At 49.3% G+C, this 221,269-nt stretch overlaps 13 protein-coding genes and 2 non-coding genes across 67 annotated transcripts; 9 read left to right on the top strand and 6 right to left on the bottom strand.

The window, feature by feature from the left end:
* Positions 1-3,105: 3,105 nt before the first annotated feature.
* On the top strand, positions 3,106-15,668 carry ING4 (inhibitor of growth family member 4). 6 transcript variants are annotated; one of them, XM_054444422.2, is made up of 8 exons: positions 3,106-3,183; positions 9,460-9,531; positions 12,855-13,021; positions 13,201-13,306; positions 13,484-13,589; positions 13,832-13,979; positions 14,861-14,922; positions 15,012-15,668. In XM_054444422.2, exons 1-8 carry the CDS (start codon positions 3,147-3,149, stop codon positions 15,049-15,051), a joined length of 738 nt encoding a protein of 245 aa, XP_054300397.1. In that variant the 5' UTR covers positions 3,106-3,146; the 3' UTR covers positions 15,052-15,668. The 6 variants fall into 6 exon arrangements, with proteins under 6 accessions (XP_054300397.1, XP_054300396.1, XP_054300395.1 ...); XM_054444421.2 differs by having other exon boundaries at positions 13,481-13,589; XM_054444420.2 differs by having other exon boundaries at positions 13,201-13,315.
* Positions 15,669-17,530: 1,862 nt separating this feature from the next.
* ACRBP (acrosin binding protein) lies at positions 17,531-28,148 on the top strand. The gene is made up of 10 exons (XM_054444415.2): positions 17,531-18,929; positions 19,241-19,459; positions 19,677-19,771; positions 20,868-20,985; positions 21,588-22,056; positions 22,522-22,654; positions 25,621-25,800; positions 25,917-26,084; positions 27,107-27,190; positions 27,819-28,148. The coding sequence occupies exons 1-10, from the start codon at positions 18,707-18,709 to the stop codon at positions 27,939-27,941; spliced, it is 1,812 nt and encodes a 603-aa protein (XP_054300390.2). The 5' UTR covers positions 17,531-18,706; the 3' UTR covers positions 27,942-28,148.
* A 44-nt stretch (positions 28,149-28,192) lies between these two features.
* On the top strand, positions 28,193-47,371 carry LPAR5 (lysophosphatidic acid receptor 5). Of its 3 annotated transcripts, none has more exons than XM_054444418.2 (2): positions 28,193-28,338; positions 44,747-47,371. In XM_054444418.2, exon 2 carries the CDS (start codon positions 44,963-44,965, stop codon positions 46,079-46,081), a length of 1,119 nt encoding a protein of 372 aa, XP_054300393.1. In that variant the 5' UTR covers positions 28,193-28,338; positions 44,747-44,962; the 3' UTR covers positions 46,082-47,371. The 3 variants fall into 3 exon arrangements, with proteins under 3 accessions (XP_054300393.1, XP_054300391.1, XP_054300392.1); XM_054444416.2 differs by lacking the exon at positions 28,193-28,338 and adding an exon at positions 29,969-30,286; XM_054444417.2 differs by lacking the exon at positions 28,193-28,338 and adding an exon at positions 34,251-34,609.
* Positions 47,372-51,639: 4,268 nt separating this feature from the next.
* On the top strand, positions 51,640-96,394 carry CHD4 (chromodomain helicase DNA binding protein 4). 33 transcript variants are annotated; one of them, XM_063672363.1, is made up of 41 exons: positions 51,640-51,687; positions 58,691-58,808; positions 59,657-59,834; positions 63,616-63,737; positions 63,938-64,153; positions 64,343-64,461; positions 64,576-64,817; positions 65,053-65,180; positions 65,437-65,572; positions 65,749-65,888; positions 66,092-66,331; positions 67,680-67,883; positions 68,006-68,211; positions 70,249-70,380; positions 70,949-71,045; positions 71,734-71,925; positions 72,767-72,967; positions 73,153-73,290; positions 73,565-73,686; positions 73,816-73,989; positions 74,325-74,466; positions 74,557-74,688; positions 74,800-74,917; positions 77,972-78,096; positions 78,445-78,682; positions 78,832-79,007; positions 83,143-83,320; positions 83,405-83,491; positions 83,581-83,669; positions 83,769-83,902; positions 84,237-84,381; positions 84,704-84,869; positions 85,128-85,225; positions 85,346-85,475; positions 87,551-87,622; positions 87,923-88,060; positions 88,333-88,441; positions 88,553-88,685; positions 93,175-93,373; positions 95,446-95,609; positions 95,782-96,394. In XM_063672363.1, the coding sequence occupies exons 3-41, from the start codon at positions 59,735-59,737 to the stop codon at positions 95,797-95,799; spliced, it is 5,700 nt and encodes a 1,899-aa protein (XP_063528433.1). In that variant the 5' UTR covers positions 51,640-51,687; positions 58,691-58,808; positions 59,657-59,734; the 3' UTR covers positions 95,800-96,394. The 33 variants fall into 33 exon arrangements, with proteins under 33 accessions (XP_063528433.1, XP_063528431.1, XP_063528429.1 ...); XM_063672361.1 differs by having other exon boundaries at positions 83,140-83,320; positions 85,346-85,481; XM_063672359.1 differs by having other exon boundaries at positions 51,650-51,687; positions 63,959-64,153; positions 65,710-65,888; positions 83,140-83,320.
* On the top strand, positions 84,909-85,045 carry LOC129011078 (small Cajal body-specific RNA 11). The gene has a single exon (XR_008493206.1). It is a non-coding gene; the product is annotated as a small Cajal body-specific RNA 11 (non-coding RNA).
* A 1,563-nt stretch (positions 96,395-97,957) lies between the features above and the next one.
* On the top strand, positions 97,958-109,670 carry NOP2 (NOP2 nucleolar protein). Of its 2 annotated transcripts, none has more exons than XM_054444413.1 (16): positions 97,958-98,259; positions 98,558-98,667; positions 99,655-99,700; positions 99,860-99,948; positions 100,152-100,378; positions 102,571-102,626; positions 102,746-102,905; positions 103,005-103,202; positions 103,346-103,435; positions 104,586-104,673; positions 104,753-104,893; positions 105,476-105,615; positions 105,759-105,848; positions 105,977-106,099; positions 106,220-106,448; positions 108,901-109,670. In XM_054444413.1, exons 2-16 carry the CDS (start codon positions 98,562-98,564, stop codon positions 109,548-109,550), a joined length of 2,433 nt encoding a protein of 810 aa, XP_054300388.1. In that variant the 5' UTR covers positions 97,958-98,259; positions 98,558-98,561; the 3' UTR covers positions 109,551-109,670. The 2 variants fall into 2 exon arrangements, with proteins under 2 accessions (XP_054300388.1, XP_054300387.1); XM_054444412.1 differs by having other exon boundaries at positions 100,140-100,378.
* A 773-nt stretch (positions 109,671-110,443) lies between these two features.
* On the top strand, positions 110,444-127,091 carry IFFO1 (intermediate filament family orphan 1). 11 transcript variants are annotated; one of them, XM_054444390.2, is made up of 10 exons: positions 110,456-111,286; positions 115,522-115,582; positions 115,733-115,828; positions 116,626-116,766; positions 117,038-117,046; positions 117,673-117,854; positions 117,977-118,097; positions 118,362-118,457; positions 124,987-125,117; positions 126,031-127,091. In XM_054444390.2, exons 1-10 carry the CDS (start codon positions 110,514-110,516, stop codon positions 126,134-126,136), a joined length of 1,716 nt encoding a protein of 571 aa, XP_054300365.1. In that variant the 5' UTR covers positions 110,456-110,513; the 3' UTR covers positions 126,137-127,091. The 11 variants fall into 11 exon arrangements, with proteins under 11 accessions (XP_054300356.1, XP_054300363.1, XP_054300362.1 ...); XM_054444381.2 differs by lacking the exon at positions 117,038-117,046 and having other exon boundaries at positions 110,444-111,286; positions 117,697-117,854; XM_054444384.2 differs by lacking the exon at positions 117,038-117,046 and having other exon boundaries at positions 110,454-111,286; positions 117,697-117,854; positions 118,365-118,457; positions 126,035-127,091.
* A 1,154-nt stretch (positions 127,092-128,245) lies between these two features.
* Positions 128,246-132,724, bottom strand: GAPDH (glyceraldehyde-3-phosphate dehydrogenase). The gene is made up of 9 exons (XM_054444391.1): positions 132,072-132,724; positions 131,779-131,830; positions 130,023-130,122; positions 129,835-129,941; positions 129,616-129,706; positions 129,410-129,525; positions 129,235-129,316; positions 128,622-129,034; positions 128,246-128,516 (listed from the first exon to the last, which is right to left on the bottom strand). Exons 2-9 carry the CDS (start codon positions 131,805-131,807, stop codon positions 128,447-128,449), a joined length of 1,008 nt encoding a protein of 335 aa, XP_054300366.1. The 5' UTR covers positions 131,808-131,830; positions 132,072-132,724; the 3' UTR covers positions 128,246-128,446.
* Positions 132,725-135,137: 2,413 nt separating this feature from the next.
* Positions 135,138-172,572, bottom strand: NCAPD2 (non-SMC condensin I complex subunit D2). The gene is made up of 32 exons (XM_054444380.2): positions 172,271-172,572; positions 171,351-171,500; positions 156,765-156,840; positions 156,424-156,482; positions 155,763-155,944; positions 155,299-155,441; positions 152,175-152,302; positions 151,980-152,103; positions 151,649-151,796; positions 149,219-149,416; positions 148,745-148,879; positions 148,561-148,648; positions 148,285-148,465; positions 145,545-145,669; positions 144,618-144,857; positions 143,655-143,829; positions 143,311-143,395; positions 140,945-141,078; positions 140,464-140,596; positions 140,293-140,377; positions 140,049-140,216; positions 139,601-139,773; positions 138,777-138,888; positions 138,574-138,697; positions 138,337-138,492; positions 137,809-137,986; positions 137,626-137,720; positions 137,083-137,163; positions 136,718-136,901; positions 135,855-135,981; positions 135,593-135,751; positions 135,138-135,343 (listed from the first exon to the last, which is right to left on the bottom strand). Exons 2-32 carry the CDS (start codon positions 171,475-171,477, stop codon positions 135,258-135,260), a joined length of 4,209 nt encoding a protein of 1,402 aa, XP_054300355.1. The 5' UTR covers positions 171,478-171,500; positions 172,271-172,572; the 3' UTR covers positions 135,138-135,257.
* Positions 156,022-156,351, bottom strand: LOC129011110 (small nucleolar RNA U85). Its single transcript, XR_008493231.1, has one exon. It is a non-coding gene; the product is annotated as a small nucleolar RNA U85 (small nucleolar RNA).
* A 555-nt stretch (positions 172,573-173,127) lies between the features above and the next one.
* MRPL51 (mitochondrial ribosomal protein L51) lies at positions 173,128-174,306 on the top strand. Its single transcript, XM_054444392.2, has 3 exons — positions 173,128-173,398; positions 173,484-173,594; positions 173,989-174,306. Exons 1-3 carry the CDS (start codon positions 173,320-173,322, stop codon positions 174,183-174,185), a joined length of 387 nt encoding a protein of 128 aa, XP_054300367.1. The 5' UTR covers positions 173,128-173,319; the 3' UTR covers positions 174,186-174,306.
* An 11,854-nt stretch (positions 174,307-186,160) lies between these two features.
* On the bottom strand, positions 186,161-187,384 carry LOC129010304 (plakophilin-2-like). The gene is given in 1 exon segment (XM_054444339.2): positions 186,161-187,384. A coding segment is annotated over 1 exon segment (1,089 nt). The 5' UTR covers positions 187,250-187,384.
* Positions 187,385-194,269: 6,885 nt separating this feature from the next.
* On the top strand, positions 194,270-205,991 carry VAMP1 (vesicle associated membrane protein 1). 2 transcript variants are annotated; one of them, XM_054443701.2, is made up of 5 exons: positions 194,270-194,431; positions 198,640-198,766; positions 198,988-199,146; positions 200,036-200,087; positions 204,131-205,991. In XM_054443701.2, coding segments are annotated over exons 1-5 (384 nt in total). In that variant the 5' UTR covers positions 194,270-194,429; the 3' UTR covers positions 204,175-205,991. The 2 variants fall into 2 exon arrangements, with proteins under 2 accessions (XP_054299676.1, XP_054299677.1); XM_054443702.2 differs by lacking the exon at positions 204,131-205,991 and adding an exon at positions 200,495-202,741 and having other exon boundaries at positions 194,274-194,431.
* Positions 202,676-213,531, bottom strand: TAPBPL (TAP binding protein like). The gene is made up of 7 exons (XM_054443697.2): positions 212,913-213,531; positions 211,929-212,159; positions 211,510-211,779; positions 207,212-207,550; positions 205,987-206,289; positions 204,041-204,124; positions 202,676-202,944 (listed from the first exon to the last, which is right to left on the bottom strand). The coding sequence occupies exons 1-7, from the start codon at positions 212,974-212,976 to the stop codon at positions 202,865-202,867; spliced, it is 1,371 nt and encodes a 456-aa protein (XP_054299672.1). The 5' UTR covers positions 212,977-213,531; the 3' UTR covers positions 202,676-202,864.
* On the bottom strand, positions 213,508-220,239 carry CD27 (CD27 molecule). Of its 2 annotated transcripts, XM_054443700.1 has the most exons (7): positions 219,962-220,185; positions 219,633-219,769; positions 218,971-219,047; positions 214,865-215,055; positions 214,587-214,676; positions 214,206-214,325; positions 213,828-213,952 (listed from the first exon to the last, which is right to left on the bottom strand). In XM_054443700.1, exons 1-7 carry the CDS (start codon positions 220,095-220,097, stop codon positions 213,828-213,830), a joined length of 876 nt encoding a protein of 291 aa, XP_054299675.1. In that variant the 5' UTR covers positions 220,098-220,185. The 2 variants fall into 2 exon arrangements, with proteins under 2 accessions (XP_054299674.1, XP_054299675.1); XM_054443699.1 differs by lacking the exon at positions 218,971-219,047 and having other exon boundaries at positions 213,508-213,952; positions 214,865-215,044; positions 219,638-219,769; positions 219,962-220,239.
* Positions 220,240-221,269: the final 1,030 nt, after the last annotated feature.

Genomic DNA, 221,269 nt, shown 5'->3' with positions numbered 1-221,269 from the left:
TCATGATGTCTCCAGTGAAATCCTGGTTTATGAGGACTTCTGCATACACATTCTGTCATGGGGATTGCATTGCCTAAATATGTGAGAGCAGGGCTTTGGTTATGTGTTAACAAAACAGCTAAGCTTCCTATGGAAGAAAAATGGAAGCCTCTTGAAACTACAGTCCTGCCTGAGTCTGTGGAAGAGGGGCTTGCAGTTGGCAGTGTGTATACGTATGTATGTTTATTACCTTGTGGAAATCATAACCGGTTAAGGGGTGCAAGATTGATTATGCAGGAGAGCTGTAGTACTATGGAGTAGAATGTGGTCATGAAACCCGGACTTCAGTCCTTTGCCTACCATCAACCAGTGTTGGCCAGGGTGCTTCTTCAACTGTTAGTGAAGGGATTGGGCTAGATAACTCTGAAGATACCTTTTTTGAGAATTAAGAACCTTGCTTTAAGGCTGGGTGCGGTGGCTCACGCCTGTAATCCCAACATTTTGGGAGGGCGAGGCAGGCAGACCACTTGAGGTCAGGAGTTCAAGACCAGCCTGGCCAATGTGGCGAAACCCCATCTCTACTAAAAATACAAAAATTGATGGTCGTGCGCGGTGGCTCACGCCTGTAATCCGAGCACTTTGGGAGGCCGAGACAGGTGAATCACGAGGTCAGGAGCTTGAGACCAGCCTGGCCAGTATGGTGAAACCCCGTCTCTACTGAAAATACAAAAAATAAGCTGGGCATAGTGGTGGGTGCCTGCGATCCCAGCTACTCAAGAGGCTGAGGCAGGAGGATCTTTTGAACCCAGGAGGCAGAGGTTGCAGTGAGCCAAGGTCGTGCCATGGCACTCCAGCCTGGGCGACAGTGAGACTGTCTCAAAAAAATAAAAATAGAAAAATGAGCCAGGTGTGGTGGCACGCGCCTGTAGTCCCAGCTACAGGCTGAGGCAGAAGAATGACTTGAACCTGGGAGGCGGAGGTTGCAGTGAGCTGGGATTGCACCACTGCACTCCAGCCTGGACCACAGAGCGGGATTCTGTCTGGAAAAAAAAAAACAAAAACCTTGCTTTAAGCACCGAAAAAGTTGTGAAACTTGTGACCAAGCTCCCACATCCTGAGAACTGGTGGTTCTCTGGGGCTGCTGGCCAATAGTACTTGTTACCTAGTTGGGCTGGGATAAATAAAGCCCACTTAATTTAGTGCTAGATATCCTGTGTGGGCACCTAAGATGGTGTCTCAATATGTTGTGTAATACCAATGAATGTATCACATATGACCCAATATGCCAGTGTTTCTTAGCTCCCTGAATATTTACTGCTCTTTCCTCCCACTCTCACCAACTCTTGAAAAGGCCCTAATGGCCCTAACTTCATCACCAGTATTAGAACTAGAATCTACTCTTTATGGATACACTCACACTCATTTATTGCAACAACCCTGAGGTAGGTAGTATTCTCATTGTATAGTAAAACAGGCACAGAGATCAAGTTACCAAAAAGCATGACTTTTGTAATTAGAGCACAGTGTCCCGGATTCTATTGCTGTATCTTACTACCCGCACACTAGTAAACCTAGGGTTTACAGGCTACAGATCCTCTCAGCTCTGATACCCCCACCACTCTACAGCTCCTGACCCCCTCCTCCAGTCTGCTCTTACTGTCCAGATAATGTTTCAAATACATCCCCGCATCCATCTCAAAGCAAAACAAAGCAACTTCCAATCCGCCCTAGGTTGGAACTTCCTTTTCTTCACATATTTGGTAGAAATTATATAGCTGAAAGTCTGTCTCTTTAAAAACTTGCCGTAAGACATTGATAATTCTTATGAAGGATGTGTGAGGGTATGAAAGGTGTGAGGGTGGCAGCTATCTCTAAGATACTATCTTACTAACACCACTATTAGGTTATGGCCTTTGTGTTGGCAGTGTGTTGGCAGCCTCTCATGCCCTTGACTGCTTTCCATTCTGATGAAAACCATAGAAATCACTCTACCATAGCTGACTAGAGTGATCGCTAGCAACTAACTAGCCAGCTAGCCCAGTAGTGATACTGCTCCATCCTTCAATCCCTTCAGAATTATGATGCTAACGTGACATATAAACAAAAGGAAAACAAAAACATGAGATTTCCCCCTTAGAGAGTAGCAAGAGGGGCCAGGCACAGTGGTTCACGCCTGTAATCCCACCACTTTGAGAGGCTGAGGTGGGCAGATCACCTGAGGTCGGGAGTTCGAGACCAGCCTCACCAAATGGAGAAACCCCGTCCCTACTAAAAATACAAAATTAGCCGGGCGTGATGGTGCAGACCTGTAATCCCAGCTACACGGGAGGCTGAGACAGGAGAATCACTTGAACCCGGGAGGTGGAGGTTGCAGTGAGCCATGATCACGCCATTGCACTCCAGCCTGGGCAATAAGAGTGAAAATTTAGTCTCAAAAAAAAAAAAGTAGCAAGAGGGCAAGGCAGGAAGTCATATTTTATATGTGAAAGTGTATTCTAGTGTAACGTACAGGAGCTCTGACAAAAGATGTGCAGAATTATAGCTTTATTGTGAGTCATTCTTTGTATTTATAAGTAGAAAGTTGATAATCTTTCTCAAGTTAAAAAAATAATGCTGGGGGAGATGGTGTTTGTGTGAGTGAAAAGAAATGCAGATGGTTTAAATGTCTCAAGGCCTGATACTCTTCCCCAACTTCCTTAAGAAACTAACTGGCTTGAAAAAAGTCATTCTGCAAAAGAGGGAAAAAAAGTTGGATCTTCCAGTTGCTGAGAAGGGATGTTTACGCAATATGAGCCTAAAGGGAACAGTTACCCCTGTACGGATTACCATACATTCCCGTTTTGGAGGGAAAAAAGTTTGCTAGAGAATGCAAAATGGCGCCCTCCAGTGACGTCATACCTGTCTCGGTCGCGTCCTGGGTTCTCTGTAAGGGCGGAAGCGGGCTACAGCCGCCTCACTATGGGCGGTCGTGGCTACCATGCAAAAGGAAAAGTTTCAGCGTCGGGCGGATGTGTACCGGCGGTACTATAGTAAGGGCGGAAGTTCTCCTTTAAGGGCGGAAGTTCTCCTTTTAAGGGCGGAAGGCTTTAGCCCCAAAATGGCTTCGGCCCCTGTCGCGTTACAGTCACTTCCGGGGCGGATCGGAAGTTGCTTTGTTTTGCTTCGAGATGGCTGCGGGGATGTATTTGGAACATTATCTGGACAGTAAGAGCAGGCTGGAGGTGGGGGTCGGGGCTGCAGAGTGGTGCGGGGATCAGGGATGAGAGGATCTGTAGCCCTTAAGTCCCAGTGACGAGAAGGTCACAATTATGAAGGGGTTCTGTGGCAGGAAATATTGGAGGGTGCGGAAAAGAGGGGGTGGGGCAGCAGGATCGAGGCCCCGCTGTTGGGTGTAGACGAGGGAGGGGTGCGGTGTGGGGGTTAGAGACGTGTCTTGAAGGGCTGGTGTGCTTGGCCGGGAAGATAGTTGCTGCCCCCATTCTCCAGGGTCTCCAGCCTCAGGGTAGATTTTTTTTTCCCCGTAGTCGTTCAGAATCGTTATCACCCGCTGCTATTTGGAGCAGCGGTAAAGACCTCCACTCCATTCTTCCTCAAAAGTGGCTTCTCTTGGGGTTGAGAGTGGTGGTGGTGAGTGACCATTGTCAGATGATGAACTAGAACGCTTCTCTTCATGGAGTAAAGATCTAATTCCCATCAAATGAAAATCTGGTGTTTATGCCATTTATGTAAACCACCCCTGCACAAAGCCTATCGCTCTATGCGCTTACATTTGTTTTAGGGCCCGGAGTCATTTATTCAACAAATATTTATTGAGGTCCTGCTATGGGTCAGACATAATGGCAGGCACTAGAGATAGAAAAATGAGTAAGACAAGGCTCCTGCCCTCAAGAAGCTCACGATCTAGTAGGAAACAGATTCTGCAAATAATTATAAAACACTGTGACAAGTGAAATAATGGAAATACATTAAAAAGGACACTTGGTAGGCAACACTGGAGAAAAGGGGGGTAATTACCTGGGGATGTAGGAAAAGCTTTACAGCGGAGGTGATGTTTGAATAGGGTCTTGAAGGTTATTTGCCAGTGAGGAGAGAAAAAAGGAATTCCAGGTTGGGGAAAGCATCCTTGAAGGTACTGTGATGGGTTTGTGGCAAGGTCAAGAAGGGTGTTTGATATTTATGACTCAGAGGTCAGCGTATTTGATATTTATGAATCTAAGGTAAGAAATTGAAAAACGAGACTGGAGAAAGAGGCTGAGGCTAGATTGGACAAGGTCTTTTAAGCCAAACGAAGAAGTTTGCATTTTAAAGTAGAGTATGATTTTTATAGAGGAAAATGACTAATTTATGGTAAATTGGAGCATGATATTGTTGATAACAGAGATCAATTAGTGATAACATTCCAGGACAGAGATAAGAACTTGATTTTAGGGAGTTACAGAAGTATTTAGGAGTTAAATATGAAAGGACTGACTGAATGACTGAGTGGTTGAGAGAGAAGGAAGAATCTAAGGTGGCTTCTTCCTGCTTAGAAAGTGAGGTAGACAGGCTGGGCACAGTAGCTCATGCCTGTAATCCCAGCACTTTGGGAGGCCAAGGCGGGCAGGTCACTTGAGGTCAGGAGTTTGAGACCAGCCTGTCCAACATGGTGAAGCCCAGTCTCTACTTAAAAAAAAAAAAAAAATTAGCTGGGCATGGTGGCATGTGACTATAATCCCAGCTACTTGGGAGGCTGAGTCAGGAGAATCACTTGAACCCAGGAGGTGAAGATTCCAGTGAGCTAAGATCATACATACCACTGCACTCCAGCCTGGGCGACAGAGAGAGACTCCGTGTCCCTCTCAAAAAAAAAAAAAAAAAAAAAAAGGCTGGTGGCCAGGTGCGGTGGCTCATGCCTATAATTCCAGCACTTTGGGAGGCTGAGGCGGGCTGATCATGAGGTCAGGAGATCGAGACCAGCCTGGCTAACATGGTGAAACCCTGTCTCTACTAAAAATAAAAAAAATGGCCAGGTGTGGTGGTGTGCCCCTGTAGTCCCAGCTACTCAGGAGGCTAAGGCAGGAGAATCACTTGAACCTGGGAAGTGGAGGTTGCAGTGGGCTGAGATCACACCACTGCACTCCAGCCTGGGCAACAGACTGAGACTCCGCCTCAAAAAAAAAACCAAAAACAAAAACAAAAAGGCTGGGAGCGGTGGCTCACACCTATAATCCTAGCACTTTGGGAGGCTGAGATGGGTGGATCGCCTGAGCTCAGGAGTTCCAAGACCAGACTGGCTAACATGGTGAAACCCCGTCTCTACTAAAAATCCAAAAATTAGCTGGGCCTGGTGGCAGACGCCTGTAATCCCAGCTACTTGGGAGGCTGAGGCACAAGAATCCCTTTAATCCGAGATTGCGCCATTGCACTCCAGCGTGGGCGACAAGAGCGACACTGCACCTCAAAAGAAAAGAAAAGAAAGTTACTCAGCGGAGAAAAGATCATGCTAACTGCTGCAGAGATATTTTTTAGGATAGGCTTAATAACACCATTAGATTTGGTAAATCACCAGTGACTCAATCTTGTGAACTGGTGGTAGCAGACCTGAAGTTGTAGGTTTAAACAGTAGAGGCATTTTATTTTTTTAATTTATTTTATTTTAATTTTTCAGTTTGTTTGTTTTTGAGACAGTCTCACTCTGTCGCCCAGGCTGGAGCGCAATGGTGCGATCTTGGCCCACTGCAATCTGTGCCTCCCAGGTTCAAGTGATTCTCCTGCCTCAGCCTCTTGAGTAGCTATGATTACGGTGCCCACCACCATACCCAGCTAATTTTTGTATTTTTAGTAGAGACGGGGTTTCACTGTGTTGGCCAGGCTGGTCTCGAACTCCCGACCTCAGGTGATCCACCCACCCTGGCCTCCCAGAGTGCTGGGATTACAGGCATGAGCCACCGGGCCAGGCCTTTTATTTTTAATATGTATATTTAATTTTTATAGAGACAGGATCTGGCCACGTTGCCCAGGCTGGTCTCAAACTCCTGAGATCAAGCGATCTACCTGCCTTGGCCTCCCAGAATCCTGGGATTACAGGTGTGAGCCACTGTGCCCAGCCAGTAGAGGCATTTTTAAAGTTTTAGGTGGAGTCTTGGGAAGAGATTTTTCTTGTACTGGGGTGACAAATATTCATGCATTTATTCAAGTATTTACTGAGTACCTGCTCTTTGCAAGTCATAATTCTAAACACTAGGGAAACAGGAGAGAATATGATAGCCATGTTCAGCCTGGGGAGACAGATACCAAATAACTAATTACACATTATTATTTTTTTATTTTTTTGTTTTTTGAAACGGTCTTGCTCTTTTGCCCAGGCTGCAACCTCCACCTCCCTGGTTCAAGCAATTGTCCTGCCTCAGTCTTCTGAGTAGCTAGAACTACAGCCATGGGCCGCCATGCCCATCTAATTTTTTTTTTTTTTTTTTTGGAGACGGAGTCTTGCTCTGTTGCCCAGGCTGGAGTGCAGTGGAGCGATCTCGGCTCACTGAAAGCTCCACCTCCTGGATGCACGCCATTCTCCTGCCTCAGCCTTCCGAGTAGCTGGGACTACAGACGCCTGCCACCACGGCCAGCTAATTTTTTTGTATTTTTAGTAGAGACGGGATTTCACCATGTTAGCCAGGATGGTCTCGATCTCCTGACCTTGTGATCTGCTCTCCTCGGCCTCCCAAAATGCTGGGATTACAGGCGTGAGCCGCCGCGCCTGGCCTAATTTTTGTTTTTTGTTTTTGAGATGGAGTCGCACTCTGTCACCCAGGCTGGAGTGCAGTGGTGCGATCTCAGCTCACTGCAACCTCCACCTCCCGGATTTAAGCAATTCTTGTGCCTCAGCCTCCCAAGTATCTGGGATTACAGATTTCACCATGTTGGCCAGGCTGGTCTTGAACTCCTGGCTTCAAGTGAGCCACTGCCTCGGCCTCCCAAAGTGCTAGGATTACAGGCGTGAGCCACTGTGCCTGGCCCTAATTTTTGTATTTTTAGTAGAGATGGAGTTTTGACAGGTTGCCAAGGCTGGTCTTGAACTCCTGGCCTTGAGTGATCCATCTGCCTTCCAGAGTGCTGGATTACAGGCGTGGGCCACCGCACCCAGCCAACTAATTACACATTTATTTAATTACAGTTGGATAAGTGTTTTAAAAAGGTGGATAGAATATCTTGACATAGATCTAGGGCAGTTAACAGAGTCTGGGAAAGTTGAGTTTGAGCTGAACTTTGGAAGAACGAACAGGAATTTAATAGGTCAGGAGGGATGGGGTGGATGGGATGAGGAAAAGCAAGCAGTGCATTCCAACTAGAGAGAACAGCATGTGGAAAGCCAAATGGCAGGAGGAGCACAGGCCAGTTTGAGGCAGTGAGAGGAGGCCAGTATGGGCGGAGCAGAGCACAAAGGGAGACTGACACGAGTTAAGGCTGGTGTGAGGTAAGCGAGGGCCAGAAAGCGCAGAACATCTTCAGAGCAATAGGAAGTTACCAGAAGGTTATAAGCTGGAGAGTGACTTGATTAGGTTTGCATTTTTTATTTTTGTGGTTTTTTTTGTTTTTGTTTTTTTGAGTCAGTGTCTTGCTCTCTCATCCAGGCTGGAGTGCATTGGCGTGATCTCGGCTCACTAAAACCTCCACCTCCCAGGTTTAAGGGATTTTTGTGCCCCAGCCTCCCAAGTAGCTGGGATTACAGGCGTGTGCAGCAAACCCGGCTAAGTTTTTGTATTTTTGATAGAGACAGAGTTTCACCATGTTGCCCAGGCTGGTCTTGAACTCCTCAGCTCAGCTGATCCGCCCACCTGGGCCTCCCAAAGTGCTGGGATTACAGGCATGAGCCACCATGCCTGGCCAGGTTTGCATTTTTTAAAAAGGACATTCTGGCTACTATATGGAAGTAGATTGGAAGTGTCATGTGTATAATAGAGGATACCAGGAGACTATTTGTAATTTGAGGACAAAGAGCTTGGAGGCAGAGATAGAAAATAAAAGAAAAGGGCCGGGCTTAGTGGCTCATACCAGTAATCCCAGCACTTTGGGAGATCAAGGCGGGTGGATCACCTGAGGCCAGGAGTTCAAGACCAGTCTGGCCAAAATGCTGAAACCATGTGTCTACTAAAAATACAAAAATTAGTCGGGTGTGGTGGCGCACGCCTGTGGTCCCAGCTACTCCAGAGGCTGAGGCAGGAGAATCACTTGAACCCAGGAGGTGGAGGCTGCAGTGAGCCAAGATCATGCCACTGCACTCCAGCCTGGGCAACAGAGCAAGACAGACTCCGTCTCAAAAAACAAAAAAAGGAAAAGAAAGGAAAGGGAAGAGCTTTTTTTTTTTTTTTTTTGGAGACAGAGTCTCGCTCTCTCACCATGCTGGAATGCAGTGGTGCAATCTTGGCTCACTGCAACCTCTGCCTCCCGGGTTCAAGTGATTCTCCTGCCTCAGCCTCCTGAATAGCTGGGATTACAGGTACGTGCCACCACGCCTGGCTAATTTTTATATTTTTAGTAGAAACAGGCTTTCGCTATGTTGGCCAGGTTGGTCTCGAACTCCTGACCTCGTGATCCACCTGTCTCAGCTTCCCAAAGTGCTGGGATTACAGGCTTGAGCCGCCACACCTGACGGGAAGAGCTTATTTGTAAAGGAAGGTCACTGAAGGCGAAAAGGGTGGGATAGCCATGCAGAAATGGAAAGGTTTTGTAGAGAAAGAGTTAAGCATGGCCTGTCATGAGAGAACTGATAAATCCTGTCACAGATAAATCCAGAGGTTCAGAGGAAGGAAAACTGAGCTGCTCTTTATTTTTTGTTTGTTTTTTTTTTTCTTTTTGAGATGGAGTCACTCTGTCGCCCAGGCTGGAGTGCAGTGGTGCAATCTCGGCTCACTGCAAGCTCTGCCTCCCAGGTTCACGCAATTCTCCTGCCTCAGCCTCCTGAGTAGCTGGGACTACAGGCGCCCGCCACCATACCTGGCTAATTTTTTTGTATTTTTAGTAGAGACGGGGTTTCACCATGTTAGCCAGGATGGTCTCGATCTCCTGACCTCGTGATCTGCTCTCCTCGGCCTCCCAAAGTGCTGGGATTACAGGTGTGAGCCACCATGCCTGGCCGTTTGTTTGTTTTTGAGACAGGGTCTTGCTGTATTGCCCAGGCTGGAGTGCAGTGGCTCGATCAAGGCTCACTGCAACCTCTCCCTCCTGGATTCAAGTGATTCTCAGGCCTCAGCCTCCCAAGCAGCTGGGATTAGAGATGCACACCATCACACCGGGCTAATTTTCATATTTTTAATAGAGATGGGGGTCTCGCCATGTTGGCCAGGCTGGTCTTGAACTCCTGGCCTTGAGTGATCTACCCCCTTGGCTTCCCAAAGTGCTGGGATTGCAGGCGTGAGCCACCATGTCCGGCCTGAACTGCACTTTAAAAGGAGCTGTAAGGCCTGTGCATAGTCAGTCCTGTGATTGTTTCTCTCTCTTCCCTAGGTATTGAAAACCTTCCCTTTGAATTACAGAGAAACTTTCAGCTCATGAGGGACCTAGACCAAAGAACAGAGGGTACGTATAGAGTAAAAAGTTTTTGTATATAATGAGTGTGTGTAATCATTTATTTTTCTACTTGGTGTTACCATATCATCTGGTATGATCTGGAGAACTGTGGCTTTTCTCTCTCCTTTTTTATGTTCTTGGAATTCTTAAAACAGGGTAATGATCCTCATTTCTGTATCAGCTTTTTCATAACAAATAGAGTATTGTGAAAATGCCTCAAGAATTCAAAGATGCTGTGTTCTTTATGTCTTCCTCGAGAATAATTAGCCAGGCTGGCTCACACCTGTAATCCCAGCACTTTGGGAGGCCTAGGCGGGCAGATAACTTGAGGCCAGGAGTTTGAGATCAGCCTGGCCACATGGTGAAACCCCATCTCTACTAAAAATACAAAAACTAGCCAGGTGTGGTGGCATGCACCAGTAATCCCAGCTACTTGGGAGGCTGAGACATGAGAATCGTTTGAACCTGGGAGGTGGAGGTTGTAGTGAGCCCAAATCATGCCACATGTCACTGCACTCCAGCCTAGGCAACAGAGCAAGACTCTGTCTCAAAAAAAAAAAAGAATTAAAGAAAGTCAACTGGAGTCATTTCTGCCCTCCATGTTTGATATATTTATAGGATGACTAGAATGTTTCTACTTCTCTCATTGTTAATGTTACTGTCACAAATTCCCAGTGTGACTTTAGACTGCAACATATGTTGGTAGATGGGAGGTTTGCTATATGAGAAGTCCTTAAAAAGAGAAAGAAAAAAGAAAGAGGAAAGAAAAAAAAGCAGTAATTGACAACAGGATCTCTACACCATTCACACTTACAGAAGCATTAGATACCATCTCCAGCCTGGAACATTGAGCAAATTTGGCTGCATTGGGGCATTCACTTGGTTTCTTCAAAGATGTCTGTTGGAGCTGTTCCCATACCCACTGAAGGATCTGTAGTCTTGTCTTCATTCTATGTAGCCATGTTCAAGGATGTAACAAACTGGTTTTGAGATACATGAAGCTGTGTCTTAAGTTACTCTGGGTTTACACATGAAAAGGTGAACATCATCGAAAACCCTGGACGTAGTTCCCTGAGAACTGCCTGCCGAATGGTGAGAAACCAGATTGCTTTTTTTGTAACACAGTTCTAACTCTTGAGTTCATGCATGGAAAGACCAGTTGGAGATTATGGAACTATATGCTTTTTCAGCTTCTTCCAAGAGCCTGGAATGAAGTGGAGTATAAACAGTGTATTCACAGATCCTCCTGGTTATCTGTTGCTGCACTATGTTAGAGTCGGACTTGTCTCTTACTACTGACATATTTATGAGCCCCTCCAAATATTAGTAAACATCTGTAGTCTCAGTGTCCTGGGACATTACCATTCTTCCAATATTAAAACATTTGGGGCCGGGTGTGGTGGCTCATGCCTGTAATCCCAGCACTTTGGGAGGCAGAGGCGGGTGAGTCTCCTGCGATCAGGAGTTTGAGATCAGCCTGGCCCATATGGTGAAACCCTGTCTCTACTAAAAATACAAAAATTAGTCGGGTGTGGTGGCGCATGCCAGTAATCCCGGCTACTCAGGAGGCTGATGCAGGAGGATTGCTTGAACCTGGGAGGTGGAGTTTGCAGTGAGCTGAAATCACACCACTGCACTCCAGTCTGGGCAACACAGTGAGACTCGGTCTCAAAAAATAAAAAAATAAAATAAAACAAAACATCTGGGAGACCGGGTGCCGTGGCTCATGTCTGTAATCCCAGTACTTTGGGAGGCCGAGGCGGGCAGATCACTTGAGATCAGAACTTTGAGACCAGCCTGGCCAACATGGTGAAACCACATCTCTATTAAAAATGCAAAAGTTAGCCAGATGTGGTGGCGCACACCTGTAGTCCCAGCTACTTGGGAGACTGAGGCACGAGAATCCCTTGAACCCAGGAGGCAGAGGTTGAGGTGAGCCAAGATTGTGCCACTGCACTCCAGCCTGGGCAACAGAGCGTGACTCCGTCTCAAAACAAAAAAACGTGTTTGGAGCAATATCTAGGATGGACAAACAGGAAAAAAAAAAGTGATGGAAAATGAAAGAAGTAATGATGAGCCAAATAGGGTGGGCAGCCTGGCTGCAGTGGCTCACACCTGGAATCCCAACACTTTGGGAGGCTGAAGTAGGTGGATCATTTGACCAGGAGTTCAAGACCAGCCTGGGCAATATAGTGAAACCTCATCTCTAGAAATAATTTTTTTTTAAAAATTATCAGGGTGTAGTGGCATGTGCCTGTGGTCCCAGCTACTCCAGAGGCTGAGATGGGAGATCATTTGAGCTCAGAGGTTGAGGCTGCAGTGTGATCCATGATCATGCCACTGCACTGCACCCAACCTGGGCAATAGAGTGAGAACCTGTCTTAAAAAAAAAAAAAAAAAAAATAGAGTGGGCAGTAAGATAAGCAGAATTGTTACATGGATGTTGGAGTAAGGTCTAATTTTAAATTGTGTGATATACTCAACTACTCAGGAGGTGAAAACATAGAATCACTTGAGGACAGGAGTTGGAGGCCAGCCTAGGCAACAAACATAAGAGAGAACCTGCGCCTGCCTCTAAAAATAAATAGATTAGGCCAGGCATGGTAGCTCACCCCCTATAATCCCAGCACTTTGGGAGGCTGAGGCAGGCAGATTGCTTGACCCAGGAGTTCGAGACCAGCCTGGGTAACGTGGAAAAACCCTGTCTCTACAAAAAAATAGAAAAAATTAGCCAGGCGTGGTGGTGCCTGAGATGGGAGGATCACCAGAGCTCAGGAAGTTGAGGCTGCAGTAAGCCGTGATTGTGCCACTGCACTCCAGCCTGGGCGACAAAGTGAGACCCTGTGTCAAAAAGAAAAAATACTAATAATTTTGAAATGTATGATATTGATGTACAGACTTGGAAACCAGCAACAGCATATGACTCAGCCTGATTTGCGGCAGACAACTGCTGTGGGATGTTTTTGAGAAGGAAACAATGGCTTTTGAGACAAAATTCAAGAAGCAGCAAGCCCTTCAAAGAAGTATCTTCAAACATCTACAAAAATATACTTCATATTAATGTAGTGTGCAAAGGATCCCTTGCTGTGTTTCAATCATTTAAATTCCAACTATGATAGCAATGTTTTCAGCACCTTGAACGGATCTTTAAAGCAAATATTGTCAGTATGTTCCATTACTTGAGTGCATGGCACAGTACCTCTGAACATTCAGTACTTTTTAGTTGGAAGGTTATGCTAGTCAATGGAAAAGGTCCAAAGAACAAAAGGAAGAAATGTGTTTCACCTAGCCACTCAGGGGCCACTGTGACCAGGCCTCTGTCTCTGTTGTAGACCTGAAGGCTGAAATTGACAAGTTGGCCACTGAGTATATGAGTAGCGCCCGCAGCCTGAGCTCCGAGGAAAAATTGGCCCTTCTCAAACAGATCCAGGAAGCCTATGGCAAGTGCAAGGAATTTGGTGACGACAAGGTGCAGCTTGCCATGCAGACCTATGAGATGGTATGGCCCTGTTCATGGCTCCCCACCTACCTCCCATCTAATCCTCAGGGTCTTAGACCCCTCCTTCAACTGTGTTGGGATCTGTTTGGGGTCTGTGAGATCCATAAACTCTGCCTTAACCTATTTTCTTTCATTGGAGATAGTTTTGTACCTCTCCTTTCTCCTTCCTTTCCACCCAGGTGGACAAACACATTCGGCGGCTGGACACAGACCTGGCCCGTTTTGAGGCTGATCTCAAGGAGAAACAGATTGAGTCAAGTGACTATGACAGCTCTTCCAGCAAAGGCAAAAAGAGTGAGGAGGGGGGCGGGGCTGTGAGAGGTGGGGCGAGGATGGAAAGGGAGAAGTCAGCTCTTCATCTGGTGGGAAGTTTGGCACCAGGTTGGAAAGAGGGGGAGAGAAGAGGACTTAACCCATCTTTCTGTCTCCCTGCCTTCTGGCTTTCTCCCTCTTCCCTAGAAGGCCGGACTCAGAAGGAGAAGAAAGCTGCTCGTGCTCGTTCCAAAGGGAAAAACTCGGATGAAGAAGCCCCCAAGACTGCCCAGAAGAAGTTAAAGCTCGTGCGCACGTGAGTGTATCAGGGAGCCCTTTGCCGGATGACATCCTCTTCTCTGCCGGTGCCCCATCCCAGCCTGCACCGCCCCCTGCCACTTTCTATATCTCTGCGCCAAGAACTCTTCTTATCATTTTGGTATCTGCTGGAGAAGCCACAAATCATTTGCCCTACCAGGATCTCCTGCCACCTCTGAAAGCCTCAGGCTTTAGCTTCCCTTCCTGCAGATGACACTTTCTCTTCCTCTTGGCATGCAGAAGTCCTGAGTATGGGATGCCCTCAGTGACCTTTGGCAGTGTCCACCCCTCTGATGTGTTGGATATGCCTGTGGATCCCAACGAACCCACCTATTGCCTTTGTCACCAGGTCTCCTATGGAGAGATGATTGGCTGTGACAACCCTGATGTGAGAAACATTTTGCCTCAGGATGGGGGGTTGTGAGGGGCACGAAGGGAGTGGGTACAAGAGGGAAAATCCCACAGTTGAGTACTGGGACTTCAGAATAGAAGAAAGATGGGCTGGACGTAGTAGCTCTTGCCTGAAATCCCAGCGCTTTGGGAGGCTGAGGCGGGCAGATCACGTGAGGTCAGGAATTCGAGACCGGCCTGGCCAACATAGTGTAACCCCTTCTCTACCAAAAGTACAAAAATCAGCTGAGCATAGTGGCACACGACTGTCCTCCCAGCTACTCGGGAGGCTGAGGCAAGAGGCAGGAGAATTGCTTGAACCTGGGAGGCAGAGGTTGCAGTGAGCTGAGATCACACCACTGCACTCCAACCTGGGCGACAAGAGCAAGACTCTGTCTCAAAAAAAAAAAAAAAAGCCTGAAAGCCAGGCGCTGTGGCTCACGCCTGTAATCCCAGCACTTTGGGAGGCCAAAGTGAGCGGATCACTTGAGATCAGGAGTTCGAGACTGGCCTGGCCAACACGGTGAAACCCCGTCTCCACTAAAATATACAAAAATTAGCCAGGCATGGTAGCGTGTGCCTGTAATCTCAGCTGCTCGGGAGGCTGAGGCAGGAGAATGGCTTGAACTCAGGAGGCGGGGGTTGCAGTGAGCTGAGATCATGTCATTGCATTCCAGCCTGGGCAACAGAGTGAGACTCTGTCTCAAAAAGAAAAAAAGAATAGAAGGAAGATGGTGGGAACTGGTTGGCCTTGAGACTTCCAAGAATTCTCCAAAAGGATGGAGTAAAGGACAGGATGTTCCTAAGGAATCTGGAGGGGCTTTCTCTCCTTCCTCTGGCCCTTCCTGGCCCCTGACTACTTCTTTCTTCCTCTTCCAGTGTTCCATTGAGTGGTTCCATTTTGCCTGTGTGGGGCTGACAACCAAGCCTCGGGGGAAATGGTAAGTGGCAGGATTTGGAGGGTCCCTAAGTTGAGTGGTCGAGGGCATTCTCCCTTTCACTCACTTTTCTCTCCCCTTCTCTGTTTCAGGTTTTGCCCACGCTGCTCCCAAGAACGGAAGAAGAAATAGATAAGGGCCTTGGATTCCAACACAGTTTCTTCCACATCCCCTGACTTGGGCTAGTGGGCAGAGGAATGCCTGTGCTGGGGCCAGGGGTTCAGGGAGGAGTGGATGGCACAGTGCTGTCATCCCTTCTCCTCCCCTCTCCCCACTCCCGGTGCTGAGGCTGCATCAAACCCTGGTAGGGAGGGGTGCCGCAGCCACTAACGGTATGTGCTCTCCTTCAGCCCTCTCCCTTCGGAGGGACGTGGTCTTGCCCACTGTCCTTTTGCCTCCATGCTGAGGTTGGTGCTGTATTTCAGAGGGAGGGTCCTTTTCATTCCCCTTGCTTTGTATTTAAGGACTGGGGCATAGCATGGGGGCAGTCCCCCAGACCTCTTCATTCCCCCTCCTCCTGTGGTGAGGGCTAGGTGTGATCAACACTTTTCTTCTCCATTCCCTTCCTGCTTTTTTCATGGTGGGGGATCCACCAGGTCATCTAGGCTCTGGCCCTAGTTGCAGGGGCACCCCTTCCTCTGTGCCGAGAGGATTCATCCTGGCCTTGTGAATGGGAGAGGGGCACAGTGGCATGCAGATAACTCACATGTAAAAGGAACTTGGGTAGGTAAATAAAAGCTATACATGTTGGCCTGCTGTGTTTATTGTAAAGACACTGTTTTAGTAAACATGCTGAGCATTCTTTTTGCATCCTCTGGGTTGGATGCGATGTGAGAGGATGGCATGCCAGAATTAGGACACGACATGAAACCAGAGTGGTGCCTCTGTCCGAGAACCCGTAAGTTCTCAACTTGGGAAAGACAGAGGTGCTGGAGGGTGGGCCTCAGACCAGGGGGTCTCCAAAACTTTGTAAATCATGCATCTTTTCCCGATAAAACATCTTTCACTTAATTTCCAATAAATGATGTATTTGTGCTATACATGTATACTGCTATACTATACATTAGCTTGACTTCTTTTTTTTTCCTTTGAGGCGAAGTCTGACTCTGTCGCCAGGCTGGAGTGCAGTGGCATGATCTCCGCTCACTGCAGTCTCCGCCTCCTGGGTTCAAGTGATTCTCCTGCCTCAGTCTCACAAGTAGCTGGGACTACAGGCACATGCCACCATGCACAGCTAATTTTTGTATTTTTAGTAGAGATGGAGTTTCACCATGTTGGCCAGGATGGTCTCCATCTCTTGACCTCATGATCTGCCTGCCTTGGCCTCCCAAAGTGGTGGGATTACAGGCGTGAGCCACGGCGCCCAGGCTGATTTCTTTTTTTTTTTTTTTTTTTTTTAAAGTAGGCCAGGCCCGGTAGCTCACGCCTGTAATCCCAACACTTTGGGAGGCCAAGGGAGGTGGATCACCTGAGGTCAGGAGTTCAAGACTAGCCTGGCCAACATGGCGAAACCCTGTCTCGGCCAAAAATACAAAAATTAGCTGGGTGTGGTCATAGGTGCCTGTAATCCCAGCTACTCGAGAGGGTGAGTCAGGAGAATCGCTTGAACCTGGGAGGCAGAGATTGCAGTGAGCTGAGATCGCACCACTGCATTCCAGCCTGGGCGATCGTGAGACTCCGTCTCAAAAAAATAAATAGGCTGGGTGCGGTGGCTCACACCTGTAATCCCAGCACTCTGGGAGGTTGAGGTGGGTGGATCACCTGAGGTCTGGAGTTCGAGGCCAGTCTGGCCAACATGTTAAAACCCCGTCTCTACTAAAAATACAAAAATTAGCCAGATGTGGTGGCATGTGCCTATAATCCTAGCTACTTGGGAGGTTGTGGCAGGAGAATCACTTGAACCCAGGAGGCAGAGATTGCACTGTGCTGAGACCAGGCATAATTTTTGTATTTTTAGTAGAGACTGGGTTTCACCCTTTTTTTTTTTTTTTGAGATGGAGTCTCACTCTGTCATGCAGGCTGGAGTGCAGTGGCATGATCTTGGCTCACTGCAACCTCCGTCTCCTGAGTTCAAGCGATTCTCCTGCCTCAGCCTCCCGAGTAGCTGGGACTACAGGCACATGCCACCACGCCCGGCTAATTTTTTGTATTTTTAGTAGAGATGGGGTTTCACCATGTTAGCCAGGATGGTCTCGATCTCCTGACCTCGTGATCTGCCCGCCTCAGCCTCCCAAAGTGCTGGGATTACAGGCATGAGCCACCGCGCCAGCCGAGTTTCCCCATTTTGGCCAGGCTGGTCTCAAACTCCTGGCCTCGAGATCCACCCTCCTTGGCCTCCCAAAGTGCTGGAATTCCAGGAATGAGCCACAGTGCCTGGTCTCTATTTTATTAATTTATTTTATTTATTTATTTTTTTGAGACAGGGTCTCACTTTGTCACCCAGGCTGGAGCACAGTGGTGAGATCTCAGCTCACTGCAGCCTCAACCTCTGAAGACTCAGGTGATTCTCCTACCTCAGCCTCCCCAAGTAGTAAGTGGGACAACAGGCGCACACCACCACACCTGACAATTTTTGTATTTTTTGTAGAGACAGGGTTTTGCCATGTTGCCCAGGCTGGTCTGGAACTCCTGGGCTCAAGGAATCTACCCGCCTTGACCTCCCAAATGCTGGGATTACAGGCATGAGCCAGCAAGTCTGGCCCAAGACAATTTCTTGTTTTATTTTTCTTTTTTACTTTTGTTTTTGGGTGGGGACAGGGCCTCACTTTGTCACCCAGGCTGGAGAGCAGTGGCCCGATTGCACCTCACTGCAGCCTTGACCTCATGGGCTCAAGCGATCCTCCCACCTCAGCCCCCCAAGAAACTGGGACTACAGGCATGTGCCACCAGGCTTGGCTAATTTTTTGTACTTTTTGTAGAGACGAGGTTTCGCCCTGTTGCCCAGGCTGGAATTTCTCATTTTAAACACAAAACAGGTACAAAAACAAAAGTTTTCCTCCCATACCTCAGTGGACTGTCTTACTCGATTGCCCCTTGGAAACCACTTTCGTAGACCACTGAGCCACCCTCTTGTTTTCCCCTTGGACCCATTTTGCTCATGGAGGCGCCCTGTCTAGTTCCTACCCAGATAGACCTTGACTTGGTTTTGCACATTCCATCTCTGCCTGCGCTTAGCTCTAGACCTCACGACCTGTTGGACAAGTTGCTTCCCTAAGCCCCAATTTCTTTTCTGTAAAACGAATGATAGTGTATCCACCTTATGGGATTCCTATGGCAATGAAGTAAGGTAGTGCATGTAAAGACTCCAAGTGGCTGGCCACGGTGGCTCACACCTGTAATCCCAGCGCTTTGGGAGGCCGAGATGGGCAGATCACTTGAAGTCAGGAGTTCAAGACCAGCCTGGCCAACATGGTGAAACCCAGTCTCTACTAAAAATACAAAAATTAGGCCGGGCATGGTGGCTCACGCCTGTAATCCCAGCACTTTTGGAGGCCGAGGTGGGCGGATCACAAGGTCAACAGATCGAGACCATCTGGCCAGCATGGTGAAATCCCATCTCTACTAAAAATACAAAAATTAGCTGGGCGTGGTGGCGGCACCTGTAATCCCAGCTACTCGGGAGGCTGAGGCAGGAGAATCACTTGAACTCGGGACGCCGAGGTTGTAGTGAGCCGAGATCGCGCCACTGCACTCCACCCTGGGCGACAGAGTAGGACTCCGTCTCAAAAAAAAAAAAAAGAAAGAAAAACGCTAAGTGAAGGTAGCTTTTGCCATTCCTACCATCTCGATGGGCTCAGGCCACTTGAGGGCCCTGAGATCCCGGCTGTCGAGGCCCCGCCCCGGCCCGCTCTTTGTGACGCGTGGGCGGTGCCCGCGTGCGCCCCGCCCCGCGCCTGCGGCTCTCTCTGCGGCTTGGCCCGTTAGAGGCGGCTTGGGTCCGCGGAACGCGGGCGGATCTTCTGCGGCCATGAGGAAGCCAGCCGCTGGCTTCCTTCCCTCACTCCTGAAGGGTGAGAGGTTTACACCTGCTCCAACAGACTCTCCCCGGGCTAGTCCTCTCCCTCCCGAGAGCTCTGCTCTTACGGTTGCTGGATCGCTTCCTCATGGTGGTCGCGCTGGGTCGGCTTCCTAGCTCCTGGGATACTCCCATCTCCCCCCGCCCGCGGCCGGACCTTTGCCTCTGTCTCTAGACTCCCCCCACCCTGGTCAGCAGGGATAACCCGCACCCCGTTCCTAATTTGCCAGTCTGGGTCTGTCTGCCCTGGTCTCGGAGCGGGTTTTTGGGTTCGGTCCTTCAATCATCCGTTCGCCCGCCCCGCAGTGCTGCTCCTGCCTTTGGCACCTGCGGCAGCCCAGGGTTCGACTCAGGCCTCCACTCCAGGCAGCCCTCTCTCTCCCACCGAATACGAACGCTTCTTCGCACTGCTGACTCCAACCTGGAAGGCAGAGACTACCTGCCGTCTCCGTGCAACCCACGGCTGCCGGAATCCCACACTCGTCCAGCTGGACCAATATGAAAACCACGGCTTAGTGCCCGATGGTGAGGGCCAGACTAGGGGGGAAACCGAGGCACCCAGAGTATTCACCCAAACCTCAGGGCAAAAACCCCTGTGCTCATGTGAGGCGAGGAAGGGCATGGCTGGCACCTCACCATGAGCTCGTACTCTCCACCCTCCCCATGGCGTGGAGTCCATTGCCCACAGCCCCACCCCAAGCTCCCCCACGGGTTCATCTTCTCTACCCCTGCCCTTTCTCAGGTGCTGTCTGCTCCAACCTCCCTTATGCCTCCTGGTTTGAGTCTTTCTGCCAGTTTACTCAGTACCGTTGCTCCAACCACGTCTACTATGCCAAGGTGAGGCCCAGGACAAAGGTTGGATTTGGTGCCCCGGGGCCAAGGGAGAGGCGGCAGCAGTGGGGAGTTGAGGAAGGGTTCCAGGAGAGTCATCCTTAGCTCCTCCTTCCCTGCCATTTTGCCAGTCATTTACCCAGATTATATGTGAATACAGTCTCACCTTGGATATTCAGATTGAACAATTCTGTTACTGCAAGAAAAGTAGAGAAGAGACTGGGCATGGTGGCTCACGCCTGTAATCTCAGCACTTTGAGAGCCCGAGGTGGGCAGATCACCTGAAGTCAGGAGTTCGAGACCAGCCTGGCCAACATGGTGAAACCCTGTTTCTACTAAAAATACAAAAAAAAAAAAAAAAAAATAGCCGGGCTTGGTGATGGGTGCCTGTAATCCCAGCTACTCTGGAGGCTGAGGCAGGAGAATTGCTTGAACCCGGGAGGCAAAGGTTGCAGTAAGCCGAGATGATGCCACTGCACCCTATCCTGGGTGGCAGAGTGAGACTCTGTCTCAAACAAACAAAAAAAAAAACAGGGACGAGTGCGGTGGCTCACGCCTGTAATCCCAGCACTTTGGGAGGCCAAGGCAGGTAGATCATAAGGTCAGGAGTTCGAGACCATCCTGGCTAACACGGTGAAACCCTGTCTCTACTAAAAATACAAAAAATTACCCAGGCGTGGGTGGCAGGAGCCTGTAGTCCCAGCTACTCGAGAGGCTGAGGCAGGAGAATGGCGTGAACCTGGGAGGCGGGGCTTGCAGTGAGCCGAGATCGCACCACTGCACTCCAGCCTGGGTGACAAAAAAAAGTAGGGAAGAGGGATGGGAAGAGGCAAAGAGATAAGCCCTTCCGTTTCTTTGAACAGGTCAGTGATTTTGAGTCAAATGCAAAAGTGACAGCAGGGATGTGGCCCAGACAAACAGAGGTTCACATTCTGAAGGGACCCTTTCTCAGGTCTAGAGGGTTCCAGCAGGGACCATGTCCCTTTATCCCTGCCTAGAAACTGTGAGAGATAAGACATGCTGGAAAAGGGGTTGAAGAACCAGCTGGAGCAGAAGTCTGCCCTTTAGGAAAGGCTTTCCCATTTTCCTTCTCTTCCTGCAGAGAGTCCTGTGCTCCCAGCCAGTCTCTATTCTCTCACCTAACACTCTCAAGGAGATAGAAGCTCCAGCTGAAGTCTTGCCTACCACGATGACTTCCCCCATCTCAGCCCACTTCACAGGTGAGGCCCTCTCAGCAGCTGGGAGACCACCAGCTCCTCCCACAATTCCCAGAGCCCACAACGTAAGGCATCCATGGCAGGGAAATGGGAAGCATGTTGGGTGGGAAGGGGGCGCCAGCAGGCAGCTGTTTACACAAAGGAGTGTCAGCTTTTTATGAATACAAGTTAGGGCTCTCCTGGACCAGAATCTCTTCTGCCATTACTTACGATTTTGCCCTGAATCCATTTTTCCCAATTCCAAAGACATTGTTGCATTGGAAGACCTCTGGGCCCTTTATAAGCTAATGTCTTCACTTTAGAAAGGATTGGCTGCTAGCTACTCAGCATACTTGGTGTTTCCTAAGGGAGAGGGACAAACGGTGGTATTTGAGGTGGAAGTTAGGGAAGGAAGAGTGCTTGCCAGGCAGGTGGGAAGGTGATGCATACCACCAGCCTTACAGTTGCCGTGGTAATGTTCTTTTAGTTTAAGACTTATATTCTTTTCTGTGTGTATAAGTGTGACTTGGTCTGCTTTGTTTATGTGTGTGTCCCTCTGTGAACAAAGACACTCAGGGGCTAGAAGCCTGGCTGTCTGTTTCCCTTCTCTCTAAACCCTGCTGTAGTGACGGAACGCCAGGCCTTCCAGCCCTGGCCTGAGAGGCTTAGCAACAACGTGGAAGAGCTCCTACAATCCTCCTTGTCCCTGGGAGGCCAGGAGCAAGCGCCAGAGCCCACACAGGAGCAAGGAGTGGAGCACAGGCAGGAGCCGATGCAAGAACACAAGCAGGAAGAGGGGCAGAAACAAGAAGAGCAAGAAGAGGAACAGGAAGAGGAGAGAAAGCAGGAAGAACGACAGGGGACTAAGGAGGGACTGGAGGCTGTGTCTCAGCTGCAGACAGACTCAGAGCCCAAGTTTCACTCTGAATCTTTATCTTCTAGCCCTTCCTCCTTCACTCCCCAGGTACGAGAAGTAGAGTCTAGTCCTATGATGATGGAGAACATCCAGGAGCTCATTCGATCAGCCCAGGAAATGGGTGAAATGAATGAAATATATGATGAGAACTCCTACTGGAGAAACCAAAACCCTGGCAGGTATAGGAAATTTTGACTCTGTCATCCACGCTGCCCTCCCTTCTGCCTTCCTTGGGAATGAGAAGCCCGTCTTCCTAGCTTCAGCCTCCAGATCCACTCAGACCTGTCTGGGCTTCAGGCACAGCTAGCAACCGCCTCTCCAATTCTGTACCCACTGTTGGCTTAAGCACTGCTCAAATGCTTATTCTCTATGTAAGCCCTGTACCTGGAGCTACCAGACTTGGGTTCTGGTCTTGTCTCTGCCCTGTTTAGCATTGCAGTCCTGAGAAAGTTATTTCTCCTTTCGGGCCCTCAGTTCTTCATTTGAAAAACGAGGCGATTTGTCCAGAGGCCTCTAAGGCCCCATGCTAAGCGTGCTGAATGTGTGTGACCAAAGCAGACACTAAGGGAAGGGGAGGAGACTGGATGTAGTTTCCTGCCCGGGCCACCTGGCCCAGCCCCACCCTCAGTGCTGTCTTCTTGCAGCCTCCTGCAGCTGCCCCACACAGAGGCCTTGCTGGTGCTGTGCTATTCGATTGTGGAGAATACCTGCATCATAACCCCCACGGCCAAGGCCTGGAAGTACATGGAGGAGGAGATCCTTGGTTTCGGGAAGTCGGTATGCCCGCCATACTGTCTAATGGATACGTGCCACTGGGCATCCTCTTGGCCAGGCACTGTGCTAGGCTATGGGAGTGGAGGATGAGCAGGAGAAGCATGAGACATAGCTGGAGAGATTCTCTCCAAGTGGGACTCTTTTCTTAGGAAGGACATTACCAGTCCACCTTAAAGGAGGAAGGCTCAAGACCCAGTCTGGAATGCAATCCAGTCCAGAATTCATTCTTCACCTCTTCACCTCCCTGAGTTGCCAGGCTTCCAGATTTCACTTTTTTTTTTTTGACAGGGTCTTGCTCTATTACTCAGGCTGGAGGAAAGTGGTGCGCTCATGGCTCACTGCAGCCTTGACCAGCTGGGCTCAAGTGATCCTCTCATCTCAGCCTCCCGAGTAGCTAGGACTATAGGCATGTGTCACCATGCTTGGCTAATTTTTTTTATTTTTTTGTAGAGATGGGGTCTTGCTTTGTTGCCCATGTTTGTGTAGAACTGCTGGGCTCAACCAATCCTCCTGCCTCAGCCTCCCAAAATGCTGGGATTACAGGCATGAGCCACCATGCCCAGCCCTGAGTCAACTCTTGATTCTTGATCCAGCTCACCATCTTCCTAGCTTTGCCTTAGATGCAGCTCTTCTTCTTTCCAGAGAGTTCATAGAACCCATTCCAGGGAATCTGTAAAGAGATTCCAGTCTCAGTGTGTCCTCAACAACCAGCACGTCTACTCCCAGGAAAATATACCTTAGATTTTCACAAATAATACAATTTAGCAAACATTTCTCGAGAGCTCAGATACCATCCATTCATCTGTTTGTTCAACAAATACTGATTGGAAGGACAAGAATAACTTAAAAATGAATGAGGTAGAGCATACTTGTCCTATATAAATCCAGAATTTCTATAAAGCTCAAGTAACTAGGATAATGTGAAATTGGGATGGTGACAGACAAATAGACTACCCAGAGCCCAGAAACAGATTTTCTATGACTGATTTGTGGGAAAAGAGGAACTCCCATTTATGGTACTGGAATGATGGGTTACCCATGAGGAAAAAATGAAATTGAATTTCTATCTTACACCATACACAAAAAACATTTCAAGATGATTTAAAGACTTAAGCGTTTCACACCATATACAAAAATTAACTCAAAATGGATCAAAGACCTAAATGTAAGACCTAAAAGTGCCTATAAAACTCTTAGAATAAAACTTAGATGTATTTTGTCATTAAAAAAAAACAAATACTGACTGGGGACAAACTCTACTTGATATTTAAGATGTTAGCAGTCGTGCACTAGAGCCAGTCCTCTGTCCTCCTGGAATCTAGCGCCGCAGAGAGACAAGGAAATATGCAGGATGGTGTGATGGGATCAGTGCTGTAGCAGGGATAGGCACAAAGTACAGAGAGCAGATGAGGTGGGTTGGGGACAACTCTCCATGTTTGGGAGGATCAGAGGGTGCTTCCAAGAAGAACTGATGTTTAAACTGAGACCTGAAGATAAAAGAAGTGAATCCAGGCAAAAGAAGGGGCTTAGTAGAAGATTCCTGATAGAGAATAGTATGTGCAAAGGCTATGATGCAAAGAAGAGTAGAAATTTCTTTTTGTATTTTTTTGTAGAGACAGGGTCTCGCCATGTTGCCCAGGCTGATCTCAAACTCCTGGGCTCAAGGAATCCGTCTCAGCCACTTCCACTCAGCTGGAATTACAGGCATGAGCCACCGTGCCTGGCCCAAAGAAGAGGTAGAAATTTCATGAGTGAAATTAGTATGCTAACAATGAGCATACCGTTTCCGCTCTTAAGGGGCCAAGGACCCATGAGGGAGTTAATATGGATACAGTAATATTACAAAAGGAGTGTGGTCAGTGAGGTTCTTAAACAAAATGTAACAAGTTCAGGGTTTTATGGAGGGAGCTCACTGGATTTGATGGCTTAGATAAGAGGACAGTAAGGAGTAAGTCCCTTTTACCTGGAGCCAGAGCAGCAGGAGACAGAGTCGAAGAGATCAACACGGTCATGATGCAAAAGTTCTTGAATGGCAACATGAGCATTTGCACTTAATTTGATAGGAAAGGGGAATCCAATAAGGATTTCTGGCCAGGGATATGATGCCTCCCTTATGTGGGAGGAGCAGGCAAGGTGCTGTAGGAGATGTCATGCACTGTGACAGGCTGTGCCCATGGGGGAGGAAGGAGGACCGTGGGACTGACAAAAGATGCTGCTTAGCACGATCTCCTGCTAGTGCTGAGGAAGCTGAGGGCAGAATCCAGCTGGGAGATTGGTAACTCCACTCTGAAGAATAGCTTCCAAGAACTTGGAGGTTTCCAACCCAGGTACTTGGATAGAGCATAGGTTTTAGAGTTGGAAGGACCTGGACCCATGTCCCAGCTTCCCCATCTGTTAGATAAGTGGCTTTGAGCAACTTAACCTCACTGAGAGTCAGTTTCCTTGTGAGTAAATGAGAGTAATATTAGTATCTCTGCTATTATAGGGTTGTCGTGAAAACTAAATGAAATGAGAGCATGTGTAGCCACAGTGCTGGCACTGGGTCACCTCTTTGTAAATATTAGCATTATCATTAGCAGAGGTGGCAGGGGAGGGTTATGAGTTCTTTTCAGATAGGCTAAGTTGGGGTATCTGTAAGATCACCTGATCACAGACATCTGTCAGGCACTTGGCAATGAGGATTTGGAGCCCAGGAGAGAGATCAGAGCTGGTGATAAAAGATCTGGGTGTCACCTGCAGATAGACGATTACCTACGAGTAGGTAAATCATCCAGGAAAAGGGTGAAGAAATAGCTGAGGCAAGGTCCTTGAGGAACCCTTGGGGAGGAGGACAAGTAGAAAACCCAGAGAAGCTTCTGGAAGAAGCTAAATGCAAAGACATTCTGCAGGGCCCACCCTGGAGGGCTGAGGCGTGGGAGAAGGCAGGCCGCTGACTCTCAGCTTCAGCCTCACCCATTCCCCTGCCCCAGGTCTGTGACAGCCTTGGGCGGCGACACATGTCTACCTGTGCCCTCTGTGACTTCTGCTCCCTGAAGCTGGAGCAGTGCCACTCAGAGGGCAGCCTGCAGCGGCAACAATGCGACACCTCCCACAAGACTCCCTTTGTCAGCCCCTTGCTTGCCTCCCAGAGCCTGTCCATCGGCAACCAGGTACCTAGCCCGGCAGCCTGCAGTGGGAAAGGCAGAACTGGGTGGCGGGGGTTGGGGTGGTGGTGGCCAGCAGGAGGGAAGGAGCACGCACCTCTCCCCTATGTCCTATGCCACAGGTAGGGTCCCCAGAATCAGGCCACTTTTACGGGCTGGATTTGTACGGTGGGCTCCGCATGGACTTCTGGTGCGCCCGGCTTGCCACGAAGGGCTGTGAAGATGTTCGAGTCTCTGGGTGGCTCCAGACAGAATTCCTTAGCTTCCAGGATGGGGATTTCCCCACCAAGGTCAGAGCCCTTCCCCAAAGCTCAGCCGCATCCCTACCCTCATCCCATTCCTTCCAGTTACTTGCTGTGAGTAGCCCTAGTTTGTGGGAGGGGGCTTGGGCCCCTGGCTTCTGAGAACCTGTCCTCACTGAACCTCCTGCCTCTCTCCAACAGACCATTGCACCCCACCCCACCCTCCACCAATAGAGCAGGCAAAGGAGTGGGGACCCAGAGGGCTGAGAAAACACAGGAGCTAGAGGTTCTGGTCCCAGCTCTGCCAGTTACTTGATGAGTGGCTATGATCAAGTCACTTCCTACTCAATCAAAGTTAGAGTCATCTCTACAAGAAATGACTAAGTGACACATGCACCACTCTCCAACCCTGTGATCCAGGACTTCCCGGCCTCAGCCTGACGGGCTCTTCCCAGCTCTTCCGGTGCCTTCCCTGCTCAATTAAATCAACTTGGCTCCCCATTCCCCTGAGTTACCTCCCCTGTGGAATGACCTGTTGTTTTAGAGCCAGGCCTCTCCTCCTGTAGTTAGCAGGGAAAACCAAGGCAAGGAAAAGTAAGGGCAGCTGAAGCAAGGGCTGGTAGCTGAGCTGAGGGGCCCATGTCCAGCTCTTGTCCCTAGGCCCCTTGATCTGGAACGGGGAGGCGAGGTCCAAAGAAGGCACTTCCCCCTTCCCTCATCTACCATTACTAGAAAAATCCTTGACATCAGGCCACTAATCGGGTCCCTGTCCCATGTTCTGGACCCTTATCTGCCCTGTCCTGCCCCATTTCCGCTTCCTCAGCCACTTTCCCAGTAAGCTGACTGGCAGCCTCATAGTCTCCCAGGCTCCTGGCTTCTTCCCAGCAACCTGTGACAGAGTGGGAGGGGAAAGGCAGAGGGAAAGCGGACTGAGGGGCCGCCTGTGTGTGGAAGGCCTGGGTCTTGGGCCACACCCTGCCCCTGGCTCTGCCCTAGCAGCTACTCCCTGGAGTGCTGCTGTCTGGTGAGGCTTCTGATACCCCTTTCCCTCTCCCTGGCTCTTGGCTTAGATTTGTGACACAGACTATATCCAGTACCCAAACTACTGTTCCTTCAAAAGCCAGCAGTGTCTGATGAGAAACCGCAATCGGAAGGTGAGCACCCCTGCCTGCCCCTCCTTCTCCCCATCGGAAGGTGAGCACCCCTGCCCGCCCCTCCTTCTCCCCATTGGAAGGTGAGCACCCCTGCCCGCCCCTCCTTCTCCCAGCACCCCCTCAATCAGTCACCATAATTGGTCTATTCTGAGGCCCCCTCTGCGAGCAGCTAGGATGTGGAAAGCGGTTCCTGCTTGCATCTTTGGGGCAGAGGCCTCCACCAGCAGGCTCTCCTCCATTCCTCCAGTCCTGGAGGAAGCAAGGCCCTCCTAGGCAGGTGGTGGGTAACAGAGGAGGGCCCTGAGAGCACCACAGGAAGAACCCTTGGCTGGGCTGGGACTTGGATGTTGAGGTCTCGGTCTGTCTCCTCTTCTTACTCACCAAGTAGCCTGGGATGAGGCACTTCCCCCTCTGAGCCTCAGCCGCCTGTTTCTGCATGAAAGGGGTTGGGCTGCTTGATGTCTCCTCTGGCTTTAAAAACCCACATTTGAGTTTCCTCCTTCCCTCTACTGCCATGTGCCCATGGCTGCCCACCTCTCGTTCTTTTGGGCTTCTGACACCTCCCCTCCTCCCTACTCCTGGCGCCTGGCTCTGTGATACAGACTGTCTGCACTGAATCCCTGTGTAGGTGTCCCGCATGAGATGTCTGCAGAATGAGACTTACAGTGCGCTGAGCCCTGGCAAAAGTGAGGACATTGTGCTTCGATGGAGCCAGGAGTTCAGCACCTTGACTCTAGGCCAGTTCGGATGAGCTGGCGTCTATTCTGTCCACAGCCCAGCCCAACCTGCCCACATTCTCTATTGTTTTGAGACCCCATTGCTTTCAGGCTGCCCCTTCTGGGTCTGTTACTCGGCCCCTACTCACATTTCCTTGGGTTGGAGCAACAGTCCCAGAGAGGGCCACGGTGGGAGCTGCGCCCTCCTTAAAAGATGACTTTACATAAAGTGTTGATCTTCAGCCTGTGTGGCCTGTTCTGGTTATGATCCCCATCCTCAGCACTGCCACCCTACCCCGTGGCAGTCAGTCCCCAACCCCCGGTTTTACGGATCCACCTGCCGGTGAGACAATCTCATGGGAACGGTGCTCAGGGAAGCAGCCATCTGCCAGGAGAAGCAGAAGACCTGAGAACCCAGGGAGGTGAACTGAGGTAGGCCAAGAAAGCTGGGGCCCTAGGGATGATGTGGGCATGTGGGCAGCTGTGTCTTCATTTCTGAAGCCCTAAGCCCCGTGATGTCAGATGCGAGTGTAGTATTGTTCCTCTGTAGGATAAAGGCCAAAGCCTGATACGATCTTGTCCAAAGGGACCAATCCCAGGGTATAGGGAGTGTGCACCTTGCACTTTATCAGGAAGGGAAAAACCAGGAACTACAGCCTAGATCAGGGAACCTTGGGGTTGCTTTTGTTGTTTTGTTTTTGAGACAGGGTCTTGCTCTGTCACCCAGGCTGGAGTGCAGTGGCGTGATCACCACCCACTGCAGTCTCGACCTCCTAGGCTCCAGCCACACTTCTACCTCAGCCTCTCAGGTACCTGTGACCACAGGAATGTGCCACTATGCCTGGCTAATTTTTAAATTTTTTTGTAGAGATGGGGTCTCTCCATGTTGCCCAGGTTGGTCTCGAACTCCTGGGCTCAAGCAATTTTCCCACCTCGGCCTCCCAAAGTGCTGGGATTACAGGAAGGAAACCCTTGGTGTACAGGAATTTGCCAGATGATCTGGATGTTTAAGTGGTTGCATCTTAACAACCTACATGGAGGTATGACTCCAGCATTGGCCTTTATTATTATTATTATTTTTGAGACGGAGTCTCGTTCTGTTGCCTAGGCTGGAGTGCAGTGGCACAATCTTGGCTCACTGCAACCTCCGCCTCCTGGGTTCACGTGATTCTCTTGCCTCAACCTCCTAAGTAACTGGGATTACAGGCGCACACCACCACGCCTGGCTAATTTTTTGTGTATTTTTAGTAGAGATGGGGTTTCACTATGTTGGCCAGACTGGTCTCGAACTCCTGACCTCGTGATGTGCCCGCCTCGGCCTCCCAAAGTGCTGGGATTACAGACGTGAGCCACTGCGCCTGGCTCAGCACTGGCCTTTAGTAAGTTCACATATCCCAGAGTATGTTCCAGGGACACTGTAGAGTCTCTCTCCCTTCTGTAGGTTCGCGGTGATTAACAGCATTTTGTTATAGCTTGCTTACTATGAGAGTTCAAACATGCACAAAAATAGAAAAGTATAATGCACCCTCATGTACCCTTCACCCAGTTTCCATGATCAACACAAGGCCTATCATTTGACAGCATGTTAAGGCCCTCCAGAGCTTGGTAATAGAGAAACCTGTTTAACCTAGTGCTTCCCAAACTCATTTCACCACAATCCCTTTTCCACCTACCACCAAAAACTTGAACTTGTTTTTATTTATTGAGCATGGACAACATGCCCAGCCCTGTGCCCACAGGGCCCCTTGTCTCTGTGTCGTCTGGCCTGAGGACACAAGACAAGGGGCTGAGGGGAAACAGACCTAAGCAAAGAGGAACCATCCAGCCTAGTGACTGCTGGATGCAGGAGCGAAGTGTGCTCAGTGGGAGGCAGGACCTAACAGAGCACTGTCATGCAGAGGGCCCTGGGCAGGGTGGGGCACAAGCCACGAGTGGCATGGGCTAAACCACCGGCAGACCCAGGAAAGGAAGACAGACACCCAGGGGGAACTGGTGAGGACAGCGAGAGGCTGGTGGGTTAGTCATCTGGCATCAGACGGTGGGTGTGCCAGGAAGAGTTCCCAGACACAGCAGGAATATCTGAACGATGGGTGGGGGCAGGTCCTAGTCGGCAAGAGTCGGGGCTGGATTAAGTATCCTTAGCTGCTGGGGTTTCTTCTCTGGCCAGTCCGTGAAGGCCTCTGAGGGCAATGCTTCCTCTTCACTCTCTCCTTGGCCCGTGTGGGGTTGGGTGAATGCACCGAGCTGGGAGGGATGTGCTGAGATCTGCTGAGGTGGGTGTGTCCCCTCCCGCCCCGGGAGCAGGTCCTACCAGCCCAGCCCAGCCCAGAGCAGGCAGCGGAAGCCAGCTTGGGGCAGCGCAGAGCAACACGGAGCACAGGTATGGGGGTGTCACGAATTGAACTGCCCAGGGAGCACGAGGGGCAGCACCCCCTGTAGAAATGGGGGACTTGGGTGGGGGACAGAGAAGAGGGTGGGCATGGGCCCTGGAAAACTCTTCTGAACAGAGTAAAAAGCTGAAAGGAGCTGCCTCAAATAGACAGATCTTTTCAGATGGAGCTGGACAAACAGCTAACATACCGGCTACACCTCGGGAGTGCTCCTCTTTGACGCCTGAAGCCCCCACTCTGGGGCATCTCGCAGAGGCTGTGTCCTCCCCTCCCCCTCTAGGCCCCCACTGTGGAACTGAGCCCTGGGCCTCCCAGGGAGGGCCCTCTGGGGACTGTTTACACACTTTTTCCACTCCCAGTTAAACCTCAGCCCCTACACCACACATCCCCCAGGGCCAGGCAGATGACTATGAGCTGATCTAATCAAACTTGCTAATGGGTTGACTGGCACAGATGTGTTCTCAGTGTTATCCTTCCCAACTAGCCAAGGTGTACTGTAATGGGGTCTTCAGGAAGTGCTGCCTTAACCCAAAAGGTGCATCTATATAAAGGGATTAGACTGATGGTCTTTGATGTCTCTATGGCTCTGATAGATGGTGGCTTCAGGGGATGGAATTTTGGAGGTGGGGGACATATTTGGAGGTCAGCAGGGCTTTATGATACCTTTGCATCACACCATGAGGATGAGTCCTACCTATTTATTACCTGTGGTTGTGGGGCCCCCATGACAAGAAGAGGACCTCCACCAGATTGTATCTCCAGAACTACTCCTTTTGTTCCTCCCTTCCTCTGTTCCTTCTTTTTTTTTTTGAGACAGTCTCCCTTTGTCACCCAGGCTGGAGTGCAGTGGCACGCTCTCAGCTCACTGCACCCTCTGCCTCCTGAGTTCAAGCAATTCTCTGCCTCAGCCTCCCGAGTAGCTGGGATTACAGGTACGCACCACCATGTCCGGCTAATTTTTGCATTTTTAGTAGAGACAGGGTTTTACCATCTTGGCCAGGCTGGTCTTGAACTCCTGACCTTGTGATCCACCTGCCTCGGCCTCCCAAAGTGCTGGGATTACAGGCATAAGCCACCGCACCTAGCCATTTTTTTTTCAAGTCAGGGTCTCACTCTGTTGCCCAGGCTGGAGTGCAGTGGCATGAACATGGCTCACTGCAGCCTCAAACTCCTGGGTTCAAGCAATCCTCCCGCTTCAGCCTCCAGAGTGCCTGGGACTACAGGCAGGCACCACCATGCCCGGCTAATTTGTTTTTTTTTGAGACGGGGTCTCGCTCTGTCGTCCAGGCTAAAGTGCAGTGGCACGATCTAGACTCACTGTAAACTCCACCTCCTGGGTTCAAGCTATTATCCTGCCTCAGCCTCCAGAGTAGCTGGAAATACAGGCTTGAGCCACCACGACCAGCTAATTTTTGTATTTTGTGTGTGTGTGTGCATGTGTGTAGAGACAGGGTTTCACCATGTTGCCCAGGCTGGTCTTGAACTCGTGCTAAAGCGATCCATTCACCCCTGCCTCCCAAAGTGCTGGGATTACAGGCGCGAGCCACACACTCAGCCTCTGTTAATTTTTTGAAATTTTTTTGTAGAGCGGGGCGTGGTGGCTCACACCTGTAATTCCAGCACTTTGGGAGGCTGAGGCGGGCAGATCACAAGGTCAAGAGATCGAGACCATCCCAGGCAACATGGTGAAACCCCGTCTCTACTGAAAATACAAAAATTAGTTGGGCACGGTGGCACGCGCCTATAGTCCCAGCTACTCGGGAGGCTGAGGCAGGAGAATCCCTTGAACCCTGGAGGCGGAGGTTGCAGTGAGCTGAGATCACACCACTGCACTCAAGCTTGGCAACAGAGCAAGACTCCGTCTCAAAAAATATATATATATATTTTTTGTAGAGATGGGGTCCCACCATGTTGCCCAGGCCGGCAGAAATCCTCCTTTTAGGGTGAGCTAAAGTTGTAGACCCAGTGGGACATGGAGGCAGGGATTGAGGTGAGACAGAAACTTACTCGCATGCAGTATGTGTAGGCCTCACCTCCCAGCCACTCAGAGGCACTAGAGCCCAACTCCATCTGTCTGATACCATCTGCTCTCCCTACTCTGCTGCCCCCAGTGCATACCCCAGGACATACCTACTGACAGAGATTTTTATGCCCGGGGCATTTTAAAAAGCCCAGGAGAATGGCTGGGGACAGTGGCTCACGCCTGTAATCCCAGCACTTTGGGAGGCTGAGGAGGGCAGATCACCTGAGGTCAGGCATTCAAGACCAGCCTGGCCAACATAGTGAAAACCCATCTCTACTAAAAATACAAAAATTAGCCGGGCGTGGTGGCGGGCACCTGTAGTCTCAGTTACTCGGGAGACTGAGGCAGGAGAATTGCTTGAACCCGGGAGGCGGAGGTTGCAGTGAGCTGAGATTGCACCACTGTACTCCAGCCTAGGTGACACAGCAAGCGAGACTCCATCTCAGAAAAAAAAAACAAAACCCAGGAGAAGGAGCCGGCAAGAGGGGTGAGGGCTGAAGCCAGTGCACACTAAGGTCAAGTGAGGTCAGTAAAGCCCACAGGCTCTGGTGGGTTTCCCTGAGGAAGCAGGACCTGCCAGGCTACAAGCAAGGGTCAGATGCACACAGACCACCTCAGGGCACATGTCAGGGGGCTGGGCCTGCCTCCGTGGCTTCTCTTGGGACTGACTTTCTTGCTTTTCCAGCTCTTGAAAGCAGGGTAAAGGGAGAGGCACAATAACAGGTGATATCCGCACATCAGGGAAACTAGCTGTTGAGCTGTAGACCACCTTTGCTTTCTGCCTTTTCCCAGACAAATGTCAGGAGGGATGAGGTCAGAGTACTCAGGGAGGGAGAAGCCAGGGCTGAGGATGATGCCGGAAATGCAGGAAGAGACAGGCTTCAGCAGAGAAGGGTGGGGAAAGGCAGGAGCAGGAATTTTGGCTGGAGAAGCAGGCAGGCCTGGGCTGGGGAGGAGGGAAGACATGACCTGACACCCAGGACCCATGCCAGAGACTCCTCTCTGAGGAAGAATGTGGCCCCTGGGCAGAAGGAGGCCTCCCCACTCACCCTGGGGACTTTGTACTGTCTCCAAACCTTGAGGATGAGGATTCATCCTCCTGTTCCATTTAGTCTTCCATCTCATCCCTGCCCCTCAGGCCCAGGATAAGCGGAAGAAAAGGATTCATTTGTGCCCTCAAAACAGCTCTGGGACAGAGCTTTTCACAAAGGCTTTAGACTGAGCTAAGCTTCTGCTGGAGGCTCAGCACAGCTGGGGTCTGTTTGGAGGGCCTGGATATAGAGATACTGAGTCTTCATGATGAAGCCTGTCTGTGGGGAAAGGGTGCATCCTCCCCGTGCTGCCTGAACACAAGCAGAGGAAGTAGGCTTCGCTAATTCAGCGAGTGGGTTAGAGCACATACTAAAGAGGGACTTCCTGTGTCAGAGCTGAGACAGTGATGGGCCACGAGACTCTAAAATGAGGGTGGGGCTATTCCAGAGCTGATCCTCAGGGGCAAGGAGGATGGGGAGATGTAAGAACCTTCTTTTCAGACCTCTGACCCTAGGAATTGGAGTCGGGGGACCCAGGATGTGAATTATTTGAAAGAGGAGGCACGCCGGGTGCAGTGGCTCACACCTGTAATTCCAGCACTTTGGGTGGCCGAGGCAGGCAGATCATAAGGTCAGGAGTTCGAGACCAGTCTGGCCAATATAGTGAAACCCCGTCTCTACGAAAAATACAAAAAATTAGCTGGGTGTGGTGGTGTGCGCCTGTAATCCCAGCTACTCAGGGGGCTGAGGCAGGAGAATCGCGTGAATCCGGGAGGCAGAGGTTGCAGTGAGCTGAGATTGCACCATTGCAGTCCAGCTCGGGCGACAGTGTGAGACTCCGTCTCAAAAAAAAAAAAAAAAAAGAAAACAAACCGGAAAGAAAGAAAGAGGAGGCAAAAGACAGAGCAAGGCATGTGGTGCTTGCGGGGAGGTGGGCAACACAGGAAGGGTATGGAGGAGGAACTGGGCAAAGAGGAGGCATTCCCTTCCCCCTGCCCTTCTCATTGTTCCCAACCCCCTGGTCCTTTCTCTTCAGCTCCCCTCAACGTCATTTGCCAGAGAGGCTGGATACCAGGGCAGGGTGTGTGGAGGAGAGTGAGGGAATGATCATGATTGCACCTCCTGCTCACTTTTACACTCTTGTTCTCACTTCCTGCCTCTGGTATATAATAGCCCTGCCCCTCTGGCTTATCTCAGCAAAGAGCAGTGCCCAGCCCAGCTCAGAGGGCAATGGGACAGATCCCAGAGGCCCTGAGGAGGTAAGTAACCTGGCCCCCGGATGTGTACGTGGGAAGCTGAAGGACAGAGACCCAGGGAGAAGGAAGGTGGCACACACTCTGGTGTGTGGGTGGGTGATATAGAAGGAGCAGTCCCGGAGCCTGTGTGTGTGTTGTGGTCTCTTTGCTCCTCAGTGCTTTGGGGTTGAGCTCTCCCGTGCTTGTGAAGCTGCCTGGTTCTGTCTGTGTAAGGATACTGTCCCTAAGGCAGGGCCTTCTTTCTCTTCCTCCCCAGCCCAGTTGTCTCTGCACATACATGTTTATTACAGGATGTGTATAGACACTGAGTTCTGTGTTACTAGGGATCTTGTGTGCACATCTCTTAGCGTATGTGTATATGTGTCTGTGCACACATGTGTAATGAGTGGTATACTTACCTGACATCAGTGTGTGCCGACGTTCTTCAGACTACGGGGGCCTCCATGTCCCTCCTTCCTGGTGTTCCTTCTTTTCTGGGGCAGCTGCCATTTCTTTGATTCCTGCATCTCTCCTATAGCCTGACCTCTTCTTCAAGGCAGGACTGGGGGAGAGGGTCTGGGCTGCCCCTCCCCCACACCTACATTCCCTCCTTCCACATCCTGTTAGCCTCCTTTTTGGCAGTTTTTTCCATCTTCGCCATCTGGCCTGGCACTGTGCCCATTCAGCTCCTGAAGGGAGCCCCAGGGCTCGGGAAGCAGGAGTGTGGGATGGGGACTAGGCCAGGGGCCTGGCAGGTCTCAGTGCTCAGCTTGGGCCATTCTGTGTGACTCTCAGAAAGAGGCAGCTTTTTGACAACCAGGCTCCTCTATAAAGATGGGCTGGGGCCAGGTGCGGTCGCTCATGCCTATAATCTCAGCACTTTGGAAGGCTGAGCCGGGTGGATCAACTGAGGTCAGGAGTTCAATACCAGCCTGACCAATATGGTGAAACCTGTCTCTACTAAAAATACAAAAATTAGCCAGGCATGGTGGCGTGCGCTTGTAGTCCCAGCTACTCAGGAGGCTGAGACAAGAGAATTGCTTGAACCTGGGAGGCAAAGGTTGCAGTGAGCTGAGACTGTACCACTGCACTCCAGCCTGGGCAACGGGGAGACTCCATCTCAAAAAAAAAAAAAAAAAAAAAAAGATGTGCTGGATGCAGTGCTCACTCTTGTAATTCCAGCACCCAGCACTTTGGGAGGCCGAGGTCTGCGGATCACTTGAGGTCAGGAGACCAGCCTAGCCTGGCCAACATGGTGAAACCCCATTTCCACTGAAAACACAAAAAATTAGGCAGGTGTGGTGGTGCGAGCTATGATCCCAGCTACTCGGGAGGCTGAGGCACGAGAATTGCTTGAACCCAAGAGGCAGAGGTTGCAGTGAGCCAAGATTGTGATACTGCACTCCAGCCTCCAAACGAAGTGAGACTGTATCCAAAAAAAAAGAAACCCAAGGACTTCTCCCCTTTGGAATAGAGTAACAAGACAGCATCGCCATTTCCTTTGCTAAAAAATTCCTAACTATACCTTTACATTTATTTATTTATGTTTTTTGAGACAGAGTTTCACTCTTGTCGCCCAGGCTGGAGTGCAGTGGCGCGATCTCGGCTCACTGCAACCTCCACCTCCTGGGTTCAAGGGATTCTCCTGCCTCAGCCTCCCGAGTAGCTGGGATTACAGATGCCGCCACCACGCCTGGCTAATTTTTGTATTTTTAGTAGAGGCGGGGTTTTGCCATGTTGGCCAGGCTGGGTTTGAATGCCTGACCTCAGGTGATCCGCCCGCCTCAGCCTCCCAAAGTGCTGCGATTGCCGGTGTGAGCTACCACTTGGCCTAACTTTACCTTTAAGTAGCCGCTCAACTAATAATCTTGGTCTATTTAACATTTTAATTTTTTCTTTTTGAGACGGAGTCTTGCTCTGCCGCCTAGGTTGGAGTGCAGTGGCGCAATCTCGGCTCACTGCAACCTCTGCCTCCCAGGTTCAAGCGATTCTCCTGCCTCAGCCTCCCGAGTAGCTGGAATTACAGGCAGGTGCCACCAAGCCCGGCTAATTTTTTGTATTTTTAGTAGAGATGGGGTTTCACCGTGTTAGCCAGGATGGTCTTGGTCTCCTGACCTTGTGATCCACCCACCTTGGCCTCCCAAAGTGCTGGGATTACAGGTTTAAGCCACCACGCTTGGCCCTTTTTTTTTTTTTTTTTTTTTTTGAGACAGAGTCTCACTCTGTCAGCCAGGCTGGAGTGCAGTGGCACGATCTCGGCTCACTGCAACCTCCATCTCCCGGGCTCAAGCAATTCTCCTGCCTCAGCTTCCCGAGTAGCTGGGATTACAGGTGTGTGCCACCACGCCTGGCTAATTTTTGTATTTTCAGTAGAGATGAGGTTTCACCATGTTGGCCAGGCTGGTCTCAAACTCCTGACCTCAGGTAATCTGCCTGCCTCGACCTCCCAAAGTGCTGGGATTACAGGCGTGAGCCACCATGCCTGGTACGTTGTAACTTTTTCAACAGAAAGACCTGAGATCAGCCAGGCACAGTGTAATCCCAGCACTTTGGGAGGACAAGGCAGGCGGATTACCTGAGGTCAGGAGTTCGACACCAGCCTGGCCAACATGGTGAAACCCAGTCTTCTCTACTAAAAATACAGAAATTGGCCGGGCGCTGTGGTTCACGCCTGTAATCCCAGCACTTTGGGAGGCCGAGGCGGGCAGATCACCTGAGATTGGGAGTTCAAGACCAGCCTGACCAACATGGAGAAACCCCGTCTGTACTAAAAATACAAAATTAGCCAGGCGTGGTGGCGCATGCCTGTAATCCCAGCTACTAAGGAGGCTGAGGCAGGAGAATCACTTGAACCTGGGAGGTGGAGGTTGCAGTGAGCCGAGATCGTGCCATTGCACTCCAGTCTGGGCAACAAAAGTGAAACTCTATCTCAAGAAAAAAAAAAAGAAAGAAATTAGCCGGGCGTGGTGGTGAGTGCCTGTAATCCTAGCTATTCGGGAGGCTGAAGCAGGAGAATCACTTGAACCCGGGAGGTGGAGGTTGCAGTGAGCCGAGATTGTGCCACTTCGCTGCAGCCTGGGTGACAGAGCATGCAAAACTCCATCTCAAAAAAGAAAAGGAAGGAAGGCAGAAAGGAAAAGAGAGAGAGAGAGAGAAGGAAAGACAGACAGACTTGAGGTTCTTTGAAAATCATCCATCCACTCATTCAGTGTCTAGTATATGCTTTCTAATTGGAAGGATCTACTGGTTCTCCAAGTAGTGGTTAAGAATGATCAAGTGGGCCAGGCACGGTGGCTCACGCCTGTAATCCCAGCTCTTTGAGAGGCCAAGGCGGGCAGATCACGAGGTCAGGAGATAGAGACCATCCTGGCTAATACAGTGAAACCCCATCTCTACTAAAAATACAAAAAATTAGCCGGGTGTGGTGGCAGGTGCCTGTAATACCAGCTACTCGGGAGGCTGAGGCAGGAGAATGGCGTGAACCCGGGAGGCGGAGCTTGCAGTGAGCCCAGATTGAGCCACCACACTCCAACCTGGATGACAGGGCGAGACTCCGTCTCAAAAAAAAAAAAAAAAAAAAGAAAAAGAAAAAGAAAAAGAAAAGAATGATCAAGTGATACTGTAATTATAGTGTAAACTGTTATTGAAATCTTATTTGCAAGCTGTTTCCAAACAGGTCTTTTAAGGGAAGTGGTCTTTTACTGAGTTATACATTTGGACAAGATTGATATAAGAGCTATTATCACAGGATTAGAGCACGGGCGGGGGTAGTTGGGGGCAGGATGGGTGTAGGAGGTGGGGAGGGTGAATTTCCTGTTAAGCAGCCAATGAGTATCACTCAGGGCCTGCTAAATGCAGAGGGTGAAATGTGTCTGCAAGGTGCACTCCCACCCTAGGAACTTACCATCTAGTTGGGGAAATAGAACAAATATACATAAAACGATTGAGGGGCTCAAAACAGCAAACTAAGTGCTTACGTATACACTTAAGGGGGAATTGTAAGGAGGTTTATTTATTTTTTATTTTTTTGAGATGGAGTTTCACTTTTGTCACTCAAGCTGGAGTGCAGTGGCACGATCTCTGCTCACTGCAACCTCCGCCCCTTGGGTTCAAGCAATTCTCCTGCCTCAGCCTCCCGAGTAGTTGGGATTACAGGCACCTCCCACCTCGCCCGGCTAATTGTTTGTATTTTTAGCAGAGGTGGGGTTTCACCATGTTGGCCAGGCTGGTCTCAAACTCCTGGCCTCGTGATACGCCTGCCTCGGCCTCCCAAAGTGCTGGGATTACAGGCATGAGCCACCATTCCCGGTCTATTTACTTATTTTTATTGAGACGGAGTCTCACTCTGTTGCCCAAACTGGAGTGCAGTGGCATGATCTTGGTTCACTGCAACCTCCGCCTCTTGGGTTCAAGTGATTCAAGGAGGCATATTTATGTGTATGTGTGAAAGATGAGTTTATGTCACCACTTTTGGAAGTGGGTTATTAAAAATAACCCACCTCAAATAACCCATTTTATACATTTCAGTTGGACAAATGAGGAAGTGAAATAATGTATCTATGTTAGATATTATGTACAGAAATTAAAATATGGTGATGATCAGTAAATGACAGCTATTATTTTTAACATTTACAGAGGTAGGTGTTGGGAATACACAAAGATGAATAAGCCATGGTCCACAGCCCCTCCCTCTAAGAGTTCACAGTCTAATGGGAGGGGCAGACCAGGAACAGCTGACTACCATGCATGGGGAGAGCTCTGATAAACCTGCGCACTGCTGCGGAGGCACAAGTGCGGGTACCACATCCGCCTTGTGTTGCGGGGGCAGTCAGGGAAGGCTTTGCAGAGTCCTGAGAAAATACTAGGCTTGCCAGTTGGAGAACGGGAGGCAGGGCATTCCAAGTTGAAGAAACACCACATACAAAGGCAGAGTCCTGAAAACATAAGGTATGTCCACAATTAGTATTAGTTTGGTGTGAATGGAGCAAAGGAGCATGGGGCAGTGGAGTGTATCAGAAATGAGCCTGGTTTTACTTGCTTTTCAGCATGTTTAAGTCTCATTTGGTATTATTTTCATTGTTGAGATTGGTATTTTGCAGAGGAAGTATTTCTTTATTCCCTTTAACTGTTTTACTATATCTCTTACAAGTCTCAAACTGCTGATGGTGGTGGTTGGAGGGAGAACAAAACCAAATACAAGAAAAACTTGTGGCCAGGTACAGTGGCTCATGCCTGTAATCCTAGGACTTACAGAGCCCACGGCAAAAGGATTGCTTGAGCCTGAGTTTAAGACCAGCCTGGGCAACACAGTCAGACCCCGTTTCTATGAAAAAAATTTTTTTTCTTTTTTTGAGATGGAGTCTTGCTCTGTTGCCCAGGCTGGAGTGCAGTGGCACGATCTTAGCTGACTGCAACCTCTGCCTCCTGGGTTCAAGCGATTCTCCTGACTCAGTCTCCTGAGTAGCTGGGGTTACAGGCACCTGCCACTATGCCTGGCTATTTTTTTGTATTTTTAGTAGAGACGAGGTTTCACCATGTTGGCTAGGCTGGTTTCGAGCTCCTGACCTCAAGTGATCCACCCATCTCAGTCTCCCAAAGTGCTAGGATTACAGGCGTGAGCCACTGCCCCTGGCCATCTACAAAAAATTTAAAAATTAGCCAGGGATGGTGGCACACGCCTACTCAGAGACTGAGCTAAGAGGATCACTTGAATCTGGGAGGTCAGGACTGCAGTGGGCCAAGATCGAGCCACTGCTTTCCAACCTGGACCACGGAGTGAGACCCTGTCTCAAAAACAAAAAACAAACAAAAAAAAAACTTGTTATAGCCAGGTTTATGACTTATTTTCTTGCAACAATTTAAACAGTTCCTTTTTTTTTTTTTGAGACAGCTCACTGTCGCCCAGGCTGGAATGCAGTGGCGTGAACTCAGCTCAGTGCAAATTCTGCCTCCCGGGTTCCCGCCATTCTCCTGCTTCAGCCTCCTGAGTAACTGGGACTACAGGCGCGCCACCACACTCAGCTAAATTTTTTTGTATTTTCAGTAGAGACGGGGTTTCACCGTGTTAGCCAGGATGGTCTCAATCTCCTCACCTTGTGATCCGCCCGCCTCGGCCTCCCAAAGTGCTGGGATTACAGGCGTGAGCCACCGCGCCCGGCCCTCTTTTTTTTTTTTTTGAGATGGAGTCTCACTCTGTTGCCCAGGCTGGAGTGCAGTGGCTCAACCTCGGCTCACTGCAAGCTCCGCCTCCCGGGTTCATGCCATTCTCCTGCCTCAGCCTCCTGAGTAGCTGGGACTACAGGTGCCTGTCACCACGCCCGGCTAATTTTTTGTATTTTTAATAGAGACGAGATTTCACCGTGTTAGTCAGGATGGTCTCAATCTCCTGACCTCATGATCCGCCTGCCTCGGCCTCCCAAAATGCTGGGATTACCAGCGTGAACCACCACGCCCGGCCTAAACATTTCCTTTTGAAAGTAATAAGCTCGGTGTCTTGGGATAATTGCTCAGGGTCTCAGACAACTTCTCTCCCTAAGATGACATCTAGACACCCAGGTTCACAGTGGCATTATTCACAATAGCCAAAAGGTGGAAAGAATCCAAGTATTCACTGACAGATGAATGGATGAGCAAAATATTATACAAGGAAATACATTATTCAGCTATAAAAATGAAATTCCAGGCCAGGCGCGGTGGCTCACGTCTGTAATCCCAGCACTTTGGGAGGCCGAGCTGGGCAGATCACCTGAGGTCAGGAGTTCGAGGCCAGCCTGACCAACAGGGAGAAACCCCATCTCTACTAAAAATACAAAATTAGCCACGCGTGGTGGCGCATGCCTGTAAGCCCAGCTACTTGGGAGGCTGAGGCAGGAGAATCGCTTGAATCCCGGAGGCAGAGGTTGCAGTGAGCTGAGATCGCGCCATTGCACTCCAGCCTGGGCAACAAGAGCAAAACTAGGTCTCAAAGAAAAAAAAGGAAAAGAAAAAAAAGAAATTCCTTTACATACTACAACATGAATAGATCTTGGAAACATTATGCTAAGTGAAATAAACCAGACTCAAAAGGACAAATATTGTATGATTCCACTCATATGAGATATCTAGAATAGGCAAATTCATTGAGACAGAAAGTAGACTAGAACCAGGAGCTGAATGGGGTGCAGTGGGTAGTACTGCTTAATGACTGCAGAGTCATTGCTTGGTTGATGAAAAAGTTCTATTTCTGGAAACAGACAGTGGTGACAGTTAAGCAACACTGTCTTGGTCTTTTTTGTTGTTGTTGTTTTTGAGACGGACTCTCACTCTGTCTCCCAGGCCGGAGCGTGATGGATTAGACCTGCTGGTCCGGGAGCACTTGGCAAAACTCAATCCACAGGGCCTTCCCCTGCCTCGTAAGACTGTGCCGTCACATTTGTTCACATGTGGCTCTGGTCAAGACTAGCATGCCATCAGCCTATGAGGGCATTGTCATATTATTATTCCCATTTTACACATGAAGAAACTGAGAAGTCAAACCATTAAGCTGAACCCAGTTTGCTTTGACCACAAATCCAGCCCACATAAGCGCAATGATGCACGTGATGAGTAAGGCTGGGATTTTGTTCTGTGTTTGGGAGTTTTGTTTGCTTGTTTGACATGGAATCTCACTCACTCTCTCACCCAGGCTGGAGTGCAGTGGCGTGATCTCGGCTCACTGCAACCTCCGCCTCCTGGGTTCAAGTGACTCTCCTGCCTCAGCCTCCCATGTACTCGGGAGTTTGACCTTTATTCTTTGGATAATGAGGAGCTAGCCTAGCACCTGGTCCAAGGAGGAGCTCCATAAGACCACCTATTGATTTGTGCTTATTATCTGTCTCCCTCCAATGGAATGTAAAGGAGGTGGGGGCAAAGACTTTTTGTTTTGTTCCCTGCTGTGAACATGCCTGGAAACTTCTATGAGCTCAGTAAGCAAGGAAAGAAGGAAGGAAGAGATCTTGAGATAGTAACAGCAACCTAAGCATTTTACACACATCATCTTAATCTCCAGACAACCTCATGAATTCTCTCTCTGTCTCTCTCTCTCTCTCATTTTTTGAGACAGAGTCTTGCTCTGTCACCCAGGCTGGAGTGCAGTGGCGTGATCTCAGCTCACTGCAACCTCTGCCTCCTGGATTCAAGCAATTCTCATGTCTTAGCCTACTGAGTAGCTGGGATTACAAGTGCATACCACCACACCCAGCTAATCTTTGTATTTTTAGTAGAGGTAAGATTTTGTCATGTTGGCCAGGTTGGTCTTGAACTCCTGGCCTCAAGTAATCCACCCACATCAGCCTCCCAAAGTGCTGAGATCACAGGCATGAGGTACCGTGTGGCCGCCTTTCTGTTTTTTTTTTGAGATGGAGTCTCATTTTGTCACCCAGCCTGGAGGGCAGTGGTACGATGTCAGCTCACTGCAACCTCCGCCTCCTGGGTTCAAGCGATTCTCCTGTGTGAGCCTCCTGAGTAGCTGGGACTACAGGTGCACGCCACCACATCTGGCTAATTTTTGTATTTTTAGTAGAGACAGGGTTTTGCCATGTTGGCCAGGCTGATCTCGAACTCCTGACCTCAGGTGATCTGCCCGCCTCAGTCTCCCAAAGTGCTGGATTACAGGCGTGGGCCACTACGCTGGCCCTGGCCCTCTTTCTTTCTTTTTTGAGACGGGCTCACTCTGTCACCCAGGCGGGAGTGCAATGGTGGGCTTCAGGCTCACTGCACTGCAGCCTCCACCTCCCTGGAGTCAAGTGATTCTCTCACCTCAGCCTCACAAGTAGCTGGGACTACGGGCATGTGCCACCATGCCCAGCTAATTTTTTAATTTTTTTATATTTTATATATATATATTTTTTGAGACAATCTTGCTCTGTCACCCAGGCCGGAGTGCAATGGTGTGATCTCGGCTCACTGCAACCTCTGCCTTCCGGATTCAAGCAATTATCCCTGCCTCAGCCTCCTGAGTAGCAGGGATTATAGGCACCTGCCACCACGCCTGGCTAATTTTTTTTTTTTTTTTTTTTTTTTTTTTTTTTAGTAGACAGGATTTTGCCATGTTGGCCAGGATGGTCTCGACCTCCTGACCTCAGGTGATCCACCCACCTCAGCTTCCCAAAGTGCTGGGATTACAGATGTGAGCTACCGCGCCCAGCCTTATTTTTATTTTTTATTTTATTTTATTTATTTATTTTGAGATGGAGTTTTGCTCTTGTTGCCCAGGCTGGAGTACAATGGCGCGATCTTGGCTCACTGCAATCTCCGCCCCCCAGGTTCAAGCAATTCTCCTGTCTCAGCCCCCTGAGTAGCTGGGATTACAGGTGCCCGCCCCTATGCCAGGCTAATTTTTAGTATTTTTTTTAGTAGAGATGGCGTTTCACCATGTTGGCTAGGCTGGTCTCGAACTCCTGACCTCAGGTGATCCACCTGCCTCGGCCTCCCAAAGTGCTGGGATTACAGGCGTTAGCCACCATGCCTGGCTATTTTTATTTTTTGAGACAGAGTTTCACTTTTGTTGTCCAGGCTGGAGTGCAATGGCACAGTCTCAGCTCACTGCAACCTCTGCCTCCTGGTTTCAAGCGATTCTCCTGTCTCAGACTCTCGAGTAGCTGGGATTACAGGCGTGCACCACCACGCCCAGCTAATTTTTGTATTTTTAGTAGAGATGGGGTTTCACCATATTGGACAGGTTGGTCTCGAACTCCTGACCTCAGGTAATCCACCCGCCTCAGCCTCCCAAAGTGCTGGGATTACAGGCGTGAGCCACTGCACCTGGCCCTGTATTTTTTTTTTGAGATGGGGTTTCACCGTGTTGCCCAGGCTGGTCCCCAACCCCCAGGTTCAAGGAATTGGTCTGCCTTGGCCTCCCAAAGTGCCAGGATTACAGGTGTAAGCCACTGCACCCAGCCAAGATTAATTTTTCTGAAGTCACACAACCAGGCAAGTTAGCAAAACCAAGATTTAAACCTAGGCATCCGAGTCCCTGCCTTCAAACCTGGGTGTTTATTCTATATAGTCCTGCTGTAGGAACCTATTCTGGCCCAATGGCAGACTTGAGGCTGAGAAAAGATTCAGAAGGCCTGCCAGTGGAGCTAAACATTTGCGTATGCAGCCCTGTCTCTGTATAACTTCTGGCTTGCCTTCCTATTCCAGGTCTCTGCTGCTGATGAAGCTGTGACCAAACGCACCCAACCCTTGGCAGTCATCTGTCCCTGCAGCCATAGCCCACGTTGCCATGCCCTCCCTCTGCTTGTTTTGGGACCATGTCTGTACAGCCTCTAGGCCCCAGCCCCGGAGGTGAATGCCATGCCATGACTCTGGTGTGCCCCATGGCATCCCCAGCCTAGCTCCTATTCCCACTTTGGCACGATGTTAGCCAACAGCTCCTCAATCAACAGTTCTGTTCTCCCGTGTCCTGACTACCGACCTACCCACCGCCTGCACTTGGTGGTCTACAGCTTGGTGCTGGCTGCCGGGCTCCCCCTCAACGCGCTGGCCCTCTGGGTCTTTCTGCGCGCGCTGCGCGTGCACTCGGTGGTGAGCGTGTACATGTGTAACCTGGCGGCCAGCGACTTACTCTTCACGCTCTCGCTGCCCGTTCGTCTCTCCTACTACGCACTACACCACTGGCCCTTCCCCGACCTGCTGTGCCAGACGACGGGCGCCATCTTCCAGATGAACATGTACGGCAGCTGCATCTTTCTGATGCTCATCAACGTGGACCGCTACGCCGCCATCGTGCACCCGCTGCGACTGCGCCACCTGCGGCGGCCCCGCGTGGCGCGGCTGCTCTGCCTGGGCGTGTGGGCGCTCATCCTGGTGTTTGCCGTACCCGCCGCCCGCGTGCACAGGCCCTCGCGCTGCCGCTACCGGGACCTCGAGGTGCGCCTGTGCTTCGAGAGCTTCAGCGACGAGCTGTGGAAAGGTAGGCTGCTGCCCCTCGTGCTGCTGGCCGAGGCGCTGGGCTTCCTGCTGCCCCTGGCGGCGGTGGTCTACTCGTCGGGCCGAGTCTTCTGGACGCTGGCGCGCCCCGACGCCACGCAGAGCCAGCGGCGGCGGAAGACCGTGCGCCTCCTGCTGGCTAACCTCGTCATCTTCCTGCTGTGCTTCGTGCCCTACAACGCCACGCTGGCGGTCTACGGGCTGCTGCGGAGCAAGCTGGTGGCGGCCAGCGTGCCTGCCCGCGATCGCGTGCGCGGGGTGCTGATGGTGATGGTGCTGCTGGCCGGCGCCAACTGCGTGCTGGACCCGCTGGTGTACTACTTTAGCGCCGAGGGCTTCCGCAACACCCTGCGCGGCCTGGGCACTCCGCACCGGGCCAGGACCTTGGCCACCAACGGGACGCGGGAGGCGCTCGCGCAATCCGAAAGGTCCGCCGTCACCAACGACGCCACCAGGCCGGATGCCGCCAGTCAGGGGCTGCTCCGACCCTCCGACTCCCACTCTCTGTCTTCCTTCACACAGTGTCCCCAGGATTCCGCCCTCTGAACGCACATCATGCCATTGCGCTGTCCGTGCCCGACTCCCAACGCCTCTCGTTCTGGGAGGCTTGCACGGTGTACACACAAGAAGGTGGGCTGGGCACTTGGACCTTTGGGTGGCAATTCCAGCTTAGCAACGCAGAAGAGTACAAAGTGTGGAAGCCAGGGCCCGGGGAAGGCGTTGCTGCTGGAAATGGCTTCTTTAAACTGTGAGCACGCAGAGCACCCCTTCTCCAGTGGTGGGAAGTGATGCAGAGAGTCCACCCGTGCAGAGGGCAGAAGAGGACGAAATGCCTTTGGGTGGGCGGGGCATTAAACTGCTAAAAGCTGGTTAGATGGAACAGAAAATGGGCATTCTGGATTTAAACCGCCACAGGGGCCTGAGAGCTGAAGAGCCCCAGGTTTGGTGGACAAAGCTACTGAGATGCCTGTTCATCTGCTGACTTCTGTCTAGGCTCATGGATGCCACCCCCTTTCATTTCGGCCTAGGCTTCCCCTGCTTGCCACTGAGGCCTAATACAAGAGTTCCTATGGACAGAACTAGATTCTTTCTTGCATAGTGACGTGACAATTTAGACTTGGCATCCAGCATGGGGTAGTTGGGGCAAGGCAAAACTAACTTAGAGTTTCCCCCTCGACAAAATCCAAGTCCAAACCCTTTGTAGGTTATCCTTTCTTCCATTACATCCCCTTTTCCAGGCCTCCTCCATTTTAGGTCCTTAATATTCTTTCTCTTTCTCTCTCTCTCTCTTTTCTCTCTTCTCTCTCCTCTCCTCTTTCTTCTCCTCTTCTCTCTCTCTCCCTCTCTCTCCTTTGTCCAGAGTAAGCATAAAATTCTTTCTACTAAAGCATTGGTTCTCAAACTTTTTGGTCTCAGACCCCACTCTTAGAAATTGAGGATCTCAAAGAGCTTTGCTTATATTTTGTTCTTTTGATACTTACCATACTAGAAATTAAAGCGAATACATTTTCTAAATAAATACACATGCACACATTACATTAACCATGGGAACAATAATGTCACCATACACACTTCATGAAGCCTCTGGAAAACTCTACAGTACACTTGTGAGAGAATGAGAGTGAAAGGGACAAATAACATCTGTGTAGCAGTATTATGAAAATAGCTTGACCTCGTGGACTTCCTCAAAGGGTTGGTCCCTGGATCACACTTTGAGAACCATACTTGTCCTGAAGTATTGGAGTTCATGTCTAACTTCTTCCCAGGGCATTATGTACAGTGCTTTTTATTACTGTGGGGAGAGGGCAGTGCTAAATAAATTCATCACTACTGATAGTCTGCATGGCTCAGGGTTTTCCTGCGGCCCTAGGAGTAGTACATAAAATGGAACACTACCCTGGGCATATCAGAGCAGCAGCCCTGGGGCAGGGATGGAGACTGGGGGGTGGAACTAGTCATACATTCAGGCGGAGGGGATGGGGCTTCTCTGGGGCAGGGAAAAGGGAACTGTGCCACAGCCAGGAGAGAAAAGTTTATGGGGAATTTAAGAGTGAGATGGGAGGACAGGAATAGGCTGTCCATTCTCAGCACGCTGGAAGCAAGGGAAATGAGCCATCTACTATTCCTTCCCTCTTTTTTTTTTTTTTTTTTTTGAGACGGGGTCCCACACTGCCACCTGGGCTGGAGTGCAATGGCACGATCTCGGCACACTGCAACCTCTGCCTCCCGGGTTCATACGATTCTCCTCCCTCAGCCTTCCAAGTAGCTGGGATTACAGGTGCACACCACCACACCCGGCTAATTTTTTGTATTTTTAGTAGTGATAGGGTTTCACTATGTTGGCCAGACTGGTCTCGAACTCCTGACCTCAGGTGAATCTGCTTGCGTCCCAAAGTGCTGGGATTACAGGCATGAGCCACCGTGCCCGGCTATTCCTTCCCTCTTCACCCAAGTTGGGGGCTCAGAGGGGCTGCAGAGTTGGCACTTGTGGACATCTGCAGACCCTGACATTACTGAGGGAGTTGTTGCCCTGTGTGCGTCCTATAGCATTTCTGTCCCTATGTCTCAATACTGTATTTTTATCTGTGTGTGCACGCACTGTGTGTGTGTGAGAGAGAGAGTAGTGTGTGTGTGTGTGTGTCAGGGTTCTCCGTTTGTGTCTGTTTTAGTCCAGGGTAGCCTTTTGTGTGTGCCTTTATGCCAAGTGCTCCAGACGGTGATTTACAGGGGTAAAATGACCCCTGGTGGCCAAATCGGAGAACTGACCCAGATTCCTCAGGGATAGCCATGAAATCTGGGCCTTTCTCCATCTGGGTGGAGATTGGAGCCTGGAGCCCGGCACTTACCTCCAGCCGCTCTGGAAGAGGCCTGGTGATTAGCACCTGCTCCATCTCTCTTCATCTTCAGGGTTCAAGACCTGTGCCCTTCCTGTCCTGAGAGCACTGGCAGCGCCAAACCTCGTAGTCCAAAATCTTAGCACTTTGCCCTATTCAAGCAGAATCAAACACAATTTTTAAAGATTACTTGAGTACTTTTATAGGCAGGTACATGAGTTCCAAAGTAATTACAACTCACGGCATGTATCACTTTCCAACGTACCATATAATTTATTTATTCTAATTTTTATAGTTTATCATCTCCACCACCCCGTCCTATATCCTAGGTAGAAAGTAAGTTCTGTGGGAGCATGGATTTTTGCTTGATTCTCTGATGATCCCCAGCATCTAAAACAGTGCCTGGCACAGAGAAAGTGCTCAATAAATATTTGTTGAATGAATGAACAGTCAGATCTTGCTGTGAAGTAGTTTACAATCTAGTGGGAACCATAGAACAAGTAAACAAAAACTATAATGCCAGGCAGAAAACACAAGAATGCAGGGTAAGGTGTTGGCAGTTGGTTTAGTGGGCAATGGGAAGCCCACGGAGGCTCCTGAGTGAGGTTTTGCTCACACTGACAAACTGTGTGGAATAAACTGTAGGAAAATGATGTGGGGGGGAGAGTCTAAAGAAAAGAAAGACTGGTCAGGGAGCCATTACAATAGCCCAGGACAAGTGCGGCCGTGGCCTGTGGAAGAGCTAGATGGCAATACATTGTCTCTGATGTGAAATCTCTGATGTCAAAGCCCTGGTGAACTATTTCCCCCCATTCAGATATCCAAAGGCTTTCCATCAAGAGAACAGAGAGGCAAGAATAGATTAGGCCATTTTCATAGGGTTCCCCAAGACTAAGAGAGCAGTATGAAGTCCAGAGCCCTCACCCCGTGCCCTGGAGCTGCTCCATTTAAGCTCTATGAAAATCCAAAGATAGAGAAGGGGAAAATCTTAGACGGACGGGAATGAGCATTAGCAGTTTTTGTTGTTGTTGTTGTTGTTTTTGAAATGGAGTTTCACTCTTGTTGCCCAGACTGGAGTGCAGTGGCGTGGTCTCTGCTCACTGCAACCTCCGCCTCCCAGATTCCAGCTATTCTCGTGCCTCAGCCTCCTGAGTAGCTGGGATTACAGGCACCTGCCACCACGCTCGGCTACTTTTTGTATTTTTAGTAGAGACAGGGTTTCACCATGTTGACCAGGCTGGTCTTGAACTCCTGAGCTCAGGTGATCCACCCACCTTGGCCTCCCAAAGTGCAGGGATTACAGGTGTGAGCCACTGCGCCTGGCCTTTTAGCAGGTTTAAAAAATACTCTTCTGTATGCCAAGATTTCAAGTTAGCACTTAAGATGCATTATCTTCTTTATTATATTAAATAATATAATCTGAGTTAGAGATGATGTTCATCCCTTTTACAGATGAAACACCCTGGAGAATCTGAGGTCTTAAGGTCACACAACTAGAAGTGGCTCAGTCTGTATTTGGCTCCCAAACTCCTGCTTTTTGCAGTATACCTCTCCTTCCTGGGACTTTCTTTCCTGTTACATACCACCCTGGGTTTCCTTCCTTCTCCTCCCCTCCTCATGTAGCCACCTCTTTCAACTGCCTGGCTTGCCTTGAATCTGCTGCATCATCTTGGCCCTCCTCTTCCCAGTTCTTCCTCCATGCTCCTAATCCACTTGCCCTACAGCACACCCTCCCCTTCCCTCTCCGTTTGTCTCAGCCCCCTGTTTATTGAACACCATGTGGCTGTAGGGGTTGGGGGGGTTGAGAGCTGGCTCACTCAAGGTTCTAATTGTGTTGGGCCCTAAAATACACCACATCGAGGGCCCACACACAGGCAGGATGCCTTAAGACTTCATGCAGTTGGTCATGACTCCCCTCCCCCAGCCTGTGATGTACCCTACATCTCCAAGGCAGCACTCCTGACTGTGTACACTGAGCAGGGACCACCCCGTGGTTCACCCTTCCTCAAAGTCTGTCTCCTTGGTAGGATGGTCCCTCCACATGGTGAGAGTAGCTGGGAAGAGTAACAATCATTAATTTTTTTTTTTTTTGAGACCGAGTCTTGCTCTGTCACCCAGGCTGGAGTGCGGTGGCACGATCTCGGCTCACTGCAACTTCTGCCTCAGGTTCAAGTGATTCTCCTGCCTCAGCCTCCCGAGTAGCTGGGACTACAGGCACATGCCACCACACCCAGCTGATTGTTTTTATTTTTAGTAGAGACAGGGTTTCACCATGTTAGCCAGGATGGTCTCCGTCTCCTGACCTCGTGATCTGCCCACCTCGGCCTCCCAAAGTGCTGGGATTACAGGCGTGAGCCACCGCTCCTGGCCTTGATTTTTTTTTTTTTTTTTGAGACAAGGTCTTGCTCTGTCATCCATGCTGGAGTGCAGTGGTGCCATCTTGGCTCACTGCAAACTCCACCTCCCAGATTCAAGTGATTCTTCTGCCTCAGTCTCCTTAGTAGCTGGGATTACAGGCGTGCGTCACCATGCCCAGCTAATTTTTGTATTTTTAGTAAAGACGGGGTTTTACCATGTTGGCCAGGCTGGTTTTGAACTCCTGGCCTCATGTGATCCGCCTGCCTCTGCCTCCCAAAGTGCTGGGATTACAGGTGTGAGCTACCACACCTGGCCACAATCATTAATCTTAAAAGAAATTTAGGAGAGCCAGGGCAGAGGTAAGGGATATCAAAGGAGGGCAGAGAGTCTTCCTTCTTGGTCCTCAACCATCTTGAGAATGGAATTCCCTCGAGGCTGCCACCTGGGGTCCCACAGAAGAAACGGGGAAGGGAAGGTTAATCTCACACAGGAAGGCCCTGGACAAGTTGGGGTAATTCTCACCATGTTGTCCTTGCTGGAGGAGCACGGAAAGTCCTGGAAGGTGAACTTTCTCACTCAGGGTTTGGGGAATCCCAAAGGCTCCAGAACTTTGGAATCAAACACATCTGGGCATTAATTTCAACTCTCTCACTTCTTGGCAATGTGGCTTCAACAAATTTCTTGACCTCTCTGAGCCTCTGTTTTCTCCCATTTCTCTGTGAGATGGGGCTCATAATATCCACTTATTGGGTTATTGTGAGGGTCAAGGAGCCCACCTTTGAAAGGTACTCTAGAGGCCCCGTAAGTGGGAGCTCCTTTCCAACAAGAGTATGGGGAGGCGAGGCCATTGATCAACTCTGCCAGTGATGCCCAAGGGGAGTGTTTCCGGAAGACGTGAAGGGCTCTGTCCTCACCCAGACAGAGCTCTGCCAGCAATCAGAACTAGGACCACAGGAGGTGGTGAGTAAGGCTGGCTGGGCAGGTTTCCACGGTGCTGGGTCAAGCAGGCAGTCTTTAGGGGCAGCGACTGGCCTGTTGCCCTCTGGGGGCACTCTCTCCCTACTAGGCCCATGTCCATCCCACAGACCAAGGAGGAGGTGGGAAAGTGCAAGACAGGGGGAAGCTGGCTGGAGAACCAAGCAATGGAGAAAGGGCAAGGGAGGAGGCTGGAGGGGAAGCGAGGGCCCAGGCAGGCACGGGGTGGGGCTGGGAGAGGGGCCCAGGGCAGGAGGGCGGGAGAAAGCCTGGGAGGGAAAGCGCCGACCAGGGAGGGAGGAGGGACAGGGAGGGAGGCCGGCGGCGCTGACACAGCCTCGATGTGTGGAACGGGCTGGGGTTTGGCCCACAGGTCAGGCGTCTGGCAGTATTATGGGATGGAGAGGCCTTAGGAGACAGGGAGAGTATTATGGGCTGGAACAGCCTTAGGAGACTGGGGAATATTATGGGCTGGTGAGGCCCGGCTCCAACTGGAGGCGGGAGGAAGGGGTGCGGGGCGGGAAGGGGGGGGGTGGTGGTGGAAGGGAGTATTATGGGCTGGAGGCCTCCTGCGACCAGAGGCGAGAGTATTATGGGCTGGCAAGGCCTTCGGTGGCCAGAGGGGGGAGCAGCGGGGGATGGCACCGGCTGCATGTGACTGAGGGGGGGCCAAGTTGGGGGGGTGGTGAGTGGGGGTGGGGGAGCTTATTATGGGATAGCTCTTTGTACCTACTGCGGGGACTGCTTCTCCAGAAGATATTATGGGATGTCGTGTGTGGGAGGGGGAGTGGGGCTGGGGGGATTATTATGGGATGGTGGTGCAGAATGGGGAGGGCCTGAGGAGCTCTTCTCCAGCCCCCCCACCTCCTCAACCCTTACTCGCCTACCATCCTTTCTAAGGTCACCGTCCTCTCTCAGACTCCCCAAGAGGAACACCTGAAACCCATCTCCCTACACACACAGACGTTGGGCACCTCAACCCATCCCGGGCATCTCCCCTAACTAGCAGCCACCTCCGGGGTGCTGAGGGGAAAAGTAGCCCCTGGCGAATGGGGAGAAAGCCCTAAAGCAGGGTGGTGGTGGCCAGTGGATCACACCTTCCACCTGCACAACGGCCTCCTCTGCCCCCTAGTCCCTTATACCACCGTCCTTCCCCTTCTCCCTGCATCCCAGAAAGTGGGGGCCCTGGATCCTTCTCCCCTCCCCCCTCCCCTCCATTTCCTCTCCAGCTCCCTCCACAGCCGTAACCAGTAAAACAGGCGGCCAGCTATTATGGGATGGCTGCTCCCAGCAGCTCTGCAGGGAGGGGGCGGTCACCGCGGAATGTCTCTTGTGGGTGGCTATTATGGGATGGCCGCCTCTCTTTTTTTGGGGGGGTAAGGCTAGCGAGGAGGATTATTATGGGATGTGCCCTGCACAGCTGGGTGGGGCTGTCCAGGAGAGGTGAAACTCTAGGGAGGGGTGGGGAGGGGGAGGGAAGGAAGAGGGAGGGAAGGAGCTGGGGAGGGTAGGGTGAGCCCTGGAGTCGGACCTGAGGCCTGGCAGGAGTAACAGGCTGGAGAGGTTTCTTTGGTGACAGCTGTTTGAAAGGACCCCTGGGGCAGGCTCCAGCGAGCCAAATCTGAACCCTGGACACCTGGGTCCTTTAAACAGCTTGTGCGCTACAGGGTTGCCCTGTGAGTCCGGGGCCTGCGGAGCTGCACTGCAAATGAGAACTGAGAGGTTCTGGCCGGGTGGCATACCAAAGGGAGTAGTACTCATGGACGGCCATAGTACCCATCTCCCTTCCATCTTTGTCTTCCTGGGTTTGAGCCTGGGGACCATAGCTCAGGTTGGGGGATTGTGCACGGAGCGCTTTGCTCAGGTTGGGGGGTTGTGCACGGGGCGCTTTGCTCAGGTTGGGGGGTTGTGCACGGGGCGCTTTGCTACCTTGCAGTCACACCCAAAAAACAGACACTAGGTTTTGCCTCCTGAGATACAAACACCTGGCATGTCACCCCCAAGCCCCACGTGATCTGCATCCTGTCTAGCCTTTGGAGTGCACTGTCACTGTGGCTTTTCTTCCCTCGTTGTCTCCCAAAATCCCCTTTTCTGACAGAGCAGGAGAACACTGTGGCCCCTTGGACCTCTTATGAACAGAGTTTTTCAGGTTCACGCAAAACAGAGGTGTAAGGAGAGGAATTATAGAGCAAATGCTAAAAACTCCATGAACAACCCACTCTTGAGTGTTATTCTAGGTTCTTCTGTACCATGGGATGAAAACAGAACTGTAAGGTAACTGGCTAGAGAGGCTGCCCTCCTGGGTGCATTAATTAGGAGATTATCCCACCCTTAGTCTCCGTGGGCCAATCATGCTAGTGGTTTATTTATAATTTATCTGGGAGGGTAGCACGGGACTAGAGGAGGGAGGGGAAGCCTAGAAGCATAAGGACTACAAAGCAACACACCAGCACACACCTCCGAGCCCTTTCTGGAACTCAAGAAGAGAGGAAGGGATTTTAACTTTCTCCTTTTTGTGGTGTCAGGGAGAGGTGGGGAGCAAGAGCAGCAAAGGAAGAAGTGGGTAGAACCTACAGGAATAGGGACACAGGGTGAGTAGTGGACAAAGGATATATGGATAAATAAAATGTGGATATTTTTAGTCACAGGCAGGAGGCTGTGACTACCCAAACACTGTCTTACTGGTTTATATGGACAGATCACTGTGGAAATGAGAGTATGGGTATGGGCAGATGGAGACATTGCAGAGGGGAATTTGAGGCCCAGAGACAGGCTGGATCCCCGGGAGAATTGAGGGTAGAAGAGGGCACAATAGGCATCTGGCAGCCCTCTGTAGGAAGGAGAAACTTCCCTGAAAGAAGGTGTCCCCACATCATGGTATCTGAAAAGAGCTGCCTCCTCACCCCCCATTGTGGAACACAAGTTTCATTCTTAGTACTCAGAGTAAGTATGGGAGAGGGCTTGGGTAAGGAAAGGGGACCCAGTCTTGACGTCGAGAGCATTTAATGAGGGCAACTGGAAGCCTTGCAGAACAGGGGAGAATGGCCCGCTTGCCACAATGAGTGCAGCAAGAGGGTGGGCCAGGGAGCTGAAGGGAAGGTTGGAAAAGAAAACACCTACTTCAAAGGTGACAGGGAGCTTTTGACAGGACCTGATGTCTTTGATGCTGAAAACTCCAGTCCTAAGATGAGGAGAGTTAAATGTGGAATGCTAGTGGGTCTACAGAGTCAGCCAGGAGCTAGCGGAAGACTTGTCTGGGTCCCTGGTGCTCTGCTCAGGAGCAGGGGGATTGTAATTCCCTGAGGCAAGCTCTTGCCTTCCCTGAACTCATTTCTTTGTGCCAGTTCTCCAGTCCCTTGGATCCTAGAGAAGGGGAGAGCCATCTGGCCAGGCCTTCCTCTAGGGAAATGAGATGAGAAGGGTAATGCAGAGATGGCATGAGGTTCGTCCCACTCACTACTGGTTAGTAAAGGGCCCTTTCTACAAGGAAGTCCTAGTTTCTTTTCAACTCGTCCCACTTCCATAGGTCTTGGACCCATACAAAAAAGGTACATGAGCAGAGGGAGACATTGTCCTTGGCCTGGGGTTAGGGCAGCAAGGCAGTGGTGCTGGGACATTGGTTTTCACTCAGGTCCTGAATCTCTGGGAGTCAGGAAGAGGGAAAAGTGACAGGCTGATGGGCTCGGTTTTCTGAGGGCCAAAGGGTTTTAAAACTGGGCTCTTTCCTGGCCAGGCGCGGTGGCTCATGCCTGTAATCCCAGCACTTTGGGAGGCCGAGGCGGGCGGATCACCTGAGTTCGGGCGTTCAAGACCAGCCTGACCATATGGAGAAACCCCATCTCTACTAAAAATACAAAATTAGCTGGGCATGGTAGCACATGCCTGTAATCCCAGCTACCTGGGAGGCTGAGGCAGGAGAATCACTTGAACCCGGGAGGCGGAGGTTGCAGTGGGCCGAGATCACGCCATTGAACTCCAGCCTGGGCAACAAGAGCGAACTCCGTCTCAAAAAAAAAAAAACTGGGCTCTTTCCTGAGGTGGGAAGATCACTTGAGTCCAGAAGTTCAAGATCAGCCTGGCAACATAGTGAAACCCCGTCTCTACAATAAATGTAAAAATTAGCTGGGTGTGGTGATGTATGCCCGTGGTTCCAGCTACAGGTGGGAGGATGAGGTGGGATGATCACTTGAGCCCAGGAGGTTGAGGTTGCAGTGAGCTGTGATTGCGCCACTGAGACCCCGTCTCTCAAAAAAACAAAAAACAAAACGAAAAAAAGATTTGGTTATTTCAACTTCTAGGATTGGGTCCATAGGGTGGCTGGAGGGTATGCATAATAAGGGAAGGGGATGGTGTATGCTGGAGGGCTACCTTAGGGCATAATTCAATGTAGAAGGCCTCCTGGAATGTTGACTTCTTTTTTTTTTTTTTCTTTCTGAGACAGAGTCTCGCTCTGTTGCCCAGGCTGTAGTGCAGTGGTGCAATCTCAGCTCCCTGCAACCTCTACCTCCTGGGTTCAAGCAATTCTCCTGCCTCAGCCCTTGAGTAGCTAGGATTACAGGCATGTGCCACCATGTCAGGCTAATTTTTGTATGTTTAGTAGAGACGGGGTTTCACCATTTTGGCCAGGCTGGTCTGGAACTCCTGACCTTGTGATCCACCTGCCTTGGCCTCCCAAAGTGCTGGGATTACAGGCATAAGCCACCGTGCCCCGCTGGAATATTGACTTCTATACAGGCAGGGGAAGATGGGGAACATTATACAACTAAAGATTTTTTTTTTTGAGGTGGAGAATGGGGCCCCAACAAGATGAGGATGCAGGCCATTGGAGATATTATGAGACTTCAGGATATAAAATGGGAAAGTGCCTGAAAAATATGGGACATTGAGGATAAGCAGGATTTGGTGTTCAAGAATGAGGCAAACAATGCTAGTATATTGTGGAGTCTCTTAAGAAGGAAGGACATGAACATATTATAGGAATTCAGTATTAGGAATGCTGGATGGATGAACGTTGCTTTCCAATAAAAATCCCCTAGTAAGTAGGGAACAGATAGGAGATCATGTTGGCTATGGTCTATACCCATAAATCCTTTAAGTATCATCTTCCAGCCTCTAGAAGGACCACGATAAATCTTACTGGGATATGTTCTCTCTTGGGACCAGTGGGATTTTATTTTCTGTAGCAGGAAATTGGGAAACAGTGCTCAGCAGTTCTCCCTTGACACCATTCTGTCGTGTATCATAGTTTGCTTGGTTGCTTATGCTTTTTGAAGGGAGGCCCCCGGTCTTCCTTGCTTCTCCATGGTGTGGAGCTCGGCCTTACTAGGTACTCTGTCAACATAGGTTGAATGAACATGAGTAGTGGTGAGTAGGGGGAGGGCAGGCCTTCACTCTTGGTGTGTATACAGCAGGAAACTGAGTTCACATCGTGATGGGATGTCCATCCCCAGGAGTGGCCTGGGGGTGTTGGTGAAAGATCCCTGGCCTGGGGGTGTGGTGAGGGGGAGGATTGCTAGAATGTTGAGAGATAGTCTTTGGATAGGAGTTGGTAATTATTATGGGATGCTGTAGGGTGAATTAGACTTCATGTAAATGTTTCATCTGTCAGCTTGGTATTTTGGTTGGTTGGTGTTCCTCAAGACTTAGGAGCTGGAGGTAAGCATCTGGAAAATACCTAGATTTTGGTGGGACTGGGTGGGGCCCTAGGTGGGCTCCCAGCCCCCGAGTGTCTGGAAATGATGGTATGAGGGAAGCTGGGGTCCCAGACATCAGGAGGCTTTTTGCCAGGATACTGCTTTGGCCCAGAAAGGGATTAAGGTGTGTGCAAGTGGGGGCGGGGACAGGGAAGCGTGGGTAGCCTGCCCGGCCCTCCCTGCTCTGGGTGTTAGAATAGACTGACAGCGCCTGGAGATGGGGGTGGGAAGAATATGAATATTATGGGATGCCTGGCTCGAAGGGTATAGGGGTGGTAGAGTGGAGATGAAGCATTATGGGATGTGACACTGGGTTGTGTTGAGAGTATTATGGTATGTTTGGTTGACCACGGGCTCCTTGCAATTATTATGGGATGTCAGGATGTGGGTAGGAGAGTAAAATTATTATGGGATGGCTTTCCAGTGTTAGAGGAAAAGAGATTAGATGTCCATCTGTGGGGCGACAGTAGGGCTGTTGATCATTATGGGTTATCTTTTTGATAGAGGAGGGGTACTTACTATAGGCTGTGGAGCTAGAAGAGGGAAGGCTGGGGGTGATGTGAGCCTCTAGACCCTGGCCTGCAGGGACTGAGGGCAGCTCTAGGGGGTTAGTTATTATGGGATGTCAGTATAGAAAGTGGGAGACTGATTATTACGGGATGTGTGTGGGAGGAGGCCGAGTGTCCGTTGTTGTAGTATGGGGGGGGTGAGTTTCTGACTATTATGGGATATCAAACTGGGGGTGGATGAAGGATGGTTATTATGGGATGTCTGTGGGGGATGGGGCTGAATATTATGGGATATGAGGCATAAGTGCTGGGAGGGGTGCTTATTATGGGATGGCCATGGGGAGGGAGGGGTGATGAATTATTATGGGATGTTAGCATTAGGGCCAAGAGTGAAGAAGTTGGCAAAGGATGGCTATTATGGGATGCCTAAGAGGGTTAGTTGCAAAAGGTCTGCAATATTATGAGATGTCAGCAGCCCCTGGCATATGTGTATGAAATGTGGGGGGGGCAGGGTGCGTGTGTGTGTGTGTGTGTGTGTGTGGGGGGGTCCGTGTGTATTATGGGATGGCCAGGAGGTGGGCGGTTGCCCAGGTGACGCGCGCGCGCGCGCTCGAAGGGGGCGTGGCCAGTGGTTGCCTGAGCGACGAGGGGGCGGGGGTTGCCCGGGAGACCTGGGGAGGAGGGTGGCGGTAGTGGAAGGGGGGGGTTGGAGTTGGTTGAGGTTATTATGGGCTGTCCGTGGGGGGGCGGGGCCTGTGCGGTGGGATTTCCCGGCCGGTGTTTCAGGCCCTTTAAGAGGGGACGCTGGAGCCGGAGCCATTTTCCCCCCTTCGGCCGCGACGAGGAGGAGCCGGAGCGGGAGTGACACCGAGCCGGACCCAGCGCGACCTGCGGCGGCTCCGGGGTGAGGAGAGCGCGGGGTTCCCAAAGAGACGCCCCTCACGGCCCTACCAGCCCCGAGGGTCACCCCGTCACCTGCCCCTTCCTCAGGCGTCTCCGGACCCGCGGACCGCCCCTTGCCCAGAGGAGCCGACCCTTCCTTTCCTGGCTCTGCAGGGCGTCCGGCCTCCTCCCCAGCCCCCGCCCTAACCCTGCCGGAGTCTTGCTCCCCGCGACCCCCCGCCTCCGGCTTGGTCTCCCACAATGCCAGGCGCCCACCCTCTCGCCCTTTGATCACTTGCCCCCCGGGACACGTGGCCAGGCCCCCTTCCCGGTGGGACGCTTTCGCCCCCCGCGTCCCTGCCTCCGGCCCCCCGCAGCGCCCGAGCCTCCACGCCCCCTCGTCCCCGCAGCTCTTGAGGAGAACCTGAGTTGTCCCAGAGGACAGCCTTTGGAGAGCTGCCCTGTCTGGGGACTGGCCCCTCCCCGGGCGCAGGGAGGCGCCCCCCCACCCCCAAGTGACCTTGTGTCCCCGAGCGCCTCGCCGCCTGCGGCCTCCCCTGGCCCCCCCGCGCCGCTGCCACTCGGACCCCCTCCCCCGTCACACCCCGCTCGGTCCAGCCCGGCGTCTCCCCTCCCCGCGCTTGCACCAGCCTGCCCTCGGAGGCGTCTCTCCCTCGCTCCGTGGGGGCGCCTGCCGGGGAGCCGGCTTCCGGGCTGCCCCCGAGGAGTGTGGAACTAAGTTCAGCCTGAGCGGTTCGGGTGCCCTGCTAGGGTGGCTGGGGTGGGGGGCGGAAAGAGCGGGTGGGTGTGGGGGAGGGGGACAGTGCGCGTCACTGACTGTTCTCTGTTTCTGCCCCCTCCCCCGCACAGTGACTCGGGCCAGTGTAGAGGGCCCCAGGCCGCCGGCAGGAGCAGCTGGGCCAATTCCCTGGCCGGGAGCGGAAGGGGATGGCGTCGGGCCTGGGCTCCCCGTCCCCCTGCTCGGCGGGCAGTGAGGAGGAGGATATGGATGCACTTTTGAACAACAGCCTTCCCCCACCCCACCCAGGTAACATCTTCCCCAAGGGCCCATGGCGGGAAGGAGGCATCTGGGGCTATTCCGAGTGACTCTTCTGGTGAGGCAGGGCTGTGTTGCTCCGCTGTCTCTGTGCAAAGCTGGAGGTGGAGGGTATCTGAAGGGAGTGGTTCTCTTCTGCGGAGCTCTGGTGTGAGGGGGGTGGAAGCCATGTGCCTCCTGGGCACGGAGATGCCAGCTTGCTACACTCTGTCTTGAGGAATGCTTTGCAGTTCCCAGTTGAGGGAGCTCTCTGGGCTGGCAGGCATTACCTGGTGTGTGGGTCCTCGGAGGAATGCAGGTAGCTGGGACCCCTGGAGGCTTGTGGTGGTGGTGGTGGAGGGGGGCGTTGAGGATTCTGTTTGAAAGACCAGCCGGGCATCTGTGCTAGTAGGATCCTGTGGTTGCCGCTGTGGAAAGGAAAGAGGGAGTGCTGGTTACACTCTATCTGATTATTTTTAGCTTCTGATCGGTTACCGGTTTTCTGTGCTGTCTCAACTGTGTGAAGTTTGAATCGCGCTCCTCAGCAGGATCTGGAGTGCTTTTAGCCAGGCAGATTGCTGGAATGTTTTGAGTGGGGAAGTGATGGGGGCTCGGGGAGGATGTAATAGCCTAGTGAAGAGGGGCAAAAGAAGGGAGGGCACCCCTCTTCTGGTGAGTGGACGTAATTTTGGCTTTTTTCCTAGTGGCTTCTGCCTCTATGAGGTAGCCTGGGGTTCAGGCTGGCAGTGTGAAGTGTCTGTGTAGGTGTGCTAGGGGTTGCGCTATCTGTGTTTTGGGGTGGCTGCATGAATTGGCCAAACCCGTATGGTTATAACCACCCTGCCTGATTGGGGGAACTGTTGTCTATCCTCAAATGATGGTTGATATCATGTTCCTAAGCAGATGTCTTTCTCTTTTGTGTCCTTCTTCAGAGCCCCTAGCTATGTCACCTATTTGTTTCCTTGACCTTCATGTTTTCCAGTTTAATTTTTTTTTTCCTACATGTCATTTCTTCATTCCTTCTGCTTCTACTTTTCTTCTCATTCTGGAGCCTGCTGATCCTGTTTTTGTTTCTCATCCAGCATCATTCACTTCTGCCTTCTCTTCTTAGCTTCAGTGGAAGTTGAGGTGGTCTGGGAGAGATGCTTTCACGTTTGGCACTTTTTAAGTGGGAAGTCTTCACTTCAACCTGAGGCCATTTAGGAGAGGGGTTAGTGTTGTCATGGAGTCTAGGCTGTTGGGATGAGAAACTTGGTTTCATCCTTGTGTAGAGTAGAGGGGCAGATTTCCATGCCCTTGCCCAAGGTGAGGGCAGGGTTGTGGTGCTGGTAAGGGGACCCTGTCCTTCTGAGAGGGGCATGAGAAACAGTAGCGCTGCCTAGACATTGTGGGTTGCACATCTTGGCCTCCCATTGGCCCCTTGGGCTGGGGCTGCCTTTCATGTTGACCGGGAGCTGCGCAGGAGCTGTGAACTCTGTCCTGAGCTGTAGCATGACCCACTTTTTCCACTTGCCACACCCCATTCCTGTCCCTTTCCTAAATCTTCTCTATATCTCAGTCAGTTGGCGGTTTGCCATTTCAGCATATTATTTGCCTGAGAAGTTTGGGGGCTCCATGTGCATGGAAGGATGTCCCCTTTGCCTCCATGGGTTGTCTTTGTCTCCACTTCCAGCTTTTATGGGGGTGGTGAGATGTAGCTGATGGGGGTTGGGGGTTGACTTGAGGATTGGTGGGGAAAAGTCCTTAAGAAAATGATTCTTTCTGGTGAAATCCAGGCTGATGTTCCATTCCCAAGGGGGAATGGGAGGGGCTTTCTTGTGCCTGGTCTTATTCTGGGCTGAGAAGCAGGGAGGCTGATGGTGCTTTGTCCAGTCTAATGTCTCATTCCCTAGTATCTGTCTAGCTCAGGAAGTGGGGAGCCAGAGACATTTTAGGGCTAATTTTGGGGGTTAAGAGCTGAGAACATGTCAGGGATTGAAGGAGGGATATTACTTTTTTTTTAATTTTTGAGACGGGGTCTCACTCTGTCGCCCAGGTTGGAGTGCAGTGGTGCGATCTTGGCTCACTGCAACCTCCGCCTCCCGGGCTCAAGCGATTCTCCTGCCTCAGCCTCCTGAGTAGCTGGGATTACAGGCACCCACCACCATGCCTGGCTAATTTTTGTGTTTTTAGTAGAGACGGGGTTTCACCATGTTGGCCAAGCTGGTTTCGAACTGACCTCAAATGATCTGCCCGCCTCAGCCTCCCAAAGTGCTGGGATTAGAGGCATGAGCCATTGCACCCGGCTGGGATATTATTTTCTGCCAATGTCTAGGTCCTGCTCCGTTTTTTTGTGCAGACATTCTCATATGTTGGATAGGAATCTGGGTGGGGGTGGTGAGGAAGCTGAGTTTCAGAGACTTCTTGTGGGCCTCCATTCCTCAAACTAAATCTTTTGGGTATCAGAAATTTGGGGAGAAGATTGTATGTGCTGACCACAGGTCCACTGAGCCTTTGTTAAATCTCAGCTCTGATGATTGAAAAAGTAATTATGATTGAGGGAGTAATCAAGTTCTTCTGTTAGTATTACCTTCATGTTTGTCTCGCTTTCCTTGGGTTTCCTTGCTTAGGACATTAGGGTGGGCTCTTGTGAACTGTGTCATCCCAGAGTAGGTGGCATTTGGACCTGGGGCCAGGTAATAATTTGGGGAGGCTTCTATGAGGGCAGTCTCTCCCCCACCCCCCCGCCCCACCTCTCTCAAACCCACCCCCTCCCCTGCCACTTCCTGTCTGTCCTATGTTGGCAGCTGGGTGCCCTGGGCTGACTTCTGCGGTCAGGAGCCATTTTCCCTTTCCTCAGTGGGTGAGGCACTCCCTTCTTCTCTCCACTCCTTTCTCTACCCACCCCCCTTTGGGCGGGGGTGGCTTGGGAAGAGGGAGAGAGGAGGGAGGAGGGAGTCGGAGCTGGTGTAAATGTCTGTTACAAAGGAAGCTGCCTCCTGGCCTTCTCTGTGTCCCTTCCCACCTATCCTTGCCCAGGAGCTTTCATATTACCCCAGGCTTTGTGTGTGCTTCCAGCCAGGGGAGGAGGTGGTGCCAGATGGGAGGAGGATTGCTGGGGGGCGGGTGCAGGGGGAGATGGTGACAGCTGGGCTGATTTGGGCCCCTAGGGAGAAGAGGCTGCTGACCCAGGAGAAGCTGAGGAGGAACATTAGGGTTGGAGTTGGGGAAAGGAAATTGTATTTTAGAAGTGGGCATGAGATTGGGCTGGCACCTGAACCTAGGACTTGGAGGTTCTGGTTAATCTGAACAGTGATGACTTCAAAGTGGTTAGAGAAGGGTATGGTTTCCGAGACCCCTGAACTGATCCTGTTCTGGGAAGGTGTATTCTATAGTTTTTGCCTTCTGAGTAGGATCTTTCATTCTCATTCCCTGGTTTATAGAATAACTTGGTGGCCAGTTACAGGAGGCCTAAACCTAGTTCTCTTACTTGGTGAACTCTAAGTAGCTCAGTTCAGCTGTACTGGTGAACCATCTAGAGGACTGGTAGGAACGGGAGAGAGGAGGCAGGGGTCTGGACAGCTGCCCGAGGTGGGCCTGGTCTGGCCTGGCAGGCCTATTTCGGGTATATACAGCTCTCTCTTTGTCTGTTTTTGTCCTGGGTATCAGCTTCCTTCTGTACAGAGTATAGCAGTTCTCTTCAGAGGAATCTGGGACAAGAGGTGGGGAATAAAGTCTAAAGCCTCTGGATTAGGGCCTAACCTTTTGCTATTGATCTTTTCCCTGCCTACCACTCTTTGCCAAATATATGTAGAAAATGAAGAGGACCCAGAAGAGGATTTGTCAGAAACAGAGACTCCAAAGCTCAAGAAGAAGAAAAAGCCTAAGAAACCTCGGGACCCTAAAATCCCTAAGAGCAAGCGCCAAAAAAAGGAGGTGAGTGGGTGACTGAATGTTACGGGGAATCAGAGGAAGAAGGGAGGAGCTCTGAGAAGGGTTGAAGGGCTGAGGGCGTTTGTTTCTTTCTCAGGAGTGGTGGGCCAGGTTCTGGGGATGAGCCTCGGGGCTGTCCTGAGACCAGCATGTGTGTAGCATGTGTGTGTCTGTCTCCCTCTCCCCTCCTTTCCCTGCTCCAGCGTATGCTCTTATGCCGGCAGCTGGGGGACAGCTCTGGGGAGGGGCCAGAGTTTGTGGAGGAGGAGGAAGAGGTGGCTCTGCGCTCAGACAGTGAGGGCAGCGACTATACCCCTGGCAAGAAGAAGAAGAAGAAGCTTGGACCTAAGAAAGAGAAGAAGAGCAAATCCAAGCGGAAGGAGGAGGAGGAGGAGGATGACGATGATGATGATTCAAAGGTGCCCAGACCTCCATCCTCTTCTTTGTACTGTTAAACTTTTGTCCTTTTGTTTCCTAGACACCTTACTGCCCTTTAGGACACTTTCTCTTCTTTTCCTATTAACTCTGTTACTCTGGTTTTTCCACACAAATTTGTTTAGCAAGTGTGGACACTAGGTGGCAGGTACTTGACTTTGCTCTTTCTGCAGGAGCCTAAATCATCTGCTCAGCTCCTGGAAGACTGGGGCATGGAAGACATTGACCACGTGTTCTCCGAGGAGGATTATCGAACCCTCACCAACTACAAGGCCTTCAGCCAGTTTGTCAGGTAAAACAGAAGGGGCTTGGGGATGGGGGAGGAGAATCTTTCTATTATCTCTTCTTACTTCTCTTTATTTTATTCTTAAACCTTTTCCTCTGCTCTTGTGCATTTCTCCACCAGACCCCTCATTGCTGCCAAAAATCCCAAGATCGCTGTCTCCAAGATGATGATGGTTTTGGGTGCAAAATGGCGGGAGTTCAGTACCAATAACCCCTTCAAAGGCAGTTCTGGGGCATCAGTGGCAGCTGCGGCAGCAGCAGCGGTGGCTGTGGTGGAGAGCATGGTGACAGCCACTGAGGTTGCACCACCACCTCCCCCTGTGGAGGTGCCTATCCGCAAGGCCAAGACCAAGGAGGGCAAAGGTGAAATGGGGTTCAAATGGGAGTGGGGGTGTCTAGTGTGGGCTTAAGATGTCAAAGACAGAGCATGGGAATGCTGTTCTGTCAGCTCTAAGGTAGGAGATAGGAGGGAGGAATGAGTCTTGGATTTTGGAGGGAAATTTGGGAATCAATGTGGAGAAGCAAGCTTAGGTGGAGAAGATTTTATTTTCCCCATATTTGGTCTTGTGGTATATATTTGGATGTATCCTGATTTTAGGTCCCAATGCTCGGAGGAAACCCAAGGGCAGCCCTCGTGTACCTGATGCCAAGAAGCCTAAACCCAAGAAAGTAGCTCCCCTGAAAATCAAGCTGGGAGGTTTTGGTTCCAAGCGTAAGAGATCCTCGGTAAGAGCCCAGCGCATCGCTTTAGGGAGGGTGCCATGTCTAATAGAAAGGATGTGACCTTATATCAGGACCTGTCCTTCATAGTAGGCACGTAAGAATGTGGGGAGTTTCCCACAGAACAAGATGAGACTAGGCTCCCTGTATAACGGTGCTTGCTGGGATTCTGGTATCCCCAGTGAGAGAGCACTCCCCTCTCTGCCACTCTGTCCTTCCCGTTGGCTTGAACGTCTAACCTTATTCTTTTTCATCCTGCCAGAGTGAGGATGATGACTTAGATGTGGAATCTGACTTCGATGATGCCAGTATCAATAGCTATTCTGTTTCTGATGGTTCCACCAGCCGTAGTAGCCGCAGCCGCAAGAAACTCCGAACCACTAAAAAGAAAAAGAAAGGTGTGTTTCTCTTCTGTATATTTGTGATGGGATGAGGTGGGAGTGATTGGGGAAGAATCTCCCTAAGGAGATAGGGGTTGGGGGTGCGGGGAGGTAGTTTTTTTCCAATAACTGGGCTTTCCCTCTTCCTTGCCCAGGCGAGGAGGAGGTGACTGCTGTGGATGGTTATGAGACAGACCACCAGGACTATTGCGAGGTGTGCCAGCAAGGCGGTGAGATCATCCTGTGTGATACCTGTCCCCGTGCTTACCACATGGTCTGCCTGGATCCCGACATGGAGAAGGCTCCCGAGGGCAAGTGGAGCTGCCCACACTGCGTGAGTGTCTGGCCACTGTGGCCCCTTGGAACCCATGAGAAGAAGGGTGGGACAGTAAAGCTCTTTGGGGCCTGGATGGAAATGGAAATGCTGGTGCTGCGGGGTGTGAGCTTTGGGAAGCATTCAAAGGAATGACGGGCACTGGCTTCAGACTTCGGTGGGTGGGTGGGGATAATAATCTGAATCTGTGGTCCTTTACGCAGGAAAAGGAAGGCATCCAGTGGGAAGCTAAAGAGGACAATTCGGAGGGTGAGGAGATCCTGGAAGAGGTTGGGGGAGACCTCGAAGAGGAGGATGACCACCATATGGAATTCTGTCGGGTCTGCAAAGATGGTGGGGAACTGCTCTGCTGTGATACCTGTCCTTCTTCCTACCACATCCACTGCCTGAATCCCCCACTTCCAGAGATCCCCAACGGTGAATGGCTCTGTCCCCGTTGTACGGTGAGTGACTGATCTCAGCCGGGGCAAAAGATGTGGAAAGTGTAGTCTTTTCTACGTAGGCTATTGTGAGGCTGGGGTGCAGGAGAGGAACTATGAGCTTTTCAGCCTTGAGAAAGGCATTTTCCTTTACCCTATAGTGTTGGGATACTTTTGTTCTGGGAAAATACAGGACTAACTTCAAACTGAGGAGTTGATGTTTTGCCAGCTCTCTTAAGAGGAGATGAAGCAATGTTCTAGCTGAGGACATTTGTCCCTGTGTTGACACCCTGCCCTCAGGGTCTTGGTAGCTTACAATGTTTTTCATTTTTTTGTTAAAAAAATTTTTTTTTTGGAGACAGGATCTCATTCTGTCATCCAGGCTAGAGTGCAGTGGTGCAGTCATAGCTCATTGCAGCCTCCAACTCTTGGGCTCAAGTGATCCTCCTATCTCAGCCTCTTGCTGAGTAGCTAGGAGTACCAGTGCATGCCAACACATCCAGCTAATTAAAAAAAAAAAAAAATCTTTGTTGAGACGGGGTCTCACTATGTTGCCCAGCTGGTCTTGAACTCCTGGTCTGAAACCATTCTGCTCCCTTGTCCTCCCTAAGTGCTGGCATCACAGGTGTGTACCACCATGCCAGCCAGTTTAGAATGTTTAATAGGGCCACTTATTGCTTTTAGATTGCTTAAGGGAGGAATTCTGTGCTCTAAGTCTGTTGATTTCCTGATTGTTCTGGCTTATTGTTAAAGTCTAACTATTGGCTCTGTTAAGCAGATAGGAGTGATGGTGGCACGCAAATCCTGGATGATGTCCAGAAATGGAGAGAGAATTCTATCACAGGTTGAGCACCCTAATCCAAAAATGTGAAATCCAAAATACTTCTGGTCCCAAGCATTTCACATGAGGGGTCTTCAACCTGTATTTTGTCCCTGGAGGAGTCCTGGGATTAGATTTTATTTGAAATGAGATCTTTTTTTATTTTTTTGAGATGGAGTCTCACTCTGTCCCCCAGGCTGGAGTGCAGTGGGGCAGTCTTGGCTCACTGCAAGCTCTGCCTCCCAGGTTCAAGTGATTCTCCTGCCTCAGCCTCCCGAGTAGCTGGGACTACAGGCGCACGCCACCACGCCCAGCTAATTTTTGTATTTTTAGTAGAGACGGGGTTTCACCATATTAGCTAGGATGGTCTCGGTCTCTTGACCTTGTGATCTGCCCGCCTTGGCCTCCCAAAGTGCTGGGATTTCAGGCATGAGCCACTGCTCTAGTTCTAAAATGAGATCTTAATCGTCCTTTGATGAAGTTGAGACTGTGGGCTGTCCCTTCTCCTCCCATGGTTATGATTTGAGATTAAGTTGTCTCTTTTTCTCTCAGTGTCCAGCTCTGAAGGGCAAAGTGCAGAAGATCCTAATCTGGAAGTGGGGTCAGCCACCATCTCCCACACCAGTGCCTCGGCCTCCAGATGCTGATCCCAACACGCCCTCCCCAAAGCCCTTGGAGGGGCGGCCAGAGCGGCAGTTCTTTGTGAAATGGCAAGGCATGTCTTACTGGCACTGCTCCTGGGTTTCTGAACTGCAGGTAAGTTTAGGATAGGCTGGAGACGCAGGGGCTACGATGAAGAGGATAGTGATAAAAGGGCCTTGTGGATAGAAGGAATGAACACAGCTTCTTGGTGGCTGATTTTCTCTTTCCACTCAAAGCTGGAGCTGCACTGTCAGGTGATGTTCCGAAACTATCAGCGGAAGAATGATATGGATGAGCCACCTTCTGGGGACTTTGGTGGTGATGAAGAGAAAAGCCGAAAGCGAAAGAACAAGGACCCTAAATTTGCAGAGATGGAGGAACGCTTCTATCGCTATGGGATAAAACCTGAGTGGATGATGATCCACCGAATCCTCAACCACAGGTACCAGCTGAGCATATGGGAGACAGGCAGTCTCTGTGGGAGAGTCCTGCTAAAGGGATTGGGAAAATGGATGTCACCCAGTAACTTAGACGTGGAAGACACTGTTTTTTTGTTTTTTTGGTTTTTTTTTTTGGAGACAGAGTCTCACTCTGTGCCCAGGCTGGAGTGCAGTGGCATGATCTCGGCTCACTGCAACCTCTGCCTCCCAGATTCAAGTGATTCTCCTGCCTCAGCCTCCTGAGAAGCTGGGACTACAGGCGCAAGCCACCACGCCCAGCTAATTTTTGTATTTTTAGTAGAGACGGGGTTTCACCACATTGGCCAGGATGGTCTGGATCTCTTGACCTCAGGTGAAAGTGTTGGGATTACAGACGTGAGCTGCCACACCCAGTTGTTTGTTTTTTTGAGATGGAGTCTTGCTCTGTTGCCCAGGCTGGAGTGTAGTGGTGCAACCTCGGCTCACTGCAACCTCGAGCTCCTGGGCTCAAGTGAATCTCCTGCCTCAGCCTCCCCAGTAGCTGGGCATAGGCACCCACCACCATTCCCGGGTAATTTTTGAATTTTTAGTAGAGACGGGGTTTTCACTATGTTGGCCAGGCTGGTCTTGAACTCCTGACCTCAGGTGATCTGCCTGCCTTGGCCTCCCTAAGTGCTGGGATTAACAGGTGTGAGCCACCGCGCTCAGCCTTTTTTATTTATTTATTTTGAGATAAAGTCTAGCTATGTTGCCCAGGCTTGAGTGCAGTGTCGTGATCACTGCTCATAGCAGTCCCAAACTCCTGGGCTCAAGCAATCTGCCTGCCTCAGCTTCCCAAAGTGTTAGGATTGCAGGCGTGAGCTACTGCGCCTGACACTTTATGTTATTATTTTTATTTGTTTATTTATTTTATTATTATTGGTTTTTTTTGAGACAGACATGTCACCCAGGCTGGAGTGCAGTGGCATGATCTCGGCTCACTGCAAGCTCTGCCTCCTGGGTTCACGCCATTCTCCTGCCTCAGCTTTCCAAGTAGCTGGGACTACAGGCCACCGCCACCATGCCCGGCTAATTTTTTTTATTTTTATTTTTTATTTTTAGTAGAGACGGGGTTGCACTGTGTTAGCCAGGATGGTCTTGATCTTCTGACCTTGTGATCCGCTTGCCTCCTCCCCAAAAAGTGCTGGGATTACAGGCGTGAGCCACCGTGCTTGGCCTATTTATTTATTACATTTTTTGAGACAGAGTCTTGCTCTGTGGCCCAGCCTGGAGTGCAGTGGCATGATCTAAGCTCACTGCAGCCTCCACCTCTCAGGCTCAAGTGATGCTCTGCCTCAGCCTCCAGAGTAGCTGGGATTACAGGCATGTGCCACCACGCCTGCCTAATTTTTTTTTTTGAAATGGAGTCTCGCTCTGTTGCCCAGGCTGGAGTGCAGTGGCGCAATCTCAGCTTGCTGCAATCTCCGCCGCCTGGGTTCAAGCCATTCTCCTGCCTCAGCTTCCCGGGTAGCTGGGATTACAGGCACCTGCCACCACGCCCAGCTAATTTTTGCATTTTTAGTAGAGACGGGGTTTCACCATGCTGGCCAGACTGGTCTCGAACTCCCGACCTCAGGTTATCCGCCTGCCTCGGCCTCCCAAAGTGCTGGGATTACAGGCGTGAGCCACCACGCCCGGCCTGACACCTGTCTAAGTTTTTTTTTTTTTTTTAGTAGAGACGGGGTTTCGCCATGGTGGCCTGGCTGGTCTTGAGCTCCTGGCCTCAAGCGATCTGCCTGCCTCAGCTTCCCAAAGTGCTGGGATTACAGGTGTGAGCCACTGCACCCGGCCAACATTCTATGTTAATTATTAACTGACTGAATTCTGGTGTTTGAGCTCTAGGAAAGTATAAATTAGAGATAATTTTTGGTCAAAAACTGGTATAGTAGAGGCTCTGAAAACGTGTGATCTGTGGCATACCTAGAGGTCTGTTGTGAAACAAACGGTATTGCCAGTTTTTGAGAGGAAGTGAGGAGGGTTGCCTTTTCTGGCTCTGAGGGTTTTCTCTCCTTGACTTGCAGTGTGGACAAGAAGGGCCACGTCCACTACTTGATCAAGTGGCGGGACTTACCTTATGATCAGGCTTCTTGGGAGAGTGAGGATGTGGAGATCCAGGATTACGACCTGTTCAAGCAGAGCTATTGGAATCACAGGTGAGTGATTTTGGGTGAGGAATAGAATTGTTTCTTTTGTTTTTTTGAGATGGAGTCTTGCTCTGTCACCAAGCTGTAGTGCAGTGGTGTGATCTTGGCTCACTGCAGCCTCCCACTTCCTAGTTCAAACGATTCTCCTGCCTTAGCCTCCTGAGTAGCTGGGATTATTTGCATACGCCACCACACCTAGCTAATTTTTTTTTTTTTTTTGAGACGAAGTCTTGCTCTTGTCCCCCAGGCTGGAGTGCAATGGTGCGATCTTGGCTCACTGCAACCTCCGCCTCCCGGGTTCAAGCGATTTTTCTGCCTCAGTCTCCCGAGTAGCTGAGATTACAGGCGTCTGCCACCACGCCCAGCTAATTTTTGTATTTTTAGTAGAGACGGGGTTTCACCATGTTGGCCAGGCTGGTCTCGATCTCCTGACCTCAGGTGATGCGCCCGTCTCAGCCTCCCAAAGTGCTGGCCTCCCAAAATGCTGGGATTACAGGTGTAAGCCACTGCGCCTGGCCAAGTTGTCTCTTCTTTAGAAAAGGACTTTGGGCAGCTGTGTGATGTCTTTCTTCTTTAGGGAGTTAATGAGGGGTGAGGAAGGCCGACCAGGCAAGAAGCTCAAGAAGGTGAAGCTTCGGAAGTTGGAGAGGCCTCCAGAAACGCCAACAGTTGATGTGAGTGGGGGGTGGAAGGGACAGTAGTTTGTTGGGTAGGACAATGTATCTTTGCTGCGGTCTAATGATGGTACTCTTAAGTAATGAAATGCAGATAGTAACTTTTGTAGCTGAGATTACTTCACAAAGTCGGCTTCTCCACTTCTCCACATCTCTACATATCAGAAAGCACTAGGATTACTTTCTTCTTTTGTCATCAGAAAAAAAAAAGGAGGTATATTTTGAATGATTGAAGAAGTGTTATCTGAGGGGAGGGGCCACATAGCCTGGCTTTTATGAACTTACATTGGAATCTGGCTTAATTCAGGCTCAGTTCCTCTGGGTTTTGTTTGTACAGTGTAATTTGAGGGTGATTAAAGTTAAAAAGATGAATCTAAGAGGGACATAACGATTATTTACCTGGTGGATCCTGACTAGTAGAATTATTGTATTAGTAGGGAGTCTGCGATGTGTTTTTCCTCAGTGATCTGTAGGATCAAAATCAGGTCTGTCTGGTTAAGCCCTGTTTCCTGGAGGACCCTAAACTGAACATGAAATTGCAGTAATCATAGGGGATCTCTTCCCTCAGAATTTTTTGTAGCTCCTCCCCAAGAGGATCTGTGAAGACTAGTGAGGAGGAAGCAGCTGCTGTATTAGGGGAGGAAGGGAGTTCCTTGCCAGCTCTTGACTTCTCTGTTTCATCCTTCAGCCAACAGTGAAGTATGAGCGACAGCCAGAGTACCTGGATGCTACAGGTGGAACCCTGCACCCCTATCAAATGGAGGGCCTGAATTGGTTGCGCTTCTCCTGGGCTCAGGGCACTGACACCATCTTGGCTGATGAGATGGGCCTTGGGAAAACTGTACAGACAGCAGTGTTTCTGTATTCCCTTTACAAGGAGGTAAGGAAATCTGGGGCGGGTAGATTTTGTGTGGGTGTTTTGTGTTTGAAGCCTTCGCTTACACTGAGTAGAGAGATAAGGGAATAAAACAATTGGTCTCTGACCTTCAAGAACACTTTGGGTAATAGATAAACACAGGTACACATGTGTTTAGTAGATAGTAGGTAAATGTGATAGTGGATAAACACATGAACACAGCGGAAGATTTGAGGACATGGAGCCCTGGGTAGGATTAGCAATGGGTCCACAGAGTGTCAGTTCTAGGGGAATGATTGTGTGTTGAGGGAAGTGGAATTATGAGTAGAATTAGTATGGAAAGACTTGGCTGGACGCAGTGGCTCACACCTGTAATCCCAGAACTTTGGGAGCCCAAGGTGGGTGGATCACCTGAGGTCAGGAGTTCGAGACCAGCCTGACCAACATGGTGAAACCCCATCTCTACTAATAATACAAAATTATCCGGGTGTGGTGGTGCACGCCTGTAATCCCAGCTACTTGGGAGGCTGAGTCAGGAGAATCGCCTGAACCCGGGAGGTGGAGGTTGCAGTGAGCCGAGATTGCGCCATTGCACTCCAGCCTGGGCAACAAGAGTGAAACTCCGTCTCAGAAAAAAAGTATATAAAGACTTAGTGGGAGAGGTAAGACTTGTAGTTATGGTGGGACCTTGGCTTTTTGGAAAGGAGTGGGCTGGGCATGTGTATAGAGGAAGGTGAGAGCAGGAGCAGCAGCGCAGGTGTGTCAGTCCTTGGCTCAGCTTGAGGGGGCAGCAGGGTGGTGGGTGTTCACTGGGGTTGCAGTGTGCTGGGGCCCTTAGTCCTGACTCTCCTCTTTTTCCTCAAAGGGTCATTCCAAAGGCCCCTTCCTAGTGAGTGCCCCTCTTTCTACCATCATCAACTGGGAGCGGGAGTTTGAAATGTGGGCTCCAGACATGTATGTTGTAACCTATGTGGGTGACAAGGACAGCCGTGCCATCATCCGAGAGAATGAGTTCTCCTTTGAAGACAATGCCATTCGTGGTGGCAAGAAGGCCTCCCGCATGAAGGTATCTCGGGAGGGAAGCCACCCTAGAGAAAGAGTTGTGGCTTCTGGCTTAGTTTACCTCCTTGTGATCTGGTCCCTGGTGAGGCAAAAGGGTAACCCTGGGAGGAGGAAAACATTTCATCAGTCCCCTGGTTGTGCTTACACAGAGGAACTGACTGGTAGTGACCAAGTTGCCTTCATGTGCAGAAAGAGGCATCTGTGAAATTCCATGTGCTGCTGACATCTTATGAATTGATCACCATTGACATGGCTATCTTGGGCTCTATTGATTGGGCCTGCCTCATTGTGGATGAAGCCCATCGGCTGAAGAACAATCAGTCTAAGGTGAGGGCTGAGGGAGGGACGTTGGAGCCCCTACTTTGGGTTTTTTCTAGTACTACCAATTCATTAAGGGGAAAACTTGTAGGTGGAGAGGAGAGGGAAAAATTGTCTCTGCCTTCCTTCCTTGTATGTGACAGCCCTTGGTGGCCAGGCCTTTAAAAAAGAATGTGAGGAGTGGGATGCTTAACTATTGGGCAGTGAAAAACTTGAAATTTTGTAGAGATTTACTAGAGCTCTGTTTTCATTGGATTTCACCTTTCTCCATCTGCTTCACCAGTTCTTCCGGGTATTGAATGGTTACTCACTCCAGCACAAGCTGTTGCTGACTGGGACACCATTACAAAACAATCTCGAAGAGTTGTTTCATCTGCTCAACTTTCTCACCCCCGAGAGGTTCCAGTAAGTGTGTGTTTATCTGTAATCGGCTCATAATTGTGCTTCTCATTCTTCCTGTTGCCCATTTCCTGTATCACTTTTCTTTCTTCCTTTCTCCTTCTCCAATAACTTTTTTCCTTTTTCTTTCTGAAGCAATTTGGAAGGTTTTTTGGAGGAGTTTGCTGATATTGCCAAGGAGGACCAGATAAAAAAACTGCATGACATGCTGGGGCCACACATGTTGCGGCGGCTCAAAGCTGATGTGTTCAAGAATATGCCTTCCAAGACAGAACTAATTGTGCGTGTGGAGCTGAGCCCTATGCAGAAGTGAGTTGGGAGGGACAGAAGCAGACTCCATTTAGACATCTGCCAGTCTGCAGAGTGTTTCCTATTCCTCCCCCACTCAGCTTCAAGGCATCTGGTGACAGGAGCAAGCAAGGCCTGAAGAAACCTGATGCTAGGGCGCTGGAGCACATAGTTCTTACTTATTTCAAGTTATACCTTTCCTTATTTAAAATGGTGGTGGTGGTAGTGCTTGTGTGTTAGGTGTCCTTAGTTCCAAAGTGGGATGTGTTGGGAAAAAGAGCTCAGTTGCTGGGACTGCATTATTAGTCATTGAAAGGATTTCAAGTCTAACCTGTCTTTCTACCTTGTCCATGTAGGAAATACTACAAGTACATCCTCACTCGAAATTTTGAAGCACTCAATGCCCGAGGTGGTGGCAACCAGGTGTCTCTGCTGAATGTGGTGATGGATCTTAAGAAGTGCTGCAACCATCCATACCTCTTCCCTGTGGCTGCAATGGTATGTAGTGCCATCTCCTGTTCCTCCCTGGGTTGGGTCTCCTCCATGTGGGCTTTCTTTTAATATTTTTTTCTTTGCATTTGTTCTTAGGAAGCCCCTAAGATGCCTAATGGCATGTATGATGGCAGTGCCCTAATCAGAGCATCTGGGAAATTATTGCTGCTGCAGAAAATGCTCAAGAACCTTAAGGAGGGTGGGCATCGTGTACTCATCTTTTCCCAGGTATCATGTGGACTGGGAGCGTTAGGGAACAGTCATTAGACAACCCTTAGTGACCTAAGGAAAGGGATTAGCATCTGACTCTTGCATAATTAAACTGTGCTTCTTTTACAGATGACCAAGATGCTAGACCTGCTAGAGGATTTCTTGGAACATGAAGGTTATAAATACGAACGCATCGATGGTGGAATCACTGGGAACATGCGGCAAGAGGCCATTGACCGCTTCAATGGTGAGAGAGAAGGAGTTGTTTAGTTTCAGGAATCCTGATTTGCTTATATCTTCGGACTGTAACTTCTTGTGCATCTCCTTTTCTGTGTAGTTCTTTTGGGACTTTGTCATTTGAGATGGAAGAGTAAAGCTTTTGAATGTCTCAATTGGAAGAATGTATTGGACTATTCCTAGGAGATTTTTTCTTTTGGGTATTTGTTCTTTCTGCTAGAAAGAAGAAAGCATTGTATCTCGAGGGCAAGCAAGGGGTCACGACTTGTTCAAGCTCAAATAGCAAGTTACTAGCAGACTTGTCTGCCTCAGTAGACGCTACTAAGTTTTTGCTTTTTTTGTTTTTTTTTTTTTTTTTGAGATTGAGTCTTGCTCTGTCGCCCAGGCTGGAGTGCAGTGGCACGATCTCGTCTCACTGCAACCTCTGCCTCCCGGGTTCAAGCAGTTCTCCTGCCTCAACCTCCCAAGTAGCTGGGACTACAGGCGTGTGCCACCATGCCCAGCTAATTTTTGTATTTTTAGTAGGGATGGGGTTTCACCATGTTGGCCAAGATGGTCTCGATCTCCTGACCTCATGATCTGCCCACCTCGGCCTCCCAAAGCGCTGGGATTACAGGCACGAGCCACCATGCCACGCCCAGCCTGTTTTGTTTTGTTTATTCGAGATAGGGTCTCACTCTGTTGCCGAGGCTGGAGAGCAGTGGCACAATCATGGCTTACTACAGCCTGCACCCACCCCCAGGCTCAAGTGACCCTGCTGCTTCAGCCTCCCAACTAGCTGGGGCTATAGGCTTGAGCCACTGTACCTAGCTAACCAAAAAAATTTTTTTGTAGAGATGGGGTCTTGCCATGTTGCCCAGGCTGATCACAAAGTTCTGGGCTCAAGCAATCCTCCTGCCTTGGCCTCCCAAAGTATTGAGATTATAGGTATAAGCCACTGTGCTCAGTATCACTACTCCTTGTTTAAAAAAAAACTTTTATTTTAATTTCAGACTTAGAAAAAAGTTGCAAAACAGCAGAGAGAGTTATGTATACTGTTGAACTAGCTAGCTTCGCTTAATAATAACTTACGTAACTGCAGTACAATGATCAAAACTAGGAAATTAACATTGGTATTGTACTATAAATGACAGAACTTCAATGAATGTCACCAATTTTTCCTGATGTCTATTTTCTGTTTCAGGATCCAATCCCAGGTCCCGTGTTCCATTTAGTTATTGTGCTTCCTGCTATCTGTGACATTTCTTTATTTTCTTATATGATACAGATTTTTTTTTTTTCTTTGAGATGGAGTCTCACTCTGTTGCCCAGATTGGAGTGCAGTGGCGTGATCTTGACTCATTGCAACCTGTGCCTCCTGGGTTCAAGCAATTCTCCTGTCTCAGCCTCCTGAGTAGCTGAGATTATGGGTGTGTGCCACCACGCCCAGCAGATTTTTGTATTTTTAGTAGAGACAGGGTTTCACCATGTTGGCCAGGCTGGTCTCGAACTCCTGACCTCAGGTGATCCGCCCGCCTCGGCCTCCCAAAGTGCTGGGATTACAGGTGTGAGCCACGGTGCCTGGTCAATATAGATACTTTTGATAAGCACTGTTCAGTTATTTTGTAGAACGTCTCTAAGTTTGGGTTTGTGTGATGTTTTCTCTCGATTAGATTAGACATTTTGGGCAAGAATGCCACAGAGGTGATGATGTGTCCTTTTCTTTTCTTTCTTTTTTTTTTTTGAGACAAAGTCTTGCTCTGTCACGAGGCTGGAGTGCAGTGGCCTGATTTTGGCTGACTGCAACCTCTGCCTCCCGGGTTCAAGCCATTCTGCTGCCTCAGCCTCCCGAGTAGCTGGGATTACAGGCGTCCGCCACCACGCCCGGCTATTTTTTGTACTGTTAGTAGAGACAGGGTTTCACCATGTTGGCCAGGATGGTCTCGATCTCCTGACCTTGTGAACTACCCGCCTCGGCTTCCCAAAGTGCTGGCATTACAGGCGTGAGCCACCACGCCCAGTCGATGATGTGTCCTTTTCAATTCATCATACTGGGCGATGGACATGATGTTCATATGTCCCCTTACTGGTAATGACTTGATCACTGGTTAAGGTGGTGCCTGCTGAGTTTCTGCAGTGTAAAGTTTCTATTGTTCCCATTGTGATTGATAAATAGCTTGAGGGGAGATATTTGAGACTATGTCAGTGTCCTGTTTCTCCTTAAACTTTTACACTGATTTTAGTATTCATCAGTGGACCTTGCTTACAATGATTATTACTGTGGTGTTTGCCTAATAAGTTTTTATATTCTGACATTCTTTCGTTTTTACTTCTGCCTCCCGGGTTCAATCTATTCTCTTGCCTCAGCCTCCCAAGTAGCTGGGATTACAGGTGCCTGCCACCACGCCTGGCTAATTTTGTATTTTTAGTAGGCAAGGTTTCACCATGTTGGCCAGCTTAGTCTCAAACTCCTGACCACAGGTGATCTGCCCACCTCAGCCTCCCAAAGTGTTGGGGTTACAGGTGTGAGTCCCTGCACCTGGCCTATTCTGACATTTTTCTTTAAGAGATAGGGTCTTGCTCTGTTGCCCAGGCTGGAGTGCAGTAGCACAGTCAGAGCTCATTATAACTTTGAACTCTTGGGCTCAAGTGATTCTCCTGCCTCAGCTTCCTGAGTAGCTGGGGCTACAGACGTGCGCCACCATGCCCAGCTAATTTTTTTTTTTTTTTGAGATGGAGTTTCTCGCTCTGTTGCCCAGGCTAAAGTGCAGTGGTGCAATCTGCTCACTGCAACCTCTGCCTACCAGGTTCAAGCGATTCTCCTGCCTCAGCCTCCTTAGTAGCTGGGATTACAGGTGTATACCACCACGCCTGGCTAATTTTTGTATTTTTAGTAGAGACAGGGTTTCACCATGTTGGCCAGGCTGGTCTCGAACTCCTGATCTCAAATGATCCACCTGCCTCTGCCTCCCAAAGTGCTGAGATTACAGGCGTGAGCCACTGCCCCCGGCTTAATTTTTTAAACTACATTTATGAATTGGAATTTAGGAGACACTTCTAATGGTGTTTTTGGTTCCTTTATTAGCACCGGGTGCTCAGCAGTTCTGCTTCTTGCTTTCCACTCGAGCTGGGGGCCTTGGAATCAATCTGGCCACTGCTGACACAGTTATTATCTATGACTCTGACTGGAACCCCCATAATGACATTCAGGTGAGCAGAGGCAGCAGGCAGCCTTAATAAGTAACATATTATTCTAGAAAGGCATAGTGGCCTCTATGAGGGCTCTACCATGTGGAATTAGGTTTTTAAGTGAGAAACAACAGATTCTTTTTGTGTTGTTTACCTTATTGTAAGCCAGAGTTTGGTTAGCTGTGGTCCTGTTTTGGGTAACATGATAATAGAGGGTGGTGTCTGGAGGCGGGGGTGCGAAAGGAAGTTTCCTATGAAGGTAGGCTGCGGACCTTGCCTTGTACTGAATTTAGAATATTATGTGGAAGTCAGGATAAGAGTGGCACCAGGAAAATACAATTTCTGGCTTTATTTCCTGTTCAACTCCAGGCCTTTAGCAGAGCTCACCGGATTGGGCAAAATAAAAAGGTAATGATCTACCGGTTTGTGACCCGTGCGTCAGTGGAGGAGCGCATCACGCAGGTGGCAAAGAAGAAAATGATGCTGACGCATCTAGTGGTGCGGCCTGGGCTGGGCTCCAAGACTGGATCTATGTCCAAACAGGAGCTTGATGATATCCTCAAATTTGGCACTGAGGAACTCTTCAAGGATGAAGCCACTGATGGAGGTGAGGTAGTCAGGAACTTACATTTTGGTGTGGGGCTTGGCCTCTCTAAAGGTTAGGGAGAATCTTTGATACCAAGGGTCTTGTGGGACTTGCTTTTTCCACTGCAGCTGCTGAAACTGACTTTGGGGATGTGACTTGATTTTTTATAGGAGGAGACAACAAAGAGGGAGAAGATAGCAGTGTTATCCACTACGATGATAAGGCCATTGAACGGCTGCTAGACCGTAACCAGGATGAGACTGAAGACACAGAATTGCAGGGCATGAATGAATATTTGAGCTCATTCAAAGTGGCCCAGTATGTGGTACGGGAAGAAGAAATGGGGGTGAGTATGAATCCAAGGCGATCCTGTGCTTGGCGATTGGTCTGAAAATTGGAATTGAGACCAAAGTGGGATTTGAGACAAGAGGAAAGTATCTGTAGGCAAATTCTTATGTTGATGAACTGATACACGTCTTCCTTTTAAAACAAAGCTGATAACATGACTGATCAGATTTTCATCTTTGCCTTGGTTGTCAGAAAACTTAACAACCAAATATCATGCTCACAACAGTTATTTTGGCTCTTTACCAGAATGTCATTTTCTGTTATGTGTTTTATTAAACCTTACAAGAAAATTTTGAGTGCTACCTCATCTCTCTAGAGAAAAGGCAGAAGATCCTAGGTAATCTATCTCTTTGTGTTTTCTGGTTTTTATTTAAGAGACAGGGTCTCTACCAGGTGCAGTGGCTCACATCTGTAATCCCAGCACTTTGGGAGGCCGAGGCAGGCAGATCACTTCAGGCCAGGAGTTTGAGACCAGCCCGGCCAACACGGTGAAACCCCGTTCCTACTAAAAATAAAAAAATTAGCCAGGCACGATGAAGCACACCTGTAGTCCCAGCTACTCGGGAGGCTGAGGCAGGAGAATTGCTTGAACCCAGGAGGTGGAGGTTGCAATGAGCTGTGATCGCGCCACTGCATTCCAGCCTGATGACAGAGCCAGATTCTGTCTGAAGAAAAAAAACAACAAAAAAAGAGACAGGGTCTTGCTCTGTCACCCAGGCTAGAGTGCAGTGGCACAGTCATAGCTGAGTGCAACCTTAAACTCCTGGGCTGAAGAGTGACCCTAGTAGATGTGTGCTACCACACCTGGTTAATTTTTTAAACATTTTTAGAGATGTCTTGCTATGTTGCCCAGGATGGTCTTGAACTCCTGGCCTTAAGCAGTCCTCCTGCCTTGACCTCCCAAAGTGCTGGAATTACAGGTGTTAGCCACCACACCAGGCCTCCTTGTGTTTGTATTTATTTATTTATTTATTTATTTATTTATTTTGAGATGGAGTCTCGCTCTCTCCCCTAGGCTGTAGTGCAGTGGTGTGATCTCGGCTCACTGTAAGCTCCGCCTCCCAGGTTCATGCCATTCTCCTGCCTCAGCCTCCCGAGTAGCTGGGACTACAGGTGCCTGCCACCACACTCGGCTAATTTTGTTTGTATTTTTAGTAGAGATGGGGTTTCACTGTGTTAGCCAGGATGGTCTTGATCTCCTGACCTTGTGATCCACCCACCTCGGCCTCCCAAAGTTCTGGGATTACAGGCGTGAGCCACTGCCCCTGGCCTTATGTATTTTTTTTTTTGAGACGGAGTCTTGCTCTGTTGCCCAGGCTGGAGTTCAGTGGTGCGATCACAGCCCACTGCAACCTCCACTTCCTGGGTTCAAGCAATTCTCCTGCCTCAGCCTCCCAAGTAGCTGAGATTACAGGTACGCACCACCATGCCCGGCTAATTTTTTTATAGTTTTAGTAGAAACGGGGTTTCACCGTGTTGGCCAGGATACTCTAGAACTCCTGACCTCAAGTGATCCGCCTGCCTCGGCCTCCCAAAGTGGTGGGATTACAGGCATGAGCCATTACGCCTGGCCTCCTTGTGTGTGTTTTGTTTTTTTGTTTTTTTTTTTGAGACAGTCTTGCTCTCCCACCCAGGCTGGAGTGCAGTGGCATGATCTCGGCTCACTGCAACCTCTGCCTCCTGGGTTCAAACAGTTCTTCTGCCTCAGCCTCCCGAATAGCTGGGACTACAGGCATATGCCACCACACCCAGCTAATTTTTTGTATTTTTAGTAGAGACGGGGTTTCACCGTGTTAGTCACGATGGTCTTGATCTCCTGACCTCATGATCCGCCCACCCCAGCCTCCCAAAGTGCTGGGATTACAGGCGTGAGCCACCACACCCGGCCCCTCCTTGTGTTTTTTTAAAGATTAGCATCGGGCCGGACACGGTGGCTCACGCCTGTAATCCCAGCACTTTGGGAGGCTGAGGCGGGTGGATCACGAGGTCAAGAGATCGAGACCATCCTGGCTAACACGATGAAACCCCGTCTCTACTAAAAATACAAAAATTAGCTGGGCATGGTAGCGGGCGCCTGTAGTCCCAGCTATTCGGGAGGCTGAGGCAGAGAATCACTTGAACCTGGGAGGCAGAGCTTGCAGTGAGCCAAGATTGCCCCACTGCACTCCAGCCTGGGGGACAGAGCGAGACTCCGTCTCAAAAAGATTAGAATCGGTATATACCTTTTTATTCTCCTCCTTTCTTTTTCTTGGTCTTTTATAGTAAAAAAAGAAAATAGTTATGTGAGGAATGTGTGTGTGGCTTGTTTTAATGTTTTTCTCTCCTAAATGATATAGAGGAGTATGAAATGGAAAAATAAAATTTCCTTTTTCTTGTCTTTTGTAAACCACTCAGCTCCGAGTTCTTTCAGTTGGCATTGGTTCTGGTGGTCTTTGTCATCTTTTCTCATTCTTCCACCTCAGAACCATCCCCCTTGCTGTATTTCCCTGATGCTTACCTGTGATTTTGTTCTTGAAGGTAATGCCTCCAACCTCAGTTTATATGTAAGTGTGGCTGAATGGTCTGACATAGGTCTGTGTACCGTAGTGTTCAATCAGAAACGACCCTATTGATAGAATGCTCACATTCCTTTCAGTGGCAGTGAATGTAATAGAAGTGATTGACGGGAGAGCACATGCTAAGTGGATCATCCTTGCTGGTGACTACACAAGTATACACATTGTTCTTTGATTAGTGACTACAGCTGCTGTTGACTTCTTTTAAAATATTTTTAAGTTTTATTTTTAATAGATAGAATTTACATAGTTCAAAATAAACAAAAGGGCCAGACACGGTGGCTCATGCCTAGAATCCCAGTACTTTGGGAAGCTGAGGCAGGAGGGTCGCTTGAGCCCAGGAGTTGGAGACCAACTTGGGCAACATGGTAAAATTCCGTCTCTAAATAATAAAAACATTAGCCGAGTGTGGTTGCTCACACTTGTGGTCCCAGCTGCGTGGGAAGATCGCTTAAACCTGGCAGTCGAGGCTGCAGTGAGCCGTAATGATGCCATCTACTCCAGCCTGGGCAACACAGCTAGACCCTCTCTAAAAAAAAAAAATACATATATATATTTATATGTACACACACGTATCTCATTTCTCTCCTGTCCTCTTAACAATTTAGTTCCCTTCTTGGGGAGAACTCATGTTTTCAGTTCCTTTTATATCTTTCCAAAAATATTTTATGTGTATACAAATTATACATATATTCATACACATATATGTACACTCACATATATGTACCCAAAAACTTTTTTTCCTTTTAAACATAAAAGTAATACCAATGCAATGTAAATGCTACATTGGTTAGGGAATAATGACAAGAAAAAAGTGTACATGTTGAGTACAGACATAATTTTGTTTTTTCTCTGAATATTTTCCGTCTATGGTTGTTTGAATTCACAGGTGCAGAACCCATGGATACAGAGGGCCAGTTGTAATTTATTTAATTAGTTCCATAATGATGGGCATTTAGGTTGTTTCTAATGTTATGCTATTAGCAGCTGTTTAATTCCAATATAAGGGATGTGGAATCAGTGAGTGGTCCTGAAGTGTTTGAAAAAAATTCACTTTTAGAGGAGTATCAACATTTTTGGGACGTAAGAGGCTATATATAATTCTTTTCGTTTTGCAGACAGTTGGTAAGCTTTTATGAAGTTTATGAAGAATAGAAAGGCTTATAGTCATCCTCTCCTTCCTTCTCTCTTATGAAAATCTTTTACAGTACTTCAGAAGCCTCTCCATTCTGCCTTGCTAAGGCTCTGACCTCTTTTCTTTTTGCTATCTTTCAATTGTATATGCATCAGTGCAAGGGGTTAGAAGAAAGCATTCTGTCTCTTCATCCTTCCCTGTGATAATAGCTCTATCCCATGTTTTTCTTGAGTTATGCTGACTGCTAATCTATACATAATTATGAGGAGCTGTGTACTCTCAATTAAATTTCTTCTAAGTTCTTAGGTCCAAACAGGCACATCAAGTATTTAAGAGTCCAGTCATGAAAAGGAGCTAGCAGAGTGGGAACTGTGAGGACCAGGGGTAGCTGGTGGTGCTGACTTCAGCACTCCTGAGTCCTGGCCCTCCCTCTGTCCCAGGAGGAAGAGGAGGTAGAACGGGAAATCATTAAACAGGAAGAAAGTGTGGATCCTGACTACTGGGAGAAATTGCTGCGGCACCATTATGAGCAGCAGCAAGAAGATCTAGCCCGAAATCTGGGCAAAGGAAAAAGAATCCGTAAACAGGTCAACTACAATGATGGCTCCCAGGAGGACCGAGGTGTGTGTGGCCGGCCCCGCCCCCCACCCATGGGCCGTTCCACTAGAGCAGTGGGCCCCGCTCATCTGCCCTCTCTCCCTCCAGATTGGCAGGACGACCAGTCCGACAACCAGTCCGATTACTCAGTGGCTTCAGAGGAAGGTGATGAAGACTTTGATGAACGTTCAGAAGGTGAGGGCTGTGCTTCTTTGTTGCTTTTCTAAATGTTGCTTTGTTTAATACCCTACCTGTGTCACTCATTCATCTTTTTCTTCTTGCAGCTCCCCGTAGGCCCAGTCGTAAGGGCCTGCGGAATGATAAAGATAAGCCATTGCCTCCTCTGTTGGCCCGTGTTGGTGGGAACATTGAAGTAAGTGCCATATGATTCTAAGGAGGAGTGAGTGTCAGATATTGCATCTTTGGTGGAATGCGACCTGCTCCCTCTCACCTGGGTTTCTTCTTCCCCTAGGTACTTGGTTTTAATGCTCGTCAGCGAAAAGCCTTTCTTAATGCAATCATGCGATATGGTATGCCACCTCAGGATGCTTTTACTACCCAGTGGCTTGTAAGAGACCTGCGAGGCAAATCAGAGAAAGAGTTCAAGTGAGTGGAGGGCTGGAGTGGACTGATCTAGAGCAAGGGCTTCTGCTGTCTATCTGGTCATTCCATGGTTCTAGGCCCAGCTGTGCAGGGAAGTGGGCTATTTCCTCTGTTGAAGTTGACAGGTGAAGCTGTTAGTAATGTGTTCCTAGCTTCCCTGGAAGAGAACCTGGGTCTTCTTGTGGGGTCTGGAGATCAGCCTTCCTGTGCAGTGGTGGGCTTTACCTCAAGGGGGAGCCATAGTTATTGCCTGTGATAACGCCTCACGAAGGGATGGAAAGGAATCTAAGAGTCAGCATGATCCCTATTTAACTCATTTCTCTACTTCTTTACACAGGGCATATGTCTCTCTTTTCATGAGGCATTTATGTGAGCCGGGGGCAGATGGGGCCGAGACCTTTGCTGATGGTGTCCCCCGAGAAGGCCTGTCTCGCCAGCATGTCCTTACTAGAATTGGTGTTATGTCTTTGATTCGCAAGAAGGTGAGCCCTGAGCCTCTTGCCATTGTTTCTAGGGGGCCAGGCGCAGTGGCTCACACCTGTAATCCCAGCACTTTGGGAGGCCGAGGCAGGTGGATCACTTGAGGTCAGGAGTTAGAGACTAGCCTGGTCAACATGGCGAAACCCCATCTCTACTAAAAATACAAAAATTAGCTGCCTGTGGTGGCGGGCACCTGTATTCCCAGCTACTCAGGAGGCTGAGGCAGGAGAATTGCTTGAACCCGGGAGGCGGAGACTGGAAGGCCAATAGGAAAGGAGCCTGTAGCTGGAATTGGGTCTTCAACTTCTTGTCCCATTGCTACAGGTTCAGGAGTTTGAACATGTTAATGGGCGCTGGAGTATGCCTGAACTGGCTGAAGTAGAGGAGAACAAGAAAATGTCCCAGCCAGGGTCACCCTCCCCAAAAACTCCTACACCCTCCACTCCAGGGGACACGCAGCCCAACACTCCTGCACCTGTCCCACCTGCTGGTAAGTCCCCCTGTCCTATCATTTTCTGTCCCTCTCTTTTTGTCCTGGCCTATTTTTCTGCTCCCCTGTGCTCAGTTCTAACAGGGTAGTCTGGCGGGACACACAGCAATTTCCCTCTCAGTTTAGGAGGGCCGTCCTAAGAATAGGGCTGGCTCTTAAAGGCACGAGAGGACAATTTAAGATGAGACAAACTGGGAAGAAATGACCTCTCTGATCTAGTACCTTCTTCCTAATTGATTGTCTCTTATTGTTCTGCAGAAGATGGGATAAAAATAGAGGAAAATAGCCTCAAAGAAGAAGAGAGCATAGAAGGAGAAAAGGAGGTTAAATCTGCAGCCCCTGAGACTGCCATTGAGGTAAGAGATGGGGGTGACTGAATGCCATACTAAAGACAAATGTATAAGTCCAGTCTTCCTTTTAGTTGCTGGCCTGTCTGCTTCATCTGTTTTTTTTTTTTTTTTTTCCCCCCTTTGAAGTGTATACAGGCCCCTGCCCCTGCCTCAGAGGATGAAAAGGTCGTTGTTGAACCCTCTGAGGGAGAGGAGAAAGTGGAAAAGGCAGAGGTGAAGGAGAGAACAGAGGAACCTATGGAGACAGAGCCCAAAGGTAAAGGTATCCACGTTTTTTTTGTTGTTGTTTGTTTTTTTTGAGATAGTCTCGTGCTGCCGCCAGGCTGGAGTGCTGTGGCGCGATATTGGCTTACTGCAATCTCCACCTCCCAGGTTCGAGCGATTCTCCTGCCTCAGCCTCCCGAGTAGCTGGGATTACAGATACATGCCATCATGCCCAGCTAATTTTTGTATTTTTAGTAGAGACAGAGTTTCACCATGTTGGCCAGGCTGGTCTCAATCTCCCGACCTCATGATCCACCTGCTTTTGCCTCCCAAATTGCTGGGATTACAGGCATGAGCCACTGTGCCTGGCCTTTTTTTTTTTTTTTAAAAAGGAGTTTCACTCTTGTTGCCCAGGCTGGAGTGCAATGGTGCGATCTCAGCTCACTGCAACCTCCGCCTCCTGAGTTCAAGCGATTCTCCTGCCTCAGCCTCCTGAGTAGCTGGGATTACAGGCATGCACCACCATGCCCAGCTAATTTTGTATTTTTTAATAGAGAGGGGGTTTCTCCATATGGGTCAGGCCGGTCTCCAACTCAGGTGATCCACCTGCCTTGGCCTCTCAAAGTGCTGGGATTACAGGCGTGAGCTACTGTGCCTGGCCGGTATCCATATTAAGCACTACAGATCCCTGTGTGAACCATGGTCACTCGTGAATTTTCACTGGGACTGTAGAGATATCAGGAGAAAGCGACACACTGAAGAATCCTGCACCCTTGATTTTAGGTGGCAGGTTTTCCCCTAACTTAAGGTATCTCTTATGACTTTATTTGTTGTTGTTTTTTGAGATGGAGTCTCACTCTGTCACCCAGGCGGGAGTGCAGTGGCATGATCTCTGCTCACTGCAACTCCCACCTCCTGGGTTCAAGCGACTCTCCTGCCTCAGCCTCTGAGTAGCTGGGATTACGGGCGTGCCACAACCATGCCCAGCTAATTTTTTTTTTTTTTGGAGACGGAGTCTTGCTCTGTTGCCCAGGCTGGAGTGCAGTGGCGCGATCTTGGCTCACTGCAAGCGCTGCCTCCTGGGTTCACGCCATTCTCCTGCCTCAGTCTCCTGAGTAGCTGGGACTACAGGCGCCTGCCACCATGCCTGGCTAATTTTTTGTATTTTTAGTAGAGACAGGGTTTCACCATGTTAGCCAGGATGGTCTCCACCTCCTGATCTCGTGATCTACCTGCTTTGGCCTCCCAAAGTGCTGGGATTACAGGCGTGAGCCACCACACCTGGCCAAAAATTTTTTTTTTTTTTTTTGAGACGGAGTCTCACTCTGTCACCCAGGCTGGAGTACAGCGGCACGATCTTGGCTCACTGCAGCCTCTGTCTCCTGGGTTCAAGTGATTCTCCTGCCTCAGTCTGCTGAGTAGCCACCATGCCCAGCTAATTTTTTTTTTTTTTTTTTGAGATGGAGTCTTGGTCTGTCGCCCAGGCTGATGTGCAGTGCAGTGGTGTGATCTTGGCTCACTGCAACCTCCACCTCCTGGGTTCAAACAATTCTCCTGCCTCAGCCTCCTGAGTACCTGGGATTACAGGCATGCGCCACCATGCCCGGCTAATTTTTGTATTTTAGTAGAGACAGGGTTTCACCATGTTGGCCAGGCTGGTCACGAACTGCTGACCTCAAGAGATCCACCCATCTCGGCCTCCCAAAGTGCCAGGATTACAGGTGTGAGCCACCACACCTGGCTAATTTTTGTACTTCAGTAGAGACAGGGTTTCACCATGTTGGCCAGGCTGGTTTCTAATTCCTGACCTCAGGTGATCCACCCACCTTGGCCTCCCAAAGTGCTGGGATTACAGGCATGAGCCACCGCACCCAGCTGATTTTTGTATTTTTAATAGAGATTGGGTTTCACCTTGTTGGCCAGGCTGGTCTTGAACTCTTGACCTCAAGTGATCTGCCTGCTGCTGTCTCCCAAAATGCTGGGATTACAGGCATGAGCCACCGTGCCCAGCTGACATTACTGTAATTGCAGACATTTAGATGTAGGTCTATCCAATTGGATAATAGTGTGCAACAGAGGAGAATGTTCTTCCTTTAGGTATATTCTCAATAACATTTCTTCCCCTAGGTGCTGCTGACGTAGAAAAGGTGGAGGAAAAGTCAGCAATAGATCTGACCCCTATTGTGGTAGAAGACAAAGGTGGGTGTTTGGAGAAGTCGATTGTGGTTTAGAAGAACTCTAAAACCAGAAGCGAGGACTCTATCTGCCCTGCCTCCCTGTCCATTCTCATCTAGCCATTTTATCCCAAGATAAAAGACTGCACCTGTTCCCCACATTTAGTTGTCAGTGGGCCAATGGCACCATTTTCTGGGTCTGAGAGACACCCAGGTGGAGAAGGGGTGGAGGTGGATGGATTCTTGTAGCATACAGTGTTCTGGGTAAGGGCGATGGTGCTGGGCTTTGGCTGGAGCTGACATTTTTCTTCCCCATATTCTGTAGAAGAGAAGAAAGAAGAAGAAGAGAAAAAAGAAGTGATGCTTCAGAATGGAGAGACCCCCAAGGACCTGAATGATGAGAAACAGAAGAAAAATATTAAACAACGTTTCATGTTTAACATTGCAGATGGTGGTTTTACTGGTATGGAAATGAGGGGCCCACCAGGGTTAGAAGGATCTGATGTGAAATTGGGGTTCTTGTCAGAAACCACGGTACAGGGACTTTACCTCTTTACCTCTGTTTGATGAGGGAATGCCAAACTGATAGTGGGTTCTGTGGAGAAAGCCAGAAGCAAATTATATAAAGATGGATTCAGGGGTAGGGGATGGTGGGGGACAAGAATAAGTAGCTTTTTCAATTCTCACAGATGTTTGCTTCCCCCCACCCCCAACCTTCCCTAAATTCTTCCTCAGAGTTGCACTCCCTTTGGCAGAATGAAGAGCGGGCAGCCACAGTTACCAAGAAGACTTACGAGATCTGGCATCGACGGCATGACTACTGGCTGCTAGCCGGCATCATAAAGTATCCTTTGCCTGAGTCTGTACTGAGGCTTTTGGTGAAAGGTTCTGAAGGTCTCTTAGTTTGAGGTTCTTACTTTCTTTGTTTTGTTTTTCCTGAGCACTTTTCCAATAGCCATGGCTATGCCCGGTGGCAAGACATCCAGAATGACCCACGCTATGCCATCCTCAATGAGCCTTTCAAGGGCGAAATGAACCGTGGCAATTTCTTAGAGATCAAGAATAAATTTCTAGCTCGAAGGTTTAAGGTGAGCGGTTGGGGAGGAATATATTGCTTAGGTGACAAACTTGAAAGTGCGTAACGTCCTGCAGCAGAGGGAGTCTGTCCATCCAGTGCACCGTTCTCACTTTCTTCATTCTATGGAAGGCTTTGCTCCCAAGTAACTTACACATTAGGGTTGAAGACACACAGACTTGAAAGTTAACTAACTGCACATGAGCTGTAGGTGACTATGTGTCCAATCAGTGACACACTAGTGCAGAGGGGTTTGTTTGGGGAACACTGCAGATTGGAGTATTCAGGAAAGATATAGAGGTGGGATTGAATTGCATCTCTGAAAATGTAGGGCTATCAGTCAGTGGGCTGCTGGTTCTTTTTTTTTTTTTTTTGAGACAGAGTCTCTGTCGCCCAGGCTGGAATGCAGTGATGCAGCCTCTGCTCACTGCACCCTCTGTGTCCTGGATTCAAGTGATTCTCCTGCCTCAGCCTCCTGAGTAGCTGGGATTATAGGCATGCGCCACCATGCCCGGCTAATTTTTGTATTTTTAGTAGAGATGGGGTTTCACCATGTTGGCTAGGCTGGTCTCAAACTCCTGACCTCAAGTGATCCACCTGCCTTGGCCACCCAGTTTGCTGGGATTATAGGCGTGAGCCACCATGCCTGGCCTGGTTCTTTTTTCTGGGCTAAAAAGTGCCTGTGTGGGCCAGGTGCGGTGGCTCACGCCTGTAATCCCAGCACTTTGGGAGGCTGATGCAGGAGAATCGCTTGAAGTCGGGAGGTAGAGATTTCAGTGAGCTGAGATCGTGCTACGGCACTTCAGCCTGTGCAACAGAGTGAGACTCTGTCTCAAAAAAAAAAAAAGACGTGTCTGTTGTCTCATACGCTGAGTATAATCGGGGAAGAAATGGTACACTAATAAGCCTTCAGGTATTATGTACTAAGCAATGATGTGCCCAGGGATAAAAATACAAAGCATGGTATCTGTTTTCAAGGAGCTTTCAGTTTCAAGTAGGAGCACATGTGTAATCAAATGAATGCCATTCTGCATATCAGGAGAGAGATTGCTGATTGGCATAAGAAAGTTCTCCAGAATCGCTTGAACCCGGGAGGCGGAAGTTGCAGTGAGCCGAGATTGCACCACTGCATTCCAGTCTGGCGACAGAGCGAGACTCACCTCAAAAAAGACAAGAAAAGAAAGTTCTCAGAGAGGCAGACACAGTGGCTAATCCCAGCATTTTAAAAGAGCTGATTGCTTGAGTCCAGGAGTTCAAGACTAGCTTGGGCAACATGGCAAAACCCCATGTCTACAAAAAATACAAAAATTAGCCAGTTCTGGTGGCGTGCACCTGTAGTTGCAGCTACTTGGGAGGCTGCAGTGAGCCTAGATTGTGCCACTGCACTCCAGCCTAGGCATTGGAGTGAGACCCTGTTTTTTTTTTTTTTTCTGAGACAGAGTCTTGATGTGTTGCTAGGCTGGAGTGCAGTGGCAAGATCTCTGCTCACGGCAGCCTCTGCCTCCCGGGTTCAAGCGATTCTCCTGCCTCAGCCTCCTGAGTAGCTGGGACAACAGGCGCGTGCCACCACGCCCAGCTAATTTTTGTATTTTTAGTAGAGACGGGGTTTCAGCATGTTGGCCAGGATGGTTTCGATCTCTTGACCTCATGTTCTGCCCGCCTCGGCCTCCCAAAGTGGTGAGATTACAGGCGTGAGCCACTGTGCCCATCCAAGACCCCGTCTTAAAAAAAAAAAAAAAGATCTCGAGAGGGAATTGGAGTAGGGAGGGAACTCACAAATGGCTTTATGGAGAAGATGGCATTGGAATGAAGTTTTGAAGAATGCGATGGAGATTTTTTTGCCAGGAACAGAAGGGTATCTGAACAAAGGGATTAGGTTCGGCAAAGATATGAAGCAGCAAAGCTTAGTATGTCTGGAAACAGCAAATAGCCCAGTTGAGCTGTAGGGAAACATTTGTGTTGGGTGATGGTGGGAGGTAGGCTGGAAACAGAAAGGTGGACAGGCTAGAGGTCAGTAGGTGGGTTCTTGGCACCAGATAAGAGAGTCTGGATTTTACCCTATCGTTAATGGGCAGCCACTGAAAGTTTGTGAGCAGAGTTTTGATAGGACCAAGGGAAATGGAAACAGCACTCATAAGATTATAAAACGGTCATACAATCATGAGGTGTTAAGGGTCTGGGCTGTGATGCTGGTTGTGGAAAACGAAAAGGGTAAAGATGAAACAACACCAAAGAATTTACTGGACTTAGTGACTTACTGTAGGGGTCAGCAAACCTTTTTTTCTCCCCCCAAACCAAAAATGGTTAATAAAAACTTTTTTTTTTTTTTTTTTTTGAGACAAAGTCTTGCTCTATTGCCCAGGCTGGAGTGCAGTGGCGACATCTCCTGGCTCACTGCACCCTCTGCCTCTTGGCTTCAACCGATTCTCCTGCCTCAGCCTCCTAAGTAGGTGGGATTATGGGCATGTACCACCATGCCTGACTAATTTTTGTATTTTTAGTAGAGATGGGGTTTTGCCATATTGGCCAGGCTGGTCTCAAATTCTGGACCTCAGGTGATCTGCCCGCCTTGTCTTCCCAAAGTGCTGGGATTACAGGTGTGAGCCACTGCACCCAACCACACCTTTTCTATTAAAGGGCCAGATAGTCCCTTTGTGGGACATGTAGTCTCTGTTGCACATACTCAACTCCATCTTTGTTGTATGAAAGCAACCACAGGGGATACATAAATGAATAAGTTAGGATGTGTTTCAGTGTTTCATATATGGATATTACAATTTGAATTTTGTATAATTCTCATGAAGTGGCATGAAATAGTCTTGTTTTGACTTTTTGCCAACCATTTTAAAATGTAAACCCCATTCTTAGCTCTTGAGCCATATAAAAACAGGTGGTGGGGCAGATCTGGCCCACAGGCTGTAGCTTGCCAACTCCTGACTTACTGGATTTGAGGTACAGAGTGAGTGAGACTGAAAATAACATTTTGAGCCTGAGTCACTGAGAAAGTTAAATTGTCATTTAAGAAGAGAGGGAGCAGTTTGTAGAAAAGAATGATACAGAATTTTAGACAAGTCTTTTGGTATTTCTCACAAATCAGCACCCCTCCCACTACCTACCCCCATCACCATACACTAGTGGGATTAGAACCAGTGCTGAAGGTACATGTTTGAGAAGCATCAAATCATCTGCATAGAAGTGCTGGCTGACACTAGGAGAGGAAAAGGGTATGAGAAATCTTCTCTTATGTTGAGTCATATGTTTTATGAATATATTTTTTAAGTAATTAAAATCTTTACATAAATTAAGAACCAACATTCTGCCTCTTGGGATATATTTCAAAGAATCTTTAATACAGCTCCATCAGGTGACATGTGCATGAGTGTTTTTGCAGTATGATTTTTGGTGGTGGGGGCCTACAGGCACCATAAATGTTCAGCATTAGGAGAATGCATAGGTAAAACATGTATTCATATCATGGGGCATTAAACAACAGAAGCAACAAAATTCATGTGCATACAACATAAGAGTACCTTTTAAAAGGTATGTAGTGGGAGAAGAAAAAGCATTTTATAGATACAGAAAACATCATTCTGTAACTTAGGAACATACATATAAAACAGAAACAGTCTTTAAAAACCTACACAAAAAGCCACAGTATTACTATATTAGAAAGGTTGCTTTTCAGAGGAATGGGAGTGAGATGGCAATAAGAGGAAATAAAAAAAATATTTTAAAATAGCAAAATAACCCCTTGTTTTGAGACAGTTTCCCTCTGTCACTCAGGCTGGAGTGCAGTGGCGCGATCTTGGCTCACTGCAAACTTTGCCTCTCGGGTTCAAGCATTCTTCTGCCTCAGTCTCTTGAGGAGCTGCAGTTACAGGTGCGCACTACCATACCTGGATAATTTTTGTGTTTTTAGTAGAGACGGGGTTTCGTCATGTTGGCCAGGCTGGTCTTGAACTCCTGACCTCAAGTAATCTGCCCGCCTCAGCCTCCCAAAGTACTGGGATTACAGGTGTGAGCCACCATGCCCAGCCAAAACGTGTTTTTGAAGAGTGGTTGATAAAGAGTAGATGATAAAAAGGAAGATGCTTAACTGTGTAACTTAATGAAAACATAATATGGATATGTATATAGTATGATCTCAGTTATGTAAAAAACTATGCACAAAAAACCTAAAAAGAAAAATATCAGGATGTATTTCTAGAAGGTGGGATTATCTGTTGTTAATTTTTGATATTCTATTTTCTAAATTGAGTTATCGCTTTTGTATAAGAGAACCTAAAGGGTAAAGAGTTTTAAAAATGAGGACATTGAAAAAGGGAAAGAAAAAAGGTACAAGGCAAAGTTAAACTACTTGGGTGTGGGAATGAGCTGTCCATGAAGTTCTTCATAGGTTCTTATTACCATCTGAAACAATGAGAGGTGAGCTGAGAGGCCAGTCAAAAGTGAGCAAAGTGAGTTATCAGTCGAACTCCCGTTTCCTCTTATCCCTTGTCCAGCTCTTAGAACAAGCTCTGGTGATTGAGGAGCAGCTGCGCCGGGCTGCTTACTTGAACATGTCAGAAGACCCTTCTCACCCTTCCATGGCCCTCAACACCCGCTTTGCGGAGGTGGAGTGTTTGGCGGAAAGTCATCAGCACCTGTCCAAGGAGTCAATGGCAGGAAACAAGCCAGCCAATGCAGTCCTGCACAAAGGTAGCCAGTGGCTCCCCTGCCTCCTGCTGATTCGGCCTCCCTGATCTGACTGCATCCCAATGTACATATATTTGTTTTCAAACTTTCAGAGTTCCTTTGTCTGGGAGTTTAGGAGGTGCTAGGGATCTTTGCCATCCTTGGGAAGTTAATATCTTAGAGGCAATCAAGGACAGTAGTTCTTTGCCTCTTTTTTTTTTTTTTTTTTTTTTAAAAGAGATGGACTCTTGGCCGGGCGCGGTGGCTGACGCCTGTAATCCCAGCACTTTGGGAGGCCAAGGCAGGTGGATCACGAGGTCAGGAGTTTGAGACCAGCCTGGCCAACATGGTGAAACCCCGTCTCTACTAAAAATAGAAAAATTAGCTGGGCATGTGGCGCACGCCTATAATCCTAGCTACTCAGGAGGCTGAGGCAGGAGAACCGCTTGAACCCGGGAGGCGGAGTTTGCAGTGAGCCAAGATCGTGCCACTGCACGGGCTATCAGTCTGGGCAACGTAGTGAGACTCCGGAAAAAAAAAAAAGGATGGGCTCTCACCATTTTGCCCAGGTGGGTCTTGAACTCCTGGACTCAAGTGATCCTCCTGCCTCAGCCTCCTGAGTAGCTGGGACTACAAATATGTGCCACTATACCTGGGCACCTCTTTTTTTTTTTTTTTTTTTTCTGAGATCGAGTCTAGCTCTGTTGCCCAGGCTGGAGTGCAGTGGTGTGATCTTGGCCCACTGCAACCTCTGCCTCCTGGGTTCAAGCAATTCTCCTGCCTCAGCCTCCCGAGTAGCTGGGACTACAGGCATGTGCCACCACTTGTGGCTAATTTTTGTATTTTTAGTAGCAATGGAGTTTCACCATGTTGGCAAGGCTGGTCTCAAACTGACTTCAAGTGATCCACCCACCTCCGCCTCCCAAAGTGCTGGGATTATAGGTGTGAGCCACTGTCCCCCGCCCTGGCCACCTTTTTTTTTTTTTTTTTGAGGTGGAGTTTTGCTCTTGTTGCCCTGGCTGGGGTGCAATGGCATGATCTCGGCTCACTGCAACCTCCGCCTCCTATGTTCCCTATGTTCAAGCGATTCTCCTGCCTCAGCCTCCTGAGTAGCTGGGATTACAGGCATGCCCGGCCAATTTTGTTTTTTTTTTTTTTTGTTTTTTGAGATGGAGTTTTGCTCTTGTTGCCCAGGCTGGAGTGCAATGCCACGATCTCAGTTCACCACAACCTCCGCCTCCTGGGTTCAAGCGATTCTCCTGCCTCAGCTTCCCAAGTTGCTGGTACTACAGGTGCCTGCCACCATGCCCAGCTAATTTTTTGTATTTTTAGTAGAGATGGGGTTTCACCATGTTGGCCAGACTGGTCTTGAACTCCTGATCTCAGGTGATCCACCCACTTCTGCCTCCCAAAGTGCTGGGATTATAGGCATGAGCCACCGCGCCCCAGCTAATTTTGTATTTTTAGTAGAGATGGGGTTTCTCCATGTTGGTTAGCCTAGTCTTGTACTCCCGACCTCAGGTGATCCGCCTGCCTTGGCCTCCCAAAGTGCTGGGATTACAGGTGTGAGCCATTGTACCCAGCCACCTCTTTTAACTTTAAACATATTCAGGTTCTTGAGATGGAAAGCAAAGCAGAATAATAGTGTCATTTGGGATACTAGAGGTAACTTCAGGTGATAAAAGATCCCTTCAAATTCTAGACCCCTTTCAACATTTTGTTTCTAATTAAAGTAAAAGGTTATGAGGAGGCGGAGGGTGAAATAAGGAAAAGAATGCTGTTATAATGGAGGTGGGAGACAGATTCTGAAGGTAGAGAAGTAAGAGAAAACCAGGAATAAGCTTCTCAAGAAGAGGAAATACAATAATAGTAAGGGATAGTGAAGGTTTAGGTGACTTTAAAAAGCACAAAAGCATGGACAGTTGGAACTGGAATATGAGGAGTAGGAATTTGAGCACGGTGGAGGTCAGGTCAGATGACAGAAGACAATACATCACAGTCGCTTGGTCACTGAGAAGTGATGGGGGGCTGGTCCACGAGGGTAGAGGGAGCTCAGTCTTGGCCACCACAGCTCACCACCTCTTTTCCTCCCTATGCAGTTCTGAAACAGCTGGAAGAACTGCTGAGTGACATGAAAGCTGATGTGACTCGACTCCCAGCTACCATTGCCCGAATTCCCCCAGTTGCTGTGAGATTACAGATGTCAGAGCGCAACATTCTCAGCCGCCTGGCAAACCGGGCACCCGAACCTACCCCACAGCAGGTAGGACCATTTTCTTGACACCACCTCTTCCTGCAGAACCATTCTGGAGCTTGTAACTTTGCTGTATGTCCCTAGCTTTACATACTGGGTGGGTGGCCTATCAGTGAATTCCCTTGAGATTGGGTGGATTCCTATCATCTGGAATTCTGACTCCTTGGGTCTCCTTCTCTAGGTAGCCCAGCAGCAGTGAAGATGCAGACTGATACCACCTCCACCGCTGAGCAGTGACCTTCCTCACTTTCTCTTGTCCCAGCTTCTCCCCTGGGGGCCTGAGAGACCCTCACCTTCCTTCTGCCCATCTTCCGTGTTGTAAAGGAACAGCCCCAGTGCACTGGGGGAGGGGAGGGAGTGAGGGGCAGTGGTGCCCTTCCTGCAGGAGAGACATGCAGCAGTAGCGCCGGCGCCATCTGCAGGAGCTGGCGGGCTGGCCTTCTGGACCCTGGCTTCTCCCCACTGTAACGCCTGTTACACACAAACTGTTGTGGGTTCCTGCCAGGCTTGAAGAAAATGATCTGAATTTTTTCCTCCTTTTGGTTTTATTTTGTTGGTTTATTTTGTGTTTTCTTTTCTCCTTTTTTGGGGGTATTCAGAGTGGGCTGGGCCCCTGGGCGAGACACAGCTACCTCTGTTGGCATCTTTTTAATACCAGGAACCCAGCGGCTCTAGCCACTGAGCGGCTAAATGAAATAAAGCAGAAAAAAAAAAAAAAGGAAAAAACCAAAAGCATAAAAAACCACAGCAAATTTCTTGATGAAAATTGAAAATAAAAGTTTCCTTGTATTTTAGTGCTCTGGTTCAGTGTGGGTGTAGGTGCAGGTGGATGAGTGTGTGTGGCAGGAGCCTGGCACCTGTATAGTTGAAAATTAAGGGCTACGTGGTATCCTGATACTCCACTGAGTAACTGGGTTCTGTGTGTGGGTGCAGTATGTGCCTTGCCAACGATGACTTCCACCTGTGGAAAATGAGAGGCTGCAAAACTGTGGGCAGCACCGCTTAATGGCTCTGTGACCTTGAGCAAGTTGTTTAACTTTGGTGGAATGCAGATTTCTCATGTATACCTCATACGGTTGTCAAATTAAACCAGTCAAGTACATGGAACGGTTTTTAACACCTAACCACTACCTTAATGTTTCAAGGAAGGCTGAGGGGGGGTTTTCTTGCTAAGTTGTGCAAAATTGGGATGCAATTTGTGGAAGAACACAGCCTTAACCCCACAACCCCGGAGGCCCGACCTAATGCCCTCCAACCTTGAAACCCTTGTAGTTCACCCCTCCTCATGTCCCAGACCAGGTCAGCGTTGCAACCCGTTGGTTCCCAACTAATTGTAGACCCACCTGAAAGCGAGTTCCGGCGAAGAGGGCCCCTGCGAACGAGGTGCAGTGCAACACCTTAATTGAGGGGCTGAGGAGGGGTGAGCATCAAGGAAGGTGCTGGGAGGGCGGGGCACCGTGGCTCACAGCCTGTAATCTCAGCACAAAGGTGGGGGCAGGAGGATCGCTTAAGCCCAGGAGTTCTAGACCAGCCCTGGCAACATAGTGAGACGCCACCCCCTACACCCCGTCTCTATAAAAAGATTTTTAAAAGGGCGGGGAGGAGGAGGTAAGTGGCATGGAATTCCATGGTTTTTGTTTGTTTTTTTTGAGATGGAATCTCACTCTGTCGCCAGGCTGGAGTACAGTGGCGCGATCTCAGCTCACTGCAACCTCCCCCTCCCGGGTTCAAGCGATTCTCCTGCCTCAGCCTCCCGAGTAGCTGGTACTACACGCGTGCGCCACCATGCCCAACTAATTTTTGTATTTTTAATAGAGACAAGGTTGACCAGGATGGTCTCGGATCTCTTGACCTCGTGATTCGCCCGCCTCGGCCTCCCAAAGTGTTGGGATTACAGGCGTGAGCCACCGCTCCCGGCTTTTTTTTTTTTTCTTGAGGTGCAGTTTCGCTCTTGCTGAGGCTGAAGTGGCACGATCTCGGCTCACTGCAACCTCCGCCTCCCAGGCTCAAGCAATTCTGCCTCAGCCTCCCGAGTAGCTGGGATTATAGGCGCCCGCCACCACGACCGGCTAATTTTGTATTTTTAGTAGAGACAGGGTTTCACCATATTGGCCAGGCTGGTCTCGAACTCCTGACCTCAGGTGATCCACCCACCTCAGCCTCCCAAAGTGCTGGGATTACAGGCGTGAGCCACTGCGCCCAGCCTGGAATTCCGTGATCTTGACGCTGGACTAGGGCAGTGGATGCCAGGGAGAGGGCCCCGCTGTCGGGCCCTGGTTCGAGGAGAAGGTGCGGCTTTCACGCACTAGCTTTTCCAACAGAAACCGGCCGTGAGGCTAAAAGCCAACTCCATGAGGGAAGGTCGGACAAGCTCAGCCGTTTCGTCACATTGCTCCCTCCACCCGCCGCGGGTGTAAGCTGCGCGTCGCCAAATTTCCCTTTACTCGCCGCCGCCAGCTCCGCGGGCGTTCCCAGGGCGAGGATAAGTTCCGGGTGCGGCGGCCGACTGGACGCAACAGGAAGAGGCGGGGCCGCGAAGCTAGCGCTCTCCGTGCGCCTGCGTGGAACGATTCTGTGGCGAGTGCTGGCCGAAAGCTAGGTACAGATTGCACGTGGAGGGCCGCCCGAAGGGCTGTCTCGGGCCTTAACCCGCATTCTGGTGGGTCTAGAGGAAATTGGGGGACGAAGGGTGGCAGCACTGACCTGGTCTGGGACGTGGGGAGAGGGGTGCGCTACCTGGGTTTCAGGTGGGAGGGCGTTCGGTCGGGCCTCCAGGGGGATAGCGGGAGTGCTTGAGTCGCGTGTGCTGAGTCGGGGATGCTGAGTGAGTCGCGGGTGCTGAGTCGGGGGTGCTGAGTTGAGGCTGTGCCGTTTCCCACTATAATACGCCAAGCGTGCGTTCTGCCGTTCCCTCCGACACGCGCGACGCCACCTTCTCCCATTTCTGTCTGCCACAGTACCATGGGGCGCAAGTTGGACCCTACGAAGAAGGAGAAGCGGGGGCCAGGCCGAAAGGCCCGGAAGCAGAAGGGCGCCGAGACAGAACTCGTCAGATTCTTGCCTGCGGGTAAGGATTTGTTGTGGCCTCCTGATCCCTCAGCTTTTGCAGTATTCTGTATCATAACCTCTTCCCTGTTTTTAGTTTCTGTTCATTTTCTATTTAAGTGGAATCTTCTCTGTATGAGTTACTGGGAGGTACGAATGAAACAGTCGTTTAGATTGTAGGGAACTGTTCAGGTCGTAGAGATGTGAAGACACGGACACAACTATTCATGCAAGGGAAGGTGTGATTTAAAACATTGTGAGTTCAGAGGAAGGGGGATCCCATGCAGAACTGTAAAAGTTTTTGTTAAGCTGGGTTTTGAAAAATGGGTAACATTGTAGCAAGAGGAAGTAATGAAGGGGAGGGGTCAGTCACTGATTTGCCTTTTGGAAGGGGTGGAAATGGAAAAGCACGGATCTGGCTTCTTCATGCCGAGTAAGTAGTAAACTGTGTGGAAGACTGGTGGGAGGTAACACTGGACCGGCAGTTTGTGTTGGGCATTGGATAAAGGATGCAGTTTATTGAGACAGTAGCAAGTCCTGGGCACTGTATTAAACTTATTGGTCATGTTATATCACTTCATCATCTTAGAGTCCTGTGAGAGAGGCACTATTAAGGAAACACTTTGGGAGGCCGAGGCAGGTGGATCACCTGAGGTCTGGTGTTCGAGACCAGCCTGGCCAAATGGTGAAACCCTGTCTCTACTAAAAATACAACAATTAGCTGGGCGTGGTGGTGGGAGGCTGAGGCAATAGAATTGCTTGAATCTGGGAGACGGAGGTTGCAGTGAATTGAGATCACGCCATTGCACTCCAGCCTGGAAGACAAGAGTGAAACTCCATTTCAAAAAAAAAAGAAACTCGTATACAGTTATTAAATAGTAACAGGGCTGAGATTTAAATGGACTCCTTTTAATTAGTGTACTAATTCTCTTACCATGTTTATTTCTGTTCCCATTTATTTTTAATGTCCCCTGTAACTTGTTCTGCCTTGTTTTTCTTTTATAAACAGTAAGTGACGAAAATTCCAAGAGGCTGTCTAGTCGTGCTCGAAAGAGGTAAGTGTGGGTGTCAGAACTTAAGTAGGTTAAATTGGTACTGCTCATCTTTGACCACAGAGTTAATTCTAGACTCTCACATTTCCCTATGGTGGAAATGGCAGAGCCTGGAAGTATCTTCCCATTTCTTCACTCCTTGAATCTCTTGTGTCTTTTCAGGGCAGCCAAGAGGAGGTTGGGCTCTGCTGAAGCCCTTAAGACAAATAAGTCTCCTGAGGCCAAACCATTGCCTGGAAAGCTACCAAAAGGTCGGTGAAACTAAGAGCTGGATGCTACATGAGGAGTCCTTTGGGTCCTGGGTAGGGAAGGACTTGCTAAACATTTCCGGAGTGAAAGGAACAGCCAAAGCACATTCTGAGGGGTAGAAAGTACAGGCTCCCAGGGTGTGGGGCCAGGGAATGTGTGGCTGCCATTAGTCCAGGACTCTTCAAACCCTTAGGGATCTCTGCAGGAGCTGTCCAGACAGCTGGTAAGAAGGGACCCCAGTCCCTATTTAATGCTGCTCGAGGCAAGAAGCGCCCAGCACCTAGCAGTGATGAGGAAGAGGAGGAGGAAGACTCTGAAGAAGATGGTATGGTGAACCACGGGGACCTCTGGGGCTCCGAGGACGATGCTGATATGGTAGATGACTATGGAGCTGACTCCGGCAACTCTGAGGATGAGGAGGACGGTGAAGAGGTGAGATTCATCTCTTTGGGCATTCAGAGAAGGATCCTTGCTATTTAGTTTCTTTCCCAGATTCTTCAGACTGTTTCTTAGTGGCAAGGATAAGCCTGACTAGAGGAAAGGGGTTTTTGTGCTCCATCACTGTTTCCCTACTGCCTTATATCCTCTCCCAGTGCACCTACAAGTTCGAAAGAGCTGTAGGATAGAGCTCTTTCCTAAAAAATCTAGAAGGCTCTCTTGGTGTAGATATGGGAAGGTGGACAATGGTGTGCTCCACTGATGGGCACAGAAATGCACTTTTTATAAAGCAGTTATCTCAGAACTTTGAAAAATTTGTTCCTTTTGGCTGGGTTTGGTGGCTCACATCTGTAATCCCAGCACTTTGGGAGGCTGAGGCAGGAGGATTGCTTGAGCCCAGGAGTTGGAGACCAGCTTGAGCAACATAGGCAGATCCCGTGTCTACAAAAAATTAAAAAATTAGCCGGGCACAGTGGCTCACGCCTATAATCCTAGCACTTTGGGAGGCCGAGGTGGGCGGATCACGTGAGCTCCGGAGTTCGAGACCAGCCTGGACAATATGGCGAAACCCCATCCCTACTAAAAATATGAAAATTAGCTGGTGTGGTGGTATATGCCTGTAATCCCAGCTACTCCCAGCTACCTGGGAGGCTGAGGCAGGAAAATTGCTTGAACCTGTGAGGTGGAGGTTGCAGTGAGCCGAGATCGTGCCATTGCACTCCAGCCTGGGCAACAAAGTGAGACTCTGTCTCAAAAAAAAAAAAAAAAAAAGTTAAAAAATGGTTTAAAAATTAGCTGGGTGTGGTGGCGTACGCCTGTAGTCCCAGCTACTCAGGATGCTGAAGTGGGAAGATGACTGGAGCTTGGGAGGTTGAGGCTGCAATGAGCTGTGATCTTACCAGTGCACTCCAGCCTGGGTGACAGAGTGAGACTGTCTCAAAAAAAAAAAAGAACAAACAAAAACTTCTTATTTTTGACAATAGTAATTCCCTATTAAGGAAGATGATCCAAAATGTCAGCAAATAGTTCTTTACTGAGGTGCAGGAGGTTGTTATACAATTAGTGTGTGGATGTATTATTAGAATTGTGTAGAATAAAGAGAAGGTCCCCATGTGCACCCGTTTCCTACATCCCCTTGTATCTACACGGTCATTATTAGTTTTGCAGGCACCATGTGGATCATAATGCCAAAAACTCTGGAAACTTCCAAAATATACAATATGCTTAAGTAAGTTATGGTTCATGCATATGATGCAGTTAACACTGGTCATTATGTCTATATGAAAATGCCTGTGATGTAACTGAAGTCTAAAAAGCAAGAAACAAACTTGAAAATGGATTATGTGAAAAATACAGAGTAAGTAAAAAAAAAAATATGGCAAAATGGGCCAGGCGCAGTGGCTCACACCTGTAATCCCAGCACTTTGGGAGGCCGAGATGGGCGGATCACCTGAGGTCAGGAGTTCAAAACCAGCTTGGCCATCATGGTAAAACCCCATCTCTGCTAAAAATACAAAAAATCAGCTGGGCATGGTGGTGCGTGCCTGTAATCCCAGCTACTTGGGAGGCTGAGGCAGGAGAATCGTTTGAACCTGGGAGGCGGAGGTTGAAGTGAGCTGAGATCGTGCCATTGCACTCCAGCCTGGGGGACAAGAGCGAGACTTCTCTCAAAAAACATGGCAAGATGGTAGTCAAGGGCAATTTTTGTCCTTCTTTATACATAAAGGTATTTTTCAAGTTGTTTTTTTTTTTTTTTTCCTTAATGGAAAAGTGAAAAACAATAGTAGAAAGAAAAATGTAATGAACCCTTTAATTTATTACTTAGGTTTGTTTTGTTTTGTTTTGTTTTGTTTTTTGAGATGAAGTCTTTCTCTGTTGCCCAGGCTGGAGTGCAGTGGCTCGATCTTGGCTCACTGCAACCTCCACCTCCCGGGTTCAAGCAATTCTCCTGCCTCAGCTTCCTGAGTAGCTGGGATTTACAGGCGTGCACCACCATGCCCTCATTACTTAGTTTCAACAGTGAGCAATATTGTGCCAACCTTATCTTCATTTCTTTGCTCCTCTGTTTCCTTCTGAGAGCAAGTGTTGGATTTTTATTTAGCGAAAAAAATAAGATACAGAGATAAAAGTACTACAGGGGCTGATGGAAGGGCAGGCCTGTATTAACAGCCCTTGTCTCTCTTCAGTTGCTGCCCATTGAAAGAGCTGCTCGGAAGCAGAAGGCCCGGGAAGCTGCTGCTGGGTGAGTTTTGGAAGCTATTGGGATGGAGCATAGGAAGCCGCTGGGGTGGGGAAGCTGTGAGGAAGGAGGAGGTGTCTGTTTTGGTCTGTGAATCACTCTCTTCCTGGACCTGTTTCTAGGATCCAGTGGAGTGAAGAGGAGACGGAGGATGAGGAGGAAGAGAAAGAAGTGACCCCTGAGTCAGGCCCCCTAAAGGAGGAGGAGGAAGATGGGGGCCTGCAGATCAATGTGGATGAGGAACCATTTGTGCTGCCCCCTGCTGGGGAGACGGAGCAGGATATCCTTGCAGGGCAGAGTGAAGAGTTAGGAGGAAGATGCTTGGGAGAGGGATTTCCAGGCCCTAGGACATCATGACACAGTTCCTTAACAGGCCCACATGCCCAGGCTCCAGACCTGCAACGAGTTCACAGGCGGATCCAGGATATTGTGGGAATTCTGCGTGATTTTGGGGCTCAGCGGGAGGAAGGGCGGTCTCGTTCTGAATACCTGAACCGGCTCAAGAAGGATCTGGCCACTTACTACTCCTATGGAGACTTCCTGCTTGGCAAGCTCATGGACCTCTTCCCTCTGTCTGAGGTACTGGATTGCCAGAATGCCTCTTCTGCTTTTCTTTTCTCGCCTCCTTACCCTGTGTAAGGAAGATGTTCAGCCCCCTTGCCCCCTCCTCTGACTGAGCTCCTTAGCCAGCCTCACTTATTCCCTGCTGTCTTGCCCCGCAGCTGGTGGAGTTCTTAGAAGCTAATGAGGTGCCTCGGCCTGTCACCCTCCGGACCAATACCTTGAAAACTCGACGCCGAGACCTTGCGCAGGTGAGGGGCGGCCTTTGAGGCTCGCTCATCTCAGAAGGGAAGTGACTTCTGCCAACTCTAGAGATTCCCCTGTGCTACCCTGACTGGGTGGGGCCTAGGACCTAAGCATGATCCTGGGGGGCAAACCCAGAGGCCTGATGTCTCTGGCAGGCTGGGGGCCTAGGACCTCTGTGGAATGGGAAGTTCATACTCTGCTCCCTGTGACTAGGATGATGAGACTTCAGGATGAGCGTGCTGCCCCCAAGGAGATTGGAGGGAGATCATTGAGGAGCTGGGGAAATATGATTCCTGACTGCACAAAAAAGACACATATGCACAGTCAATATTTTAAACTCATTTCCAAGGGTTCAGGGGCCCCAGGTTAAAGACCCCCTGTTCTAAAGTTAGTTGTTGGGTTATATGTGTTGTATATTTCCTGGTGTGAAGAAAACCTAATAATGTAATGTGCTATAACCAATATCATTAAATTTTTAGCATAGTGGAGGGGCTCAGCCTCTTAGAAAATCAGATGCCACTTCTAGGAAATAAAGTAACAGGAGGTGGCATCCTGCTCCATTGGGATGAAGTTCAGACCTTGAGTTAGGAGCCTGAGGTTAAGAAAAAAGGGCACCATAGGATGGAGTGGGAGAGAGAAACTGCTCAGTGAGTCCATGATGACCGTGTTTGGAGTAAGCACTCTAGGAGTTGTGAGTCCATGATGACTGTGTTTGGAGTAAGTACTCTAGGAGTTGTGGGGCCATGGGCCATGTTTTTATTTTTATGAACCATGTTTTTAATGTCTTCATGTGTTTTCTGGGTAGAGTAGCCTATGAGGTTCTTAAAATCTTCATCCCTACCGGGCGCGGTGGCTCACGCCTGTAATCCTAGCACTTTGGGAGGCCGAGGCGGGCAGATCACCTGAGATCAGGAGTTAGAGACCAGCCTGGCCAACATGGTGAAACCCCATCTCTATGAAAAATACAAAAATTAGCCAAGCATGGTGGTACATGCCCGTTGTCCCAGCTACTCAGGAGGCTGAGGCACGAGAGAGAATCACTTGAATGCGGGAGGTGGAGGTTGCTGTGAGCCGAGATTGCGCCACCTCACTCTAGCCTGGACAACAGAGTGAGACTCCATCCCAAATAAAAAAAAAATCTTCATCCCTCTTCAGGCTCTAATCAATCGTGGGGTTAACCTGGATCCCCTGGGCAAGTGGTCAAAGACTGGACTAGTGGTGTATGATTCTTCTGTGCCCATTGGTAAGTCTCCCCCACCCAAGAGCCCTTCTACCTCTGTCCCTGTCCCTACCGCATGTCACAGGGTGGTCCTCCTCCGCAGGTGCTACCCCCGAGTACCTGGCTGGGCACTACATGCTGCAGGGAGCCTCCAGCATGTTGCCCGTCATGGCCTTGGCACCCCAGGAACATGAGCGGATCCTGGACATGTGTTGTGCCCCTGGAGGAAAGACCAGCTACATGGGTATGAGAGGGGCAGGCAGTGGGATTCATCGGGCTGTCTTGCTTTTGAAAGTAGATGGGGTTGCTGACTCATTAGTGCTCATGGAACACAATGTGCAGGTAGCTAGCAGGGTGGTGAGGACCAGTTTCTGGAGTCGGCCTGGGTTCCAGTGTGCCACTTACTACCCATCTGACTATGGATTCTCTTTTGTCATCCAGAAAATGGGATGGTAATTGTGCTTGGGTTGGCCCTTGTATTATGCTTGGACTGTGAAGGTTAAAATGATGCATTTAGAAGTCTTTGGCAGTGTTCAGCACATAATCAGCAGCCATAACTTTTATTAAGCTGCTATCACTTAAAAGAAGTAATTTATTATGTAGGACCGATAGGTGTTCGGTAAAAATGGGAAAACCACATCGGTAGACTTGCCGATCACCAGGGGCTAGTGCAGAGTGGATCAGCCTATACAGTAGGCAGGCTTGTTGGGAGTGAAGTTGCCTTGAGGTGATGACACTTCTCATGTGGATTCCCGGGCAGGAGGGTGGGAGCAAGTGTGGAGGCAGTGGAACTGACTGATCAGCACTGTTACTGCGCTCCCTTTAGCCCAGCTGATGAAGAACACAGGTGTGATCCTTGCCAATGACGCCAATGCTGAGCGGCTCAAGAGTGTTGTGGGCAACTTGCATCGGCTGGGAGTCACCAACACCGTTATCAGCCACTATGATGGGCGCCAGTTCCCCAAGGTGAGACTCGAGCTGTGTGTCTCCTGAGGCTTCTTCCAGTTGACCTTGTCCCTTCCTGACCTCAGTGTTTAGACTTGACCCTAGTAAATAGTGCCCTGCTGGTTGCAGAAGGGACATATGATTCATCTGTATCTTTTTCCCAGGTGGTGGGGGGCTTTGACCGAGTACTGCTGGATGCTCCCTGCAGTGGCACTGGGGTCATCTCCAAGGATCCAGCCGTGAAGACTAACAAGGTGAGGAGTCAGGTGGTGGGCCCCTGAGAGGCCTTGGCTGGGTCTTGTAGAGCTGGAAAGTGAGATGGGGACACCCTCTGGGCTCCCCTCTCCTCCTCAGGCTGCCTTTGGGTCTCTTTTTGGGACAGGATGAGAAGGACATCCTGCGCTGTGCTCACCTCCAGAAGGAGTTGCTCCTGAGTGCTATTGACTCTGTCAATGCGACCTCCAAGACAGGAGGCTACCTGGTTTACTGCACCTGTTCTATCACGGTGAGACCTCCGCCATGGCAGAGCGGGGGAGGCTGGGCTGGGGGGCTCTTTGCCCCTTAGAGCTCCCTTCAGCTCCAGCTCTGCTTTTTCCTCCCTTCTTTGTCTTCCCCCCACATCCAGGTAGAAGAGAATGAGTGGGTGGTAGACTATGCTCTGAAAAAGAGGAATGTGCGACTGGTGCCCACAGGCCTAGACTTTGGCCAGGAAGGTTTTACCCGCTTTCGAGAAAGGCGCTTCCACCCCAGTCTGCGTTCTACCCGACGCTTCTACCCTCATACGCACAATATGGATGGGTTCTTCATTGCCAAGTTCAAGAAATTTTCCAATTCTATCCCTCAGTCCCAGACAGGTAAGTGATCTTTTTCTACCCTTCATCACCACCTTTGCTCTTTCCACCTTTCAGGAGGCTTTATGGTGTGACAGGAGGGAAGGGAAAGGAAAGATTCATGCATCCCTTACTCCAGCCTTTGCATGCTTGGATGAGAGAACCCTCTCATTCCAGCTAGAATTGCTTTTGAGTGCTGGACCCCATGTGAACAGGCCAAAGTGTTCATATGGATGGAGGCCTTTTCCTTTATTCTGCCAAGTGGCTGCAGTTGTTCAGCACTAAATGCATTCCAAATGCAGGTTGTGGTTTGTTTTCCTTCTTGGCAGGGCGGACTTACTGGTACTGGACCTCTGCTGGCCCAGCATTCTCAGCACTGGGTTGGAACAGCAGTGCTCTGAGCCCTTCACACTCATTGCAGATTGTTTTCTCAGCCATCTTGAGGAGCCTGGCCTGGATCTCAAGGGAAGGGTGGGGTTTTCTGAAACAGCCTTGAGAGCACTGCTTACTGGGATATAACCCTGGGTTTAGTTGGAAGAGGGGGAGAAGTGCTGCTTTAGAAATAGTAGAATTTGTCTGGGCATGGTGGCTCATGCCTGTAATCCCAGCACTCACTTGAGGTCAGGAATTCGACATGGTGAAACCCTGTCTGTACTAAAAATATAAGAATTAGCTGGGTGTGGCCTGGCGCAGTGGCTTACGCCTGTAATCCCAGCACTTTGGGAGGCCAAGATGGGCGGATCACGAGGTCAGGAGATCGAGACCATCCTGGCTAACACAGTGAAACTCCCGTCTCTACTAAAAATACAGAAAATTAGCCAAGCGTGGTGGCGGGCACCTGTAGTCCCAGCTACTCGGGAGGCTGAGGCAGGAGAATGGCATGAACCTGGGAGGCGGAGCTTGCAGTGAGCTGAGATTGTGCCACTGCACTCCAGCCTGGGTGGCAGGGCGAGACTCCATCTCAAAAAAAAATAATTAGCTGGGTGTGGTGGCGCGTGCCTGTAGTCCCAACTACTCAGGACGTTGAGGCAGGAGAATCACTTGAACCTGGGAGGTGGAGGTTGCAGTAAGCCAAGATCACACTATTGCATTTCAGCCTGGGCAACAAGAGCAAAACTCCATCTCAAAGGAATAGTAAAATTTGCTATAACTTAAAAAGTACATATTTTAATTATTCTGCACTTCATCACAATTCACATGGAAAAAAACTTCTCTGATTTAAAAAATAAATAGGCCAGGTGTGGTGATGGCTCATGCCTGTAAATCCCAGTACTTTGGGAGGCTGAGGTGGGAAGATCGCTTAAGACCATGAGTTTGAGACCTGTCTGGGCAACAAAGGGAGACTTAGTAGTTCCAGCTACTCTGGAGGCTGAGGTAGGAGGATCCCTTGAGCCCCAGGAGTTTGAGGTTGCAGTGAGCTATAATGGCACCACTGTACTCCAGCCTGGGCAACACAGTGAGACTCTACCTCAAAAAAAAAAAAAAAAAAAAAAAGATAAAATAAAGCCTAATGCTTCAAATTCATTTAGAAGACCCTGCGAGGCCGGGCGTGGTGGCTCGCACCTGTAACCCCAGCACTTTGGGAGACTGAGGCAGGTGGATCACCTGAGGTCAGGAGTTCAAGACCAGCTGGTCAACATGGTGAAACCCCATCTCTACTAAAAATACAAAAATTAGCCGGACATGGTGGCGCACGCTTGTGATTGTCAGGAGGCTGAGGCAGGAGAATCGCTTGAACCCAGGAGGCAAAGGTTGCAGTGAGCCCAGATCACACCACTGCACTCCAGCCTGGGTGACAGAGTGAGATTCCGTCTCAAAAAAAAAAAAAAAAAAAAAAAAAAAAAACCAAAACCCTGAGATTCACCTCTTCCTTACAGATTCACCTCGTCCTTACAGCGTCTTGTTACTTCCTGTCCTCAAGAGGGCGCAGCTTCCTGTAGAAACCTTTTGGCCCAAGGATAGGCAGTGATTTTTTTTTGAGACGGTGTCTTGCTTTGTCGCTCAGGCTGGACTGCGGTGGTGCAATCTCAGCTCATTGCAACCTCCACCTTCCAGGTTCAAGCGATTCTTGTGCCTTAGACTCCCAAGTAGCTAGGATTACAGGTGTGTACCACCATCCCTGGCTAATTTTTGTATTTTTAGTAGAGATGGTTTCACCATGTTGGCTAGGCTGGTCTTGAACTCCTGGCCTCAAGCAATCCACTTGCCTTGGCCTCCCAAAGTGCTGGAATTACAGGTGTGAGCCACCATGCCTGGCCTATAGGCAGTGATCTTTTAATACAAGGTTCAACTAGGACTTGAGTGAAGGCCCAGTTATATTAAGTAATGGGAATTTAGGTAATCTGCTCTTAGGCACTGACCTAATTGTGTGGAGCTCCTGCCCAAGAAATAGCAATTCTCATATTTTAACATGAGAATATTAAAATATGGTGATAAGGCCCATTTTCTGACACCATCTGTTTAATTTTAACCCCAGGAAATTCTGAAACAGCCGCACCTACAAATGTAGACTTGCCTCAGGTCATCCCCAAGTCTGAGAACAGCAGCCAGCCAGCCAAGAAGGCCAAGGGGGCTGCAAAGGCAAAGCAGCAGCTGCAGAAACAGCAACATCCCAAGAAGGCCTCCTTCCAGAAGCTGAATGGCATCTCCAAAGGGGCAGACTCAGAATTGTCCACTGTACCTTCTGTCACAAAGACCCAAGCTTCCTCCAGGTTCCAGGATAGCAGTCAGCCAGCTGGAAAAGCTGAAGGGATCAGGGAGGCAAAGGTGACTGGGAAGCTAAAGCAACGATCACCTAAATTACAGTCCCCCAAGAAAGTTGCTTTCCTCAAGAAGAATGCCCCTCCCAAGGGCACAGACACAGAAACACCGGCTGTGTTATCCCCATCCAAGACTCAGGCCCCCCTGAAACCTAAGGACCATCATCAGCCCCTTGGAAGGGCCAAGGGGGTTGAGAAGCAGCAGTTGCCAGAGCAGCCTTTTAAGAAAGCTGCCTTCCAGAAACAGAATGATACCCCCAAGGGGCCTCAGCCTCCCACTGTGTCTCCCATCAGTTCCAGCCGCCCCCCACCAGCAAAGAGGAAGAAATCTCAGTCCAGGGGTAACAGCCAGCTGCTGCTGTCTTAGATGGGTGAAAACTAGACTGGGGTGGCTCACTGCCATTGTCACCGGGTTGGAACTCTTGCCTCTGTGAGGATGCCTTCTTCACTGTGCATATGAAATTTAATACACATTTTACAACCTCTGGCCACTGAGTATTTTTGAGGGAACTGGGTACTGCTTTTGCCACTTTAAGGGTAAAGGTGGGAAGGTGGGACTGGGATCTTCTGAGGAGAGGTAATGGTTGGGTGCTACTGAGAAATAAGGTCAGTTTTAGGCTCCTGCATCCTTGGGTCTTCCCAGGAAGGGGAAAGCCCTGGAGTCAGAGCTAGGGGTGATTGAACTCTGGGGAGAGGAGGGCAATAGAAGTGCAGGGGAAGGCCAGGCACGCTGGCTCATGCCTGTAATCCCAGCACTTTCTGGGAGGCCAAGGCAGGTGGATCACCTGAGGTCAGGAGTTCGAGACCAGCCTGGCTAACATGGTGAAACCTCGTCTCTGCTAAAAATACAAAAAACCAGCCGGGCGTGGTGGCGGGCGCCTGTCATCCCAGCTACTCGGGAGACTGAAGCAGGAGAATCGCTTGAACCCGGGAGGCTGAGGTTGCTGTGAGCCAGGATCGCGCTACTGCACTCCAGCCTGGGCGACAGTGAGATTCGGTCTCAAAAAAAAAAAAGTAGTGTAGGGGAGATGGGCTTGCCAACAGAACCCATGGGGTACTAGAGGTTCTGGGCTTTACGCCACCCCGGCTGGATTCCAGGCGGTGGCTCCCCTCATCCCCGGGCTCGGCCTCAGACCCGGAAAGGTCCAGGGTCCGGCCTCCAATTGGAGCCTGTCATTGGCTTCCCCCTCGGCCCGCCCCCTGACCTCTGCCCTGCTGCCGAGCCGCCTGATTGGTCGGCCCTGTCCCGCCGGCGCCGCATTGGCTCTTCTCGCTCGCCCTCCATCCCTGCTCCTGCACCGGTCTGCATCTCCCAGCAGAAGGCGCAGCCATGAATCCGTTATTCGGCCCCAACCTCTTCCTCCTACAGCAGGAGCAGCAGGGCCTGGCCGGGCCGCTGGGGGACTCATTGGGAGGCGACCACTTCGCCGGGGGAGGAGACTTGCCCCCGGCGCCTCTGTCGCCAGCCGGCCCTGCTGCCTACTCGCCGCCCGGGCCGGGCCCGGCCCCGCCTGCCGCCATGGCCCTCCGCAATGACCTGGGCTCCAACATCAACGTGCTCAAGACCCTGAACCTCCGGTTCCGCTGCTTCCTGGCCAAGGTGCATGAGCTGGAGCGCCGGAACCGGCTGTTGGAGAAGCAGCTGCAGCAAGCGCTGGAGGAGGGTAAGCAGGGCCGGCGGGGCCTCGGTCGTCGCGACCAGGCAGTGCAGACCGGCTTCGTCAGCCCCATTCGGCCCCTGGGGCTGCAGCTGGGCGCCCGGCCGGCCGCTGTCTGCAGCCCTTCGGCGCGGGTGCTGGGCTCGCCCGCGCGCTCCCCGGCCGGCCCCCTCGCGCCCTCCGCGGCCAGCCTCTCGTCGTCCTCCACCTCCACCTCCACCGCCTATTCCTCGTCGGCCCGCTTCATGCCCGGCACCATCTGGTCGTTCTCGCACGCCCGCCGGCTCGGGCCGGGACTGGAGCCCACTCTGGTGCAAGGGCCTGGCTTGTCGTGGGTGCACCCGGACGGGGTGGGCGTCCAGATCGACACCATCACGCCCGAGATCCGCGCTCTCTACAACGTGCTGGCCAAAGTGAAGCGGGAGCGGGACGAGTACAAGCGGAGGTAGGGATTGGGAAAGGGGGACAGGGCTCTCTGTGTCATGCCACTCACAACGGGCCGGGAGTCGGTGTGGGTTCGGAAGAATCAGGGGTGAAAAGAATGAGAGTAAAGTTTGTGCTGTATAATGAGGAGTTTGGAAGGAACTGGATGCAGGGAGACTAGAATCCGCAGAGAATGCAGAAGCCCCGCTCGTGACAGGAAGAAGGACGCTGGAGCGGAACACGGGGGGATTCCTACTTTTCCGGCTTGTCTCTGCCATCCAGGCTTAACTGCGGGTTTTGTGCGGTGTGAAAGGGACTGGGGCTGAGCCCTACCGGTCTCAGCCCTGGGGCAGTTTAGAGATATAAACTTCAAATGTAGGAGGCAAGGATATAGCGTAAATTTGGGAGACTAAATTGAGTGAAATTGGAAGGGGGTAGTGAGGGAGGGGCTGTACCTTGCAACGAGTGATTCTTTCACAGCCCAAGGTTTCCCAAAGAATATTGATGGAAACCAGGTACCTGCTGTGGTTTCATAGGAAAAGCTCCGGGACCTCAAGCCATTGCTTGAGTAGGTCAACAAACTGGGAAAAGAAAGAGTGAAGGGAATTCCCTAGGGTGAGGGTGGAGAGCAGGGCTGATAGGGGAATCTTGGCAGTATAAAGCGCCAGTGGTGGAGGGAGAGTGGAGAGCCAGCAGGGGACTGAGCAGGGAGAAGCTGGGATATGGGTGCTCCCTAGGACTGCGAGGCCGCAGGGCGGGCCCAGTGCATTCTGTGGATGAAGATTTGGCTGTCTGAGAGGAGCCCGACCCCAAGGGGCAAGGGGAAGGGATGTGATGCCAGGAGTGCGGGCTGTATACCAAGTGGATTCCTTAGATGGCTGATAACCAAGCCGACAGGACAGGAGTGAGAGCAGAGGTAGTGTCTTGCAGACTCCAACCCATGCCTTGAGGAGGAAGGGGGTGACTGACAGGCTTTGGTTTGGCAGCCTCCCCTCTCATCTCAGCTATTATGACCCCTTGTGGGCGGGCCTGGGAACTACCTATGCAGCCCAGTGTAGCGGAGATTCAGCACTGGGTGAGGATTGGCTGAATGTTCTAGGAAATGACCGCTGGGTCTGGGGGCGACCTTCAGGGATCGCCACCCTGCTGGAGTTTACCAGATCACAGATCAGCAGGCTTTCTTTTTTTTTTTTTTCCCCCACAAATGATAATGTTTTATTATAGAAAAAGCATCCGAAATACACGATTTCATAAACACTGGTAGGTGAACAAGTGCAATTTTAGAAGTAAATACAAAGTAAAGAGGCAAAACCTACAAGCATTTTGCCTTCAGAAGAAAATGGAATGTTCTCCTGCACTAGTGATCCCACCCAGAACACAAATGTGGCTCCATCTCCTGTGAAAGCATCAGATTTGCTTTCTGAACTCAGTATGCCCATTTCAATAATTGCAAAGTGATGGCAAGAAGTGGCATTGAATACATTACTACAAACCCTTGACTTAAAATATTGAGACAGGGTCTTGCTCTGTCATCCAGGCTGGAGTGCAGTAGCGTCATCATGGCTCACTGCAGCCTCATCCCTCTGGGCTCAAGCAGTCATCCTGCCTCAGCCTCTTGAGTAGCTGGGACTGCAGGTATGCACTACCATGTCCATGCCTGGCTATTTTTTTATTTTTTTGCGTTGCCCAGGCCAGTCTCAAACTCCTGACCTGATCAGCAGGCTTTCTGAGCTTGAGTCCTGTCCTCTTGCTGGCTTCCTTAGTTGTGGTTCATGTTATGTGTCCTTGGGAGTTTCAGCTGTCCTGAAGTCATCATTCTGCCACCCAGAACCAGCCTGTTCTGCTCCTGCAGGAGTTAACTGACACGCTCAGCAGTGGAACAGGCACAGTTCTGGAATACATCCATAACCACAGGAACAACTGCTGTTCTCAGGAGCTTTTTTTTTTTTTTTTTAAACTGAAGGAGCGTTTGTCCTTGGTCCAGCTGTCCAGGGCAGGAAAGAGTTATTCCTTGGGGACTGATTAGCTCATCGCTCTGCAGCACGCTGCTGTGTAGAGAGCCGTAGCTAGACTTGGATGGTACGTGATACTGGCAGTGACTCTTCTTCCACCCCAGATCTCCTGCTCTCATTCTGGTCTCTTTATAGCAACACTTTAACTCCTGTCTTCTGCCTGGAAGGCCTGGGATGGCTTGAGCGCTAAACTGGGAGGTAGCTAAAGGCCTCCTGGGTTCTATTTTCAGCTCCCCTGCCTTGTGTGTGACCTTTTTTTGAGCCCCCGTTTTCCCAACGTAGGAATGGTCCCTGCTTTCTCTCTTCAACCCAGGGATACAGTTTTTTGGAAGAGAGGTGTTTGGTTCATGCAGAACACATGGAAATCGCTCTCATATTCTGCCCATGTTAAGGGAACCTTGTAAGTGAGACCAGATGGAAATGGAGGTGAAAATGAACCCGTTTGTGTGAAGTCTGGCTAAAGAACAAATACAACTGTAGTGGGCTTCCAGATGATTCATTTGTAGATTTTTTTTTTACCCTGTAAGATTTCCTTAAGCTTAACCTTTAGCTATAACTGCCTTACTTAAGTTTCTTACAGGCTTTGTTGAGCTCACTGTGAGATAGCCCCTCCTGCCCTCTTTCACACATCTTGTCCAGGGTTAGCATGCCCTTGACAGGCTTACTGTCTTCCTCCAGGGACTCGTGGGCTCCAGGGGCATGAGGGCACCACAGTTCATGCCTTCACATCGTAGATGAAGAAACCAAGACCCAGAAAAGATAAGGGTCTTAGCTAAGAAAACATAACCTGATGCGACTGAGGCCCTTAGTGGCCTGTCTGCATGAGAATGCCAGAGGGGAGGGGAGAAGCACCTACGGGACACACAGGGAAGGGGGCTGGGAGCCAGGAAGGCTGGGAGCTGGGCTGTGTGGGGAGCCGGCAGGGTGGTGGCTGGGCTGGCTGCCTCCTCCTGCTCTGCCCAGCAGGGAGGGGCAGCTGAAGTGATGTGGAGGAGTTATTATTAGGAATACTGCAGTGCAGCTGTGAGTGAAGAGATGGGACCCAGAGGCTGACATAGGAAGGAAGATGGAGGGAAGGGGAAGAAAGGGCTTAACCCAAGGCTTCAGAAGCTGCCCACTCAGATTTTAATTTTCTTGCTGTCTTCTTGGGCCCTTCCTAACCACCTTTCTTATGTTGAAGTTTCTCCCTTGGTGCAGTTCCCCTCCCTTCTCAGGCTGACAAAAGCGATGAGCTCACAGGAACAGGATTTGAGATGAGCTGCTACGCCAGCTAGACTGCAGGGCCCTGGCACGCCGGATGGGTCCTAAGCAGCCTGGCTTCCATCTCTGTGATGGAATAGAATATGCACCGCCTGCCATGGCTGATAAGACATGACAAAGCTGGCTCTGGGAAGCATGCCCTACCTAGGACCGTGCCCTGTGGCCCAGGGTGTCGTCCGGCCCATTTGCAGTCTTAATCTCTGAATTCTGGGCCCTGGAAGAGGCTGTGTCTAGTTCTCATCTGCCGTACTCACCGAGCCCCTTTACATACTCTACTTTCTCTTTCCCTCTGGGTTTGAGTGCTAGTAACCCCAGGCTCGTGTGTCCACTGCTGTCATGCTGCTGTGGGACTTCTGGCCTCTGAGCCAGTCTGGTCACCCAGCCAGGCTCTGGGTGGGCAGTTTCTGGAGCTTGTGGGGAAGGACTTTGAGTGTCTCATACCAGGCTCTTGACCCACTCTGTTGATACAGTATGTGTCCTGCAGATGCTTTTACAGGGTTAAATGATACCACAGAGGCAGGGCAGCGGGCTTGACGAGCTCTGTTCTGGTGCGGGCAGGAGGCGGGAGCCCGGATCTGTGCGACTGAAGGTGGGAGACTGGGCCGGGTGGACCTGGTGGTCTGGTGTGGGCAGGAGGTGGGCAATGAGGCTAGCCAGACAGCTGGCTGAGCTGGGGCCTGAGCGGGGATGGGCGTCACGGAGGACCGGAGCCTCAGCACTTGCCCAAACAGAGCTCCTGGTGTTCAGCCCGGAGGTTCCGGGAAGGCAGCTGGCGAGCTCGACGCCCATCAGGAAGCACAGAGCCACGTGACAGCTGCAGTTGGTCACCAGCTGGCTGGCCAGGCATTCCTGTGCCCTGCTCCTCCCCATCCAGGGAACCAGAACTGGGGTCTGAGGCCTGAGCCAGACGGGTGGGGACAGGGAGACATGGGGGCAGGGAAGGACTCTGTACCTAAGCTCTCTCCGCCCTTCCCATGTCTGTCAGGTGGGAAGAGGAGTACACGGTGCGGATCCAGCTGCAAGACCGTGTAAATGAGCTCCAGGAGGTGAGGGTGGCGCCCCACTCGCTGCTGCTGCTTCCCTGGGTACCCCTGTCTGCCCATGGCCCTGCTGCCGTCTCCCTGTCCCTCCTTGTCATCTTTATCTTCCTCCCACCTGGGCAGTGCCACCAATATCAGGGTTTCTCCCAACTGCAGGAAGCCCAGGAAGCTGATGCCTGCCAGGAGGAGCTGGCACTGAAGGTGGAACAGTTGAAGGCTGAGCTGGTGGTCTTCAAGGGGCTCATGAGTAACGTGAGTGCAGCCCCAGGCTTCCCGAGGGTCGAAGTGAGGCTTCTGAGGCCAGAAGAGCAGGCCCTTCTAGTGTTGGCCTGTTGGCCTCCCGTCCACGGCTCCTCCCCTTCTCTTTGCTCTCCTTCCCTTTTTCCCCTAGCCACCCCTAACTCCAGAGAAAGAGAAGGAACAAAAGTCTTGGTGTTGCGTCACAGAGGTGGCGCAGCTTCTGAGGGCCTGGGGTTGCAGAGCAGTTGGTGAGCAGCTTCTGGGGTGGAGGCTCTGCAGCTGGTGCCGGGGCCCTGGGCCGATTCCTCAGCCTCTGAGGCCTCACCTTTGGCGTGGGGAAATAAACGCATGCGCTCTGCAGGAGTATTGTGAAGGTGATCATGTACTCAGGACAGTGCCCGCCATGCAGTGTTAGCTGGAAGAGTGTTAGCTGTTGCGATTATTATAGTCCTTTCTCCACTCTTATAATTCCCAGGAGTCTCTTTCTCTCTGGGAATGTAAGTTCCAGGAGGATGAGGACCGCTAATGGTTCCAGTGAGCCCTTGCATGTCCCAGGCACTGGCAATGCCCTCCAGGGCTTCCGTTTGGCCAGGGAGCAGTGGCCCGAGCCGCCCCACGCCCAGCATATTCACACAGTGCTGTGGGGAGGCCACCGCTACCCAGGAAGAGGGGTGCACTCAGCTCAGGGAGACTCCACAGAAGAGGCACCGGTGCAATGTGGTGGGAAGGATGAGGACCTTGCCAGGCCTAATTCGTCCTTGTCTGGAGAACTGGGCGCCTCCTCACTGTTCCCTGGGCTCCCTGGACAGAACCTGTCGGAGCTGGACACCAAGATCCAGGAGAAAGCCATGAAGGTGGATATGGACATCTGCCGCCGCATCGACATCACCGCCAAGCTCTGCGATGTGGCTCAGCAGCGCAACTGTGAGGACATGATCCAGATGTTCCAGGTGAGGACGGAGCTGCCCTCTGCGCTCAGGGGTGGGTGGGGCAGGTGGATGGTTCCTTGGCGGCTGGCCTGGAACGCAGGCCCTGCCTCCTGCTTGGGGAGCCTTACCTGGCAACTGGGGCCCTCACAGGGCTAGGCTGGGGGGTAAGGAGCAGCATCAGGAGGGACATCGTGGAAGCTGTCTCTAACGCCGTCTCTCCCTTCCCCCTCTCTCTCCTCTGTCTGCTTCCTCTCCTCTCTTCCTCTCATCTTCTCTCTTGCTTCCTCCACAGAAGAAGCTGGTTAGTTTGATCTCACGCAAGCTTATTAATGTCCCAGTCCCAGTTTCTAAGCTGCCTAGGCCTCCTGGCCCTCAGTTTGGGTCCGCTGGGCTCTTGAGCACGGATTTTTTTCTGCCCTTTCTCTTTTCCTTGCTCTTCCCCCTTTTTCTCTCTATCTCTTGTTCTCTTGACTGCATTTCTTTCTCTCCCTTCTCCCCCGGCTTTCCAGATCTGGATGTGATTCAGGTTCTCCTTTGTACACATTGCACCCTCATCCTCCTTGCGGCCTAAAGCTTTTTTTTTTTTAGTTGAGTCATTTAATAAAAAAGACTTTTTTTAGAAAAAAAATTTCCTCTTGAGCCATCATGCACATCTGACTGCAGCCCCAATGAGCCCTTCCTCCCTTGTCTGACCGCTCTCTTTCTCGATTTCTTCTTGTTGTGCCTTCTCAGTCTGCAGCCCTGGCCCCCGCTGTGTGTCTGGCCCTTGGTGACTGTCCGTGTTTCTGTTCCTGTCATTGTAACTGACTTTTCTCTCTGTCTGCTCCCCCCTTCCTGCTGGTTCATGCTTCTCCCCCATTCCCACCCTCTCTGCCCGGCCTCCTGCTCCCGCCCTTTCTCCTCATGCACCCGGCCTCGTCTCTGTAGTCTCTGCACTTGTCTCCCATTAAGGTCCCATCCATGGGGGGGCGGAAGCGGGAGCGCAAGGCTGCCGTCGAGGAGGACACCTCCCTGTCGGAGAGTGAGGGGCCCCGCCAGCCCGATGGGGATGAGGAGGAGAGCACAGCCCTCAGCATCAACGAGGAGATGCAGCGCATGCTCAACCAGCTGTGAGTCCACAGGCCGTGCTCCTGCAGCACCGACGCCACAGCAGCCCAGGAGGCCGGAGCTCCCCAGTCCCCCGCCAGGACGAGGCCCCGCCCGCCCTGACACCCGGGTTCCCTGTCTCTAGGAGGGAGTATGATTTTGAGGACGACTGTGACAGCCTGACTTGGGAGGAGACTGAGGAGACCCTGCTGCTTTGGGAGGATTTCTCAGGCTATGCCATGGCAGCTGCAGAGGCCCAGGGAGAGGTAACCTCTGCTCCCGGCCTCAGGGCCCTCTGGCTCTGCCTCTCCAGCCTGACGCCCACTCCCCCGTTCCTCTCCTCGCTCTGTCCCCCCATGTGGCTGTCATCCTCTACCTGCGTCTCCCCTCTTCCTTTATCCTTTTGCTTTTCTTTCTCCAGTTTCTTTAACCGGACTTCCTCTCTCTCTCTCTCCCTGACTTGGCCCTTTGGAATGCGTCCCATCCCATCCCTCCTTGGCTGGCCTCCCCCGCTTCCCTTTCTACTCCAGCAGCAGGAAGATAGCCTGGAGAAGGTGATTAAAGATACGGAGTCCCTGTTCAAAACCCGGGAGAAGGAGTATCAGGAGACTATTGACCAGATAGAGGTAAGGGCAGGAGCGGAAGCCAGGGGCACAGTGTCCCAGAGGGTTTTGAGTGGGGCTGCAGGCGCAGTGGCCTCATCCCTGTTGCAGGACCCTAGAGACCAAGGTCTTGGGAGGAGGAGTGATCTCTCAGCTATAGTCCTTCTGGTGGGCTCTGAAGACCTCAGGCTCTGGAAACAGACAGATGTCGGTTAAAATCTCAGCTCTGTTACTTACAACCACCCTGAACTTGTAATAAGTTACTTGTTCCCTCTGAGCCCCTCCCTCCCTCCCTCGTTTCCTTCCTTCCTTCCTTCCTTCCTTCCTTCCTTCCTTCCTTCCTTCCTTCCTTCCTTTTTCTCTCTCTCTCTCTCCCCCCTCTCCCTCTCCCCCTCTATCCCTCCCTCTCTCTCTCCCTCTCTCCCTTGTCTTTCTGTCCTTTCTTTTTTGAGACAAGGTCTCACTCTGTTTCACTCTGTTGCCTAGGCTGGAGTGATCCTCCCACCCCAGCCTTCTGAGTAGCTGGGCCCACAGGTGTGCGCCACCACACCCAGCTAATTTTTATCATTTTTTTTTTTGTAGAGATGGGGTCTCCCTGTGTTTCCCAGGCAGGTCTTAAACTCTTGGGCTTAAGTTGATCCTCCTGCCTCGGCCTCCCAAAGTGCTAGAATTAGAGACATGAGCCATGTATCCAGCCCTATACCTGTTTCTTTCTTTCTTTCTTTCTTTCTTTCTTTCTTTCTTTCTTTTTTTGAGACAGGGTCTTGCTCTGTCACTCCAGGCTCACTGCAGCCTTGATCTTCTGGATCCAAGCAATCCTCCTACCTCAGCCTCCCAAGTAGCTGGGACCACAGGCGTGTGCTACCACACCCGGCTAATTTTTTTATTTTTTACAGAGACAGGGTGTCACTATGTTTTCCAGGCTGGCCTCAAACTTCTGGGTTCAAGCAGTTCTCCTAACTCGGCCTCACAAAGTGTTGGGATTACAGGCATGAGCCACTGTGCCGGGCCTTTTTATTTGTAAAATGAGGAATTTAATAATACCTCACCTATAGGGTTGTTTAGAAGATCAGATGAAATAATGCACATATAGAGCTTAGGGCAGTGTCTGGCTCATAGCGAGTGTAGCATAGTGGGGACTGTTTTATTATTCTTAACACTGTCAGTGCCATAGCACTCAGAGATGGACTGGGACTTTCCTATTTCTTCCACTCAGCCTTTGAGATAACAGAGAAATCTCCATGCTTTTTCCCAAGCCTTGAAGTACCTTCTAGAGGTACCTAGAGGCAAGTAGAGCTGGTGCTTTAACTCAAACTCTAGGCTTTAGGAGCTGCAGGAAGGATTTGTGGAGGCCGGGCACAGTGGCTCACGCCTATAATCCCAGCACTTTGGGAGGCTGAGGCAGAAAGATCACGAGGTCAGGAGATCGAGACCATCCTGGCTAACACGGTGAAACCCCGTCTCTACGAAAAATACAAAAAAAATTAGCCGGGTGCGGTGGCGGGCGCCTGTAGTCCCAGCTACTCGGGAGGCTGAGGCAGGAGAATGGCGTGAACCTGGGAGGCGGAGCTTGCAGTGAGCCGAGATCACGCCACTGCACTCCAGCTGGGCGACAGAGCGAGACTCAGTCTCAAAAAAACAAACAAAAAAAGGAAGGATTTGTGGAACCACACAATGGAGGTTGCTGTTGCTGTGGGAGGAGGGATGGACGGGACCCCCGGGGAGCTCTCCTGGCCTGGTGAGATGGTCCTTTCCCGACGCTCTGACTTGGGGAGAGGCATGGAGCCTTCTCTGCCTCTCAGCCTCTCTTCAAGCCCACATGGGAGATTCATACGTAGTCCCCCCCTTATCTGCAGGGCATGTGTTCCAAGACCCACAGTGGATGCCTGAAACCAAAGATAGCACTGACCTCCTGATAGCTTGGGTCCAGTTGCTGTCAACTGGAACGTGTTTCTGTTCATGTCTTCCACCCATACATTCAATGCCTTTTCTATCTTAACTAAGCACTTAGCATGCTCTGTGGCAGTACTTTTTACAGTTCGAAGTGTGACAGCAAAACTGGCACAAATTTCTTTTTCTTTCTTTACAATTTCACGGATAGAAGATTCATTCTTACTGTAGGGCTTAGCAACCTCAGAATCGGATTCTGTTTCTTATTAAGTTGAAAACTTTTACCTTTTCACTTAAAGGGAGCATATTTTGGCTTCTCTTTCGCATATCCAAATTGCCAGCATCACTACTCTTGTGCTTTGGGGCCATTATGAAGTAAAAATAAGGGTTCCTTGAACACAGGCACTGCGATACCACGACAGTCAATCTGATCACTGAGATGGCTACCAAGTAACTAATGGGCAGGCAGTGTAGACAGTGTGGATCCTTGGGACAGAGGGAGGGTTCATGTCCTGGTCTGGATAGAGTGAGTTTTTTTTTTTTTTTCGAGATGGAGTCTTGCTCTGTCGCCCAGGCTGGAGTGCAGTGGCTTGAACTCGGCTCACTGCAAGCTCCACCTCCCGGGTTCACGCCATTCTCCTGCCTCAGCCTCCGGAGTAGCTGGGGCTACAGGCACCTGCCATCACGCCCAGCTAATTTTTTTTTTGTATTTTTTCGTAGAGACGGGGTTTCACCGTGTTAGCCAGGATGATCTTGATCTCCTGACCTCATGATCTGCCCACCTTGGCCTCCCAAAGTGCCGGGATTACAGGCGTGAGCAACCACGCCCAGCCGATAGAGTGAGATTTTATCAGGCCACTCAGAATAGCGTGCAATTTAAAACTTAGGAATTGTTTATTTCTGGAATCTTTCATTTAATATTTTCAGATCAAGGTTCACCTTGGGTACCTGAAGCTGTGGAAAGTGAAACCAGTGGATAGGGAGAGAGTGACTATTCTTTTTTTTTTTTTTTTTTTTTTTTTGAGATGGAGGCTCGCTCTGTCGCCCAGGTTGGAGTGCAGTGGCATGATCTCGGCTCTCTGCAAGCTCTGCCTCGTGGGTTCATGCCATTCTCCTGCCTCAGCCTCTGGAGTAGCTGGGACTACAGGCGCCCACCACCACGCCTGGCTAATTTTTTGTATTTTTTAGTAGAGACGGGGTTTCACCATGTTAGCCAGGATGGTCTCGATCTCCTGACCTCGTGATCCACCCGCCTTGGCCTCCCAAAGTGCTGGGATTACAGGTGTGAGCCACCGCCCCCGGCCTTGACTTTATTCTTATTGCTCTCACATTGGAGGTATTTGAGAAGGAAGTCAAGAAATTATTTTCCTATATACTCATTCTCCCAACACACATCAAACTGTCCTGCTCCTGCATCAAACCTGGTTTTCTTGGCCAGGTAGATGAGGTTTCCTGGATTTGTGCTGCTAGCTAAAGACATGGCAAGGGAAACCAGTCCTCCCTACCCTCCTGTCTACCGCAGCTCGATGTTTCCTCCTCCTGCCTGACCTGATTCTTGCCTCCCTCTTTTGGATGGTGGATTTAAGGTCTGTGTTTTCACTGTGCCTTCAAGCAAGTAGGGGCCTTTGTGCGGCCATCCTCGTGAAGAAGAGATCTCGAGCTGCCATCTCTCCCTAGTCTTCCCTGGACCTCAGGTGCCCAGTGTAAAACATGATCTGAAGAATGAAAATAATATCTTAAATGGAATCATGCCTTTTAAGCTATTTTTGGCCGGGCGTGGTGGCTCTCGCCTGTAATCCCAGCACTTTGGGAGGCCAACGCGGGCAGATCACTTGAGGTCAGGCGTGTGAGACCAGCCTGGCCACCAACATGTGAAACCCCCTCTCTACTAAAAATACAAAAAGTAGCCAGGCATTGTGGTGGGCACCTGTAATCCCAGCTACTTGGGAGGCTGAGGCAGGAGAATTGCTGGAATCTGGGAGGTGGAGGCTGCAGTGGAGGTGGAGGCTACAGTGGAGGTGGAGACTGCAGTGAGTGGAGATTGCACCACTGCACCACAGCCTGGGCAACAGAGCGAGACTCCATCTCAAAAAAAAAAAAAAAAAAATAGAGGTATTTTCAAATCATCTGACTCCTCATCTGTCCCAGTACAATGACTTTAGGCAGCAGTCCCCAACCTTTTTGGTACCAGGGACTGGTTTTGTGGAAGACAGTTTTTCCACTGATCCGGGGGGAATGATTTTGGGATGATTCAAGCACATTACATTTATTGTGCACTTTATTACTATTTTTAAAAATTATTTTATTTTATTTTTTTGAGACAGAGTTTTGCTCTTGTTGCCCAGGCTGGAGTGCAATGGTGCAATCTTGGCTCACTGCAACCTCCGCCTCCTGGGCTCAAGCAGTTCAGCCTCAGCCTCCCAAGTAGCTGGGATTACAGGCATGCGCCACCATGCCTGGCTAATTTTGTATTTTTAGTAGAGACGGGGTTTCTCCATGTTGGTCAGGCTGGTCTCGAACTCCCGACCTCAGGTGATTCACCACCTCGGCCTCCCAAAGTGCTGGGATTACAGGCATGAGCCACTGCGTCCGGCCTGTGCACTTTATTTCTATTATTATTACGTTGTAATATATAATGAAATAATTCTACAACTCACCATAATGTAGAATCAGTGGGAGCCCGGAACTTGTTTTCCGCAACTAGACGGTCCCATCTGGGGGTGATGGGAGACAGTGACAGATCATCAGACATTAGATTCTCATAAGGAGCACACAACCTAGATCCCTCGCGTGTGCAGTTCACAGCAGGGTTCATGCTCCTATGAGAATCTAATGCCACCGCGGATCTGACAGGAGGTGGAGCTCAGGCCGTAATGCCAGTGATGGGGAGCAACTGTAAATACAGATGAAGCTTCACTCACTTACCCACTGCTCACCTCCTGCTATTTGGCCTGGTTCCTAACAGGCCACAGACAGGTACTGGTCCATGGCCTGGGATTTGGGGACTTCTGCATTAGGGGAACCGTTAGGAGGACTTGCTGACCTCAGGAGTACCCAAGGTGCCTTTATCTTTGTGACCTTTGATCTCTCAGGGTCACTAAGATGGAGCAAGGACCAGTTGCTCTGGTAAAGCCAAGGCCCAGAGTGGTGGGCGGGAGGCAGTTCTTCCCCACCGCTCCTCACCTCTCTCTCTCCATCTCCTCCCGTCTCACCCCCAAGTCTGTTCACACAGCGAGCCTGCAGTTTTCAAGGTAGCTTGTCAAGGACATCTCCTGACATGCATGTTCACCTCCTGACCTTGTTCCTGCTGTAAATTTGTGAATTAAGTGGGGACATAGACATATGCAGAGACTACTGGTGGCAGTACTAGCCTTGTATTTCAGTAGAATATATTTGGTTCATTTCCTTCTTCCCAGTCTCCCTGAGTGATGGTTCCAGAACCCAGCTCCCTGCACTCTGGTTCTTCCAAGGTGGAGAAATTGGGGTGTAGGAAGCTGATCTGAACAAGGGCCGATGGCACTGTATTTTCCCCCTGGGTTGAACAGTCACTGTGTCCTGTCCTCCCACTACTGTGGGGCCCCAGCTGTGGATCCAAGCCTGCCAGTGAAGCTGTCCCCACTAGGGTTTCTCACCCAGCCAGCTGCCATCTCACTCCAAATGTCACTGTCCTGACCATCTCTGTTGTCTGACCCTGTAACCTGTTTCCTTCTTTCTCTAAGTTCCCACCCTCTCTGTCCAATCCACATTATCACAGCTGATATCCTCCCCGTTCTCTTCACTCAGGCAGTCACGAATGTCATCTCCAGGCAGTTTCATTTTGCCTCCCCTTGTGGCCCCTGCCCTTTGTACCCAAAACAAAGAGAGGCAGTCAACTGTCCCTGGCACTGAGTTTGTGCTGCCTGGGCCCTGCCTCTCCGCCTGCCTCAGAGTGTGGGCTGCAGAATGGGCCCTGGGAGGGAGACCGGATTTCTTTGATTCTGAGCCCCGTGTTTTCCACGTGTGACATTTCTGAAGTCAGGACATGTCTCAGAATCAGTGGCACCTCCAATATGGGAGTCTTCCTTTTAGTGTCTGAAAATGGCTTTTAGGTGAGAAAATAAAGTGATAAGGAGAGAATGGTAAGAGGATTGGGCCCCTTTCAGCAGTGAGCCAGGCTTGTGTGCCACGGGTCTCATTGGCACGTCACAGAGAGAGTTAATTCCCTTCAAGGTCTGGGTCTGCCAGGATGAGGAAGACCCGTCGCTAACCCTTACGGGAGCTCACAGTGCAGTGAGGGGATGGCCCAGGACCAACGCAGTACAGGGGATGAGGGGGGAGCTGGGCCCCACGGGAACCTGTGTGGCCCTGGGAGCCTGTGGATCTGCTCCATCCCGCCCACGCTGACTTTACTCACCACTCTTACCAGTCTTAAAAGAACACAGCCTGCAGCAGTACCTTTGCATTCCTCCATAGGCAAAGATTTCCAGGAAAACCAGAGGAAATGATAGTGTATTCGGTGCCTTCTGCCTTGGTCTGATTTATTTTAAAATCTGAGCCTTCAGTAATGGCTGCCTGGGCCCCCGGCCCAGCCACTGCTCTTGGCGTGTTAGCCTCCTGGCGGGGGCAACAGAGGCGCTGTGAACCCCACCTGTTAACCCCGATGGCCCTGCCTGCCCCACCACAGCTGGAGCTGGCCACGGCCAAGAACGACATGAACCGGCACCTGCACGAGTACATGGAGATGTGCAGCATGAAGCGTGGCCTGGACGTGCAGATGGAGACCTGCCGCCGGCTCATTACCCAGTCTGGAGACCGGTAGGCGCCTCCCCTGGGCATGGGGACTTCCGGGGGGACACAGCCCCAAAGACCCTCAGGCAATGACTGGGTCACATCTTGCTGTGGGGCTGCCCTTTGGGAGTTACCTGGTGTGGCTGGCCCAGACCCACAGCTCTCTCCCTTGGCAGTTGGATGACGCTATGTCTATTCATGGCGGGAGGGCTGAAATCTCCCAAGGCCACCAGCTCTGGTGGTTCCCCTGGTTAGAGGCAGTTTAAAAACTGGTAAGGAACAGAAGGGTTGTGGGGGCAGATTTTTATCTAAAGTCAGGGCCATGATTTGTGCATTTGACCCTGTGTAAGTTACACCGCAACAAGAAAGTGAATTTTTAAAAATCACAAAAATACTGCAGATAGACATAAAGCCAAGGCCCTGGAGTCGGGGTGCTGGAGGCTCAGCAGCTTCTCTCCTACTGTGACTTCAGCTATTTCTTTTTTCTTTGTTTTGGGCTCACTACAACCTCCGCCTCCCAGGTTCAAGCGATTATCTTGCCTCAGCCTCCCGAGTAGCTGGGATTACAGGCACCTGCCACCACACCTGGCTAATTTTTGCATTTTTAGTAGAGATGGGGTTTCACCATGTTGGCCAGGCTTGCCTTGAACTGCTGACATCATGATCCACCTGCCTCGGCCTCCCAGAGTGCTGGAATTACAGGCGTGAGCCACCATGCCTGACCTCAGCCTCTGAGTTCCCCAGACACAGGCGGGGCCCATTTCCCTGTCAGGGTGGGGTTGGAGAGAGTTCAGTTCCTGCCACTCCGTCGCCATCCTGCGGCCCCGCCCTCGCTTCCGGTACTTCTCACCTGCTGCCAGAGGATGAGGCAGCAGGAAGAGGAGTGCCGTCTTCAGGATTCCTGCCTGCCCCAAGGTTGACAACTGGTGTTTTTTTCTAGAAAGTCTCCTGCTTTCGCTGCGGTCCCGCTTAGCGACCCGCCGCCACCGCCAAGCGAGGCTGAGGACTCCGATCGCGATGTCTCATCTGATAGCTCCATGAGATAGAGACCTTCCTCCCCCTTGCACCCGAGGCCCTCACAGCTGGGAACTCAGCGAGGCAGAGGGTGGGGCTGCACAGAGGGGAACATCAGCTGTAGCTCTGCACCAGGCCGGCCCCTGGGGACTGGGGCGCTCCTCCCTCGGGCTTTCTCCCTCGGTCTTGGCTTCTCCAGGGCTCTGGGGTGTCTGGAGCTAGGCTTGGCCCTACCATTCTGGGGCCATTTCCACCACAGTTGGGGCTGTCCTGCCTTCACGCGTGGGTGTCTGCTACTTCCCCATCTTTAAAATGCTGCCAGAGCGATTGCGGCCCCTCACCTTGTCCACGTATCAGGAATGTGAATATGGGACCTTTCCTCCATCCCTGTTGTCCGGAGCCAGCTCACTGTCTTCCACACTGGTGCTAACTGGCCCAGGCACTGGAGTGGAATAGAATGCAGCTGGAGGCTACGCATGGCCTCTGCAGCACACGCAGTTGGAAAGGGCTTCTGTCCCTGTCAGCGGCGGAGGGCGTTGGGGCTGGCCGGGGCACCTCGTCCCTGCTATGGTCCACATGCTCATGCTGTCCACCTGCCAGGTGGAGCATATGTGGCTGTGGCCCTCCCTCGTGGAGGTGCCGTGCTTTCAAGAGGCCTTAGTGCCCCGGATGGGCACAGTGTTTTGAAGGGAGGAGGGAGCTCTTGCTCTCCTGGTCACTGCAAAATGACAGAGAAGGTGAAGCTCCGTGCATGTGCGCGCGGGTCTATGTGCGCTCAGGGTCTCTGTTTAAGTATCAGCTAAAGGTGTGCCTCCTCCGTGTCTGTCATACACTGAGACCAACAGGCTACAGTGTCCCTGATTCTTGGAAACGCCTGGAGAAGCTGGGGAGATGCGATTCACGATGCCTCGGTATAGGGGGCTGTGTTGAGCTGACATTCAAATGGATTCTTTAATAATAATGAAACTAGCGAGTATTTATTGTGAACTTTGGTGTCACTGTCTCAAGCACTTCCTAATATTCACTAGTTTGAACTCTGAGGTAGGTACTTTTTTTTTTTTTTTTTTTTGAGATGGAGTCTCATACTCTGTTGCCTAGGCTGGAGTGCAGTGGCGTGGTCTCAGCTCACTGCAGCCTCCACCTCCAGGGTTCAAGCGATTCTCCTGCTTCAGCACGCCTGTAGCTGGGACTATAGGCGTGCGCCATCACACCTGGCTAATTTTTGTAATTTTAGTAGAGACGGAGTTTCACCATGTTGGCCAGGCTGGTCTCAAACTCCTGACCTCAGGTGATCCACCCACCTTGGCCTCCCAAAGTGCTGGGGTTACAGGCGTGCGCGCTCTACCGAGGTATTTACTTTTGTCTCCACTAGGTAAGTGCACGTGCAAAGTGAAGCCCGGGAGTAACTGCCCAAAGCCATTGAACTGTTCAGTGGCAGAGCCAGGGGTCTGGACCTAGGTCCCAGCTACATGCCTTGCCCCTACCCAAGCTTCCCTAAGGATGATGATGGAAGTAAGTCACCCTGACACATTTCAGTTCATCTTCCTCAAAACTATGCGAGGTGGGCATTAACTTTACCGATTTTTAAACGTTATATAATCCTTACCGTCTTGGGCATGGTTTTAGGTACTTGGTTTACCTAGGTGAATCCTGCTGAAGACCTTAGGGGCTGGCCACAATGACATCCTCAGATAAGACACGAGGGCACAGAAAGCAATAGAGCATGTGCTCAAGACCTCACAGCTGCGGAGGCCAAGCCGGAATTGCCCGCTGCAGCTGAGCTCCACTAACCAGTCACCATCAGAGCCCAGTGCGAACCCTGACTTCCTCCACCTGTCAGCCTCCCTGGGGCTGCCCGCAGAATAGCTTCTTCCATGTTTGGCCAACAGCAGATAGTCTAGGACTAGGAGCAAGGAGAGGAAAAGGCCTTGTTCTCTGAAGCAGTGGTGCCAGCTTCCTGTAGCACTCAAGACGTCTGAGCGGGAAGCAAATGGTTCTCGAAGCAAGCAAGGCTGTTTGGAGGCCCTACCCTAAGTCTGAGGAGAACATACCAGGTCCCTCCCAGCAAGAATGTCTCACCTTGACAAGCCCAGCTTCCCTCCCCTCTGCCCCAGACCCTAGGATAAGACAGGACAAGTAACTGGCTGAGCACAGGGTACTTTATTGATGGTACACGACAAGGTGCGGCTCCCTAGGCCCCTCCCCTCTTCAAGGGGTCTACATGGAAACTGTGAGGAAGGGAGATTCAGTGTGGTGGGGGACTGAGTGTGGCAGGGACTCCCCAGCAGTGAGGGTCTGTCTCTTCCTCTCGTGCTCTCGCTGGGGCTGGTGGTCCAGGGCTCTTACTCCTTGGAAGCCATGTGGGCCATGAGGTCCACCACCCTGTTGCTGTAGCCAAATTCGTTGTCATACCTGAAAGATGAAGAGTTGTCAGGGCCCTTTTTCTGAGCCGGCCACCAGAGGGCGCCAGACCCTGCACCACTTTTTCCGAGCCCGTCTCTGGCCCCAGCCACATACCAGGAAATGAGCTTGACAAAGTGGTCGTTGAGGGCAATGCCAGCCCCAGCATCGAAGGTGGAGGAGTGGGTGTCGCTGTTGAAGTCGGAGGAGACCACCTGGTGCTCAGTGTAGCCCAGGATGCCCTTGAGGGGGCCCTCCGACGCCTGCTTCACCACCTTCTTGATGTCATCATATTTGGCAGCTTTTTCTAGACGGCAGGTCAGGTCCACCACTGACACATTGGCAGTGGGGACACGGAAGGCCATGCCAGTGAGCTTCCCGTTCAGCTCAGGGATGACCTTGCCCACAGCCTTGGCAGCGCCAGTAGAGGCAGGGATGATGTTCTGGAGAGCCCCGCGGCCATCACGCCACAGTTTCCCGGAGGGGCCATCCACAGTCTTCTGGGTGGCAGTGATGGCATGGACCGTGGTCTGCAAAAGGAGGGAGTGAGGCCCTGCAGAGTGCTCTCCACATCACCCCTCTACCTCCCACCCCACCTTGAAAGGAAATTATGGGAAAGCCAGTCCCCAGAACCCCCAACCCCAGGGTTGCATGCAGCCCCGGCAGGTAGGAGGAGCCGGTCTTGGATGAGAAAGGCGGGAGCCTCAGTCCCATTCCCCAGCTCTCATACCATGAGTCCTTCCACGATACCAAAGTTGTCATGGATAACCTTGGCCAGGGGTGCTAAGCAGTTGGTGGTGCAGGAGGCATTGCTGCAAACAAAGAGGGAGCGGGGGGGCAAGTCAGGGGAGCATGTCCACAGGGTGCCAGGCTGGCCGCTTCTCCACTGGCCCTGCCTCCCTCACCTGACGATCTTGAGGCTGTTGTCGTACTTCTCATGGTTCACACCCATGACGAACATGGGGGCGTCAGCAGAGGGGGCAGAAATGATGACCCTTTTGGCTCCCCCCTGCAAATGAGCCTACAGCAGAAAAGTAGACAGTTATAAACCCGGGTTCTGCCTTTGCAGGGCTGAGTCAGCTTCCCCTACCGTGGGCCCTCCTGCACTCACCCCAGCCTTCTCCATGGTGGTGAAGACGCCAGTGGACTCCACGACGTACTCAGCGCCAGCATCGCCCCACTTGATTTTGGAGGGATCTCGCCTATGGGGGTGGGGGGAGACGGGGACAGGACCATATTGAGGGACATGAGCTTACCATAGACCCAAGGGAGCCACACCATCCTAGTTGCCTCCCCAAAGCATATTTCTTCCATTCTGTCTTCCACTCACTCCTGGAAGATGGTGATGGGATTTCCATTGATGACAAGCTTCCCGTTCTCAGCCTTGACGGTGCCATGGAATTTGCCATGGGTGGAATCATACTGGAACATGTAAACCTGGGAGAATACGCGAGGGTATGAAGGAGCTGCCCATCAGCCAGGTGGCTCCTCCCACACCAGCTCTGGGGCAGCACTCACCATGTAGTTGAGGTCAATGAAGGGGTCATTGATGGCAACAATATCCACTTTACCAGAGTTAAAAGCAGCCCTGGTGACCAGGCGCCCGATACGACCAAATCTAAGAGACGAGAGGCAAGAAGGCATGAGGAGGGGAGGCTTCTCCAGAATATGGGAGCAGCCCTAGGCCACCTCCCCATTAAGAGGGTGAATGCAGCATCTCCTTACCCCCAAGGAGGGCCCAAGAGGTTGAATTTTATCTCCCTTGAGTTTCCCTGCCAGGCTGGCCTGGCTTTACGGCATGGCTGCAACTGAAGGCTCCATTGCTACCCAACACCCCCAGTCACAGGAAGCCCTTCCAGGAGAAGCGGCCATGTGGGGCACTGCCACCCACAGTCTGGGCACAAGCTTTGCACATGGTATTCACCACTCCACTATGCCACCCCAGGAATGCTTGCTGCTGCCTAGCTCAGCTTCAAGCTGCACCCTTTAGGGAGAAAAGACTTGTACACTCAGCATCATCAAACTCAAAGGGCAGGAGTAAAGGTCAGAAATTAATTGGACAGGGCAAGCCCACCCCTTCTCTAAGTCCTTCCTACAAAAGGGACAGAGATTGGGGCGGGGGCCAAGAGGGGAAGCTGTATTTTAACCCCCTAGTCCCAGGGCTTTGATTTGCCAAGTTTCTTGTCCTTCCTAGCTCTTTTCCAGAAATCAGGAGTGGGAGCACAGGTATGTGCATGTGTGTGGGGAGAAGGGATGGGAGAGAGCCCCAGCCCAGGTCCCCAGCTACAGAAAGGTCAGCAGCTATATTTAACCTCAGACCAGGGTGCGGTGGGAGATCTGGTTTCCAGAAGACGGAATGGGGAGAAGGGCAGGTTTCCCGAGGCTCCCAGACACCCAATCCTCCCGGTGACATTTACAGCCTGGCCTTTGGGGGTCGGGTCAACGCTAGGCTGGCAGGGGAAAAGCGGGGCCATGAGGTGAGCCGGCGCTGCAGGGAGGGGCCACCGCCAGAGGGGCCATTTTGAGGTGGAAATGTCCTTTTCCAACTACCCATGACTCAGCTTCGCCCGGCTTGGCACCAAGCCACAGCCACCACACCTCTGCGGGGAGGGGACACAGGAGAAACTCCATAAACCCACTTCTTTGATTTACCAGAAAATAATCTAGGAAAAGCATCACCCGGAGGAGAAATCGGGCTTGCGGCTCAGGGGCCAGCTAGCCTCGCTCCACCTGACTTCCCCGCCACACGCGACTCCACCCATCGAGGCAGGAGCGCAGGGTTAGTCCCCGGCAGGGTTTCCTAACGGCGGCCCATTCATTTCCTTCCCGGTTGCAACATGGCGGCCGCTCTACCGCAGGCGCAGCATCCGGACAAGGATGCACCCGCTGCGCACTGGCATCCCGGGGCCTGCGGTGCCGGAGGCCATGGGGGAGGGGCTCCTCTGCAACACGTGACCCCGCAGAGCGCGAAAGGAAAGAAAGCGTCCCCAGCTAGGGGTCCGGGTCGGGATCTCTGGCGTGAGTAGGGACCTCCTGTTCCTGGGGACTAGGGGAAGGAGGCTCCGGGCAGATGGCGCCGCAAGGGCGGAGCTGCACAGGGCGCCACAGCCTGGGTGCGGGGCTCCGCCAGGTCCGGACGCTGACCTTGAGCTCTCCTTGCGGGGCACAGTTACCCTGCCCCCATACGACTGCAAAGACCCGGAGCCCGCAAGGCTCGTAGACGCAGTTCGGGGGCGGTCGCAGCCCAGGGCCCCCCAGCCACCCGCGAACTCACCCGTTGATTCCAACCTTCACCTTCCCCATGGTGTCTCAGCGATGTAGCTCGGCTGCGCGGAGGGAGAGAACAGTTAGCGCCTAGTGGCCCCAGCCGACACCCACGCCTCCCCTCCCCTCCCCCCACCAGGCCTCCATGCCCAGCCCGCGCCGCATCACGTCCTCCGCCCGCGCCTGCAATGCGGAGGCCGCCCGGGCCCACCCCGCAGCGGCGCGAACACGTCCGGCCCGCGCCCGCCCCTGCCGCCTTCAGGCCGTCTCTAGCCTCCCGGGTTCCTCTCCGCCCGTCTTCACCTGGCGATGCAAAAGAATATGCGGCTGACTGTCGAACAGGAGGAGCAGAGAGCGAAAGGGGAGGCTGCGGGCTCAATTTATAGAAACCGGGGGCGCGGCGGCAGGCGGTGACTCGGCCCCGCCTCCCGCCGGGCTCAGCCAGTCCCAGCCCAAGGACTTGAGGCTTGAGCTACGTGCGCCCGTAAAACCGCTAGTAGCCGGGCCCTACTTTCTCCCCGCTTTTTTTTTCCGCAGCCGCCTCGTTCAACTGGGCACGCACCGAGCGTGTGGGCCCCGACGGAGGGGGGAAGGGACTGAGATTGGCCTGATGGAAGGTGATCGGTGCTGGTTCCCAGGACTGGACTGTGGGCAGCAGGAGACTAGGGAGTCAAGGACGGGGGCCCTTACACGCACGGATGAAACAGGAGGACTTTGGGAGCGACTGAGCTGGGGAATTGGAGCCGGAGCCCAGCACGGCTCGCGGCTGCACGCGGCCTGCCCCCTCCCCTTTCTTTCTTTCAAAGGCTGAGAGGCGGGAAAGTTGGGGAACTTCTCGAGGCTCTGCGGTAGTGACACCGGACAGCTCAGGCAAAGGCCTAGGAGGGGCCCATGGGCCTCGGGCTGGGGCCCGTGGTCCCTTCCCAGCCCCCACTTCCCCCTTCCCAGCCCCCACTTCCCCCTCCCCATCTCCTGGCTCCTGGCCTCTCAGGGACCGAGGCCTGGGCTGGGCACTGGGCAGTGGGGGCCTGGAGAGGAAGGAGGCTCGGGAGGCGGCTTGAGGGGGAGGTTTCTGCATGGAAGGTCACGATGTCCTGGAGCCCTGTAGCCTGGACCTGATAATTAGGGCAGACAATCCCGGCCCTGTGTGCACCACCGGCTCTCTCCGGGCTGGAGCCCCAGGCGGAGGACAGGATGGCTGGTGGGGGCCCAGAGGCCTCCCACAAAGGCACTCCTGGAAACCTGTGGGCTGTGCTGCCTAGGGTGAGACAGTGTGCCTTTCATTCCATCCAGCCCGGGGCGAAGAGCGGGACGTGAGGGCGGAAGTCCCTCCCCGCCCTGGGACGTGCAGGCGAGCCAGGAGCCAGGGACTCCCTTTCACTGGCTGCGCCGGGGGATATTGAGGGCAGGGTGAGTCGAGAAGAGGGAAAAAGTGGGAAAAGAGGTCTTGGGCACACGGTGGGAACAGGCCCCCTGCCCCTTCCCACAGGGGATCCATTCTTCTGGTAGGAGGGCAGAGGGCCAGGTTTGTGAGTGTGGGATGGGAGGGTACTGAACATTTGTAAGGAAGGGGGTGGGGTGGGGTGGCCTTGGCCCATCAGCGGTGCATGGGAGGGGGACCCCGGGCCCCTTTGCTGGCCCAGCATAACCTGACACCAGCCCCCTGCCCTTCTAGCTAAAAGCTGGTTGCTAAGTTTAGCCTGCCTGGTGATAATCTTTGCTTAAAAGGCACCCACAGGACTCCAGTCCCTGACCCTGCCTTTCTGGGATTGCCTTTCCTCCTGGGACCCAGAGCCAGGCTGTGTCCTCGTCTGGCTGCCATTGGCATGGTTGGTGCGGGCTTTTCGCAATGACCACCCAGAGCAGAGTAGCAAGAGCAAGGCAAGAGGGTCCCTAATGGTGGAAGGGGTGGGGTGGGGTGGGGGAGTGGAGGAAGCCCCACCTCTGACTCAGCTATTCCTGCAATCAGGACCATTAACCCTTTCCCATCGAGAGCCTTAAGAGCACCTCCATGCTCCTGCACCACCCAAGCGTGATTCGGAGGCGCCATCTTCCCCTCTGCCTCATGCTTGTCATTTTTCGTTACTGTCTTCTCCCCGCAAAGAGGGAGCTCAGTGCCCAGGGAGCACTGCTGACGTAGTGTGCTGTTGTCATGACAGCAGAGGCACCAGTGTGGTCACGACAGCCAGCTCACAGCCTCCGGTTCTAAGGTGACTCAGCAGAGAAGACTTCAGGAGCTGGAGAGGGGTGGGCAGGCTTCAGGGGGCAGCCCGCCTGCAGCATAGCCCACGCCCCGTGCGACCTGGGAACAATGAGGAATGCTGGGAGACAGGTCTTGTCTCCTGCAGAGCTGGAGGGGATCATGATCTGATCTTCCACGAGCCTGGGCTGGTCTGCTGCCATCCTTTGGAGACGGGATTAGGGAACACGAGTGGGGGTGGGGTGAGGCACACGGCGGAAAGCAACCCTTGGTCTAGAGCAGGTTTTCTCAACTGTGACACTATTGGCATTTTGGGCTGTGTAATTCTTTGTTGAGGGGCTGTCCTGTGCACTGTAGGATGTTTAGCAACATCCCTGGCCTCCTCCCACGAATGCTGGTAGCATTCTTCCCCAACAGGCTGTGACAACAAAAAAGGCCCCAGGTGTTGTCAAATGTCCTCTGGCAGGCAAAATTGCCCCCCGTTCAGAAGCACTGATCTGGAGCCTAGGCACTGCATAATTCTCCCCAGAGAGGCTGTCTGGTCACTGTGCAGGGTCCAGAGGTTGAGAGGGGAAAGGTGGCAGTGACGGGGCAGGAAGCTCATCTGCCATCCCGGGACAGGCCCTAGGACTCCGGGCTCACTCATCTCTCTCTGCACTGATAACCCTCTCTCTGCTGCATGAATCTGGGCTAATGTGAAAGATGAAACAAAGACAAGCTTAGGAAAAAATGTCTAAAAGTATATAAAAACATTTATTCATTAGAAAAGGAGATTGGCAAACATATATTCCAAAGTTGAAGCAGCTCAACGCAGTTCAGTTAGGCTAATTTAAGAGAAAGCCTTGCATTTTAAAGATCGTGTATGCATTTTTTTTTTATTTGAGACGGAGGTTCGCTATTGTTGCCCAAGCTGGAGTGCAATGGTGTGATTTCGGCTCACTGCAACCTCCGCCTCTGGGTTCAAGCAATTCTCCTGCCTCAGCCTCCTGAGTAGCTGGGATTACAGGCGCACGCCACTACGCCCGGCTAATTTTTTATTTTTAATAGAGATGGGGTTTCTCCATGTTGGTCAGGCTGGTCTCGAACTCCCCACCTCAGGTTATCCACCCGCCTTGGTACCTTGGTATCGCAAAGTGCTGGGATTACAGGCGTGAGCCACAGTGCCCGGCTGTTTTTTTTGTTTTTTTGTTTTTTAAAAAGGAGACAGACAAATATTTTACAAGGGAAACAATTCCAATTCCAGGTCACCCTACAAGATACCCTGCACAGGGAGGACAGGAACAGACTTCCTAGGATCTGTGCCTGCGAGCCGATGCTCTGAGAATGGGGGTTGTTTTCTTGGGTGTCTCGTCTTCTGTCATCTCTGCTGAAAGATCTATGCAAAGAATTAAAGGAATAAGAAAAAGCTGAGTCACAAAGATGGTGAAAAAATAGGTATCAGAGAACAAGTGAGACAATCCCACACCACACAGAAGAAATAAAATCCAAGCTGTACAGGAGAGGCCCTTCTGCGGCAGTGGGGCAGAGCATCTACACTCAGGCCCCCGCAGCAGGTCTATGGAAACCAGCCCTCCGCACCCTAGCTGTGTGTCTTCGGGGCCGGGAACAGGCGGGAGCATCATACCTTCCTCACTGGACTCATCACTTGAGAAGACAACTTTGGGTTTCTTTTTGGAAGCTCGCTGCTGGGTGTTTGGATGCCGACGGGTAGTACGGCAGGGGGGCTCTGGTGTGACAAAGTCCTTGTCTGAGGCTGTAGAAGCCAGAGGCTGGTGCCTAGAACCTAGAAAAGGCAGGAAAACGTGATTTAAAAAAGAAGAAGAAACAAATCACTGCAGGAGGGGAGGGCCCAGTCTGGTCTCGCCCACACAGGCTGCCTTACGTACCAGTGGATGGTTTCTTGGCTGATGGCGCTCTCTGGCTACCTGCTTGGCCAATCTCAAGCTCCTCGATTCCATCCAAACCTCTGGTATGACAGGCCCGAAGCTTCTGCTCAAATTCATCTATTACAGCCTGGAGGGAGAAAAGGAGATTCAGAGCAGGCCTGAAAACAGTTACTTCTGATTAAAAAGAAACAAGGCCATGGAAGACGTGGAGGGCCCTAAACGCACATTACTAAGAAGCCAAGGTGAGAAGGCTCCATACTGGATCATTCCAATGATACATTCTGGAAAAGACAAAGTGATGGCAACAGTAAAAAGATCAGGGGTTGTGGGGAGAGGGGGATAAACAGGTGGAGCGCAGGGGATTTGTAGTGCAGTGAAACTCTTCTGTATGATATTGCAATGGTGGGTACATGTCATTACGTGAGGTGAACTCCAAGGTAAACCATGACTTTAGGAGATAATATGTAAGTGTAGGTCCAGCTGTAACAAATGTGCCACCCTGGTGCAGGAGGTTGAGGGTGGGGAAGGCTGTGATGTGTAGGGGCAAGGGGTAGATGGGAACTCCCTGTACTTTCTGCTCAATTTTGCTTTGAACCTAAAACTGCTCTGAAAAATAAAGAAAAACTATTAAAAACAAACAAGAATTGGATGAGATGCTGCTTTGGTTGTGTTTTTGGAGTAATAAAAAAAGAATTGGAGACAGAAAGATCTGGTCTTGGGTCACTCTGGCAATTTGGTTGCAACCAAGCTGGGGATAAGTAGGACAGGAACGTGACTTGCAAGAGCCGGATGCTGCCCAGGGTCGGCAGATGTCTTAGCCAGCCCAGAACCCGACAGGCATTGAAGTGTCCCGTGCTGCTCACCTTGCCTTCAGGCTTGGCCCCACGTCGCAGCTTGCCCACAACTGACAAAAAAGCACTGAAGATGGACTCATCTGACAGTTTGTCTCCAAAACAGTCAAAATTGTCAAGCATCTTGCGGAGGCCTCGCTCTGTGAGGGGCAGCTGTGACACACAGTAGGCCAGGTCTCGCTGCTGCCGCTCAGTTCTGCATATAGGAAGGGCTTTGTGAGGAACCGGGAGATCCAGCTAGTAAAGGCTCAACCTTCCCCATCAGCCTCCCCAGTCCCAGGGATGCCACGGTGGGGGCATTGAAGGGGTGAGGGATGGGCCTTTCTCCCCTGCACGGCCCCACTCAGCACAAAGAACCCTCAGGGAGGGCAGCATACCGGGCTGTGCGGAACCGCTGACACAGCTTTTCCACCAGGCTCTCTGTCTGCTTGTCCTTGGTGATGTAGGAGAGGAGCTGTCTGCAGGAAGGGGAGATGAGGATTTGCGATGGCCCAGGGCCAGCTCTGCCATCCACTAAGACCAACCCTGGACCCTCCCCCAGCACTCATCTTCTCTGATGTTCTCTGCCAGGGCCCCTGTCTGCCTCACCACTCCCCTTGCCCTGTCCCATTCAGCAGAGAAGGACCCCCCACCTCAGGAATTTTCACTGTGAATGGAAATTAACAGGAGCAGCTACTGGGGAGTGAGTGCTACTGTATGCCTGCCGCCATGTTAGGACCTTTATCTTATTTAATATTTTCAAGAACTAAGGGTTAAGTATCATCAGCCTCAAAAGAAGAGGAAATAGGCACAAAGAGGCTAAGTTATTGCTGAAGGCTGTACAGCTAAAGAGTAGCCGAGGTGGAATTCAAATACAGGTGTGTCTGATTCCTAAGCCCGTGCTATGTGGAAAATGTGCCCCAAGGCCCAGGGAACAATACTTCATGATGGTGTGGAAAGGCTCTTCCTCCACCCCCAGCTCGGGGTCTGACAGACGGCTGATGATATCTGGAAGGAGATTATAGATTGCGTTGCCCTGTAAGACAGACAGAGCCACATTAAGGAGATGCGGTGACCTACATATTCCCTCTGCAGCAAGCCCTCAGTGCCTCTCTGCCTCTCACCTTGTGGGAGAGCTCATTGAAGAAGTTCTTGGCCAGGGCAGCAATCTGAGGCTCGGGGTCGATGAGCAGCACCGCCATCTCGCTGACCTGCCCCTTCACCTTCACCATGTCCTTGAGGATCAGGTGGGTCATCACCAGCCCCGCTGTTTTCCGCACTTGCTGAGCAGGGTCCCGGAGGCTAGGAGTGGAATTGCGGGTCATGGGGACCGAGACCTCTGGACTACACCCTAACACTGCTAGAAAAGGCCCTCGGCAGGAATCAATTATCCCATGCTCTGCCACTCCAGAAGCAGTCAGAAAGCTGTCTAGAGTTGAAAGCTGGAGTGGCGGAAAGAGGTGAAGCTTCTAACCAGAAGTGTCAGTCCCACTGGGGTGACTCTTAGCCAGGGGCCTGTGCAGGTCAAGTATCAAGCAGATGTTCGCGGTGATGCCAAAGCCTAGGGGAAGAGCCCTGGCGATTCTCACACTGACTCTCAACAGACTCCGGAGCTCCTGGGAACTGCCACCACATTGTGAGGGGTCTCTTACCGAGCATACAGATGAGGAGTCCAGGGGTCCACGAGATTGGGAAAGCGGATGGCCAGATCCCCAGTGGCAACCATGAGGTTAGACCGGACAATGGGAAGTGGAGACTTTTCCAGCATGGTGAACAGAAGACGAAGCTGAGAGTCGCAGAAAGTGGCACTAGGAGCAAGAAGAGGATCATCAGGGAAGCCATTTCATCCCCATCCTCCTTGAGAAGGTGATACCGACCCCACAGCCTACCTGATCATGCAGAACTTGCCAAGGGCAAGTGAAGCAGCTGCAGAGAGGTCTGGGTTGCTATAGAGGCCTGGGTTGTTACAGACTTTAAGCAAGAGTGGAACAAAGGCAGCCAGTGTCTGTTTGCCTGTTGGAAGAGTAACTGCAGGTTTGGGACAGGTTATCTCGATTGGGAAGAAACTGCTGAGTGCAGCAATTTTTCTTACCATCCAACAGTTCCATCTCGCAGATGCCACGGATTAGTTCTGCCTCTGTGTCATCTGCTGCTGCCCCAACCAGCCCCAGGTCCTCCTCCATGGCGGTCTCAGAACTTGTATTCTAAAGGGAATGAACCGGGGATCATGGATAAGCAGAGACAACAGTTTTGATTCCAGCCCATACTTTGTTTTGCATGAACAAAGTGAGGAAGGGCAAATTCTACAAAACCATTTAGAGAATTGTCAAATGTGTCTGTAAAGAGAAAGGATTCCTGAATTAAGCAGGGAAACAATGAGGTCCCCATTTGTTTTAAGTTGCCAAAGCGTGTTTCTACACCTCTTCCTCATGGAAGACATCGTTTCCTATATATGGTAAACAGATGGATCATGCCAGACAATGGTTCAAAGTCACAGAGGTCAGACTTTTCTCCAGTGCTGCAAGGCTCTGTGTCTTACTTGTCTGCAAGACATCACTGCCTCTAGTGGAGAGAACATAAGGCCCCATCTGGGGCCAGGCCAGCAATGAAAGCTGATGGAAAAGGCGGGCGGGTATGTGCGTGTTCTAACAAACCCTGCCTCAGACAAAAAGCCTCTATTTTATGCTGAGGTCTCTAACTCTACACTCTGCATTTACCTAAATCTTTCCTTCCTGGGTGATCACTGACAGTTTCATCGTTGTTCACGCGAACCTTTCCTAGGGTAGTAGCCAGAGAGAGGCAGAAATTCTTCGCTTCGTGTAACAGCAGAGGAGCAGAGATTGCCGGAAGAGGATCAGCTCAGTTCTGAGCTGAGGTATGAAATAAATCTGGGAAGTGCTGAGGACATTCACACACCTTCTCCTTGGGATCTTTGGTCTTGTGCTCCTGTTCTTCCCGGAGAACTCGGCGCCGACAGAGCTCTCCACTCACTGCCTGCTCCAAGTGGACCAGCTGCTGCAGAGCCACATCCCCAGCCAGGGACAGCAGGTTCATCAACAGGAAAGTGGGGAGCATTGCGGGGGACGACTCTGGAGGAGAGGGAGAGGGAAGGCGGGGCAGAGAGACATTTTTAAGTCCCATCAAACCTGAATCCAGTTTTTACTGATCTTCCCCTTGCTCACGTGCTATTCAAACCAGCGAAGTAGTAAGAGTTGGGGGTGGGAACTGGCCCAACTTCAACTTGGACGAAAACGACACAGTGTACACTAAGGGTTGTTGCAGATAGTGGTGGTGGCAGTGGCTCCTGGCCCTGCAGGGAGAACAGAAGCTGGCTGCCGCAGTGGGTCAACCCCTGCCCACTTACTTGGGTCCTCCTGACTGGTTCTCTTCTCTTCTAGCTTCTCCAGGGCCTGTTTTGCACAGTCCTGCAGTATCTGGGCACAGATCACTTCGGGGCCCTCTGCCAGTTGGTAAATGAGGGTCACTGCCACCTCTTTGAATGGGATCCAGAGTGGGTCTGGGTGGACAAAGCCTGCAGAGGAGGAGGGAGAAGTTGTTCACTGCAACAAAGGGCCCAAATCTGCCCAATGTCTTTCCTGAGAGCTCACCTCTTGTGACCGTCTCCCGCAGTCGCTCAAACAACCGGTGTTCCTGAGGCAGCCGGAATGGGGGGTGACGTTTGCCCAGAGAAGGCTGTGGAGAACAAGACAATGTGGGTGTGTGTACAGAGTGGACACGGGGATCTCCACTCTCCTTACTTTGGAACCACCCCCACATACCTTTCTCCTGTCTGAGATGTTGGCAATGGCATGGCACACCTGCTGGGCCAGCCTGTAGTCCTGTGGAAACTTCTCATCCAGCCCTATGCTCACCAGTGTGTCTAAATTGCTTCCCACAATTTCTGGCTTTCCTCTAGAGGAAGGAAGCCGCAGAGTTAAAGGAAGTCATGGATTGGACTCAATGGGGGAGAAAGGGCCAATAGGCATAAGGTACCAGCACCTCATGTGGTGTCTAGAGCCTTGGAACACTATAGTGAGGCTCTGACGCAGGGCCAGCCTCTTGGGTCCTGTTGCTTTACTGAATCCCACTACTACTAGGCAGGAGGGCTGGTACTCTATTTTCTTTTCCATTTAGGTGGCGTTATAACTCACAGCAGAGCTCACTTGGGCCTCACTGTGACAATGTCACTGAAGGAAAAGGAGCCTTCTCAGAACCTTCCTTTGCTCTCCCACCCCATTGCCTGCTGGATTTGAGCCTCACCGTGCCATCATGCCAAGAAGCATGACAGAGGAACAGCGCTCCAGAGGACAGCAGGCGACCTTCTCGGTGGCCCGCTCCCACAGCAGCTGGGTCACTGCTGGTTTCAACTCATCCTTCTGCACGAACTCACAGAGCTAAGGAGAAAAGAAAAAGGGCTCAAGCCAAAAATGAACAATTCCTTGATCTTTGGTCTGCTTTTCTGAAGATGATATTGAGAACCTGAAGTAGACAAAAGTAATACTTGGGAATGGAAAAAGAAAGAAGAGGCTCAAAATGTAAAGCAGGGGCTTGAGAGGCTTTCCATTCTCTACTTTTCTACTCTCATGCCTTCAAAACTGTTTTATTCAAGTGGCGTATCCAAACTGACCTTTTAAGCTCCATGTGGGTCCATAGTTCTAAGTCTGGAGATTTCTAACAGGTTTTCTTGCCGTTACCACAAACTCAACATGTCTAACATGGAAGCCATCATCCTTCCTTGCCTTTTCATTTTGCCAGTGGTATCAACACTCTATCAGTTACATGTGCTTAAAATTTCAGTCACCTAATTTTTTTACAAATCAGTCACTATGTTACCTTTAAAAATTTGTCTTCCATTAAGCCCATTCTGTAGTGATTTCTCCAATCCCCAAGTCCAGTCCCTCGTTACTGCCCAGTGCAGCAGCCTCCACTGGCCTTCCTTCCCATGGGTTGGTCTCCTCAGCCTCTGCTTCCCCACGTCACTTCTGTTGCACCCCAGTTTGCAGCTGCTCTCCCCTGCCTCTTGTAGGGCTTTTGCCGGTAACTGGCCTATGACATCGTGGCCAATCACCACCACCAGGCTCTTTTCTTTTCCCCAGTGAGGAGAAAATGTGGCTGGCAGGAGCGCTCTTCCCAGCGCCACCTCCACTCTCTGTGCCCACAATGCAAATGCTACAAAGCAGAATTGTCTCACTAAAATGCTGGGTGCCTGGCTAACACAGTTAAAGTCCTAGACTCCTGAAGTCATTCAGGGACTTCCACAGTTTAGTTCCAACCTACATTCACAACTTTATTATCTTTTCCAGAATTTTTATTTTTTTTGAGACAAGAGTCTCCCTCTGTCGCCCAGGCTGGAGTGCAGTGGCGCGATCTCGGCTCACTGCTACCTCCACCTCCTGGATTCAAGCGACTCTCCTGCCTCAGCCTCCCGAGTGGCTGGGATTATAGGTGCCCACCACCATGCCTGGCTAATTTTTTTGTATTTTTAGTAGAGACAGGGTTTCGCCATGTTGGCCAGGCTGGTCTCGAACTCCTGACCTCAGACCTCAGGTAATCTGCCGCCTTGGCCTCCCAAAGTGCTGGGATTACAGACGTGAGCCATCACGCCTGGTCTTTTCCAGATAATCTGAACCAGAACACAATCTTCTTTGTTCTACAATGTGAACTGTGCTCTTTCTTGGGTTCTGTTTGAAATGCCCTCCCTCCTTGCTCTGATTCTCTAAATCCTACTCATCTTTCGAGACCCAGCTTAAGTCCTACCACCTTCAGGAAGCTTCCTTGACCATTCTACCCCAAACCGCTCTCTTTCCTACCCTATACCCCTCAGTAGAACACAGAAGTTAAGAGTATGTTTTCTAGAGCTCTTATTGCCCGAGTTTGAATCTCAAACTTTGCCACTAACTAGCTGTAACCAGCCAAGTTCAGTAACTTCTCTGTGCCTCAGATTTCTCATTGTAAAATGCAGATAATGCTACCTCACAGGGCTGTCGTGAGGATTAAACAAGTTACTGTGAGTAATGTGTGAGTGCCTGTCATATATTCAATAGCATATAAGTGATGTTGTTATTATTGCTATGACAACCATTACCCATACAACTTATTCTGGCACTTTATTATCTACGTGCTGCATTGTTCTAAAAATGTTCTGTGGTTTTTGACTACCAGCTAGACTGTTGGTTCCTTTAAAGTTGGGAACGTGAAAGCAAATAGTCTTATACTTCTTTCTGGAGCTAAGTAAATTGCTAAATACATAGTAATAACTCAATAATACTTGTTGCTGGGCACTTTGGCTCACGCCTGTAATCCCAGCACTCTGGGAGGTTGAGGCGGGTGGATCACGAAGTCAAGGGTTCGAGACCAGCCCGGCAAACATGGTGAAACCCCGTCTCTACTAAAGATACAAAAAATTAGCCGGTCGTGGTGGCACATGCATGTAATTCCAGTTACTCAGGAGGCTGAGGCAGGAGAATCGCTTGAACCTGGGAGGCGGAGGTTGCAGTGAGCCAAGATTGCGCCATTGCACTCCAGCCTGGGCAACGGGGCAAGACTCCGTCTCAAAACAACAACAACAACAACAAAACAACCCAAAATACTTGTTGAATGAAGAAAGAAAGAGCAGGAAGCCTTACAATTTCCTCAAGACACTGAATGGTCCCAACCGAGGCATCTACTAGCAGCAGAGAGAGATTCTGAATCAAAGCCTGGGCCTTGGCTCTGTGGGAACAGCAGAGATCAGCGGTCATTATAAGATTGGGAAGCTGAACTTGGCGAACAGTGATTAGGGCTATCCCACCACAGTGCTACAAAACTGCTCTCCCTGGAAACCGAGCCCCACCCTAAGCCCCATTATGATGGACTGCCTATGGATCTGGAACTCCTCTGGAGAAATGCACCTCTTCCTTTAGGAGACAAGGGAAGTCCTGTGAGAAGCTGACCTTGGAAAAGTCAGCAAAGGCAAAAGTGCCCCATATACCTGGCAGAGTCCCCTTTGGGGTTGAGGTAGAGTTGGCGGTAGGCGTTAAGCACGGCTTCCCGGACGCCAGGCTCCTTAGACCAGATGAGAGGCAGCATACGGCGCACCCCAAACAGGGCCTGGGGTACCCCAAATTGGAAGACCATCACAAAGAATTCAATCACCTCCTGCACCACTGAGAGAACATGTGCAAATGTCACCTATCTACTTCGCAAAACTCCCCCAATACCTAAAGATAGAACCTTTCTGAATGTAGCAAGATGCAAATGGAGGCCTTCCTCATTTTCCCTGAGAATGTCGACTCCTCCTATGATGCCTTATCATGAAATACTATATGCATTAAAATGTATAAGCTGTAAGTGGCCAGAGGAAGCAAACAGAAAAAAAGAACCCCTGCCTTTTTTTTTTCTTTTCTTAAGACACAGGTTCTTATTCTGTTGCTCTGGCTAGAGTGCAGTGGCATGACCACAGCTCACTGTAGCCTCAAACTCCAGGGCTCAAGCAATCCTCCTGCCCAGCCTTCTGAGTAGCTGGAACTCAGGTGTGTGCCACCACACCCAGCTAATTTTTGTTTCTTTGTAGAGATGGGGTCTTGCTATGTTGCCCAGGCTGCTCTCGAACTCCTGGCCTCAACCTGTCCTCCTGCTTTGGCCTCCCAATGTGTTGGGATTACAGGCATGAGCCATCGCGCCCAACCGAGAACCCCTGCCTTTTAAAGGAGCAGATAGATATATCAGTAAAATATGGAAAAGAACTCCAAGATCCATGGCCGGGTGCAGTGGCTCACACCTGTAATACCAGCACTTTGGGAGGCTGATGCAGAAGAATTGCCTGAGCCCAGCAGCTGGAGACCAGCCTGAGCAACAAAGGAAGGCCCCATCTCTATTATTAATAAAAATTTAAAAAATTAAAAAATCCAAAAGAACCCCAAGGCTGTCCTTACAGAAAGGGACTCTGGCATACCTGTAGTTGTGTTTTCATACATCATCTTGCTGATGATGCCAATGGCCTCTGTAATCTTCCGGGAGAAGCTGTAGGCATCCTGCAGATACTGTACCAGCATCTCCTGCTTCACCAGTTCATCATTTCCCCTGGATTCCTCAGGCTCCGACACATTGGGTTTATTTTCACAGACAGTCTGTCCTGTGACCATGTTTCCTGTAGATTCCCGGGGATTCTTTTCTTGTGTGGAAGCTGCTGAGCCTAAGGAGTTAGAGAAGTACAGAATAGTTTCGTTCAAGGGGATACAGGGGAATCCAACAGCTGTCAACATTCCTGGATATTTATTTATTTATTTTCCTTCTTTTTTTCTTTTGAGATGGGGTCTCACTCTGTTGCCTAGGCTGTGCAGTGGCAATGATCACCGCTCACTGCAGCCTCAACTTCCCTGGGCTCAAGTGATTCTCTCACTTCAGCCTCCTGAGCAGTTGGGACTACAGGTGCGTGCCACCACACCTGGCTAATTTTTTTTTTGGTACTCCTTGTAGAGATGGGGGTTTTGTCATGTTGCTCAGGCTGATTTTGAACTCCTGGGCTCAAGCAATCCTCCTGCCTTGGCCTCCCAAAGTGCTAGGATTACAGGCATAAGCCTACTTCTGGCCCTGGATATGTCTTTTCACAACGTGAAGATATGAAATTAGAACTTACTCTAAAATATCTTAATTTCTCAAAAACCATGCCTAAAGACCTCTATGGTCTGGACAGCCACCCTGTGACTATCAATCTTAGGCCCGTGGGCTGCTTCCATTCCAGAGCAAAAGCAATGCCAATTCATCTCTGGGCTCCTGAGCACCAGGTTCTGTTAACCAGGCCAATGATGGCATAAAGTAAATGCTCAGTAAATACCAGTTGACATGTGTTGTTTATTGACTGAAGAAGGAAAATGATTACCTTTGAAGATAAGTCCTAAGATATTCAAAAGCCTGGTCTCCTCTGACTCTTCTGGGTCTATATGACTGAAGGGTTCGGACTCCTGGAAGTGGCCTGTGGCTTCTCGAGTGAGAATGACGGCCTGTCTGAAAGAACACCAGCCTGTCAGCACCCAGAAGAATGTCACTGCAGCCGTCTGTAAAGGAGCTTACCTCATGATTCTATCAAGTCCCCGGACCTACTGCCCAGAGAAAAGGAGCGCTTAACATGCTTAAATAGTTGTTACAGCACCTACTAAGGGGGAGGTCTCAAAACACTTTGCCTATTTTTTTTTCCCTGACTGCTCATCTGCAAACACTTTTCCTATTTCTGAAGCTACAAGGCATTATTAATTATTACTACAGTCTTCAAAAAAACTCCAATAAGCTTTTTAAAGTTTTAAAATCATAAACCTACTCCAAACACCTGTTTAAAAACTTTCCTAAGTTTAGAAACAATAAACTTTCAATAATTAGTTAATTCAGGCACATCCAGACAACAAGATTCTAGGTAGTCATAAAAAATAATGGGGACACGTGAGCCCAGGAATTCGAGATCAGTCTGGGCAACACAAGGAGACCCAATTATACAAAAAGGAAAAAAAGTTAGCAGGGTGTGATGGTGTGTGCCTGTGGTCTCAGCTACTCGAGGGAGCTGAGGTGGGAGGATCACTTGAGCCTGGGAGATCAAAGCTGCAGTGAGTTGTGATCATACCACTGTACTCCAGCATGGGCAACAGAGTGAGACACTCTCTCTCTCAAAAAACGAGCAGAGTGGGAAACTATTTATGTTTAAATATATATATAATATATTTTTAGAGACAGAGTCTTGTTCTGTCACCCAGGCTGAAGTGTAGTGGCATGATCTTGGCTTACTATAACCTCTGCTTCCTAGGTTCAAGTGATTCTCATGCCTCAGCTCCCCAGATAGCTAGGATTACAGGTACGTGCCACCACACCTGGCCAATTTTTGTAATTTTAGTAGAGATGGGGTTTCACCATGTTGGCCAGGCTAGCCTCAAGCTCCTGGCCTCAAGAGATCCACCAGCCTTGGGCTCCCAAAGTGCTGGGATTACAGGCGTGAGCCACAGCACCTGGCCATCTATAAATTTTTTTTTTTTTTTGAGATGGGGTCTTGCTCTGTCACCCAGGGTAGAGTGTAGGAGAGCAATCTCAGCTCATTGCAACCTCTGCCTCCTGGGTTCAAGCAATTCTTCTGCCTCAGCCTCCCAAGTAGCTGGGATTACAGGCATGAGCCATCGTGCCCAGCCATAAATATTTTTAAAAACCACTGAGACACATAGTTAAGTGAAAAAAACAAGATGGTAGATCAGTGGGTAGAGAATTCTATCAGTCATATAAAAGGGGGTAAAAAGAATACATGTTTGACTGCTTGTCTACATGTTACCTTCTTGCCACGTTGCCTAGGCTGGCAAAAGCCAGGCATGGTGGTGTGTACCTGTAATCCCAGCTATAAATTATAAGTAAATTAGCCAGGCTACTCAGGAGGCTAATGTGGGAGATCGCTTGAGCCCCAGCAGGTTGAGGCTACAGTGAGAGTCTGCAGTGCGCTGTGATTGCGCTACTGTACTCCAGCCTGGGCAACAGTGAGATTCTGTCTCAAAAACAAACAAACATTCCTTTTCTAATTGACAGGAGAAAATACTAGAATGCTTGGTGGAACATGCACTTATAAAACTATAGTCTCTATTTTTGCTTTAACAAAATAAAAAGACACTAAAGAAACATAAGGGAGTCATAGGGCAAACAAGCCACTCTCTAGCCTTTTAAAAACAGCCCAATTAGGTAAGAAGTAAATAACAAATAACTTGTGGCTGAGGTTTAAGAATACTTGTTGGCAGCCGAGTGCGGTGGCTCATGCCTGTAATCACGGCACTTTGGGAGGTTGAGACGGGTGGATCACCTGAGGTCAGGAGTTCAAGACCAGCCTGGCCAACATGGTGAAACCCCGTCTCTACTAAAAATAAAAAAATTAGCCCGGTGTGGTGGCACGCGCCTGTAGTCCCAGCTACTTGGGAGGCTGAGGCACGAGAATTGCTTGAACCTGGGAGGCAGAGGTTGCAGTGAGCCAAGATTGTGTCACTGTATTGCAGCCTGGGCAACAGAGAGAGTGAGACTCCATCTCAATAAAAAAAAAACAAAAAAACAAAAAACAAACTTGTTGACGGCTGTAAGGGCTTTTGTTGTTAAGTTCTAGAGTCACAAAAACACTAGGAGAAATCTTTTCTCTAAGATCAGGATTCACACTAGGTTTGAAGATTAAAGTAGTATTAAGCATGTTTGATATTATTAGCTCATGAAATTTAGAATTAGAAAGTCCTTAGAGATCATAAGATCTAATTAATTTCTTATTTTATAGATAATGAAACTGAGGCCCAGAAAGTTAAGCAACTTATTCAAGATCATACAACTGGAACTTATTTATAGGTGCTCTTCTTCAACTGAAGGAAGACTAATGTTTGATTATAATATTGTTAACATTTAATTGTTTCAGTAGTTTCTTTAAACATTTATAAAGTAGAAACACATGCTTAATTGTGGACTAGGCCTATGGTCAGACCATTACTACATGAAAACATCTACCATCACCTGGTGGCAGCATATCTGAGTGCAGTTCATTTAAAAGACACATTATGTAAGTTTCTCAAAGGTTAACTCTAAACATAAACAGATCATGAAGAATATCCCATTCTTTTGCCTACTTGTAACTAGCTTTGGCAAGCAGTTGATAGATGCGTCCTTTCACATCTTTAGTCGTCTCTGTATTGGCAATTGGCTCAGCAATCTCCTCCTCTCCCTGGGGAAGCTGTAGAAGCTGCTGCAGGGTAGACTTCAACTCTGGCAGCATGGCTTCCCACTCCTCCTCTGGGTCCAGCACTGCAGCTAAATGAGAGTGTCACTTAGTCTCTTTCACTAGAGTTTCTGACTGCAAGGAGAATCCTGTCTGGTGTTAGGACTCCAAGGCAGTAACTACTTACAAGCTGCTGCAGTTCGCCTCTGGGCCCTCATCTCTTGTAATTTCTGGGTCTCCTTCTGCAGTGGTCCAGCAAGGTCAGTATCACTAAGCTATCAGGTAAAATGAATAGCAGTGTCAGTAAATGACATAATTTCATCCCTGTTTCCATTTAGTTCCTTCTGTTTTGGTGGACCAAGTCTACTTACCTTGCAGGAAAAAGGATTATTGGCTAGAAAACTGGCCAGCAGCTGGATGGCATTTTTACATACTAGCACTGACTTGTCTGCCAGACGTCCCACAGCTAAAGCCACCACTGCCTGGAAACGTGTCAGGGGGAGAGCCTGTGTAGGGTAGGAAGAGAAGAATCTGCTCAAGTCCCACATCATCCATTTTGTTCAAGATGATCTTTAAGTATACTCTAAACTGAGCTACCCACTCACTCTAAAAACCCTTTCTACAGAATATAGATTAGGAGTACTCCTTGTAGTGGTAAGATACATTAGAGTCCTTAAAGGGAGCCAGATATCCTTGTCCTTGGTAGAGGAAGACTTTTACTACTGATAATAAAAATGTAAATTCTAGACCACTTTGGGGCAGATATTTATCTTCAACACGGGATTCCTCTTTACACTGGTATATGGAGAGGTACCATATGTCTTTGCCACATAGAAGTTGGTTACCTTCTGCTGGACAATTCGGGTGAAGAGCTGCAAAACACGGCTCCGCACAAAGGAGTTGACATCATGGCCATGGGCTTGTAAAGTATCCAAGAACTGGTCTCTGGTGTCTCGGGCTGCTGCTTCCAGTTGATCACCACTGAGAACCTGCAGCACCATCTCCGCCATGGCTGCTAGCACAGCATTACGCATCATGTAATTCTAAGAGAGAGAAGCATAGAGGGGTAAAACCTTTAGTCAAGGTGAAGCTTGCTTGTGCTGGGCCATAACTTTTTCCATTAACTGCCTAGGTATTCACTCCCAAGGTCACAGGAAAAAGCTGAATCCCAAAGAGGACTTGTTGCTCCGAGAATGCTAGAACAAGGGCCAAAACCAATTTTTCCTCATAGGGCTCACACAGGAAAGCATGGTAGTAGCTGAATAAAAACATCACATCCACTCACCAACACACATTTGAAAAGCATTTATTAATTACCCTTCAGCTGAGGTCTCAAAGCCTTTGTTATTGTGGTTTTTGTTTGTTTGTTTTTGAGGTGGAGTCTCGCTCTGTCACCAGGCTGGAGTGCTGTGGCGCCATCTTGGCTCACTGCAACCTCTGACTCCCTGGTTCAAGTAATTCTCCTACCTCAGCCTCCCAAGTAGCTGGGATTACAGGCATGAGCCACCACACCCAGCTAATTTTTGTATTTTTAGTAGAGACGAGGTTTCACCAAGTTGGCCAGGGTGGTCTCAATCTCCTGACCTCATGTTCCACCTGCCTCAGCCTCCCAAAGTGCTGGGATTACATGAGTGAGCCACCGCGCCCGGCTGTTTTTTTTGTTTGTTTCTTTTTGAGACGTTGTCTTGCTCTGTTGCCCAGGCTGGAGTGCAGTGGAGCAATCTCGGCTCACTGCAACCTCTGCCTCCCAGGTTCAAGTGATTCTCCTGCCTCAGCCTCCCAAGCAGCTGGGATTACAGGTGCCCACCACCACACCCAGCTAATTTTTGTATTTTTAGTAGAGACGGGGTTTCACCATATTGGCCAGGCTGGTCTCGAACTCCTGACCCCGTGATCCACCCGCCTCGGCCTCCCAAAGTGCTGAGATTATAGGCGTGAGCCACTGCGCCCGTCTGTGTGTGGTTTTGTTGTTGTTGTTGTTGTTGTTTTGTTTTTTTTTGAGACAGAGTCTCGTTTTGTCACCCAGGTTGGAGTGCAGTGGTACGATCTTGGCTCACTGTAACCTCCATTTCCCAGGTTCAAGCAACCCTCCCACTTCAGCCTCCCGAGTAGCTAGGATTACAGGCGTGCGCTACCACACCCAGCTAATTTTTTTTGTATTTTTAGTAGAGACGGAATTTCACCATGTTGGCCAGGCTAGTCTTAAACTCCTGACCTCAAGTGATCCACCCACTTCAGCCTCCCAAAGTGCTGGGATTACAGGCGTGAGCCACCACACCCGGCCTCAAAGTCTTTGATCCTTACTAATAAATATCCCTTCCTTTCCCTCCCACTCTCCTTCCCATGCTTTACTGACAGAAAATGAGACAGAAACATGGAAATCAGCCTTAGAGTGCCAGCAAGTCCAATACATAATCTAGTGGAGAGCAGGGTTAAGGTTTTGCCAGGTCAAGAACTAGAGAATAGGGTCTTGCACAAAAAGTTAAAGTAAATTAGATGAACAAGTGGACTGTCTTTGTCCTTGACATTCACCTAGGAGTGCCTAACATCAGTATGGGAATCAGCCAGGTTAGCATTCAGGGATAAAAGAGAATTAAGAGAGATGACATGGGTTGATTTGAGAAAGTTCATTGTTTGAGGAAGCAAGGCAAGCCAGTCGGTGGGAAGACGCTTTATCCTGAGGAACAGATGGGACTCAGAATCAAAGCTGAAGGCTAAGCATGGTAGTGCCTGTAATCCCAGCACTTTGGGAGGCTGAGGCAGGAGGGTTGCTTGAGACCAGGAGTTTGAGACTAGCCTGGGCAATATGGCAAGACCCCATCTCTACAAAAACTGAAAAAATTAGCCGGGCATGGTAGTATGTGCCTGAAGTCCCAGCTACTTGGGAGGCTGAGGTAGGAGGATTGCTTGAGCCCAGGAGATCGAGGCTGCAATGAGCTATCATCGTGCTCCAGCATGGGTGGCAGAGCCAGATCCTGCCTCCAAGAAAAAAAAAAAAAAATCAAAGCTGAGTTGCTCTTACTAGACTTAAGATGCAGAAATGTCATCTCGCTTACCAGAACCGGATAAAAGCAATGTGAATTGAAAGACTAACAGATTAATAAAGAGCTCCTTTTTCAACAAACTTGACCTGCTTCTCTACAGAAAGGAAATGTCACAATGATCAATCTAGACAACTTGTCAAAGCTACTTTCTTGTTCTGTTAAGAAACAGCCTTTCAACACTGGACTTAAAATCCCCAGAAAAAGCTCAGCGACCCCTAGTGGACCACCTACCTCTCCATCCAGGTGGTCTAGCAAAATGCACATGCTGGACATCAGGATAGCTGGGACACGTTCTGCTAGTTCTGTCAGGAATGCTGCAAAGCCCTTTGTCCCTGAAGGGTCTCGACTCAGCTCTTGGGGACACTTTTGTCCAATCTCTCTACACAGGGAAGAAAACAGCCATAGCAACATAGATCAATTATTCAGTTCCCAGTAAGGGAAGGTAAGACAGGTATCTAATATCTGAAGGAATCTACTGTTGCACAGATAATGTATTTCCAATCTTTCTTCATTCCCTCCCCAAGGAAAATAAGCATGAGAAACTTCGAGAAGGAAGAGTCACCTTACAATCTCTCCCACTATGCTCTTCATTCCATAGTCAGTTGCCCATAGACTCACGGCCGCAACCAGTACAGGTGCCAGGTGTTCAAAGTGCTGCAGCATCTGGATGATCTTCACTGTAGCACCTGTGGAAACACTAAACATAAGAAATTATGGGCAATACAAAAAAGGCGGGGCAAAGTGACTGGTAACTTACTGAGCATATGGTTATAACGGGTCAAGGCTACACCAAGCAGGTGTGTTATGGCTTCCCGAGTGGGGCGGTTCTTCTGGTGATTAATGGTGGGATTCTCCAGAAGGCGGTAGCAACAGCCAGTAACCAAACTGAGAAAGGAAGAGTTTAAGATGATGAAAGCAGCTGTCTGGATCCAATTGTATCAGAGCCCTGCCTCATTCACTCTATCCCTATTGCTCCCAAAGTCAGGGTTTTCTTTATTCTAGCCATTACCTTCTATAACAAGTTGCTTTGCTTTGCTGACCCCAGTTAGGTACTCCTTCAAGATTACCAACTTTCAACCAGTTGTGATGCTGACAAAGAACCTGAATATATGATAAAAATATGCCAGAGTTGGCCAGGTATGGTGGCTCATGCCTGTAATCCCAGGCACTTTGGGAGGCTGAGGCAGGTGGATCACGAGGTCAGGCGTTCAAGACCAGCTTGGCCAACATAGTGAAACCCTGTCTCTACTAAAAATACAAAAAATTAGCTGGGCGTGGTAGTGGGCGCCTGTAACCCCAGCTACTTGGGAGGCTGAGGCAGGAGAATCCCTTGAACCTGGGAGGCGGAGGTTGCAGTGAACTGATATCATGCCACTGCACTCCAGCCCAGGCGACACTGTGAGACTCCATCGCAAAAAAAAAAAAAAAAAGACAAAGTCACCAATGACTTCTCATTCCTAAATATAACGACCGATTCAATCTGCAGCGCACGTGATCTTTCACAGCTGCATGTGATACAGTTAATCACTCACTTTCTCCTTGAAATATATGCTTTATATCTTGCTTCCAGGACAGAAGAACAAGACTCCTTTCTTAGTTTCTTTGGCTAGTTCCTCCTCACACTCTTTTTTTTGAGACAGGGTCTGCCTCTATTGCCCAGGCTGGAGTGCAGTGGTGCAATCATGGCTCACTGCATCCTTGGCCTCCTCATAGCTCAGGTGATGCTCCCACCTCAGCCTCCACCATGCCCAGCTAATTTTTCTATTTTTTGTAGAGACACAGTTTCACTATGTTGCCCAGGCTGATCTCAAACTCCTGGGCTCAAGTGATCCTCCTGCCTCAGCCTCCCAAAGTGCTAGGATTACAGGCGTGAGCCATGCACCCGACATCCTCACTCTTAATGCTGGAGTGCCCTAGGGTACCAGTCCTTGGATTCCTGCTCTCTTTTAGCTACACTTACTGATTTGGTGATTTCATTCAGTCTCACGGCTCTGAATACTATTATATTCCCAAATGTGTTATCTCTAGCCCAGACCTCTCTCCTGAACTCCAGATCTATATATTCAACGGCCGAATCTGACAACTTTACGTGGCTGTCTAATAAACACCTCAAACTCTGTATGTCCAAAACAGAACATCTGTTCTTCCTCCCAAAACACCTATTCACAGCCTTCTCCCTATCTCAGTTACCATTAACTCCGGTCTTCCAAATGCTCAGACCAAAACCCAGGAAAGTCATCCTTGACTGAACTCTCCCTCACACCTCACACCCAGTCTGTTAGCAAATCCTGTAAGCTCTACCTTAAGGAAAAAGTATAGAATCCAACTACTTCTCCCCATCTCCACTGCCACGCCTTGGTCTAAGAGACCATCATCTCTTGCTTGAGTTATTGGAACAGCCTCTTAACTGGTCTCTTGCTTCCCCTTTCCCTCCATAGTCTATTTCAATACAACAGCTAGGAGGGCCCTGTTGAAGGACAAGTCAGATCACCTCACCTCCCTGCTTGTGGCTCCCCAGTGGCTCCATTTCACTCTGAGGAAATGCCAAAGTCACCACGATGGCCCACAGGAACCTGCGGTCTGGCTCCCCACTGCTCCTATGGCCTCAGCCTAGCCCTCGTACCTGCTCTCAGCTGTCAGCTCTCTGGCCTCCTTGCTATTGCTCGTACATGCTGGACACACTCCCTCCTCAAGGTCTTCGCATTTGCTATTCCTTTTCCTTCCCCTTGCTATTCCTCCACATATTCTCATAGCTCTCAGTCACCTCCTCTGGGTCTTTGCTCAAATGTCACCATTTCAAAGAAATCTTACTAGAGTAGCTTGTCTGTTTGTCTGTCTATCTATCTATCTTTTTTTTTTTTTTTTTTTTTGACATGGAGTTTTGCTTTGTCACCCAGGCTGGAGTGCAGTGGCGCGATCTCAGCTCGCTGCAAGCTCCGTCTCCCAGGTTCATGCCATTCTCCTGCCTCAGCCTCCTGAGTAGCTGGGACTACAGGCGCCTGCCACCGCGCCTGGCTAATTTTTTTTTGTATTTTTAGTAGAGACGGGGTTTCACCGTGGTCTCGGTCTCCTGACCTCGTGATCCACCCACCTCGGCCTCCCAAAGTGCTGGGATTACAGGCATGAGCCACCGCGCCCGGCCCTATCTATTTTTTTTGAGACGGGATTTTGCTCTTGTCGCCTAGGATGGAGTGCAATGGTGCGATCTCAGCTCACTGCAACCTCCCTCTCCCAGGTTCAAGTGATTCTCCTGCCTCAGCCTCCCAAGTAGCTGGGATTACAGGCACCCACAACCACGCACAGCTAATCTTCGTATTTTTTTAGTAGAGACAAGGTTTCACCATGTTGGCCAGGCCAGTCTTGAACTCCTGACCTCAGGTGATCCACTCACCTCGGCCTCCCAAAGTGCTGGGATTATAGGCGTGAACCATTGCACCTGGCCTAGAGTAGCTGATTTAAAATCACAACCTTCTTCCATCAAACTTATTTTACTTATTTTAAAAATAGACTTCTGGCTGGGCGTGGTGGCTCACGCCTGTAATCCCAGCACTTTGGGAGGCCAAGGCGGGGAGATCACCTGAGGTTAGGAGTTCAAGACCAGCCTGGCCAATATGGCAAAACCCCGTCTCTACTAAAAATACAAAAATCAGCTTGTGGTGGCGGGCACCTGTAATCCCAGCTACCTGGGAGGCTGAGGCAGGAAAATCGCTTGAACCCAGGAGGTGGAGGCTGCAGTGAGCCGAGATTGAACCACTGTGCTCCAGCCTGGGCGACAAGAGTGAAGATCTGTCCCGCCCGCCCCCCCGCCCAAAAAGGCATATCTATCAACAGAACCTCACTCTCACAGCTTAGTATTATCTGTAGCCATCCTCCCTACCCACCTGACAAATTCTTCTTCAATTATTGAGTGGTTCCACAGGTGACGGATGTCCAACTGAAGTAGCTGTGTTAAAAGCTGAAGAATTGGTTGCCTCTCTTCTTCCCAGTCAAAGCCATGGGCTGCCTTGGTCCGAGCTTTCTTACCCTAAAAAGGATCATGTATACATTGAGGAAAAAATAAGGGAAAAAAGAGGGTCAAGATCTGTCAGTCTGAGTGCCCAAACAATCTAGTATCAAGACAAGATAGAAGGTAATATGGAAGAAATATTACAAGTTCCACAGCGCTACTTGTCCAGGAAGAAAACAACCTTCCAGTTCTTTCTCCTAAAGAGAAACCTTCCAGTTCTTTCTCCTAAACTCTCAATGACGACAGAGAGGATTTGTGGATCATTGGATTCCCTTCTTTCCCATCTATTCCCCTATCTCCCCAGACCCCATATAACGTGAGCCCAAAACTCCAAATTACCTTCCCACCAAGGTCCAGGTCCACGAGGTTTGTCTGGCTGGCCATGGTCTCAAAGGATTCCAGGAGACGTATCAGAGCATAACAGTTCATTTTGAGGGCATTTAGATGGGCGTTTCTATCTGATCCACTCAAAGTTGTATCATCCAGGATAGCTGGAAGCTCCTGGGAGTGGCGGGATACCACTGTGCGGGGCAGAATCTTGGAGTCAGTTTCACTCACTGCTTTCATATACCCCAACTTCAAAACACCCAGCACTTGCAGCCATCAGATTACCAAAGATCTGTGTTTCATCTCTCAGTGGCCATAACACAAGCTAAGTCCTTTGGGACCCTTGGCCCTGATACCCTGAACATGCCCTGTTCCTACTCTCTCACTCCAGTTACCACAATTTCTCTCCAGCAACTGGAAGAATCACCCCTATTAAAAAGAGGTAGCTCAAAAGTAGGAAAAAGTTCTTGTTGGTCTGCCCTTACAGTGAACACACATAACTCTGTATCGCCCACCAAGATTACAGACCTTTAACAGGCCAAAGGTCCCTGGGCTTAGCCAAACCAACTGAATCACAACAGCCTTGATATCATCATGTGGCTGATAAAATGTAGGAAAAACAAACAAACAAACGATAACACCTTCCATCCCCTACCCCCTGACCCATAAACACCTTTTATCAGGAATTCCAGAGTATCTTCTTTGAGGTCAGGATCTATACTTCGAAAGTGACTATGAGGGAAAGAAAGTGTGGGGGTGAGATAGGAAGGAGCCTGCAGAGCCCTTTCTAACAGATCAGATGTAACCCGTGGAATCTAATGTTTAAAAATACATGTGAAATTGTTCAACTGAATAAATACGGTGGCAAGTTGGGTACATGCTCATCAGTAGAGATATCAATATCCAGAGGCATTTATCAGTGAACCTACAACTTGGAATTTCAGGACTAACATGCACAGTTAGGACAAACAGTCACCAGTTCTTTTTAAAGTACCAGTTGGGTGTTTCACTTACTGCAAAATGCTGTAGATAGTATCAAAGTGCTCCAGCATAGCCAGGGGCCCCTGAGCTCGAAAGGCAGCCTGAAATGCTATGAAGATGGAAAAAACAAATCAATTTGGAGGGAAGATAAACCTTTTTAGTAAATTCTATCCATGGCAGAAAACTAGGTTTATTGCTTTTATTGGTAGAATCACAAAAAAGAGACAAACAGTTCACTTCAAGGTAACCTATAATGACGATGAGAGCCGGGCATGGTGGCTCATGCCTGTAATCCCAGCACTTTGGGAGGCCGAGGCAGGTGGATTACCTGCGTTCAGAAGTTGAGACCAGCCGGGCCAACATCATGAGGCCCCATCTCTACTAAAAATACAAAAAATTGGCTGGGCGTGGTAGCAGGCGCCCAGCTACTAGGGAGGCTGAGGCAGGAGAATTGCTTGAACCCAGGAGGTGGAGGTTGCAGTGAGCCAAGATCGTGCCATTGCACTCCAGCCTGGGCAACAAGAGCAAAACTCTGTCTCATCTCAAAAAAATAAAATAAAATAAAATAATGATGATGATATCTTATATTTGTGTTACAATTAAAGCCTTGTTTGAGCTTCACCACACCTGAGCAAAAGCAGACAGTACTACGCCTACTTTACACCTTAGAGTAGTTATATGACTTGTCCAACTTACAGTAGTTAGGAGGGAACACACGCTCAGGATAAAAAAAAAGTTTATCCTATTTGTGTCCTTTTTCTGCTTCAGGATCCCACAATGCACTTAGTTGTCAGGTCTCCTTCCTCTCCTCCAGTCTTTATCTTTCATCATCTTGACACTTCTTTGAAGAATACTTGTCACTTATTTTGTACAATGCCCCTCAATTTGGGTTGGCCTGTTTTCTCACGATTATATTGAGGTTATGTATTTTCGTAAGATTACAGCAGAAGGGAGGGCTGGTCCTCAGGCATCGTATCAAGAGGTGCGTGAAGTCAATGTCTTATTACTGCTGATGTTAACTTTGATCACTTCATAGTGTCTGCCACATTTCTCCACTGTAACATTATTTTCCCCTTTGCAACCAGTATTTCTGTGGGAAGATACTTTCAGACTACATAAATATCCTGTTTCATATCACATTTTTGCCCACTAATTTAAGCATCCATGAATGATTCTTGCCTGCCACAATTACTGCTGTGGTGTTTACTAAATGGTGATTTTCTATCTCTATTATTCCTTCCACATTTACTAATGGGAATGCTACTGTAACGATTAGCTGTCCCTTTCCCTTTATTTAGTTATTCACTTATTTATAGCAGAATGGACTTAGGGATATTTCTCTTATTTTGTGCTTTAATCCATTAATATTACTATTTATTTTCCTGCTCAAATTGTCCCATACTTGGTCTCTGTGATCTCCTTCAACTTGGCCTGTGTCCTTTGAACATGCCTCCATTTTTTTGTTTTTTTCAAGATAGGGTCTTGCTTTGTTGCCCAGGCCAGAGTGCAGTGGTGCAAACATAGCTCACTGTAGCCTTGACCTCCTGGGCTCAGGTGATCCTACTGCCTACTCCCTACTGCCTCAGCCTCCCATGTAGCTGGGACTACAGGCATGCACCACCACGCCCGGCTAATTTTTTGTATTTTTAGTAGAGACGGGGTTGCACCATGTTAGCCAGGATGGTCTTAATCTCCTGACCTCACGATCCACCTGCCTCGGCCTCCCAAAGTTCTGGGATTACAGGTGTGAGCCACTGCGCCCGGCCCAGCTAATTTTTTTGTTGTTGTTGTTAATTTTTTGTAGTGACGGGGTCTCACTTTGGTGCCCAGGCTGGTCTCAAACTCCTGGGCTCAATCGATCTGCTGCCTCAGCCTCCTGTGGGATATGATGAGGTTTCTCTTCAAATAGCCTGATCAATCCTTTATTCTTTAATTCATAGTACTCCCCCACAACCTTTTCTCTCTTTTTTTCCTTTCTGCCTTTGTTACATGCCGGGACACACCACAGTACCAGGCTTATCAGTACCAGCTCACATTCCTTTCCTTATCTGGAAAGAAGACTAGCTTTCCTTTATTACTACTTCTTTATTTTCTTTATTACTATTTCTTACTATTACTTTCTTACTATTTCTTACTACTACTATTTCTTACTATTACTTTCTTACTATTACTATTCCTTCCCTTATTTGGAAAGAAGACTAGCTCTCTAGCTCATTGCAGACACCCTTCACCTTTTCCCCTCTCTCCCTTATGGGCCCACCTTATCTAAAGAAAGTTCAGATGTTTAGCTGGGCTAATTGTGCAACCCGACCCCGGCCAATGGGAAAAGGGTACAGGGGCAGGACTTGCGTCAGGAATAAAGGCTCTCGTGCCCCTTTGTTCAGGTGTGCTTTCATGGTGACTGGCCAAGGAGAGGCACCCCTCTGCAGAGAAGTAAAATTGCTTTGCTAAGAATCCGTTGTTTGAAAGTTCATTTTCCTTAGGATTTTGAGTGTTATTCCCAACACTCCCAAAGTACTTGGATTAAAGGCGTAGGCCACTGCACCCAGTCTCCCTTCACTTTTGTTCCCTGACTGTCTTGTATCATGAGATGGGCTGGGCTCATGCCTGTAATCCCAGCACTTTGGGAGGTGGAGGCAGTAGGATCACTTGGGCCCAGGAGTTCAAGATCTGCCTGGGCAACATGGTGAGGCTCCATCTCAAAAATAAATAAATAAAATAAAAGATGTTTTGGGCTCATCTTGTATTTTCCCTGGCCCAGTCCTGTAATCAATCATTCTTGGTGGAATCCTGGCTATTATGGAATAACGGTATGTAGAAGCCAAACTCTAGGCACTACTTGCACCCATTTCTATTAGAGTATTACTGCCTTTAGGCCCTCTCACTGGAGAAAAGTAGGGCACATATGTATATCTACAATTAATCTTCGAACAACACAATTTGAATTGTGTAAGTCCACTTATATGCTAATTTTTTTCAGTAAATATACTGGAATTTTTTCTTTCTTTCTTTTGAGACAAAGTCTCACTCTGTCTCCCAGGCTGGAGTACAGTGGCACGATCACAGCTTACTGCAGCCTCAAATTCCTGGGCTCAAGCAATCCTGCTGCCTCAGCCTCCTGAGTAGCTAGAACAACAGGTAAGCTCTACCATATCTGGCTAATTTTTTTTTAAAGCTACATATGTCATGAATGCATAAAATTTATGTAGATCCTAGTCTATTTTATCATTTACTACCATAAAATAAATATGTCTTTTTTTTTTTTTTTTTTTGAGACGGAGTCTCTCTCTGTTGCCCAGGCTGGAGTGCAGTGGCGTGATCTCGGCTCACTGCAAGCTCCGCCTCCTGGGTTCACGCCATTCTCCTGCCTCAGCCTCCCAAGTAGCTGGGACTACAGGCGCCCGCCACCACGCCCGGCTAATTTTTTGTACTTTTTTAGTAGAGATGGGGTTTCACGGTGTTAGCCAGGATGGTCTCAATCTCCTGACCTCGTGATCTGCCTGCCTCGGCCTCCTAAAGTGCTGGGATTACAGGCGTTGAGCCACTGCGCCCGGCCAAATATATATGTCTATTATAAAGTTAAAACTTATCAAAACTTGATGCAGGCTGGATGTGATGGTTCACACTTGTAACCCCACCACTTTGAGAGGCTGAGGCAGGAGGATCACTTGAGGTCAGGAGCTCAAGACCAGCTTGGGCAACATGGCAAGACCCCATCTCCACAAAAAATAAAAATTAGCTGAGCACAGTGGGGTGCACCTGTAGTCCTAGTTGTTCTGGAGGCTGAGGCGGGAGGATTGCTTGAGCCTAGGAAGCTGAGGCTGCAGTGAGCTGTGCTCATACTACTGCACTCCAGGCTGGGTGACAGAGTGAGACCCAGTCTAAAAAAAAAAACAAAAAACCTCGCACACAAACACAGACAGTACACAGCATCATTCACAGCCCAAGAGAAATGGAAACAAATACAAAGATGCAATATTATTTGTTTTTGTTTTTTTGAGACAGGTTCTTGCTCTGTCACCCAGGCTAGAGTGTAGTGACACAATCTCAGCTCACTGCAACTTCTGCCTCCCAGGTTCCAGCAATCCTCCCACCTCAGTCGCCCTGGGAGCTGGGACTACAGACGCATGCCACCACACCCAGCTAATTTTTATATTTACCACACCCGGCTATTTTTTATATTTTTAGTAGAGACAGGGTTTTACCATGTTGGTCAGGCTGATCTTGAACTCCTGATTTCAGGTGATCCACCTGCCTAGGCCTCCCAAAGTGCTAGAATTACAGGCGTGAGCCACCACACCTGGCCTAAAGATGCAGTATTAAATCATAACTGCATAAAATTCACTTCAGTACACACTGTACTACTGTAATAATTTCATAGCCACCTCTTGTCGATACTATGGTGAGCTCAAATGTTGCAAGTATCTGCTTAAAAACTCTGTGATGTTAATCATCTTCCAGTGAGCAGTTCATCTCTCCAGTAAATTGCATACGGCAGACCGGGCGTGGTGGCTCACACCTGTAATCCCAGCGCTTTGGAGACCGAGGTGGGTGAATTACTTGAGGTCAGGAGCTTGAGACCAGCCTGACCAACATGGGGAAACCCCGTCTCTACTAAAGATACAAAATTAGCCAGGCATGGTGGTGCATGCCTATAATCCCAGCTACTTGGGAGGCTTAGGCAAGAGAATCGCTTGAACCTGGGGAGGCGGAGGTTCCAGTGAGTCGAGATCACGCCACTGCATGCCAGCCTGGGCAACAAGAGTGAAACTCTGTCTCAAAAAAAAAAAAAAAAAAAAAAAAATTGCATATGGCAGCAAGAAGTGATCTCTTCTGGTTCCTCAGGTATTTTTTTAATGTCTAAAGCGGTATCATAAACCTTACATAACACCATGGGACCCATAATGAAGTGCCACTAGTGATGCTGGAAGTGTTCCCAAGAAGCAGAAAAAAGTCATACAAGAAAAGTCAAATTGCCTCATATGTACCATGGACGGAGGTCTGCAGCTGTGGTTGCCTGCCGTTTTACATGATTCATCATGTAAACTTATGGTATCGATAAATACAGCACAATACTGAATATGTATTTTCCTTATGATTTTCTTAATAACATTTCTTCTAGCTTGACTGCAAAAATACAGTAAAAAATACACATAACATAAAAAATATATGTATTAAAGCTCGACGCGGTGGCTCACACCTGTAATCCCAGCACTTTGGGAGGCCGAGGTGGACAGATCACTTGAGGTCAGGAGACTGAGACCAGCCTGGCCAACATGGTGAAACCCCATCTCTACTAAAAATACAAAAATTAGCCAGGTGCAATATTGCACCCCTGTAGTCTCAGCTACTTGGGAGGCTAAGGTCGGAAAATCACTTGAACCCAGCAGGTGGAGGTTGCAGTGAGCCGAGATCGCACCACCACACTCCATCCTGGGCCACAGAGCAAGGCTCTGTCAAAAACAAAACAAAACAAAACAAACTGTTATGTTACTTGTAAGGCTTCTGGTCCACAGTAGGCTCTAAGTGTTTAAGTTTGGAGGCAAAACTTACATATGCAGATTTCTGACTGCACGGGGGTTGTCATCCCTAACCCCCACGTTGTTCAAGGGTCAATGGTGTGTGTGTATATATATATATACATATATATGTCAAAACTGAATGAGATAGTCCATGCAAACCAGTCAGAACAACACTTAGCATGTTATATGGTTTGAATGTGCCCCTCCTAATTCATGTGTTGGAAATATAATCCCCAACATGACAGTGTTGGAAGGTGGAGTCTAATGGGAGGTGTTTAGGTTATGAGGGCTTCACCCTCACAAATATATATATATATATATATATTTTTGAGATGCAGTCTCGCTCTGTCGCCTAGGCTGGAGTGCAGTGGCATGATGTTAGCTCACTGCAACCTCCACCTCCTGGGTTCGAGCAATTCAGTGCCTCAGCCTCCCAAGTAGCTGGGATTACAGGTGCCTGCCACCACACCTGGCTAATTTTTCTATTTTTTAGTAGAGACGGGGTTTCACCATCTTTTTTTTAAAAAACAAAAATAGATGGAGTCTTGCTCTGTCGCCCAGGCTGGAGTGCAGTGGCACGATCTCGGCTCACTGCAACCTCCGGCTCCCAGGTTCAAGTGATTCTCCCGCCTCAGCCTCCTAAGTAGCTGGGATTACAGGCACGCGTCACCACACCTGGCTAATTTTTTGTATTTTTAGTAGAGACGGGGTTTCACCATATTGGCCAGGCTGGTCTCGAACTCCTGACCTTGTGATCTGCCCGCCTCGGCTTCCCAAAGTGCTGGGATTATAGGTGTGAGCCACCGTGCCTGACCCCTCACGAATATATTCATACCATTATAAAAAGGGCTCTGGGGAGTGGGTTCACTTGTGCCCTTCTGCCTTCTGCCCTGTGACAATGCAGCAAGAAGGCCCTTGCCAGTTACTGGTGCATTGATTTGGGACTTCCCAGTCTCCAGAAAAAAATGTGAGCCAATAAATTTCTATTCATTATAAATATCCAGTCTCAGGCATTCAGTTATAACAGCATAATTTTTCTCAGTTCATTTTCTATACATCGTATTTCCATTGTTGAGCTCATATCACATATTCACTTCTCTGTCCTGCTTTTTAAAATTTAGCATTACAGTAAGTGTATTAGAAACCTTTGTAGGCCAGACGTGATGGCTCACGCCTGTAATCCCAACACTTTGTAGGCCGAAGCAGGTGGATCATCAGGTCAGGAGTTTGAGACCAGCCTGACCAACACGGTGAAACTCCGTCTCTACTAAAAATACAAAAAAAAAAAAAAAAAAAAAAAAAAAAAAGCCAGGCGTGGTGGCATGCGCCTGTAATCCCAGCTGCTCAGGAGGCTGAGGCAGGAGAATTGCTTGAACTGAGGAGGTTGCAGTGAGCCGAGATAGTGCCACTGTATTCCAGCCTGGGTGACAGAATGAGACTCCGTCTCAAAAAAACAAAAAAACCTTTGTAAACAATTTTTTTTGAGATAGGGTTTGCTGTGTTGCACAGGCTGAAGTGCAGCGGCAGGATCATAGCTTACTGCAGCCTCAAACTTCTAGGTTCAAACAATCCTCCTGCCCCAGCCTTCTGAGTAGCTGGGACTACAGGCAGTGCCACCACACTTGGCCTTGTATCTATCTTGATTTACTATTCCCCTATTGTTAGATATTGTGATACTTGTAACTTATTCCACTAATTAACAACAACAACAACAACACATACTCCCCTGGCAAATCTAGGTTAAATCAACTTTCTGGTTACTCCATTCATGTAACCACAGAAATAAAAATGGCCTGAGAAAAACACAGAAACATGCTGACTACTCTTACGTTCAACTCATGACTACTAACCTGAAGTGGACCTTCGTACTCCCAAGTCTATTCATTTTCTTCTAGGCAATTATGTCACACCTATCCTCTGCTCATAACACCACGACCTTCTTCCCAAACTCACTCTCAGTTAAAGGCTTTCCCTTCCTATTGAGGAAACAGACGCAGACAAAAGAGAACTTTCAGCTGCCCCAAGCTCTATATTTACCTGCACTAGTTGCATCTATGCCCATACATACACTCTGCCTTTTTTTTTTGCTACTGTGGATAAACTGTCCATGTTCTGATAAAGCCATCTCCTCCCCGTGTACCAGATCACGTACTCTCTTACCTACTAAAGGCACTGCTCCAACAACTGTTCCCTCTTCCTTCTGCATCATCAGCTTTTCCCTCTCTGATCATTCCTACTCAACACAGACACACATAATGCTGCCCATCTTAAAAGAAATACATTATGTAAATTCATCATCTCTAATCTCTGTCATTCCATTTTCTTAAAAACCTATTCCAAGCAAGCTTTTGCCCCTACCATCTTCTGAAACAGCTTTGTCAAGGTTACCAGTGACTATGACATCAATAAATCCAGTAGTTAATCTGCAGTTGACCTCTCCTTTGTTTTTGAAACACTCTCTTTATTTAGGGTCCATTTAGCTCCTTTATTCACTTTCTGCCCCAATGACTGCTTCTTAATTTCTTCTACTGGTTCTTCATCCTCCTAGCCTCTAAATGCTGGACTGTCTCAGGTCTTGGTCTTCAAACTGCTTCTCTTCTCCATCTACACTCACTCCAATCTCATGGCTTTAAGAGCTGTCTACACGCTGAGTATTAAATCCTAAATGTGTATATCTTTAGCTGACATCCTCTCCCTTGAACTCCGCACTCACATAACCAACAATCTAAACCTCTCCCTCCCATATGCTACCCCATCTCAGTAAATGGCAACTTCATTCTTCTAGTTGCTCAAGTCAAAAAGCCTTGTAAGGCCGGGCGTGGTGGCTCACGCCTGTAATCCCAGCATTTTGGGAGGCCGAGGCAGGCAGATCACTTGAGGCCAGAAGTTCAAGACCAGCCTGGACAACACGGCAAAACCCCATCTCTACTAAAAATACAAAAATTAGCCAAGCGTTGTGACCCTGGGAGGCGGAGCTTGCAGTGAACCGAGATCGTGCCACTGCACTCCAGCCTGGGCGACAGAGCGAGACTCTGCCTCAAAAAAAAAAAAAAAAAATTAGCCAGGCGTGGTGGTGCACACCTGTAATCCTAGATAGGTGGCTGAGGCATGAGAATTGCTTGAACCTGGGAGGCAGAGGTTGCAGTGAGCCAAGATCACGTCACTGCACACCAACCTGGGTGACAGAGCCAACACAGCAAGACTGTCAAAAAAAAAAAAAAAAAAAAAGCCTTGTAATCATTCTCATCTCAGATTCCTTTACTAACCCTATAATCCAATCGATCCATCAGCATTCCTGTAAAAGCTCTACTTTGAAAATATATCCTGAATCGTTTTATCACCACTTCCCCTGCTATCCCTCCAGTCCAATCTACTTGGTATTACTGTATTAGCCACTGAACTAGTATCCCTGCTTCTCTCCGTGCCTCTTATAGTCTCTGCTCAACACAGTCACCAGTGTATCTTTTAAAACGTCAGACCATGTCACTCCCATGCTCAAAACCCAATGGCTTTCAAGTTCATTCACACTGAAGTTCAAGTTTTTGCCATGATCTACGAGGCTCTAGAGATCAGTGCTTCTCAAGCTTATAATTGCATCCAAATTGCGTAGGGGAATCTTCTTAAAATACAGATTTCCTGATTCAGCAGCTTTGACATCCTGCATTTCTAATAAGCTCCCAGATCATGAGATCATGATATTAACACTGCTGATCTGAGGATCACATCTTGAGGAGCAAGATTCTAGAATAATCTGTACCACTTCCTACCTCATCTCTTTTTCCTAGCTTACTGCACTCCAACTCTATTGGCATTTGCCCACCTCAAGGCCTTTGCATAGGCTTTTCTGTTTGCTTGGAATGCCCTTCCCTAACAATCTGCATAGTTTATCTCCTTACTTTATTAAGGTCTCTGCTCAAACGTGACGTAACAGCAAGCCTTCTCTGATGAGCCAACATCAAATGGCAGGTCCTACTATCTTCCTCTTTATATTATTTATTTTTAAGCTTTGTATAATTAATTTTAGAGACTATGTTGCCCAGGCTGGTCTTGAACTCCTGGCCTTAACAATCCTCCTGCCTCTGCCTCCCAAGTGGTTGGGATTACAGGGACAAGCCACCATTCCCAGTACACTTCTTTTTTTTTCTTTTTTGAAACAGGGTCTAGCTCTGTGGCCCAGGTTGCAGTGCAGTGGCATGATCATGGCTCACTGCAGCCTCTGCCTCCTGGGCTCAAGCAGTTCTCCCACCCCAGCCTCCCAAGTAGCTGGAACTACAGGTGTGCACCACCACGCCTGGCTAACTTTTTTGTAATTTTGGTAGAGATGGGGTTTCACCATGTTGGCCAGGCCGGTCTCAAACCCCTGAGCTTGAGCAATCCAACCACCTCGGCTTTCCAAAGTGCTAGGATTACAGGTGTGAGCCACTGCGCCTGGCCACACTGTCTTCTTTATTTTTCTCTTTGGCTCTTACAATCATCTGACATACAGTGGTCCTCACCAATCTGTGTTCTCACTTTATGGGGTTTCAGTTACCCGTGGTCAATCTCAAGTCTGAAAATATTAAATGAAATATTCCAGAAATAGGCTGGGCACAGTAGCTTACGCCTGTAATCCCAGAACTTTGGGAGGCCGAGTTGGGCAGATCACCTGAGGTCAGGAGTTCGAGACCAGCCTGGCCAACATGGTGAAACCCCGGCTCTACTAAAAAATACAAAAAAAATTAGCTGGACGTGGTGGTGGGCACCTGTAATTCCAGCCACTTGGGAGGCTGAAGCAGGAGAATTGCTTGAACCCGGGAGGTGGAGGTTGCAGTGAGCCGATATCTTGCCACTGCACTCCAACCTGGGCGACAGAGCAAAACTCCGTCTCCAGAACAATTTAAAAAAACCCCAAAAATTAGCCAGGCGTGGTGGCACTTACCTGTAGTCCCAGCTACTTGGGAAGCTGAGGCAGGAGAATTGCTTGAGCCTAGGAGGTGGAGGTTGCAGTGGGCTGAGATTGAGCCACTGCACTCCAGCCTGGGCAACAAAGCAAGACTCTTATCTTAAAAAAATAAAAAGAAAGAAAGAAATATTCCAGAGATAAACAATTCATAAATTGTATGTTGTGTGCCATTCTGAGTAGCATAAAATCTGGTGCTGCCCTGCCGCCTCCTGCCTGGGATGTGAATCATCCCTTTGCCCAACATATCCACACTGTATATGCAACCCTACTCACCCATTAGTAGCCACCTTGGTTATCAGATCAACTGTTGCAGGGCTCTGTTCAAGGAACTTTTATTTTACTTAATAATGGCCCCAAAGTACAAGGGTAGTGATGCTGGCATAGTTACAATTGCTCTATTTTATTAATACTGTTGTTAAACAGGCCAGGCGCGGTGGCTCACACCTGTAATCCCAGCACTTTGGGAGGCCGAGGTGGGCAGATCACAAGGTCAGGAGATCGAGACCATCCTGGCCAACATGGTGAAACCCATCTCTACTAAAATACAAAAAATTAGCTGGGTGTGGTGGCAAACGCCTGTAGTTCCAGCTACTTGGGAGGCTGAGGCAGAGGAATCTCTTGAACCTGGGAGGTGGAGGTTGCAGTGAGCTGAGATCACACCACTGCACTCCAGCCTGGTGACAAAGCAAGACTCCGTCTCAAACAAACAAACAAAAAAATTGTTGTTAATCTCTTATTGTATCTAATTTGTAAATTAAACATTACCATAGGTACGCAGGTAGAGGGAAAAAACCATAGTATATATAGGGTTTGGTACTATTCCATTTTCAGGCATCTAATAAGGGTCTTGGAATATATCTCCTGGGATAAGGGGTCCTACTGTACTACATATTTGCTTGTTTATTACTTGTTGAGAACCTTGAAAGGAAGAACTTTGTCATTTTGTCTGTTTTGTTTACTGTTGTATTACCAATGCTTAGAACAATGCCTGGCACACAGCATATGATCAGTAAATACTTGCTAAATGAATTAAATGATTTGATCTTACTTATAGAAGTCATATTCAGGGTTCTAAACACCAAAATCATCAAAGCAATGCAATTGTTTTAAAAAGGACTCTTGGCTGGGTGCAGTGGCTCACGGCTGTAATCTCAGCACTTTGGGAGGCTGAGGTGGGCAGATCGCTTGAGCTCGGGAGTTTGAGACCAGCCTGGGCAACATGGCAAAACCTCGTTGCTACAAATAACACAAAATTAGCAGTGCATGGTGGCACATGCCTGTACTCCCAGCTACTCGGGAGGCTGAGCCTGAGAGGTTGAGCCCGTCTCCGCCGGGACGGAGCCACTGCACTCCAGCCTGGGCAACAAAATGAGACCCTGTCTCCAAAAAATAAAAGACTCTTTAAAAAAAAAAAGTGGCTGGGCGCGGTGGTTCACGCCTGTAATCCCAGCACTTTGGGAGGTCAAGGTGGGTGGATCATGAGGTCAGGAGTTCGAGACCAGCCTGACCAACATGGTGAAACCCTGTCTCAACTAAAAATACAAAAATTAGCCAGGCATGGTGGCATGTGCCTGTAATCCCAGCTACTCAGGAGGCTGAGGTAGGAGAATCACTTGAACCCGGGAGGCGGAGGCTGCAGTGAGCTGAGATTGTGCCACTGCACTCCAGCCTGGGTGACAGAAGGAGACTCAGTCTCAAAAAAAAAAAAAAAAAAAAAAAAAGGTGACAGGAACAAGATCATGTCCTTTGCAGGGACATGGATGGAGCTGGTACTCCATCCATTATCCTTAGCAAACTAACGCAAGAACAGAAAACCAAACACTGCATGTTCTTACTTATAAGTGGGAGCTGAACAATGAGATCACATGGACACAGGGAGGGGAACAACACAATGGAGCCTGTTAGGGGGTGGAATGGGGGGAGGGGGAGCATAAGAAAATAACTAATACATGCTGGGCTTAATACCCAGGTGATGGGTTGATAGGTGCAGCAAACCACCACAGCACGTTTATCTATGCAACAAACTTGCACATCCTGTACATGTACTCTGGAACTTAAAAAAAAAAAAGGTGACCATTTAAAAAAATGATGCATCATTATAATAAGTGAAGAGTAATTTGTCATAGTATGCAGCATGTTCAATTGGTGACACATATATCCACAAGATATGGACAGAATAGTATACCTGTGGACACTGTTGGTTTGCCATCCATTAGCCAACCTCCACACTCTGCCTTCTTCCTTGATTACCAAATGGTTGATATGCTCAAGTTTAGGGAGCCTCCTAGGTAATAATCTTGATCAGTTTAACCAGTCTGGGTAATTCTATTTCTCTTACCTGTACAGTCCTGTGCCCTGTAACATTTTGGTGAACAATAGACCACATATGCGACAGTGGTGTCATAAAAATATAATACAGCTGAAAAATTCCCATCGTCTACTGACTTCTTGGTGACCTTGACCCTGTGTAGGCCTAGGCCAATGTGTGAGTGTGTTTTAGTTTTTAACAAAAAAGTCTGGCCGGGCATGGTGGCTCATGCCTACAATCCCAGCACTTTGGCACATGTCTGTGGTCCCAACTACTTGGGAGGCTGAGGTGGGAGGACTGCTTGAGCCTGGGAGGTTGAGGCTGCAGTGAGCTGTGATCAGGCCACTGCACTCCAGCCTGCAATCCCAGCACTTTGGGAGGCTGAGGCGGGAAGACTGCTCGAGCCCAGAAGTTCGAGACCAGCCTGGGTAACATAAGGAGGCACTGTTTCTACAGAAAATTAAAAAATTAGCCAGGTATGGTGGTGCATGTCTGTGATCCCAGCTGCTTGGGAGGCTGAGGTGAGAGGATTGCTTGAGTCTGGGAAGTTGAGGCTGCAGTGAGCCGTGATCATGCCACTGGACTCCAGCCTGGGCAAGAGAGTCTTTACCTTGTCTTTCAAAATAAAATAAAGAACAAAAAGTACAAGATAGAAAATTCCTTTTTTTACTTCTGGACATTAGAGCAAGAAGCTGCCATCTAGCCTGGTGCGGTGGCTCACGCCTATAATCCCAACACCTTGGGAGGCCGAGGTGGGTGGATCATGTGAGGTCAGGAGTTCAAGACCAGCCTGGCCAACATGGTGAAATCCCGTCTCTACTAAAAATACAAAAATTAGCCGGGCGGTAGTGGCATGCGCCTGTAATCCTAGCTACTTGGGAGGCTGAAGCAGGAGAATCGCTTGAGCCTGGGGAGGCGGAGGTTGTGGTGAGCCAATATCGCACCACTGCACTCCAGTCTGGGCAACAGAGTGAGACCCTGACTCAAAAAAAAAAAAAAAAGAAAAGCAAAAAGAAGCTGCCATCTAGCAACCATGAAAGAAAGGCCAAGAGGAGACAAGCTGGGACCATATTGTCGAGCTGCTGCATTAACCAACCCTTCTTCTTGTAGGTGATAACAAATGAATTGGTTATAATCTCTATATTTACAGACGAGGAAACCAAGGCACCGAGAGAATTAAGTAACTTGTCTAAGGTCAGAGTGGTAGAACCAGGATTCAAATCCAGGCAGCCTGGCTCCAGTCTTTAATCTCCATACCTCTCCAAAGCAACCTAACTGCTACAAGATCGCTTCCAACAAGTACAAGGACATTATGAAGTCTTTCTGGTAATGCGAAAGGTGCTTTTGATCATTTACAGGTTTCAGTAGGTGACTGCACTGTACATATATTGCTCAGTGTTGCAGTGGTACATATATATTATGGGTTTTTTTCCCCATAATTGCACATCTTGGAAGGAAGATACCTAGACTCTAAAAAGGTATTACCAAAAACAGGTCGGGTCAAGTCCCAGACATTCTGAAAAAGCGATCCCCTCCTATAACTCTTAAATCCACCAGGACTTAATTTTGACACATGGTAAGGGGTAAAGATGGAAAATAACTTTTCCCCAAAGAGTAATCACATACACCAAGACTGTTTTTGACTAATCCAGAAAAGGAAGTTAATGAATGTACTCTTTGGGTCATACATCCCACGCAATTTTAGGATAAAACAGCAAAATGGGAAAAACATGTTTCTTGCTCTTATGATGCTTCCTGGTGTAGTGGAACAGAAATGACAATGTAGCAATTCCATGTGAGATGGTCCTTTGAAAGAGTTAGGTACAGTGACAGCTATGGAGTCTTACCTCTAAGCTGTGGTGGAAGATGTTTGATGGACAGTACCTCTTGCACAACATACTGATTCACCCCTCCACTTTTCAACAACTCCTCTGGGGATAATGGCAGATGGAACTCATACATTTGGGGAGCCATTCTACTCCTACAGGCTCACAGGGCTACAAACCAAACAGTGAAAAGGTCAGGGTCTATATTCAAGACCTGTCTTCGTATCTGGTTCTATTACTTTCCCATCCCCAACATATATAATGGCTTTTAGTTTTATAGCAAGCTAGTAACATTATCTTACGGGATCTGAGATTGACCCCGGACTAGAAACTAATTCTAGTAGTGACTTTGGCACTTGATCTTCACACTTAAACCCCTGGGCTTTATCTGTAAAAACAGGGTTACTAAACTGATTACTTCACGAAGTTGCTCTGATGATCAAACAAATCAAGCAGTACGAAGGTGTTTAAAGAACTATAAAGTGGCATATTAATGTGCAAAGTATTATTATTTCCATTTTTATGTGCAAAGCTCCTTAAGTATAGAGAGAATGGTCTGATCTCATCTGAAGCCAGAACAGTGCCCCAGCATGGGCTAGTGGGCTTCCTGCACCAGAATGGTAAGAGCATTAACAATGATATTTATCCTGTGCCAAGTCTGTTAGGCTATTTGCATGTATCATATCTGATCTAAGTCTCCTAACCTCAATCCCATGAGGTGCATAATAATACAAATGAGTTTACAGAGCGGAAATTGAAGTAAGAAAGTTAAGCGATTTGCTTAACATCTTCCGTTGCGGATCTGTCAGACTTAACAGTTTCTCCCACATCGCGCCCCAGGGTTATACCTACTAGGCCTACTGTATTTTGCCCAATACTGGGTCACACTGCCATGTACTCGACTTTCCTACTCTTTTACGACCTGCAACACCACATCTTACCTGGGGATCTCGCCCGCGGCTCTGACTCCGGCAGTCAGGCTGAAATGAAAAGGAAAAAACACGCGTGCACAACACGCACCAATTAGCAAGGCAGTTTTCAAGTTGGCGGAGAATCCCGCCAATCCCCGGCAGGCAGAGGCAAAAGGCCGCCTCTGAGTCTGGCAACGCGCGGGCAAAGCCACAAATACCAAGTTCAAATCTCAACGGCTGCAGGGGGGCCAATCGCGACGCTCGCCGGAGCCGCCGACCAATCACAGCGCCGCCCGGGGGCGGGCCAAGGCTCCGGCTCCGGCCCCCCCGCTCCCACCCCCGGCCCGCCTGCGAATCCCTCCTTGGCCGCAAGGTCTCCCTTTGCCCGGTCGGCGGGGAGGAGGCCGTATTTCTGCCGGCCAGAAATGTCGCGTCCCTGGCTGGGCATTCAGTCACCCCCAGGAAAGGAGGCAAGTCCACGCTGGGAGTTAGAAGGCATCGCCTCTAATCCAGGTTTCGCCATCTCCTCCGCTAAGTGACGTCCAACAAGTCACTTCACTTTCAGGGCCTCAAATCTCCTTCCCAGTAGTAAAATAGGGGTAATAAAAACAGCTACAGCGCAAGACTGTTGTGAGGCACAGAGAAAGGGCTTGGTCTTTGGAAGCGGGTTCCAGGTTCTCAACCTTCATTTCCTTCACAGTTGAAGAACGCCAAAGAAAGCGGAAAGGGTGAATTTTCTTGAAATCTCAGTTTTGGTGAATCTTAGCGACGAGTCGCGGACCTCAGCTCGTCCGGCGCTCCAAAACTTCCGGCAGGCGGACCGGAAGCACTGAGGCGGAAAGGGTGGTAGAGGCCCCTCCGGCCGGAACCCGGGGGGCGGGGCTTGTGGCTGTTGTGGATGGGGCGTAGGTGGGCGGCGCGCTCACAGCTGCCTGGGTAAGGCCCAAGATGGCTGCCTTCGCCTTAGTACTCGTGTGAAGTTGGCGGGGACGGTTCCTGTCGTCATCTTCTTGAGGGCCGCTTCTGGCCCTCACTCTTGGGCTTATTTGGTGTGCTGTTGAAGGGGGGAGAATAGAGAAATGGCAGGGAACCTCTTATCCAGGGCAGGTAGGCGCCTGTGGGACTGGGTGCCTCTGGCGTGCAGAAGCTTCTCTCTTGGTAAGTGGCTGATGTAGACACCCCGATAACTGCTTCGTAGTATAATAGGCGGCTCAGATTAATTCTCTCCCTTCCCCATCCCTAGGTGTGCCTAGATTGATCGGTATAAGGCTCACTCTCCCGCCCCCCAAAGTGGTTGATCGTTGGAACGAGAAAAGGGCCATGTTCGGAGTGTATGACAACATCGGGATCCTGGGTAAGACTTGACCTTCGATGTGGTACACAATTTCAGAATGGCAATTACGCTGTAACGACTATCTTTTCCTCCTGTGTAGAGAGTGGTACTGTGCTCAGTAGTAAGAGCAAACACTTATGTAGCTGTTTACATTGTGTTTGGCACTGTTGTGAGTGCCCTCATATAATTTTTACTTCATAAGTAAAAATGAACAGTTTTTCCAAAGTTAATAAATGGCAGTATCAGAATTTTAACCCCAAGCAGTCTGGCTCCAGAGTCTGTGCTGTTGTTCTGTACTGTAATGTGTCTTGTCTATAGGTGCTGCTCAGCAAGATGCAACCGTGGGTTGAAAGCTTAGCTGGTGTAGGATGGATTCTCTTGTCTTGGATCTAATGTGTTCTTTCACATTACACAGGAAACTTTGAAAAGCACCCCAAAGAACTGATCAGGGGGCCCATATGGCTTCGAGGTTGGAAAGGGAATGAATTGCAACGTTGTATCCGAAAGAGGAAAATGGTTGGAAGTAGAATGTTCGCTGATGACCTGCACAACCTTAATAAACGCATCCGCTATCTCTACAAACACTTTAACCGACATGGGAAGTTTCGATAGAAGAGAAAGCTGAGAACTTCGGAAAAGGCTCATCTGTCACCCTGGAGAAGGAAAACTGTACTTTTCCCTGTGAGGAAACGGCTTTGTATTTTCTCTGTAATAAAATGGGGCGTCTTTGGAATTTGATAGCCACATACTTTTGTTTTCCTCTAGATGCTGCCTCTACTCACTCATGTAGACTATGAAGTCTTGACTCATCCTAGATCTTAGGATCTTAGGTTTGGGCTTCACACCACTTGCCTTTTACAGTCTAGCTATACCTAATGCCTTTAAAAAGAAAAGTTGGTGAGAATGTTATTGGCGCTTTTTGACATAATGCTGTTATGTTAATAGTGTTTCTAAAGAGCCTTCCACACTGAAATGAAATATAAGAGAAAAATGGAGTCACACTTCTGTACTACTCTCATAAAATATTTATTAGGCATATTCTCTGAGTAGGTACTATAGGAAAAACAAAAAAGTGTGAGGTGTCCTTTCCATTTAAATATGAAACATTAAGTACCATATGAGTGGTAGAGATGGAGGATACTAAGCCTGACTGGTCATCAGTTTTCTGGGTGTTTTAACATTTCAAAAGCCTAGTCCTAACCCCTAAAGATTGATCAGTAGAGCTGAGTTGAGTCTAGGGCATCTATGTGTTTTGTTCTTTTTTAATAATTTTTAAAAATTACAGATTGGCAGAATGGTGCCCACATGTAATCCCAGCATTTTGGGAGGCTGAGGTAGGAGGATTGCTTGGAGCCAGGAATTTGAGACTGGTCTGGGCAACGTGGTGAAACTCTGTTTCTACTAAAAATTAAAAAAAGCGGCCGGGTGCGGTGGCTCGTGCCTGTATCAGGAGATCGAGACTATCCTGGCTAACATAGCCCTGTGTCTACTGAAAATACAAAAACAAACAAACAAAAAAATTAGCCAGGAATGGTGGTGGGCGCCTGTAGTCCCAGCTACTCAGGTGTCTGAGGCAGGAGAATCGCTTGAACCTGGGAGGCGGAGCATCGCTTGAACCTGGGAGCGGAGCTTGCAGTGAGCCGAGATGGTGCCACTGCCCTCCAGCCTGAGCAACAGAGCAAGACTCCGTCTCAAAAAAAGAAAAAAAAATTAGCTGGGCATGGTTCTGCGTGCCTGTAGTCCCAGCTACTCATGGTTCTACGTGCCTGCAGTTCCAGCTACACAAGAGGCTGAGGTGGGAGGATCACCTGAGCCCAGGAGTTTGAGGCTGCAGTGAGCTGAGATCGTGCCACTGCATTCCAGCCTGAGCAACTGGGGTGAGACTGTCTCAAAAAAAAAAAGTGAGGTTAGGGCTGGGTGCAGTGGCTCACACCTGTAATCCCAACACTTTGGGAGGCCAAGGCATGAGGATTGCTTGAAGCCAGGAGTTCAAGACCAGCCTGGACAACATAGCAAGACCCCATCTCTATATTTTAAAAAACAAAAACTCCATAAAAGTGAAGTTAGATTAATAAATACTTGTCACAGGGCATGGTGGTTGGAGCATACTTATAATCCCAGCTACTCTGCAGGCTGAGGTGGGAGGATCCCTTGAAACCAGGAGTTGGATGCCAGCCTTAGGAACATAGCAAGACCTCATCTTTAATAAAAATAAAAAGCACTTGTTAAATTACAAGTGGGTTTTGGATAAATGGATTGATGGGTATATATGAAAACATGATCCTGGGTCTTACGGAAATGTTTAGGAGTGTCAGTTTTCAGAGGGGTGGCTGGAAGGAGCTATGCATGAGAATGGAGAGGTTGATGTGAAATGTGAGTGGCTGTATACTTTACATGATTTGGTGGTACTAGAGTAGAGAAAATAAAATATTTGGGACTCTGCTAAGTGCAAGGTGCCTTGAAGAAGATATCTACATATCCTGGTAGAGTATCTGATTGTTAGGGAAGAGGAAATTAATAGTAGGCATTTATAGAATATTTCCTGGTTCAAAGATACAAAAGTTCTTGTTTTCAAGGACAGAACAATCTTGTTTGTGGTATGAAACAGTATATAACGTTTTCTTTCAATAAATATTGAATTATGTGCAAAGATATTTGGAGGAACAAAAATCACCAAGGTAGGGTTGGTTCCTACCTCTAAGGAGTCTTCATTCTACTTAAAAGATGTCCGGTGGCTCACACCTGTAATCCCAGCACTTTGGAAGGCCTAGGTGGGCGGATCATGAGGTCAGGAGATCGAGACCATCCTGGCCAACATGGTGAAACCCCATCTGTACTAAAAATACAAAAAAATTAGCCAGGTATGGTGGTGTGTGCCTGTAATCCCAGCTACTCGGGAGGCTGAGGCAGGAGAATCGCTTGAATCCGGGAGACAGGTTGCAGTGAGCTGAGATTGCGCCATGCACTTTAGCCTGGGCGACAGAGGGAGACTCTGTCTTTAAAAAAAGAAAAAAAAAAAGATGTCTGAAGGATGTAAAGTTACAAGATGGTGGACCAATGTGATACTTTACAGAATGTGCAAATGGTCCACATTTTTTAGATTACATCACGACAGAGAACAGAATTAACATAGCCCTGATGAAAGATCATGACTGTATACTGTTGTTCATCCCCTCGGTGGTGGACTGCTTCTGACCAACATGCTTTAGAAAAGAATGTTGGTTGGGCACGCTGGCTCAGGCCTGTAATCCCAGCACTTTGGGAGGCCAAGGTGGGCGGCTCACCTGAGGTCAGGAGTTCGAGACCAGCCTGACAAACATGGAGAAACCCTGACTACTAAAAATACAAAATTAGCTGGGCGTGGTGGCACATGCCTGTAATCCTAGCTACTCAGGAGGCTGAGGCAGGAGAATCGCTTGAACCCGGGAGGCAGAGGTTGCAGTGAGCCAAGATCGTGTCATTGTACTCCAGCCTGGGCACCAAGAGCGAAACTCTGTCTCAAAGGAAAAAAACGAAAAAGAAAAGGATGTTCGCCAGGTGCAGTGGCTCACACCTGTAATCCCAACACTTTGGGAGGTTGAGGCGAGAGGATCAGTTGAGCCCAGGAATTCGAGATCAGCCTGGGCAACATGGTGAAATGCTGTCTCCACACACACAAAAAAAATTAGCCAGACGTTGGTGGCATGTGCCTGTAGTCCCAGCTACTGTGGAGGCTGGGTGGAAGGATTGCTTGAGCCTTGGGGATTGAGGCTGCAGTGAGCTGAGCTTGCGACACTGCACTTCAGCCTGGGCAATAAAGCGAGACCCTGTCTCAAAAGAAAAAGAAAAAAAAAAAAGAAAAACAATGTATTTGCTAAATCAGTGGTCACAAACCACAAATGTGAGGCTATGTTAATCTGCTCCAATAAAGATATCCCATCCAGCAGACAATTAGCACTGGGATTCCCACTTGGTTAAATTGGCAGCAGCTTCATCCAGTTTATGCAGGGGCAAGACTGGAAAAAAGAAAAAAAGAAGAGATGTGTATGTAAACAAAATGTAAATTTAAATATGATAATGAAAGTGAGTCCCATGAGAGTTTTTTTTTTTTTTTTTTTTTTTTTTTTGCTGAGGGGGATGGTCAGAAAAGGTATTTATTGAAAAGATGGCATTAGAATGAGGTCTTGAGGCCAGGAGCAGTGGCTCATGCTTGTAATCCCAGCACTTTGGGAGACCGAGGCGAGCAGATCACTTGAGGTCAGGAGTTCAAGACCAGCCTGGCCAACATGGTGAAACCCCCTCTCTACTAAAAAAATACAAAAAACAAATTAGCTGGGCATGATGGCACATGCCTGTAATTCCAGCTACTCAGGAGGCTGAGGTGGGAGGATGGCTTGAGCCCAGCAGGTGGAGGTGGCAGTGAGCTGAGATCAGGCCACTACATTCTAGCCTGGGCAACATAGCGAGATCCTGCCTTAAAAAAAAAAAAAGGGAAAAAGAATTCCACCCAGTGCAAGAGGCAGATGAAGAAGCATAGGTATGAAATCCAGTATGTCATGACATTTAAAGTTTGTTAATAGCTATGTGTATAGGTGTGGAGAGGAAGAGACACCTATCTTTTCCTGAGGAATCAGGAATGGGGACGAGAAGGGCTTTAGAGAAGTGGTGACTACTGAGTTGTCTTAAGGGAGTGGAGGCTAGCAGGCTTTCCAGGCAGTTGAAGCAGAAATAAAGGCCTAGAGTCAAGAAACAGCATGGTGTGCATGAGAAAGCTATGAGTGGTATTTACTGGTGGAGCTACTGCTTGTGCTAAAAGACAGGGAAAGAGATGGGAAGCAAGAGTCAGATCCTGAAGATTGTAATGAATATTAACATTTAGCCTTTAGGAGGCCGGGCATGGTGGCTCACGCCTGTAATCCCAGCACTTTGGGAGGCTGAGACGGGCGGATCACGAGGTCAGGAGATCGAGACCATCCTGGCTAACACGGTGAAACCCCGTCTCTACTAAAAATACAAAAAATTAGCCGGGCATGGTGGCGGCGCCTGTAGTCCCAGCTGCTCGGGAGGCTGAGGCGGGAGAATGGCGTGAACCTGGGAGGCGGAGTTTGCAGTGAGCTGAGATCGTGCCACCGCACTCCAGCCTGGGCGACAGAGTGAGACTCCGTCTCAAAAAAAAAAAATTTAGCCTTTAGTAAAATGGTGCAGCCACTTTGGAAAAGTGGCAGTTCCACAAAAAGTTAAGCGTAGGGTTACCGCATGACCCAGTAATTCCACTCCTAGGTTTATACCCAAGAAAACTGAAAACATATGTCCACACAAACACTTGTACACAAATGTCCTTAGCAACATTATTCATAATAGCTAAAAAGAAGAAACAATCCAAATATCCATCAGCTGGTGAATGGATACACAAAATGTGGTCTATCCATACAATAGAATATGGAATATTATTATTATTATTATTTGAGACACAGTCTCACTCTGTCGCCCAGGCTGGAGTGCAGTGGCGCCATCTTGGCTCGCTGCAAGTTTCGCCTCCCGGGTTCACCCCATTCTCCTGCCTCAGCCTCCCAGGTAGCTGGGACTACAGGCGCCCGCCACCACGCCTGGCTAATTTTTTGTATTTTTAGTATAGACGGGGTTTCACCGTGTTAGCCAGGGTGGTCTCGATCTCCTGACCTTGTGATCCGCCTGCCTTGGCCTCCCAAAGTGCTGGGATTACAGGCATGAGCCACTGCGCCCGACCAGAATATGGAATATTATTTTTTAATTTTCTTTTTAACACTCCTTCCTGCACACTGACAATGGAATATTATTAAGCTGTAAAATGAGGTACTGGCCAGCTTAGTGGCTCACACCTGTAATCCCAACACTTTTGGAGGCCAAGCGGGAGGGGAGGATCACTTGAGGCCAGGAGTTTGAGACCAGCCTGGGCAACATAGTGAGACCCTGCCTCTAAGAAATAAAAATAAAAAAATAGCTGGGTATGTTGGTGAGTACCTGTAGTCCTAGTGCGTGCCTGTCGTCTTAGCTACTTGAGAGGCTGAGGCGGGAGGATGGCTTGGGCCCAGGAGTTCAAGGCTGCAGTGAACTATGATCACATCAGTGCACTCCAGCCTGGGAAACACAGCAAGAGCCTATCTCTTAAAAAAAAAAAAAAAAGGGCCAGGCACGGTGGCTCACGCCTGTAATCCCTGCCAGCAACAAGAACAAAACTCTGTCTCAAAAAAAAAAAAAAAAGGGTGGTGGCTCACACCTGTAATCCCAGCACTTTGGGAGGCAGAGGTGGGCGGATCACTTGAGGTCAGGAGATCAAGATCAGCCTGGCCAACGTGGTGAAAGCCCATCTCTCCTAAAAATACAAAAATTAGCTGGGCATGGTGGCGGGCACCTGTAATCCCCAGTTACTTGGGAGGCTGAGGCAGGAGAATTGCTTGAACCCAGGAAGCGGAGATTGCAGTGAGCCGAGATTGCGCCATTGCACTCCAGCCTGGGTGACAAGAGTGAGACTCTGTCTCAAAAACAACAAAACAACAACAACAACAACAAACCCAAAAATTAGCTGGGCGTGGTGGCAGGCGCCTGCAATCCCAGCTACTCAGGAGGCTGAGGCAGGAGAATCGCTTGAAGCCGGGAGGCAGAGGTTGCAGTGAGCTGAGATCGCACCACTGCACTCCAGCCTGGGCAATAGAGGGAGACTCAGTCTCAGAAAAAAAAAAAAAAAAAAAAAGAAAAGAAAAGAAAAAAAAAAAGGCATCCTCTTCTTGTTCTTGATGGAATACATGTCTATTAAATATTTGTTATGAATCTCTAGTATATAACTTTTACCAAGTTAAGATATTTCCTTCTGTTCCAAGTTTAACATTCGTTTTGTTTTAATTATAGAGTTGCATTTTTAAAAATTCCTTTTACAATATCAAATGAGATAATCAAAAAGAACTAAAACCTCATCTTTTATAACAGGAATCTAATTGATTTCTATAAAACTGATAAAGTGGCTGGGTACAGTGGCTCAAGCCTGTAATCCCAGCACTTTGGGAGGCTGAGGCGGGTGGATCACCCAAGGTCAGGAGTTCAAGACCAGCCTGGCCAACATGGCAAAATCCCATCTCTACTAAAAAATACAAAAATTAGCTGGGCATGGTGGCGCACGCGTGTAATCCCAGCTACTTGGGAGAGTGAGGCAGGAGAATTGCTTGAACCCAGGAGGAGGAGGTTATAGTGAGCTGAGATCATGCCACCGTACTCCAGCCTAGGCAATAGAGCAAGACTCCATCTCAAAAATAAATAAATAAATAAATCTGATAAACTGGTCAGGCACGGTGGCTCATGCCTGTAATGCCAGTACTTTGGGAGACTGAGGCGGGAAGATCACTTGAGCCCAGGAGTTTGAGACCAGCCTGGGCAATATGGCGAAACACTGGCTCTACAAAAAATACAAAATTAGTCTAGTGTGGTGGGATGCACCTCTAGTCCCAGCTACTCGAGAGGCTGAAGTGTGGCTGGGCGCGGTGGCTCACGCCTGTGATCTCAGCACTTTGGAAGGCTGAGGTGGGCAAATCATGAGGTCAGGAGTTTGAGACCAGCCTGGCCAACATGGTGAAATCTCGTCTCTACTAAAAATACAAAAAAATTAGCCAGGCGTGGTGGTGGGTGCCTGTAGTCCCAGCTACTTGGGAGGCTGAGGCAGGAGAATTGCTTGAACCAGGGAGGCGGAGGTTGCATGAGCCGAGATTGTGCCACTGCACTCCAGCCTGGGCAACAGAGCCAGACTCTGTCTCAAAAAAAAAGAGAAAGAAAGAAAAGAGAGAGGCTGAAGTGGGAGGATCACCTGAGACCAGGGAGGTTGAGGCTGTTGTGAGCTATAATTGCACCACAGCACTCAAGCTTGAGTGACAGAGTGAGACTCTGTGTAAAAAAAACAAAACAAAAAAACAAAAACCACCACACTGATAAATCATAATATTATTTTACATTATGATGATGAGTACCAGAAAAAAACAGCTAGGCCGAGCAAGGTGGCTTACGCCTATAATCCCAGCACTTTGGGAGGCTGAGAAGAGAGGATCACTTGAGCCCAGGAGTTTGAAATCAGCCTAGTCAGCACGACCCCCATCTCTACAAACAAACAAACAAATAAATAATAATAGATAAAAGAAGTGAAAGTCTCTGATTCTGGGAAGCTAGTCTAGAGGGTAGGCTGGGGTGAAGAAGAGGATTGCTGTTTTTGTCACATAACTTTCTCTTCATTTTGATTTGATTTATACAAAGTAAAGGTAATTTAGAAACAAATCTTCAAGTTTCCCACTCCACTTTTAAAAATTAAGAAATGATAAACATGCCATACAATTCACTCATTTAGTATACAATCAAATGGTTTTTAGTATATTCATGAGGTCGTACAACCATCACCACTATCTAATGTCAAAAAATTTAAAAAGTTATTTATTTTTAAATTTTTAAATAAAAATTACATATATTGATGGTATACATGATGTTTTAAAATATGTATACATTGTAGAATGACTAAAATAAACTAATTAAAGTATTCATTACCTCACATACTTTTCATTTTTTCTGATAAGAACATTTAAAATCTACTCAGCAATTTTCAAGTATACAATACGTTGTTATTAGCTATAGTCACTGTGTTGTACAATAGACACTTGAACTTATTCCCAAGTCTAATCAAAACTTTGTATCCTTCGACCAATGTCTTTTTTTTTTTTTTTGAGACAGACTCTCACTCCATCACGCAGGCTGGAGTGCAGTGGTGTGATCTTAGCTCACTGCAACCTCTGCTTCCCAGGTTTAAGTGATTCTCCTGCCTCAGTCTCCTGAGCAGCTGGACTACAGGCGTGTGCCACCACGCCTGGCTAATTTTTTGTATTTTTAGTAGAGACGGGCTTTCACCATGTTAACCAGGATAGTCTCGATCTCCTGACCTCGTGATCAGCCCACCTCGGCCTCCTAAAGTGCTGGGATTACAGCTGTGAGCCACTGTGCCCAGCCCAGCCCCTTTAACCAATACCTTACCAAACCTGCCCCTGCCCTCCACTTCCAGAACATTTTCCTTACCCCAAAAGAAACCCCTTACAAGTCATTCCCCCTTTTCAACCCCTTGTCCCATCCCCAGGGGCAACAGCTAATGTACTTATTTTTTCTTTTTTTTTGAGATGAAGTCTTTCTTTGTTGCCCACTGCAACTTCTACCCCCAAGGTTCAAGTGATTCTCCTGCCTCAGCCACCTGAGTAACTGAGATTACAGGCACACACCACTATGCCCAGCTAATTTTTGTATTTGTAGTAGGGACAGGGTTTCGCCATGTTGACCAGGCTGGTCTTGAACTCCTGACCTCAAGTGATCTACTGTCTTGGCCCCCCAAAGTGCTGGGATTACAGCCATGAGCCACTGTGTCCAGCCAACTAATCTATTTCTTTCTCTTTCTCTTTTTTTTTTTTTTTTTGAGACTGAGTCTCACTCTGTCACCCAGCTGGAATGCAAAGGTGCAATCTTGGCTCACTGCAACTTCTGTCTCCTGGGTTCAAGCAATTCTCCTGCCTCAGCCTCCCAAGTAGCTAGTATTACAGGCTCAAGCCACCATGCCCAGCCAATTTTTGTATTTTTAGTAGAGACTGGGTTTTGCCATGTTGGCCAGGCTGGTCTTGAACTCCTGACCTCAAGTGATCCGCCCACCTCTGCCTCTCATAGTGTTGGGATTACAGGCATGCATCTCTGAATTTGTCTATTTGGACATTTCATATAGATGGAACAATATTCCAGTCTTTTGTGACTGGCTTCTTTCATTTAGCATAATGTTTTCAAGGTTTATCCATGTTGTTGCATATGTTAGTAGTAGTTCAGTTTTGGGGGTTTTTTTTTGCTTGTCTTAAGAAATGGGGTCTTGCTCTATCACTCAGGCTGGAATGCAGTGGTACCATCACAGCTCACTGCAGCCTCGAATTCCTAGGCTCCAGCGATCCTCCTGTCTCAGCCTCCCAAGTAGCTGGGACTATGAGTACAAACTACCATGCCCAGCTAATTTATTTTTTGTAGAAACGGGGTCTTGCTAGGTTTTCCAGTCTGTTCTCTAACTCCTAGGTTCAAATGATTCTCCTTGCCTCAGCTTCCTGAGTTGCTGAGATTACAGGTATGAGCCACTGGGCCTGGCCTAACGATGCCCACTATCACTGCTGCAATTTAATTTAGTATGGAAATAATCAATGCTATTTTAAAAAAATAGATATGAGGAATGAAAGCGAAGAGATCAAACTGTGATTATTTACAGATAATATGATTGTCATTGACTAAAACAGACAGGATTTTTTTTTTTTTAGATGGAGTCTCACTCTGTCCCCCAAGCTGGAGTGCAATGACATGATCTCGGCTCACTACAACCTCCGCCTCCCAGGTTCAAGCGATTCCCCTGCCTCAGCCTCCCGAGTACCTGGGACTACAGGTGCGCACCACCACGCCCGGTTAATTTTTTGTATTTTAGTAGAGACAGGGTTTCACCATGTTGGTCAGGCTGGTCTCTAACTCCTGACCTCGTGATCTGCCCACCTCGGCCTTCCAAAGTGCTGGGATTACAAGCATGAGCCACCGTGCCCAGTCCAGATAGGAATCTTTTTTTTTTTATTGTCTCCTTTTGTATTTAATATTATCGAAGACTTTATTAATGTCTTAAAAAACACAAAAAGTTCTTGAACATACATTTATTATCTGGAGGAATGAATGCACTCCAAATGCTTATTATCAGAACTCTGGAAAAAGACATATAAGTTCTCTCCAGTATTTTAAAAACTGGTATCTAAATTTCATTTTGAACTAGGTTAGTTACCTAAGTTATCTTCATTCAGCTTTTAAAACTGAAAAAAAATTTAAGTTTCAAATATAATAAAGACTTAAGTACACATTCAAAATTTATTTTCTATTACACTTTTCTGGCCAAAAGGAGTTGAAGAGTTTTTTTCCTTATCTTATTTATGACAAACGTTGTCAGATTTAAAAAAAAAAAAAATAACAGAATATTAGTTGTGAAGACTAACTCTATATGAATGGTTTTAATCATAATGCAGTTAAAATAACATTTAATATAGATTCATTTCACTGGATGATGTCACCTTTTAAAACATCAGTATTTCTCATATCATTTCTGGATGGTCTTGACACATTCTTATATCTTCTTCAAATGACTTCTTCACTTTTTTCTCTAGAGTTTTCTTGAATTAAAATAATGGCTTGAAGAAGATCATATGAGATTTAGTGGCCCTGTGATATTTCTTAAATGCTGGGCAAAGCTGGGCTGGTTGATAATGTAACTCATTAAAATGAGCTGTATTTTCAGTGCCCCAGGCTGGCCGGGCAGTCTGATAGAAGGCCTTAGTTCCTCTTGCAGATAAAGACTAGAGTCCATTCTTCTACTAGTCCAGAGCAGTGGCCTAAAAAATACAGGAGGCCTGGCTGGCATGGTGGCTCACACCTACAATCCCAGCACTTTGGCAGGCCGAGGTGGGCGGATCACGAGGTCAGGAGTTCAAGACCAGCCTGACCAACATGGTGAAACCCTGTCTCTACTAAAAATACAAAAAAATTAGCCAGGCGTGTTGGCGCACGCCTGTAATCCCAGCTACTCAGGAGGCTGAGGCAGGAGAATCACTTGAACCAGGGAGGCGGAGGTTGCAGTGAGCCGAGATTGCACCACTGCACTCCAGCCTGGGCTCCGTCTAAAAAAAAAAAATGTCCAGGAAAGGCATTACATGGAATGCCATTGTTTAGAAGAGATTTGGATTTAATGGTATTGTTATAGGTAAAGTACTTCCGGAGCAAAAATCTCATTCATTCGGTGTTTGGGGGAAGGTTAAACTTTATAATCACAGTTGCCTTTCTCTGTGGAAAAGATTTATTTTTATTTTTATTTATTTTACTTTAAGTTTTGGGAGAAAAAGGTTTCTTTAATTTGCTATGATCACTTCCTCTCAATTCCTTTTTCTTACAGTCATGCATACTCTGTAATCTAAATTTCTTAAGTTTATTTAAAAATCAGAGGAAAAAACCTAAGGAGATAAAAACAAGCACGAAGTAAACAAAGAAACCAATAATTTTGCCATTATACTTTCTCCTGGATAACTGCAGACATTTCTTGTCGTTTCCATTCTGTTTCAACACTGCAGAACAATACGCTCATGGCCCAATGGTGAAGCAATGTGCACATGAGTGACAAAACATGGGAACCAGAAAAGGAATATAAATGTAAATCAAGCCGTTAAAATCCCAGTAATGCAACAGCTTCTTTCCTTATTTATTGGATCAATGTCCATTCCACATGAATTCATATTTTGGTTCCAGGAGGCCATGCACCAAAAGCCCTAATAACAAAGACCACTATTTGTAGAGTCTGTGACCAGTATCTACCGGTGGCAAGCTTGCAAAAGTCTTCTGGAAGACTCATAAAATTATGTTCTACTTGTTTTCTGGATTCGGGGGACCATGGAAATAGAAAAGGATAGAAACAAGGCATGCTTTTGAGGTTTCTTGGGCTGGGTAGTAGAAAAATAGGTGTTTTCCTTTGGGATTTTTTTGCAGCTGAGAATACTTCATCATTTTCCTCAGTCTTTAAGGGAGTGGTAGGCTTTGACAGTCCAGCTGTTGACAAAATCTGTCTTCTTAAACTGAGCCTTCTTGTAGGCATGATGGAGTTCCGTGTGTGCCCACAGAGAATACAGGAGGACGGAAGCAGTTTTACTTGCTTTGTTGGAGGCATAGGCATCGCCTGCACTGATGGTCTTAATTTTCTGGATGCCCCCGGTGTTCAGAAGGTGCTGTGCATTCTGGTAACTGTTTTGGATTACGTTGTTCAACATGTAACAGGCAGAGGCTGTAGTTTCAGTGAGAAGGTCAGTACTCGGGACTGTATCAGGAATGATGGAGACCAAACTGGGGAGAGTTTCTTTGGCAATTTCATTCTGCAGAGAAAGATTCTGGGACAGATTCCTCAGCAGCGAGTTGGCTGTCTTTTTCACACTTGAGTCACCAACATGCACCATCTTTCGGGTGTGCTGCAGGCCATTTTCCTTCTGGACAACTGTCTGAGCCACTGATGTCAGCATTGGTCCACTTCTGGCCGTGAGGTTCTGGAGAGCGCCTAAGGAGGCTTCCTGTGTGTAGTTTCGGACACTCTTGGTGATCAAGGACAGATACATCCTTATCACGATGGAGTGTCACAGCCACTCCATGCCCTTGGGGTCACTCTTTTCCTCTGGCATCGGCATGTCCTGGTATTGCTCTTTTAGTTTCCTGCTTCGACTGCCAAAACATCCAATACTTTTGTTGTCAGTCTGGATATTCGGGTTTTGAATACAGATATTCTGGGAATATTTCTCTGGGAGCTCTACCTCCAGCTGGTAGGAGAGGTTATGAAGAATGCGCACACAATTCTCCGTGGCCTTGTCATCTGGCTGGTAGTCTGCAATTGTTCCTCTGACATAATGGACCAGTGAGTCAATGAGTCCGTCACATCTTCTCATTGTTTTTCTCCCATCAGGGCCAGCAGAACTCATGTTTCTTAGACACCCAGTGGCGTTGTAGACTATGTCAAAATCGAGCAAACCATTCGCTTTTGGGTAGTCTCCTTCAGGCCATCCAGAAAAGGAGATGATGATATTCTCGGTCAGTGTAAGCAATGCTTCTGTTATCATGAGATTCTTGAGTTTGTCATTAGATGACAAATTCCACAGTAAACCTGTTAGTTGTTTTTTAGTCTCCAAGTCTCTGGTTTGCTTCAGCACCTGGAGCAGCCGAGGTACCCCATTTAGTCCATCCACCTCCAATTTGTTGTCATTGTCTTCAAATACTAAGTTCCTCAAGGCCCCCCCACACAGCTCGCTGAACATCTTCACTCTGAAGTTTTAGGAGCTGTAGAAGCTTGGGGATGCCACAAAACTGGTTAAACCTCTTCTCAGCTTCAGATTTCCCAATCATATTTTTATTATTATTAAAAAGCTAATTATAATTATTTTATTATTTTTTTTGAGACGGAGTCTTGCTCTGTTGCCCAGCCTGGAGTGCAATGGCACAATCTTGGCTCACTGCAACCTCCGCCTCCTGGGTTAAAGTGATTCTCCTGCATCAGCCTTCTGAGTAGCTGGTACTATGGGCACCTGCCACCATGCCTGGCTAATTATTGTATTTTTAGTAGAGACGGGGTTTCACCATATTGGCCAGGCTGATCTCGAACTCCTGACCTCAGATGATCTGCCAGCCTCAGCCTCCCAAAGTGCTGGGATTACAGGTGTGAGTCTTGTATTTCTTTTAAAATCAATCTCACACATACCCTTTTTTCTCCCTCTCCCTCACATATCCTGTTTTCTCTTTTTAGACATTGGACTATTAATTAGACATTGGACTATTTGGCTTAATTTTCTAATTTTCTTTCTTATTTTCTGTCTCCATCTCTGCTGATTCTTGTTCTTGGTACCTCGTTCCTTATTTGTTTGGAATTTTTGACTACAATTTATTTTTCTTGGAACTATATCTGTGGAAATTCCCCGAGGCCTAGATTAAAGATGAGTTCATCCAGAAAGGATCTGCCTTGCTTCTGCTGGGTTCTTGGTGGTACTGTCAATCCAAAACCACTTTAAATTCTTGCCATTTTCTTTTTAGGATCAACGAAGAGTTCAGGCAGAAACACCACAGCCTGTGGTTATACATTCTCTGCAAATATTTAAAAGAAAAAGATAAAAGAACTCCAGCAGGCACCTGGGTTCCAGACAAACAACATTCCATGGAGTGCCCTGGGGCAGTTTGGGTTCTAATATATTTGTAATTCATTCTTAGATGAGGATATAGTCCTTTGGGGTTCTGACTTTATGGTAAGGACTTTCTATTAGATTTCCAACCTTTGGTAAGCCCTGGGCTTTATTTCCTGTGCTACAGTGGTAGCCTGTGAGGCTGCTACGCTCAAATTAAACTTATAGCAAATACCCTCAGGGCAAAATAGTCTTTGGGACTCAATAACTTCCCTGGTTACTGGTTTTCACTTAGTTTTTCGTGTTTAAATAGTCTTTACTCTCAGGCCAACTCATAAATAGATTTTATCTATAGAAGAATAAAGAAGAATAAAATAGGAGGAATAACTATCTCATGCTTACTACTATATAGTTGCAGTAATCAAGACAGTGTGGTATTGGTGGGAGGACAGACACATAGATCGATGGCACTGATGACAGAATGCAGAAATAGACCTCTACAAATACGCACACCTGATTTTTTTTTTTTTTGAGATGGAGTCTTGCTCTGTCGCGAGGCTGGAGTGCAGTCGTGCAATCTCGGCTCACTGCAACCTCTGCCTCCCAGGTTCAAGCGATTCTACTGCCTCAGCCGACCAAGTAGCTGGGACTACAGGCATGGGCCACCACGCCCAGCTAATTTTTTGTATTTTTTTGGGGTTTCACTGTGTTGGCCAGGATAGTCTGGATCTCTTGACCTCGTGATTCGACTGCCTCGGCCTCCCAAAGTGCTGGGATTACAGGAGTGAGCCCCTGCGCCTGGCCAGCACATCTGATTTTTGACAAAGGTGCGGCCGGGCGCGGTGGCTCACGACTGTAATCCCAGCACTTTGGGAGGCCAAGGCGGGCGGATCACGAGGTCAGGAGATCAAAACCATCCTGGCTAACATGGTGAAACCCCGTCTCTACTAAAAATACCAAAAAAAAAAAAAAAAATTAGCCGAGCGTGGTGGCAGGCGCTTGTAGTCCCAGCTACTCGGGAGGCTGAGGCAGGAGAACGGCCTAATCCCGGGAGGCGGAGCTTGCAGTGAGCCGAGATCGTGCCACTTCACTCCAGCCTGGGAGACAGAGCAAGACTCCATCTCAAAACGAAAACAAAAAAAAAAACAAAACAAAACAAACAAACAAAAAGACAAAGGCGCAAAAGCAATGCAATGGAGGAAGAATTGGTTTCTCAAGGAATGGTCCTGGAGCAGTTGGATATCCATAGGCAAAAAAAAAAAAGAAAAAAAGAACATCGATCTAAATAAACATAAGACCTTATTAAATTGGACCTTACCAAAGTTAAAAACTTTTGCTCTATAAAAGACTTTTTAAAAATTATTATTATTTTTTTTTTGAGATGGAGTTTCACTCTTGTTGCCCAGGCTGGAATGCAATGGCGCAATCTCAGCTCACCGCAAACTCCGCCTCCCTGGTTCAAGCAATTCTCCTGCCTCAGCCTCCCGAGTGGCTGGGATTACAGGCACCCGCTACCACACCCGGCTACTTTTTTGTGTTTTTAGTATAGACCAGGTTTCACCATATTGGTCAGACTGGTCTCGAACTCCTGACCTCAGATGATCCACCCGGCTTGGCCTCCCAAAGTGCTGGAAGCCACTGCGTGAGCCACTGCGCAAGCCACTGTGCCCAGCCTGTGTTTTTTTTTTTTTTTTTTTTTTTTTTTGAGACAGAGTCTCTCTCTGTCACCCAGGCTGGAGTGCAGTGGTACAATCTCAGCTCAATGCAACCTCCGCCTGCTGGGATCAAATGATTCTCCTGGCTCAGTCTCCTGAGTAGCTGGGATTACAGGCATCCACCACCACACCCGGCTAATTTTTGTATTTTTAGTAGAGACGGGGTTTCGCCATGTTGGCCAGGCTGGTCTTGAATTCCTGACCTCAGGTGATCCACATGCCTCAGCCTCCCAAAGTGCTGGGATTACAGGCGTGAGCCACTGTGCCTGGCCAAAACTTTGGGAGAGGATTAAGAAACAAATGACAGACTTGGAGAAGCCACACATTGGACAAAGTACTTTTATCTAGAATATGTAAGAATTCTCAAAACTCGATAGTAAAATATTCAAACAATGAAGTTAGAAAATGGCCAAAAGACACGAACCAACATTTCATCAAATAGGATAATATATAGAAGGCAAACACTTTAAAAGATATTTGATATCATTAGCCATCAGTGAAATAAGAATTAAAACTACAATGATATAGCACTGAACACATATTAGAATGGTTAAAATCAGAAAAATACAGCTGGGCATGATGCCTGTAATCCTAGCTACTTGGGAAGCTGAAGTGGGAGGATTGCTTGAGCTCAGGAGTTTAAGACCAGCCTGGGCAACACAGGCAAAGGCAGTTTCTTATAAAACTAGAGGTGCAATTACCTTACTGCTCAAGCATTGCACTCAGGCGTTTATCCCAGAGAAATGAGAATTTATGTTCACGCAAAACCTGTATGAAAGTTCACAGCAGCTTTATTTGTAATAGCCCAGTGCTGAAATCACTCCAAATGTCCTTCAGCAGGTAAATGGTTAAATGTACCCGGCATATTAATCCGTGGTGAAAACTAATGATACACACAATAACTTGGATGGTTGAAAAAGTAATGATACATACAATAACTTGGATGAATGAAAAAAGCCAATCTTGAAAGGTTACGTGCTGTGTGATTACATTTACATAAGGCTCTTGAAATAAAGTTACAGAGATGGGGAACAAATTAGTGTTGCTAAGGTTTAGGGATGGCGGTGGGTTGGAATATAAAGGGAGCCTTGCAGTAATGTAAAAATTCTGTATCCTGACTGTTGTTGTGGTTACACAAATCTACACATGATACAATTGCATAAAACCACTCAAACACACACAATACAAAAAGAAGTGTTTAGAAAATTGGTGAAATTTGAATAAACTCTGGATTTTGCTAATGTTAATTTCCTGGTTTTAATATTTTAATAATTTTAAACTGTAGTTATACAAGATGTTACTGTTGGGGGAACTGGGTAAAGGGGTTTAGGGGAACCTCCCTGTATTGTATTTTTTTTTTTTGCCACCTTATATGAATCTATAATTACTTTAAAATAAAAAGTTTAAAAAATGCCACCCCCCACCCCGTTTTTTTGAGACAGGGTCTCACTCTGTTGCCCAGGTTGGCGTGCAATGGTGTGATCATAGCTCACTGCTTTCCTGACCTCCTCAGGCTCAGGTAATCCTCCCACCTCAGCCTCCCAAGTAGTTGGAACTACAGGTGTGTGCCACAATACCCAGCTATATTCTTTTGTATCTATTTCTTGTAGAGACAGGATTTCATCATGTTGTCCAGGCTGGTCTTGAACTCCTGGACTCAAGTGATCCTCCTGCTTTGGCCTCCCAAAATGCTGGGATTACAGGCATGAGTCACCATACCCGGGCAAAAAAAATGCCTTAATTTAAAAAAATTCAACGATTTTAAGTTTTTTTTTCAGGGGAGAATTGGTGGGGATACATAGGCATTCATGCTGCCAGAAGTATTTCCTCCCATTCTTTTTTCTTTTCTTTTTCTTTCTTTCTGTTTCTTTCTTTCTCTCTCTCTCTCTCTTTTTCTGTCTTTCTTTCTTTCTTTTTTTTTGACAGTCTCATTCTGCTGCCCAGGTTGGAGTGCAGTGGCAAGATGGCTTACCACAGCCTCCGCCTCCCAGGTTCAAGTGATCCTCCTGCCTTAGTCTCCCGAGTAGCTGGGACTACAGGTGCCCATGCCCAGCTAATTTTGTATTTTTAGTAGAGACGGGATTTTGCTGTGTTAGCCAGATTGGTCTCGAACTCCTGGCTTCAAGTGATCCGCCCTCCTTGGCCTCCAACATTGCTGGGATTACAGGTGTGAGTTACCGCGCCTGGCCATTTTTCTTTTCTTCTCTTTTGGAGATAGGGTCTCATTTTGTCGCCCAGGTGGAAGTGCAGTGGCGTGATCTCGGCTCACTGCAACCGGAACATCTGGGCTCAAGCTATCCTTCCGCCTCAGCCCCCCAAGTAGCTGGGACTACGGGAGTGAGCCACCACGCCCGGCCCCATTCTTTTTGCCTTTGGTGGCTTATAATTTTTTGTGAATTTTTCCAAATTGTCATTTTTTCCCCCTAACTTGCCATTTTGATGTGGTTTCAGGAGGAGAATGGGATAAACACATATGATGAATGCATTATGTTTCCAAGTGCAATTGTTTAAGGCTTTTAAGAAGACTTGTGACATTTGGATAGATAACTTTGGTGGACTTTTTAGAGAATGGATGTAAATGATGGCAAGACTGGAAGCAGAATGATGTATCATTGATCTTAGGAGGCACTTGGTTTTTTTTCGTTTGCTTGTTTGTTTTTTTGCATTTCAATATCTTCTAATTGGGATGTTTCACTTTAGCTATTAGTCAGACAGCAGTCAAACTATATTTGTCATACCTGCTCATGAGCATCAAAGCTTGCCAAATGGGTGTCTGAGGCTTGGAAGAAAACTCTAGAGCCTGGAGAGGAACACTCTTAGGAAATGCTGCATCACCAAAGCCCTTATGACATGCACAGAGGACTACATTGCGGGGAAATTCGTGGACATCCAAGACTGAATCAAAAAAATGAATCATTAACAATCAGTCTCTGTGAAGTTTTAGGGATAGTTACCATGTTAGTGTTTTCTGTTTCCCTTTTTATGCATGCACAAGAGTGAAATATGATAGAAATCGGTATGTATATAAACCTATATTTTCAATACATGTAAAACAAAAATGCTAAGTGGTAAGGAAAACATTTGTCACAGATAATTTGCAAACTTTTTTCTTTTTTTTTTGAAACAGGGTCTTGCTCTGTTGCCCAGGCTGGAGTGCAGTGGCGTGATCTCGGCTCACTGCAACCGCCGGCTCCCGGGTTCAAGCGATTCTCTTGTCTCAGCCTCCGGAGTAGCTGGGATTACAGGCGCCCGCCACCACGCCTGGCTAAGTTTTGTATTTTCAGTAGAGACAGAGGTTTCGCCATGTTGGCCAGGCTGGTCTCGAACTCCTGATCTCAGGTAATCTGCCAGACTCGGCCTCCCAAAGTGCTGGGATTACAGGTGTGAGCCACTGCGCCCGGCCTTATAACCTTTTTTCTTAGCGGGACATAAAATAATGGTGAATTTTCCAACTGATGGAGTCCAGGAAAGGGATAATAGTGAGCAGAGGGGAGATAATTACTGGAATACCAAGAAGGAAAAATCAACTCGACTTGGCAGATTACTGGGGGAGAGGTAAAGGTGAAGGGGAGGAAATCTAGGATGGTTTCCACGTTTCTGGTCTGGGCAACTGAGTCGATGTGGTAACCTCGACTGGAGCAGGTTTGGGAGGGAGTTCAATTTAGGAAGGCTATGTTGAAAGAAACGGATGAACCAAAGCTTCGTGCTTGCTTTGGTGGGACGGAACCCCGCATTCGGTATCTGGCACCGGGAGCTTGCGGCTGTGTCTCCAGGCTCCTGCACCCTCAGAGCGTTAGTCAGAGGCGGGGCGGTGGGGCGGAGCGAGGGCCAGGGCAGGGCATCAGGGCTTGGCGCGCACCAGGGAGCCACCGCCTCCAACGGAATGCGCGAGTCCCGGCGCGGGGTGGGGCAGGGGCGGGCACGGTCTTCAGTAACTGCCCAGCGATTGGTTGGGAGGCACCACAAATGCCTAACAAACTGCTGAAGCGCCCTCCGAAGGGACAGACCTCATCTCCACCCCGCCCCGTCTCTCCGCCAGACTGGAGCGCAAACTATGGTTGCATTGATCACTGAAGGATCCTCACAGCAACCGCTCCTTTCCGGAGTCGGATGAGAGGAGAGTTGTGATTGGCAATTGGCAGGGGCGGGGCGGGCTAGGCCTGTAGCGCTGGGCGACCGTCCTGGGCATGGATTGGGCCGCGGGGTTGTCACCGTTATTCGGGAGGCGTGGTCAGCACTAATAAAGGCGGGGGCCGGCGCGGCAGCTGCAGTAAGTTCCACCGCAGCTAGACCTCGGGGTGGTCAGCGCGAGGCGGAGCTCGGCAGTTCCGTCCCCTTCAGCCGCAGCGTCCCTCGCCGGGTGTCTCGCCGCAGCCTCCGGAGAGGAACAGACCCTCACTCACTCTGTCAGAAAAATGTGAGTTGACTCTGGTGTGGGGGCTCGGCACCTCCTTGACAACTCTCACCCCAAGCTCCCGACTCTGCGGGACGGAAAATGGCGCATTGCAGCAGCTGCAGCAACGCGGGGAGCTACCACCGGGCGCCGCCTCCGGACTGGGCCACCCCCAGGGAGGGGGGCCAGCACCCCATTCTCGCACCAGCCACAGCTAGCACCCCACGGGCGAGGCAGGGGCGCAGGGGTCCTACAATCCTTGCACCCTCTCCTCTCGTCTGAGTGGCGCCTCATTCTGGTTTTGGTATAGTGGAGACTCGGAGAGGGCGGGGGCTGGGGGTGGTGGATGGAGACAACTGGGTAGGGGACTCGAAAGGCATTTCTGTCATCTGGCGAAATCACTACTTAGCGCCTCAGGAGAGACAGTCATGGGTGCAACTGCCAGTTGGTAACTTGGGTTGCCCTACAATCTCTGGATTTGTTTATCCCTCACCCAAAGTGTGATGTCTAGCTCCCCTCATGGCAGTGAGCAAAGCTCCAGAAACTTATCTGTCAGTTCTCTGGCACCAGGTGAGCAGCTCAGAAAGACTCAAGGGGTAGTGGGATAGTGGCCTGTCATCCCAAGCGGCTGTTCATACCAAGGCCATTCATATAGGAGATGTTTTTCTATCACCGAGTCTTACCAAATAGTTGGAGGAGAAATAGGGAGAGCTGAGCTTTCCCCCTTTCCTCCGACACACACAGTTTAGTCTCCAGCAGTCTTCAACATCACCCCCTTCGCAAGATCCTGAGGGAAAACTACGGCTAAAAAATGAAGTACTTCTCTGTCAAGACGTCAATATGTCTAATACAGATTTTTCTTTCTGATTACTACCCTGGCCTGGTCCTAGATGTATTTATGTTGCTTCTCTAAGTGACAAAAAAGGGAAAGATTTACTTGTGTTACATAAGGGTTGTAATTATCCCTAGATATTTTACTGCTGAGTGTTTCCAACTCCCAACAAGTAGTAAGTGAAACTGGCCTTGCAAATACTTCATAGCCATTTCACTTTTTCTTTTTGATTTCTATGGTTTTAACCAGATATGAGTGTTCTATGCATTTTGGGCAAGCCGTAGAATTCCAGTTGTTTTCATTTTGGGGAGGGGGCTTCCAGATAGTATCTATGTGGGATGAACAGAAGGCAACAGAAAAATCGTGGTGGCTGGCGGGGCATCACGAGGTCTCTGACCTTAATCTTGTCATTGGTGCCACCATCCTGGACTGCTTCCAACACTGGCTGCTACCTACTCATTGAATTTTCTGCCTTAAGTCAAGAGCTAGATTGCTTAGCTAGCTCAGTGGCAGGATAAGAGTCTTATGGCTCCCATTACTTTGTATCTATCTTTGCTTTACCTCCTTTGCACCTTAGAGGGAAATGGAAAAGCGATTCTTTAAATGGGGAATGAGTCAGGTGTAATCTGCTACCATAGCCTCTCTGAGGAGTTATTCTCTATCTTTTTAGACTAAAAGAAATTCACTTAATCAAGGAGAAGGAGCTTCTGGGTATTAGTTCTATTGTAATTAGCCAAATAATTTCCTTTTTGGTGACTTTGTGGTTTCATTTTTGTTGCATTTACTCTTGGACTGCTCCTGTGAAGTATATTTGGTGAGATTCTGCTTCTGTTTGAGGAGTTCTTACTGTAATTTCTATTCTCCATCAAATTTGAGAGATCTCCCCCCGCCTGTGGGTGCTTCCTTGGCCGTGAACATCTCATGACTTAGGTTATACTTCCAGGAATTCTTTAGGAGGTGAGTTTAGCCTCCATGTTTTGGGACATGGAGAGGAGTTTGTTTTGAAGACCACACACTAGCTTTGAGTGGTACAGAATGAGAGAACATTCTCTGTGTGTATAGTACAGTAAACCAGGATCTCTTTGGGATGTAAGTAACCAAGGGAGTCATCTGAGACTCTGTCAAATCCAGAAAAGGAAGGGACAGAATGTCTATAATCCATGCACATTGAGGACAATTTCTAGCATTTTTGCTTCCTGTCTATGCTCTTGGAACAGTTTCCGTAACTAACGTAATTGCTTTGGGCCCCAGATTCTATCTAAGTGAAACCCCCATTTTCTCTGCCAAAAACAAAGCAAACAAACAGTCCTGACTCACTCCACCTACATAGACTTTGCCTTTGGTGATTTTCCAAGCTGCCCTTATGGCAGCCCTGATTTCCTCATCTTGTGTGAAGCATAACCCAATAACTGGGCATATAAACCAATAACCATAACCAATAACTTGAATATAAAAAGGGGTGAGCTGACAGACATTACAGTGTACAGCCTCCCTCCTGGCTGCTTTGCAGGGTACAGCCTCCCTCCTGGCTCTCTTCACGGACTGGTGTTAAGTGTCTGTGGCTTTTCCAGGTGCACGGTGCAAGCTGCCAGTGGATCTACCATTCTGGGGTCTGGAGAATGGTGACCTTCATCTCATAGCTCCATTAGGCAGTGTTCCAGTAGGGACTCTGTGTGGGGGCTCCAACCCCACATTTCCCTTCTGTACTGCCCTAGCAGAGGTTCTCCATGAGGGCCCCACCCTTGCAGCAAACTTTTGCCTGGACATCCAGGCGTTTCCATACATCTTCTGAAGTCTAGACGGAGGTTCCCAAACCTCAGTTCTTGCCTTCTGTGCATCTGCAGTCTCAACACCATGTGGAAGCTGCCAAGGCTTGGGGCTTCCACCCTCTGAAGCCACGGCCCGAGCCCTGCATCGGCCCCTCTCAGCCACAGTGGGAGCGGCTGGGACACAGGGCACTAAGTCCCTAGGCTGCACACAGCATGGGGACCCTGGGCCTGGCCCACAAAATAACTTTTTCCTCCTGGGCCTCCAGGCCTGTGATGGGAGGGGCTGCTGTTAAGGCCTCTGACATGGCCTGGAGACATTTTCCCCATGGTCTTGGGGGCTAACATTAGGTTCCTTGCTACTTATGCAAATTTCTGCAGCTGCCTTGAATTTCTTCTAAAAAAAAATGGTTTTTTTCTTTAGTACTGCATCTTTTCTTCTGCCAGATACCCTAAATTATCTCTCTCAAGTTCAAAGTTCCACAAATTTCTAGGGCAGGGGCAAAATGCTGCCAGTCTTTTTGCTAAAACATAACAGGAGTCACCTTTGCTTCAGTTCCCAACAAGTTCCTCATCTCCATCTGAGACCACCTCAGCCCGGACCTTATTGTTCATATCACTAACAGCATTTTTGTCAAAGCCATTCAACAAGTCTCTAGGAGGTTCCAAACTTTCCCACATTTTCATGTCTTCTTCCGAGCCCTCCAAACTGTTCCATCTTCTCCCTGTTAACCCAGTTCCAAAGTCGCTTCCACATTTTTGGGTATCTTTTCAGCAACACCCCACTCTACTGGTACCAATTTACTGTATTAGTCCATTTTCATGCTGCTGATAAAGACATAACCAAGACTGGGAAGAAAAAGAGGTTTAATTGGACTTACAGTTCCACATGGCTGGGAAGGCCTCAGAATCATGGCGGCAGGTGAAAGGCACTTCTTACATGGCCCCAGCAAGAGAAAATGTGGAAGAAGCAAAAGCAGAAACCACTGATAAACCCATCAGATCTCATGAGACTTCGTCACTATCACGAGAATAGCACCGGAAAGATGGGCCCCATGATTCAGTTACCTCCCCTGAGTCCCTCCCACAACATGTGGGAATTCTGGGTGATACAATTCAAGTTGAGATTTGGGTGGGGACACAGCCAAACCATATCAGCGGGGAAATGCCATTTAGGACACGGCTAGGTCATATGTCCCTGTAGCCGTCATGGCAGAGGACTTGTTTGAGTTGGGTCAAAGGATAGCCCCAGACAAGATGTCTTGATGCCATCCTGGATGTCCCTGAACCCCATCCAAATGTTGTTGCAGAGTCTTTCATCTTTTACTTCTTGCCTCTACGCTGCGTCTCCCTACTTCATATTGCCAACGAGCGAGAATCCATTCTAGTTTTGTATAGTCTAATCATAATTGTTTAAGTGGTTTGGGGTGAGGATGCATGTGAGTCCTTTCTTTTTGTCTGTTTTTTTAGAGATGAGGTCTCACTATGATGCCCAGGCTGGCCTCGAACTCCTGGGCTCAAGCGCTCCTCCCACTTCAGCCTCTTGAGTAGCTGGGACTACAGGTGTGTGCTACCACGCCCAGCTCCTTTCTTGTCTTGGTCACTTTGTGTACTCTGCACATGTCTTTCCACAGGTCTGCTCCAGCTCAGCCACCTGCTGAAGGGACAGAAGGGACTGCCCCAGGTGGGGGTCCCCCTGGCCCTCCTCCTAACCTGACCAGTAACAGACGACTACAGCAAACCCAGGCACAAGTGGAGGAGGTAGGTAGATAGCTTTTTCTCTGAAAGTTTCCAAATCTAGGAGTTTGGAAACAAAAGGGAACTTCTTATCTTTTCTCCTTTTTTCACAGGAGAATAGTCAAAGGCCCTGACAGGCAAAGCACCCTTTAGAGTTGCACAGGGCCAGACTTGTGATTCTCTGGTTGTCGTTTCCTCTGTCTCTGGCAGGAAGCTTAGCAGCTTTGTTTCTATGCCCTCCTCAGGTGGTGGACATCATGCGTGTGAACGTGGACAAGGTCCTGGAGAGGGACCAGAAGCTGTCAGAGCTGGATGACCGAGCTGATGCCTTGCAGGCAGGAGCATCACAATTTGAGAGCAGTGCTGCAAAGCTAAAGAGGAAGTATTGGTGGAAAAACTGCAAGGTGAATTTTCTTGTCCCCTCCTCCATCTTTTCCTGAGCTTCCACTGGTAGAAGGCAAGAAAACCCTCAGCTTCTACATTTCTTCCCTCTAATGGTGCAGGATCTCTCTGACCGGCATAACGCTTGGGAGGAAATCTGGAAAGCCTCCTCTTGAGATTGCATTACCCAGAATTGGCCACCAGGGTAGGCTAGAGTATTCAGAACCGCTATCAGGGAAAAAGTGATACCCTGAGGAGTTTGGAATGGTTAGTTAAGGAGCTTTTCCTCAAAGGAGTTGCCTGCAGAAATTTTCACCTGTCTCATCTTCAGACATACCCAACATCAGCACAATGGCTCAGGCATATATATATATATATACACACACACACACACATTATATATACACATATATATACATATATATACTTTTTTTATATATACATATATACACTTATATATACATACACACACATATATACACACATATATATACACTTTTTTATTTTTCTTTTAAATCAGCTTTCTCAGATTGAAATATATATTGTTAAATAACTGCAACTTTTGAGAATGAGCTGAACACTTCACAATGAAAATTGAACTAATTGGTTAAATATCCAGAGTCTGTGTCTCTATTGGAATGCCTTCTAAAGCCCCAAGACACCAGGAACTAAGCAAAAAGGAGCTCCATGCAGGTCCTGTGATGAATCTGAAAAGATACAGACATACTGCGGTTATGATCCCCTGGGAAGCCAAAGGGTAGGGCCTCTCTAAGAGGCCTGCAGATCTCCTGGGTGATGGGTGGTTTTTTCCACTGTCCCAAGGATGGAGGGAATTCTGTTTCCCACTAGAGATGTGGCTTTTTTCCTCATTCCCGAAATCCAAGGGCTCATTTTCTGTCCATGTTTCCTCAGATGATGATCATGCTGGGAGCCATCTGTGCCATCATCGTGGTAGTTATTGTAAGTAAGTATCGCTGAAGTTGCTGGTGGGGTGAAGAGGTGGGAAGGTCCTGGAGTCTTCTCCCTGCCTGCCTGCCTGCCTGCCTGGGGAGTGGGGCTGCTCTGACTGAGGTATGGAGACCGCTGCTATGGGATCATCACCTGGTTCGGGAGGGGGGAAGGGCAGAGACAAGGGATTTGTTTGATGGACAAGCCTTCCCCCTGCAAGGCATTGCAAGGAGACGGCGCCTCCTGTTCTGAGGAAGTGGGGCTATGCTGTGTGTCACTGGCTTGGGTTGGAGGGAGACCATGGGGATGGGGCACTTAACAATGGAAAGACCTGAATGTCTGGTAACTTGGTGTAATTTGCCCTCTTGTTTTCTCCTGTCTCTTTCTCTTTTCCGTCTGGGACTTCCTGATTCCTGTGTCCAGTCTACTTTTTTACTTGAGAATGTACCACCCCTTCCCTGTTCTCCATTGCCATCCACATTCATGTCCTCTTCCCTCTGTTTGCTCTCTCAACACACTTCCCCACCCACCGTCCTGCATTCCAGCCCAGGCTTCTCCATCACCCATTCCTCCTTTTTCGTTGCGTTTATTTGCACTCTGTCCCTCAACACCAGAAATGCTGCTCGTGGCACAATCTAAGTCACTACCTAAAGAGCAACAGCTGGCGCCTCCTCCCCACCTGCTTCTTCTGTACTCTCAAGTTCCCCCAAAGCCCCAAAGAGTTGGAGGCCAAGGGAAGGGGCAGGGAGGGGAGTGGCTGAGGCGAAGTACCCATGAAGCTGCCCAGACTTGGGAGGAGAAGAGTATCGGTGCCCATGGTGTCTCCTAGAAAACCTGGCCACTGGCAGGAGCTAGGGAGGGGCTGGGAAGACGGCAGCTCACTCAGTGCTGCCTGGTCATGTGGAGCTTTCCCTCCTGGGCCAGACCTGGAGAGCGTCCTGGGGGTGGACCAAAGTCCAACTTGGTTTCAGTGCAGCACCCTTTTCGAAAGTGATACTTATTTTTTGTAGTTATTTCTAATCTGTTCGTCCAAGATTTTCTGTGTCTTTGGGGATCTTATAACTTTACTTTGTTCTCCAGAGGCCTGGAGAACACTTATGGATTGTGAAAATAGCAGGACTTATTTCCATCCTAAAAGCAGTCCCACGTGCTTCTAGCTGGAAGGAGCTTTCTCTTCTTTACATTTTCTACAGCATTCTGTATGAGGGCACCAAATAAATTCATCTAGCCGGTAGTTTTATCTAGCCAAGTAATTTCACCTAGCTCCCAGTTAATTGTTGGCATAAAGAGAGAGACTGCCTGTTAGTTATAGAGAAACAGTGAGTCAAGTGCTTAATTTGAAAGTAACAAGCTCAGAGGAAGCCACTCCTTGCCCTCATTAAAGAGGGTCCTGTTCCTCTCTTTCTGTTGATGAAGGAGCGTGAGGGTGTTAGCAGTGTGAGATCTTTGGACACCCATGGAATTCTCTCCTCCACACCACCCGTGCACTTGCCAAAGACAGGGATGAGGCAAGAGGTCCTTCCTGAGGCCCGGCCGATCCTCAGGATGCAGAGAAGTCATGTAGACCCACCAGCCCCACCTTGGGGGGAGGCGTGCCAGCCTGTGACAGGTGTGCTTGTGTATTGCTGTGCTGTCATGGGGCCCTCTCCTTGAGAGCCGCCTCTCTGTTCTTCCTGTAGTATATTCCCCTTTGAACCACCCTTACCTGTCTGAATTCTACTTTGTCTCCTTTCTCTTCCTCCTCTTTGCATGGTTTGTGTGTATAGACAGTGGAACCTGAGGATGGGATCTGCTCAGCCTATCTTCGGGGCAATTGCTGAGCTTCAGGATGGGCTATTAATGTGGGATAAGCCCAGGTGCAAGGGGAGGAGGGCAGGCTGGGAACAGAGCGGAGAATGCCCATGGCCCTTTATTCCTTCTTCCCTCGGTCCACGAACAGGAAGAGGCTGAGGCCATGCTAGGCAGGGTCTGGATGCCCACTTTCCATGCAGCAGCATTTCATTGTGCAAAACCATCCTTCCTTTCCCTTCGCCCTTGTTTCCCACATTCCCTTCGTCCTGCCCAAGGGCGGGACTGAAGAGCTGGAAGAAAGCAGTCAGTACCCTCCCAACGGCCCCTCGAAGGTCTCCACTCTCCTCTGGGCTCCTCCTTGCCTAATGCAGGGGGCCACCGCTGGAGAAGAACCACTCCTGTCCTCGATGTGTCCCAAGCCTGGAGCAAATCCGTCCTCTTGGCTCTCCCAGCCCCATCACAGGAATCATTCCTGGGTTTCTGTCCCTCTGAGGCTCACCAGGTGTAGTTGGCTTTGTTCTTTGGGGGTATTGGCCCTTCTACTTTCTTTCTCACCCACCTTGTACCCTCTTCTGTGTGTCTTTGCTATCCCCCTTCCCTCCCACCAACCATGTGCATGAGCAAACGTGCAAGTAAACCCCGGGACTTTGCAGTCAAATGAAGCTGAGCTTCCCACATCCCCCTCTTCGGTTTGCCATGAGACGATGTGGGGTTTCCACTGTGTGTCTGTCATCACCTCTTTGTCTTTTTTTCCTAACCTTGATCTCATACTTGTATAAAGTAATAAGAGCAGTTGTACTTCCACCAAAGGCATGTGGCATATTTACCAATTTCATGTATTCTGAGCAAAGGCAAAAAATACAAATTGCTCCCACTAAACTGGCTTGGTTGTTGTTTGGGTTGGAGTAGCCGGGGGGGCTTGGGAGGAAGGGTGTCGTTTCTTTCTAGTAGTCTCATGTCGCTTTAGGTCAGCTGGGCTGGCTTACACACGCTGTGCGGTCTTCATGGAGACGAGCTCTGTGTGTCAGCACAGGAAGTGGTCTTCCAGCGTTCAGCCTGAAGCAGCCCAACTCTTGTAGGTGCTGGTGAAAGGAAGTGAAGACAGGAAGTTGCGAGGGCATCTCACACTGGCAAACAAACACAGGTTCCCTCAGGCCTCTTCCATCTGCCTCCTGTGCTCCTTCCTAGGTCCTTGGCCTGCTTGTCCTGTCCCAGGGGATGTGCCCAGATAAGGCTGTCAGTGAACACCCCCTTACCCCCTTTTCCCCATCATCTTCACGTACAGTTTTGGTATGCTGAGTTCCACCGTATTGACCAGGCACATTTTAGAAACGAATAAAAGGAGAAGTCTCTCCCTTGCAGCTGAGGGAGTGAGGCATTTGCAGGTATCCTGAAACTCCCAGAAGTTACTCGAGGGAGCAGAACCCTAATCGCAGCTGAGATGCAACTGAGATGGAGCCCCAGGGGTGCCTCTGAGGGCCTTTGTTTCATACTTAAACACTTTGCAAGTTGGAGCTGCTAGGCTTGGGGACAGGGCTCAGTTGGGACCAGTGTGGAGAAAGACAGGAAAGTGGAAAAACTTGGTCGCAGCAGACACAAGGGGCTTTTATTTTGACAGAGCTGAGTTTGGGAGGGGTAGCCTAGCCCCAGCCCGTGCCTCATGTCCCTCACTTGTTCCTTCTCCATTTCTTCCAGCTTTGTTTTCCTACCATCACACCACTAACCTGGCTGTTTGGTCTTAACCTCCATCTGGACATTCTGCCTTCTTCTTGTCCCCTCACTTCTTCCTGTTCTCTGCCTTGGTGCATGAGCCCAGGGTGCAAAGTGAAGGAAGGCAGAGGTCTCTGCAGAGCCAGGCCCAGTGCCCTGTGAGCTGGTGCCACCTTCATGCATTTTTAGCTCTGTGACTTGACTTAGGGTCCTCCTGGGAGCACGTGACTACTCTTTCTTTCTACTCTGAGGCAGGAGAGTGACAGACCTTAGTGAGGCAGCTAGGAGAAAACAAGTGGGAACACGTCTGGTTTCATTTTCATTTAGGGCAAACTCAAAAGCAGGAGGCTGTGATGGGTGGGTGGCTGGAGACTGGGGCATCTGGGCTTCCACCCTGGTCTGGGTGAGGAGGTGGTTAGAGTGGGTGAGGTGGGCCAGGGCCAGAGCCAAGGGCACCCAGGCTCTTACCTTGCCGTCTCTGAAGCCCCAGGAACAACAGTGCAAGAAGGAAGAGACTGCTGGCAAAGATGACTCCCAAGGCTGTTCTCCGCTCTGTAGGTGAGAGCAACGTGGGCAGGGATCATCGTGCACAGGAATCATGAGCTGAGCCCCCATCTGCAGTGTCCACCCCAGGGAGGAGGAGCAAAGGAGTGTGTGTGAGTCCCTGATTGAGGAGCCTGGAACAAGGCACCCAGCAGCATTTGTACTTATTCAAGGTTGCTGGATACTTGTGGGTTACTCCACACAGAATTCTCTACCTCTTTCCACCTGAGGACAAGGTTTTAAAAATTGCTTTGCAAGTGAGATTTAGGTTGGTTTATTCGTTAACACTTAACTTGCCTGGACACAGTGGCTCATGCCTGTAATCCCAGAACTTTGGGAGGCTGAGGTGGGTGGATGGCTTGAGCTCAGGAGTTCAAGACCAGCCTGGGCAACATGGTGAAATCCTGTCTGTACCAAAAATACAAAAAATTAGCTGGGCGTGTCGGTGTGTGCCTGTGGTCCCAGCTACTTGGGAGGCTGAGGTGGGAGTATCACTTGACCCGGGAGGCAGAGGTTGCAGTGAGCCGAGACCGTGCCACTGCACTCCAGCCTGGGCGACAGAGTGAGACCCTATCTCAAAACAAAACAAAATAAAATAAAGCAAAACAAAAAACCACCAGTTAACTGGGATTTTGTAAATAGTTGGGGAATGATGTGAGCTGAGGTGAAACTTCAGTTTTGGGGAAGTTCACAGTCTAATGAGCGACCAAATAATGCCCAGTGCTCCTGCATGTTTCCATTTCAAGTTGCGCGTTCTTTCCTGTCCCTTTCCTGTTGAAAACCTCCCAACAGGCAGGGTGCGGTGGCTCATGTCTGTAATCCCAGCACTTTGGGAAGCCGAGGCGGACAGATCACCTGAGGTAAGGAGTTCAAGACCAGCCTGGCCATCATGGCAAAACCCCGTCTCTACTAAAAACACAAAATTAGCCAGGCGTGGTGGTGCGTGCCTGTAATCCCAGCTACTCGGGAGGCTGAGGCAGGAGGATGGCTTGAACCCAGGATGTGGAGGTTGCAGTGAGCTGAGATCGTACCACTGCACTCCAGCCTGGGGAACAGAGCAAGATTCTGTATCAAAAAAATAAGTAAAATAAAATAAATAAATAAATAAATAAAACCTTTCAACAGCATGCTATGGCTCTCAGGAAGTTCCAGCTTGAAGGCCCAGTGAGATCCACAGGGTTTAATTAAGCCCGTAAAGGGAATCCGGTTGCCTGTTTTTCACATTCTCTCTTTACCATTGATTGATAGGTGACCTTGGGCAAATTCATTGACATCTGCAAATGCCAGTTTACTCACCTGTAAAATGGGAGTCATGATCCATGAAATCATACATTTAAGTGCTTTCTACAGTGCTTGATTCATGTAAATGCTCAATAAATAGAATTACCTCTGAAGCTTCAGAGCCACTTTCCCTTTTTCCATATACCCTAGGCTCTAGCTGTGCTGAATTACTTGCAATTCTCCAAATTCTCTTTAGGCTGTTTTATGATTTGGCTTTCATGTATGCTATTGTTTCTATCTTGAGTGTTCCCTTCCCTCTATGCTAGTTAACTTGGCTCAAATGCCATCTTCTCTGTCTACTGGACTAAGCTCCTGGAGGGCATGATCAGGAATTATTCATCTGTCATCTCCAGCCTTAAGCACATTGCCTGGCACCCTGGAGGCTGGAGTATAATGAAGTCTCAGGGGATGTGTGGTAGAACCTGTGGCAGCTGCCGCCTTGGGAAAGACAGCCAGGAGCAGAGGCAGGAGCATGAAGCCAGGGCTATGAACAAAATGGATGGGCAGCAGAACAAGGCCATAGATGAGCTGGGGCAGGAGAGCCATGAGCCCTAGTGTGGAGGTGGGGAAAAGGAGGACACTCCCAGTACCTGGTGGGACAACCTGGGTGCTGGCCCCAAGGGGCTCCTCCAGAGAGATGTGCATGACCTGGCAGGTGTAAGTGGCACCTGCAGAGCCAGGTTCTGCGGTGAGAGAGGAGGAGATGCTGTAGGTGCCTGCCACGCTTTGCCTGAGGCTGGAGAAGGAGGCACCAGAGACTTGGGCTGGGGATCCACCCAGCTCCTCTCGGGTCCACGTCACCACCACATCCAGAGGATAATAGCCAGCAATGTTGCAGATGAGGGTGGGCAGCAGAGCTTCGTTTGCCAAGCTCAGTCGTACTTTAGGGGAAGCTGGAGAAAGAATGAAGAATAAGATTACACACAGATCTAACTGGGGACAGTGGAGGAGCCTGAAGGCTTTTCTTCCTGCCAAGATGAGAGTAGATTGTGGAGGCTACAGTGTCCCTTGGTGTTGTACCAAGGCGGGGGTGTGTGAGGGGCCCACCTGGATGCAACCCGTAAGTTGGGGGGGTTACATTTTCCAGAAAACTGATAGATAGTAAAGCCAACTAAAGATTGGCTGGCTTCTTAGTGTCATTCTAAGCCAGTTTGTTTGTTTGTTTGTTTGTTTTAAGATGTGTCTTGCTCTGTCGCCCAAGCTAGAGTGCAGTGGCATGATCTTGGCTCACCGCAATCTCCGCCTCCTGGGTTCAAGCGATTCTTCTGCCTCAGCCTCCTGAGTAGCTGGGACTACAGGCGTGCACCACCATGCCTAGCTATTTTTTTGTATTTTTAGTAGAGACGGAGTTTCACCATATTGGCCAGGCTGGTCTCGAACTCCTGACCTCGTGATCCGCCTGCCTCAGCCTCCCAAAGTGCTGGGATTATAGGCGTGAGCCACCGCGCCCGGCCTCTAAGCCAGAGATTTTAAAGGATAGCAGTGATAATGGTCAGAACCGCTTCCACTGCTCTGCCTTGGTTTGCTGCTGCTGCTCCTCAGGATGTGGTCCAAAAGGACTGGGGTGATGGAGACAGCCAGCCACAGCAGGGCAGCAGGATCCTGGGCTGGAAATCTCTTGGTGGAATTATCCTGGAGTCCAGCGGGACTCCTTATCTGATGCCATCTGTGCTTCCATGATGAAGATGGCATTTAAGTTGTGGGATTGAAGCCTGCTTCTCAGGAAATCATTCTTGCGTTTGGGTCCCAATCTGGAAACGCTCCCAGTAGACATGTTATATCCCCTTCCCTGGGATAACCATGTCCTGGCCTCACCTTGGATGTTGAGCTGGATGATCTGCTGAGCTCGGTACAGAGAGGTGGTGATCTGGCAAATGTAGGTCCCCTCGTCCTGTATAGTGAGGCTGGGCAGGGTGAGGGAGGCATTCCTGGCCATGCCCAGCTGCTCAGGCTCCAGGGTAGCGCCCTTCCGCACAGCCTGCCCCTGCCCTGTGGTCCAGCTGTACACCAGCTGACCCCTGCCCTTGTGCTGCAGTCGCCACTCCACACTGATCAGGTCCAAGCCCGGTGCCATGGAGAAGCCACAGTCCAAGGAGGCTGAGGACCCCAGCAGGAAGCTCAGGGATTGGGTCTGTGTCATCACCTGGAACTCCACTGTGAAGAGGAAAAGAGGGGTGACTTGTGGGCTACTTCCTCCTTGAGGTCACCTGATCTCCAAGCTGTGGGCATGTTGTGGGTATACACCTGCCTCTTCTTCCTCGCCTGACAGGCCGGTTGAGCTTATTTTCTGTCACATGGAACCACAAAGAAATGGGGCTCTGGAAAGGCAGCATGGTACACATGATGGCCATCACCATTTTGGGATCACTTACCCTAGGATAATTTAGTGAAAGCTGTGGATCTCCCACCAGGAAAAATACACATGCAAAATTAAGAGTTACCATCAATGTTCAGGTAAGAACTACTAGAGTAGCAGAAAAAACTCTGAAACCCTGGTTGTTCCACTTACTGGCTCCGTGACCTTTGACAAGTCACTTGGTGTTACCAAGCTCACCTGCTTAAGCAAGGATGCTGTGAAGACTAGAAACAATAGTTTAAAAAGTACGTGGTGGCTGGGTGCGGTGGCTCATGCCTGCAATCCCAGCACTTTGGGAGGCCGAGGTGGGTGGATCACCTGAGGTCAGGAGTTTGAGACCAGCCTGGCCAACATGGTAAAACCCTGTCTCTACTAAAACTACAAAGATTAGCCGGGCATGGTGGCAGGTGCCTGTAATTCCAGCTACTCGGGAGGCTGAGACAGCAGAATTGCTTGAATCCGGGAGGTGGAGGTTGCAGTGAGCCAAGATCACGCCATTGCACTCCAGCCTGGGCGACAAGAGTGAAACTCCGTCTCAAAAAAAATGTAAAAAACAAAAAAACACGTGGTATTGGGAAGCCCAGGTGGGTGGATCACCTGAGGTTAGGAGTTCGAGACCAGCCTGACCAACATGGAGAAACCCCGTCTCTACTAAAAATACAAAAATTAGCTGGGTGTGGTGGTGCATGCCTGTAATCCCAGCTACTTGGGAGGCTCAGGCAGAGAATCACTTGAACCCAGGAGGCGGAGGTTGTGGTGAGCCAAGATCGAGCCATTGCACTCCAGCCTGGGCAATAAGAGCGAAACTCCATCTCAAAAAAAAAAAAAGCATGTGGTAGTAGTATCTGTGCCAAACATGCTTAACATAAATCCAGTCATGAGGAAATGAGGAAAACAATCAGACAAATCTAAATGTTGGGATACTCTACAAGAACACTAGCCTGGACCCTTCAAAAATGTCAATTCTATGAAAGATGTTCTAGATTAAAACAAGGAACAGCACAACTGAATGCACTGCATGATTCTTGTTTGAATTGTGTACTTAGAAAAAGAAAGCAGTAAAAAAAAAAAAAAAATGGGACAAGTGGAGAAATTTGAATTTGGAGACATTTAATTAATTATTTTTTAAAGAGAAGGGTCTTAGGCTGGCCATGGTGGCTCACACCTGTAATCCCAACACTTTGGGAGGCTGAGATGGGTGGATCACCTGAAGTCAGGAGTTCAAGACCAGCCTGACCAATTTGGTGAAACCCCATCTCTACTAAAAATACAAAAATTAGCTGGTGTGGTGGTGGGCGTCTATAATCCCAGCTACTTGGGAGACTGAGGCACAAGAATCACTTGAACCTGGGAGGCAGAGGTTGCAGTGAGCCAAGATAGTGCCACTGCACTCCAGCCTGGGAGACAGAATGAGACTCTGTTAAAAAAGGCCGGGCGCGGTGGCTCACGCCTGTAATCCCAGCACTTTGGGAGGCCGAGGTGGGCGGATCATGAGGTCAGGAGATCGAGACCATCCTGGCTAACACGGTGAAACCCCGTCTCTACTAAAAATACAAAAAATTAGCCGGGCACAGTGGCGGGCGCCTGTAGTCCCAGCTACTCGGGAGGCTGAGGCAGGAGAATGGTGTGAACCCAGGAGGCGGAGCTTGCAGTGAGCCGAGATAGTGCCACGGCACTCCAGCCTGGGCAAAAGAGCGAGATTCTGTCTCAAAAAAAAAAAAAAAAATAGGGTCTCACTATGTTGCCCAGACAGGACTCAAACTCCTGGGCTCAAGCAATCCTCCTGCCTCAGTCTCCTGAGTAGCTGGACTACAGGTGTGCACCAGCATGCCCTGGACTTTGTAGTTGAGACTATTATCGTAACAATTAAAAAAAATATCTGAAAGTAGGAAGATCCGTGGCATACTAGGCAGTGGTGTGGGGGGATAGGGACAGTCTGCCCTAGCAGGGAGGAGTATTTTATCACTGATAATATTCAGAATTGCCAATGTTGGGAGATGGTGAGACTATAAAGCCATCTGACTTTTAGCTGATTTTATTATTGTTCTGAAATGTTTTACAGTGTGCACTCCCTTATTGCCTGCATTGTGGGTAGACTACTCCCCCACTTCGGTTTGTTTCTGACATGATGGTTTTGTAACTATGAAGGATTACATCCTTGTCCTTCATTGTAAACTAATACATGCTATGGATGGGAGCATTTGGGGTTCAAGCGTTATCTTCTGCAACTTACTCTCAGTTCAGAGGAAAATACACACATACACATATACACACATGAGGAGTCGGGGGAGAGAATGTGGCAAACTGGTAACAACTGGTGGATCTAAGTGTAGGGTATATAGGTGTTCATTATATTATTATTTCACCTTTTTTTGTAGGTTTGGAATAAAAAGAGAGAAATACCTACGCATGCCAGGAGTATGGTAGACACTGGAAAGACATGAGGACCTTTTTTTTCTAATGTGTCAGGATAGATTTAGGTTGGACCACAGAGAGGTTAGAGTGTTCTGGGGTTTTCCAAGGATAGGACGGTTGCCCCTAATTTTCTCTGGACTTGGCTGTCTCTTCTTGGAGACTCAAAGAAGCAGGGCACAGAGTACTGGATTAATGGGCTCTGGGGAACCCTGTCATCATGTTCTCAATTTCTTGTGCCCTCGAGGATGTGCTGAGCTGGAGAAGGCAAGTACTGGGTTTACTAATAAGATAATGAACAAACGATGCATCCCTGAGCTTTACCCCTGAAGCACCAGAGCAGCCTAGCCTTTCACTGGGAGAAAACTGGGTTTTGGCTCAATAAGACTACAGTGGACAGCGCCCATGAACAGAATAGCATCATGTGTCTTATTTCCTCACGGCAGCCCAGTGAGATGAGAACGATCTCCATTTTGGAAATAACACAGGTTGTCTGTGTGCTTGGACCTTCAGGTAGGGGCTGCGAAGCATTCTCTTGTGGACTCAGGGTTACTGTTGTTGTTGTTGTTGTTGTTTTTGAGATGGAGTCTCACTCAGCTGCCCAGGCTGGAGTGCAATGGCGCAATCTCGGCTCACTGCAACCACCGTCTCTCAGGTTCAAGTGATTCTCCCGTCTCAGTCTCCTGAGTAGCTGGGATTACAGGCACCTGCCATCATGCCCGGCTAATTTTTGTATTTTAGTAGAGAGGGGGTTTCACCATGTTGGCCAGGCTGGTCTTGAACTCCTGACCTCAGGTGATCCACCTGCCTCGGCCTCCCAAAGTGCTGGGATTACAGGCATGGGCCTCCGCACCTGGCCTGACTCAGGGGTTTTTAGGAAGAAAGGACCAAGGCCTAGGGGTGTCCTGAGGTGACTAGTGTGGATGGAGGTGGATTTGTTCCCTTCCTTCTTCTGTCCCCCATATCTTACCACTTTAGAAAAGCCAAACTTTCTGTGACTTGCTTTTCTTTTCTTTCTTTTTTTTTTTTTTTGAGATGGAGTTTCGCTCTTGTTGCCCAGGCTGAAGTGCCATGGCGTGATCTCGGCTCACCACAACCTCTGCCTTCCGGGTTCAAGCGATTCTCCTACCTCAGCCTCTCTCGTAGCTGGGATTACAGGCACCCGCCACCATGCCTGTAATCTAATACCATGCTAATTTTGGTATTAGTAGAGACGGGGTTTTACCATGTTGGCCAGGCTGGTCTCGAACTCCTGACCTCAGGTGATCCACCGGCCTCGGTATCCCAAAATTCTGGGATTACGGGTGTGAGCCACCACACCTGGCCTTGCTTTTCATTTTCTTACCTGCAGTTCGCACAGTCCCCTGGGGGCTCAGGGGCAAGTTCAGCGTCGGGTGCCAGAGAGCCTCATTCTTGGCGTCCCTGGGAGTCTTCATCACCATGGAGATGCTAGGTCCCCCTCCAGAGACCTGCACGTTGGCCATGAACCAAGCTGCTGTCTCCACAGTGGTCCCTTTCATCTGGAGAAAGTAGCGGGAGATCTCGCAGGTCACCTCCTTCCCACTGCAGTCAGCATGGAGCAAGGCCTCGGCCTGGGGAATCTGGACCAGGTCCACTGGGGAGAAGCAGGGCACACACGGAGGGCAAATTAGAATGAGAACACTGGGGCCAACAGGAGGCAGTATGTGTGGCTGTAATCGGGATCCGGGCTGTCCTGGTGGAGGGAGCCCGGGAGGACCAACGACATAGGTGGAAGGCTTTTACCTGAGGCCTCGAAGATAATAGGTGGGTCATCTTGGGCCAGCGTGCCCCCTTGGAAATCGGTGAAGTCCTCCAGGGAGCCATTGTCCAGCACTGGCACCTGCTTCAGCACGAGGGAGGCCCTCGCCCTGTCCTCACTGCTGGCGAGAGCTCCACGGTGCCCACCGTCCTTCGCCAGGAAGCAGTCTAGGACCACGTCCACTGCCCGCCACTGCCTCTCTGCTGGGTGGGGCTCTGCAGACAAAGGCTGGGGTGAGCACCCCCTTCCCCAGAAAGCTACTCCACACTTGCTTCCTGCCCCCACCCTCAAACTGTGGAGTCATCAAAGGGTAAAAGTTGCCATCCAAGATCCTAGCTGTCTCTGTGTCCCTCTATTCTCCCGTCAGCCCCCAAACCAGCTTTCTGGAGAGCACCTGCTAGTCCAAGCAAATACTTCTTGGTGAGAGTTAAAGTCCTGGATTTGCCTTGCTCAGGGGAGTTTATACTTGCATTTCCAACTGTTGAATGAAAGACTATCTTTTCAGTCAAAGGAATTCTCAGAAAAAAAGCGAGTGCCACCGCAGAGAGGAGACTGGACAGTTACCGCTGCTGGGGCACTGACAGCCTGCACTGCTTTCTCCCATTTCGGGTAGCCTTCCCCTCCCCCGCCTTCAAGGTCGCCTTCCAAGTGATTTCCTCTCCTGGGGAGTCCTTTCCTCTTCTGAAGTGTCAGCTCCCAGGCCAGTGCCCTCTCTGTAGGACAGTGGATCCTGACCACAGCCACAGAGGCAGCCCCTCTTTAGCATTTTCCCTGTGGAGTTCCCACCCTCCCTCCACACACACTGTTGGTTCCTTCCTTTGCCAGCCGCTGAGCCTTTCCCCTGTTGGGCTTAGAAGGCGATTGGGTCATCCCCGGCCCCTTTGCTCTTCTGGAATCTCGGGGAGGGTGGCACCCTGGGGCTTCAGTAGCTCTTCTCCGAGCCAGCTCTCCCCGACTCCCAGACTCACTGGTTTCCGCTGCTCCAGATAGAGCCAGGCAGAGCAGCAGGCACCAGCCCTCCTGTGTGCCCATGGAGGCTGCTCGAGTCCCCTCCTTGCCCACCGCCCTTCTCCACAGTCCTACGCTGCTTGCGAGGCCCGGCGGGAGAAGGGGGCTCTCCAAGCACACCTGGCAGCCCGCAGCCTTTAGGTTTCTTCTGTGTTCCCTCTGCTGCCGACTTTTCTTTCACTTTCACTTAGAGCAAGATGGCAGCCCGCCTCTGTGTGAAGCCATCTGCAGCAGCTGCCAGAGCCCTGCTTGCCATTTCCTTTCTCACCACCCACCTCACCCGGAAATCCCCAAGTGATTTCAAGACCTGACTTCTGCACCCTTTTGCTCCCCACCTGTCCCAAAAAAGTGGAGATATAACTGTGGGAAAAGGGGATCTGGAGTCAGACACAGGATCCACAGTAGCCTGGGGACCTTTCTCACCCCCGCCCTTGAGCAGGCCCCAACATAACCGGCTGAGAAACCTCCTCTGCCAGATCCTGACCTGAGCCAGGAGGCGGCCAGGAACCTGGATTTTGGGACTGGAATTTCAGAGAGGAAGCTGGAGAGCTGCAGGGTGGTCATCTGTCGCTTTATTTTGCCCGTCTTGTAGCACGTGGGTCTTTCGCAGCAGGAAGTGTGTTTTACAACCAGAGTCCCCTCCCTCCTGCAGCGCAGGCGCAGCTGGCTGGGCTCCTGCTTCCCACTCTCCACCTCATCCGTATTTGTCCTCGTCCCTGCCGGTCTCAAAAAGGCACTCTGTCACGTGTACACAGGAAAGGGCCCTGACAAGAGGATGGGACTGCAGTTGTGGCTGCCAGGTCTCACTCTCCCTTAGATGGTCGGCGAGGTGGGGTGGAGGCCAGGGCTGTAGTGCAGCTCCCGCAGGTGCGGGCTCAGGGGGAGGAGGCAGGCTCCGGTTTTCGGTAATCCTCCTGGATGGGGATGGTGCTGCCCTCCTCCTCCCTGGGGCAGCTGTAACGACAAGGCTCTGCAGGCTCCACAGGACGTTCTCCTTTGTCTGCAGAAGGAGATCCGATGAGTCTTGGCCAGCAGTGGGGGCAGGGGGAGACGGGAGAAGGAGATGGGCAGAGGCAGGTGCGCTTGGGGGAGGGGTGTCAGGAGCACGCCAGCTAAGGGGAGAGGAGGCGTAGGACCAAGGCTGGTGAAGTGGAGCTGGTGGGTTTCAGTGAGATTCCAGGCGTGGGCAGTGGGGTTGAGCCAGTGGGGTGTGGTGCAAGGGCAGGACCGGAGACCTGTGTTCTGCCTCTTACTTGATCTGTATTTCCTTCGTTGATGGAGGAACAGAGCTCCGGCCAGGGTGAAAACAAGGAACATTCCGGAGAAGATCACAAGGATGCGAATAAAATCTGAGCTGCACAGGGATCTTTGGGCTGTGATAGGAGGGGACACACAGGGGTTAGGGGAGGGTCTAGCCCTTGGCTCCCTCAGCCCAGCCCTCCTGTCACCTTGCCTTTCCCCTTTCCCCCACCTTCTATCCCACCCGCCACCGTTGGCCAACTCCTCTCCTAAATGGTGGACTCTGCTTTTTCCCCTCCTCTTATCCCTACTCCTAGGAGCTTTCTGTCTGGCTTCCCTCCTGGCCCCTCCTGTATGCATTCTCTCTAGCGGTGGGGATTAAGGAGAAAACTCACGTGGCCAGTGGGTAGAGAGAGTCCGGGCAGGCAGCTGCCTGAAGTCAGCCAGAGTCTGCATGTGCCCAGCTGTCCTGGCCTCCAGCATCTCTGGAAAAACAGAGACAGAATGAGTAGCAGCAGGGAACCCCATAGGGCACATCTGAAGGCCTGAGAGGCACTGGATGGGATGGGAAGGCAGAAACAGGCTGACCTTATCTAGGGGTAGGCGTGGGGAGTACTGGTTGGGGTATCACCCCTACCCCACGTGATGGCACAGAGAGTTGCCTGGAACTTACCACTGACATAAGGTAAGTGGGTGGGCTGAGGGTGTGGGCTCAGGGCCTGAGACGGTCGAGCAGTCAGCGAAGGGTTTGGAAGAGGATCACACTCGGTGCACTCCTTGTCCCTGCACCGCCAGCCATTGCGACAGGCACACTCAGCATTGGCAGTGATGGTGCAGTTGCGAACGAGAAGACCTGGGGGAAGAGAGGACCAGGGAGCATAGGACACTCAGACCTGTGGAGAGCTTCAAGGTCCACTTGTTTCATCCCCCAACCCCTATCCCAGGCCCACCTCTAGGGACGTGCTTCCCTTTCCATTCCCACCCCTGCAAAGGCCTGCCCTTTGCTCACGGTCCCCCAGTGCCTTTGCCATTATTGTTGTTATTAAAGAAGAAAGTTGGACCTTTCAGAAGGAAGATTCATGGGTTCAGACATAGAAACCATGAAAAGTAGAAAGAGCTTATATAACTTTCTGTTGTACTCCCTGATACTTTTTTATTTTTTATTTATTTTTTTGAGATGGAGTCTCGCTCTTGTTGCCGAGGCTGGAGTGCAATGGCATGACCTTGGCTCATTGCAACCTCTGCCTTCCGGGTTCAAGCGATTCTCCTGCCTCAGCCTCCCAAGTAGCTGGGATTACAGGTGCCCGTCACCACACCTGGCTAATTTTTTGTATTTTTAGTAGCAATGGGGTTTCACCGTATTGGCCAGGCTGGTATTAAACTCTTGACCTCAGGTGATGCACCAGCCTCAGCCTCCCAAAGTGTTGGGATTACAGGCATGAGCCACTGTGCTCTGCCCCAATACTTTAATAACTTTTAATTAAAGTGTAATATACGTACAGAGAGGCACACATGAGTGTAAAGCTTAAGAATTTATACAAATTTGGCTCACAGGCGTAACCAGCACCAGATCAATAAATAGAAAATAGCCGGGTGAGGCAGGGAATTGCTTGAACCCGGGAGGTGGAAGTTGCAGTGAGCCGAGATCAGGCCACTGCACTCCAGTCTGGGCAACAGAGTGAAACTCCGTCTCAAAAAAAAAAAAAAAAAAGAAAAAAAGAAAGAAAATAGCCAGGTGCAGTGGCTCATGCCTGTAATCCCAGCACTTTGGGAGGTCGAGGTGGGTGGATTGCTTGAGCTCAGGAGTTTGAGACCAGCTTGGCCAACATGGTGAAACCCCGTCTCTACAAAAAATACAAAAATTAGCTGGGCGTGGTGGTGCACACCTGTAGGCCCAACTACTGGGGAGGCTGAGGTGGGAGGATCGCTTGAGCCCAGGAGGCGGAGGTTACAGTGAGCTGAGATCATGATACTGCGCTCCAGCCTGGGTGACAGAATGAGATCCTGTCTCAAACACAACCAACAAAAAACAAAACAAAGTATATTAGGGATTCCCAGGGGCTGGGGCTGGGGCTGGGGCTGGGGGTGGTTGGGGGGAAGAAATGGGGAGTCATTGCTAAGGGGTACGAGTTTCTTTGGGGTGACGAAAATATTATAGAATTAGATAGTGTTGGTGGCTGCACAACCTGTGAATACACTAAAATAAATAAATAAATAATAAATAGTTACTTGATTACAGTTACTTAGCCTTTTTTTTTTTTTTTTTTTTTGACGGAGTCTTGCTTTGTCGCCCAGGTTGGAGTGCAGTGGCACGATCTCGGCTCACTGCAACCTCCGCCTCCTGAGTTCAAGTGATTCTCCTGCCTCAGCCTCCCTAGTAGCTGGGATTACAGGTGTGTGCCACCACACCTGGCTAATTTTTTGTATTTTTAATAGAGATGGGGTTTCACTGTGTTAGCCAGGATGGTCTCCATCTCCTGACCTCGTGATCCGCCCGCCTTGGCCTCCCAAAGTGCTGGGATTATAGGCGTGAGAATTTGCCTTTAAAATACACATTTTGGTCAAGTGTAGGGGTCCGATGCTGGGTGGCTGGGTGTTAATTATCCTGGGGGCGGGGGTGGTAGGGCACTAGCTGGGCTGGGCTGAGCTTGCTGGTGACTGGTTTGAGAGGAGGGTGATTCAGAGGAAGGCAGTGACACCCAGATGTGGGACAGGCTGCAAGGAAGCCTGGTGGGCCTTAGGGCAGACGCTTGTGGGGACCCGGGGAGTCCTAGGTGCCCTGACAGGTGGAAGAGGGGTGCAGAAAGGGAGGATGTCAAAGGGAGAATGTCAAAGGTCATAACCAAACCTAACAATTTTCTTCTACTTATGCCTTTTGTCAGGACAAGCAGAGAGACAAATTCCTTCTTGGCATCCTTATGGCCCCATGACCTGCTAATGAATGCTGACTCTGAGTGGCTACTAGAATTTGGTTTCCTTATGGCTTCCCAGGAATTGTGAGCCATGTTGGATAAGGTCCTGCAAGGGAAGAATGAGGAAGCCTGGGACAGTGCGGGAGGGGAGAGCACTGGTGGTAGGGAGGAGTGATGACAAGGGTCTCCGCTAAAAGGGAAATGGAGGGGTTAAAAAAGCAGCTGGGGAAGGTTAAAAACAATGAGGTGTTCTCACTCATAGGTGGGAATTGAACAATGAGAACGCTTGGACACAGGAAGGGGAACATCACACACTGGGGCCTGTCGTGGGGTTGGGGGAGGGGGAGGGATAGCATTAGGAGATACACCTAATGTAAATGATGAGTTAATGGGTGCAGCACACCAACATGGCACATGTATACATATGTAACAAACCTGCACGTTGTGCACATGTACCCTAGAACTTAAAGTATAATTAAAAAACAAAACAAAACAAACAAACAAAAAAAACAATGAGGTGCTATTGTTTCAGTGGTGAGTATCCGGAGACCTGGGAGTTCTATTTACCAGGTATAACCTGGGCTCAAAATTCCAGGCTGACTTCAGGCATGTCCTCATCTCACAGATGCCAGCACTAAGGCCCTGAGAGGGCCGAGCTCATTCAGCCCGCCCATCTTCTCACCCCTGGCCGCAATTCCTGCGGTCCTTCTGCAGCCAGGTGCTGCTGCAGTACTTTGGGATCTATTGGCTGAGCTCCCAGAGAAGGATCATGGATTGGGCTGGTTTGGAACAAGTGAAGGGACTGAAGATGGCTCAGTATGGGGCGAAGACCTTCAGGAAGGGTCTGCAGAGTGAGTAGGGGGGTTTTGACTAGGAAAAATTCCAACCCTGCAGGGGCCGCTGCCAAGAGAAAAGCATCTATTACAGTTACATTTTTAAGTTAAGTAGACTGAAGAATATTTCTTGTGTATTAAAGATGTTCCTCTTTGGTTGATTTGCAATGGAAAAGCTTTTGTTTTCTTTTTTTCTTTTTTTTTGGAAACAGGGTCTCACTCTGCTCACTGGTACGGTCACGGCTCACTGCAGCCTCTACTTCCTGGGCTCAAGTGATCTTCTCACTTCAGCCTTCTGAGTAGCTGGGACTACAGGTTCGCGCCACCACGCCTGGCTAACTTTTTGTATTTTTAGTAGAGACAAGGTTTTGCCATGTTGCCCAGACTGTTCTTGAACTCCTGGGCTCAAGGGATCTGCCTGCCTTGGCCTCCTAAAGTTCTGGGATTACAAGTGTGAGCCACTGCACCGGCTTTTTTTGTGTGTGTGTGACAAAGGGTTTTGCTCTGTTACCCAGCCTGGAGTGCAGTGGTGTAAGCAGCCTGGACCTCCGGGGCTCAAGTGATCTTCCCACCTCAGCCTCCCAAGTAGCTGGGACTACAGGTGCACTACCATGACCAGCCAATTTTTTTAGAGACAAGGTCTCACTATGTTGCCCAGCTGGTCTTGAGCTCCTGGGCTCAAGTCTCTACAAAATATACAAATACCCTTCTGCCTTGGCCTCTCAAGTGCTGGGATTATAGGCATGAGCCACCACATCCGGTCTTGGTTTTTGTTTTTGTTTTTACAGCACCAGGCACTGTAGCTCACACCTGTAATCCTGGCACTTTCAGAGGCTGAGACAAGAGGATTGCTTGAGCCCAGGAGTTCAAGGCTGTGGGGAGCTATGACTGCACCTCTGCACTCCAGCCTGGGTGACAGAGTTAGACCTTGTCTCTAAACTAAACAAAACAAAACCCAGTACCAAGAGACCCAGTGACACCAAACACATTTTGCAAGTATGCAGTTTAATAGTTACAGTTACCTAGTTCTAAAAAAGTGTCTTGCTAGAGAACATTTGTTCAAAGGGGCCACTTTAAAGCCTGCTATTCTAGTGTATACTGGCCGTAGTTTCTGAAATTGTAGCGAAGATGGAGAAATAATAACAGCATTCATAAGCACAACTGCAGATATTATACTTCTTAGTTTAAAAAAAACCTTTTTTTTTGGAACTATAGAATAAAAACACAGGCTACATACATACTCATTTTCTCAAATTGGCTTTTGTGCAAAAAAAGGTTGTTACCTATTGGGTTGTTCTGTTATTTCCTTAGAAAGATGTATTCCAAATTCCCAATGGCCAACCTACACATGTGCACTCTGGGAACACAGTCAGTTTATTGGTTGGGGGTTGCTTGCCCGAAACCTGGGGTCATAGAGCCACTTCTCTCATTTTATTGTCTTGATCCCATCCATAGACCCATTCTCACCAATCCATCAAATTCTATTTATCCCTTTCCCTGAAATACTAGATGTCTGCCCACGTTAATTCATGCCCCACCTAGGGTGCCCCATTTCCCAGCATTGGCTCCACTTGCGGTGAGCCTTGAAGAAGGCTAAAGCTTTGACCCCCTCATCCTCCTTGAACCCCCAAACCCATCACCAGCCTTGCTCCCCCAAATGCTTGTCCAGTGTCCCCACCTACACACCCTTGCCCACCTCACCGGAGTTACAGTGCCGACAGCTCTCACAGTGAGGCCGGGTGTGGTGGTCGGGAGAGAAGGAGACCCCTGGTATGCAAGGATCACACTGAGCAGCCTTTCTGTGCTGGTCACAGTCCTTGACGAGGAATGTTCCTGGGAGAAAAGGGTAAGGGATCAAGGCCTGAGAAGGGCTGGTTCTCTGCCCTCTTCAAGGTGGTGCCTCCCCACAGCTGCAGGATTTCCCTCCTTGCTTGAGCTCAGTCTCACCCTGTGCCTATTTACTGTATTAACTCCAGTCCTCTCTCTTTCGCCACTCACCTGGCCCTTGCCAAGGCCCCCTCTTACCTGGCTCACACATCTGGCAGCACAGCTTCCCCTGAGCCCAGTAGTGCCTCTCTGGGCAGCTCTTGGGGGCTGGAGTAGCTGAGAGCCCCACCAGGGTCCCCAGAACGCACAGCCACCAGGGATGTGGCTGTGCCATGGTTCCCTGCCCAGGGAGCTCCTTTCTGTGCCCAGTTGCTGATGCTGGCCTCTGGAGTTAGCACCTCCAAGCTCGGCGCTGCTGTCTCTTCTTTGCACCCCCTGGGCAGTGGCTGCTTCAGGTGGCAAGCCAACCTTTGAAGGCAGAAGCTCTATTGTGGCTGTTTTTTTTTTTTTTTTTCTTTCATAGCAGCAACCTCCACCCCCTTCCCCTTCCGTGTGCTGGGGAGAGTATTAAAGAGCAAACTCTGTCAGACCTGCTGCTCTTCAAACATGCCTCCTGCAACATGTGAGCCTTCCTTAGTTTCCGCCTGTCCTGCTCATGAAGCATGTAGCCCACTGACTCCTGCTTCTTTGACAAAAAGGTGATGGACACATAGTCGCTCACCCCTCCTATTCATGCACTTGTGCACAAAGGTGTCCACATTACCCCCCACCAGCACCCCCCCTCCCCCCGTCCACAGTTTACAAACGAATTTGCATGTCTCCTGTCTCCCATACCTGCATCCCTCCTTTCACAGACAACAGTTGAAAGAAGGAAGGAGAATCAGAATTGAGCACAGGTCCACAAGCTCTTATCTGAAACTTTGGGGGTCAGATAAGTTTTGGAATTCAGAATTTTTCAGGTTTATACAGAAACTAGCACCACAAAACACCCTTGGGGAGTTGGGGTAGCCTCATAATCAAACGCAACATTTCTGCAGCAAAACTATTGAATATTTACACCAACTGGGAGGAAGCTTAAATAGCCTTGTCTCAATTGAGGTCTGGTTTGATGGCCAAACGAGTTTGCTGCAGAATGCTCAGAATTGCAAGCAAGGGGCGTAAAGCTGCTTCTCTTCTATCACACTCTTACAGATCACTTATGCTCTCCTTTAATCCTCATGTCAGTCTCTGATGTGGGTGCCACCTAGTGCTCACATGGCCTTCCCTCTCAGACCCTTGCTCACTCCTCACTTCTGTGCCATCTTTATCCTCCCCTTCCCACCTCTGGCTGTGTCAGCCACTGGTGTCCTGGATCACCTGGAGCATCTTCTCTCCTAGCCTTGGGCACTTGGGATTAAAGGTAGCTTCCTACGGGGGTCATCTCTTTTTTATTTTCCCAGTTCTCCCAGCAAGACTGATTTCGGGATATTGGAAACAGCTAGACTTTTCCCTCTTTGAGTCATGGGG

Source organism: Pongo pygmaeus, chromosome 10 (assembly GCF_028885625.2).
Source record: "Pongo pygmaeus isolate AG05252 chromosome 10, NHGRI_mPonPyg2-v2.0_pri, whole genome shotgun sequence".
NCBI classification, from domain to species: domain Eukaryota; kingdom Metazoa; phylum Chordata; class Mammalia; order Primates; family Hominidae; genus Pongo; species Pongo pygmaeus.
Note: the sequence above shows the minus strand (reverse complement) of the source record. Positions and strands in the feature narration are given on the sequence as shown.

Coding starts and splice junctions, on each gene's coding strand:
- ING4 (XM_054444419.2), top strand. CDS start 3,147: ATGGCTGCGGGGATGTATTTGGAACATTATCTGGACA. Junction 9,532..12,854: donor CCTAGACCAAAGAACAGAGG/GTACGTATAGAG, acceptor TCTCTGTTGTAG/ACCTGAAGGCTGAAATTGAC. Junction 13,316..13,480: donor TTCCAGCAAAGGCAAAAAGA/GTGAGGAGGGGG, acceptor CCTCTTCCCTAG/AAGGCCGGACTCAGAAGGAG.
- ACRBP (XM_054444415.2), top strand. CDS start 18,707: ATGGGCTCAGGCCACTTGAGGGCCCTGAGATCCCGGCTGTCGAGGCCC. Junction 20,986..21,587: donor CATCTCAGCCCACTTCACAG/GTGAGGCCCTCT, acceptor ACCCTGCTGTAG/TGACGGAACGCCAGGCCTTC. Junction 22,057..22,521: donor AGAAACCAAAACCCTGGCAG/GTATAGGAAATT, acceptor GTCTTCTTGCAG/CCTCCTGCAGCTGCCCCACA.
- LPAR5 (XM_054444418.2), top strand. CDS start 44,963: ATGTTAGCCAACAGCTCCTCAATCAACAGTTCTGTTCTCCCGTGTCCT.
- CHD4 (XM_063672352.1), top strand. CDS start 59,735: ATGGCGTCGGGCCTGGGCTCCCCGTCCCCCTGCTCGGCGGGCAGTGAG. Junction 59,835..63,615: donor CCTTCCCCCACCCCACCCAG/GTAACATCTTCC, acceptor AAATATATGTAG/AAAATGAAGAGGACCCAGAA. Junction 63,738..63,937: donor GCAAGCGCCAAAAAAAGGAG/GTGAGTGGGTGA, acceptor TCCCTGCTCCAG/CGTATGCTCTTATGCCGGCA.
- NOP2 (XM_054444412.1), top strand. CDS start 98,562: ATGGGGCGCAAGTTGGACCCTACGAAGAAGGAGAAGCGGGGGCCAGGC. Junction 99,949..100,139: donor GCCTGGAAAGCTACCAAAAG/GTCGGTGAAACT, acceptor TCAAACCCTTAG/GGATCTCTGCAGGAGCTGTC. Junction 105,849..105,976: donor CAGCCGTGAAGACTAACAAG/GTGAGGAGTCAG, acceptor TTTTTGGGACAG/GATGAGAAGGACATCCTGCG.
- IFFO1 (XM_063646904.1), top strand. CDS start 110,514: ATGAATCCGTTATTCGGCCCCAACCTCTTCCTCCTACAGCAGGAGCAG. Junction 116,767..117,696: donor ACATGATCCAGATGTTCCAG/GTGAGGACGGAG, acceptor TCTCCCATTAAG/GTCCCATCCATGGGGGGGCG. Junction 118,458..124,986: donor AGACTATTGACCAGATAGAG/GTAAGGGCAGGA, acceptor GCCCCACCACAG/CTGGAGCTGGCCACGGCCAA.
- GAPDH (XM_054444391.1), bottom strand. CDS start 131,807: ATGGGGAAGGTGAAGGTTGGAATCAACGG. Junction 130,123..131,778: donor GTGAAGGTTGGAATCAACGG/GTGAGTTCGCGG, acceptor CTCGTCTCTTAG/ATTTGGTCGTATCGGGCGCC. Junction 129,035..129,234: donor GTATCGTGGAAGGACTCATG/GTATGAGAGCTG, acceptor CTCCTTTTGCAG/ACCACGGTCCATGCCATCAC.
- NCAPD2 (XM_054444380.2), bottom strand. CDS start 171,477: ATGGCTCCCCAAATGTATGAGTTCCATCTGCCATTATCCCCAGAGGAG. Junction 148,466..148,560: donor GAGGCGAACTGCAGCAGCTT/GTAAGTAGTTAC, acceptor ACTCTCATTTAG/CTGCAGTGCTGGACCCAGAG. Junction 143,396..143,654: donor CCCAAAGGGGACTCTGCCAG/GTATATGGGGCA, acceptor CTGTTCCCACAG/AGCCAAGGCCCAGGCTTTGA.
- MRPL51 (XM_054444392.2), top strand. CDS start 173,320: ATGGCAGGGAACCTCTTATCCAGGGCAGGTAGGCGCCTGTGGGACTGG. Junction 173,399..173,483: donor GTGCAGAAGCTTCTCTCTTG/GTAAGTGGCTGA, acceptor CCCCATCCCTAG/GTGTGCCTAGATTGATCGGT. Junction 173,595..173,988: donor TGACAACATCGGGATCCTGG/GTAAGACTTGAC, acceptor CACATTACACAG/GAAACTTTGAAAAGCACCCC.
- VAMP1 (XM_054443701.2), top strand. Junction 199,147..200,035: donor ATTGGTGGAAAAACTGCAAG/GTGAATTTTCTT, acceptor ATGTTTCCTCAG/ATGATGATCATGCTGGGAGC. Junction 200,088..204,130: donor CATCGTGGTAGTTATTGTAA/GTAAGTATCGCT, acceptor TCCGCTCTGTAG/GTGAGAGCAACGTGGGCAGG.
- TAPBPL (XM_054443697.2), bottom strand. CDS start 212,976: ATGGGCACACAGGAGGGCTGGTGCCTGCTGCTCTGCCTGGCTCTATCT. Junction 212,160..212,912: donor ATCTGGAGCAGCGGAAACCA/GTGAGTCTGGGA, acceptor CTTTGTCTGCAG/AGCCCCACCCAGCAGAGAGG. Junction 207,551..211,509: donor GGGGACTGTGCGAACTGCAG/GTAAGAAAATGA, acceptor TCCTCTTCACAG/TGGAGTTCCAGGTGATGACA.
- CD27 (XM_054443700.1), bottom strand. CDS start 220,097: ATGGCACAGCCACATCCCTGGTGGCTGTGCGTTCTGGGGACCCTGGTG. Junction 219,770..219,961: donor CTGCCAGATGTGTGAGCCAG/GTAAGAGGGGGC, acceptor CTTTTCTCCCAG/GAACATTCCTCGTCAAGGAC. Junction 219,048..219,632: donor GGCACTGTAACTCCGGTGAG/GTGGGCAAGGGT, acceptor CTACAATTTCAG/AAACTACGGCCAGTATACAC.